Here is a 207,306-nt window from a genome sequence, read left to right as displayed (position 1 = left end):
ATAAAGAAGAGAAGAACAAGGTGGGACAATTCCTAAAATCAGACAAGATGGGTCCACCAAGACTATTCGAAGGTATTGGGTACCTGGGGAGTTGTCTCTGCACACAGGAGCGAAACAGAAGAGGCACTGTCAAGTGGTCGAACAAGCAACACCCATCCACCTTGGCAAACTCTTCTGGTGCAATGGTCCGCTGTTCGTGCTTGTGAAGGATGAGCAGGGGGCAGACCCCTTGCAAGGTTGTGCAAGGCAATTGCCTGCTTTGTCCATGTCTTTAAATGGTTTTGAAATTGAGCAAAAGCCAAACTAGAGATCTGGGTTATCCTTAAGTGTCAAGTACACATAGAATCTTCAAAATATTTGGGATGTAAATTTTACAAACAAAATGTACCAATTTTAAAATGTAATTAGTGTTTCTTAAACATATGGCACTGTTTTCCCCTTTATATACAATTAGATCTCAGATTGAACTAGGAACCAGTTACCTTTTGATATCTAGTGATTAAGATCTACCATTCTTACACTGATTTCCAGGATGAAAATCTCGGCAGAGAGAGTGGTCCCTCCAAGCCCAGTTTGCTTTTTGGTCTTCTCTTCTGCTTTCTTTAGTGGGCCATGTGGCACTAGTGAAGATGGTGTGCTACCCCAATGATAGTATTATTTTGCAAACCTTCCCCTGCTCGTCCTTCATTCCTTCTTCAGACAGGCCACACATCTTATTTGGTTGCTGTGGTGCCATCGGGTAGCTCTTTCCAGTTGGCAGTCTCTACTAGAAAGAGTGTTATTGTGGGAAGTAACCTGTTCTTCTGAAAGGGACTTCTAACCTCCGATGTCTCACCTTTTAAATAGATACCAGAGCAACACCTATTAGGAGATGAATTGGCTGAAACCAAGAAGACCTGTTGGACCGAGCGGATGACATGCTCTTCTCAGCGAACCTGGCTGTCCAGACAGTAGAGCTTTGTGAACATATGGCGTGACGTAAAGTTACCTGTGACTGCGGGTGGATTAGGTCTTCTGGACTTAGAATGCTATTATTCAGCTGCACAGGTCCAATGGGTGGCTCGCTGGCTTTCTGCCCACCTCCCTGCATTAGATGGGGTGTACCAGTAAATACGTTTAAGGAAGGCTTAATACACTGCTCATTGTTTCCTACTGACCATTCCATGGATCACCATCTGGGGTTATCATGCACAGCTTTCTCTTGCCTTGCCAGAACCTGTAAACTCACTGACCTGAAGAAACCCCATGCTCCTGCACTACCTTTGCTAAGCCTTCCCACCTGCACACTGCACTGGTCGCCACTGTACTCTACACCACTCTGCTCTGTACTACTGCATTCTGCACCAATACACTCTATTCTACTGCACTCTATGCCACTCTACCCTGCCCAATGCCACTCTATGCAACTGCACTCTACACCAGTGCACTCTAAACAACTGCACTGTGTGCCACTGCCCTTTACTCTGAACCACTGTACTCTATGCCACTGTTCTTTGTACCACTCTACACCACTGCACTGACACTCTACTCTGCAGCTCTGCACTCTACACCACTCTACTCTATGCCACTGAACTCTAGGCACTATACTCTACTCTGCACCACTCTACAATACTCCTCTGTGCACCACTCTACACCACTGCACTCTATGCCACATGAGTCTACTCTGCACTCTGACACTGCACCACTCTGCATTACTGCAGTCTCTGCTACTCCACTGCACTCTATGTAACTCTACCCCATGCCACTCTATGCCACTGCACTCTGCGCCAATGTACTCTAAACAACTGCACTGTACTCCACTGCCCTCTACTCTGTACCACTGACTCTACGCCACTCTACATCACTGCACTGACACTCTACAGCGTTGCACTCTGCGCCACTGCACTCTACTCTGCACCACTCTACGCTACACCACTGCACTCCCTGCAATGTGAGTCTACTCTGCAATCTATGCCACTGCACCACTCTACACTACTGCTCTCTCTGCCACTCTAATGTATGCCACTCTGCTCCACTGCACTCTATGCCACTCTACTCTGTCCCACGCCACTGCACTCTAAACCACTGCATTCTACTCTAATGCACTCTAAACAACTGCACTGTACCCCACAGCACTGTACTTTGCACCACTGGGCTTTACACCACTGCTCCTATGCTACTCTACTCCACACCACACCACTATGCCACTAACTTTAAGCCATGCTGAACAGCAGCTACTCTGGTGTATAACATGGCTAATGGCTAAAACACATTAGCAAAGACAATAACTCTTTCGTAGATGAGACCTATTGGCTTTGCCAATGTTTGTTAGTACTATGAGGTACAGAGGTCGCTGAAAGAACTGTGAAAAATACAATTACATCATAATAAAAGCTGCTACAAAATGCGCAAATACATTTCGGTTAAATAAAAAAAAGCGCTTCTCAAATACAGTTTTGAATAATATACAGTTTATACCTAGTACTAAAAAAATGTATAACACTACATTAAAACCACACACTCCACAGCTCACCTTGGAACACCATTACAATACCTCTCTGAAAGAAATATCTTTGCCACCAGAAAACTTCAAGTGACTCATTTTAGTAAAGTCAATGCAGGTTTTCAAGCCCCTTTGTATTTGCAGATTTACCAGTTGCCCACATTTGCATGTCTTTAGGGAAGGAGAACCCCTGGCAAGAAGGTCTGATTCTTATCTGTCTGCCCCTCCCTCCCTCAGAGCACAGGAGACTCCCAGCTGGGGAAACTGATCGGCCCGTAATTTCGCTCTACCTTCCCTTGTCCATTTGGTGAAAGGCTAAAATTACGGACAATCCGTTAAGCCTTTCATCACGGACAACGGACGGCAGGGCGAAATTACGGACAGTCCGTGAAATTTACGGACGGGTGGTCACCCTAGAGTGTGTTAGGAGCTGTCTATCAGAGGGAGCTAAAAAAGAGTGCGTGAGTGTAGCGGGAAGGAAAACGGGTAGTCTGAAAAGGTGTCACCGAGATCACAAAGCTGTTCACGGGATTGCAAAACTCTACGTAGGGTATTACGAGAAATACATTTAACTGGAGAGGGTTGGCCTCAATTGGGTTTTTTGGGGATATATGTTTTTTTTATTTTAAAAACCTTCATTTGGGTCATGTGTCTGCTTTTGGGGCTTCCTGTTGTAGGTATCAGAGCAGCAACGCTGAAGGAGGGACTTCCTGTCACGTCAGAGGAAGAAGCTCCGAAAGACAGACATAGAATCACTCCTCTTAGGTCGATGCGACCTCTTTCAGGGCATCTTTCTCCAAGTCTCACGTGTTCGACGTACCTGTACCTGGTGGCTGGGTAGAGATAATACTGCCAGGCACGCCTTAACTGTGTTTAACACTTAAACTACCAGTCTGCAGCTTTCCCCTGGATTCTGCCCAAATACTTGCCGAGCCTTTTTTGCATTCTTCCTCTGCGGTTTCACTGTCTCCTTCCGGCTGTTCCCAATGTAAATCAGTTTCTCTGGACCCTGGAGAGAGTCGAATCTGGGTCCCGTAACCTGATTCCTGCAAGAGTCAGTCCGGGGTACCGGGCAATACTCTGGCGGACGGGATGTCTCCTCCGTGTCTCCTGCTCTCTGGCATTCCCCGCCAAATATACTCCCTCCCGAACCCAACTCAGTCACATGCGTGCATTATCTAAAGACCATTATTACTGAGGTGCTGTTAGCATCCCGCGATGACAAGCCAGGCAGATACACAGCGCCTTCATGGATGTGCCACACAGGGTTTACAGCGCCTTCATGGATGTGCCACACAGGGTTACCACACGACGTAGAGCGTGCTGCATGGTATGACAAACTGTATATTATATAATAGCAACAATGACTAACACGTAGCATAGCGTATGATATATGACATCTATTTGCATAAAAAACAACACAGAAGACAATAAGCAGCATAAAACGTACTATCATATCACACTAAGTAACATTAGATGAGGCGAAATAGACCTTAACATGCTCTGATGTAACACCCCACACTGCACAACATTTAATGTAATACAGCGTAACAGAAACAAAACACAACACGTATTTATTTAATGCAGCGCCATGTTCGGCTGCTTTTATACTTCCAGGGGTTAAATTACAACTCTTTCTGTTAGCAGTACATAAGTTAACGATTTCGGAAGAATAGATGACTGAAGTAGCCCTATCAGGAACAGGACGGGTGATCGGCAGACCAGTCATATGTGTTACATATAACACAGCATTATGGTGGGGGTTTCAGACGACGGGGAGCTGCTTTGATCGGCTTCCTTTTGCGTGGCCTCGCCACAGCTTTGCTGCGCTTCGAGGCGCCGGAGGAAGATCGGGGACCAGAGAATAGAAGCTGTGGTTTCAGGGCAGGTAAAGGGAAGTGCCCTGAGCCGGGTCTGTGACGGCGCCGTGAGAAGTGGGGAGCTGTTAAGAAGTGTGGGGGGGGGGGGGGGGGGGGTGAACACTGTGCAGGAACCACAGCCCGCGAGGCTGAAAGGAAGAACTTAAGCAGATAACATACGCCATAGGCAAAGCGAGTAGGGCTGGCCTATGCAAGATCTATTGGCTTTGTCAATGTTTTTACCAGGTTGTAGAGCAGCGCAGATGAAACTAAAAGAAAAAAGTGATTTGAGTCGATCAACACTAGCCGAGTCATAGCACTTTTATTTTCTTTGCCTTTTTTTTTTTTTTTTTTTTCAAAAGGAGACAATAGATCATCGCAGGAACAACACGGGCGGTGTCCCAGGAAGACCTAAAATGATATAAATGATTTAGATTCATACCTCTAAACCACACGTCACAAGCAGTTCTTAACCATTGAGAATTCTTCTTGAGTAATATTGTATCCATACGCTCTATGTCGGCTCCTTTCTGGACTGGCATGGAAGAGTCAAAATCGATGGAACTGAACGACGCTCATAGAAACCTGCGCTGGTTAGGAGGCTTCTTTGGATAGGCTTCGTCCTATTTCTATCCATCAATGTTTTGATGCCCCAGTCAATCTCCTTTACTGAGGAAGGTATGCCCAGCAAAATGTGCTGAGCCTGCTGTGCCTTCCTTTTTTGTGCAAGCCTACAATTATTTATTTATTTAGAGCATTTTTCTTGCACCAGACTTTAGAGAGCACTGAGCTGAAAAGGACGCCTTTAAGGCATTTTGCAAAGAGGAAGTATCGTAGCGTGCAGTGTTGTGGAGTGGTGTGAAGAGGGGTGCAATACAGTGGAGTGGGTTGGAGTGGATTGAGGTAGTTGGGTAGATTGGATTGGAGTAGAGTGGGTGGACTGGATTGGGCTAGAGTGGGGTGGTTTGGGTGGAGTGAGGTGGATTGGAGTGGGTGGATTGAAGTGGGGTGAACTGGAGTGGGTTAGATTAGATTTTAATGGGGTGGGTGGATTGAATTAGACTAATAGGACTGGTGTGGGGTGGATTGGATTGGGGTACAGTCAGGTGGACTGGAGTTCACTGGATTGGAGAGGAGTGGGTGGGGTTGATTGGAGTGGAGTTGGGTGGATTAGACTGGACTACAGTGAGGTGGAATGAATTTGAACGGGGTGGGTTGGGTTGGGTTGGATTTTACTGGAGTGGGGTGGACTGGAGTGGAGTAGGCAGATTGCGGGGGGAATTTGATTCACTGGATTGGAGTGGGGAGAGCTGGACTAGAATGGGGTGGATTAGAGTAGGGTGGATTGGAGTGGATTGGATTGGGGTGGGCTGATGGATTGGATATAAGTGGGGTGGAATTAACTGGGGTAGAGTGGGTGGTTTGGAGTGGGGTGGATTTGAGCGGAGTGGGGCAGATTGGAGTGAAGTGGGGTGGATTGGAGTTGGGTGGATTGGAGTGGGGGAATGGATGGAGGGGTGGACAGAAATAGGGCCAGGTGGATTGGATAGGGTGGACTGGAGTGGACTGAACTGGAGTGTGGTGGACTTGAGTAGGGTGAGGTGGTTAGATTGAAGTAGGGGGACTGGAGTGGGGTGGAATGGAGAGGGGTGAACTGGATTGGTGTGGAGTGGATTGGTTTGGGGTGATTTGGATTGGATTGGTATAGGGTGGACCTGTTGGGCAGATTTGAGTGGGGCAGATTGTCCTGGATTGGAGTGGGTCAGATTGTTTTGGATTGGAGTGGGACAGACTGGAGTGAGGCAGGTTATCTTGGATGAGTGTCAGGCATATTGGAGTGGGGCAGATTGTTTTTGGATTGGAGTGGAGCAGATTAGAGTGGGGCGGATCGTTCTGGATTGGAGACGGGCAGATTTTTTTGGATTGGAGTGGAATAGATTGCTTTGGAATGGAGTGGGGCAGATTGTTTCAGAGTGGGGCCAATTGTTTTGGACTGGAGTGGTGCAGATTGGAGTAAAACAGATTGTTAAGGATCGGTGTTGGGCATATTGGTATGGGGTAGGTTGTTTTGGATTGGAGTGGGGCAGATTAGAGTGAGGTGGATTGTTCTGGATTGGAGAGGGGCAGATTTTTTTTTGACTGGAGCGGGACAGCTTGCTTTGGAATGGAGTGGGGCAGATTGTTTTGGATTGGAATGGTGCAGATTGGAGTGGGCAGATTGTTTTGGATTGTAGTGGGACAGATTGGAGTGGGGCGGATTGTTCTGGATTGGTGTAGGGCAAATTGTTTTGGACTGGAGTGAGGCAGATTGAAGTGGGCAGATCGTTCTGGATTGGAGAGGGACAATTTTTTGGATTAGAGTGGGACAGATTGCTTTGAAATGGAGTGGGGCAAACTGTGCTCAGGCAGCTATTTGAAAGGGCCAGATTGGAGTGGAGTGGATTGGAGTTGGGCAAATTGTTTTAGATTGGAGTGGTGCATTTTTTTGGAGAAGGGCAGACTGGAGTGGGACAGACTGGAATGGGGCAGATTGGAGTGGGGCAGATTGTTTTGGATTGGAGAACGGGAGATTGTTTTGGATTAGAGTATGGGAGACTGGAGAGTGGAAGACTGGATTGGAGCGGATTAGAGAGGGGCAGATTTTTCTGGATTGGTGTGTGGCAGATTGTATTGGGGCAGTTTGTTTTGGATTGGAGTGGGACAGATTGTTCTGGATTGGACTGGGGCAGATTGTTTTGGATTGGAGTGGGGCAGATTGCTTTGGATTGGTGTCGGGTAGACTGGAGTGGGGCAGACTGTTCTACACTGGAGTGGGGCAGATTGTTCTGGACTGGAATGGAGCAGATTGTCTTGGATTGGAGTGGGGCAGATTGTTTTAGATTGGAGAGGGGCAGTTTTTTTATTGGAGTGGGGTTATTGTTTCAGATTGGAGTGGGGTGGGCTCGACTGGAGTGGATTGGGATGGAGTGGGTGGACTGGATTGAACTGAGGTTAATTGAATTGGATTGGGGTAGACTGAATTGGGCTGAATTGTAGTGGGGAAGATTGTAGTGGGGCAGAATTGTAGGGGGCAGATTGTTTTAGATTTGAGTGCATCAGATTGGAGTGGAGCAGACTGGAGCTGAGCAGATTGTTTTGGATTGGAGTAGGGCAGACTGTTTTGGTTGGAGTGGGGCCGATCGGAGTGGGGCAGATCATTTTGGATTGGAGTGGGAGAGATTGGAGTGTGGCAGATTGTTTTGGACTGGAGTGGGAGAGACTGGAGTGGGGAAGACTGGAGAAGGGTGGATTGTTTTGTATAGGAGTGTGGCAGAAACAGATTGCAGCAGGATGGTTTGGATTGGAGTGGAGCAGATTGGAATGGGACAGATTGGAGTGGAGCAGATTTGTTTGGATTGGAGTGGGGCAGATTGTTTTGGATTGGAGTCAGGCAGGCTGATTTAGATTGAAGTGAGACAGATTGCTTTAGCCTGGCATGGGGCAGATTGTTTGGAATTGGAGTGGGGCAGATTGGTTTGGATTGGAGTGGGGAAAACTGGAGTGGGGCACATTGTTTTGGATTGGAGTGGGACAGATTGGAGTAGGACAGATTGGAGTGGGGCAGACCAGAGTGGAGCAGATTATTTTGCGTTGGAGGGGGGCAGATTGTTTTAGATTTGAAGTGGACAGACGGGAGTGGGGCAGATTGTTTTGGATTGGAGCCGGACAGATTGGAGTGAGGCAGATTGGAGTGGGCAGACTGTGTTGGATTGGAGTGGGGCAGATTGTTATGGACTGGAAAGGGGCAGATTGTTTTGGATTGGAGTGGGACCAATTGTTTTGGATTGGAGTCGGGCAGATTGTTTTAGATTAGAGTGCAGCAGATTGTTTTGGATTAGAGTGGGGCTGACTGTTTCAGATCGGAGTGGTGCAGATTGGAGTGGGCAGGCTGTTCTAGACTGGAGTAGGGCAGTGTGTTTAGGAGTGGAGTGGGGCAGTTTTTCTGGATTGGAGTGGGGTAGACTGTTATGGATTGGAGAGAGGGGCAGATTGTTTTGGATTGGAGTGGGGAAATTGTTTTGGATTGGAGTGGGACAGATTGTTTTGGATTAGAGTGGGGCAGATTGGAGTGGGGCAGATTGTTTCAGATTGGAATGGGGCAGATCGTTTCATATTGGAATGGGGCAGATCGTTTCAGATTGGAGTGGGGCAGACTGTTTTGAATTGGAGTTGGGCAGACTACTTTAGATCGGAGTGAGGACGATTGTTTTGGATTTGAATGGGGCAGATTGTTTGAAATTGGAGTGAGACAGGTTGTTTTGGACTGAAGTGGGGAAGACTGAAGTGAGACAGATTGGAATGGGGCAGATTATTTTGCATTGAAGTGAGGCAGATTGGAGTGGGGCATATTGTTTTAGATTGGAGTGGGGGCAGACTGTAGAGGAGCAGATTGTTTTTGATTGGAGTGGGGTAGATTGTTATGGATTGTAGTGGGACAGATTGTTATGGATTGGAGCAGGCAGATTGTTTTGGACTTGAGTGGGACAGATTATTCTGGATTGGATTGGTGGCAGATCGTTATGGATTAGAGTGGGGCAGATTGTTATGGATTGGGGTTAGGCAGATTTGTTTTTATTGAAGTGGGGCAGATTATTCTGGATTAGAGTGGAGCAGATTGGAGTGGGGCAGATTGTTTTGGATTGGAGTGGGGCCAATTGTTTTCGACTGGAGTGGAGCAAATTGTTTTGTATTAGAGTAGGTCAGGTTGGAGGGGGACATATTGTTTGTTTGGAGTGGTGCAGATTAGAGTGGGGCAGACTGTTCTGGATTGGAGTGGGGAAGCTTGTTTTGGTTTGGAGTGGGGCAGATTTTGTTTTATTTAGAGTCGGCAGACTCTTTTGAGTTGGAGTTTGACAGACTGCTTTAGCTTGGAGTGAGGCAGATTGTTTTGGATTGGCATGCGATAGGTCGTTTGGAATTGGAGTGGGCGATTGTTTTGGATTGGAGTGGGGCAGATTGTTTTGGATTGGAGTGAGGAGAGTGTTATAGATTGGAGAGGGGCAGATTGTTTTGGACTGGCAAGGGACAGATTGTTTGGAATTGGAGTGGGGAAGATTGTTTTGGACTGTAGTGAGGCAGACTGGAGTGGGGCAGATTACCTTGTATGGGAGTGGGACAGATTGGAGTGGGGTAGACTGGAGTGGGCAGATTATTTTGCATTGGAGTGAGGCGGATTGGAGTAGGGCACCTTGTTTTAGACAAGAGTGGGGCAGATTGTTCTGGAGTGCAGTGGGGACAGATTGTTTTGGATTGGAGCGGGGTAGATTATTCTGGATTGGAGTGGGTCCGATTGTTTTGGATTGGAGTGAGGCAGATTGTTTTAGATTGGAGCAGAGCCGATTGGAGTGGTGTAGATTGTTTTACATTGCTGTGAGGAAGATTGGATTACAGCAGATTGTTTTGTATAAGAGTGTGGTGTATTGGATTGAGGTAGATATGGGTGGGCTGGAATGGATTGGGATGAGGTTGCTTGAATTGGACTGGGGTGGGTTGTTTTTCATTGGAGTGGGGCATATTGTTTTGCATTGGAGTGGGGCAGATTTGAGTGGGCTAGGTGTGGAGGATTGGTGTGTGTTGGATTGGAGAGGATGTGGGTTAGTGGTTTGGTTTGGACTGAGGTGGATTGGTCTAGGGTCAATTGGATTGAGAATAGTGGGTTGGTGTGGGGTGAGGTGGGGTGAACTGGTTTGTATAGGGGTGAGGCACAGTGGATTGGATCGGGTGGATTGGGGCGTACTGCACAATTATGTGTTAAAGCACAATTTTGGAAATTACACATAAGAAAGAAACAATGTTTCTTTTCGATATTTAGAACAAGATAGCAGTCATTTTTTTAGAACAGCTCCCAGGAGCAAAAACAAAACAAAACATGAGTGAAAAGTAAGAAAAGAAGGCTTGGCAAAATTAAGGGAAAAAAATCACTATAAAAAATAAAACTCTGCAGTTTTGTTTGTCCTACTGGGCACATTTTTGCCAGCCGCACGCCTTCTGTTTGCAGGACCCCAGAAGTTAAAAAGAAGTACCTCAATCACGTTGAGAGCAGCGGATGGACACTGATTAAGTTTAATCAATCACTGCTTGGTCGCTGCTCCACAGACAGGAATTTTAAAGAAGAGTGCCACGTAAGCCAACAAATAGTAAAGAACGGGTGGGCTCCAAGCCTTTTGTAGATAACAGAGCTTCGCTAGTGAGATGCGTGTGTTAGCACATGCTCTAACAGGCTTGATCCTAAAAAGGAAGCACACAGGCAAGACGGGAGTCAATGGAGGTTGGGCAGAAGCACTCTTTGCTTGAGAGCAACATGGGATGAGATGGGAAAGAGGGACCTCCAAGAGAAGCACAGATAGAAGACAGATTTGTAAAACCTGCACTATAGAGGAGTGCTCGATGAAAAAGAAAAAAAAGAGTGCCTGAAAAGCAAGTACTCACTGGAGAACTGAAGTAACCAATTATAGAAGTTGTTAAAAGGCTATGCTTCACAGGAGGGACAAAGGCATACTAGAGGGGCTCAACCAAAGAACAACTGTGATTGACAAACCAGAAAGCCAATAGTAAGCAATGGGCTGTATGCATTCCTAGGTCAGAGGAATGTATGTCCCCAATATGTCTATGCAACCAGACACCTGCGCTATCAGGTAGGCTTCGACCTAAAAATTGGAGGCCAGAGGGCCCAGGGAGGAGCAGCAAAAGACGAGACTGAAAGGAGCATGGAATCCTCAGTAAAATGGGAATTGTCGTCCTACCCACAGAGGAGACTTAAGAGGCCCAGCTTCTAAGTAGACACTGCTACTCTCACCTACTTCTTACCGAAGTCCCACATCATGGCTACAGGTGACGCTGCCTTAAGGCCCACATTATAGCCATAGTTCTCTCTACCGGAAGCCCCACATTATGGCTAAAGCTACCCGTACCTGATGCGCCGCATTAAGGCCGTAGCAGTCTCTGTCGGAAACCATATATTATAGCCACAGCTGTCTTGTTAAAGCCCCTCATTTTAACCATTACTGTGCCTGCCAGAGCCCCACGTTATGGCCACAGCTACTCAGAGTGGGTTCAAGTATCCTCTTGCTGTGGTTTGCTCAGAAAGTGGCTGATCCCAATAGAATGGACAGGGAAGGAAATTCAATGAGCTATGGAAAATAAGTCAAAAATCACAATTGTAGAAACAACAGAACATCTCTCACCTGCAGCAAATGTCTGAGTTTCCAACAACAAATGTTTGGGGCTGGTGCAAAAATACAGGCCTATTGAGGACTCAATCAAACGTCACATCATCTCCAGCCATATTTTCTTTATTGTGACAAATGCAGGCACAAGTTCATAATTATTCAATGCTTCAGCTATAGGAATCAATAACAAAACCCTGAAACAGGCTTCCCCGATGCCTTGCAGAGGGCATCCAGATCGGCATGGGATATCCAGGACCTGCAACAGAAAATCAGACAGACAGAATTTGATAACAAATAAACATTTCTAGATTTATCCAGCCGACCCGACCTGTCTTCTCCTTACAAGCAGTCTCAGAAGAATAGTAATTTGAGTCCAGAGGTTCAACATATAAGGTTCTTCTGCCCGTTTCAGAGGATGGCGTTTCTCCAAATTTTAGAATCAGAACGTTTTTAACTGAAGATTTCAACCGTTTAGAAGCAGAACGTTCCATAGAAATAAACGTGTCCTTTTTAACAGACCCAACAATTCACTCTAATTGTTATACCTCTATCGGAGCATAAAACCCTTCAAACTATTGTTTATGCACATCACGATAATAATTTCAAATAATAACAGTGATGACCAGCACCATCGGTTCACAATCTCCTGAAAGTACTGCTCGTGGGTTAGAAGATTCCTCGCAAGTGGAAGCATGAGCTGTCCCACACCACAGAAGAATGGCCCAATGTTAGACAAGCGTGCACCAGCCAATGAGAGCGCAAGGCACTGGTGAAGAAGCGTCTTTTCTTTATTAGGCTTAGATCCCAGGTGCCAAAGGCTACGTCACTGTTAGAACATACTACAGTAACTTGGAGGAGACTCAATCCATGCTGAAGATAATCATATCTATGGTGGAGAAATGGTGGCACTTTGAAGAAGATTGTGCCTATGAGAAGACAGTGATGTTGGAGGAAATGTATCCATGATGAATACAAGCATATGTGAAATTTCTGATGCAAAATATTACAGCAATGTTAAAGTAGACTCTAACCACGAAGGAGGAGATTTCATCAGTGTTGAGAAAAATTGTATCTATAATGCCAAATATTGTATCCACGATGGAGAATATGTGCAAAGGTTGGAGAATAGCTACTCCACGTATTCTGGTCCTCTAAGCCTCTATCCGCACTGGAGAAAGCTGAATCCATTCCACAAAAGACTGTGCCTGTGCTGGGGAAGCCTGCACCTATCTTACAAAAGACAAGACCCGTGTTCTAGAAAACAATACTGAGTTGAAAACACGTTGGTGTATGTTGGAGCAAATTATGTTCATGTTACCTGTTAAGATTTTGCTTCTCTTTTAGTCCTAACCGAAAAGGCCTGAGCAGTCTATTGCATGGATGGTCTCGTTCAGGTGCCGGCCTTCAGCACAGAGAGAAGCGCCTGGAGTTGATGTTCATACGTGTGACACCAATGTGCTTCAGCGGCATGGAAAGCGAGAAGGCAGCTTTGGGAGGAATGTTACATAGCAGGTCAGAGTCTTCTTCGCAGTCCTCCAGCCCGAAGGTGGCGTCGTCCAGCATTTCCTTGTGTTGGTGGCAGGCTTGCTCCACCTTCAGCTGGTGGATCTGGCCACGGAGACGCATCAGCTGCCGGGCGAGCTGGTGGTCCAGTTCCTGCATTTCTTTCTGTGGAAGCCAGAACAATACACGTTACAGACCCACATTATACTGCTCTTACCTTATAACCACAAATCTGTGAGCTCAAAATCGATACAATTTAGTGGTAGAACAATATTACGGCATACAAACTGAATAGGAGTGGAGGTGGAGTAAGGGGAAATTTCCAGGCAGATGTGTGCTTCTAAAATGCCACAAAGAGACAGTTTACTCTTTTGTGTGAACTTTACACATTTCTACTCTGTCAGAACCCCTATAGGGGCTATCAGGAAGACAGTGGCTACTGAGCAGCAATCATAGTGGTTGGTTTATTTTGCTGTGGGTGCCCTGGTGTCCATCTTACTATAGATCTCCAACCTGAGCCAAGTTCACCTCTTCCGCTCTTGACTCTCAAGCTACCAAGGACAAGCATCCAAATGCTTCTCGGGGTGCTTGGATGCAGAGGGCAAGGACGAAGAATTCAAACAGTCAAACAACAGATACTGTCATTCGTTGTCTAGCTCAGTGCTTATCTTTTAGAGAAAAGAAAGTACTTTTAATTTCACAGCCAAGTGGAATGCTGTACAATTTGATGGGGGGTGCAACTACAAGCACTCCCATGGGATTAATCAAGTACTACACCCTCAGCATTGCCCTTCTGCTCTATGGTGTCTCCCAATGTCTATGGTGATCATCTCCACGACTCGATCTTAGGCAACATTAGACAGACGTTTTACTTCACCAAGGCATCACCCCTTTGGCAACTTGTGGGAAAGTCCAAACAGTTTTTAAACCCAAAGAACTCAATGGGCAGGGCAATTTCCTATGCCAGGATTTAGTGTCTCAGTTTAGAGGTGGGTGGAATTCGCGGAGATGCATTCTGCGGAATAACGTGGAATTACTTTAAACTTCCGCCAGAATCTGCAGAATTCTGCAATGAGGCAGAGTGGGAGCTTGCCGCTATTTTCTTGATCTAGGTCTAGGACATTACCTCGAAGTGTGTCATCAGAGCCCTGCATAGGGAGAAGATGACTGCTAGCTACCTCCACCCAGTGACACCCCAGTGCAACTGACCAAAGACTCACCATTGTGACAAGATCCTTCCTGCTCAATAGCGGAGTGATCATTGGGGACCAGAAGTATGGCTGTGCCAGAAGCACCCACTCCTGCCACAGCTGCTAGGAGTCTTCTCATGTAGCTGGCAGCGGCTCACCTCCAGCGGTCCCGTCACATGCTGTGTGGGAAGGCTCAGCCTGCAACAGTGAACCCGATGCCACAGGAATGGTTAACAAAGCACCGAAGTTGCACCGCCACAGACGAGTGTGAGGCAGAAATGGGCCTGGCGCCCATGGGACTATATGCTTAGAGAAGTGGGAAGAAAACGACATCAGTACTAAAGATTAAGCCTTATAAACCCTGACAACACTGAGAATGAGATAAAGATGGTAATGGATGGGCAGAGGGACTGGGGCGAGGGGCGAAATCCCACTTTGAGGTATGAGAGACTCACACCAGCAAGTTTGTTACTGCCGCATTATTGCAGTGTGAAGTATTTTGCTGTCTGTGTAATAAAGTACTTGTCTTTTGTAAAGAGAAGAGAAGCACTTGGCTGCACAGTTATTTATGGTGCTGCTGGAGGTGTTGTTGAGTGCTGCGCCCAAGTAACCCACACAAACATTTCTGAGAAGCCTATGTCTACTCGCCATCACTACCGCTGAGAAGCACATGCTAAAAGGGTTGCTTTTGTCTCCGTTTGCAGAGCTATAGTGAGACAGTCCTTGTGACAGCAGAGGCACATGACCACAGCACCCATGGCTGTGTCCCAGTAGCCCCTGTCTGATCCATTGCCTTTTGAACAGGGTCTGACACACGGCCTTTGTGCAAGGTGATCACTCTCACAGACAAGAGGACAGGCCCTGCCTAGAATCGTCCCCACTCTTAACAGAATTTGCTGATTGATTCTCCCTCCCTAACTATTCAAATGGCAGTGCTCAGGAAAGTCTAATTAGTAACCCCTTGCTAAAAGTTCCTTGTAGAATTTTTATTCTGCCACCATTTTTCACATGAGTTTTTGGATTGCCATTCCCTGGCTTCAGGAATGCAGGCGATACAGTTATACTGTCTGCAGAAGCTGTGTCCACCCTCCGTCCTGTGCCAGTCTAAAGCAGGAGCCGCCCAAAATGGATCCCAGGGTTTCAGCCAACACACTCAGATCGCACTAATGCATGTGCCACACATACGCAAGGCACACGTACTGCATATGCAAGCGGAATGCCAGTGCGATGATCTGGGTGTTACACTGAAGCAGAACATTTACTCAAATCAGGAAAATCGGTACACTCCTCTCTGCCGCTGAAAAATGGGTTTGTTTAGCTCTATTAATTCACAAAAATCAGTACACTGGCACTACCACCCTACATCAACAACCCAGTGAATGGCAGTGAGTCCCATGTTGACAAAATCAGACACACTATGGATGCCCATCCAGGTCACAGAACAGGTTGTGAACCTTGGTATTACCGGGGACAGGCCTCGGTGTGCATAATGGATTAGTGTGTTAGCTGAGCCAGTAAAAAGTCAGGATATTAGTACCACATCCTGTTGGGTCGCCCAGGGGAGGGATTCACCCCCGTACACCATGTGGGGGACATTCCTTTCCCAAAACACACCCTAGGATATGGCTGGCTTTGCCCCAGTTGCGACGGCCTTTAAAGGGCGACCGCCTGCAGGTATTCTTAGGAGTTCCAGCCCGAGGAGGTCCATGACGTATTCAGGTACAGCCGTGCAGCATCAGACCACGGAAATTGCCAGTAGGATGCTGCCGTGCGAACCCCAATTTTTGGTGCCCGTCCAATAAAGGCATTCAATTGGCAAAGGCAATTGTTGTCAAGCCAGGCACCTGCAACTGGTTCTCACGCCGCCACAAATTCCAAATTCTTGTACAAAGCAGAGCGCCTCGGTCATCCCCTCCCTGTTGATTTCACCGGCCCAAGCCGCAGCTGTTCTCGAGTTCACGAGCAATCAAGAGGTGTGGGAGCTACCACCTTGTGCCCGTGTCTGCGTGCGAGAAGCACACCTGGTGAAAGACTGAGTCAGGTGTGCGCGCAGGTGTCCTGAGCGCGCCTGGCGGCGGCCCAGGTCCCACCAATCGCTGGGGGGGCCGCGGGCCGAGCAGGTCATGTGTCCGTGAGGAACGTGGGGACCAAGCAGCGCTTGGGCGAGAATTGGAGAGGCTCTAGGAGAGATCACTGGCCCTGTGCCGGCTTCAAGCTTCAATGGGGTCCCCTGACGAGGCGTTGAACAGTGCTCAAGATCTGGGCTTTAAGTGAGATGAAAACGTATTGGTGGGTGGGGGCGCGAGAGGGGCGGGCCTTTATAATTAAGGACGGGGCTTAAACATGTACACTAAAATTCCCATAGAGTGCCAACCTACCTACACATTTGCATCGAATCACAACTGCAACTGGCATAGGCGGTGATTGCTCCGTGAGCTTTGCAGAAAGGCTGGGAATTGGATGACCGTGTATCCTGGGCACCCTTTTGCCACGCTGTCTCGCCACAACTCAATTGTGCCCGTTATAAACAGCTGCCTTTGACTTAATTCAAATTATCCACTAGCCAAGACTAAGACGCTGCCTGAAAAACAGTAGTAGTACATTCTGGAAAAAAATCAAACATTCATAGGGAAGGCAAGATTAAGTAAAGCATGTGAAATATAAGAAGGAACCACAAGGATTACCTTAATGCTTTTTACACTCTCTTCAGAAATCGACCAGTGGTTTTGCATGAAAAGTGAAGGACACGAATACAGGGCGGTCGAAAGGGACCCGTTTCAATCACCCTTTTAAATTACTACAGCGCCTGAGACCGCGAGGGACCCGGCCCACTTAAAGCCCTACTCAAAGGGAGTCAGTCTTGTCACTTCCAAAGCCTTGTCCAAGGCTTGCGGGCGGCCTGGAGCTGAGTTAAGCCACAGTCATGGACCGGAGTTGAGTAGGCAACGGATTTGCTGCCGAGGGCATTTCCAATAACCTTACTGCATATAATAGGGGTACATAAATTGTTGCTCATTATATTATTTTTGTTGTAGGTTTATATGTTGGGAGCCTGGTCCAAAGGCATCAGAGCGCTTTACTCGAGCATCCGATTACATGTCACAAGGCCCGATGTTTTTTTCAAGGCAAAGGGAGATTAAATGATTTGCCCAGAATCACAGGATGTTGAGGCGCGCCTCATAACTCGTGGAGCACACGCACCTCCTGTTTACTCTGCTGTCTCTCTGCAGAACTCCTTCCCAGAATCGTGTGTTCTCCGAGGTATTATTTTTAGACCGAGGCTTTTTGCATAGTGTCTTGGAAAGGAGACCCGCAGGGGCCAGACAGCTTCCGGGTGAGACATCAAGACAGCTCAGCCTCGCAACGAGAGGTTGTCGCCTTGTAGCACACCTTACTACCAGGCGATACAATGGTTAGTCGGCCCTCACCAACGCTGTTGCGTAGCAAGGATGCAATGGGCCCCGGTTCAAGCAAGGATATTGGCCATCCTTGACTGCTGTTGGGGTATCAATACTTAATTTGAGCCGGTGGCTGCCGGTAGGGGACACCGGCACTTATTTTTTCTGCATCAGGCAATTACTGTGAGCAAAAGACACACATAGAAAAGACAGAGGAAGAGAAAAACGGTAAAATCGTCACTAAGGGAGAAAGCAGAAAGCTTCAAGAGTGAGTTTAAGGAACAGGAAGTGGATGTAAATGGATTAAGTGGCCCGAGATGGCTTCAGGATTACGCTGTCTCAGTATCCTGAGCTCGCACATTTAGCTGCAGCAGCTGCGTGTTTCAGAGCAGAGCTTTGGTATGTTTACAAATTAAGCACTGGATGTAAATAAGGTTATTATAAGGGTTCAAAGGCTCTAGCTTCGGGTGCCACTGCACCTGCTGCACGAATCGTAGATACGCCGTGCACTAACGCTGGCAGCACTGGCAGCAGTTACGAGCTTGACTTCACCAATAATTCATGTTAAGAGCCGGTATTTACTGCCCGAACATGTGCAAGGCTCAAGTATTGCAAGGCGCCGGCATCCAGAAAGACAGTGTGTGAAATACAGGGATGAGCGGATCCAAATCTAACAGAAAGGGTTTCGAGACATGCATCAGGCCGCAGCTGCAAGCCATCACATCTCTCATATGCTTCAAACCTAAGTGTACACGCATTTTAACAATCAACACAAGGTTATTTAATTTTTTCAGAAACTGTCTTTTTTGATGCACCAAGCTTACCGCCCATTTGTTTTAAAAAGTAATTTTGAGTCATTAAATGTGATTGTGCGGTAGTGGCGATTTGTGTATAATTATAGGTTTGCCGCATTTGCCACATAGTCCATCCATCACCTGCCGCATAATCTGAAAATGTTAACAACAACAACAATTGTAGCTCAAACGGTTCACAAGTTACTAATAATGCAGTGGCATGCTGCTGCGCAGTGGAAGGCCCTTTGCAAAGCTGGACTGTTCACCTTCCTGTTGCTTATTGCTATATTTGGGTGTTATAATGTTACTAATGAGGTACAACCAATGCCCATACAGTGTTCCCAAGTAAAAAAAAAACATGACCAATTAAGTAATACTATTACAAAATGTCCTGCATTATGCACATAATTTGCATTTTCTTACCACATTATTTACTAAACCCTGCCGCATGATTTGGCCCTCTCCTGCTCCATAACTTCAGCGGCCCTGCCTATAATACTTGGAAAATATGCATGCGACTTGAAAAAGTAAAATAATTTTAAATGTTCTTTTCACATTTCCATTTGTAATACTAGCCAATTGGTTGTTGTTTTTTAATAGTATTGTGTCAGGAGGCCTCTTCAGGGTCCTAACAAAAAAAAATATTATGTTCCCAAACCTCTGAAATTCATCTGGTTTTATATCGGGAAATCTACATTTAAATCATATATTTGCTTGCATATAGAATGAAAACACTGTAAAGGCTTTTCTTCTCCTCTGAGTGAAAAAGGAAGGTTTCATAAGATTGTAACAGCTCTCTCGATGCTCCCCCCAACTATTTTATTAAGACCTGTGCTCTGCTTTTGAGGCAAGAAAAACAGGGGGCCCCAAAACACGTTTTCCCCATTTATTAGGGGTGAGCGCAAAGCACTCCATCCCTCTTCTAATGGCTCTTTAGGGAAATTTTAACCACGCCTGTGTTACGTCAGTCACTTTCATTGGTTCGTGGACTTGCCTTTTAAAATCCACTTGTTTTCATTTGCGAAAGGCATGCATACGTCATGCCTTTTCTGGTGTTTAGCCCTCCTCGAGAGCACTGATAAAGTACGGAAAACATACGAGGCTCCATGTTTTCCGTATGGTTTCTGGACTACTTTTTCTCTTTACTTCGCAGCGCGATTGCACTGTGTTTTACACAGCGTGATCGTGCTCGTTTTTTTTCCCTTCAATTAATGTGGCAATAAAAGCCCGGCTTGGCGTTTACAACGCTAATAGCTGTAACTCGACATACTGCGAGACCCATAGCATTGCAAATGCTTGTTTTTCCAAAGGGATTTTGAACAGGCCATAGTGCCAAAAATACTGGACGAAATTACACTAGATTTGGCAGAAAGGTAGCTCTTGGTCCAGAAAGAGTCCTTGTTGTTGTTATTTGGTGTACATCCGTTCAGTAGTATTTGAGAAATTTAAGGAAATCCAAATGTGCAAATATGGGAATGAGAAGGATTTGCGACCCCTCCCGATCTTGTGCTGAGATCAGATTGGCTGACTACACTTCAACAAGGAAGTGTTGGCAGCCATGTCAGGACTCAGCTTGAACAGAGTCCCAGACAAATTTTTTAAAAAAAGAAATAGGGCCAGGGTACAGACACTCTGACCCCTTAGCTCTAGTGCTGGGTTCCCAAAGGGACCCCTCCCAGGGCTAAAAAGCATTTTTTTTAAATTTGCGCCACAATTCTTAGCGGATACAAGGACATTTAAAAAAAAAAATGTAGTGCAGGCTCCCGCGCTTCATCTTCATCAAGTCGCAGGGCAACCTTTATTTAAAATGGGGGGCTGCCTGCCCCCGTGCCTCGGGGACCACCACGCCCTGGGGCTACATTGAAATTGTGTGGGGGAGGCCTTTTGGCCTCCCCACAGCCCCAGAGACCACTGCCTTCCCAGGGCATTAAATATATAAACTGCAGGGGGAGTTGCCCGCCGCCCCCCACCTGCAGCAATTTGGTGTGGGGATTCTGCGTGGCTGCCCCGAAGCCCCTGGGACCACCACACCCTGGGCAAATAGTAAATAATCTAATGGGGATCCGTTTCAGACCCCTAATCCCTAGGGACCACCACCTCCCCGGTGTTATGCCACATTGGAGGGGGGCCGCATGGCCCACCTTGAGGAACCACAGATTGTCTTGGGGACCGCCACTCCCAAAGCCCAGCTCCTGCTATGTCCCGGGGTGCCTACCCCTGGGACATAGCTGTTTGTTGTGGCTTGCCACAGCAAACACTCACTTTTTGACAGTGGGACCTGGACCTGTGAATTAAAGCTTTGCTCCAGCAAGCACGGAGCTGCTACTTAAAGTAGCTGTCTGCTTGCTGGAGCAATGGGGCCACAGGTTCCCCCGCGGTCCCAGATAGCCCATAAAGTGCACAGTATAAAATACATTTAAAAAAATAATCAGGGGCCACGGGGGAGCCCTTGAGGCTCCCCCTGCGGTCCTAGATAGCCCATAAAGGGCTTAAAAAATGAACGACTAAATAAGTAAATAGCTCAAGTGTGAAGGTTGCAGACCTGCACACTGAGCCTTGAGGGTTCAAACCCAGGTGTGTCCCTGGTTGTTTCCCTCCTTTATTTCTTTTTTATTCAAATGCTTAAGGCTCATACTGAAAGGTGATCTTACTGTTTTTAAGGGACAAATATATTTTTCTTTTCAAATTGTGCAGAAATATCTCATTCTACATATATCATACATCAACTCCTAAAAAACTCTCAATCTCTCTCCCTCTCACTGTCTTACTCTCTCTCTTTTCAATCTCTTTCTCCCATTCACACACCCACTCAGAAAGTTATACACCCACCCACAGGCCCACTCAGACACTCACACACCCACTCACAGGCCCACTCAGACCCTCGTGTACTCACTCACAGCCCCACTCAGACCCTCACAGACCCACTCAGACTCACACTGGCACCCTCATACACCCACTCACAGACCCAAGCACACACTGATGAACCCACTAAAACACTAATTACCCCACAAATTACAGCACTCATGACAACTTTGATAACATCATTGATAATATCAATGTAATATTTGCAGCAACATTTTTGACAAAAAAACTGCGCATGACAAGGGTGCGAGTTATAGTTAACTCAGGGCACCAGTTATAGTTACTTGAGGTAACTCTAACTATAACTGCTATAAGGTCCCTGCAACCTTTGGTTTTTAAGTGAATATATATATATATATATATATATATATATATATATATATAAATATATACATATATATAATAATTAGTTTTCACTGAAAAAACAAAGGTAAAAGTTATAGTGAGGTGAATATGTCTGTGATAACATTAATGTTTTGGAAAAAAAAAAAAACAGCAATTCACCGGGGATTAGTTAGCAGCCCTAACAATAACTTGAACCTCCACTATACACTGCTTATGACCTCAGATATTACATCACTCATGAGATGTTCCTTGATATCATTTATGACATCACTCAAGACATTGCTGATGATATCATCCAACAAGTGTGTTAATTTGATTTATAGTTTATGTCCCTCAGGGCCACTCTTTTAATAAAGGGGAGGGGTCATGCATGCCCGCCTCCCCAGGTCGATTTTGGGCCTGGTGACCCCACCCTCGGTGCTCGATGTTACTTTCAGGGGAAAGGCACAGGTGGCACACCTCCCCGTGCCTATTTCAGCCCCAGGGACCCCGTCCACTAGGCCCGGCTTTATTTTCAGGGGGAAAGAGGCACGCATGGCTCCCTTCCCTGGGCCGATTTGGCCCTGGAAACCCCCACCCCCTGGGGCCAGGCATGATTGTCTCGGGGAGGCAGTCACACAGCCATACTGGCCAGGTTGATTTTGGTCCCAGGAACCCCTTCTCATAGGCCCGGCATGATTGGTTAGAGGGAAGTGGGCAAGCAGCCCCACTCCCCAGTCCAATATTGGCCCCAAGGATCCTATACCCCTTGGCTCGCCACCGTTAAAGGTGAGTACCCTGGTGCCCACCCACGGCAACCACTGTATTTGTTGCTGGGAGCCGCGGGGGAGCCCCAAGGCCCTTGCCCCCCAGCCGTATCCTTGCATACGCCAGGACTCAACACTTCTCCCGCCCGCAGGGAGCAGCTCCTAATGCTCCCAGTGGGTAGGAGCATATTTGAAGCTCCCACCCACTGGGAGCGGACCTGGGTTTGCTACCTCTTGGTGGGAATTTTGAAAATGCTCCTGCCAAGCGAGATCAAAGACAGGGAAACCACTATGTCATTGAGTGAGCTCCCTGGGACATAGCTTCTGAGCCGGCCCCAAGGGATGGGGTTCCCGGGGCCTCTTGCGGCACAGGTCGGGGGGCCAAGCGGTCCCTTCCCCATTTTTCTAAATTCTTTATCCCCGGGGAGAGCTACCCAGGGCCTCTCAAGGCATGGGGAAGGGGGCCACTGGCATCCTCCCCATAAAAAGTAATGTCAGCCGGGGGAGCTTCCTGGGGCCTTTAGAGGCACAGGGAGGGAGGCGTTGCGCTGCCCACCTACGCATTTTCGCCAGTTTCGGTCTCGGGTGAGCTTTCCAGGGCCCCTATATGCGCGCCACCCAGCCACTCTCCCCTTAATTAAATCAGCCCTAGAGGTAGGCTCCTTGGGCATTAGATCATTAATGCAGCCCGGGCACCATTTTGTTGTTTTTTTTCAATCCTGCAAGAGTCTTGTGGGATCGCAGCATTTTTTGCTGACTTTTTTTCTTTTTTGGTCCCAAGGGAGTCCCTCTGGGTCACCCCACGGGGCCTAGATGGTCAGGGTATTCCTGTCCTGTCCCCTTATACTACTTTAAAAAAATTCAGGACAGAGGACAAAGTCCCCGCAAATTCCGACTCTCACTGGAGTCTGGTTTCCATGAGAGCGAAATGGACCAAGGGAAATAATGCTCCCTGGGCCAATGAAAATGCTCCATTTTTAAATTGGCACTCCTGTGAGAGTTTCTCAAGATGCTCACTAGCCTAACTATCCAGATATACAATTATTTTTGCCTCTTAATTTCTCAAAAACTACTGAACAGATTTACACCAAATCCCAAAAAGCACAATCCACTAACCAAGATCTAGCTTCCTGTTGTTCAGCAGTTTTTGTTGTAGCCTATCTATGAAAAATGCATTTAGGGACCCCCTTCTTTCTCTGCTCCCACTTAAAGGATCACCCCAAAACTTTCCAAGAAGGGCTGAAGCAGAAGAGCTTTTTTTGGAAAGTTTGTGTGAAGATTCATCAATTTGGGACAAAGTTATTATCAAACCCAAAAATATTCTTTCTATGGAAAATCAGACCTATCTGTAACTGCACATGTGTGTGTGTGTGTGTGTGTGTACTGTAAAAATACATTTAAAGGTTAGTTATGGCAAACACAAACTAGAAGAAGCCCTGAAATTTGACAGTGTTGGGAAATGGAACACACACAAAAGCTCACGTCCCTGCTATATTTTGCTGTCTTCAGACTCCCCTTCTTTTACTGTAACGTCAGCAAACTTGAGTACTACGCATGGGGTGCTGCATGGGATATGGTGTGCATTGCATGTTGCATAATGTAATGGGGAATTTTAGGGCACTTTCAAGTTTTTATTCATTGAACCATAACAAACCTTTAACTGTTTTTTCCAATGTATTTCTTTTATTTCAAACTTTTTATGGAATATAACTTGCTAACATAGGACAAATAATGAATTTACTAATTAAGAGAGAGGAAAGGGATGGAGTATGTTTTTTCTCTGGGTCTACGCTATTCCAGTGAATTTGTAAGGATTTTTCTAATGCACTGCATTATTCTGCCTAGACCTGTTTGAAATTGAGAATTCCCAGAGTAAGTTAAATATGCTAAGTCTGTGACAAACGTTGTGCAGATCCATCAAACAGTGGTAAGGTCATTAGAAAATCAAAAAATGTTTGACCCCTCTTCTGTAACTTTGACCCGCCCCCAATTGAATCTGCCCAAAACCTAAAATATGTGCACTGAGTGCAACTTGCAGAATACCTGCCACATTTCATGCAGATCCATCAAACAGTGCCATTTATAAGCAAATGTCAATGTTAACCCCATCGCCCCTCCTGAATACTTACCATAAAACATTTTACATAGCAATGGAAAACTAGCCCTTATAACTTTCTGCCAAATTTTGTATAGATTCGTCACACAGTAAAAAATTATTAGTAGATTACCACTTTATTGCCCCCAAATCAACTTTTTTAGGCTGAGCCTACCAAACAGTGTAAGCTGCCTGGTTGCAGAAGATATATTATGGACATATGAGGAAAAACTAAGAGCTTGCAGCCTGCCCACCACTTTCCACTGGTTGGCTTTATTGTCACTCACAGTTGTCTGCTTCTTATTTGCTGGCTTTTCATGTCCCGGCCTGTCAGTCTTGTGTTTTTTCTTCCCTTGGAGCACAGACTATTTACCAACTCTGCGACTGGCTAGCTTCTTTGCTTCCGCTGCTCGCTTTTAGGGAACAACTTTTTTTCTTGTTTTTTAAGCAGTCCATGAGTGTATGACTTTTCCAGGTTTTCCCTTGTGTGCTTTTATACCTACTAACTTGCTTTCTCTCTTGCTCATGTATCTCTCTTCCCCTATCTGCACTTGCATTGCACTCTCTTGTCTGTCTCCACGCGCCATGTTGCTCTCTTTTTCCCAAGTTCTTTCTTTCACTCATGTTGCTTCTCTCCCTGCCCCGCTGTTACTTCAGACCCCATCTGCAATTCGTTCATTCACTTTAATTGTTTTTAAGAACCTTTATTCTGCGTTTTAAAAAAAAGCACATTAGCATTACTTTTTTGTAATTTATCAATCAATCTTGAATCTACAAATTAAAAGAAAAAAAAACATGTCATTTTGTGCATGTGTGTTGAAAACATGTGCATGTCTACAAAATGACACAACTGTTGCATCATGCGCCTTTTTTTTTTAACCATGCCGTACAGAAGCCATCTGATGCTGTATATCATAGCTAAAAAACATTGGCTACAGCGATAGGTCTCATAAATGAGACCAATTGCCTTTGCCAGTGGTTATTATTAAAAGTTCCCAAACTGTGCGCCGCGGCTCGTTGGTGCGCCGTCAAAATTAGCCAGGGGCGCCGCACACAGTCTGGAAACCACTCGGAGGTGCTTTTAATCGGTAGCTTTTCACCGTGGTTTTGGAAACAAAACCCCCTGCATTAATTATTGTGACCAGCGGAGGGCGCCAGAGTACCATTAATAATATCCCTATGACAAAAGAAAAGAAATAGTTTAAAATAAATGGTTTTCAGGAACCTGAACGAGAGAATTAAGAAGTCAAACTGTAAATAGTGTAGGTACAGGTACAGGCTGGGATTACGTTCCCCCACCCGCCAAAAAAAAGTAACATAATGGGGAGCCGTGGCCAACACGGCCAATAGGTCAAAGGAGCCGGGGATCGAAAAAGTTTGGGAACCACTGGTGTACTTCATTATTACTTATGTTTTTCCTGGACCACTGCGAAAAAAAATTAACGTCATCTGCCATATCAAAGTTATTGCCAAGTGCATTGCATCTGGATTGTGAGTTATGGAGTGTGGGGCTAACTACAGGCAAATGTCAAAGGTTTTGAGATTGTATTTCATAACCATAACTTTACTTTAACTGTGGTATGTTATTATTTCTATCTGGGAAAAACTACAGTTACAATGAAAATATGGTTAGGATTGATTATAACTTCTGAATATTTGTTTAAAAAACTTTGAAATTCATTAAATAACGCAGATAAAGTGAAATTAATAAATAGCAATCAATTGCATACCACCCTAGTGTTACTCTGTGCCTGCATATACACTATTTGTGGCAAGCCAATGGAAATAAGTGTGGCCCGATCAGATGATATTTAATGCAAATAAAAAGAAAACATACATCGACATACTACTGCAGGGAAACTATCAAATCCTTAACACGGTGCAGCACAGCTGCGTGACACAACACTTCATACCGTGTCACACAATATACTTATTTGATTACTATTGTTAGCGAGAGGAGGGCAATAGACACTCCCGGCTTTCCCTCTCACGCTCAACAGTGTTAGTAAACAGTAGGGTGCCCAGGTCTCACCAGCTCTTGTCGAAGCCACTCCAGCGCCTGGCCCAGGGTGGCGAAGCCCTGGGTGTTCTTCAGGGGCACGTCCTCGGTCTGCGTGGGTGCTCGGCGGGCGCGCGGTGGGGTCGCCCCGTCCCCCTCAGGCAGTCTTTCCACGAGCTCGTGCACTGGCGCCCTCTTGGGGCCTCTGGGCGGCAGGCGGACACCCCCTTCCTCGTGCGCCGGCGGCCTCTTTGGGCCGCTCCGGGACGGGCTCGTGGCCTCCCCGCTGCGCCCCCGGGCCATGACCTTGAACGCCGGCGTCGTCTCGGGGGCCCTCCAGGGCTGGCGCTGCACCTGGGCCTTCCACTCCAGGTAGGAGGGCCGACGCGTCTGCAGCTTCAGCTTGGCCGTCAGGGCCTTCACCGAGTCCAGGTCGTCGTCACAGGTGGAGTCATCCTCGCCCAGTTCCTTAAACTTCCACCCGTCCGAGGCCATCTTCAGTGAGCTTTCACAAAGGTCTCGTGTCCACGTGCACAGAGGTCAGTGCGGGGGTAGGCCTGCCAAGGGTCTGTGACCCGGTGTGCTGGTGAAACTGCAAGAATGAGTGTGAGTGAAGAATTCAGGGAATTCAGAGAAGGACTGTACAAACTGATCTCTGCACGAGTAAGAGTGCAAGGGGGGGGGGGGGGCTGTGTACGAGTTAAGGTGCACAAGAAACACTACAATAATGCCTGCAAAATTAACGGCCGAGAGAACCCCAGAAAGAATTCATGTGCAAACGTAATGGCTACACACTGAGCACATGTACGCGTGAGAAGGACCTGCCTGGCAAAATATGTGCAGAGGCGTTGTGTTAAGCGGGTTTAAGTGAGTTAGCGCAACAATCACCAAACAAGAACAGCCGTGTACAGGGTCTGCACGAGTAGACCTGCGATAGAGTTCCCTCAAGAGTGAAATCGCAGAAGCATGTGTATAGAAGTGAGCAGTAAGGCGAACTATAAACAGGTGAGCGTGGGACCGGCCTGTGCTCGGCTAAGAGTGCTCGTGCCCAGATCGGCGTTCAGGAGAAGTTTTGCAAGAGCTAAAGTGCAAAAAGCTTTGTGCAAAAGCGAGCATGTACGAATTACTTGGCTCATACGAGTTACAGCAGCCCCCGGTGAGTGCGTAGGAAGGTCACCGAAGCGAGTCAGCGTGTGCTTCGGTGTGAGTAGGCCGTGTATGTTTTAAACGAGGTGTGTATGGCCTACACCGAGGTTTATACCGCCAACTATCGACTCAGACAGGTGGGTGTTGTAGTGTAAAAAAAATCTACACTGCAAGAAAATGTGAACAAGGTTGCATGCAGTAAAACGAGCGCACTGCAACTGTGTGGGAAATTCTATACACCACATGCAAGAAAACCTATTCACAGAAAGGTGCCAAACATGCTAAACGTAACATCTACACGCAGCAAGCACGCAAGAAAATGTTCGCAGATCCAGTTGCAAAATATCGAAAGGATGCTGCAGGATTCGTGCAATAAAGCCAACACTCGAATGATTCGGTTTTTGCTAGGGGTGTGCTAATAATGCCGGTCTGTACATAAACGTGTGTGAGAAATTATGCACAGGTAATGCATGAGCGGTTCTGGGTGCTTTCACGTGCAAGTTTTCCTTGTGTGCACCTGTGCCTGGTGCGTGCTTGAATGCAGGTCTGCGGACTGGGTGTTAGTACGTGAAATTATCTGGACAGCGTGGATAATTTCCTGCCTCAGCGTGTGCACAAATTCACTGGTGAGCTGTAGGAAGCCGCCGGTGACCTGCTGTCGCGCACATCCACCGGTGTTTGGCTCCAGCTGCTTGCTTGTGATGTGCAGAGCTCAGCAGAACATCCACCGGCTGCAGTGACGGTGTAGAGCAAACAGCTGGCTGTCACACGAACGCGCCAGTCACCTGCAGGAAAACGCTTGTGATTGCACAAATTCACCTGGGCCCTCAAGAAGCTGGTGATCCGCACAATCACCGGTGATCTATGTGACGCGGATGGTGATATAAAGAAAGTCAGTGGGATGTAACACATTCGATGCTGGTGACGGGAAGCTGTCGCCGATCGCACAAGTTAGGTGGTGATTATTCTGCGGCTTTCGTTACGATCCACTTCACTGGTGATTCCTCGGAGTCTGCCGGCGATCGTGCACGCTCCCTGGTGACAGCGCCAGGCTGCTGGTGATCCGCTCAGAAGGGCTGGCGATCTGGGGAAGGCTGTCGCGAGCTCTGGCACAGAGTACGGGTGCCTCCCAGTTCCCCAGTACGGGAAGTACCAGGAGCGAGGGAAGCGCGTCCAAAAGCGAAGTCACATGTGTCACAACCTGGCCCCTCCCCCCTTCATTGCTTATGTATAGAAAAGACAACTGCCGGGCAAGCCGCTCCCTGGACCCGGGTCCAAAGGCAGAACTCTGCCCAGCACGCCCACGACTGCCTTGCTGAAAAGGCCAACACTCATCCGCAGGACAGGGCCGGCACTCTAACAGAGTTACTATAGTTCTAGGTAGGAGGACAGTACCTAACAGACCCCATGTTCCTCTAGTGGGACAGTCTGGCACTATAAAACCAGCTACACTTCTAGTAGTGTAGGGCAGCACTCTACAACCAGTTCCTTACAGTGGGGCAGTGTCGGCACGCTTGCAGATCAGCTCTACCTTTAGTGGGAGAGGGCAGTATTCTACAATCAGTTTCATTTTTACTCTGACAGTCAGCAATCTCATCGATTAGCTTTACTTTCAGTAGGACAAGCCAGCACTCTTAACATTATCTTTACTTTTAGTGGGACAACACCAACGCTAACAACTCAGACTTATTTTAGTAGGACAGGGTTGCACTATGGGATCAGCTTTACTTTTAGGAGGGCAGGGCCAGCACTAAGAGATCAACTTTACTTTTAGTAGACAGGACAACACTGTAAATCACTTCAGATTAGTAGGACAGTGCAGCACTTGTGCAAAGTGGTCCACTTTCATGGGGGCAGCACCAGACCTTCCCTGCGGGGCTCTTGCAAGTACCCGCGCTTCTAGGCGGTACTCTTACACTCTTTTGGGGTTAGGCCTGGCTCTGTGAGCCTGGCTGCAATAGTTATGTCACTGCACATGAACTTCTCGCCTGGACTGTTACACAGTTAACAGGACAGTGTCGGCACTTTTGTGCAGGGTTGCTACAACCTTAAACAGGAAGGCACTGGTGCTTCTCTGCTGCACTTAGTACGGGCACTACTGACACTCGTCAGCAAGGTTACAGTATTTGTAATGGGAAGGTAACAGCACTTCTGAGCACTCGTGCTTTGTTTTTAATGGAACAGTACTGGCACTTCTCAGAAGCACTTTTGTACTTTGAACAGGGCACTTCCTACACCCCTCTGCAAGGCTGCAATGCTTGCAACGAGATGGTACCTCCACTAACCCCCAGGAGGCAGCAAAACCTTTAAATGGGATAGTACTGGCACTTTTGAGCAAGGCAGGTCTATCTGTAATAAGACAGTACTAGCACCTCTCACGGCTGCGAAAGTTTAAATGGAACTTCCTGGCAGTGCTGAGCTGGAATCTGGATGGGGCAGTGGAGACACTTCTCAGTAAAGGGAGCATGCTTCCAATAGGAAAGGGCCTGTACTTCTCACCTGCACTGTTAAGCGTGGAATGGGGCAGCTCCCCAGATGGTACATGCATTCCTCGGCCAGACAGCTAAGCTCCACCTGCAATGGGACAGAATTCGCACTGCGCAAGACAATTATGATTAAAAAAGGACAGTAGCCGTTGCTACACTTTAGCTCCAGAGGCATCTCTATGGGAAAGAACATATTAAATCCCTCCCATGCACACATATACCAATAAACGACCCTTGTCTGCGTTTTTAAAACAAAAGAAAAAATTGTAAAAGTAAAAAGGCCTAGCAAGGCGTTAGGCTGACAAATCCCAATTTTGGGAGGGTGTCTTGTGGCACTCAAAAGGAAGTTTTTGTAGGGGGAGAGGGATACGTGTCTTTACAGTTTGACTAGTTACTGTAACATGAAAGAACATAGAAAGTATTGTAGCAAATTGTAACATGTATATAGCGCTTACTACCCCTATGTGAGGGCTGAAGCGCTTGCCTTCATGGGTAGCACACTACACTGTCTAGGGCATGGGTACTCAGAAACATTCTCATGAGGGCCACAGGGTTTGGTCTGTGGTGTGACCAAGGGCCGCATTGATGCCAGCAGGGTGGTGGTCAGGGGTTGGCAGTAAGGTGAGGGTAGAGGAAGCGAAGTGTATATATCTAGTGTCTGAATTGCACAATGTGAAACCATAAACATGGGAATGATCGCTGCTTCTCCACTTAACCAATTGCTTGAAGCCAGCAAAATGTTTTATTTCACTTTCCTTGCTTTGTGTTCATTATCACATATGAAACCTCAAAATACATGACTTCAGGGTGTGTGCTGCACAAAACCTTCTTGGGCTTTTGAAACTATAATGTTCATGTAAAATAGAAACCCAGGCCAAGCAAAGAGTGCACATAAGAACTGACATGCCTCCTAGCTCACCTTTTGCATTGTTGTCAGGGTGGGGAGCAAGAGTGAATATTTCTAGATTCTTGTTTGCAAAATATCACTTTAAAAATATTTCTCAATTCACTGATATATTCTGGTGTACTAAAATGAAATGGCTCTACATGTTAATGAAATACACTTTTTGAATTTTGAACAGATTTGATAATGCTTTTACAAGTTTTCTGCAAATGTCTTTAAAAATGAATGTGTTTCTGATGTTACGTTGTGCAGGACACCCTAGCTTCTTCCTTTTTTTTAAAACTTCAATTCACCCTAGATAAATGCTTGCTCATTTATTCAACATCTTTTTAATGGCGGTGCTGAGTCGAGTAAACAGCAGCCCAGTGCTGCTGTTAACCAGGGGGCCGAGGGGGCGGCAAGTAAAGGTCAGAAGGGCCGCATGCGCCCCCTGGGCCGTACTATGAGTATCACTGGTCTAGGGTATGTGGATGGAACGATGTTGTCTTTGATTTGTTCCTGCGTGGGAAGTGTTTCCAGGTTGTGCATGATGACCACCACAGTGCGGTTAACGTGTTATGGGATGCAGGGCTTAGCAGTGCAATGGATGAAGAAATGTGAGAAACAGGCGCACAGTACATGGTTTTCGGTAAGCTGGTAGCTTTGAGCTGCTCTGCAGGTACCTTACGGTATTTAATATTTTCATAATTCACCGAGCTGGTTATTGCACAGATCCTCAGATCTCTTGTTTAAACTTCATGGCTCTGAGTACGAATAGGTTTGAGGGAGAGATAGATCAGAGAACTGCTGGGATGGGTTTTCTTACTATCATCACAGATTTGATTGCCATTGTGAGAAGTCAAAAGTGGTCATAGTATGTAGCTAACTATGAACCGCAATGGTGGAGTAATGGCCAGCGGCATGAGCAGATCCTTTCAGTTATTCCATGCCTGTTCAGTTGGTGATGGGTGGTTCAATGCTGTGGACTGGCACTGTAGTGGGTGATGGACATGACCATACCAGTTTTATTTATGCAAGTGTCAAGCAGTATAAGGAAATTATTATGCAGACTGCACACATTACAATATCCTGCATAACCCCTGAGTGTTATGGAATTAGTCTTAGTATGAGGCAGGAGGGTTATCGTATTGTAACTGCATTTATGTAGCACCTACTACCTCTGAGGCGTGATAGTGCTTTATGCCGGCCAGCACACTGCTCCAGAACCCAGGGATAGTATTTTTGTTTTTGATTATTGTTGGTTATTGGGATTAGCCTTCTGCACTTAAAGAAGCCATGCCATGCCGTCTGTATGTGGTAAAATAATAGGAGTTTGGTGTGATCTGGGGGATGTGAGTTTGTGCATTGGTTGGCGCTATAAATCAATGAGCTACAGGAGATGAGTTATTGTTAGGTTGCAGGGGTATGACTTTTAAAGGAGAAATGATCAGTGAATTGAGATGTGGGCAATTTGTAAAATTACAAAAACAGGCATTAAGACAAACATGCACATGACTTAGAGAAGGCTGTGCTCCGAAAAATGAGGCCTGCAAAGGATAGCAGTAACACACGCTTTTTGGCTCAGATGGAGGCTCAAATGGACCCGGTGCCTCCTTCCTGAATGGCGAGAGGCTGCAAGTATGAAGGTGGACAAATCACTACTGTGGTGTACCAACAGAGAAAGTGGCTTTAAACAGCTCTAAAATAACAGTGTTTCTCAAGCTTAACAGCAGAGGATGTGGGGTTCTCTCTTCTGTGTCTTGTGAGGTTTCGTCGTGAATTGATGTGGGATCAAACGCCCTCTAGTGGAATCAAGGGAAACTAAACTGGCTCCCATGGCATTCCTTATAAAACTTGCGGGTTAAATTGTATTGTAAATGCAGTGTATTTGCATTTATATAGCACGCACTACCCCTTACAAGGCACTACCCCTTACAAGGCATTGAAGTGTTCTGGATGCAAGACTGGTCAGAATTGCTTAGAACTTGTAGGCAAAGGTTTTTGAAGGGTTTGCCTCGTGTTTGCATTACTTTTGTTTTTAATGTAGCCTGACACTATGTCTTCTACTGGGATTTACAAACCAACACAGATCATGATTTGTAACCCAGAGGAATGCAAGCCAAAACAGTGTGCTGCTTTGCATTACTCTGTGTCAGGGGGCACTTCATGGTTGATGAATCGGTGTGCAATGCAACAACCAATGGGTTTTGACGCAAGAATGAAATTGTGGACAGGGATTTGTGCCAAAATCCTGCCAAAATGTTTTCATCCTTGTTTCTTCCTCCTTGTACGTGTGTGCATCCTGCATCACGCATACAAAGAAGAAAATACCGTAGGGGATAGCTTTTGGGCACAAAGGGACACTTTCCTGCACAAAAGCTATACTACGTGAACTACATAGTCCGGTACACTGTGAAGCAAGAGTACCTACGTTGCCACACAGCAGCCACAGGTGTGCCAGTGCACAGAGAGAGCAGAACTACACCACTTGTAAGTAGATATGGCGTTGCAGCAACTTTACTTGCTGTGTTGTGTGAACTCCTTGTAAATACAACCCTTGAAGTTTCCCCGACCCTTTGTGCAGGGCCTCTCTGTTTTTTAAACTTGTGCCTATTGGCATCTGTATAGTATAGAACATTTGAAAGCCAGGACAGTACATGATATAAAGACCACAGGTAGCACATGGTGACTCAGCACAAAAGCGCAACATAGTCAATAATGGGTGACTAAGCAGGTCAGGCTTCATTGCATCGCCAATAGGTGCAAAAGGAAAAATGATCAATCAGATGGTTCCAACCTGGAGTAAGACTCATCACAAAGACTCAGGGCAGACGCTGGGGACAGCTCGTGGCACCCAAACTCCCACCACCTGAGCCCACCCAATGTAAGCGCTAGCCCATCCTACTGTGTGATGCCCCCTGACATGAGGCTATCTGGATCACGGCTCAATTTCTGTCTGATTATTAGAAAGGAGTGAGATGAGGGGGAACTGTTGAAACCAACATATAAACAAGAAAACTGAAGGACAAAATGAAAACAGAAAAACCAAACCGTGTCAGGGTGCGCGTGCATGGCCTCTCATGATTACAGAAACCCCCCTGAGTCACTGAGAGCCACCAAACAGATGCCATCAGTGGGCCTCTCATTCTCACCTACAGCTTTCACTGGGCCTTGAGGGCAAAACAGATACTGTTTTAGAGCTACACAGGCAACCTAAGAAGACCTCTATAGAAGCATTAGACTGGGCCTTCAGATCGGCACATAAACCTACACACTGAGGCCCAGATTTACAGAGATTTTTTTCATCGGGTTTGCATTCGTTTTTTAATGCAGACCGACGCAAAATCCAGGTTGATGTTTACAAACCAACACAAATGGAGATTTTCTTTGTTAGTTTGTTGGCTTGTAACCAAAAGTAATAGTGCAATGCGCTGTCTTGCGCTAGTTTGCATCAAAGATGTAGTCCATGAGTGGTGCATAGGTGTTCATGTGCCACCACCCATGGATTTTGATGCAAGTCCATATCTACAAGCAGTGCTTGAAATTGAAAAATTAAAGTGCAGGTACTCTGTGCCAGAGTATCTGCTTGTTTCTGCGAAGTGCCGGTACTCCCCAATTAAAAGTATTACGTTTTTCTTGCGATGTGCCGGTACTCGCCCTCTGAAAATAAAAAAGTGCCGGTACTCCATACCGGACAGTACCGGCCCATTTAAAGCACTGTCTACACAGACTTGTAATCATGGATTTGTGCCACAATCCTGTGCCTCCCTAAAGCTGACGTAATGAGGAGAAAAATTATTATTTATCCTAGGTTTTTTCCTCTTGGCATGTCTAATGCATTGTGCAGCACACTTGCAAAGAGGAAAGTGTCTTTCGACATATTTCTTGTGCAGAGAGGGGCTCCTTCCGGCACAAATATGATTCAGACCACAGTGCAGACACCTTTGAACTAGGGTGCACTAGGGTGCAAAGGTGACTGCGTTGGCACATGGCTGCAGTAAGAGCGCCATCGCAGATACAGGACACAACTGCACTTTTCATATGTAGGTGTGTTGCAGTTCTGCTCTCACAAGTTGACACAACGCAGTGCATGCAGCAAGTTTGCTTGCTGTCCCCAGTTGCATCAAAGTTTTGTAAATCAGGGCCGGAGTCGTTTAGGTTCATAAGATCCCACTTCCACTGGGCAACGCACGGAGGACGTGCACTGGACTTTTCAGATCTGCACATATCCACTGCTGCGCTGATGGTTTGAAATCTACACAAAATCCGGAGCTGGCTGTTTGAAATACGTGCAGAGCACACACGTTGCCTTTAGAAGTTGCACTGATCTCCTGGGTTAGTCCAGTCACATCTGTATTAAAACCTGCACTGGGCAGCTCAGTTCAACACGGAACCCCTGCACCGGGCCTCTCAGATCTGCAAACACCAAATAGGAAGTGCATTCTGACCACCCCCGCCCTCCTTCCGCTGAACACGGTTTCCCCATCTCAGCTCTGCTGCTAGCATCCTCCTATCTGCGCACACCCGATGCTCACAGCTGATTGGCTGCTGAGATACAGATGTGGTCAGAGCCCAACCTCATCCTTCCAGCTCAGAGATCGACGCTGGCTGAGCCTAAGGACGAACCTTCCTTAAGTGAGCAGAGCACGGGAAACAAGCGCTGCGTCTGTGCGTGCGAAGGAAGCTTACACCGTAGCGCTGCGTCTGTGCGTGTGAAGGAAGCGTACACCCTGCAGCACCAAGTGTGTGTGAGAGAGAAACTAACTTACGGTACCGCTGTCTGCGTGTGAGAAGCGCGAACTGCTACTGTCTGTGCTGTGCAACGTCCGTGAGAGACTAACTTATAGCCTGTACTATGCCTGCTGCGAGGTGTTTTCTATGTCTGGGGAAGCGTGTGCTTTATGGGAGGAAATACGGCCTTGTTGCTGCCTCTGCTGTGCCTGTTACATGTGTGACAGAAGCGTGCGCTACTTCTGTGTTTGAGGGCCGCCTGTCCTCCTGCTGCCTGGGGTTCACTTGGACTGTGTGCGTTGCGATGGGGAGGGGGCGTGCATCGCTCTTCCTACGGGCTGTGCAGGTCTTGTGTGAGAGAACCTGCAGTGCGCTGCTTGTGACATATCAGCTCTGTATTTGTGAAAGAAACTTCCACCACTGGCCGCCAGCTGTGTGCCCTGCTGGTTGCGGGGCCGGGCGGGTGTGGGTAGGGCTTTAAGTGGGTCGGGTCCAAGCAGGTGCTGAGACGGGTCCCTATCGGCCTCTCCATCTTTGTCGTCACCCTCAGGGTGAAAAGCAATCTTAACTCGGCAGCAATACCACTCGTTATACTTATTTCACAGAATCATCATTTCAGAACTGAAGCTTTTCCATTATTTTATACAAATCTAGATGCAATGACAGAAAGAAGCAACTAAACACCATTTGGAAGTCACACTGTGCTAACACAGATTTTTGGTTTAACGTGTTTTTAAGCCACGACCTTAATTACATCGGCCACGTCCCTTTGAGAGACCCCCTCCCCAGTCTTTCATCCCACTAAAAGCCCTGGGTGGGGATTACTCTATCTGGGCTTTTCTGACGATTCTGGCACTGCTGCTGGGCTGGAATGTGACCCTGAACAATGTGCAGTGGCTGAGATGTTTCAAAGCATTCCACCCAGCATATATATGGTGTCTTCTGCTGTACCCGTGCCTTGCATACGTGAGGGACGCTTGCTCTGTTCATTCCTGTAAATGTGCTTGTTCTGGGTGAACAAGGGAAGCTTGCACTGTGTTGTGCTTTTTCTGTGTCTGACCGAAACTTTTAGACTTCTGTTGCCTGTGAAATTGCTTTGTTGACAGACTCTCTCGCTCTCTCTGTGTGTGCATGCAGCTTGCACTACTATACCTGGTGTGCTGGCTCCCACACTTGCACTTTTGTGAGGGATAGTGGCGCTGCCATATGTTCCACCTCTATATATTGCAAGTGTGAGGGAAGTCTGCATCGTTGCAGCCAGTGCATTACCTCTATTTGACGCGCGTGCCTTGCACCACTGCAAACTGCACTATACTTGTTCGCGTCGACAAAGGTGGCTTGCACTGCCGTCAGTCGTATGGGGAGCGAAGCTTGCGCTGCCGTAACTAGTGTTGGGGGTGAGACACTCACTTCGCTCCGGGCGCGGTGCTCACTGCGTCTGAGGGAAGCTTGCACTTCCATAGCAGAAGTGCAAGCGTCCCTTAGACGCAGTGAGCGTCACTGTGTCTCTGGGAAGCTTGCGCTGCTTCTGTCCGCGATGTGCACTTTTTGTGTGTGAACATGTGCCCTGGTGCAGCATTTAAGGGAGGGAACGCTGAACTGCCGAGTTAAGTGATTCCTCTCGGTACCTTAAGTGTTCAGAAACGTCACGAGGTCGCACAAACTGGGCGAGAGATAATTTGACAAAATGCCCCGTTTATAGTCTGGAGTGGGTACCTTGCGAATCACGGCTTCTAAGCCGGGAGGTCACCTTGGGCACGTGTCGCACATAAATGTATGTTTTTCTCACATGCAGCTGGCCCTATCCTCACATCACTGTCCGCTTCATGATGATTCCCTTTCTGGCGGGCTTGCAGTTTCCGATTTGTGTTGTGTTTTTTAACACAGAAGAGTGGCAGGTGGTGTTCCCGTCATCCGCAGTTACAAACTGTTGGCCAACCCAGGAAGAACTATTGACTAACCCAGCCATTCATTACAGAGCAGAGCACGCTTCTTCTTTCTACTCCAGTTCCGTGCCCTCCACGTCCCCGTTCTCCATTTAGCGCCAAGAAACCACCCTGCAGCCTAGGGCGCTCGCTGTATGGAGGTGGTCGGGACGCGCCCTTGGGGTCCACAAGTAAGCCGCACTCATAGCTTGGAGGAAGAAACTGGGGCCTGGGCGGGTCGCTCTGAAGGCCCACTTCCGCCTCGCCGCCCAGAGCTGTGTCGTGGTCCGGTAAAGGAAGTCCGGCTCCTGGGCACTGCAGGCCGTTCATGCAGTGCTGCAGCGCCCACAGTCCTGTCGGTCACAGCATCTGCCCCTGGCGCGCTGCACCTTCTCCCGGCCCCTAAAGTTATCGGGTCCGGAGCTACCCTACGGACTCCCCCTTCCCCCCACCCCCCGAGGGGTATCTGCCACCAGAAGTACGTGTTGTTCAGCAGTGCACATCCAAGTACCCCCGTTTGGAGATTACCGTATATTCAGTATACACACGCATTCAGTTATGTGATCTCATGCTTCATTCCGTTCCGAAAGTTTAGGAGCAATTCCCAGAATAGAGCATAATGAAACCGGGTTGTCGTTCGACTCACTGAGCGCCGGAGGAAGTGATTGGATAAATCTATGTGATCTTTCTGTGTGTTTGGAAATCTGAATCCTTCGTTTAGTTAACCTCCGTTCTTCTCGTCAGTGTAAGTGCTTCGCTTCTAAACTTGCTGTTTCTTAAAATCATCAGTTCCCGTGTTTTCGGTGCGTCCTTTTTGTATCCCAGACAGCGACTGAACTGCATAAAAAACTTGTGGGAAATGTGATGCTTAATGCATTGCGGTGAGGTGGGTCAGTAAGCAAGGGGCAGGGTAAAAGACGTGGCTAAAACTAAACTACATTTTCTGCAATAATTTTGCTGGATTTCATCTTCAGGTAAATAATGCACACACCTTAAATAAAAAAAATACATGCAAGTTAAACTATCAGGTGGGAAATGCACTCTTTTGTTGTGCAACCTAAATTGGTTAAAGCGATCAGCACAGATGTGTGTGGGTGTGTGTGAGAGAGAGCGAGAGACCAAAGACTCAGAGAACTGAATCCTGGTTTGCATAGTGGGGAATAGTGCAGTGCGTATTTATAGTGCAACAAGGTCCCAATGTGAGCATGCAAGTCATTATTTTAAAATTCCATTACACACATTATCAAACAGGCCCTTCTCAAAATACTCCATCAATGAGAGGCTATACTGGCTCCCAGCCAGGGCCACACAGCCCTTTTATTCCACTGGGCAGTTCCCTGGTGGGCTGGAGCCAGTTTTATAATACCAGGGCCACTCCTGGTGCCTCTCTCACTTCCCCAGATCGCCAAGGTTAACTGCAGTAGATGTGTGTAGACTTCCAGAGAGAGAGAGCGGTGGGGGAAGAGAATGTAAGGACTGATGGAAAGAGAGACACGGCGCAGGAAGGCAGAGGGAGCTGGGGTGCTTTCAGCATTTTTGCCAGGACTGTTTCTGGATCCACAGTCTGGCCCTGCTCCCAGTCAGACTGTACATTTGCTAATTAACCATTTACAATTTTTCAAGTCAGAGGCACCCTGGCGAATAGGTGTATTTGTTCCTTATCTCTTTGTCCCTCCCTTGGCTCCCCTTACTTCTTTTTCAGTCAGAGGCACCTCAAAGTTGGTATTATGCGTGCAGGGATGGTTGTTTTTGTAACAAAAAATATGATACCTGTTTCTGTGAAATTAAAAAAAGTATGGGCACTTCGTTCCCCATAGATCTCCCTACTTTGACGTCTAACTCCAGGTTTAGTTTTCCTGTTTTCATGATCCTGGCTTCGCTGTACCTCAGACCTTGGATGTCTAGCATCCTAGCTCATGGTGCCATCTTACCCCATCCCCTGGCTCTGGCATTCACCACTCACTGGCACCACAGACTCCACTATACCCCAGGCTGAGGCTCCCCAGTACCCCCAAGTTGTGACTTTTCTGGGACCAAGGGTTATGGGTCTCCTAACACTACCCCTTCCCAGTCGTGACCTGTGGAAGGTGGGTCAGTATTTGCTCAGTGGAAATGTCTAAGATAGTCTAATTATTGATTTGTTACTAGATTTTGATATGTTCTTCTCACTTGATTGCTCTTAAACAAATCAACACTTTACTTAATTGTCCCTTGTTTCTTTACCTTGCAGGTCATGGAAAGGCACCCTCCTGTCCATGAGACACTTCTCCAAAACAAAAAATAAATACATAAACATCACCAGGTGAGTACGATAAAATAGAGAAATCGGGTAGCACACTACACACTGTGTATGGTGTGTGGTTGGAACTATGATGTCTTTTTTTTTATAAATGTTTCGATGTCATGCGTGATGGCCACTGAGGTGCAGTTATCGTGCTATGGGATCTCACTCATAATATGGAAGCCCATCTCTGATTGTCATTGTGAGATGTCAAGAAGCGGTCAAAGAATGTAGCGTGTCGGGACCTACAGTAGTGGACTAAATTAAAGTCCTCTGTCTGCCAGCGGCACGTGGCAGGTTGCTTCAGTTTTTCCATGTGTGTTCAGTTTCTGATGGGTGGTCTATTGCTATGAATGGGTACACAACTGGGTGATGGACATTATGATCCAGTACCGCCGAGTCCTCCCTCCAACTGCAGAGTTACCTCCCCACATGTCCTGTCACACATGTAGTCGGTAAAATACATTTCTTGTGTTAGGGGTCATAAACTCCCGGCTGTATTTTATTTTATAATTACAGCATATGCAATCTCACATATCATTTATAATAGTCTGAGGACTACCTGCCAATCCTCGGCAGAGCTGCACCTTATAGGCCCAGTGGCACTGCCGCAATTCTAAAGGAATGAGTTCCAAACTCAGAGGAGTCAAACCCGCTGCAGACAGAACACGCTTCAGTATCCTAGAGAATTGGTACCTCGTCAGAGGGGTGCCATCAGTGTGATCGAGCATGGGCCACCCACCTCCCTGGGGCTGATGTGTCATGGGGCCTTCCAAGTTCTGGACGGGACAGCACTCAATACTGGGGACCCTATGCAGTAGTACGTGGTCACCCCTCCCGACCTGATCAACCTTAGTATGAGGGATGTTAATAACCAGGGCGCATGCACCCCCAACCATCGGATGGGGAGGGCTGTAGATATCCCCCCAATGTCCCTCTTGCTACTGGCCACAAAGTCTCTCAGCCTGAGGGCTCCATAAAAGCAAGGGCAAATGCCGCCCGGAATAGGCTGATCTCTCCTGGGGAGCTACATATGCCTCTGGGAGACCCCAGAATAGCCGCCAGCTTGGCTGTATCAATGGGGCGCCTAACGTCCAATCTGGTCCCTACAAGTCTCCCTCTTTACCAAGAAAGATTTAGTTCCATCAGGGCACCCAAGCAGTTGCACAAAGAAGGAAATTGCTGTGGCATAGCGTTTGGCGCAAGCAACTGACCGGCCCTCGGCCCCTAATTGCCCCCATAAAGGCCATGACTTAGTGTGTAGCAAACCAATCAGATAACCCAGCACGCCCAAAGAACTCTGAATAAGCATTAAATGACCTCTCATAGGCCTGCCTGGTCCCGGGAGCTAAACTTGCTGCCATGAGGTCTGGCAATCTTGGGCACCAAATTTGCTGCAGATGCTCCAGGAAGAGCGTGGGAAATTCTTCTGCTCCTGGGTGGTGGAACTTGAAAACCTGCATCTTATAACAGGACAAAGCATCAGCGGCATTGTTCAACACAATAGGCACATGTTTGGCCTTAAAGAGCACATTCAATCACAGACACAGGTGCACAATTTCTTTCAGAACCCTCAGAATCAGCCTGCATTTTGCGCATTGCTCGTTGATGCATTCTACAACTGTCATGTTGTCAGACCAGAAAACTACTGCCTGGTTGCGAAATTGTTCAGTGCAAACTGATGAAGCCACAAGGATTGGAAACAGCTCTAGAAAACTAATACTGACCACCAACATGGACTGCATCCACTCCCTGGGCTAGCGCTGTGCACACCATGCCGTCCCAAAGATGGCCCTAAATCATTCACTGCCTGCTGCATCCATTAAAGAGACTGAAATCATGGTTGGTACTAGGCTGCCCCGGCCACACAATAGTTCCATTAAATTCCCGCAGGAAAGACTCCCAAATCCTTATATCCTGTTTGACTTCACTCGAGAGCCTGGTGTGGTGATATTTTACCTTCAGTGCTGACATGGCCTTGGCAAAACGGCAGGATACGGGGCGCCTCATGGGAATGATTCGCAGAGCAAAATTAAGTTGTCCCACCGGCACCTGCAGCTGGTGGAGTGTAAACTTCCTAGCTCTCAGGCATGCCTGCAAGGCCTTGGAAAAAGTGTTAACGTTTTCTAGCAGGAGCCTGGACACCCCTGCCACAGAATCCAACTCAATTCCAAGAAACCCAAGTGTAGTTGCTGGGCCTACGGTCTTGCCGAGAGCCAGTTGGCCCCCAGGATCCCGCATATGGTTCTGAAAGGTTCCTAAAGCCTTAGTGCATTGCTCAGAGCCGGGTGGACCAAGGAGCAAAATGTCATTGAGGTAATGGAGAGCCCGCTGATACCATGACATCCGTCTAAAACCCATTCAAGAAATGTGCTAAACATCTCAAAATAGGTACAGGACACGGAGCAGCCCATCGACATACACATATCACAGTAGCAGGCCCATTCAAACTAAAAACATATGAGATAGAAATCCTCCAGGTGGACAGGGAGCAACCAGAAAGCAGACCCAATATCAGATTTTGCCATCACAGCCGCAGTCCCCAGCTCCCGCAGCATCTGGATTGCTTGTTCAAGGGAAGCGTATTTGACCAAGCATAAAGCCCCGTCAATAGCCTCATTCATAGAACTACCCTTGGGGCTAACAGGTTATGAATCAATCTGAACTCACCCAGATCTTTTTTAGAAACCAGCCCCAGGGGGAACAAACAAAAACATCCATGAGAACTAGGCTGAAAGGGGCAGCAACACGCCCCAGACTTATCTCCTTCAGGAAATTTACCCTAGCTAACGCCAGGTTGGATCTGAGAGATTGCTGGTTTTTACAGTAAGGGGAGTGCACATAACCTGCTGCTGGACTCCTAAAGCCTTCCTTAAACCTTTCATACAATATCCAAGCTGCGGCCTGGTTAGAGTAAGTATTGAGCCAAGGAACCTTTGCCATTAGGTTAACTGGGGAGGGAGGTCTGCCAAATTTCAAGTTGTCACTCCTGTTTTTTGGTGCCCTTCTCTCTGAACTTTTTATAACACTTAGACTCTGGATGGGAGACCTGACCACAGAACAAACAGCAATTTTTGAATCTGCAGGTTCCGGACGATCGGCTGCAGGTGCGCTGGTTAAAATCCCAGCAAGGCCCTTTCTTTGCCCCCCACCTCGGGTCACTGGTGGAACCTGTCCTTGTCTGAAAGGGCTGATCAGTACTACCTTGTGGCCAATTCATATGTCGGAGCTAAGTGATGATTTCAATCTGATCCCATCCCTCGATAGGCCTATTGGCTTTAATCGTCCCACCATATTCATAATGAGCACTCATAATCCTGTTCTGATAGCAAGCCAATTGCCCACCCAGATCATTGAAACGCTCCACCATAATGGCCTGATAGGTCGAGAAACCCCTGACCCAATTCACAATAGTCTCCTCAACCTTCTTCTTGTGTGTCCAATATCCAGAGTCCCTAGGGTGTGTGCATTCTTTACAGTGTTTGACCTCCTTCTTCTCAGACTTGTCCACCAACAAATCAAAAATGTCTACATACATCCCTTTCCATATCTTTTCCTTTACTTCCAGAGCGAATGTCACCCAAAGCCATAGGGGATAACGAGGGCCCAGTACCTATATTCGCTGCCCCCTGGGCAGGAGGAGACATTACTGTAGCTGCCACTCCCCACGGAACAGTAACACTCACTGCAGTACTCAGCACAGCAGACGTTTTGTCAATGACTGCACAAGAGCCCCACCAGCCAGCGGCACCTGACTCCCTGTAAGCGCTGAAGAAGAAGTAGCAGGGCAGTCGAACCCCCCATGGTCCCCTGTTATCCCTGACCAGCCCTTGCATTCCCAGGTGAGACACTAGGTGTTGTGCTTTCTCCATAACATCACCCTCGCCATCCCCCGCCAAGGTGCCCCCCCACCAGATGGATAAACAGCATTCCATCTCTGAAAGCCAAGGCAAACCAGATGATAAATTAGGCACCAGGGCCTTTTGAACTTGCCCACTGGCGGAGGTCACCCCAAAGCCCTACCCGCACCAACATTCTGCACAATGCCACCAGCCGCCACCGACCCAGTCACCGCTGTGGTAGTATCCTGCACTGCCACTTGGCCAGAGTTACTCACCACGGGGCCAAGTCCCCCGGCGTGACTCCCCCGGACGGGTCTGATAAATTTGCTGCAATGGGCTGAATAGGGGCATCCGGGGCCGGGGTCATACCCACCGGCACTGCCATCAAAGCGGTAGTGTCCTGATTCGCTTGCATGCCTGGGTCACCTGGCTCCTACACTTTCCCTGCCCCTGGGCTCTCTTTGGGACCGGGAGGATGCCTCCGAGAGGCTCTCCTGACCTCTTAGGCCTCTCAGCTTGCTCCTTGGGTCCCTCAGGCCTTAATGATGCAATGGCCTGGCCTGGCCTGGCCTGGCATTTGCACTTATAACAGCTCCTCAGTCCATGACAGCTTGGCCATGTTGCCCACTTACAGCCATTTTGATAACCCATAGGGCTTGCATAACACAATCACCACCAAGAGGCAACACCAGCCACGTAACGTGGGGTAGCTACACAACTGCGCAAGCAAACGTTGATAACAGCCACCCAAAACCTGCTGCCCTACTGTCAGGCACCAGGATCAAACAGCAAGCTAGCCCCAAGCAACCCAGCCCTGCAGCTCCTAAGGGGGCTATCTGAAATACAGAGAAGGAAAACACATCTAAAATCTGCCTTGACCCGCAGGCCAACCACACATTAACTGATAATGGCCCCTGTCCTGCCACTGTCCCCACCTCGCCAAGCCAACGCCAGAGCCAGCAGATTGTGCACAAAAAGGAAAACAGGCCCGAAAATTACAGGTGGAGTAACCCTGCACGCTCCAAACCCTGCTAAATGCTTCCAAATTACACCCCGCCACCTGCAGCACCAGGGCCCCTGCCGGAGCCACCACCGAGTCCCAAAACTTGGGTCAGGTGCGCAGCGGTCGAGCCCGTGAGGCTCCCAGGCAGGGTGCGACTGGGCTGCTGAAGAGATCCACGAGGAGCGTGATGAGTCTTCTGCCTGTGACACTTTCAATAGAAAACAAACAAAAACCCCTTGCGGGACGAGCACAGGACTGGTCCGATCCTCTTCTGTGGTCGGCCAGCGGGAGAAAAGACCCAGTCACCGGCCGTGACCCCTGTTATGGGTGGGGCCAATTCACATATCTCATTTGCGTGGCCCTGCTTCCGGGGCCGCGCTGGCACCTACACAAATCCCTCTTCATCATGTTTGGGGGTTGGAGGTGCATTGCACCCCCACCCAGTTATGCAGCCCCCGGTATGGACCCGCCATATGTGTGGCTCCCCCGATGTGGGGGACCCCGGTGCAGTTTTGTCTTAATGTGAGTGTAAAAGTGTCAAGCGTTACAGACATTTTATGCAGCCTGGATGAACTACAATCGACTGCCCCACCTCTGTGTGTTACGGTCTTATTTGTGGCCAGGAGAGTTATATGTTGCATTTTATTGTAATCACATTTATATAGGGCTTACTACCCCTAACTAGGCATTTAAGTTCATTACACCATGAAGCACTCTGCTCTGGAATCCAATGTTAGTGTTAAGGTAGTAGTTATTGGGTTTAGTTTTGTGAGGGGGGCTTAAGATGTAGTGAAAAGGGTGAGGAATGCAGATTAATAACGGTACCAAGAGAGAAATAATAACATTTTGTAAAATAACAAACATTTTTAAGACATTCAAAACTGATAGACGGAGAGTGTGTGTGCGTGTGTTTTTGTCTGTGTGTATGTAAAAAGTCCTTTTGAAATCCTATAGGCACCTCACCAAACCCAACTGAAAGCACATGTACCCTACATTTACCAGAAAATGCATTTATTAGGGGGTGCAAGACCCCATGCACCCCAGTAGCTATGCCCATGTCTGTAATAGGTACTGCGATAGGTACCTGATAGCAGTGCTTAATTTGTAAATAAAAAAGTGCTGCTGCCCAAAGCCGTCCTCTTAAAATGCGGCCGCTGCAGTTAAATGTGCAACACGGAATACTGAGGCGGCGTAAACCTGAAGCAATCTCGGCCCTCTTCAATCCATATAAAGCCACTCCCTGTCCCTTCAGCTCATACCTGCAGCTTTCTGCTTTCTCCAATTGTGACGCTTTTTCGTTTTTTCCCTTCCTCTGTCTTTCGCATATGTGTCGTTTGCTCGCAGCAAATGCTTGGAGCAGAAGAATTAGACACGGTCCTCAAATATAAGTGCTGGTGCTGAGCACCGGAAGCAACAAGCACAAATTAAGCACTGCCTGATAGGTACTAGAATAGGTGAACATTCTATCCGCTTTTAGGCTAACACCAGACCCACCACTTCAGCAAGGACAGCTCTTAGCAGTTGTGTTGTATTGGAACTTTTGTATAGCGTTTACTACCCCTCATATAGTACGTGGTGGGAAGCTCAGGGGTTGGAAGCATCAGTTGGCTCGAAGCATATGTAGGAAACTATCAAGTGGTTTAGGCTGTGCGTTAAAGAAGCAGTAATCTCATGGCCATAGCAACATGAGAGAATTACAGGGTATAAAATGCAACACCGATAAGGAGAGCCTGCAAACGCTGAAGCGGATGTCTTCTGAGGTTCACACTGGTTTTTACTACTGTCTTTTGGTACTTGTAGCCTGCGTTTATAATAATGTATGTAATACTACAGGCAGCAGAATGCAAAAGGGAAAACAGGAATGAATGTGCAACTCACCGTTTACATTAGGGTGTGACTTGAAATCTCTAAAACTTAATGCCCCCTCTTCTTGGATACTTAAAACACAGTGTGCAGCACCTACCACCAGTTACCGTATTTTGCAATTTTGGAATGTTAAAAATAACAGAAAAAATGCCAATCTGTTATTCATTTATACACATTAGCTCCCTGCAGCATTTACCACACACATGTAGCGCTAAGCACACAGAAAGACAAACACGGTTTAAATGTGGCTGACTGCCTGCCTTGCACCAGTGGCTTCCTCATCTCTGCCCTTGGCATCAAAGCTCCACTCTATCCGCCTTTCCGCCTCTGATTCTGGTGTCCCACAACCATTCTGTGGCCTGACAGTCTTTCCTCCTCCTGTCTTCTTCTGCTCAATACTTCTCTGTCCTCTGCGTTTTCCCAGCCTGCTCATTGATAAAGGCCAATTTTATTTATGTTCCTTGCCTCTTTTTTCTCTTTGTCTTTCTTTTCTGTCCATGCCGTTCTCACACTGTTGTTCTTTTGTTTTCAGGTCTTCAACCGGATCACCTGTGGAGCCAACGGGCTGTGAGACTTACGTGCCTGGTAAGTGTACACTTATACGTGGCCCTTCTGCGTCTCCTAACTCAGCACTCCCCTGCACCATAAGCCGTTTAGATCATGCGCCATAGGCCGCAGTTAACTGGTACCTTGACCAATGGTCCCCCTAACTTAGGTCCTACCTTTGCCCTTGACTGATCTGTTAGGTGAGGAAAATCTCTTAATTTCAGTTTCAGCTGGACTCAACACAATTACCTCACTTAAAGCCATTCAGCACTCGTTGTGTTCGAGCCTTATCCTGGCTGGGAGCTAGCTGGAGCTAACACCTAGATGCCAAGGTTTTTTATATTTCCAATCCCGCTACGTAAGAAATACGCCGTGCTGGTAGCAAAGTCTGGTGTGTACGTCTATATCAGTGGTTCCCAAACATTTTCGACCCACGGCTCCCTTGATCTATTGGCCACTGGCTGCGGCTCCCCATTATGTTACTTTTTGTTGGCGGTGGGGGATGTAAGCCTGGCCTAGGGAGTACATCCATTTTTCTCCCTGAAAAGAATTGGGATGACGCCAATGAAGGTATTGTAATTCTATATATAACTGTAAAAAATAAAAATGTAACAGTTGTTTAATTACAGCATGCATAGGGTTTTTTAGTAAGGGGAAAATATTGGTTGACGGTAACCCTAGTAAAATGGGCAGGTCTCATTTTTATGTAGTTATAACATAACTGTTTAAATATTGTGAAATGTAGAATCCCTTTATTTGTGTTTAACCACCAGAGGGCGCTCAAGGACAAAATTAAAAAAGAGCTGCTACAACTGAGTAGTTTTATTTTGTAGGAACTGGCCCAAGGGCTATAAATAGCTCAGTGGTTCCCAAGAAACCTTTTTTTTTTTTAGCAACCTTACATTAAGAAAAGACTGAAACGATACCTTGCAGTTTGTATGCAGTCTTAATTCCATTTTATTTCAATAGGCTACATTACAGGGATTGTAACTTATGGCATGTACATAATACAATGCTTTCTACAACTAAAGCACTAACCCACTGAGCAACCCACATAAAATACTGACCTTGAACCAGCATATTATACGCTGTGCTTCACAATGGGCACATCAATCCTCGGTGCTATTTCATGATGAGTCAGATCTTCTGCTAGAGTGCACACACATCTCGGCAGCAAAAGTACTATCAGCGCTATCACACTGGTATTATACCCTGGCAATGGCAGGACACGCATAGATCACTGCTGCAGGTGACACAAACCTATAGGATATTTTAAAATGCAGTGTGAGTATGGGGCGGCGTTTTTTTTTTTTTTAATAAAAGAGTACTTTGACAGGCTCCGCTCCTCATGACTCCACCTCTTTCTGCTTTCAAATCTTGCTCCCCAATGTGTGGGATCCCAGAATACATACATGTTTTCTGTTCCGTGATTTCCGTCACCTAACCAATGGCTGTGTTATACCCCCTGTACCGCGTGTACACCTGACTGCTGCATCTCTGTATCTAAGACTGTGGCGCTCCTTGTGCATCACAGGTCTTCACTCCTTTCTAAGGTGGCGCCTGGCTCCCCCCTGGGGCCCTCCCACTCGGTCCTAGGCTCCATTGTCTCCGCCAGGGACTCTTGCAATCTAGGCCTCCGTTTCCCTTTATGCGAAGCGTGCCTCTCCCCGTAGCCCAGACCTTGGCACCCTGCATTATAGCTATAGATCCCTTGTACCCGAGTCAATGGACGCCTTCATCGCAGGACGTGTTTCCCTGTATCCCACGCTGTTATCCACTGAACCCAAGGTAGTGGATTCGATGTATCTCCTTTGCTATATTTCAGAGGTTGGATCCCCTATATCCTATGCCGTGGTTCCCTATACCCCAGACAGTGCCCCCTTATACCCCACGCCGTATTCCACTGTACCATGCACACTGAATACTCTATCCGAGGTCGTGGTGCCCCGCAGGCCCCTGGCACCGGATCTCCTGCACCCAGTTTGTTGATCGCAGTGGACCCCAGACACGGATCCCTCGACCCAAGGCTGTGGCATCTTGTACCCCCGAAGATGGACACTGTCTCAGGCCAGAATGGATCACCTGCCCCACAGATCGTGGTTTCCAGTAGCACAGACAACGGATCCCCTGTATCCAGGTGCCCTAGGCTGCCTCGGGTCCTGAGATGCGCATCACTCAGGTCGTGTGTGTGCCTGAGTTCTGCTGCCTGCGGCCTCCTCTACTGTACCCTCAGGCCGTGGCTCCTTCGTGGCCCCCTTCAGTACCCCAGACTGTGCTCAGGTGACACCTCCATGCAGACCCCCGGATAGTGTGTGGTCCCCTGAGCCCTGCAGTCTCCGCCTTTGCTGCGGCCTCTTCCTGTGCCCCCCCCCCCCCCCCCACCCCCCCCGTACCGCAGGCTGGTGCCACGCTCCTGCAGGTGTCAGGTGGTGTCTCCGCCTCTGCTGGCGGATATCCTGCTCCAGGAGCCGTCAACCCGCTGCACGGGACGGAGGGAGGCCGGCCGCTGCTGCGCAGGGGGCGTCACTGAGTGACCTCGCAGGGCCCGAGAGAGGGTCTGCCGCCCACCAGCATCTAGAGGGACACCGAGGAGCCTGGCAGACGCAGGTACATACTCAGCTGCACACCCGCCCCTCGGCCCCCACGCACTCTCCTTCAACTCATGACACCGCATGGCACCATTGTATACACATACACCTGAGCACGGTGAAGGAACAAGCAGGACCCAGGCTGTTCATTTTTAAAGCAATCGCACACATTTATGTGTAACAAGCATTTTCAAAGGCAGTAGGCCTGGCTAAGAACTGAACGTTCTGATGCACCTGTCAGTTCACCCACACAGTTACTCATCATCCGTGCGGTTAATAATTCGTTCTTGCACTCATGCAGCTTTACTTCGGCACATTGACACATTCTTGCATTCACCCACTCACCCATGCATAATAGCAAGAACTCCTTCGCTCTTTCAGATATCAGCAAAATCTATTGACTTTGCTGCTAGTTTGTGAGCAGTATGAGTGTGCTGTCAGTACTGTGTGACTGCTAGTGTGTGAAGGGTGTGGGGCTGCTGCTAGAAAAGCCAGACTGCTAGTGTTTGCGAAGGAGTAAGAATGCTTTTGGTGGTGTGTGACCGCTAGACTGTGATGATTGTAAGAGTGCTGTCAGTGATGTGAGACTGCTACTTTACAAGGGATAAGAGTGCAGTCCTATTAGTGCGAGACCGCTAGTGTGAGGCGTGTGAAAGTACTATCAGTAGTGGGTGACGGCTACTCTGTGAGGGCTGTGACAGTGCTTTTAGTAGTGACCTCTACTCTGATGGATATGAATGTGCTGTCCCTAGAGTGAGACTGCTAGTATGTGACTGGTGAAGTGGAGTTTGACAGTCTGTGAAGGGTGTGTGAGTGCCTCTGGTAGTCTTTGACTGCTAGCCTGTGAGGGGTGTGAGCCTGCTTCTAGTAGTCTATGACTGCTAGTCTGTGAGGGGGTGTGAGCGTTCCTCTGGTGGTCTGTGGCTGCTAGCCTGAGAGGGGGTGAGCGTGCTTCTGGTAGTCTGTGTCTTGTGTGAGTGTGCTTCTGGTAGTCTGACTGCTAGTCTGTCAGGGGTGTGGACGTTCCTCTGGTAGTCTGTGACTGCTTGTGTGAGAGGGCTGTGAGTTCACTTCTAGTAGTCTGTGACTGTTAGTCTGTGAGGGGTGTAAGCAGGCCTCTCGTAGCCTGTGACTGGTGTGAGTGTGCTTCTGGTAGTCTGTGACTGCTAGCAGTGCTTAATTTGTAAATAACAAGGTGCCGGTGCTCAAACCTCTCCTCTTAAACACGCGGCTGCTGCAATTAAATGCGGGAACACGGAATATTGAGGTAGTGTAATCCTGAAACCATCTCGGGCCACTTCATTCCATTTAAAGCCGCTCCCTACCACTTCAGCTCGCTTTCGCAGCTTTCTGCTTTCTCCGATTGTGACGCTTTTTCGTTTTTCTCTTCCTCCGTCTTTCCCATATGTGTCTTTTGCTCGCAGCAAACGCTTGGGGATGAAGAATAAGCGTCGGCCCTCAACAATAAGTGCCGGTGCTCAGCACCTGAAACAACAAGCACAAATTAAGCACTGACTGCTAGTCTGTGAGGGATGTGAGGTCTGTGACTGGAGTGAGTGTGCTTCTGGTAGGCTGTGACTGCTAGTCTGTGAGGGATGTGAGGTGCTTCTGGTAGTCTGTGGTTGTTAGTCTATGAGGGATGTGAGGTGCTTCTGGTAGTCTGTGAGGGGTGTGAGCATGATTCTGTTAGTCTGTGGCTACTGGTCCGTGAGGGGTGTGAGTGTTCTTCTGGTGGTCTGTGGCTACTAGTCTGTGAGGGGTGTGAGCAGTGCTTAATTTGTAAATAAGGAGGTGCCGCTGCTCAAAGCCTTTCTCTTAAACACAAGGCTGCTGTAATTAAATCTCCCAGCACTGAATACTGAGGCAGCGTAATCCTGAAGCCATCTCGGACCTCTTCAATCCATTTACGGCCACCCCTGCCCCTTCAGCTCATCCTGCAACTTTTTAATTTCTCCTTTTGAGACGCTTTTTCGTTTTTCCCTTCCTCCGTCTTAATAATGCAGAATGCTAGCACTGCTATAGGAGAATCAGGGAGCACGCCACAGAGGGTCTGCTTTGTTTATTGTAAAATGCACCACCCACCAGCCCGTGTTATACTCCTCTGCATCACTATATGTCCCCCGTAAGAGTAGGGAATCAGCAATGCGTCACGTCACATGCACCTGTTTTTTCACCTGCATCAGGCACTACGATTAATTTGTGATTGCAGTGCCACAGCTGACAAGGGGAAAGCGGACACACATGCAGGCCTATTTTCCTCTGAGGAATCGGGGAATAACAGTGCACCTTCATTGCACTTCAAGTTAAAAAAATGAAAACTGGCATTGAGGAGTCCCAGGGCCATCAGTGGTTACAGGACTCCAGTTGTGACAGTTATAGACATTTTACCACAGGGCCTTAGACCACTACTAAGCACCATGGATGGAACAAACATTGTCCAGCCCTGACGGCGATACAGACAGCAGGATCTTTAGAAGACCTCATGTTACTAATACAGTTCAACATACTTCTTACTTACATATACATTATGGAGTGGGATTATGGAGAGCCCCATTCAGCCATTGGCTGTTAGCATGTTTTAGCAGTTGCCATTGGCTGGGTTTGCTCTTCTTAAAACCATGGCGTTTCATGAAAAGCTATATGGAGCTTTAAGTAGTTCCCTTTGGTAACATTTCCATTGTTGCCCATATCATTTTGCCCCCACACCGCCTCTTTACGTAAATCTATTGCCACTGTTCATTATTTTAGTTTTGAAAATGCTTGTTGAATTATACCCTATTGACAAAGCCAATAGCATTGTCTTGCCAAGTTGAATGAAAAAAAAACATTCATAAGGGCTACTGTGAATGCCAGCAGCCATCTTGAAAAGGATTTTCTATTGTATTTTTGAAAAACCATGACAAGATGACGACTGTACACGAACAGGGACCACAAGATATGAAAGAAGCAGACAGTAGGAGATGTGCTGGGATGTGAACTAAACTAACTGGAACAAATCACATTAAAGCATCACAGTGAAGGCTTAATGCAGAGTAAGAGGCAGCAGATGGGGTGCGCTGTGCGTCAGTGGGTAAAGAACCCATTGCATTCTAGGGGTGATTCAGGTTTTAGCAGTGGGAGAGACTCAACTGAAGTCTTTGGTATTATTGAAGCCCTGTTGTAGATTCCAATAAAAATCTATGAGATTTCTGCAGCCATGCTGCACACCCTCCATTGAAGTCCATTGCTTATTGGGGCCATCATTGAGACTCCATTGAAGTCTGATTGCTGACTGAGGTTATGATAACTTCAGTAACGTCTATGGGGCTATTGAGACAGTGATGTAAACCCTATTGAAAGCTGTGAGGTACCTGAGGTTATTAAGTCTGTGGGTTTGCTGATGCCATGGTGTAGACTCCATTGGATTCTTTAGGTTGACTGAGGTTACGATGACCCAATTAACGCCCTTGGGGTTATTCATGCCATGGAGTGACTGAGGTTATGCTGCAGACTCAATTAATGTGTATAGGGTTATTTAGCACTTGGTATAGATTCTGTTGGAGTCTATAGGTTGACTGAGATTAGTTTGACAACTCTTTTCTTTGCCCCACTATGGCCTGTTCAGTCGCTAACAGAGATAGATACTACCAGTGCCACAACTGTCTGCTCTCAAATGTTCACAAGTGAGGAAAGTACACTCTGTTCTGTCTCATTTTGCTCTTGGAGCCCTTTTTTGCATATGGACCTCTTGACTTTAACTATGTTTCTTAATTCCATCAAATCAGGATGACTGTTATACCCCCTTTCACCTTTGCTTCTTCACAAACTATGTCCACAACTCATCCAGCTAACAACCCAACATCTGAACTCCTCAATTTTAGAAGGTCGAGGTCCCAAAGCATGGAAACATACAATGGTAAGCCAACTGCTTAAAAAACAACAACCTTGACCTCCTAAATTGGTTCAACTACAGGACAATTGTGCTTTTGGACATACTGGCCAAAATTCTCGAAACTCATGTAAACCAACAACTCACAGCTTTTATAGAATCAAATGACCTTCTGCACTCCTCTCAGTCAGGCCAGCTATAGAATGGAATCAGCCCTACTCAATGTCACTGAACAACTAAGGTTCCAGCTGGACAATGGAAGTACTGTGGCCCTGATTTTGCTGGATCTTAGTGCCACATTTGACACGGTAAACTATAACATTCTGCTCCAAAGGGTGTACATGGCCAGGCACTGACCTGGCTCAGTTCATTCCTGCAGCAACGCCCTTTTCAGGTCTACACAAAACAGCACTGCCCAAAGCCTTATCTGCTTTCATCTGCGGCACGGGTTCTACACTTAGTCTGATTGTGGTCAATATTTATGTACAGCCACAGGCAGATATTGTGGAAAGCCGCAGTCTCACCCTTTCTCTCACACAGATGACCCAGATTGCTGTCTCGCCGTCATCCAAGGAGAACCGCAGTGCTGATGCTCTAAATATCTGCCTCATGAAAGTGGCTCCCTGGATGAAAAACTCCCTCAAACTGAATGGGACAAGACTGAGATTCTCCTGGTGGGCAACCAACCTCATTGCTGGGGACCCCATTTGCGGCCAGAGATTCTTGGTGCATCTTCTATCCCAGTCCTGGCTCGCGGGGGTAAAGGGGCAGCACGTGGGTGTGAGGGGGGCAAACGGGGGAAAAATCAACAAAAAAAAGTTTTTTTCTAAAAAATTTACCTACCTCACTGCATGCACAGGCTCCCAGCCTGTCCTGCGGCCAATCCTAACGCTGCTTTCATGCCGAGACGGCCGGCCAAACATACATGTGCACTGAGGGGGAGTTGCACTCCCCTTCTGTCACTGTCATCTCCTGTGGCCACGCTGCTGCTGCTGGAGGGGGGCAACGCTCCTCTGCCTTAGCGGATGAAACGCCCCTGCCCAGTGCTTGTAGTTAAGAATCTGGGCTATTTGATGCATAATAAGCTCTCAGTGAAGCATCAGATTACTAAGGTAACGTCTACCTGTTTTAGTTCTAAGGTGGCTAAAGAAAATCCTCGGCCGCCTTCCCGTCTCTGCTCAGAGAACAGTGCTTTGGGTACTGATTATTTCCAGGCTGGATTACAATATTTTTTATTTAGGGGTCCTTAAGGCCTCACTATTGCGGCTTAAGGTAGTTCAGAAGGCAGCTGCAAATTACTACTCTAGCCCCTGAATATATTTCTATGGCCAAGCTTTTTCAAGAAATCCATTGGCGCCCAATCGAGAAGCAAATCCACTTTAAAGCCCTGTGCTGTATGCATAAACTTATGTCAAATTCAAGTCCCCAATATCTCAGATCTTTGGTGTCAGCTTACAAGCCGAACCACTCTCTGCGCTCCTGCAATACAAATCTCTCCACAGTCCCCAGAGTGAGGAGAACCCATCAAGGGGACAAGTCCTTTTCCTATTTGAGTCCCTAGCTGGAACACTTTGCCTACTGTTATGAGATTGTGCCGATCTTCCTCTGCTTTTCAGAAGGTTTTAAATACCTGGCTTTTCTGAGTTTGTGCGTGGGGTTAGTCCAGATCGATTTACCATGAAGTACTTAGCCGTGGGAAACCCTGTTAGGGTAGTTATGCGCACTGCAAATCTTTAATAATATAAAATAATACTTAACGTCTATGGAGTTACTGAGTCTTTGAGTGATAATCAATTAACATGTTTCAGGTTGACAGTCTACGAATACAGCCATTAAAATCCATAGATGTATTGAGGTTATATGTGGAATAAGCTATGAAAATACACAAGATGATCCGCTTTAGTTGCTTTATGTTTTGAAATTGGTCAATTCTTCTCCATTCCTCAGGTGCCTCCTCTGAAGGCCGAGGGCCCTCTCCCTTCAGAACATCATGGAGCTGTCAGAGTTGATCAAAACCGCCCGGGTGGACAAAGTCCAGCTGTCCTGCCCCCTGCGCTCCCCTATAAGAGGGACCCTGTGCATCACCAGCCACCACCTCCTCCTCTCGCCGCGGGGAGGCGCGACCGAGGAAGGGAAACAAGAGGACATGGTGCTGTGGCTCCTTCTCCGGAACGTGGATGCCATTGAGAAGAGGTGAGCCAGCAGGGAGGCGGGACTAAGACTGGGGCCCATGAAACAATGCCGTCCCCCTCTTAAAAGGGGAATGGTCAAATGACTGCAGGTGGAAACGCTGCCTGTGACACATTTCCGCAAGCCCACATTAAAAAAAAAAAAAAATACACAATGTTCCAGCAACGTGGTGGGCTGTCCAGGGCCAAAACATGTTTTTTCAGTACCCTGGGGTTCTGTACTTTTTTTTATTTAAAAGTAGTGTTATTTTAGTTGTGGCTTCTCTAATCTATTGTTCCCTTTATTAAGTGATAAAGAAAGTTTGGGGAAGAAGGACACCTCACAGGACCTTACTGTGTGTAAAAGGCCGCTTTATTGGAAACAGGTGCACTCACAAATCATTATAAACACTTGGCCTTCTGCCTCACAAAACTAAAGCCTCACTATACATTAATTTTCCTACTTCCTCTCTCCCCCCTCCCCTACCCACCCACCTCCCTTACTTTTTAACCCCATGTCCTTTTAACCCTTCAAATGTACTGCTTTCTCTCATAATCCAAATGCCACGTTACTAGTCTCCTAATGTCCACCTATCTGTCCTAATTGTCCTGCTGTCATCCACTCCCTTTCCCACCTGAAAATATGTTGCCAGCACAGCTGTCCCTCCCTGTCGTCATATTCCTGCGAACTGTCCCCTCCCTGTCGTCATATTCCTGCGAACTGTCCCAATCCCCGCCACCAAGAAAAGGCAACCTTGCCTTTCCTGCTCCCCCCCCAGTTCTCCTTCTCTTCCTAGACTTTGCCTTAAACCTCTCGGAATAAAGCTATTAAAGCTTCTTTCAATTGCAGCAAATATAACTCCATGCCCATGAAGGACAGGTGTACACCATCATCTCTAAAAAATTCCTTGTCTTCAAACTTCAGGTCACCGTGTTCCAAACACATGATACCCTGCATTCCACAAAATAATTTAATCTCCTTATTAATCTTTCTCCGTGCCTTCTCTATAGCCCCTGGCTTTCGTGCCCCTCTCCAAATCCTGTGAGGTACAAACGCTGTCCAAACCAAATGGCACCCATGCCACTGTCGTTTAATTTCCAGTAAATCCCTTTTCATATCCTTAAGCACATCTAACCCAGTTCTGTGCACCAAGTCGTTCTCGCCTAAGTGAATGAGTAGTACATCTGGACAAAACCCCTGACCCTTCATATCCCTAAATGTCACTAACAATTGTCGCCACTTCATCCCTCCTTTTCTTGTCCATTTCACCCTATATCTATCCCGGTCCATTCCTAAGTTATCCCCAATTGCTGTGTGCTGAGCTTGACGCTGTGCCCACTTAATAAAGGAGTGTCCGACGACACAAATATACAGGAACTACACCTCTGGTCCCGGTACGGAGCTATAGTAAAAGGAAAAAAGACATGTCACTCCACTAGTCCAACAAACCAGAACCCCCTTTCCTCACATACCGCCTATACGGGTCTGACTTCCAGCTTCCCAAAGCCATTATTCGTCTGTCCGTCCATCCCCTACACCCTGCTTCCGTCGTCGTTCCGATCCGAAACGAATGTGTGCCAAATTGATCCCTGTCTTGACCAATGCGCCACAATCCCAGACGCAATACACCTAACAACTGATGCGCTGACACCCTCGCCCCGTCTGATACCTGAAAACCCCCTGACCTCTTTCCCAAACCGTCCTTTTTAACTCCTGACCCCAACGAATGGGACACACATCAGATTCCGGATAAGCTGCCAATATAACCAGCGCCCGAAACCTTGTTGGTCTGTCTTGGAACTCCCAATTCTCACAACCAAATGATCACGCCCAAAATCTATGTCGTCCCACGTCACCCCGCTCTGTCTCCGTGCCCCCAGGAGCTCCGATACTCTGAAAGCTCCAAAAAACATCCATGTCATCAAAGTATGGAAAAGCAGGCATTCGAACGCATTATAACAAATGCCATCCAAAACGTGCATCACCCTTTTCAACAAGGCCAAAGTCAGCGGCTGTCTCCCTGACCCCTTTCTCCCGTCCTCCTTCGCCCAACCGCCTAGAATACGCTGACCCAACTCCCCCACAGATGGAGAGTATCCCCACAACAATTTGCCCATAAATGCAATTCCTGCTAACTTCCCGTAGATGGTAATCCTGGACTGTCGTCTCTCTACCAACTCCATGATAAAACGTACCACATCCTCCAATCTATCTCGATCATCGTCCCTGCGACAAGCTCCAGACCGTGTGAATTCCCGCCAAGCTCGCACATACGCCTGCTGAGTAGATGGCGCCAACGAGTTTAACAGCAATCTTAGTATTCTGTCTCTCCTGCGGACCACAACGCTGCCGGCATCCGAGTCCTGCACAAGGTTTCGCCCGCAACGAGCCCATGGAATCTCTCCCACAGTGAACGAGACAACGCATCCGCAATGTTATTGTTCACTCCCGGTACATGTCTGGCTGTAAAGTGAATATCGCGGCGCAAGCAGTGAAGCACAAAAACTTGCAATAACTGCAGCACCTGCACCTCCCTTGCGGGCTGCCTATTGACTACCTGTACAACTGCTAAGTTGTCCACTCTAAACAGTACCTTATGGTGCTCCAGTAAATGTCCCCAGATGCATACCGCGACTATCAGCGGAAATAACTCTAGGAATGCAATGCTCCGCCCGCCCTTGGCCCACGACGCCGGCCACGTTTCAGCACAATACTTACCGTCCCAGTACACCTTAAACCCAGACCCGCCAAGCGCATCTGTAAAAATGTGCACGTCCCAGTCCACCACCTGCCATGTCTGCAATGGAATACCATTGAAATGTTCCAAAAAGACACCCCACATCCTCAAGTCCGCTTTTACACCAGCGCGAAGCCGCACATGATGGTGTGGTAACTGTCGCCCCGCCAATGCCATCCCCAGTCTCCTACAGAAAGTCCGCCCTGCTCTCACTACGCGGCACGCAAAATTAAGATGACCCAGCAGCACCTGAATGTCCTGCACTGTCACCTTATGTCTCCTTAAGAGGTCCTTGAGCCTCCCCACCATGACCTCTTTCTTTTCTTACGGCAACCGCGCCACCATCATGTCAGTATCCAGCTCAATACCTAAAAATGGCAAATTCGTGCAGGGCCCAACTGTTTTTTCGGGGGCCAGGGGAACACCCAGGTCCCCCATAATATCCTGAAATTTCCGCAGGACGACCGCGCAATGGTCCTACCTTGGCGGCACCACAAAAAAGAAATCATCCAAGTAGTGTGTCACAGCAGCATGCCCTGTTGCTGCTGAAAATATCCACTGTAAAAAGGTACTGAAACACTCAAACAAAGAACATGATATGGAACAGCCCATAGGTAGAGCCTTATCCACATACAAATGGCCTCGAAATTGAATGCCTAATAACTCAGAATCACTGGGATGCACTGGCAAAAGTCGAAAAGCAGACTTAATATCTGTCTTGGCCATCAATGCGCCTGGTCCAAAGTCTACACCAATTCAATAGCCACGTCCACCGACGCATATGACACCTTTGTCTATTCCTCTGGGATGAAATCATTAACAGAGGACCCTTCCGGCCACGAAAAATGATGTATGAGTCTAAACTGTCCTGGTTCTTTTTTGGGGACCACACCAATAGGGGACACTATGAGATGTTCTAACGGCCACTCCATGAAAGGACCTTCAATACGTCCTTCGGCTATTTCCTTGTGTAATTTCTCTTGCACAATGTCCTCCTTTCCTGTAACCGATCGCAAATTATCCGCCCACCGCCGCACCCATAGGCCTTCGTATCCCGAAGAAAACCCCTCAGAAAAGCCCCTAAACAAAATATGGGCAGCCTGCCTGTCGTCGTAAACGTCCAACCACGGGACCAACTTGTGCAATCTAGCCCGAGTACGCGCTTTTTCCCAAAGGCCTGTGTCCGCTCTGATAGCGTCCTGTCTGCTGACTCCCCGAGGTGACTCCACCTGACTGTTGCCCTTTTCCTGTGCCCGAGCCCACCTGTGTTGCTGGGGCATAGCAGTGCAGAAGCGCATGTCATCCCGCGCATCGAGAGAACTCGTGGCGGAATTTACAGTACTCCCGGGTGCACAAACCCTTTTTGTAGTCCCAGCAAGCCCCCGTCTTGGCAGGACCGCTCCCAGACCCCGACGCTCCCTTCCCATTACTGCTCGCCCCACCCTGAGATGGGTGCCCTCGAAAGAGCCGGTAAGTAATGGGCAACCCACTCACCGTGAAGACGATCTTCCCGAATTTCGCTGGCCCCATGTTGTGTTGCCATAGATCCGCGTCAGTCTCACCCCATTTGACCTCCTCATCTGCTGCAATTCTCACCCTGAACTCTTCGTCATATTGGACCCAGGCATAACTGCCGTAATTCAGATAAGCCTTCCTAATTACGTCCAAATATTAAAAAAGCGCCACTGCCCAGGAAAGCGGTCGCAGTATACGCTGGCATAAATCAAAAACTCAGCCGTCCAATTTTCTCCACATATTCCCCTTTCCATATTTTCTCTTTAGTGGCCAACATTAAATGGGCCCCCAGTGGTTTAGCTGTGCCCATATATGGCAACTTTTTGGTTTTGTCTTGCCCTGAAGTTGTCTTTTCTGTCCCGGAGTCCGCTGCCTTCTCCCCTTTCATCTCCCCACCCTCCTGAGATGCAACCTTGTCTTGCTTCGATCCCATGCGTTCCAAACCCCTCTCCCCCTGTTCAGGCCCAACCCCTACATCCGTGACGTAAACCCCCTTATATAGCCTGTCCTGTGTGACACCTACCTTCCCCTCCACCGCCACCGAGATTGCCCCAGTGCGCACCGCACTGCGCTTCTTACTTGCTTTCAAAACAGGGGACCGCTCTGGTGTCCTCCTCCGTATCTGTCACTGTTGTCCGCCGTCCTGCGTGGGAGTCTGAAACGACTTAATAACAGGGTTAGACACCCCTCCCCCGGCGCTCCACCAGTCATCCGCCAAGTCCTCTCTCAGCTCCCCTTCTTCCATACTGTCCTCGCCATAATCTAATCATCCATCGTCTCAACCAAATCACCAGGCAAGCCCCCCCCGCCCTGAAAGCCTTGCCTTTACCTGTATCTCGCCCGCTGCACCATGCGCAGTTCCTGGAAATGCTGCACTAGATTGTCTCTCCTGCCTGAATGCTGCGACGCGGGGGCGCAAGACCCACTCCACCACGCCTCCCCGCGGGAACCACCATACCCGTGGACGCACCCGCAGATACCTCTCTCCTCGCCATACGGGTCCCGCCATCACTTCGTCCTGGGGTCCTCGGGCCGCTCCGGACCCGCCCAGGTCCCAACGCAACCGCTCACCATCCTCCCATGATAAGCCTGGAGTGCTGGGGAAACCTATGTTCACATTGCCCCCAAACTCACTAGTACCCTCCCAATCTCCTACCCCTCCTACCTCTTCCTTCCTCAAACTCCTCCTCTCCCCCTCCTCCCACTCCTGGGAAGCTACCCCCGTCCTCTGAAACCTCCCTGTACTCCACCCGGGTGTAGGTGCGCCGGGTAGGGAGCACCCGTAAAGTGATCCCGTCCTCTTCCTCTTCCACCCCCACCCATTCCCTTCCTCCTCCTCACTCCACTCCCAACCAACCTGTCCCTCACCTAATCCCTCTGACAAACTTAAAGACTCCTCATCCTCCCCATCCTGAAACCTGTCCTCAGTGTCCCTCAACTCACTATGCCCTCTCAGCAGCAACTCCTCACCTGGCTGTTCCTCCAGGGCCCAAGCTGCCTGGGGCCCCGGGCCCCTTTCGGCCTAACAACCTTTCAAGGCTGCCGTACGACCCCTGCCTCCCCACCGATCAAGCACAGCTCCCAGGCGGCGCTGCCCTGCTGCCTGCTGTCTGTGCCGTGGAGAGACATGTGCAGAAACAGATGGGCCTGGCGTGATCATGGGACGCCGCACAGCCGGGCCCAAAAAACTCCTGCCACTTGTCCCTCGTCACCCGTGCGCCCAGAGCTGCTCCCTCGTTTGCGTGGGCCAGCCCTGCGCGTCTTCAAAGCTGCAGAGGGGCCGGCGCGACGGGTCGGCGAGGCCCTCCAATGCCCTTTTGCCCAACACCTCCCCGGCACCTCCCCCCTCCCCTCCTACTTACCTCCTGCCTTACATCCAGAGCCCGCGGAGGGGAGCAGGCAAGAACCGCCGCCGCCAGTCCACTGGAGGCCCGTCGCGGTGGATGCGATGGGCCTACGACGCCCTCCTTCAGGATATCCAGGCGGCCTGCCTCTGCCAAGAGCCGGAGCGCCGCCTGGACCTTATCTTCTGACGACATAGCCGCAAACACCGTGCTGCATCAGGTAAGCCCCAAAAACTGCTCTGCACTTGTTTTTTCTTGTTTTTTTTTTTTTTTACGTTCTCGCCTGTAACTGCCCCAACTACCTACACCACTCAAAAACGCCCAATACTACCGGCCGGAAAAATGGTGGCGACACTTAAAATGGCTGGGCTTTATATTTCCCCCCATAGCCCAAAAGCGCCAAACAGCGCCTGTGGGCTATACCACTTCCCCAAACCTCCCGGGGGGGAGACCTCATTCTTCAGCAGTCCCTCTCGGGACCTCCTTAGCTTCATTAACTTTGTGGAAAATTGTGAATACAGACAAAAGACGTGCAAGGAAAGAATTCAAATAAAAACAGACTCATTTATTCTGAAGCTCATGCGAGTTACCATTTGCCGGTAGAGGCATTGAAAATACAGAACATTTTTAAAATCATACATTGGCTAAAAAAGGGTTGTGGTTTGGGAATATTTACGACATATCTGCTGTTTGAAAGTGTTTTAAAAAAATATTAAGTGTATATGACAAACTGAAATTGGAAACTTATTCAAAAACCTAGCAAAATATTTAAAGTGGCTGCACGCCACCAATCTGGATATTCTCTTGAAGTTTGTTGAATCCCTCAGAGCACAGCGGGTTCTGTTAATCCTATTTTTTTCTTCAATACTTATTTTAACTTCTTGCAAGATATACTTTTGAAATCTTGACACTGTTAGACTTTATAAATTCTGGGCTTCTAATTAGCCTGTAATAGGGAGGGGTTTTAGAAACAGGTTGCTGAGTGCCTTGCAAAGAACACCACTACACTCTGGTAAGAACGCTATCAATAGACTGGTTAAAATGGGCTTCTGTCAACTTCAAGGAGTGTCTTGTTAGACCACATGCATCCAGCCTTATACTGTAGTAGCCTGGATTCAAGTGTCACATGTCACCCCGCTCGGCCCCCTTCTGGCCTTGGTCCAGTTCACTAAGGACTTGTTTGTTTGTGAAATGTGTAAAAACAAAGTAAGAGGGAGTTCTTTTGGAGAATAAGGGACTCTGGTATGACCAACCAAAGAAAAAAAGCAGTTTGAGTCTGTCATGACTACTGGAGGGGCAGCGGGGAGGTATTTTTTATACACGGTTGTCCATGTATACCAGCAATGCCAATACCCTATGTAATCTTAGGCTGGTCTGCTGCCTCATACGCAACTGGAGACGTTCATAACCTTCCCAAGGCTGCAACCAGAGCCTAGTGGCTGCTCTTTTGATGTGATCGTAGGCTTGTCTGCGCCCACCACTTGAAGGCACATACTCCTGTCCGTTTACTTAGACCCCTCCTGGAGAAGAGCAGAGGTTGTGAAGTAGATATTTGTAAAAGTCACCAGGCCTGCAAACGGGTGGCATTTCTTAGAAAGAGGCACATTCCCACCCCTCCAATACCTTTTATTGTAATTCTGCCTCCGGATTTCACCACAGGTCCTTTGCCTTTCCTTTTCTCTACAGGGTCTCTCTGATGTTGGCTGACCTAGTTCAGGGTCTTTCATGATGACGGCCTGGCTGCTCTGGGGTCTCTAATAACTGCTGGGTCGCCATGGGGTCTTCATGGTGATGTTTGAAATCTATCAGACGATGCAATAATAATAATGTGTCTTGTTTCCTGGCCCAAAGCGTTCAAAATCTAGGTTATTTCCAAAGCAGCCGGAGTAAGGGCCCGCAGAAGGAGGACAGGTGGGCTGTCTACCTGCTTACTGTGGCAATGTCTGCACCTGCTTTACACATTACGCCCTTTGTTGTTGCTGATTGCCCCACTCCTGCTTTCATCTGTCAGCGCCTCAGCTCCTGTTTGTCTTGGACCCGCGTCTGTCTAAGTGCTCTTCTGTGCTGTCTTTAGCTTCCCACGTCATCGGGCACAAGCCTCACTATTGCATGTCAAGTACATGCACACTCCATCAGTGCAGCAACTCAGCATCTCAGAGATGTTATGTTATGTGGAATTGTATAGCACGTTGATCACCCGAGAGGGTATCCAGGCACTTGGGGCGGGGGGAGGCATGTAGATGTGTGTATATGTGTGTTCACAAGGTGCTTATGATGATATGTTATGTTGATTTTATGTACCCAGGTGGCGCACAGTGTACAGACCCTTAACATAACTGTACCAGTTTACAGTCTCTTGCGTGCACTCACATGTGGCTGACATGTGGTACACACCCCCACCACTACTCTGTTTCAGCTCTTAGCCTCAAACACATACCTATTTGACACACATTGAGTGCACCCGTAAAATCACAGTATCACCTCACACTTTCATACACTCGTGTGTTCCTACCTAGCAGAAGAAACGTTGGCAAAGCCAACAGGTTACGCCTCTGCAGATTGAGAACACTGGGAAGTTGTCCACTTTTAAAAGAGCTGAAAAAGACAAGTGCCCCGTGGAATTAGGTGCCCAGGAGAGCTGGCAGTCAGATATATGCTCTGGAGTGGAGCCATCACATTGTGAGCCGCCTGTCAATGTGTACGTGGTCTGGGAATCAGCTGCCACCCCAGCCAAGTTAGGAATATCTCTGGAGAGCTGTCGCTGTGTTCAGGTGAGGCAGCACCCTTCGTGAGGTGCGAGGTATCATGTCCACACATGCAGGTGAGGCAATGCCTTTCGTAGGGAGGGTGGTATCCTTGAGAAGTGTCTCCTTGTGCTCGTGAAGCAGTGCCCTTCATGGGGAAATGTGAGGGATCCTGTCCACGTATGCAAGTGAGGCAGCCCCCTTCATAGGAGGGGTGAGGTATCATGTCCACGTATGCAGGTGAGGCAGCCCCCTTCATAGGAGGGGTGAGGTATCCTGGAGACATGTCTTGCACAGGTGAAGCAGGTGTGAGGTATGTTGTTCATGTGTAGGCGAGCCAATGCCCTTCGAGAGAAAGGTGGGATGCGTTGACGTAGAGCTTCCCAAGTGTGCAGCTGCAGAAAGAAAGTAAATGATGTAGTGTGAGGTATCCGGGGAGCTTTCAATAAACCAGAAGCTGATCCTGGGTTTGCCCCAAATCAGTGGTGAGCTACACAATGAAGCGTTGTCCATTTATGCCCGGGCTGGGGTAAATATAAACACACCCCTTCGGTGCAAATATTTTAACGTTTGCACGGGGGCTGAAAGTGAGCTCTTTGGCATGCGCATGCTGGGAAGCCACTGAAAACACACCCAAGGCCAGCGTGGATCTTAGAGAGCTGCCCACCCGGACAGGTGCCCGAACAGAGCTGCTTCCACATGTGGAGGGGTGATGGATAGTGGACAGCAGGAGCCGGGGTGTAGCTTCTATTGGTGCAGCAGTTGCAATGGCACTGTGATGAGAGGTCTGAGGGGCCCACTGAACCTTGATTAGTGTTATATTTCATATAAAGTGCAGCGGAGGGCTCATTCCTTCCTTGCACAAGGTCCCATGACATCCTGCCTGTGCTATTGGCGGGTGCTGCTGAACATTCATTCTTAGGTGTCTAGCTAAAAGTGCTTGCCATACAAGGGTAGCGCCTGAGAAGTGAATGCAACAAGTTGCGAGTCCGTGGGCAGGTGTGCGTCTAAGAGGTCTTGATGTGCTTTTTATCCATTACCAGCGAGCACGGCGCGGCTGAACAGGTATATGTACAGGCAACAAACAAGCTGAGTTACAAAGATAATCAAATTAAAGGCAGTGAACGAACAATGTGCAGTCGACTAACAATCAGGACTACAAAAAAAAAAGAAGTGAATGCACACGAACATGTGTGCCCCAGAGGTGCTCTTAGAGCTGTGGCTATTTGGAATGTGTCACCCAGAAAGTAAAAGGAATAAAAGAAAACAAGTAGCCTTGTGTGATGTCTCGGGCAGTGCGGCTGAATTGTCTCGAGCAGTCAGGCTGAATGTCTTGAACGACTGGTTGAATGTCTTGAACGACTGGTTGAATGTCTTGAACGACTGGTTGAATGTCTTGAGCAGCCTAGTGTAGGGTCTGAGCACCTCCAGGATGTACTTCATGCATCCTCGTACACTGTGAAAGTAAAAACAAAGTACTTTGGGAAGCATGTGGTTAGTGGAAGGAGACTGGTCAGTAACCAGTCGCAATGGCAGAAAGGAATACTTTGTCGAGGCTCACACGACCTGCATGGATGGCAGGACCGCAAAGCAGTAGAGAGCAGGAAGTGAAAGCAGACGACATGCTGGCCAATGAGAAGCACGTAAATTAGATCAACAGTGGACTAAGTCAATGGTAAGTCCAGGTAAGTACGGGGCGGATTACAAGCCCCTTTTAGGATTTTGTTTATTCACAAAAGTGTTTGCTAGCACAGCGCTCAAGTGGACACAGGCAGGCGAAACTTAAAAATGTGTCTGCTGCCACGAAAGACTTACCTACAACTGTCTCCGTCTTACCTCATTTGTGTGTGGTACTCCACAACCACCACTCGACCGCTTCTGATCCATCTAGGAGACGCATTTAAGTCTGTGAGACTCCCCTTCTTTCAGCTAGTTCGTTATGATGTGATGATTACATTAATGATTGTACCTATGACATGCTAGCATGGATTCTTAGTGACATTTATATATATTCATACTGGCATTTATACATATTCATACTGACACATACTATCAGAGAAAGGCACATGTAGGAGCATATGTGTGCTATCGCTTGTGTGTACATATTTTCGTGGACAGGGTGTATTTGTAGCGACTAAGGCCCATATTTATACTTTTTTAGCACCGCAGTTGCGTCATTTTTTTACGCAAAAGCGGCGAAAATTTACAAAATGATGCAAATGCAGTGCTAAAAAAGTAGAAATACGGGCCTAAATGACACTTGGAACATACCTAGTCATACTGGCACAATCACACACAGCATGGGTTTGTAATGACACTTATTCGTAGCATTATTAGCATAGGGCACGTGTTAAAATTCATTTTTTACAGGTGCATAGTGACAAGTGATGACTCCTGTCCCTGCCGCTCTATCTGACCTCAGGGAGCAGAGCCTCATTTTCTAAAGCACGAGCTGTTTCCAGAAGGTGTAGCCCTTCACACCAAGACCCCGCATTATAACAGATCTGACAGACCTTCACATTTGCATCACCTGACTGGCGTCACATTGGCATTGATTAAGCGCCCACGAGTTTGGGAATGGAGTTAGAATAGTGAATCTACCAGGGCGATGGCATGTCTGGTCAGGGCAATAGTAGATCATGGAAATCATGGCTGATCAGGGTCGTGGATGGTCAGTGTTGTGGTTATGTTGCAGTAACATTTTTGTCGATTTCTAGGTTGTCCTTGTGGGAGTAAATATTCTTCACAAACTCCCAAACATAACAAAACCTCTGACTTTGTGTTCCAGGCCATTCTATTTCTGTCGAGAATTCAATCATATTTGGCAATATTTGTTTTCATCATTGGGGCCAAAAGAACCAGCACCATCTCTCTTGGGAGAAAAAACACCAAAACCCAATCATTAAAAAAGGCAGAACTCTATTTTTATTTCAGGAAGCCACTGCCTAAAAGTTCCAAATAAAACAACATGTATACTACGAGTTGCATGGCAGCAAAATCTGATAAAGTATTCACCTCTCAATAAATGTAATACCAATGCAGTGGGGCAAGTACATTTGAGCTTTTGAAAAATGCACTATGAGGTAACAGATGCCTCTGAAATACGCAACTACAAGGTTCCCAATGTACTAGGGACCAGAAAAGGAAATTAAAGCCAAGGAACACATCTGGTAGAATCTTTGCTAGTTCGACAGTGTGTGGTAACAATGCTCATTTTTTTATTTTTTGATGGACTCTTGTCATTGCCAAGATTCAATACGGGGCAAGGTAATCCAAACCTGCTTTTAGGATAAACAACCTAAAGTGCTGTTTCTTGGACCAACTGAGGAAAACAAAATGTGTATTTTTGCCTCCTATGCTGCAGCACACAGGAACCAGCTGAATGCAAATCAGCCTTGGTCTTGGTTCAATAGGAACAGTCAAGTCGAACTATCAGGCCAGGTCCCCCTGAACAGGTACAATAACCGCAGCCTGGTTTTCACTTATTTGGGCTTTGTCAGTAAGGGGCAGCTTGAGTCCTGTGACACAGTGACTATGGATCCCTCTCTGGACATGCCCGTAACACTCAGGGCATCACTCTGAGGAAAGCAAAAAAATGATTAATGATAAGCTTCAATTAATCTCAGCTAGTGTAATAAGGAGCTCATCCCGTCCATCGTCTTTTTCCCCATCGTTCCGTCTCAGGCAGCAACCAGGCACATGCAGATCAGCTTTGGCCCTGCTCCAGTAGTAGCAGCCCATCCCGAATTGCATGACCATTGTCTAAGGGGAAAGAGAAGCAGCCCCAGGCCGGTTTTGATCTACTTAGGCTTCGTTGGTGGGGTATATCTGAGGACCAGTGGCACAGTGAGCACGTCTGGGCATTCCCATCACATTAAGGTGCATCACTGAGGAAAACAAGAGTGATGGGTGGAAAGCTTGAATTAGTCTCAGCACTGGTAATTTCTCAAAGCAGCACGCCCAGTCCATCATTTTTTATGGACAAATTAATTGCACACAACTTGCAAAGCCTTTGCATTGGTAAGAACCTAAATTGGGCCCTAAAATACCAAACTGAACTTATGATACACCATTAGCTAGTAGAGCGTCACTGGACCAAGCAGCGTTACAACCATTGGCTAAGAGGATCTTAGCCCCTGTCAGCTGTTGTGGCCTGGGCTGGACTTGGGCTGCTGGCGCGAAGGTCACCCTCATCCTAAGTAGTCCACTGACCCTCCCGAAGGCCATTCACTACTTGGTGGAAGGTGCATCACTGGGTGTTTTTTGTTCATTGTTTACTGTGCCTCCTGCCACCCCGCTGCCTCTGCCCAATATGTGCCCTTTGCTATTAATTGCTTGCCATAAGCAAGTAATATATCAGAGTGATGGGAGACAAATACACAGCAGGCTGGTCTGAACACACACATAAGTACAGCATAAGCTAGAGAAGCAGGCTTTCATCAGTTCTGCCTTTCAAAGTAAAAAACAGGTCTATGAAACTAGAATGCAAATGTTAAAAGTGGGTTTTTTAATTCCCATAGTGTTTTGTAACACAAGGCATGAAATGTCGGACTATGGCATCAGGTTATATCCCTGTAATTCATGCAGATGCCCTACTTGAGTATATTCTTATAAATATACTGCCTGCACGGTCCCTACTATGGCGGTGCATGTGTTCGTTGTAGGACAATGGTCTGAACCCAGTAAGTGCATGTCAGTTTTTCTTACTTTTGAGAATGAAAAAATGGGTATCATTGAGTTCACTACTGAACACTTGCTATTTATAGTGCTAAAATGGCAACATCTTCTGCAGATACTGCATACACCACAAGTTGTTATATATTTGTTGAAAAAAAACAAAACAATGGAAGCCTAGATTACAAGGCACAGAAGCAACAACAGTTGGTATTGCAGCTCAGTGGGCTAATGCATTCATTTCAGATATTTATCTTTAATGCCATGGCCGCAGGTTCTAATCCTGCTGGGTCCACTCAGCTTTTCATCCTCCCAAGATAAATAAAACGAGTACCATTGATCTGGGAAACTGTTAGCATCTCTCATGTGTCAAAAGCATAAAGAGACTTATTTAGTGTTAATGCGCTCTGCACAAAATGTGCCTGGCATGTCTATTTTAACCCACAAAAAAGGGTCGGAAGCATTGAAACACAAGCTTCCTCAGCAAACAACAGCTGTGGCAACCATGCTATGTTTGATTGCGAATCGCTTCCATAAATGATTAACAGTACCTCCAATGACTGGACACTCCGTCACTCATGCGTTGAGTCCTTATTGGAGCCATAGAGTGGCTTAACAATGTTTCCAGTGATTTGGGCCTTTGTGATGCTGAGATCCGACTGATGCACACCAGCAGCAGGCTTCAAATGTCATAGTGTTGGTAACTACATGCATTAGTCAGATCTCACACTCTGCTACTAGCCATGCTGATGCACAGCCCCACAAGACGCACCTTGCTTTCACCACTTTGTTCAAGCATCTAGCGCCTCACCGAGCATGTCCGTAAACGCCAGACTCCAAACAACATCCATTCAAGCATGCACCCGAAAGAGCATCTAGGAGCTCCATACAAATTAGAATATTTCCCAGCCCTCAAAGCGTATAAAGCACTACAACATTCATGCACTGGGACCTCATGTCACTCCTGGGATAACACCACATAATAGTTCCCACCGGCCTAGCACTGATGCCAGGTGTTGGGCTTCTGTCGCTTTTAGGCTGACATCATGTAGTGTTTAAAGCTGGCTTAGAACTTGGGTTTACTCCACACACTATGTATCAGTACCCAGTCGCGGCTTTCGCGACGCTGAAGGGGCGGGGCGACGCGCGGGGGAGAAGGAAAATTTACGGGGGGAGGAGGAGAATTAAATAAATAAAATAAAAAAGTACCTGTGCCGCCGCCTTCAGAACCGTGCTGCTTCTCTCCTCTTTGCTGCCTGCAGGCACAGGCTAACAAGCCTGCCCTGCGCCAATCCTGACGCTGCTCCTAGCAGTGTCAGGATTGGCTGGGAGCACCCAGCCAGGGCGCTCCAAGGCAGACTGGGAGCATGTGCAGGCTTTCTCCAGCCCAGCAACTGTGTTGCTGGGCTGCAGAGAGCCCTATGCACATGTGTGTTTGGCCAGCCCGAGACAGCAGACCAAACATACATGCGCTCATTGCTCGTCACCCCTGTGACCCCGCCCCTTTTCCACCGTTTTTGTGGAAAAGGTTTGCAGCTGCCGCTGCTGGTGGGGGGCGACGTTCCTCCGCCCTTATGGAGGAGCCGCTCCTGTCAGTTCCATTAATTCCAGATGGTAAGGATACATGTAAATGACCCGTTTCAAGACCATGAGCTATCCCTCAGACATTTTTGCTGCAAGCTCTTGCATAGACGAAGCAGCAAATGTCTAAATAGGTCACACTGCACACACACTCGCACGTGACTAGCTAGCTACCCGTCCGCAGAGTGCCTCAGCTCCTCCTCAGTGGTAATAAGCATTATATGAATACCATTACAGTTCAATCCCCTATAGACACAACATACCCACATTAGGGCACCATCACTGAAAAAGCAAAGCCAAGGAAAGTAGGTTGTTGATGCCAAGTGTGCACTGCCTTTCATTGTTTAGAAAGTGTCTGACCTGTCACCTTTAAATGTGTACCCTTGCAACATTAATCCCATTCTAGGTTGCAAGCATTTGGAACAGCATTGCCACAGAGCTAGCCAGTTCACTGGGAGGCACCACAGGCCTTCAGCCACCAGCTAGATGGGTATGCAACTCTGAACTGACTGCTGGGAGGGAGCACAGGCCTTCAGCCACCAGCTAGATGGGTATGCAACTCTGAACTGACTGCTGGGAGGGAGCACAGGCCTTCAGCCACCAGCTAGATGGGTATGCAACTCTGAACTAACTGCTGGGAGGGAGCCCAATGGACCCTGAGCCCCCAGACACAGAGCCCTGCAACAGCCTCATGGCCCCTGAACCCCCGTCAGGCAGTCAGTAATTTCTCTCTGTTTCTCTGAGTGGGGGAGGGGCACTGGCCAGAGAGCCATGTAGCTCTGAACTGACTGACACATGTTGGTGGCCAATAAGCAATCCTTTAATTCGAAGCTGTTACAGGCACATAATTGAGTTTTAAAAATGCAGTTAGGGTCTGTCCTGTAAATGGGGTCGTTTGGAATCGGTGCACGATTACTCATGACCTTGTTAGTAAAATATAAAAAAACTCTTGAAACATTTTAAGACCTCCCGGAAGTTTGGCAAAAAAACAAAATACTGCTCCTATATTTAAGCTGTTCTTGTGAAAGGTAAACAGTGGTAACCTTTGGGCGAGTAGTAGTCTCTCTGTGCTGCGTCAGTAAAGGAAATTGGAGTGGTATAAGGTAGCAGGCTCACAAGTGCTTGTCGCAGGTCGTAAAACATGTTGAAACGGTGAATATGGAACCTTGTAAAGTATTTTATATGCTATTTAAGCACTTTGGACACATTTTGTGAGATACACGTTGCATTGCAACATATTGCTTCTAAATTTGGATTTCCATTGCTCTTGCAGCTGAGGATTAATACATACTGGTTTGGGGGAGGGCGTTAAAAGAATCTGCCGAAAAAATATCAGTAGATTCCCCCTCCCACCCCAGCAGAATAAACATCATATGTAGTGTACCCAAGATGGCAGACATGTCATTATCAGAGACACCTTCGTCTCTGCCAAGGTGCAGATGTGACTCTGCCAGACGTGGTTGTAGGAGAGCTGCACAAAGCCGCCACCACATCAGCAGGATTTAACACTGTAATGTCGCTGTCCAGTGACGCAACTGGCCAGCCGACGTGCGCGTTGTTGTAGGGGTGTTGTGTGTTACACAACACCCCGGGTGAAATCCCCGTATGTTTACGAGGGATTTCACCTCGTAGTTTGTGCTTGTTGGTTTGCTCTGTGGCTCATCGCCCGGAGCTATAAATAAAGAAGGGCGTGGCTGGGTGCGGCCAGAACGGAGCCGCGCAGCAAGACGGAGACCCGTGCGGACGGGCTCGTCTTGAAAATAAAGACGCACTCAGTCGCGCCGATTAGAAATAAATACACCTAGTCGCGTGTTTTATTTCGGTGGCCGCCCGCTACAACCACCGAGTGTCCCAGCCCTTATAAGGGCTGTGGACACAACAATTGGCGACGAGGAGAGGCGAACCTACGCCTCGAGGTTCGGGCCCTGCCGCGGCCGCGTGACTCCCGCGGTGCTCGTGCGGCAGGGCGGGGAAGAAAAAAAAAAAAAAGAAAGGGAGAAGAATCAAGAACAAAATATTGTACACATCCCTGGAAAAAAAGAGAAGAATAAACACACCTATACAGAGGTCGATGGCACAGGTGTAGAAGTAAAAGGGAACATTTACCCCAAGACTCAAAAGACAAGGAAACATCAGGACACAGTGAGTACAAGTGCCCCCCCACGAGGGTAATAAAAAAAAAAAAAGAAAAAAATACATTTTCAGCAGTAGCATAAGAACAATAAACTTGTCCAACATCACCTAAACCACAATGTCAGCAATACCTCCAGTAGAACCCTTTGTGGTAGAAGGGGCTCCCTCGACACAAGCGCCCAAGTGGAGAGAATGGGTGGAAAGAGTGTTGCTATTTTTTGAGGCCACGAAAGTAGCGAATGACCAGAAACGTGCCATGCTCATCCACATAGGAGGCAAGGACATATATAAAATCTCCAAAAACCTTGTGGAAGATGCGCCCAAGACACACACGACGCTCATAGCTGTCCTCAACCGCCATTTTGAGCCGATGGTCAATACTGACTATGAGAGGTTTATATTTAGACAAGCGAGACAACAAATGGACGAATCGCTAGATGCTTTTCACCTAAGACTAAGGGAGCTGGCGGGCACGTGTAGGTTTAATGACGAGACTGAAGAAGTCAGAGGACAGTTAATACAAGGGTGTGCCTCCCTTCCCCTTAGGGAACGCATCCTAGAGGAATCTGGGAAATCGCTACCGGACATTCTACAGTTGGGACGAACAAAGGAGCTCTCAAAAGCGAGGGCTTCCCACATGGAGGCGGCCTTACAACGGCCCATAAAAGAAGAGGTCACCAATGCAGTTATGACACCCCGGAAGAAAACCCCACAAAAAGTGAGTAGTCCACGCCCCAGGCAATGTGGGTATTGCGGGGGAGTGCCACACCGAGCCTCCGAGTGTCCGGCTAGGGGAAAGACATGTACGAGCTGCGGAAAGACGAATCACTTCGCAAAGGTCTGCAGGTCCAAAGACACTGAGGCGAACCGTCAACATCGCGTTTGAAGAGGCCCCTCCTGAAAAATCAGAGCGAGGGAGCGACATGGATGATGATGAAACGGTTATTCATGTCGTCCACTCCTTATTTGCGACCACACCTACCAGCCATCGTCAAGCGCAACTTCCAAAGTGCCAGATACTGATGGGTCATCATGAAGTGGTTGCTGTAGTGGACACGGGAGCATCCATAAATCTACTGGCTGCAGAAGAGTATCACCAAATGTCCCCAACCCCAACTTTGACCAAGACAAATGTCAAGGTGTATGCATATGGACAAAACACTCCCCTCTCCCTGAGGGGCATGTTCCACACCACTATCAGTCATGGACAACAGTCGATATCAGCGAAGGTCTACGTGACCGAGGGAGGAACTGGCATGCTGTTAGGCTGTCAGGCGGCGGAGGAACTACAAATAGTGATGTTCGCGCTCAGCATTCACCAAGAATCGGTGACGAAGTTGGTAGCCAGGTATGAGGGAGTTTTTAATGGCATCAGGTGTTTACGAGGCCGGGAGATTAAGCTCCACATTGATCACACAATCCAACCAATAGCTGTACGCCATCGGCGAGTAGCGTTCCATCTCAGGCCCCAGGTAGAGAAGGAGTTAGACAATCTGGAAAAAGCTGGAATCATTGAGAAGGTTTCGGGGCCCATCCCCTGGGTGTCGCCCATTGTGGTAGCTAGGAAGCCTAAACAACCAGGCGAGGTGAGAATCTGTGTGGACATGCGTCTCCCAAATGCGGCCATCAAAAGAGAAAGACATTTGACCCCTACGATTGATGACATTCTGGGAGAACTTAGTGATTCGAGATGGTTCTCGAAGCTTGATCTCCGGTCGGGGTACCACCAGCTGGTGTTGGCCCCTGAATCCCGCTACATAACGACCTTCTCGACTCACGTGGGGCTCCGGAGGTACAAGCGTCTAAGCTTTGGAGTATCCAGTGCAGCGGAAGTATTCCAAAACGTTATCCAAGAGCTATTGGTGGGTTTGCCGGGAACCATAAATGTCAGTGACAACATCCTCGTCCATGCTCCCACCATTGCCGAACACAACGCCAGATTACAAAACGTTCTACAACGCATCCAGGACTCAGGACTAACTTTGCATCGGCAAAAGTGTGAGTTTCTAAAAGACCGAATACAATTTTTTGGTTACACGTTCTCGGAGAAGGGGGTTGCCCCTGATCCGGCGAAGGTCAATGATATCAAGGAGGCGCCGCCGCCCACCACTGTCACGGAAGTTAGAAGTTTCTTGGGGATGGTGAATTACTGTGGTAGATTCATAAAAGATTTGTCTAATCTAACCCAGCCCCTGAGGAATCTTCTTAAAACGTCGGAGTCGTGGCAATGGGGGTCTGTTGAACAAACAGCATTTGACAGAATCAAAGAGGCTTTGTCTAGCGATACTGTGCTAAAATATTTTGATCCCAGACGGAATACCAAGGTTGCTGTTGATGCGGGACCCAAGGGCCTTGGAGCTGTACTGTTGCAGGAGCAAAGAGAAGGAATGTGGGCTCCTGTCGCTTATGCCAGCCGTTCCCTCACTGACACTGAACAGCGTTATTCGCAAATTGAAAAGGAAGCTATTGCGGTCCACTGGGGTTGCAAGCATTTCCATATTTACGTATATGGCCGCCCGTTTGTGGTTACCACTGACCATAAGCCCCTGCTTCCGCTGTTCAATGGAACCGCTTCCAAACCTCCGCCAAGAATTGAGAAATGGATGCTACAATTGCAAGATTATCGGTGCCAATTGGAATATCGTCCGGGATCTGAGAATCCGGCTGACTATCTATCGAGACATCCTAGGAGTGCCTCGGAGGTGGAGGTTGAAGAAGCCAAGGAAACTGAAGAATATGTCCGGTATGTGACTGATCGATCCCGGCCTTTGCCAATGACTATGGGGGAAATTATACAAGCAACCAAGTCGGATGAGTGCCTGCAGAAAATCATGGCAGCTGTACAGAGTGGTTGGTGGCACCGAGTCAAAAGTCAGTTGCCTGTCTTGAACTCTGAAGCTCAACGCATCATCGGAAGCCTTTTTGCCGTGAAGGGTGAGCTTACCATTGACTCTCAAGGGTGTCTGCTAAGGGGAAGTCATTTGGTCATCCCTTCTTCTCTCACCGCCAAGGCTGTTGAGTTGGCACACGATGGCCACCAAGGAATGGTCAAAACAAAGAGTCGACTCCGATCCAAGGTGTGGTTTCCTCTCATGGACGAAAAGGTGGAGCGGTTAGTTAGGTCATGCCATTGGTGTCAGGCTACTGGTGAATCGACTAGGCCTGTTCCTATTGAAACTGAGCCGACCCCAACAGGTCCATGAGTTTCTGCAAGTTTGGATTTTGGTAGTTTACCTGATGGCCACCACACCATGGTCATTATTGGTGATTTCTCGAAGTATCCGGAGGTTGAAATTATCCCTGCCCTCACAGCCGATGTGGTGATTGCTGGATTAGAGAAGATGATGGCTACTCATGGTCTAATTGCCGAGATTAAGACCGACAATGGGCCACCTTTTCAGAGCAATGAACTGGCTGAGTATCTGAAGATTACTGGTACCCGTCATCGCAGGGTCACAACGCGTTGGCCTCAAGCCAATGGCGAAGTGGAGCGATTTATGCAGACTTTGACTAAGGTAATCAGAATTGCGGTGGCCGGTGGCCAGTCTGTTGAGTATGCCATTTTCTCGTTTTTACGGAACTATCAACAAACGCCTCATTCTACCACCAGTTTGGCTCCGAGTCATGTCGTATTTGGAAGGGCGTCTGTTGATTCGATTCCTCATCATTCTTCATGGTCTCCTCCTGAAATGGCCCGGGATTTGGTTCAAGAGAAGCGGCGGATGTCGAATCTAAGGGTCAGCCGTGCACGGAAAGCCACTGAGTCTGATCTGAGTGTTGGTGATCAGGTCTTACTCAAACAAACTCTGCCTGGTAGCAAGTTTCGTATGCCGTTTTCTACAGTCCCGTGGAGAATTGTTCAGCGACGAGGGTCTGCTGTGACTGCCCAGCGTGGTACTGATACTGTGACCCGCAATGTGTCGTGGTTTAAGAGGTTTCATGAAGCGAGTGACCTTCAGGAGGAGGGCACTGGAGATGTCGGGGAGAGTGGTCCGGTGTGTGTGGGGCCTGTGGATGATGTCTCACCGGACAGGTCGATGAGTCGTGCTGGAGGAGGTCCTGTGTCTGTCCCGATTGGAGGTGGCATCTCAGCGATCCGGATCTGCCAGATATGGTTTGCGGGGCAATCCTTGTCCTTCCACCCGTCTTAGGGATCATCTGTGTGATTATTGAGTTACATTTCAGGGTGGTGGTTTTTGTGTGTTTTTGCATTTTGTGGAGGAATGTAATGTCGCTGGCCAGTGACGCAACTGGCCAGCCGACGTGCGCGTTGTTGTAGGGGTGTTGTGTGTTACACAACACCCCGGGTGAAATCCGCGTATGTTTACGAGGGATTTCACCTCGTAGTTTGTGCTTGTTGGTTTGCTCCGTGGCTCATCGCCCGTAGCTATAAATAAAGAAGGGCGTGGCTGGGTGCGGCCAGAACAGAGCCGCGCAGCAAGACGGAGACCCGTGCGGACGGGCTCATCTTGAAAATAAAGACGCACTCAGCCGCGCCGATTAGAAATAAATACACCTAGTCGCATGTTTTATTTTGGCGGCCGCGCGCTACAACCACTGAGTGTCCCAGCCCTTATATGGGCTGTGGACACAACAAACACCATGGAAAAGGCATTGGACTGTCAGGCAAACTTAAGTAGCATGTCCCTTGCGTGCTGGGACATTGCCTCTAACATGTTAGAGAGACTAACCACGGGGGGTATTCCCATTTCCTATATTTCCTGGTTGAGTTTCCATCAGTTTGAGGGAGATTGGCAGATTTTTCACCCAAAAGATTATTTTCTTAAAATAACTCTAAAGAAACCTCTAGTGCAGTGGTTCCCAACCAGTGGTCCGAGGACCCCTGGTGGTCCGCGAAGCCTCCTCAGGGGGTCCGTGACTGCTTTGAAAATGAAATAATATTAACATATTAGGTCCTCAGCTTTCATTAATGACTCATTGGGGGGTCCCCGGATTCAAATTATGATTCAGTGGGGATCCCCGGGTTCGAGTAGTGATAAAGTGGGGGTCCACAGAAGTCGAAAGGTTGGGAACCACTGCTCTAGTGCGCTGATGGACGTCACTAAATATGTTGGTTTTCAGTCACCTTCTTAGTAGAGGCTGCATGTCCCTCAGCACACCGGACGTGACATCCCCTGACCAAATTTGCGATGGTGGTGTTGAATCAAGCTTCAAGAGACAGTTAGGGGTTAGATTGAAACATAAACGTAAAGCCTCAGCTACAGCTACTTTCAGCTCCATCACCATCCAAGCAGCCAGATCAGAACCTCTAGCACACAAGGTTCCATACCCAGGATTCCAATCCAAGACCCCACAGGCGGCTAGTTAGTTGTTAGTCCTCCAAGCCGCCCTAGTCTGGATGATTTGTAGGGAGGGGTAAAGCTGCGAGCAAGCTACTTGTTGACCTTTTCACGGAACAAAAAAAGATCGTCGTTTGAGGAAAGTGAATGTGACAAGCAAGAAAAACACAATTAAAACCTGTTATACCTCACAAAAATCCATGTGCAGAACCTTGGTGGTCATTATGAAACGAGCACAAGCAAATTCACTAATATTTGTGTTGAAATTGACACAGTAGCTAATAGTGAGATACGCTAAAATATTCAAAAGTAAACCACACAAAAAAACTTAATTTGGTGAAACCAGGTTTATGAAAGTAAATTCTGGTGAAGTCATTTTGACAGAAACACGGTGAGGTTCAAAAAGACAATTTATAGAATATTTTTTTGATTTTTAAGTTATATGGAGTCTGGTACTGAAATCATTTTAAACAAACTAGAAATAGGGAAAAACATCCTTCAAATTTTCAAAAAAGAAAAAAACTGCTGCGGTCGACTGCCTTCTCTATCTACCATGACCACAGCTGTAGAAAGAAGGGACCGATCAAGCGAAACAGGGAAATATGCTCAATTAAAGAAAGGAAAGAAAAAAGAGTTTTAAGAGGGGAGGAGTTTAATAAGCTACTATTAGGTAGAAAGAAGGATCGACTAAAATAAAGAAAAAATGGGAGGGGAAACTGCACTGCTGATTGCAAAAAAAAAGGGAAGGAGGTGCCCTTTGAGAGGGGAGTATCAGATGCGTGGGGGTGGTGTGGATGGATAGAGGCGAGGAGAGGGACAAGGTATGCAGCGAAGCTCAAAATAAACCGAAGGCATCAAAACAACCTGTAGAAGGATGCTTAAGGTGATGACATGCGTTGCAATGTGTACCTGGGAGGAGGACGACCTCTAAAGGCAAAGGAGGACAAAGACAGGGAAAAGACAAGTGAACTGTACAACAACCATTAGCAAAGCCAATATGTCTGACTTTAATGTGCCAACATGTTAATACCAAATGGTTTTGCCCTGAATGCACAAATGGTGTTTATCACGTTAAAGCCTGCCTATTGACTTTGTCAGTGTGTGAAAAAAACATGTTTTAAAAATGCTTTCTGCATATGCAGAGAATAGCATGATGATTAAGTGTACTTTCCAGATGCAAATCGTCCCTCATGCATTTGAATGGACCTACTGGAGAATGGAATGATAAGCTAAATGGCCAATAGTAAAATGTGAGGCAGTAATAATGCTCCTGTAGATAGAGCGAAAGTCCATTCTATGCACAATGAAACAATTAGTAACAATACGTCTTACAGATAGCTGCGTTGTCAAACCAGGGCTCAAAAGGGGAACGGTGGTCTTCCTGTGGCCATGTGTAAGACAGTTGCCCAGTGACCTGAAAAGGAGGGGGGTAAATAGATAATGCCTCTTCAGTCACTAGTGAGTTTAGGGACTTCAGATGTCTTCATAACTGCACTATGATACACATACTTGCTCACATGCATCAATTCATCCGGCCACTGCGTGGGTAATCGGCACTAAAACTGATTAAATAATTAGTGTTATTTCATGTAACAAAATACCTGCCTGTAGTCTTTATCAGGGTGTAATAACAATCCAATACTATGATCTGGGACATATGCTTTTCATTATAAATAAGCCTGGCCTACACTCTTTGTTGTCACATTTCATTACACACCAGACCTATGGCATCTAACATAACTTATCCTAATGGACACTTCAGGGCAATATCATCCAGCCTCTATGGCGGAGGAGCGTCACCCCCGCGAGCAGCAGAGCTGCAAGTCTTTAACAACGAAACAGGGATAAACTATGTTTATTATCGTTTTGTTGTTAAAGGAGTGGGGCCATGGAGGATGACGGGGACGAGGTGCACTCCCCTCAGTGTGCATGTATGTTTGTCTGGCTGTCTTGGGCCGGTGAAACACACATGCGCACTGTGCTCTCTCCAGCCCGACACTGTGTTGCCAGGCTGGAGAGAGCAGGCACAGGCTCCCAGTCAGCCTAGGAGCACCCTGGATGGGCCCTCCAGCCAATCCTAATGCTGCTTTGAGCAGCGTCAGGATTGGCAGCAGGGAAGGATGGGAGCCTGCAGTGGCGAGGGAAAGAGGAGCAGCCCTGTGCAGCAGCAGAGCAGGTACGTTTTTATTTTTTTAATTTATTAAATGTTTTTGTGAGCCCCGCGTGCCGCCTGCCCCTTTAGAGCGCAGCAAGCCATGACTGATATCATCTAAAATTGTCTTCGCATCATTACCACGTCACCTGTTATATAGAGCATTTTGTTTCCAACAAGGCAACTATCAGACACACATTCATAAAATTATAAATGTGTGCAAAATTGTTAGCAAACCAATATTGAACCACTGTTATGGAGGCCTAACGTGGAATCTACCCTCTGCGGTTTTTCCAAGGGGGTAGTACCAGCATCCTTGACTAGTATGGAGCTCTGTGACCTTCCATGTAAAAAAATACCTGCCTATGATCTTTAATGCCAATCCACCTTTAAAGGCCTTAAGTGTTTTCCACTATAAATGAGTTAGGCTAACATCTGGGTCATACATTATCATAATAAACAGATCTGACCGCTGTTGTTCATAACTTTTCCCATCTAACCAAAGAAGCTGTTAGCCATTATCTTTGATTTGTGACTATAAGTTGTTCAGTCCTCCTGTATTGAGCATAACTTGGCACCAATGAGGAAAATATTATTAAAATTACAAAATTGCCTACAATTATTATTGGTTAAACAATGTGTAACCCCTCTCTAAAGGCCTACCAAGGATTATCACATTATAAATATTCAACCCAAGGGTTTGCCAGAAGGGGGTGACCTGCCCAAACCCCTTGCCTATTGTAGTAATCTGTTGGATTCCATGCAGACAAATATTTGTCTACAATCTTTAACACAGTCTAATAACAATTCACATAAAAAAAGTATTGCCTGTTTTTTCACAATAAATAGATCAAGTCCGCTGTTTTTGTTACAACTTTGTATCATAAACAAATCAGACCTATGGCATCAGGCACACTTTTTCCCAGTGAACCAGTGACTCCTATAGCCTTAATCCCTGCCTTTCAACCATAAACAAAGCAAGCTTACTTTATTGATCATCACCTTTCTCACAGGGGAACTATCAATCATACACTCATAACATTACAACTACATAAAATTACAGTTGACAAAACAAAATACAACCCCACCTAAAGCAGGGCAACAATGATTATCACAATGCAAATCATTTGCCTACAGTGGTGATCTGTGAGAATCCATGTTAAAAAATACCTGCCGATAGTCCTTAACACAATCAATCAATCAATCAAGAATTTGTATAGTGCGGCTAATCACTCATAGGGTCTCAAGGCGCTGTATGTGGACGTGCTGCTCAGTAGAAGAGCCAGGTCTTGAGGTCCCTCCTGACCTGCTTCAGTGATTCGGTCTGCCTGAGCTTGGGGGGAAGTGTGTTCCATGCCCAGGCTGCCAGGTAGGAGAAGGGATCTTCCTCCTGCTGTACTTTGCTGGATCTTGGGGACAGCTGCAAGGGCGAGCTGGGATGAACTGAGATATCTCTTGGATACGTAGAAGGTGAGGTGGTGGCTGAGGTATGCTGGTCCTATGTTGTGCACTGCCTTGTAGGTGTGGATCAGGAGTTTGTAAGTGATGCCCTTGTTGACTGGGAGCCAGTGTAGGTCTCTGGTGTGGGAGTAGATGCGGCTGTGTCAGGGCATGTCCAGGATGAGTCTGGCTGCTGCATTCTGGACTCTTTGTCAAGATGGTAACCATCAACCCATAAAGGTGTACTGGCTTTCACATATGCTTTTCACACAAAATATTCCGAGGCCTTCTGCATTTGTCATAACTTTAACTAATAAACGGACAAGACTCACATCCTTGAATGTTGAACTGGCAAAATAACCAACTCAGTCCTGTTGTACTGAGCTTAAGTTTCCCCACAATGCAAGAATGCAATAGAAGCACTCTTTTTCAGTGGAAGCACACACATTTTGCCCAACAGAAGCACACAAATTCTGCCCAATCAAATGCTGTATTCAAGTGACCAACATAGGTGGAGCTAAAGCTCCTCTCTCAGAAGCACTTTTGAATGCTCTTTTTTGTGAATCACATAAGGTAATCTAAAGATTTTCTATTGAACAAGACCTAAAAAGGAGATGTTTCTACTACCCATTTGACAACAAGGGACCCCTTTAACTTGAAAGAAAAAAAACATACTTAAAGGGAAAACACATGTTGAATGCCATATTTTGAAGAGCTCATGGCATAAGTTTTGTCAGAAAGGGTTTCACCCAAATAGGTTGTCTTCAAGTTTACATGCAACACCACCAGGCAACATGGGTGTTCCCTGTCAGCTCTTCAGCTACGACGTCACAACTCGAAACATTGTTAGCCACACTAGTAAAACTTAGTCCTTCGCGTTCCAGGGTCAGCATCTCCTGCCATTAAGCCACATATCCTTCCAACAGTCAATGTGTTAGACTTGGCATCATTGGCATGGTCTCCTCTAACTCTACTTCCCAGGTTGCTTCTGTGTGCTGGGTTCTGTTTTTGCTGTTTTGTTTGCTCTGGACACTTTATCACTGCTGACCAGTGCTAAAGTGTAAGTGTTCCCTGTATAAATTGTATGTGTACATTGGCTTATCCATGATTGGCATATTTGATTTATTAGTAAGTCCCTAGTAAAGTGCACTAGAGGTGTCCATGGCCTGTAAATCAAATGTTACTAGTGGGCCTGCAACACTGGTTGTGTCATCCGCATTAGTAGCCCTGTAAACATGGCTCAGACCTGCCACTGCAGTGTCTGTGAGTGCAGTTTTCAACTGCCAATCCGACTTGGCAAGTGTACCCACTCGCCAGATCTAAACCTTCCCTTTTTATACATGTAAGGCACCCCCAAGGTAGCCCCTAGGTAGCCCCATGGGCAGGGTGCAGTGTATGTTAAAGGTGGGACATGTACTTATGTGTTTTACATGTCCCAACAATTAAATACTGCCAAATTCATGTTTCAGTGTTGCAAGGCCTATCTCTCTCATAGGTTAACATGGGGGCTGCCTTTAAATTTTATTAAAGCATAGATTCACTTTGGGAGCAGATAGACATGTGGAGTTTGAGGTCTCTGAACTCAGAATTTAAAAATACATCTTTTAGTGAAGTTGGTATTTAGATTGTGTGTTTGCAAAATGCCACTTTTATAAAGTAGGCATTTCTTGCTTAAACCATTCTGTGACTCTGCTTGTTTGTGAATTCCCTATCTGGGTCAGTTTGTTAGTTGGGCTGTTTGCACCTCTCCTCTAGACAGTGACACAAAGGGAGCTGGGGTGTAGCCTGCATATCCTGATGGGCCATCTGGGCTGAGGGGAGGGGAGGAGAGGTCACTTACACCTGAAAGGGCTGTGCCTGCCCTTACACGATGCAGTCTCAAGCCCCCTGGTGTGTGTCTGGAGCCTGGCCTGGGCAAGGCAGAATCTTGAAACCAACAGAGACTCCTCTTTGAAATAGGCAGAAAGGGATATAAGAAGACCACCCAAAACCCCTGAAGATCAGATTAATTCTGGAACCAAGAGGACCCTCTGCCAAGGAGAGGAGCTGGAGGCTGGAGGGAAAGTACTGCCCCTTTGCCTGTGACTGTGCTTTGCTGGGTTGGCTTCTGCCTGAGAGAGGACAAAGATTGACTTTTGTGTGACTTCCCACTGGTGAAGAAACTCCAAGGCCTTGAACTGAGCTTACCTCCTATTGTTGAAGTCTCAGGGACATCAAAGGCTTCTCTCTGCCAGCACTTGGGCTTTCTGCTGAGAGTCCTGCCTGCCAAGTGGTGCCCTAACCTGTCTCTGGGCCCTTGAAAGGTGCAGCTGGTGGAAAAGGACTGAAATCCACGCAAAGACCGCCGTGCGGGGAATCTTTCGACGCACCACCTGCCTCGTGGCTGATAAACAGCGCGCCGCTGATCTCGCAGCTAAAATCGACGCTCCACTTGCATTGCTGCTGGGAGATTGATGCAACGCGACTGGAGAAACGACGCGCAACTCCTGCAAAGGCTGCTGTTAGCGACGCAAGCCCCCATGTAGCACGGTTTCTTGACATCATGCGACCAGATTTCGACACAACATCGCTGGGCACAGAAAATCAATGCAAAGCCTGCCCGGCCCAAGGTGCCCGTCCGGATCGACGCATCGCTCTCTTGCGGGAGAGAAGAAACTACGCACGCCAACCTGACTGGAGAATGAACGACACACGTTCTCGCTTGCGGGTGAAAAATCAATGCATTGCTGGCCCTTTTTGACACACACTCGCCCATGCGACTTTATTTTGACGCTACCCAGGTACTTTTGTACGCTAACAACGTTCTCACTGTTTTCTAAAGGATTTAATACTCATTTTCTTTTTAAATTCATAACTTGACTTGTATATGTTTGATTTTTGTTGTTTTGTTTAGATAAATATGACCTATTTTTCTAAAACTGTGTTATGTCATTTTGTAGTGTTTTCACTGAGTTACTGTGTGTGTTGGAACAAATACTTTACACATTGCTTCTGAAGTTAAGCCTGCCTGCTCGTGCCAAGCTACCAAGAGGGTTAGCAGGGGTTAACTGAGTGTGATTCTCCTTTACCCTGACTAGAGTAAGGGTCCTTGCTTGGACAGGGGATAACCTGGCTGCCAACCAAATACCCCATTTCTAACACAACGTAAATAGATGAGGCATCTCACTGCTAGGAACAGAATGGCTCCATCTCTAATGTTAGTTATAGCTGTGTGTTTGTGTTATAAAGAAGACAATAAAGAAAAATTTAAAATACAATGGAAAACGTGAAAGGTGCCTCTAACGATTGTAATCAGACCAAAAGAGGACGCTCATGGAGCGTCACTACCTTCTTGAGGCTCTGGGTGGAAATGCTTGAAGTGTTGCATCAATTTTCTAGCCCTCTGTTTCAAATTCCACCTAGATTTAAAATAAGCACTGGCAATGCCAGTAGGTCAGTCCGGTTTGCATTTTAAGTCCTGCCTAAAACATACAAACGGCCTCCTGCAGTTAAAAAACAAACACAATCGTTCGTTCTCTGCCTATAATGCACATACGAGTTAAACGATTTCATGTGATGACTCAAGTGTACTTTTAAGATGCAAAATAGTCCCTCACACAAGCATTCCATATGAGGCGGAATGATATACCAATGGCAAATGATGCTGACATCTCATGTTTCGGGCAGAGCCAAACCTACTCTGTATATAGTGAAACAACTGAAAAGAAGAACTCATGCAGGCATCTGTGCTATTACTCCAGCCCCAAAAAACTGTCAGCCCTGATAAAGCCAGTGGTCGAAGTGCATTAAAAAAACAGTATGGGAACTATGATGCTGCATGTAGTGAGGGCGGAGTCAGTGAGCGTGGGGGGCGGGGTCAAGCTTTATTAATTTGAACAAAAAAGTCCGTACTCTTTTTAATTGAAAAATAAACATTTTTGAACGATTGAGTTGCTGCAGCTTGAAAGGGGAGAAGGGATTCCTCTACCATGAAGTGGCGCACGGGAGAGGCAGCGGAAGAAGAAACAAGCCGTCTCTCAAGGGTGCCTGCTACCTGAAGGAAGTGTAACTGTGTGTGGGAGCCGGTATAGACTTTAATTCATATAATCCGGAATTTGTCCTTTTAGTGGAAACCTGTAAAAAGGTTTGCACTTGGTACAGTCAGCCTAATAATAAACACTTGACTTTTTAAAGCAGTTTAAACATTTAAACAAAATCTCTTTGCAGATTTTGGGACTGACCATTTGCACTGTGTGCAACCTATTTTATACTGTATTGAATACATTTTTAATCTAATGATCTATTCACTGTGTTTTCTTTCCCAGGCACGGAGCTACTAGAACTATAAATATAGGTCACTAGTTTCCCAGGGCACCCACAAGGATTAAAATCGGTGACCATCCAATTACACTCACAAAACATCGGAAGTGATCGCACTAACCAACCGAACTGTTCTACCATAAAAATGTATTTTCCACAGACACATTTTAGAAGCATTTATTTTCCTTTTAATGTCTGTGCATTTTATTTTATATTCAGATATACGAAGGTGATAGGTCACAAACAAGTTACAGACTATTTTGTTCTTTTTAACCACGTCTCTCCCTCAACCCCCACGCTCGATGGCCGCGCCCTCGTTGTACCCAGGATCACAGTTCCCATATTTCTCTTTATACACCTCGACCACTGGTCCTTGGCGCCCTTAATGCTTAAAAAAATAGTTCTGAAACACCTGATTCAACAGGAACGCCCGGTGATTGGCATTGCTTTACTGCAATAAGGTGGCTTAGCGTGTAAAGGGGCAGTTGGCCATCCATCGGAAACACCGGAAACAGGTCAGTGTCAGGAAACATGTTAGCTTTTGGAACAGGGCCGGCTCTAAGATTTTTTGTTTGGGAGGGCCGAAAAGAAGCATGAGTGGGCCATGAAAATGAATGGGGTACTGGCCAAAAAAATCTATTTAATGATTTGATATTTTAGGTATTGGCTTCTCACCGCTTTTGACATTTTTAACAATAAATAATCAGCACCCAAGGAGCTACATATTTCGCTTTCTCTGATGTGCTTTGGCGAAGGGGAGGGAAGCTTCCTGTCAGATCTTTGAGATGCAGAACTTTGACTGCAGCATGCTTAATGTGCAGCAGAAGAAATGTTTCTGCTGCCATACAGGGACACTTTACGGCTTTTCATGTTTTTCAAAAACATTGGCTGCTTTTTACTTCGCAAAGCATTGAAGTTTAAAAATACGATGCTATGGGCCAAGAATCTTAATTCAGTTTTCATCATATCCGTGCTGGTGGTTTGTGCATCATAGCAGCTCCTTAACTCCCCTGACTTCACGTGTCTCCCCAGGCCTTAAAATGTCCAAAATCAGTGGGGTTAATCATTAAAATAAACGATAAGCGAGAGCACTTTTGCTTTTTAGTTCTAAATAGTCCACTTGCCCCACACTCTAGAACCGGCCCGGTTTCGGAGGTGAGTCATGTACCCCAAAGGACTATAGCAGAGATAGCATATGTTCAAAGTGATACTAACATATAGGCATCCGAGTGCTCCGTGGGCGCTATAATGTACACCAGTGGTTCCCAACCTTTTGGTTTCTGTGGACCCCCATTTTAACATTAATGGAACCCAGGGACCCCCACTGAATCATCATTGGAATCCGGGGACCCCCGTCCTGAGTCATTACTGGAAGCTGGGGACGTAATTTGTCAATATTTGTTAATATTTTTAAATTTTCTAAGCAGTCGCGGACCCCCTGAGAAGGCTTCGCGGACCCCCAGGGGTCCCCGGACCACAGGTTGGGAACCACTGATGTACACTACAGGCTAAGAGTTTTCTGGTGAAACGATTATGCACATCACATGCTCTTTGTTTCACTTTCAAAGCAATGGTGAGCACACCACGGCCCTAAGGGTACAGGCATACATGAAGACGTGTAAGACATTGTTTCACAGAGTCACTCACAAGCCGCCATTTGTTACACAATGCGTACACTTGTTTACACTGAAAACTCAGTCTAGCTAGAGTCCCAAATAGACTGTTTTTTTTTTTAGAAAGCCCAACCTCTCAATCCTGTAACTGTTGCCTTGTTTGTGCTTGTTGTGGTAGTGGTGGTTTCACTCTTGAAAGCTTTGCACGGTTGTGCTCAGCTTGAGGACGAGCTGCTTTCAATTTGACAGTCTGTGTTTGCCCGGAGTGGTAATACGTTCACACTTCTCACCAGTGGCGGCCGGCAGCTTTGGGAGGGTGGGGGTCGGGCGGGTAGCACACACACACACACACTCATAACATTCAAACATGCACGCACGCAGCAAACATTCATTTTAAAAGATCACACACACACACTCATTCTTTCACACACACACGTACGCACGCACATCCATTAACAACCCTCATAACATTCAAACATGCACGCACTCACCAAACCTTCATTTTAAAAGATCACACAGACACACACTCACTCATTCTTTCACGCACGCATGCACATCCATTAACAATACTCATAACATTCAAACATGCAAGCACGCACCAAACATTAATTTTAAAAGATCACACACACACACTTGCCTTCTGCCTCGGAGGTCCCAGAAGGGTTGGGACTGCTGCCTTCCTATGGGAAGGCAGCAGTCCCAGCCATGTCACAGAGTGGGATGGGTTCAGTGAGACTGCTGACCCCACCCCAATCTGTGACGAGGTGTCACTGATTGAAACTCGCCCTGGGTGCTTCAGGGCATAAACCTGAAGCGCCCAGGTCGAAGTCAATGGGTGACTCTTTCCTCGTCACCCAGGGGAGGGCCTCCAGGCACCTTTGCTGAGCCGAGGAGGTCACGCCCATAGGAGCAGTGACCTCCTCAGCCCAGAAAAGTTCAGCTCAAGCAGCCAGGAGTCTGTGCAAATCGCGCTTGTCTGCTCCTGGCTGCCTGACCTGAACATGAAGAGTGTCTGTCAGGCTGAACTTTGCTCAGCCTGACAGACACTCTTCATGAGGGGCAAAAGGTGGGGGGGCGTGGCCCCTCCGCCCTAAAGGACAGGCCACGCCTGCTTCTCACTGTTTCTGCTGTTCTCTCCTCGCACATGTAGTTCTATTTAAGTTCATCATGAGGAGGTAGAAATCCCACCCTTCGACATGTCGCCCTCTATGTGCTCAACCCAAAGAGTTACTAGCCTAACACGGCATGTGCTACAGTGTGTGTGTTCAGGCTGAGAGGGTGCTGCTCTCACTCTTGCACGTTACACAGTTTGTGCTAACCCTGTAGTGATCCTACTTCCACTCTTGCATGCCTCACACAGTTTTGCTAGCCCTGTTGTGGTCCTACTTTCACCCTTGCATGTGTCACACAGTTTGTGTTAGCCCTCTGGTGGTCCTGCTGTCACCCTTGCACATATCCCACTGCTTATGTTGATCCTGATGAGGTAGTGCTCTTGCATGCGTCACACAGTTTGTTAGCCATGTGGTGGTCCAACCGTCACCCTTGAACATGTTGCCCTGTTTGTGTTCAGCCTGATGATGATGCGGACATTGTGTTTGCCCTGTGGTGGTCCTACTCTTACACGTGCACATGCCACGCTGCTTTTGTTCACCCCGCAGAGGTCCCAGCGGCACTGTTTGTGTTTGGCCTCATGCGTTGCTTCTTCCGCCTTTGCACATGTCGCACAGTTTGGGGTACTTTTAAATGGTCGTGTTTTTGTAGTCACGCTGGCGCCCTTGCTCGTCTCACTGTGTTCCGCCTCAAATGGTGCTCATGTGCTGCAGTGACTCTTTCTGGCCCAACATGATGCTAATTGCACCTGTGATAAAATACAATGTTACTCTCTAATTGATCTATCATTCGATTTGATCGATTGCAAGGGATGACAGTTCCATCAAACACAATACATATTTAGATGAATATACAAAATATGCATAAAGTGTTCAATCTGAACCACAAAAAGTAAACAATTGGTAATGGGAATGGCGCAGTGATCAAGTCCAATGTTGAAGGGGATGTTAAACAAAGAAAACACAATCCCATTGAGGATTTAGTTGTATAAGCAAATAATTTCAGTTGCTTGTTAACAATCAGTAACTGTTGTGTGGTCAAGTAAGGAATAGATCTTCTCACTAATCTTTTTAATGGAAATGGTAGGGTTGAAAGAAGCATCCACAAGATAGACAACATCTACCAATCATCAGTCATATGGTGTAATGCAGAATAATGCAAAGTCAAAAATCCACTGTGCGAGCAGACAGGGATCTGCAATAAAGTGCCTAATTTGTGCCTGTGTTTTCCAGTGCTCAGTTCCGTCACTTATCTCTAAGCGGTGGCACTTATTTATGATAGCCCACCACAAGGTGGTGCTACCTGACTGTTTTTGTAAACAGGGAAAATATGCAGTGCTGAGTGGGATGGTTAATAGTTAGCCCTGACACTGACATTCAAGCAGTGCTGGCTTAGACCAGCCACAGTGGCTTCCCGAAACCTACCTTGGCACGTTTCTTTTTTTTTCACAAATAAAGAACTGAGATGCAAGGATATGCACTGGTGCACTGGAACGAACTGTCTGACGTTTTGTCATTTTTGACATCGGAACGTTGATTATATTTGATGGAATTTGCCTTCCTTTAGAATACATCAAATCCTATGATGAATGCTGAGGCAACATTGTCTTTTATTATATGACACCCTGGAGCACAGGGGAGCCCTATATGTTTGCTTACGCTGCTCTCACCCTTGCACTGTTCGCGTTTGCCTGGTGGTGACGCTGCCCTCATCCATGAACATTTGTCACTGTTCCCTCAGGTTTGGAAGCTCCTCTGGGACCATCACCCTGAAGTGCAAAGACCTGCGTGTGATCCAGCTGGAAATCCCAGGCATGGAAGAAACCCTCAACATCGCCAACTCCATTGAGGTGCGTATGAGGTAACCATGTCAAAAACATTGGCAAAGCAATTAGGTCACGCCTTTATAAGGTAATTTCCAAGCTATGCTTGTTTGTATAATACTATTTAATAAAAGTAAATGGGAAAAAAACAATATACTGGAGGAAAATTAGTTCTATCTTAAGGTATTTCAAAACTATATACTGAATTCAATATTTTCAATATTCTTAAATGGTTTACTTTATTTTTCACATACTTATTCAGGAAACTCTGAACATAATTTTAAACGAAAAAGGAAGTGTCAACGTTTAATGGAAAATGCCTGCCAACGCCTATTTTACTTTACTCAGGGCTCAGTACTGAAACGTGCTTCACACATTTGGTCCTCTGAAGTATGCCAGGGAGTAGGTTCATGGGCCTTCGGTAGAAGCAACATCTTTTTTTTCAGTCATGCTTAGTAAACATTTTGCCTGAAGCGCCAGCTGAGTGAATGCTGCAGCCAAGCCCTCCCCCAGCTACATAAAAGCCTTTGTGGAAGGCGAAAGAAAAAACCCAAAAGCAACCATTCAAGTCTGCTGTTTAGTCATACTCCAACATAAGTATACCTATTGCTGTGTTTTAAAGACAGGTTTGGAGAGGTGGTAACAACACTGAGCAGGGGCATGATATTTTTCGGGTGGCGGATGGGGGCAGAGGCAAGCAGCAAATGAGGCAGAGAGACAGAAAATACAATCACTCTCATGGAGTGCTGAATGAAAAAGAAAAAAGTAGTTCCCAAAAAGTGAGCTGTGAAATAATACAAGTTTCCATTCAAAAGGCTGGTAAAGAGGCTATGCTCCAGGGGAGGAGCAAACACAAACGTTGGAAGCATTTCCATTCAAATAGAAGTAATTAAAGTTAAAAGAAAGCCAAGCTTGGCTCAAAGCCCACTGTACATTTTTTGGGTACGGTGCATAATAGGTCTTTCAACAACAAATGAAACCTAAAAACAAAAAATTGCCTAAATGAAGAAATGCAATAATGATGGAATGTCTATCTATATCTCTGTTGACAGTTGGCATGGCCAAGATGGTGAAGGAGTAGAACGCTGTTTTCTCCCCTCTGCCTCAGCTTACCTGTTAGCACGTCCCGATCCCCAGGTAGAGGCTGGAGATCCTACGGCCAAAGGGAATGTGAGAAATGGGGGAATGTGGCAGCCACAGTGGAGACCCTCAGGTCAAGAGCCACTGGGGACACAGCATATGACAAGAGGGCTCCTGCTGGCAAACATGAGTATAGAATGGTAGCTGCAAAAAAAGCAGCACCACACAGAGGAACTCCAAGCCCAGCACTGAGGGCTTAAGGTTGACAGAGGCAGGTGGAAGAATGATCATGAAGTGGTCTGGTATAGGGAAACACAGTGGATGCCGTCATGGAAATGGAGACCAGCTGGAGATAATAGAGGACCCTGAGGGCTTCAGGGTAAAGTCTCTGGGACAGGCAGCTGAGATGTGTCTTGTGGAGCACAGGCTGAGAAGAAGATGCGTGTGGCTGACTCAGGTGGCGAGAAACGGGAAGGTGGTGCTACACAGGAACAGTGTAGTAGAAGTTTCAAAGTTTGCTGCAGCCTGGAGGTCAATTGTGTGCTCTGAGAAAGTGACAACGGAGCCTCATAGGGACTGAATCAAAAAGGAATTACCATCTGGACAGCAGATGGAGTCCTTGGATGATGAGCACCTACTGCTCAAAGGCACGATTGACACTTCTAACTAGTGTTAGTGGTGAATGGGGCAAAGTGCATTGAAGAACAGGCCTCTAGCATAAAACTGGTCGACCTGGAGAGCAGTGAGCGAGGGGGAGTTGCATGGCTTCTCTACCTTAGCTTTATGATCTGGGTAAAGATGTACTGCAGCCCAACAAGCAAGGGATGTGCTTTTGAGTGAGACTGTTGCTTCCTAGAAATGAATGGGCCCCAGTGAACTGGCAATGTCTCTGTTAGCTCCAGCTTAGCTAGTGAGTTTCATTGCTGCAGGGGGCGGGAGTGTATGTTGGTTCTAGGAGCTAGGCAGGCAAGCTAATGCAGGTCCGGTAGAGGTGCAAAAGGAAAACTCTGACTCAGTTGACATTTTGCACCAGCCTCAGTCTATTGGTAGGCAATAACTGTCAAATGTCTTAGAAAGGAAAGAGAGACCAACCAGTCATAGAACTCCTTTCCAAGTCAACTTTACAGAAGTAAGATGCCCAACAAAAAAATAAATGGACTCTTCCCCTGCGGGCTCCTCATCTCTGGGCAGTGTAGACAGTGATGCTACTTTAATGAGGAAATTCAGGGAGGACATTTTTACAATGTCTGCTGATGATTTCTTCTCTTTGAAGGGGAATTAAATCAAGAATTGCAGGACATCAAAAAAGACCAAAATGCTCTGGATGAATAGGTCTTTTCTTTAGAAGACTCTAGCTGTGGCTGAGCCAACAAACAAGCAATTCTTGAAATGTTCTGAAAGAACTATTTATAATTCTCCAGGGGCATATAGTGGACCTAGAGAATCACTGATGCCGCAACATCGAAGTCCGAAGGAGGAGTAGGGGAGCCAAAACATATGACCTTGAGGGTTATGTCCATAGGCTGCTCAGATCAATACTTCAATCAGGTGAGAGAGATGATATTGAACTTGACAGGAGCCAATGAGCGGTGGCATCTGCCTCTCAGCAGAATAGAACACCAGATAAAGTGGAAATAGTACATCACTTTCCATAGATGAAGAGAATAATGCAATCAACAAGTAAATCGTGACCTGACTTTCAAAGATCTCTCAGTCCCCTTACGGCAAGATCTGTCAGCCAACCCATCATATGACAGAGGAGAAGGTCCATCCATCCAGTGACACAGTTCTTTAAATCACATGATGTTGCTAGTCCTGGGACTATCTATTCTACCTAATCTTCCAATTGCAAGGTCAGGATTATCAGATCTAATCCCTAGCAAAAAAAAAAAAAAAGAAGTATTAAGGAAGATGTGCGAAATACAGAAGAAATACCTGATTCTCCTCCTGAAGACCAGCGTCATAGACCTTAGAGGGAAAAGTGGAGAAAAGTCTTGAAAAAAACGAGGAGAATGAAACCGACTGCAACTGACATTGGGAAAGAGAAACACTGTTCATGCCTAATTCTGGAAAACTGATCACTTCCTGCAAAGAGGTACAGAACTGGGTCTGGGGACCGGAGACAACAGTACCAGATCGCCAGAAATTGGCTTGGGGCAGCAGTGCCTCTCCTGGACTCGAACCTGGCTGGGATGGGTTGGTGGAACAGGTAATTGTATTGGTTGATATTCAATCTAGGTTTATGGGATTTTCCAGTAGGGTAAATTACTTTTATTGAGTATGGCTCTGGTGGTGGCTATGTGGGGTCCAGTTTGTAAGTTTCTTTCAGGGGAGGGTCGCATTGTTTCGGGCTCAGAAAAGAAAGGCTCTTAAATACCTAGAGACCATCATAGGGTCTTGGTGGTCAAGTTGGGTTAAAGTTCCTTCTGGCCCTTAAGTGCTTAAAGGGTGCCACCTGCTTTATCCAGGAGACTCACCTCCACACCAAGACATATTGTTACTTTGATAGCATTCATTCGCCACCCAGTACTTTGCCTCAACTAACTTAAAAAGCAGAGGTAGGAGTGGAAGGGGGGGGGGGCGCATAGTATTTGTTCCCACTGTGTGTTCTTACTGATGGACTCCTTCATAGAGAAGGAGAGATGCTGGCTATGTCTGAATTGGCTTCTCATGGTGAGAGCAGTCTTACTACCAGCAGTTTAGGCTTCTAAAGAGGGGCAGGATTTTTTTTAAGGCAGATTGTGCTGTCAAGTAAGAGCACATGCCCTCTTGTGGTGGGGAGAGGGTCAACTGGAACCTGCAAGTAAACTTGTCCAAAGTTAAATTGGGCCAGAGGCTTGGAGGTACAGTAGCTCTCTTTGTTGAAGGCTGCAAGTTGCTACCATCTCTGGAGCCAGTATCTGGTGGTAGTAGCATCCTGAGTCAGTGTGTTATTCACTCCTCCACCTCTCACAAATCATGCGAGGATTGATATGCTCTTCATGGATCAATCATTAAGTCAGTGCATAAAAGAATTAGGCCAGGGAGTACTGTCCCTGTCCGATCATGGTCCACTCCATTGCCTTTTCATATAGGAGGTGACAGTAGCAAAGAGAAATCAATTATGGATCCATAATGACTAACTGCTCTAAGAACTTGCTTTTAAATGGGTAATTAGTGATCAAATCAAGGAATATCTTCTTAAAGATAAGGGGGCTGTAGCATCCACACAGTGTGGAACTCTCTTAAAGCTCTGATCAAAGGGACTTGTACTGCAGAGCTGAAGAAAGGTGTTGGAGGAGATTTTGTAGAACCTCTAGAATGAACCCTAGGCTCCGGAACTGTAACATAAAAAGCCTTGTCTCAAAAGGTGTGGCGCAGGTACGAGCCTTACAGGGCCATTTACGACTCATGGGCCTCAACAGAGAAGAATATAACCTTGCCAAGGTCAGTCAAAAATGTCATGAGGGCTATAACAGACTGAATGTTAGCTACAACATTTAGTTAGAAGAAGACACAATCATATATAGTGACAAGTAAAGGAAATAATGACATTACACACATGAAAACAACATAAGTTAGATATTATTTATTGATATTATTGACAGTCATGAGCAAAAAACTGTTAATGACAATGAAGTGAAACATAATGTTAGAGGAGCAGAACAGGCCTCTTTAACTGAGGAATAAAGGAAGCCCTCCATAACCCGATTACCACAGAAGAGGCCATTAAAACAACCAAATGTTTTCAACCTAACAAGGCCTCGGGCCGGAATAATTTCCCCCTTTCTGTTACAATAGGTGTTTGGCATTATGAACAGATTATACAAAACGTTTGCATAGACTGTGAATATTAACATAAAGATTTTTGCTAAAATCCTGGCCCTCCCTCATACAATTTGAGGCATCAGTTGATCCATTTGGACCAGGAATTGCTCATAACAAACAGGCAATCAGGTAATCACATTAGAAAGTTATACACCCAATAGCAACTAAAAGATGCCAAAGTGTTCTACTACTATCCCTGGATGTTAAGAAAGGATCCAGCGGGTAGGTTGTAGCTTTCTGAGCGGAAGTCTTGCGATCCATGGGTTTGGGCCCCTACTTCATATGAATGGTCCTAGCTAGGAAAGCAGCACCATATGCCAAGATAAGAATAAATTGCAGGGACCCTTCAAGGATTTAAATGGATCAGGGCATAAGGCTGGGCCGTTGGCTCTCCTTCCTATTGTTTGCACTCTGCTTAGAGTTACTTTCACAGAGTGAGGGGGATACTGAATATTAAAAGAGTTCAACTAGGGGCAGATGAGTTTAAATTGATGATATCTGAGTCCCTTTGTCAGATCTGACCCAATCCCTAAAGCCTCTGTTTGAGGTGCTGTGGATATTCTGTTTGGTTTCAGGCTTTAAACTCAGTATGCATAAATCAGAGGCCCTAAATCTCAATCTTCTGAGGGCATGGATGTCCTAGCTTCAGGCCACATAACTATTTAAATGGTGGGTGTTCCACATTGATAAAATACCTTTGAGAAGGACCTAAACTAAGGCCAACCTTCTGCCTCTGGGACAGTGTATTCGGAGGGACCCACATCATTGGCATAACCAATCGCTGTTGTGGTCTTGGGCATGTACATTATATCAAAATGATGGTTTGCCTAAAATATTTTCCTTTTTTCAGGACTTACCACCTAGGTTGAGTAGAGTGGGGTTAAGAAGTGTGATTTGGGCATTACAAGGCCTATCTTGTATCATCAAGCAGCACATCTTAGATATTTTTTTAGAATGATCTAAGGCCCAGACCAAACTTACTTATGTTTTATTGACCATTCGTTAGCAGGGAAACCCTTATGGGAGATTCCCTGGTTACCCCTGACCTTCTGATATGATGAGATCTCTGATTGTAGTGGTGTCTTTGAGAGTATGAGATCAGATAGTGTTAAGATATGGGCTAGCAAGGTTTCCCTCTCCCCCATCCCACTGTTGGGTAATTCTGAATTCATACCAGGCCTTGATTCAGAGACCTTTCAGAGCTGTCAGGAGGCAAAATTAATAAATTGGAAGAACTGTTCATAGAGGAATCAATTTAGTCTTTCAAGCAACTCAAGATGAACTTTGGTTTTGGGGAAGCAGAAAGACTTGCATATGCACAAGTCAGACACTGGGAAATGAGTTTACTTATCTTGTAAGCTGCAACCTGTCCCTTCAGTCTGTCCGAGAAGATACGTCAACCAGTCAAGGATTTATAAAGCATGACATGTCACATGTAAGGGCCTCAAGGCTTTGTGGTGATCTGTTCATTTGAACAGCCAGGTCTTGAGCATGTTCCTGAATTGTCGTAGCGATAGGGAGGTCCTGGGGAAGGTTGTTCCAAGCTTTGGCCGCCAGACATGAGAAGAAGCGGCCTCTGCTGTTATCTCAGTGGATCCGGGGGTGTCTGTGAGGTAGAGAGGGTGGATCATCGTTGCCTAGTCAGCTGGTGGAAGGTCATGCATTTGTTAATGTATGATGGTCCTTCATTGTGCAGGCCTTTGTATGCTTGGGTCAACATCTTGAACTGGCATCCTTGCTGGATTGGGAGCCAGTGTAGCTTCTTGAGGTGGAGAGTGATGTGGGTCTATCTGTGGAGGTCGAGGAAAAGTCATGCCTCTGAGTTTTGTATTGTCTGTAGTCTCTTCAGGAGGCGTGCTGTGATTCCCACATAGTGTGTGTTTCCACAGTCTAGCCTGCTGTTGATGAGGGCCTGCGTGATGGTCCTTCTGGTGTTGACTGGAAGCCACCTGAAGATCTTGTGGAGAACGCGCAGGGTGAGGAAGAAAGCATGCAAGGATATTAGATAAAACACACTTAATAACTAGAATTTATAAGATATTACGCAATTGGTGGAATTCCTCTAAGGAGAAATTTCAGACAAAGAGGCACTACAAATGTCCCTTTCAGAAATCCAATGGGACACGGTACTGCACATTGCATATAGGGGAATCATTCATGCTCAAGCATTAGAAGCGGCAAGGAAAATCCTGCACCTTTAGCACTGAACACCATGGTGTTACTCATGCAGTAGATTAGAGTAACAGGACATTATGTTGGATAGAATGTGAGTAGGTAGGCACCATAACACACCTTCTTTGGGATTGCAGAGCTTTAAGATCTTAGGCTTCAAAATGTCAGGATTCCCCTAGAGCATTCTACTAGGATGGATGCTTGAAAGTAACTGGTGGGGATTGGGGAGTCCCGGACAAAAACCAATAAGAGAGCTGCTCAATGATCTCTCTTGGCCAAATGGGGAATATCCCCGATACCTCACATCCAAGAATCCCAAGACTGGTGCTGTTAATTATGGTGCATGCGAGAAATGGAAAACATTACCTTAGCTAGCATTTTCCAGTGGGTCACGAGTGTAGTCTCTTTGATAACATGCAGACTAGAGCACTCGAGGTCCTGGGTGGACTCTAGACAGGAATTACGTAATTGGATGGGAGGTGTTAAGGTGTGGTTATAAAAGTTATGACGCAATGCATGAGGAATGCGTGATAATATGCTGAGCAATAAAGATGTCTGTTACAGAGCTTTGTGTGTGGTGTATTCATTTACAGGCTTTCGGGCTGGGGAGAACACTACAACTGGCGACGAGTAGGGGATACTTTGCCCAAAGAAACAAAGCTGCTTAGAGTTTGCAGACATTCAGCAAAGTGCTTGTGCATACCACATATTCCCCAAAATCGATGTATAGCGGTCTGTGATTGGCATAGATGGAGTTAAAGCCCCCCCCTAGCCCATAAAGAGACATCGAAGAAGTTGAAGGCTCTGCAGAGGAGCACATTTAAAAAGCTTGCCAAAACCCATTTGTAAGGCTGAAAAAATAAATATTGTGCTACGCGATAACACAGAGCCATCATCAGTATGAAGCAAACACTCAAGGCAGTGACGACAAAGGTACGAAAACAGAAACTCACTTACCGGCACAAGTGAGTAAAGCACTGCATGACATTAAATCAGATGTGACGAACCAGGCTCAGGCGAGAGATTGATGCGTGCAGCATTTGCAGGTGACATCCTGTGCAACGAATGCCACCTGAACACCATACACCCTCAATGGCAGTAGGAGGGAGCATGAAATATACTGCTGCTACATTCCTGAAGCCACAAACGTCGTTTGATACTGCAAAGAAATAGAACATTGGTGCCAGGTGGACTGCATGGATCGAAATGTTTGATGACTTCGTAGATGCGCTAGGAGAAGAAGACAATAAGAAAATCATTAAATATTTAAAAAACCTTGCTGGTGATGGAGTGAAAGAAGTGCTGATGAAAGTCTCATAAGCTGATGTAACATCATACCAAAAGATAAAAGAAGCTTTGGATGCCAAGTTCAATCCAATACCGAATGTCAACTACGAAAGGTATATCTTCAACATCTTCAACCAAGCACAACAACAAGTTGGCGAAATGATGGATGAATCTGTTGACAGACTGGATGTACTTCTGAAATACTAAGGGGGGTCATTATGACCCCGGCGGACGGCGGTAAAATGGAGAAAAGTACTGCCAATAGGCTGGCTGTACTTTACCCCATATTAAGACATTGGCGGTTTGGCTCATGCCAAACCGCCAATGTACCACACCGTTCGCCATGGCAGTAACGGCCGCCGGGCTGGAGACTTCAATGTTACTGCAGTGTTGTTTTTCATTTAGAAGCAGCCATTGCAAAAGAGCTAGAAACACTGTTGAAAGGTGATATCTTTGAACGCTCCACCTGTCCTACGTTGTGAGTTTCGCCCATAGTCGTGGTGCCACAAAAGGACAGTAGAGGTGTGGTGCACATTTGTGTTGAAAGCAATCAAGAAAGAAAGACATCCTAGTCCCCAAATAGCAGACACAATCATGCAGCTGAACCGAGCTAAAGTCTCTCCGGTTTTGACTTGAACAAAGGATATCATGAACTTGAGTTGCAAGAGAACTGTAGGTACATCACTACTTTTTTTACACATGTTGGTCTGTTCATATACAAAAGACTGAGTTTTGGAGTATCTTCAGCTGCAGAGCTATTTCCAGATGTTTTTCATCAAATTATTCACCCTGTTACGAATATTTTCAATCACAGTGATGACAGAATGTTATTTAGGGTTACACAAAAGAAGCATGACAAGGCTCTTATGCAAGTATGTCAATTACTTGTTGATGCAGGTCTCACTCTGAAAGCAGCATAGTGTGAATTTCATAAAAAAAGCTTAAATTCTGTGGGCATGTATTCTATGATGGGGAAAAGGCTCTTGACCTGGATAAGGTGCAAGCACTGTTATCTACCTGCCCCCCGTAACATGTAATCATGCTACAATCCTTCTTAGGTGTGGCCAGTTATTGCTCTAGGTACATTTGTGACTTTGCTACAGTGAGTACCCCATTGAGAGACTTAACAAAGCAGAATGTCCCATTTCAGTGGTCTTCTGAATGCGAACACAGTTTCAGAGAAATAAAACATGTGATTAAGAATGCAACTGAAATGGCCTATTTTGACCTCGAGTAACAAAATGGGATCACAGTAGATGTGAGCCTGGGGGGGGCTGGGGGGCTATCCTTGCTCAGCACAATGACCATCCGAATGCCCAGAGACACATTGTGGCCTATGTCAGTAGAAGAATGTCTGAAACAGAACATGCCTTCTCTCAGTCGTAGAAGGAGAGTCTGCCTGTAGTGTGGGCCTGCGAGCATTTTCATGTGTTTCTGTTTTTGAAACGTTTTACTATCTTCACCGACCACCAGGCATTCTCCACTGTGTTTGGAACCCCAAAGGCTAAAGTGCGTCCTTGCATCGAGAGGTGGCGGTTGCGACTACAGAATATGACTATGTGATTGTACACATGTCGGGGAAAGCAACAGACCCGCAGATTATTTTTCACGAATTCCACTACATCGCCACCGTTCAATATTCAAAGCGGCTGAAGAATATCTCAATTTCATTGTGAGATTCAGCACACCAGCAGCTCTATCCATTGAGCAGACTATTGTTGCTACTAAAGTAGATAAAAATATGCTCACCCTCAGACATTTTTCTGATGATTTTGATTCCAAAAATAAAAAAATGTACAGGATGAGATATCCGTCACTCAAGAGGGTATCATATTGAGAGGCTCGAGAATTGTCATACCTTAGAGCCTGAGGCAGCAAGTAATTGAGCTAGCCAATGAAGGACATTGTGGCACTGTAGCCACCAAAAGAGCCCTAAGAAACTGAGTGCAGTTCCCTCACCTAGACGAATAAGTTGAGAGAGAGCTAAAAGCATGCCATCTTTGTAACTGTTTATCTCCCAAGGTGATGCATCATCCAGTGACAATGCCTTACTCCCCCTGCACATGCCTGGGAGAGAGTTGCAGTTGATTTCTTTGTGCCTCTAGAAAATGAACATCATCTCATGTTTGTCATTGATGAATACTCACGTTTTCCTTTGGTGGACGACATATCATCGACAACCCATGAAAAAGTAATCAAGCGGGTTGATGACATCTTTCCAGCAGGGGCATACCCACTATTGTCAAATCTGACAATGGCTCACCTTTTAACAGTAAAGAGCTCAAGGAGTTTATTGATCGACTCAATGTTAAGCACCAAAAGAGTACACCTCTCTGGCCCCAAGCCAATGGTGTTGAACGATTTATGGGCATCCTTAGAGTAATTCAGCCAGCATTGATAGAGGGAATCAACCTAAATCGAGCCCTGTGCCCAGCACTTCATGCCTATCGATCAACTCCTCACTCCACAAATGGTGAGAGCCACTGGAATTAAACTATCACAAAGGACATTGAACCGATCGGTGAAAGCCAATAAGGTTTGTGTCCCAGACACTTCTCAAAAGTGCAAAATGAAAACAAATGTCTATCAGCGCCAGTGTGCCCAAGAAACCATCTTTGAGTAAGGGACTTGGTACGGGTCAAACAGACATGGTAGCAGAAAACAGACACTATTTGCTGTTGACCCTTTGAGGGTCGTGACATGCAAAGAACACATGGTGACAGCACATTGTCACAGAGAATCCATCACATGGTACTCATCACACTTTAAACATCGACCTCAATGTTCGTCAGCTCCTGAAATCGTAAGCGAGGAGACCCTGCCTGAATGTCCAGATCGCACACCTGAACCTGTGCCCTCAATGCATGATGATGGTGCATGTCAACTACCTCATACCACCCGATCTGGTAGACCAATGTGAGCGCCTTGACAGCTCATTGAGGAAATAGGATGCTAATGTTGCTTGTACTTTTTTTATTTAACAAGGGGGTAAGCTGTAGTGTTTTTGATATCATGCACAGTAGGGCCCTCAGGGTCATGGGTGGACTCTAGACAGGAATTGCATAGGATGTGCTAAAGTGTGGTTATAAAAGTTATGACGCAATGGGTGAGAAGCTCGCAATTGTATGTTGAAGACTAAAGACATCTGTTACAGAGCTCTGTGTGTGGTGTGTTCATTTACAGGCTCTCATGATGGGAATGGGAACGGGAAGGAAGGGAAGGACACTGTACCAAGTTGATTTTTGGTCAAGAAAGTCCAAGTATAAATAAAGATGACTTAAAAGTCTGTGTTTATTCTGTCACATTTGCCAGTGCTAAAATGTCAAACTATCTCATCTGACAAATTTTTGCTTATTCTTTTAACATGGGATTGGTGTTTACCTTTCTTTCTCTGGCTGCAAAGTCTTGCAGACTACACGAAATGTGAAAGGAAAGACTGCAGCATGTTGTTTGGTTATGAATTCAGCAGTTAGGAAAGCAACAATAAACTAAATTTTTTGTAACATTGAAGTGTTCTAAAAACAAATATTGATGATCGAAACAAATCAAGACACTTACTAGCGGCACTTCCTCTGTGGAGTGGAGGAGCGTTCCTCCCAACACACTGCTGTGCAGAAAGCCTAAAAAATAAAATGCTAACAAAATGGTTTTTTTACCATTTAATTTTTGACGCTTTCCTGACATCAAATGGAGTGCGAGGGCAGGGTAGGGCCAGTGCATCACTCTGCAAATGATTGGCATCAGTGAGGGGTGGCTACTTAAATTTTAAGTGTGCATGTTGGTTTGGCCGGCTACCTTGCTTCGGCCAAACCGACATGCGCAAATCAAACCTCTCCAACCCAGCTGTCTTGGACAGCGGGGTTGGACAGCAGGCTCAGGCCTACAGTGCCTTTTGGAGCATGGAGCCGGCCTGCTGCTTAACAGCGTGAAAACATCATCTTGATTGAATGAGGGAGTTGGCTGGGGGCTTTGCACTTAGAGGATGTGCTGCAGAACAACGGGGATGTGCTGCAGAACATCGAGTAAGCAAAGGAACAGGGTCAAGAATGATTTGCATATGGCTGGGTCCAAACTGGAATACATGGTGAGCAAAAAAACTGATGGATTAAACCCAGATCTGTGACTGGAGTGAATGTTTGATTTGTTCTGCATTCCGTCCATCAGCTGTTCTTTTTGCATTTGTCGCCCCAAGTGGGAAGGGTATGCCCAGACATGGGTCCCGTGCTCACTATGCCACCAGATTCAAGCTAGCCTGGCTGAAGAGGGGTGGTACCCCAAAACCGGTCTCAGGATGCTTGTTTCTGGTCTAGGGAGGACCTGGTCTGGCAGTTCGGGCTGGACTGTTCCCATGGGGAACAGGGTCAAGACTGATTTGCGTATGGCTGGGTCCAAACTGGAAGTGGCATGGTGAGCAAAAAAAATGATGGATTAAACCCAGATCTGTGGCTGTGGTGAATGTTTGATTTGTTCTGCATTCCGTTCATCAACTGTTCTTTTTGCATTTGTCGCCCCAAATGAGAAGGGTATGCCCAGACGTGGGTGCCATGCTCACTATGCCACCAGATTCAAGCTAGCCTGGCTGAAGAGGGGTGATACCCCGAAACCGGTGCCAGGATGCTTGTTTCTTGTCCAGGGAGGACCTGGTCTGGCAGTTCGGGCTGGACTGTTCCCATGGGGAACAGGGTCAAGACTGATTTGGGTATGGCTGGGTCCAAACTGGAATGGCATGGTGAGCAAAACAACTGATGGATTAAACCCAGATCTTGACTGGTGGGTGAATGTTTGATTTGTTCTGCATTCCGTCCATCAACTGTTCTTTTTGCATTTGTCGCCACAGGTGGGAAGGGTATGCCCAAGATGTGGGTCCCATGCTCACTATGCCAACAGATTCAAGCTAGCCTGGCTGAAGAGGGGTGATACCCCAAAACCGGTCCCAGGATGCTTGTTTCTGGTCCAGGGAGGACCTGGTCTGGCAGTTCGGGCTGGACTGTTCGCGTGGGGAACAGGGTCAAGAATAATTTGCATATGGCTGGGTCCAAACTGGAATGGCATGATGAGCAAAAAAAACTGATGGATTAAACCCAGATCTTGACTTGTGGGTGAATGTTTGATTTGTTCTGCATTTCGTCCATCAACTGTTCTTTTTGCATTTGTCGCCACAGGTGGGAAGGATATGCCCAAGATGTGGGTCCCATGCTCACTATGCCAACAGATTCAAGCTAGCCTGGCTGAAGAGGGGTGATACCCCAAAACCGGTCCCAGGATGCTTGTTTCTGGTCCAGGGAGGACCTGGTCTGGCGGTTCGGGCTGGACTGTTCCCGTGGGGAACAGGGTCAAGAATAATTTGCATATGGCTGGGTCCAAACTGGAATGGCATGGTGAGCAAAAAAACTGATGGATTAAACCCAGATCTGTGACTGTGGTGAATGTTTGATTTGTTCTGCATTCCGTCCATCAACTGTTCTTTTTGCATTTGTCGCCCCAAATGAGAAGGGTATGCCCAGACGTGGGTCCCGTGCTCACTATGCCACCATATTCAAGCTAGCCTGGCTGAAGAGGGGTGATACCCCGAAACCGGTCCCAGGATGCTTGTTTCTGGTCCAGGGAGGACCTGATCTGGCAGTTCGGGCTGGACTGTTCCCATGGGGAACAGGGTCAAGACTGATTTGCAAATGGCTGGGTCCAAACTGGAATGGCATGGTGAGCAAAAAACTGATGGATTAAACCCAGATCTGTGACTGGGGGTGAATGTTTGATTTTCTCTGCATTCCGTCCATCAACTTTTCTTTTTACCATTATCATCATAACATTCTTACCTTCACTTTTGCTTTATGACTATTACGTGTCATCTTAAATCAGAGAACGTTATTCACAGAAACCCTTTGGAGAAGTAGCGGTCAATGTTTCAATCTAAAAGGACTGTCTTTTTAAGATAACTGAATGGCAGACAGTCCCCAGTTTCTGGTAAGCTATAATGGCCATCTGTCATTAATTTGAATAAAATGGTTGTGCACCTCAGTTTATTGACTGCCAAGTAATGAAATTCTGATCAGATAACAAATATTTTCCCAGTGCTCATCGTGGTGCATCTTGAATTTTCTGTTCGTTTTTCCAATGTAAGTAATCCTCACTGGCATTATTAAAGTAGACGCAAGAGTGGTGTTGCATGTAGTATAGTATTCTATAGGTTGCTCAGAGTGCGGGTGGTGTATACATCTTACCTGATGTTGTCAGCACAGTTTAAGCATTGAATGCTATAATTTTTCTTGTTACTAAAGCTTGCTGTTCATGTTCATTAACAGTTAATGGCATAGTTAATATCAAAGGGTTTATGATTTGTTATCTTGAATATGTGAAAGAAAGTTGGTCATATAATCTATTGAACTAATCACCATGTTTAACTAATTTCCAGTTTTCAAGCATCTCTTTCTTTATGACCGGTAATAATGAAACATGTTGGAATGATGTCTGTGACGGTTAAATTTGTAGTCATCTCTCCTTAATTTTTATTACAAGACGAAAAATGTTACCACAATTTATGAATCACGGGGTAAAAAAGTAAGGGCCTAATTCAGAGTTTGGCGAACAGGTAATACGTTAGGATATAATGCACTTGTAATAAGGCACAGAACTGATGTTTGCTGGTTAGGAGGCAAACAGGAATGTCCCCACTCAGACCTCTGGTACTAAAGATATGAGTAAAGAATCTCAGAGGCCCTGATAAATGCCCTACGGCGTCTTTGCTCTTTGATGGGCAGAATCACGCTGACGAACACTACGACAGCAAGGGTTGGTAATGACCCTCACGCTTTTGATACTGTGATAGGGAGAGAACAGCAAAGAATGTACTGCCTACCACTATTACATTTTTAACAGTTCAGTGAACCCCTTCTGATTACTACAGTCAGTCATTCTAATCTCTATAAAAAAGACTGCTGTAAGAGCTTGAGGAGAGCCCACCTTAGAATTAGGATCATGCCTTCGGAGAAGAGCAGTCCAGTGATAAAACAGCCTCCTTGTGTAGGTGAGGACTTAGGTGATTTATAAGGTAGATCTTACTTCTTCGGCATAACCATTAAAAATTATGTACAATGTACCTCACATTTCTATAATTTGTGCTGACTTTTTGTCTGTGGTGGCCATCTTCGAATGGAGTTTCACCAGAGGGGAGTAGAACTGACCCTTCCTGCTTATGGCTGTGTCTGTTACTGACTAGGAACCATAACAACCAAGGTGATATTATTTTTGCAATATGTATTTCTTTTTTCCTGTGCAAAGACCAAAAGGCCTATTGCAAATAAAACTTGAATCTTGACGGATTTTATCCCAGCCCCAGATGGCGGTATATTTTCCATCTAACTCTGAGTCAGTGTCCCGGTAGGCTGACCGACCGCATGTGGCCTCTCTCCACAGGCTTTGTCCTCACTGGAGTCAGTGATGCAGACGTACCCTTTCTTCTTCAGGCCAGGTGACAGGAGATTGGAGGACGGCTGGCACCTCTACCCCCTGCAGCACTACTACCAGGAGATCCTGTCTGACGTGAGTATTCGCACGCAAGTGTGGTAGTGGACCCTGTGCAGTGCTTGCTCAGAGCAGTTGTGTTCAAGGGGCAGTCTGGAGGAATTCTGCTCTTGTGCCCAGTTCTGAGGTCTGAACGGTGGAGAGTGAGTTTATCACCCTGGGATCTCTCCAAGTGATAGTGCTTGGGTGGGAGAAGAGACTCAGACAAGGCACTAGGCAGCTAGGATTGCGTCACTGATAGAGGGGGCGGGCGAGGTGGTTTGTTCCTTTGGGAGGGTGGAGGCGGTTCCCTGTAATAGTTCCTTTCTCAGAGGTGGACTGCCGCCGCCTACCTCCATCCATGAAGACTGACTGACCATCTTTCCATTCACAGACTGATGCCTGGCGGTGGAGTGAAGTGAATGAGGATTTCGCCGTCTGTGCTACCTACCCCCCTGGTGTCATTGTGCCCAGGTCTGTAGATGATGAAGCTCTGAAGAAGAGCGCCAAGTTCCGCCATGGGGGCAGATTTCCAACTCTCAGTTATTACCACAGAAAGAACGGCACTGTGAGTAACTGTCTATATTTCACTAACCTTAGCAAGGTAGTCTAATGAAAGTCCAATTTTACACATGCTTAATGATGAACACATCTTTTTGCTCCACTGCACAAGCAGCTGTATACATTAATCATGTTATGAGGCTGGGGAGCGGTATCATGAACTTGGTATGGTGTCTGGTCTTTTCCTCAGTAAATGGAAATAACTGGGCAGGTTAGAGTCATTTTTTTACTCTAACCTTCCTAATGTCATTTTTTGGTGCAAAAACCCTTTCTTCCATACTTCCAGCCCAACCCGACTAAAGTCATTGTTTTTGCCACTAGCCTACTCTTTGCACCGGCTTGCACCATTCCATAAATATGGTGCCCGGCTGGTGCACAGAAATGGTGCAAGCCGGTGCTAAACTTTTTGGTGTAAACTGAGTTGGTTCAGTTTTGCACTAAAAAGTATAAATCAGGGCCTTTGACTTTAATGAAATTACATGTGCGTGATAAAAGTAACTGAATAATGTCACGTAAAACGCAGAACAAGAAAGTGTCATTTCCTGAAATGGCTGCATTGCTCTCAATTTCTGTTCCACCGAATGTTTGTTGCTGGTTGCTAATGGAGTGGGATTGGCCGACACCAGGGATGCAGGAGATATGTTACCTGAAAACTGAGAATGTCAGTCCTGTCAAAGCACAATCGTCTAGTTTGCCGTCCATGTCGACCCTAATATGACATTCTTGATTCCCAGAATGTGAAGGCGTGAACCCAAGATTGGCTGCCCCCTGCCCCCTCCACAAGCACTGAAAAAATATCAGTGGTGTGTGAATGTGAGTCTTAGGACAACAGTGTTACCTTATTCTTCTAGAATGCACGCACATTCACCTACTTCCTCCTGCATGTTAAGACTACAGGATGATAAGACACCTTTTCATGTTTAACTTTTTATTAGCATTTGATCATAAGAAACATTACAATGCTTCCCTAAAGGATGAGAGGATGCCTTATGAACTTTGTACAAATCTTAATGCATGTCCGGCTGTCATATGTAGAGGGTGCTTGCAGGACCACGGCAGGAGGTGCTTTAGCACAGGGATGCTGCTACCCTAGTATAAATTCTATGATTTGTTTCAGTGGACCTTCTGCACTTCTTAACTGTAGGGCCATCCAGTGCTTAATTTGTAAAAAATAATAATGACACTATTAAGTGCCAGGGCCCATGTCAGGAGGCCCCTGCAGCTGGCACCACTCATGGCCTCTGCCAGCGCTGCCAGTGACAACTGCTATCCATCACACCCTTACAAGTGTGACTGTTCGAGGCCCCCAAAGCCATAAGAATGGCAGCCAGCTATAGCAGTACATTAGGAATCTTCATTATTTTGCATAATATTTAGTGGTGTCTAGTACAGCATGTAGTATAGTGGGAACTGCAAGGGATCATTATTCATAATTATGGAGAAGCGAGTCACAATATGTATTTAAGTATGAATAATTGTTTTGCATATTACTTTTTGACTTTGATAGAGCGGAACGTGGTAACAATTTACCTGCGTTCGGACGCTCTCTAGGTCGATGAATCTTTTGACTAAGTGGGAACTCTCTGTACTCTTAATCGATCAATCACATCAAATCGATAATCAATAACGAACATAAGCAACACCTTGAACAACATAACACTTAACAATTAATCCAGAATACATTTCGGCGAACCCTGACCTTTCAGTCAGGAATAACCACACCAGTTTATTGCAAAGTTAGTGAATTTATTTCCCTATATTAACAAAGCTAGCACAATATAAATGTGTCTCAACACCAAATGATAAACATAAATGAACATTAATAGCTGTCCATATCGTCGAAACAAGTGTAATCTATGTAGCATTTGAATCACAAGGCATTCGATAATGGCAATGCAAAGCACTAATACGATAATCTGTAATGAACTAATGGCATACATTTAGTCAGCATAACAAGATCTCAAATTGCATCGTGCGACATATGGAATCCTCGTCTAACCTCAAATTAGCATCAGCATGTGGGACTTCATGCAAAAACAATTTGGCAACATCAATTTAGAAAACTCCTAGCTAGGGTCTCTATCAAAATCAGCAGTTGGTTACCTAAAAGAAACACAATGCAATTTTACAATTTCCTTTCATAATTACCAATTCCGATCAGCAATCAATGAATTCTTCGTCTCACAGGTATCGTTTCTCGATCAGCATAGGGCCGGGACAAAGGGGCAGGGGTGAACGGGGCAATTGCCTCACGGCGGCAAGATAAGATTACTACTTCATGCAAAGGGGCAAATCAAAGTTAAAGTCTCTAGGGCAAGAATCATTAAGGTCTCTTTCTCTCGATTAGAGAAAGCATCAAAGTCTCTCAAAATGGCGTCGCAGCAAAATGGGCCACAGTAGCTACGAAGTCAAAATGGCGGGATGTCCGAAGATAGAGAGAGAGAGCTTTCCTCTCGTGCACCTGGGTTTTATAGACAACAGTTCAAGTCCAGTAGGGTCTCCATTGGTGGGTTCATAGGTTAGCTTCAACTTGACCAATCAAAAACGACAGTTCTCAAGCTTTTACTTAAGCATACATTATCCTTGGAGATGGGTACGTAATTTGCAACATTGTCTCTCGATTAGCTTACTCTCAGAGCCTCCATTGTCCGCACCTGCAAGTCGACCTTGAATTAAAGAGAAAATATGCCAGGCTGGCACTAACTTTAAGATAAGCATGTGAACAGTTTCTGTGGAAAAATACAGCTTCAAGCAGAAATACACGTTTAATAGCACAGTGGAAAAATACAAACATCTAAACCGTGAGACCAGGCAACTAGGCCAAAGCCTCCGCTAAAGTAATGCTAAGCTAATGCATTTCAAATAAGCAAATCGTAGCACACGTTTATGATTATGTCGGATTAGTGCAATTCTAGTACACCACGTTATATAAAGCACGCGTATAAATGATGGCAAACTATTCTGAGGGCACATTTTGTCCCCGTACAATCTTTATTAGTTCGGTTAATATCACACATGATTGTTTCACACTACGTTTATGCGTTAATAAATCAAAACCTTCATTTTCTGCTTCATCAATCCCTCCTCTGATGACTACTTGTCATCACACAAATTTAGCCCACAAATGTTATCCCATTAAAATTCTGTCAGCTCCCTTTTCCTTTTAGTTCCCCTAGTTTGCGCTTTGTATTCTTCTGCCATTCTTTTCATAATTTTCTCCTCCTTTCTTCTTTTAATTCTTTCCATGATCATTATTATTCCCCTTTTTATTCCCCAAATTCCAAATACACAAATTATCACTATTAATATCCCTTCTATTATTTTCAATAATATTCCATTCCAAATTCCCCCAATCCAATGTCCCACTGAAGCAAGTCCCTTTCCAACCTTTTCCCACACTCCTGGTTCTTTCAGTTCTTTCAAATCTGCACTTTCTTTTGTTAGATTAGCAAGCATAGTTTTAATCTTCACACTATTATCAGGTATATAGGTGCAGCAGTGACGTGCACCAATCATTTTGCAAACGCCTCCATCCTTTGCTAAAAGAATGTCTAAAGCAAGCCTATTTTGAAGAGTCATAGCTCTTTCCGCTGCAAGTTCAGCATCCATCAGTATTATAGCACCTGAAAACTTTGTCAGCATGTTATCCACTATAGTAGACAACTTTCTTATTTTGATGGAATTCAGCACAACTCCCAATGAAGGAATCATGGCTCCAAATATGTCACCTACCACAGCAGCTGCGGTCTCTCTTTTCTGGATACGATGGGATCCAGGTGTCTTTTCAATCATCGATATGTCATCCAGTTGATAAACCTTTGGAAACACTATACCCAAATAACATCTTCCCCACCATCCCTTTGGAAGACGATAATAGGCATTATGCCCACAAATGTAATACACCCCTGGAATGACAGGGTCAAGTCCGTCCATCATGAATGTCCATTTGGCCTTAAAGATAAACGTATGTTTGCATTCACTCACTCCTACAAAAATATTGTCATAGTAAGATTCACCTCGATATATACAAAATTTCCCTACATGCCAAGCATCTAAAGCAATTTTCCCTTGTGTCTTTATAGCAGCAAAATCATAATTATCTACTGAAGTCCTCTTATGTAGTTCTTTTTCTAATTTCGCTTTCATTTGAGCCCTTCTATCATCTGTGCGATCTAAAAAGCTTATTTCTACAGCAGAGACGGAGCAAGTAAGGTTCTCCCTATGAGCATGAGCCGTTTCAAAAGGTTGCATTGGCTCGAAAAAGTCCCTCATAATTTTGTAATCCCAATATTTTGCAGTCTCGCTTAGCTGCGCTATTATAGGAACATAAGCAAAGGTAACATCATAATTTGAGAAAAAATACTGTATGTTAGATTGACCATAAAACCTAGACATTACTATACTACATGTAATCCCATATGTAAGAGGCATGTGGTGATAAGTCACCCCCTCCTTTACTGATGTTGGTATCTGGGTACACACATAACAATCTTTCGCATCCATAGTCTCAACATACTCTGTTAATAAGCGATAGAAAACGTTATACGAAAGCTCTTTCTTATCATGCAAGAGCCTCTCATCCATTGCTAGTCTTTTCAATGGTGTTAGTTCAGTGACAGTAACAGGAACAATAGTAGAAGCAGCAATAGTCTCATTCTCACCCTTTCCATGCATTCCAAACACAATTGCCATTATTATTAGTACACATGTAATCACCAAGCCTATACACACATATTTACAATATTTCTTTCTATTATTCTGCATAGCGTACCTAGGCATGATCTGTATAGAATCAGAGAGCTAGAAGCACTTATAAATGAAACTACTTAGCAATTCAGTTACAAAGCTGAACGAGCACAATGTTCACACCGTCTTCTTCAAAAGGCCAGTCACTTATCGGTTAGCAGCATTTGTCTCAATTCGGTTTAGCAATGTCTCAGCTGGTTGTTTGTCTCACGTTAGATTACAGCAAGCAATACCATTTACTACCGTTTCAATCAACAGAGTCTATGAAACTTTTCTTTTCTATTGGGATCTCTTCTTCTTCTTCTTCGTTCTCGATGCTTAGAGATACAAACTCATCAGTCCAATCATCATTTACCGCATATGCCCATTCAGGACCGGAATACCTCCTGTTTGGTATCCTTTTCCTTTTCAATTTTGCTTCTCTCTTCGATTCTGCTTCGCTGGCACTCTCCTCCTTCGCCAAGTCTTTTTCCTCACTTGATGATTGTTCCACGACAGTCACTTCCTTTCTTTTCTCTTTCACTTTCGGCCTTCCTCCTTCGTTCAAACCTTCTTTACCCTTTTCTTTTATCGGTGAGATACTTAGTCTTCTTTTTGCACCGTGTCCATTTGATGGACCTGCACCCTTTTCTGTAGAGGTTTGAACTCTTTCGTTCTGCTCTTCTTTGTCCCCACCTTCAGGGGAATCAGTCACGTTTTCCTTTTCTTTTTCTGTATCGTCTGTTTCTGGGAAAGCCCCCTTCTGCTCCGGCTCTCCTGCCTTCTCACTCTCTTCGAGCCCTTCGTCACCGTTACTTTCTTCAGGCTCTGTATCACTTTCAGCTGCTTCAGGTTCCTTGTCACCTTCAGCTGCTTCAGGCTTTTTGCTACCCTCAGCTGCTTCAGGCTCTTTGTCACCTGCAGCTTCGTCGTCGCTGTCTGAACTTTCTCCTTGGTCTTCCCCAAGTGAGTCGGACTCTTCGTTCTCCAATAATATCTCCTTTTCTCCTGCTGTTGCTTGTTCGCTTTCAGTTCGCTTTTGTTCTGTCCCAGCACTCGGCACCGTTTTATCAGGCACTGGTAGTTTCAGCGCTTCAACTTCCTCATCTGTGGGACACAGCACCTTCTTTGTATGACTGGCGTGAATCCAGTTGGGAACCCCCGCACACTTCACAGCGGTAGTTGTCGTCAGGATCACTTGGAAAGGGCCTTTCCAACGGGGTTCCAGACACGACTTCCTCACGTGCTTCTTTATCACGACCCAGTCACCTGCTTTCAGTGCGTGTCCTGGACCTTGGATCGGTGGCAAGGTGGTCGCTTCCACCTGGTGAGAGAAAGAGCGAACCACGTCAGCCAGACCTTTGCAGTAGTCTAACACCATATCATCTGTAATATTCAAAAGCATGTTTGCGGGAACTGCAGGAAGTCTCATAGCCCTGCCCATGAGAATTTCGTGCGGAGACAATCCAGTTTTTCTATCCGGAGTGTTTCTCATTGACATTAGCACTAAGGGCAATGCGTCAGGCCATTTCAAATTTGTTGATGCACATATTTTTGCCATTCTCGACTTCAGCGTACCATTCATCTGCTCCACCAGTCCTGATGCCTCAGGGCGATAGCTACAGTGCAGCTTTTGCTCAATGTTCAGTGCTTCGCAAAGTAACTTCATCACCTCGTTATTGAAGTGACTTCCCCTATCTGATTCTAAAGAGATCGGGAATCCGAAACGTGGTATTAACTCCCTCAATAATAGCTTGGCAACTGTAAGGCTGTCGTTTCTACGTGTGGGGTATGCCTCAATCCAATGACTAAAAATACACACAATCACCAACACATATCTTAAACCTCCATGTACAGGCATCTCAATGAAGTCCATCTGCATACGGCTAAAAGGACCGCTTGCCCTACCAATGTGACTCGCGTTCACAACCGTCCCCTTTCCTGGGTTCATCTGTTGGCAAGTGACACATCGATGGCAAACTGCTTCTGCAGCTTGACGAAATCTGGGGTTAAACCAATCAGTTTTGAACAATCTTATCATGGCATCTCTCCCTAGGTGAGCTTGCCCATGATAGAACCGCGCAAGCTGTGATAAGAGACTATTTGGCAAAACAAATTTTCCCTCATGTGAAACCCATAGCTCGTCTTGTCTCTTTATACATTGTGATTTAATCCAGGAATCTCTTTCATCCTCCCTGACATTATTCTGTAGTGCTTTTAGTTCTTCTATTGTATCTACGACCTTCAAGGCAAATGCTTCAGCTGGTTCGAGTTCTGGTTCACTTATTGTATTCCAATCATCCCTTAACAATATACAGTTCAAGGCACAAAATCTTGCGACTTGATCTGCATAGGCGTTTCCCAGAGACACATAGTCCTGTCCTTTCGTGTGAGCACTGCACTTTACCACTGCAACTTCAGCTGGCACTTGAATGGCATGTAACAATTCCCTTATTCTCTCCCCATTTTTCACTGGGGATCCTGAAGAAGTCAGGAAACCTCTCTGTGACCATAGTTGTCCAAAGTCATGCACAATCCCAAACCCGTATTGACTATCAGTGTAAATGGTGACTTTCATCAATGCAGACAATTGACATGCTCTAGTAAGGGCTACAAGTTCTGCTACTTGTGCAGAATAGACTCCTTGGAGCCATCCCGCTTCCAAGACCCCTGTCACAGTACATACAGCATATCCTGCTTTCAAAATTCCCATCCCATCTCTTAGACATGAACCATCAACAAAAAGAATTTGGTCATTTTCATCAAGTTTTGTATCCTTGATGTCTGGTCGGGGTTTTGTGCAAAATTCAGTCACCTGAAGGCAGTCATGCTCGACGTCTTCAGCGTTCTCAATTTCAGCATTTTCTCCAGGAAGCAAGGTAGCTGGATTCAACGTGGTGCACCTTTTCAGCTGCACATTCGGTGAGCCCAGAATAGTCGTTTCATACCTTGTGAGTCTTGCTCCAGTCATGTGCTGCGTTCGGGAGCGGGTCAAAAGTATCTCAACTGAGTGAGGGACCATGACTGTTACTGGGTGTCCCATCACTATTCCTTCACTCTGAGTGAGGCTGATACCAACTGCTGCTACGGCGCGCAAACACCCTGGGAGTGCTGCTGCAACCGGATCCAAAGTAGCTGAAAAATACGCTACTGGTCTGTTTACGCCACCATGGGCTTGAGTGAAGACAGACAAAGAACATGCATCACGCTCATGGCAAAACAATGTGAAAGGCTTTGTGTAATCAGGCATACCTAAAGCTGGAGCCCTGCACATGCATTCCTTTAATTCAACAAAAGCATCCATCTCATCCCCTTTCAGTTCGATCTGATCCAAGGCATCCTTCTGGGTCAATTTCAGCAAAGGCTTCGCTAGAGTCGAGAAGTTGGGAATCCACTGGCGACAATATCCCACCATTCCCAAAAACTTCCTCACCTCCTTCCTTGTCTTTGGTGGACTCATTTGAAGTACACTTGTAATTCTTTCCTTCATTATTCTCCGTGATCCTTTCTCTATCTGGTGACCCAAGTATTTCACTTTCTTCTGACAGAACTGCAGTTTGGAAGGAGACACCTTGTGTCCATTCCCTCCCAAATGGTTCAACAGAGCAATGGTATCGGCTGTGCAGCCACTTTCTGTCTTTGATGCAACCAGTAAGTCGTCAATGTACTGTACTAAGGTTGACTCGAATGGCAACTCTAACTCTTCCAAGTCTTTCTTTAGAACCTGATTGAATATCGACGGTGACTCAGAGAACCCTTGAGGAATTCGACACCAACTGTATACTCTGTCTAGGAATTTGAAACAAAAGAGGAATTGGCTGTCCTCATGAAGAGGCACAGAAAAGAATGCTTGTGACAAATCGATGACTGAGAACCACTCAGCTTCGCAAGGGATCTGAAACATTATCACAGCCGGATTCGGTACGACAGGGCAGCACTTGATTATGATGTCATTTATTTTCCTCAAATCCTGCACGAGTCGGACTTTCCCACTTGGCTTTATTAGTCCCATTATCGGTGAATTACATGGGCTGCTTAACACTTCTTTCAGTACTCCCTGCTTCACGAATTCGTCAATAAGTTGGGCAACTTTCATGAGGGTATCTTGTGGCATGTGGTATTGTGGGGTCTGGGGAAAGATCGCATTGGGCTTTACCATCACTTTTACTGGTTCTACTCCTTTCATCAATCCCACCTCTTTCCCTGTCATGTCCCACACTTCCTTTCCGACTGTCTCCCGTAATTCTGCTGGGATATCTTCTTCAGTTATCATCGGCAAAAGACAAATCAGAGGATACTCTTTGTCGACTGTTTCTATCTCATCCCCCTCTACACTGTCCTCGTCTTCCCCATCATTGCTCGTCTCTATTGTTATTCCTTCGTTTGAACACATGATCGAGCAACCCAATTTACACAATAGGTCTCTTCCTAACAGTGCTATCGGGCTTGAGTCACACACCACAAACTGATGTACCCCTTGATAGTTACCAATGTTGACTGGTACCGGATCTGTTATTGGGTTCGTCAGATGTCTGTTTGCTACTCCCACCACTTGAACTGTCCTCCCTGAGAGTGGCAAATTTGGTACTTCACTGCTCTTAACAGTTGAACGTGTGGCTCCCGTGTCAACCAAGAATGAAACACGATGACCCATTACTCTTCCCTCTACGTACGGACCCCTTTGATCGACTTCCAAGGATGCCGCAAGCACACAGCCTCCTTCTTCTCCTGAACTTTCACTCTCCCATACGTTGTTTATTCCACTCTCACTGTGTAATGGGAACTGTTGTACTGTGCCGTTTGTACTCATTACCTGACCCGTTACCTGTGGAGGAACCATCACTTGCTGCTGACTCATTGGTGCCAAGGGTATTTGCATTTGCTGATTAGGTACCAAAGGTAACTGCTGTTGCATCGGCTGCATCTGCGTCATCTGCACACGGGGCATCTGCATCTGCTGCGGCTGCATAGGTTGTAATCCCTGCAATTGATTTATAGTCTGAAAATTTGCGTTTGGACCTCTCATTTTCGGTCCTCTCATTGTCTGAAATGCATTGACATCATTGTTTTGCTGACCAACACCTACACCTGCACCCGCACCTTCCTGCACCACCATCGGACACTCGCGTTTCCAATGACCTACGTTTCCGCACGCGTGACACGGCATCACTTTCTTCATTGCCTGCACACCTGTCACAACAGTGTTCAAATCCGGACCATTATTCACAAAACCTCCTCTACCTCTGCCTCTGGCCTGTGGCTGAAATGCCATGTTTCCTTGCAACTGCGGCTGCTGTTGCTGAAACGCCATGTTTCCCTGCAACTGCGGCTGCGGTTGCGGTACCTGCTGTTGGAACCCTTGCATCCCTGGCAACCCTTGCAGTCCTTGCAGACCTTGCAAGCCTGTCTGAGCCGCCTTAAGCTGCATCATCATCACCTTCTCTTTCAGCTTTTTCTGTTTCACCTCAATTTCATCGCTACAGTATTTCGCATAAGTCAAGACTTCATCAATCGGTTTCGACTGCCAGCAGATCAAATGCGACTTTATCATCTGACTTATCTCTGGTCTCAGCCCTTCCACAAATCTGAACACAAAATGAAGCATATCTTTCGCCTCGATTGCTTCCGTGCCACTGTAATTCTTGAACGCCTTCAACAACCTTTCATAGTAACTATGAATCGATTCTTTAGCCTCTTGGGCAGTTCGATCAATTTTCTGCCAATCCACATTTTTCGCGGCAACCTTCGTCTTCAAATGCTCAATCACCTTATAGTACAGACACATCACCATAGGTGATGGTGCACCCGTCTCTCTGTCTCTCTCTGGTTCACTTGTCGGCCAACCTACAGCTCTTTTGCAATCCTCCCACAAATCTGCCGGAACCACAATCTCGAATAAAGTGTTCAGGTCTTCCCAGAGACATTTGGCAAGCTTCACAAACCTATCAGTCTGTTGATACCATTCGATCGGCTTCTCCCTCAGTATGGGAAAATCATTCGTAAAAGACTGAATATCGCTCCTGTGCCATGGTACATGTACTAATTTTCCCCCTGCTGTCTCCCTCATTGGTAACATGGTTACGGTCTCGCTGCTCTGCGGTCTTTTCTCATTGTGCTCTGTGGCACTGTCCCTCCTCTTATCCTTCCTTTTTCCCCATCTGCTTTCCCACTTGTCTAAGCACCTCCACACTTGTGCACTCTGCAACAATTCTCTAAGGTGTGCCTTCATGCCTGCTGATCTCATGTGTTCAAAATCTGTAGTCCCAAAGTCCAACCTATAGCTCCTGCTCAAGTGTTTCGTCTTGCCTATGTCAATCCCGTTCCTGTCTGCTACTTCCTGTAAACTTTTATGCACCTTGTTTACTTCTTTCGTGATCTTTGGACATAGATACCTCAACTCCTCTTCCGTGTAGGATTCTAACCTGTTCACACCCATATTCCCTTCCACCAATTCTTGTGCTTCCATGTTCAGCCTCATCCTGCTCAAGTAATCGTCTCCCTTCCCACTGTCTGAACTTTGTGTGGAATTTAGACTGTTGAACCACTGTGTCAACTGTTGCGCATTTACTCCCATCAGGGTAGCATTCACATTGACTGCCATCGATGGTTGCGGCAACTTTTCAGTGTTCGATGTTAATGGTATTATCAGTGGGGGGCTCGACCTCACCAGTGTTGACTGAGCGCATACGGGACTAAACTCCATCAAGGACCCAGACCCAGTTGGCTGAGTCGCTATCGGGGTTATCCCTGGAGTGTTTTCTATGCACCTTCTTTCTGTCCCATTCTGCAGCATTGGTCCCTGACTGCTCATACCTAAGTTAGGCTGACTATACAAAGGTACCACTGGACCTACGGTAATGGGCAGTGATATTGCATCTGGATTCTGTCCATTTCCCATATTCTGAGGCATGTTCATCCCCATATTATGGGCCATCATTGCCGGCATGCCCATCTGACTCCCCGTCATTTGAGCATGAACATTTCCTCCCTGCATCTGCTTTTGAGGCATCATAAACTGAGTTGATTCAGCTTGTGCCATTGTTGGGTTGTAACCATTCTGTACGCCCCCTACGGTTGGATCGAGAATCATCCCTCCATTGTTGTCACTGCTGTAGTACCCTGGCATCTGCGGCTGATAATGTTCTGCTGGTTTCAACACGGGCACATCTGGATACATTCTCCTGACCTGCGGTATCTGCGGGGTGAGCAGTAAACTCGGGTCCTTAGATCCCGATGGTGCTCCTGGACTCTGCGTTTCACTGTTCTGTACCGATGCCGGAGGGGCAGAACTGGTACTTGGACCTTGTCCATTCTCTGCATAAGGTGGTGGACGGTCGTTCAGCAATTGCATTATCAACTCCTCATCCTCTAACTCCTCTTCTCTTCTCAACTTTTCCTCGTCCTCTCTGTCCTTGGAACACTTCCTGTCTGTCTTACAGGTAGCTTTCTTACCTGTCTCCTCTTCATCCTTAGTAATTGCGGGGAACAATTTTATTCCCTGCAATACATCTGACCTCCACACCTTCTGCGCATTATCCCACCTAGCATCCGCTAGTGTCTTTTCTACCTTCCTCATCCTTGTTTCAAACTTGTTTTTCTGTTGCTGTCTAGCCATGAGTTCCCAGATTGCTAGAGCCTCAAACTGTGCTGGCCTTGGAGGCACCTTCATGTCATACATCGTGAATCTCAAATTTTCTAGGACCCTTATATTGAATGTCCCATGTATCGGGAATGCTACGCTCCCATGTTTCTCTGTCCACTTGTGCCATTGCTTTAGCCAAAGACACGGAGCTACCCCTTTTTCCTCCATTACAATGTAAGCTGGTGTGCCCTCGGGCGGCGTCTCCTCTCCTACGCTCGCTTTGATGTAAGACTCTCCCTTCATCGCGCTCCTGAATGCTTTAAGGAATTTCATTTTCTCGTCTTTTAATTCACAAATTTTATAATCAATAGATCACTGTTATTCCACAAGATTTGTAATCAATAGGTGACTTTAATTCCCGGAATACTCTTCACCTGCCTTTCCCCTTCCAATCGAGTCCCACGGACTGCGTCCAATCCGTGCGCGACCCTTCTCTCCAACCAACCTATCCCAGCGCGGCTCTTAGTGACGTCACACTCACACACACTGCGGCTGACAAAGCCTCGCGGCTAGTCCTCCTTCACTCAGTTCCTCCCGTAACAACTTTTTGCATGTATCGCGAGCTACCAAAAACTAAAACAGATCTGTCGGTTTACTACAGGAAGGGTAACACAATCGCTTCAGGACCTTAGGGACTTTTCACTAACCTCGGCCACTATTCGATCTCTTTCACCAGCCTCGGCCGCTATTCCGTCTTTCTCAGTCCCCACACTCTCAAGCAGATCTGACCCGCAGACCTACTCTCAACTTGTCAATGATCTGTTCTAGTGCACTTAGAATCTTGTCAAAGCCCGAAGTCGAAGTTTCTTTCACTCCCTAACACACGTACCCACTCGTTGACCACGCCCGATCAACCTACTAAACCGCCCAGACCACAACATGGATCAACATACTCCGGAGTCCCTTGACCTCGCAGGGCCCGTCTCAACAACAACAACCACGTGGACCTTTTTATGCACAAAGCGCCAGATGCACATGAAGTTCGACGACTTCCCTACTCTCACACTCGGAGCCGCACCTCCGCTATCTCTATGAAGTTCGACGACTTCTTAGTTCTACACTCGGAGTCGCACCTCCGCTATCCTTAAAAGAAAACCCTCGCAAGCTTTTCACACACTCTGCGGCAATAAGCTGTGCAAGCGCAAAACCCTAACTTCACTCATACCATCACTAGTACCGCCAACGCTGTTTCCACATCTCCGTTCTCTCCATTCGCAAGCTCCGAGATCCCGGGAAAGTCGCGGTGGACCTAGCCCATCATCATCTTGTCAATTATTTTCATCCAAGAAAAATCTAATTCAACTTCTCGAATGAGGCCTCAAAATGCGTAACCGTTAATTCGACACCATGTACTCTAATGGTACAGGGTCCCAAAAGACGAAACCGTCCTCTGCTACCATCTACTGATAGAGCGGAACGTGGTAACAATTTACCTGCGTTCGGACGCTCTCTAGGTCGATGAATCTTTTGACTAAGTGGGAACTCTCTGTACTCTTAATCGATCAATCACATCAAATCGATAATCAATAACGAACATAAGCAACACCTTGAACAACATAACACTTAACAATTAATCCAGAATACATTTCGGCGAACCCTGACCTTTCAGTCAGGAATAACCACACCAGTTTATTGCAAAGTTAGTGAATTTATTTCCCTATATTAACAAAGCTAGCACAATATAAATGTGTCTCAACACCAAATGATAAACATAAATGAACATTAATAGCTGTCCATATCGTCGAAACAAGTGTAATCTATGTAGCATTTGAATCACAAGGCATTCGATAATGGCAATGCAAAGCACTAATACGATAATCTGTAATGAACTAATGGCATACATTTAGTCAGCATAACAATATCTCAAATTGCATCGTGCGACATATGGAATCCTCGTCTAACCTCAAATTAGCATCAGCATGTGGGACTTCATGCAAAAACAATTTGGCAACATCAATTTAGAAAACTCCTAGCTAGGGTCTCTATCAAAATCAGCAGTTGGTTACCTAAAAGAAACACAATGCAATTTTACAATTTCCTTTCATAATTACCAATTCCGATCAGCAATCAATGAATTCTTCGTCTCACAGGTATCGTTTCTCGATCAGCATAGGGCCGGGACAAAGGGGCAGGGGTGAACGGGGCAATTGCCTCACGGCGGCAAGATAAGATTACTACTTCATGCAAAGGGGCAAATCAAAGTTAAAGTCTCTAGGGCAAGAATCATTAAGGTCTCTTTCTCTCGATTAGAGAAAGCATCAAAGTCTCTCAAAATGGCGTCGCAGCAAAATGGGCCATAGTAGCTACGAAGTCAAAATGGCGGGATGTCCGAAGATAGAGAGAGAGAGCTTTCCTCTCGTGCACCTGGGTTTTATAGACAACAGTTCAAGTCCAGTAGGGTCTCCATTGGTGGGTTCATAGGTTAGCTTCAACTTGACCAATCAAAAACGACAGTTCTCAAGCTTTTACTTAAGCATACATTATCCTTGGAGATGGGTACGTAATTTGCAACATTGTCTCTCGATTAGCTTACTCTCAGAGCCTCCATTGTCCGCACCTGCAAGTCGACCTTGAATTAAAGAGAAAATATGCCAGGCTGGCACTAACTTTAAGATAAGCACGTGAACAGTTTCTGTGGAAAAATACAGCTTCAAGCAGAAATACACGTTTAATAGCACAGTGGAAAAATACAAACATCTAAACCGTGAGACCAGGCAACTAGGCCAAAGCCTCCGCTAAAGTAATGCTAAGCTAAGGCATTTCAAATAAGCAAATCGTAGCACACGTTTATGATTATGTCGGATTAGTGCAATTCTAGTACACCACGTTATATAAAGCACGCGTATAAATGATGGCAAACTATTCTGAGGGCACATTTTGTCCCCGTACAATCTTTATTAGTTCGGTTAATATCACACATGATTGTTTCACACTACGTTTATGCGTTAATAAATCAAAACCTTCATTTTCTGCTTCATCAACTTTACCAGTCCAACATGTGCTTTTTATTGTGCTGCAAGTCCTTTTACTATGTTACTTGGGTGTGTAGATTCACCTGATCTTTAATGGTGTTTTGAAGCACTTTCCCCCGTGCGTGAACAAGGCTTAGTGCCGAAAGGCGTCGCAGGGGCTGGATTTTTTAATAAACTTCATTAAAGGATCATTGAGTGCACGTGTTAGTCTGTTTGCAGGCGTTCTCATAGACTTGGATTTGGATAGCTGCACCCGCTTACACGCACCCCTGCCGCTGAGGCGGCTTGGTTCTGCGGCGTTTGTTTGTTTTGCTACGATATATGTATATATATATATATATATATACAGATATATATATACTATTAAAAAAGTAAAAACAGGTATAAGTGACCCTGCGAATCACTTCCACACTCCAAAGAGCCTGCAGTGTTCAAACCCAATGAGGGGTGCTGATTAGCAGTCAGATGCCATTAATTAATGCAGGGGGAAGTTAATGACCATGAAAGGTTCTGAGATTAATCAATTAATCAGCGCTGCTGTTTCCTGTGTCTCACAGGTGATGCTCCGTAGCTCCCAGCCTCTGACCGGCCCAAACGGGAAGCGCTGCCCTGAGGATGAGATGCTGCTGAGTGCAGTGCTGGAGGGAGGGGACAGAGGCTTCGTCATCGACACGCGCTCTGCCCAGGCAGCCAAGCAGGTTCGCATGATGGGAGGCGGATTTGAGTCCAAAGCTAACTATCCACAGTGGAAGAGGCTGCACCGACCTCTGGAAAGGTAAGCACACCGAAAGAAATGCATCATTTACCTAACACCTGCATACCATGGCCTCCTGATTAACAGCATCACAGCCCCGTGGCACCATGGTATAACAGCTATAAAGAATGATAATGTTTTCTGATAGAACCCACTACAGAACTGGATCCCAGAGGAACACTAAACCTATGGCATAACATTCTGTATCCCACCACTGTAGCACCCAAAAGAATATCAGTTGTGTGTAGGAGTAACAGGAACAAAATATTTGTGATACAAAAATCTGATAGCCAGACTGTGAATAACCAAAGCATCATGACAGCCAGGATATACATAAGTATACATATTCACCTTTCTCAGCTCCACATCTCTGTGCCTTGAAAATACGTAACTCAAATGTGAAGTAACATAGTAAACCTATATACTTACCTTCATGATATTTATGTAGTCAATATACTGGCAACTATATTTTTGTAACACAATATTTCAAACTCCATATTCTAGTAGAATACTGTAGGAAATTAACATTTTTGTGTGGTGTACCCCCAAAGTTTTGCCTTAACTGTTTTTGCTGGCTGTAGGACTCTGTGCACCTTACCTCTGTTAACAAGAGGTAAAGTGCATGTGCTAATTTTTTTCAACATAGTGACACTCCTAACTGGCTTATTTAGCTTACCTATAAATCCCTAGTATATAGTACAAAGTGTACCCAGGGCCTGTAACATAAATGTCACTAGTGGACTGCAACACCTGTTGTGCCACCCACAAAGGTGGCAACACAAACATGGCATCACACCTATCATTGTAGTCTCATTGTAGCAGTGTAAAATATTGCAATTCAACCTGTCAAACTTGACAGATCAAAACCTCACTTTTGAATATTAGTAAGTCACCCCTTTATCACTGGGTCTTACATATAACACTTGGGGCACACTTGAAAGGAAAGTATCCACTTTCGTGTTGCTGAAGAATCCTACATTTATCCTACCAGTCTTCTGTTTCTGGGTTTGTTGTGGGGGCACAGTGGCTGCCTTAAACTGGGTTTTAGTGTTGGATGTGGGATGACACTAGGAGTACCATAACACACTCCCCACTCACACACCCCAGGCCTCAGAGCCCCAGCTGAGTCTGTCTGAAGACTTTCCCCATCTTGAAAAAGTCAAAAGTGGTAGGGTTGGTCCCAGACACATTTACCCTATTGGTTAGGGTGTACCCAGAAGTAATTCCCACCCACTTGCTTGTACCAGGCATACATGTGGCACCTCCAGGAATCCAATTCAGAACACTTCTGAGTTGGAGAAAGGACATGGGAGGAGTTCCTTAGGACTGGGTCTGCTCTCCCTCTTGTACCTAAGACAAAGAAGTGGCCTCCAAAAGTCCTGTTGAAGCTCCAGGAATACAACAAGCTACAACAGGTCTTTCCTGAAACCGCTAAGCTGACAAGTGGCAACTTGACCCTGCTGTTGGCTTTTTCCAGACAGTCTCTAAATGCTTCCCTTGGGGTCCTGGGGGATGGGGAGGGGAGCTTTAGAAGTGTTCTCCTGTGGTGGATTGGTTTTAAAGGACAAAGGACCTGCTTTAGATATTGGCGGAGGGATTACTCCCTGACAGGTGTGACTGATTGCCCAGCCGCTGAAATCTAAATCCCATTATTTCCTATGGGATTTAGATTTCAGCGGATGGGATATCCATCACCGTTGAGATGGAGTAACCCATCCGCCAATATTTAAATCAGGCCCTAAGTCAGAAGGTAAAATCTTCAACAGGATGAATCTGGTTGGTGCATAGGACCAAAGCTCCATCACGGCCAGCCTGAAATTGAACCCAGGTCCCAGCCTACTGTCACCATTTTCTAGCATTGGTACTTTGTGCATCTTGGCACTGTTCCATTTAAAATGTTTAAAATGTATGTCTCTGGTTCGGCTTATTGAGTGGTTGTCATTCTGGGTCAATTTGTACATTAAACTTTAGTCTGTTTTTTAAATTTGGGTTGGGATTTTTATTGGTTTGGATTTTGACTTCATTACTATTTTAGTACTACATAAATACTTTACACATTGTCTTAAGTTAAGCCTGTCTGCTCCTTGCCATAGCTACCGGGGGTGTAGCCCAGGTTAAGTTAGTTACTTTGAGTTTCATCCTGACTAGGGTTGGAATTATTCCTTGGTAGTCATGCACCAAAATTAATAATCCAATTTCTTACAAATGCTGTGCAGAACATCATGAAGCCTGACAAAACAGATCCCTGAGGCACTTCTTGGACACAGCATAAAAACACTCATCAGCTTAACAGAATGCACACTGATGTTCGGCAATCCATTCTAAAGCACAATACATTCAAACACACCAACAATAGTGTACATAATTCTTTGTTAACAACATATTTCTTTTTATGATATGGGTACTGTTTATACATTAGGTAACGCTAGGCTTTGTAGCCTTGTGTACATAATAGTGCACATACACTGTGCAAAGTTGGTCGACGGTGACTGCCCCTCTCTCATCCCACAGAGGCCGTCCACTGCTGGAGAGCTTCATCCGGCTGATGGAGGCCTGCAATGACCCAACACTCACCGTGGACCGCTGGCTCAGCAAGCTGGAGAGCTGCAAATGGCTCTCATATGTGAAGGAGGCACTCAGCACTGCCTGCCTGGCAGCACAGTGCATGGAGAGGTAAGAACCAGTCTATGTAGTTGTTTTCCTTCATGGTCCAAATAACACTCACAGGCTGGGCATAGTCGAACAAGTTACTTACCTGCAGTAATGCTCTTTCTGGTGGATATTCTGGTGCAGATTCCCCATAGATTATTGCCCTGGCACCAGACTCGATACAGAGAATGTTGTAGCTGTGCTCCCCTGGGTCACTAGGTAGCGTCATGCAGCTCCACGCTGACTCCATACCACCCAGGAAGTGATAAAGTTAAGATAATCAAGGAGCTCAGCTGTAAGGGTGTTGGCATGGTTTGACTCCTTTATGACATGTCACAGTTTGACTTATCACATATCAGTCCCCTAAGCAAGGAGTAATATGTGGAGTCCTGGAAGGCGACTCAGTTTGCCCTGTAATATTCAACGTTTACATTCATCCACTGTTCAACCCTCATAAGGTCGTTTGGGTGAGTGTCCATCTCCGACACTAACGATACTCAGCTTATAGTACGTCTTGATCATAGTTACAACCATTATTATCGTACATCCTGCCTCTTATCAGTTCAGGGTGGATGGATCCTAATTTTTTGTAGCTTAATGCCAGCAAGATAGAAACACTAGCAGTGGGCAGTCATTGTGAGAGGTGGCAAGAGTTACTAAAATAGAAAGTCCCACTAAGGTGAAATAATTAGGGGTCTGTCTTGACCCCTGCTTCTTTTTATGCGATCTCAGATCAAGATTGTCACCTTTTCTGGTTTCTTACAAATTAAAAATGACCAGGAGGTTCTCTCCATCCTGCAACTGCCCAATCAGGTCATATCGGCCACTGACCTCTATAGGATTGATTATTGAAACCTTCTTCTGATCTCCCAGACTCTTCCCACTCAGAGTCAGCTACAAAAAGTTCCAAAATATAGCTGTGAGAGTAGCCTATGGGTGAAAGAAAGTTGTGTGGGTCACATAGGCATGCATTGAACTTCATTGGTTACTAGTAAAACAACAGATATGGTTCAGAGCTGTGTGCCTTACGCATGGAATTTGGTATGGTCTTTTACACTCTCTTTTGGCATCTCACTTCAGGCCTTATACCATGATGACAAACATGTGGTCTGGTTCTCACATTTCCTCGCAATCCATTGTATAAAGAGAGACAGGGCAATGGGTCGTTCCCTTTCATTCCTGGGTCCCAAACTATTAAACGCATTACTGCTAGGAATACAATCTGTAGGTTCATGTCTCTCATACTCTCTCATATTGGAAGACACTGAAAACATTGCTGTTCCGGCAATTGCTTCTCTTTAATAGATGGTTGTGTTGTCAGTGGTTCCTTGCACCAAGATGCCCTTTAGGATGAGCACCTCACATTACAAAAATATTCCATAATCGAAAAATGATGGTACCTGCCTTAGTTTAGGTTTATTCCGCAGAGAACACGTGAAACCTGCCACATGAAGACGATCCACAAGTAAATGTAGATTGACCTCATCCTCCCTGCATAATTTACTTGAAAAATTGTAAATCAGGAAACAGGCACATCTGGGACAAATCTAAGTATAGACATAACATATCCAGTAAAATGTAATCGCAGAGAAATAGAGTGATTGTAGATAGACAGTACTGAATTCCAAAATAGCGATCAATGACCCACTGTATGGCAAATGTTACCAACCTCTATAAGGAGACCAATACCAAACTATTTGTTAACCTATACCAACCTATTTGTCTAGTTTCTGTGGCTTTTTAAGCATCTCAATTTGAATGGCAGAGTAGATGGGATCAGGCAAAACAGTATTTTGGGGCCATGGACTGGCCACTATACGGATGGTGTGGCAGAGGTCCAGCAACAGTCGACCCATTGAATTTAATGGTGATTGAAGTGTGGCAGATATTTTGCACCGGAAGTGGCATACATCTTCACATTGGAAGCCACACTGGGTTGGTCATAAAAACAAGTGGTGGCAGATTTTCCATGCTGGCACGACAGGCATTTTGTCACCTGAATTATTTTTAAAGACAGACCCTCCCAAGGCAGAGGTCTGTTTTTGTAAATGAGTTTCAGGCAATTGGATTATTTTGTTAACAGCATGAAGGAGGAATTTATGGATTTTTTCTTTCTGGGACTGCCATGGGGGACCTACACCGACAGGATGCTGTCAGTAGTGGTATCAGAGGGTGGAGGTGTACTATTGAGGGTGAAATATCTGACACCATTCTTTCTCGGGTCTGGTCTACTGCAAGTGTTTTTCAGATGACTCTGCAGGTGACTGGCTAAGTCATCATTGGGAATACTGTCTTTTCTAGCACTTTAAATGAGGCTAGGGAAACAAGGGATGGGGAAGAGAAGATACAACAGTTTATGGCAGATGTCCTACTACTATCCTGTAATGGAGGCCATTAGTCTTTAAACGTGCTTAAAGAAAAAACACAAATGTGACTTCAAGACGTTTAGAAGTCTTTTCCTTCTGCGCTTCCTTAAATATTCATCTTATAATGTTTTTACTGGGAACGTATGTTTCAACATCCATGACCTTTTGTTGGTGTTAGTCCTCTCTGTCCTGGGCTTGTATGAACTCTTAACAGGAAGGATTTCAAGAGTAAGGCCAGAAGGTGTTCCTCTGGAGCGAGGCATACTGATTCGCTAATTCAAACTGGGCTTGGCCAAGCCCATTTCTTCCACCCTGTCCATTTGCTACCTGAAAAAGTGGCTGTCAGAGTGTAATAATAGATCATTGGTTTCCCACTGAGTTGCTGTCAAAAGATTGCCCTTTCCATTCCCCTTTGAAATAAATCTTTGAAGATGATCAACTGTTTTCCTCATACTAAGGAAAAGTGATGGGTCACCTTTTGAATTTGGGTGACAGTGGCTCAAGTTCTCTCTCCTTGAACGGTCACATGAAACACTACATGTAGAAATAATTTGATGTTATGGAAGTGCCATGCATCTGCGATTGGAGTGGACTTGCCTATAGGTTTGGCCTGGCTACATGTCAAAATTATACTAATATTGCAGAATGCAAAGTATGGAGTCAACCAAGTATGAGAATTTACTTCAAACTATTAGAACACTACCACTGTGAGTTTGGAAGCAAGTCTCTTTTATATCAGTTTATATCTCAGAAAGCTTGTGTAGATGTGTGGAATGCGGTCCGTGGGAGATTGTGACACAACTTGGGTGGGTTAAATTTGTCTTTCTGTTGGAGCCTTGTCTGCCTTGGAATGGGTGCCTTACAAAAGTACCTAAGGGTCTTTCTTTCTCACCTACACAACCTGCTGTTTCTCTCTATTGATTCCAGGGAGGAGGCTTATGTCCTGGTGCATGGAACAGAAGGCATGGACACTACCCTACTGGTGACCTCTCTTGCCCAACTCATCATTGACCCCGAGTGCAGGACCATTGCGGGATTCCAGGCCCTAATCGAACGTGAGTGGCTTCAGGTAAATATCACATGGGACTGGTATTTTGTATAGCTCTTCGCAAGAGTACAGGCAAAATTACATGAAAGAGGCACTAAAGCAAACTAAAGGGATAATAAATATTCACATGAGTTGGGGGTTTTATAAGTGTTTCAGTGCCTCAACTCTCCATCTCTCCCACAATATGAAGTGTTTTTTCTTTTTGAGACTTATCTCCTCCACACTACAAGTAAAAAGTGTAGATGGCTTGAAATCACCCAAATCTACGTAAAATGCAAGCTTGTATTGGCTGTTCATGTTCAACTGACATACACTATCGTGATAATATTGATGTCAGCACACATAGCAAGCTTTTTGCAAAGCCGACTGTATTTGTTTCACGTCCCTTAGAGAAACTAACTTCTTACTGGAACTAGTCTTTAAAAGGAATCGTGCATTTGTGAAACGCAAAAGGTTAAATTTCTTTTTTCACAAATACACTTTTATTTACGTGCTAATCCAGCCCGCCCTTCCAATAGATCCTTAAATTGGATACACCAAACCAGTGCACAGGTTAGTCTGACGTTTGAGACTGCCTTGACATCCATAGACAAACTTAGATGGAAACCCTGCCTACCTAACCCATACACTGCTAGCATGGATCTATCTACAACTCCTACCCATGTATATTACTATTACTGAAGAGATTAATACCTCCATAATTGAGAACTCTAGGAGTACTGCTTCTATCAGTATGGATACCAATTACGGCAATTCATTTTCCTTTATAATTACCACTGCTAGTAGTAGCAGTTACTAATATATAGTATGGAGTATTACTAATAGCAGTAGTAATTGGTACTAGTAACCGTCACACTATTGCTGCCAGTAGCAACAGTAATAGTAGGGACATATAAAGATATACTTCAAGTAGCATCCACCAAATTACTACTTTTAGTAGGAGGAGGAAACTTAGTAGAGGAAGTGATAATATTAATAGCTGTCATGAGGCAGTGCACACATAGTACTGCTAATAATACAGGGCTTAATGCTACCACTAGTAGAGGTATTACCAGCAGTAGTAAAATGCTATTTCTAGTATGGTAGAGCTATTTGTACTAAAGGTAGAAATAATAATCCCTAATACACTGTATGCAGTAGCAGTGCATGCTTGCTTCACACAAGCACGAACAGGTTCGGTACAAAGATCATTGACCCGCACATGGAACAGTAACATGCTGTACAGATGTGGTATCTCCTGTGTTGCACCATCCTTTCTGAGCAGGGTATGGGAATGCAGCACCACCAACTATCTAGCCAGCTGCAAGAACAAGAAAAATTACTTCCTAAATAAGCTCAAAATATGCAGAACTCGTGCAATTATACGGACTAGCTCAAATCAAATCATTAACATTTATAAAGCGCGCTACTCACCCGTGCGGGTCTCAAGGCACTAGGGGAAAGGGGGGGGGTTACTGCTGCTCGAAAAGCCAGGTTTTTAGGAGTCTCTGGAATGCGTAGTGGTCCTGGGTGGTCCTGAGGCTGGTGGGGAGGGAGTTCCAGGTCTTGGCTGCCAGGAAGGAGAAAGACCTCCCACCCGCCGTGGAGCGGCGGATGCGAGGGATGGCAGCGAGCGCGAGGCCAGAGGAACGGAGGAGGCGGGTGGGGACGTAGAAGCTGAGGCGTCGGTTGAGGTATTCCGGTCCCTTGTTGTAGAGGGCTTTGTGTGCGTGGGTGAGAAGTCGAAAAGTGATCCTTTTGCTGACTGGGAGCCAATGCAGGTGTCTCAGGTGTGCAGAGATGTGGCTGTTGCGGGGTACATCGAGGATGAGGTGGGCCGAGGCGTTTTGAATGCGTTGCAGGCGATTTTGGAGTTTGGCGGTGGTCCCAGCGTAGAGGGTGTTGCCGTAGTCCAGGCAGCTCGTGACGAGGGCATGGGTCACGGTTTTTCTAGTGTCGGCGGGAATCCAGCGGAAGATCTTGCGGAGCATGCGAAGGGTGAGGAAGCAGGCGGAGGACACGGCGTTGACTTGCTTGGTCATGGTGAGAAGGGGGTCCAAGATGAAGCCGAGGTTGCGGGCGTGGTCTGTGGGGGGCGGTGCCGAGGGCCGTGGGCCACCAGGAGTCGTCCCAGGCGGACAGGGTGTTGCCGAGGATGAGGACTTCCGTTTTGTCAGAGTTCAGCTTTAGGCGGCTGAGCCTCATTCAATCTGCGACGTCCTTCATACCCTCTTGTAGGTTGGTCTTGGCGCTGGCGGGGTCCTTGGTGAGGGAGAGTATAAGTTGGGTGTCGTCGGCGTAGGAGGTGATGATGATGTCGTGCTTGCGTACGATGTTGGCGAGGGGGCTCATGTAGACATTGAAGAGTGTCGGACTGAGTGATGAGCCTTGAGGTACGCCGCAGATGATCTCGGTGGGGTCTGAGCGAAACGGTGGGAGGTAAACTCTTTGGGAACGGTTTGAGAGGAAGGAGGCGATCCAGTCCAGGGCCTGGCCTTGGATCCCGGTGGAGCGGAGGCGGGTGATTAGGGTGCGGTGACAGACGGTGTCGAAGGCAGCCGAGAGGTCGAGGAGGATGAGGGCGACTGTTTCACCGTTGTCCATCAGGGTTCTGATGTCGTCTGTGACTGAGATGAGGGCGGTTTCCGTGCTGTGGTTGGTTCGGAATCCGGTTTGTGAAGGGTCGAGCAGGTTGTTGTTTTCCAGGAAGGTGGTCAACTGTTTGTTGACGGTCTTCTCTATTACCTTGGCTGGGAAAGGCAGGAGAGAGATGGGGCGGACGTTTTTCAGGTCGCTCGGGTCAGCCGTGGGTTTCTTTAGGAGGGCGTTGACTTCGGCGTGTTTCCAGCATTCGGGGAAGGTAGCAGAAGAAAAAGAAGAGTTGATGACGGCCTGGAGGTGCGGGGCGATGATGTCGTCGGCTTTATTAAAGATGAAGTGAGGGTAGGGGTCCGAAGGGGCGCCGGAGTGGATAGAGTTCATGATGGATTTGGTTTCTTCAGTGTTGATGTGGGTCCAGTTGTTGAGGGTGAAGGCCGGGGGTGTGGGTTCGGTGATGTTTGGTTGGATCTGGTGTCCGAAGCTGTCGTGGAGGTCGCTGATCTTGCGATGGAAGAAGGTGGCGAGGGATTCGCACAAATCCTGTGAGGGCGTGACGGCGTTGGCGTTGGGGTTGGAGAACTCCTTGACGATGCTGAAAAGTTCTCTGCTGTTGTGGCTGTTTTTGTCCAGTCTGTCGGTGAAAAAGTTCCTTTTGGCAGCGCAGATCAGGTGGTGGTGTTCGCGGGTAGCGTTCTTGAGGGCAGTCATGTTGTCAGCGGTGTGGTCCTTGCGCCAGGCCTTCTCGAGGGTGTGACAAGTTTTCTTTGATTCTTTGAGGGTGTCAGAGAACCAGAGAGGTTTTTTGGCGTTGGTCTGTCGATGCGTGCGTTTGAGGGGAGCAAGGTTGTCTGCGCAGTTGGAGATCCAGTTTGTGAGGCTGAGGGCTGCGTCGTTGGGGTCGGTGGTGAGGGTGGGTTGGTTGGCGGCGAGTGCGGAGAAGAGTTGCTCTTCGGGGATCTTGTTCCACTGTCGACGAGGGATGAGTTGAGTGCGGAGGTGGCGGGTCTCGAGTCGGAATGTGAAGTAGATACAGCTGTGGTCGGTCCAGTGTAGAGCGGAGGTGTGGCTGAAGAAGATGTGTTTGCTGGCGGAGAAGATAGGGTCGAGCGTGTGTCCGGCGATGTGGGTGGCGGTGTTCACCAGTTGCTTGAGGCCGAGGTTGGCGAGGTTGTTGAGCAGGGCGGTGGTGTTGGGGTCGTTGTTCTGTTCCAGATGGAAGTTGAGGTTGCCTAGGAGGATGTAGTCCGGCGAGGCGAGGGCGTGCGGGGAGATGAAGTCAGCGATAGCGTCGCTGAAAGGAGCGCGCGGTCCGGGGGGACGGTAGACGAGGGATCCTCTGAGGGTGGTCCTGGGGTCGGTGCGAATTTGAAAATGCAGATGTTCAGCGGCGAGAGGGGTGTCTTCGGTGGAGGTGGTGACGCTGATGGAGTCTTTGAAGACGATGGCGATACCTCCTCCTACTTTGTTGGTGCGGTCTTTTCTGGAGATCTTGTAGCCTTCGGGGATGGCAGTGGCGATGTCTGGAGCTGATGAGGCGTTCATCCAGGTTTCCGTGATGAAGGCGACGTCCGGAGCTGTGGAGTCCAGGAGGTCCCAGAGTTCAACGGCGTGCTTGTGGACAGAGCGAGCGTTGACCAGGATGCACTTGAGGTGGTTGATGGCGCGTGGGCTGGTGGTCGTGGTAGTTGCGTGGTGGAAGATGCGTTTGCAGGAGTTACAGGCGAAGGGTCCATGGGTGCGCTTGGGGTGGGCTTGGAAGCAGGTGTTGGAGCGCCCGGGGTTGAGGGCGTGGAGGGTGGTGGGGTCATAGTGGGTCAGCGGGGTAGGGGAGGGCTGGGGACCAGGGGTCGTGACACTGGGCGCGGGCCAGGCGCGGACGGGCGCAGACGGGCTTGCCTCTGGCACGCCTCAGGCGCTGCTAATCTGACCCCAAAAACCAAAACACTAATTTTTCAATTGACTCATGTCAATGCCGATGATGAAGGCAACATGGAGCACATCAACAGCATGCTCATCAACAGCAGCCTACTTTTCCAGGAGGGTAGACACTGTTGAGGCCAGAATATGTGAGGCAGTTTGTCACTTCCATGCCTAGTTCTGGGGGGCTATTCTGGAGTGTTGTGTCTTATTCAGGAGGCCATCTTTGTCATACTTTGTCCAGTTCTGTAGGGGGTCATCAGAAGTATTGAGACAGCCAGAAGCAGCGTATCAAGTATGTATTGTGTTCAGTTCTCACACCTGGTATTTTGCCACACTTTCTAGTAAACACATCAGAAGAATAGTATTTAATCATTGAGCACATATGGATCTGGAGTGTTGTATATAGGTGTAGACTGTAGAGAGTTGTAGACTGTAGAGAGTTCATCAGGAGCGTGGTGTCCACTTGTGCGATCCTCACCTGGCATACTGAGTGAAGGTGAGGCGTCTTTGTGGCGTCATTTGGATTTTTGCTAATTTCTGGAGCCCAACTTTTCTGTAGTGACTCTGTTTCTGAATGCCATCTTGGAGGGTTGTGTCCAGTTCTGGCCACCATATTCCAGTTGTTGTGCCTATTTCTTGGGGCTTAACATGGTGAACTGCGCCTCTTTCTAAAGGCTTCTCCATGATATTGTGCCCAATTCTGCATCTTACATCCAGAGTATTATTTTTAGCACTGGAGGTAACACCTGCAGTGTTGCATCCAGTTTTGGAGGCGTTATATGGAGTGTTGTCAAGGGGCTGTAGCGGTGTTTGTATTGTTCAAGATGCCTCACCTGGAGAATCGCAAAAACGGTTAGAGATCACAACTAGAATGTTGTATTCAGTTCTGGAGGTGCTGTTCTTATTTTAGAGAACCGCTTTTCCCTTAAAGTGTGTAGTTCTTGGAATCGTATGCAGAGCATGCGGTTCGGGTTAGGTGACTTCCTCTGGAGCAAGGAATGAGCTTCAGGAGACCACCTTCCTAATTCTGGATGCCTAATCTGGAGTATTGTATCCAGTTCTTGTTGCCAACTGTAGGTTTGTGTCACATGCCTAGAGCCACATTGGGAACACTATGGGCCTGATTATGACCTTGGCGGAGGGTGTTACTCTGTCTCAAATGTGACGGATATCCCGCCCGCTGAATTACGAGTCCATTATATCCTATGGAACTCGTAATACGGCAGGCGGGATATCCGTCACATTTGGGACGGAGTAATCCCCTCGGCAAAAGTCGTAATCAGGCCCTATGTCCAGTTTGAATGCCTTACTTTGGATTGTTGTTACAACATGTAGAGGTCACACCTACATGCCTTAGCGACATTTATTGTTAAATTCTTGAGAACTTATCTGAAATATAGTTGCCAGTTCTGGAGGTTGTATTTGAAGACCTGTGTTTAGCTCTACTGGTCACCTCTTGCACACTGTGACCAGTTAAAGCCAGTATCAGGGTAGAGTGATACAGCATCACGGGAACCTTCGCTCCTATTGCCTCCTTGCTGTCTCATGTGGTCTGGCTATAGTTCTTTACTATTCTCAATGCGCCGTTTATGGTGTATCAACACTGCGACACACACACAGCCACCCTGTATGTCTTCGAGGTGTCTTTACACCTCATTGTCAGTGACAGAAAACAGTACTCCTAGACTTGTTTCTAATAGACAGACCACAACAGTCTGATCTGTTAGATTTGGTGAATCTAGGCAACCTGTGGACGTATGCATAACAATGACCATGCTAAAATGGTATAGGATAAACTATGATTGTATGTAACTCAGTGCCTCCACTCCTGTTGTCCATAGAACATCCTATGCCCATGCTCGGGAGTAGTTCAGGAATAACAAGAACTTACTGGTCTCCATCCTTAGTAAATACTTGGCATGCATAAAAATAGACTTTACTTCTTAATAAACGTTTTTATAACACCTTTTTGTCTTTTTTAATGTGTATGAACATAAAACCTTGAAAACAAGACAGCATCCTCAACTGCTTCAGTGCACAAAATGTTGATCATGTAGAGAAGCATGTCATACATCAGTATTAGAAGAGTTTGAACATCAGTTGCTCCCTATTTCGCAACGTTTTCCGGGACATGCCCTCGACATACACAAATTGTTCTGCTTCTGGCACAATAGTTCCATTCCATCTGTCCATTCTGTCATGGAGAGAGAGCTGTCTGACCTCCAATGACGTGCCATGTCCCTTTTAGCGAGTAGGTAACTCCTGGTCACCACAAGTATTGACCAGAGTGTGGTACACCTCTGAGATCTCCTTCCTCTCTAACTGTACCATGCTGATTTTTGCCCCCAGTTGGCTATAGTCAGTAGGCGCCTGCAGTTGTTTTTGGTATGTCTCTAATCCGTGATTTTTATAAAATGGTACAAGGGCATTCTAAGCATATCATAAGTTTCGGTGGAGTGCATAAATGCTCTCATGCTGCCTCCCTCCTAGACATCGCCCAGCCTAGAGATACTTACGTTATCCCAAGTCCTTAAGCCCTGCAGATTCACTTTGTGTTTCAGCCATGTACCGCTCCACGGTGGGGTGTCCTCCATAAGCACCCTCTGCCATTTAATCCATTTCAAAACTTGATTCCAGTCCGACATTGATGTCTGGGTGACAGGCACGAGATCGGCGTGTTTTCTGGGGCTGTATAACAGATTGAGGCCCATATTTATACTTTTTTAGCGCCCCATTTGCGTCATTTTTTGACGCAAAAGCGGCGCAAACTTGCAAAATACAATTGTATTTTGTAAGTGTGCGCCGTTTTTTTGTCAAAAAGAGGCGCAAACCCGGCGCTAAAAAAGTATAAATATGGGCCTGAGTGTGCCAAGATTCTCCAGAACCTCCAGTTATTGGGCTATTGCAAGGTCTGCACCATCCCCAAACAACCTAATCAACACAATATGGCTAGCCCAATGATACAATTTGATATCTGCTATCCTATCCCCTGACATTGTAAGGGGGATTCAACATAGACTTGTGATATGAAATTCAAAAGCCCCCACCCATCCCCCCGCTCCACAAAAGTCTCATTATTGCATATTGTAATGAGCAAATACAATTAAGTGGTATTTCTTAATGAAAATATGGAGGACATAAAGTAATCTGATAAGGGAAAACATTTTGAACAAGGCCCCTCTACTGTGATGAGGAGAGGCCTTTCCACATGTCCTGGTGTACCTGGGCTACCGAGGGATGGGAAGAGGGTGATGTTGAGGTCCCACGCCTTGATATGTGCATGCCTTAATACTCAGAATTATCGTCAGCCAATTGTAAGTCTGTCATTGTCCTTATGTCGTTTGTTTAAGGGTGTATATGCAGATTTGGACCAATTAACCTTCAATTGAGAGGTTTCCCTGTATATCCAGATCATTTATATGCATCAAGGTATAAACGTTTGTGGGTCACTCATATTTATTCAAACGTTGTCACCATATAACGATATTCTACCCTTACAGACCCCATTTAGTGGAATCCACATAGCTGTGCATCTTGCTGAATGCAATTCGCTAGCGGTCTATGACCAAGGCAAAGATGAGCAGCGACAAAGTACGTACCTGTAGTGTGCCCAGTTCGATATCGAAAGGGGTAGACAATTCAGCATTCACCCTTACCCAGTGGTCTCCAAAATGTTTAATGCCGCGCACCCCCCCCCCCACAGTTGAAAAATAAAAATCATTGGGCCACCCCTCAAAATTTTTCACAAATATTTTATAAAGTTGACAATGTTTAAATATGTTTAGACATATTTAAACATTGCAGTGAAGTACTATTACCTTTTTAAAAATGCAATAACGCGTTTCTGCTTAAGACAAAACACTTATCTGTGTAATGCTTCTTTTGGCCATAGCCTGGCGCCCCCCCTTGGGTCACTTGAGGCCCCCCTAGGGGTGCCCAACTCCCAGTTTGAAGACCCCTGCCCTAACCCATGCACATAGATCAAAGTAAAGTAATAGAACCGATTGACAGAAGGGGTCGAAATTCATACACTCCAGCAACCAAAACATGAAGGGCCTTTGGACCAAATCAAAAGCCATTTTAAAATCAATAGGTACCAGGGCCCTCCTATCATTACATGCGGCTGATAGTGCCTCGGTAGTGTTAAGGCGTCTGAGGAAGTTAAGGGTGCTGCGGCCCGGCATAAACCCATTTTGGTTTAGGTGTATCAGTGTATTAATTGCTTCTATCAGCCTATTTGCCAGCGCTTTCACGAGAATCGTCATCTGATCACTACTCTGAACCCTGAACATTATCAGACCTTCAGTGATCGGGTTGCATTGCTCAGCCAGTGGCGAGGGTTGCTCTGCATAGAGAAGCACATAGTAACATGCACATTCCCGAGTAATTATATGGGAATCAGTGACAGCTTGTGACACGTGAGAAAGAATGCTGTGGAGCAATCTGAAGTCCTGGTCTCGATTTGCCAGCCAGTATAGCAGCTTCACTGCTTTATCCCCATCCTCATAAATCTTAACTTGGATTGCAGTGCAGGCAAAGGATAAGCAGATTCCAGTAATTTTTTCTGGAGTGACAGCTGAAGAATCTCTGTTTTATGCCATGTTTAGTCATCTAGTATATATCACTTTGTTTAATTTCAGTTTAATCTGTTTCAGCTTCTAGCTCAAGAATTTGACATTGTCGTTTTTGTCGCTGTTTGGTCTTGGCCTTCAGTAGCTCACGATGATTTTCACTGACCAGAAGTAGCTCGCACTACAGAAAAGGTTGGAGACCCTTGTTTTAGTGCAATACTTATTTTTCACGCCACCAGATTATTTTTCAGATTTTGCAATAGCCACATTTGTTTTTTATTGCATAACATATTTTGTCAGAAAATTCCTTTACCCGGCGCAAGAAAAAAATTAACTTAGTCTGACTCCCTTAGATCAGAATTTATAGTGCCATTTTGAAATTCAGAGTGCAGTAAATGCACTCAAACTGTCCCCATGCTTTCTCTGCCCCTCAACCTCCATTTAAAATAGAAAACAATGAGATAGGACACGGAGCTCCTCTGACAAACCACCTCTCACTGCCTGGCCGATGGAAAGCAAAGCACTGCGGCTTCTCTATGACCTACCTCTTTATTTTAAATCTATGTGATGAAATCTAATATAAGTAAGATACACAATGGAAAAACACATAGGGGGTCATTCTGACCTTGGCGGTCTTTTCGCAAGACCGCCGAGTTACCGCCGCGGTGAAGACCGCCGACCGCGGCGGTATGCCGCTGTGCGCATTCTGACCGCTGGGAGCGTTCCGCCGGAAAACCGCCAGCAGCCACACTGGCGGTCGGCGGGAAAGTGGAGACTGGTCAACCTCCACCGCCACGCCAGCAGAACACCGCCCACAGAATTACGACCCACATTTCTGTGTGGCGGTCTTCTGTTGGCGGTCTTCTGTTGGCGGTCACCTCCCCATGGCTCCTGTCACCTCCCGGAGGACCAACGCACAAGGTAAGTTGATCGTCCGTGAGGGGAGGGGGTGGGGGGGTGTTGTGTGATGTGTGCGTGCATGGGGGTGTGCGTGTGAGTGTGTAGAGGGGGTGTGTGAGTGCGTGCATGCGGGCGGGGAGTGCTGCTGTGCCTATGGGCAATGTGTGTAGTTCGGCGGGTGCGCATGTCGGCATGTATGTGTGCGGGTATGTGTCCCCGTTGTGTATATGTGCATGTTGGGGGTGTGTGCATGTCGGGGTGCGTGTATGTGCATGTCGGGGTGGGGGTGGGGAGGGGGTTCGTACCACCTCTGGGGGGTGGCAGGGGGGTGGAGGGTGTGGGGGGAGGACTCGGGGGGGCAGTGGGGGGTGGGGGAGACCCCTATCAGTGCCAGGGAAGGAATTCCCTGGCCCCGATAGTGCCTACCGCCATGGTTCGCATGGCGGTTCCCGAACGCCAGAAACCGCGGCGGTAAGCAGGGTCATGATACCGTTGGCGGTCTTGGGTCGACCGCCGGACCGGAGTGCGCAGACTCCAGCCCGTCGGTCATGACCGCCGTGGCTGTCGGAGTGGGGAAGTGGCGGTCGGTCGCGGCGGTGACCGCCGCGGTCAGAATGCCATTTTTAATACCGCCGGTCTGTTCGCGGTCCGACCGCCGCCTCTCCGCCGACCGCCAAGGTCAGAATGAGGGCCATAATGACCATGGGTACTCCTTTTTTAGCACCCATCCGTCATTAATGTGAATGGCACTGGACAATGTATTTACTATTTAATGATAACTGCATTAAGGTAAATACACTGCGGACCTCTGACAGTGCTGCTGAGAATAACTTCCCCAGCATGGAGGTCGGCAGGGGCGTAGCTTGGTCAGCAGGATTAGGGGATGATCTTCATATTACCCGGCAATCAAGCTGGCACATAATTTTAAAAACACATTATACGACAAGCAGGGCACACAAGAGGGGCCTGAGGGACAGTGGAAAGGAAGAGGAATTCGATTTGGTAGGGGAAGAAAGTGAGAGAAAACACATTATTTTGTGAAATATCCAACATTTTTGAAGTCTCCAAACAGAGAGAGGCAGAGTGCGTGTGCTTTTTTGGCTGTGTGTGTAAATATTCCTAGTGAAATTCGACAGACACCTCACCATGCCCGACTGAAAGCACCTGTACCCAACTATTTATCACCAAAAACATTTATTAGGGGGGTGTAACACCCCAAACGACCCCAGGAGCTACACCCCTGGAAGTCGGTGTGCAGCACGTGCCTGCAGGGTCCTCTTGGCGCTGAACTACCATGAGCCCCACACTGGTTCCCCTGCTGGACATCTTGCTTTCATATGCTGCCAGGGACCTGGCAGAGCAATAAACTTAAAGTAATTATCATTAAGGAAATTTCACTGTCCCCTCACATTTCCGTACACCCTCGCTATAGGGAACGATAAATTATTGCGCTGCATGGCGTTTCCTTTATTTAATCCTGGGCAAGCTGTTACAAAACCAGTACTGTGGATTGAAAAAAAACAAAAGGAATGTGCCCACCAATAGTTATAACACCCCATTACAGTGAAATGTATTGTTGTAGTTTCTTCTATGAAATGTGTACTGCATTCGGAGGCATATAATGTCCCATAAGGAGGTCACAATGCTCATACGTCTTCAGTCTGCGATCTTGAGCTAAATACCTACTGTGACCTTCTTGGGGGCTTATAGATTTACACTGTGTATTTTAACTGCAGTCCGAATGTCCTACTTATGCAGATTTGAAATAGCAACACATTCTTTATAGTGTACTAAAATAACTGCCTCTGCATATAGATTGAGGAAAAATTAATTTGTCCCTACGTCAATAGCTTTGACATTTATAAACATTGTCTGAGACCACTAAGTGTACAGGGGTCGCCAGTGATACCTTGTGTCTATTCAGTAGCATCCTTCGTGCACGTTTAAGTGCACTAATGTCAAATCACAGTTGCCTTCACAAATGGTGTGCTGGTGTGTGACAAAGTGCCTCCTTCGTATTTTCCAAAGATTCCATGTCCTGGGGACAACCTGAGCCCCTTATAGTTATACAAGAACCAAAGAAGTTCTGATCTAGCAGTCTCTGTACACACTCTACCTACATAGAAATATTCACTTATTGCATCAAGTAGAGTGCATGTGCTGCTATCCACCAGTAGACCACTCAAGGTAACAGTTATCATACATTCACAACAAACTACACCTGGGCAGGACTGCCAAATCCCCTCTTGTGAAAAGGGCATTTCAAAAGCACTTGTCACCTTCAGTCTATAAAAGGAACGCACAGCCGGTCTGTATGAAAGTACCTTATATTTAGCATGGTTGCCCCCACCTTTTGCTTGCTGTCAGTATGCTTTGAATGTTTTCACTGGGATCCTGCTAACTAGGACCCAAGTGACTGTGTTCTCTCCCTCTCAATGTGGTTGCCTAGGACTTTGCACAGCCCACAATTGGCATACTGGTGCCCCCTTTTATGTCCCTAGCATATGGTACTTAGGTACCCAGGGCATTGGTGCACCAGGGGTTCCCCATGGGCGGCAGCATGCATTGTGCCACCCATGGAAACCCATGCAAAATGTGTCTGCAGGTGTGCCAAAGCAGCCTGCGCGAAAAGGGGCATGTACCCTTTCACTATAGGCCACTGCACCAGGTCAATGTAAGTCAGCCCTATGATAGGCCCTCCTAGCTTAGAGGGCAGGGTGCAGGTACCTGTGTTTGAGGGCACCCCTGCATGAGCAGAGGTGCCCCTACGAACTCTATCTCCATTTTGGACTTTGTAAGTGCGGGGAAGCCATTTTACCCGTTTACAGGACGCAGGTAAACGGCTACATAATGGTAACTCCGAACCTGGGCATCTTTGGTATCAAACATGTTGGAATCATACCACAATACAGTTACCAGTGTTGGTTGCTTGATTCCATTCACTCTGGGGGCTCCTTATAGGACCCCCAGCATTGCTCCTAAATGTCTTCAGGGGTTTTCCGGGTAGCCGGCACTGCTACCACCCCTCAGACAGGTTTCTGCGCTCCTGCTGCTTGACCAGCTCAGGCAGAGGAAGGCAAAACAAAGGATTTCCTGTGGGAGCGGGAGCTAAAACCATCTTCCTTGGAAATAGGTGTGAGAAGGCATGAGAGGGGTAGCCTCCCCAAGCCACCGGTATGCTTTGAAGGGCACATTTGGGGCCCTCTGTGCATAAACCGGTTTGCACCAGTCCAGGGACCTCCAGTCCCTTCTTTGGCGTAAAACTGGACAAAGAAAAGAGGAGTGACCACTCCCCTGTCCCTCACCACCCCAGGGGTGGTGCCCAGAGCTCCTCCAGGTGGCCAGTTGATTCTGCCATCTTGAATCCAAGGTGGGCGAAGGCCTCTGGGAGCATCTGAGTGGCCAGGTCAGGTGGGTGACATCAGGGCCTCCTCCTGATAGGTGATCAGTCTGCTAGGTGACCAATCCCACTTCCTGGGGTATTTATGGTCTCCCTCTTGGGTAGGTCCTCAGATTCAACGTGCAAGATTCCAGCAGGCCTCCTCTGCGTCATTTACTTAATCTTCTGGCCACTGGGACTGCAACTGGACCCTCTAGGAACCGACAACCTGCAACTTCAGCGACAACTCAACTCTGCAACATTGTTTCTCCGATTCCTTCCAGCAACTGCAACATTTCCCTGGCTGCGCATCCTCTAAGGATGGCGAATCTTCAGCCTGCACAAGAATTAAGAAGGAATCTCCCTTGGAGTGAAGGTGTCACTCCCCTGCATCTGCAGGCACCAAATGCAACGACGACTGGCTGCGTGTATCTTCTCTCCTCCAGAGCTGTGTGGATCCTGCATCAAAGGTGGTATTCTGGAGATGTCCCCAGCTGTCCAGCTTGGGAGATGGGAAGCCCTTGCCTCTCCTTGCAAAACAGTACCCCTGCGCACCACATCTCTTGCAGTTACAAGGCTTGTTTGTTCCTCCTTCAAGGGGTCTTCAGGCTCCGTACAGCCCTGGCCCCCAGCATTTTTTCCTGCCAAGCACAGTCTCCTGCCTCATGCTCCAGCGAGGTGGGACTTCTCTTCAGGTGTGCTGAGTGGGCCTCACTGCGACTGCTGTCCCTGCTGCCAGTGGGTTTCCTGTGGGGGCTGCCTCTTCTTCTTGTGACTCTCCCGACTGCTGAGGGTCACCCCGGAGTCCCCTGCTTTGGTCGAGTCCCCTGGACCTCTTTAGTCCTCTTCAGCCTTGCAAAACGTCTTCTCCATCTCTTGCATTTGCCAAGGCTTGCAGGTGGTTTTCCAGCACCACTAATAACTGCATCTCGACTGCCGTCATGGGACATCACCTGCATCTCTCCTGGGACTTCTCTTCATCTCTGGTGCTGCACTGCTAGCCTTCTTTGCCCACTGTCAACCTGGTCCTTTATCAACTGAAGGGTGGGTAGTGGCTCCTGCCATAACCAGACACCAAAACAAGAACTGGACTTGGTCCCCTTCCTCTTCTGTCAGGAGCCACCTTTGGGTTCTTCCATTCTTAGCTGGGTCTTGCATTGTCCCTTTCCAAAGTCCTCCTGTTGGTTTTGGGTAAAACCAGGTACTTACCTCTGCACTCCTGGTCGCTGGGGGTCACTTGATGTAAGGAAATGCCTCCTTGGCATGGTTGCCCCCTGACTTTTTGCCTTTGCTGATGCTATGTTTACAATTGAAAGTGTGCTGAGGCCTGCTAACCAGGCCCCAGCACCAGTGTTCTTTCCCTAACCTGTACTTTTGTATCCACAATTGGCAGACCCTGGCATCCAGATAAGTCCCTTGTAACTGGTACTTCTTGTACCAAGGGCCCTGATGCCAAGGAAGGTCTCTAAGGGCTGCAGCAGGTCTTATGCCACCCTGGAGACCTCTCACTCAGCACAGACACACTGCTTGCCAGCTTGTGTGTGCTAGTGAGGACAAAACGAGTAAGTCGACATGGCACTCCCCTCAGGGTGCCATGCCAGCCTCTCACTGCCTATGCAGTATAGGTAAGACACCCCTCTAGCAGGCCTTACAGCCCTAAGGCAGGGTGCACTATACCACAGGTGAGGGTACCAGTGCATGAGCATGGTACCCCTACAGTGTCTAAACAAAACCTTAGACATTGTAAGTGCAGGGTAGCCATAAGAGTATATTGTCTGGGAGTCTGTCAAACACGAACTCCACAGCACCATAATGGCTACACTGAAAACTGGGAAGTTTGGTATCAAACTTCTCAGCACAATAAATGCACACTGATGCCAGTGTACATTTTATTGTAAAATACACCACAGAGGGCACCTTAGAGGTGCCCCCTGAAACTTAACCGACTATCTGTGTAGGCTGACTAGTTTTAGCAGCCTGCCACAAACCGAGACATGTTGCTGGCCCCATGGGGAGAGTGCCTTTGTCACTCTGAGGCCAGTAACAAAGCCTGCACTGGGTGGAGATGCTAACACCTCCCCCAGGCAGGAATTGTCACACCTGGCGGTGAGCCTCAAAGGCTCACCTCCTTTGTGCCAACCCAGCAGGACACTCCAGCTAGTGGAGTTGCCCGCCCCCTCCGGCCAGGCCCCACTTTTGGCGGCAAGGCCGGAGAAGATAATGAGAAAAACAAGGAGGAGTCACTGACCAGTCAGGACAGCCCCTAAGGTGTCCTGAGCTGAAGTGACTCTAACTTTTAGAAATCCTCCATCTTGCAGATGGAGGATTCCCCCAATAGGGTTAGGATTGTGACCCCCTCCCCTTGGGAGGAGGCACAAAGAGGGTGTACCCACCCTCAGGGCTAGTAGCCATTGGCTACTAACCCCCCAGACCTAAACACGCCCTTAAATTTAGTATTTAAGGGCTACCCTGAACCCTAGAAAATTAGATTCCTGCAACTACAAGAAGAAGGACTGCCTAGCTGAAAAACCCCTGCAGAGGAAGACCCGAAGACGACAACTGCCTTGGCTCCAGAAACTCACCGGCCTGTCTCCTGCCTTCCAAAGATCCTGCTCCAGCGACGCCTTCCAAAGGGACCAGCGACCTCGACATCCTCTGAGGACTGCCCCTGCTTCGAAAAGACAAGAAACTCCCGAGGACAGCGGACCTGCTCCAAGAAAAGCTGCAACTTTGTTTCCAGCAGCTTTAAAGAACCCTGCAAGCTCCCCGCAAGAAGCGTGAGACTTGCAACACTGCACCCGGCGACCCCGACTCGGCTGGTGGCGATCCAACACTTCAGGAGGGACCCCAGGACTACTCTAAGACTGTGAGTACAAAAACCTGTCCCCCCTGAGCCCCCACAGCGCCGCCTGCAGAGGGAATCCCGAGGCTTCCCCTGACCGCGACTCTTTGAATCCTAAGTCCTGACGCCTGGGAGAGACCCTGCACCCGCAGCCCCCAGGACCTGAAGGACCGGACTTTCACTGGAGGAGTGACCCCCAGGAGTCCCTCTCCCTTGACCAAGTGGAGGTTTCCCCGAGGAACCCCCCCCTTGCCTGCCTGCAGCGCTGAAGAGATCCCTAGATCTCCCATTGACTTCCATTACGAACCCGACGCTTGTTTCTACACTGCACCCGGCCGCCCCCGCGCTGCTGAGGGTGAAATTTCTGTGTGGGCTTGTGTCCCCCCCGGTGCCCTACAAAACCCCCCTGGTCTGCCCTCCGAAGACGCGGGTACTTACCTGCAAGCAGACCGGAACCGGGGCACCCCCTTCTCTCCATTCTAGCCTAGGTGTTTTGGGCACCACTTTGAACTCTGCACCTGACCGGCCCTGAGCTGCTGGTGTGGTGACTTTGGGGTTGCTCTGAACCCCCAACGGTGGGCTACCTTGGACCAAGAACTAAGCCCTGTAAGTGTCTTACTTACCTGGTTAACCTAACAAATACTTACCTCCCCTAGGAACTGTGAAAATTGCACTGTGTCCACTTTTAAAACAGCTATTTGTGAATAACTTGAAAAGTATACATGCAATTTTGATGATTTGAAGTTCCTAAAGTACTTACCTGCAATACCTTTCGAATGAGATATTACATGTAGAATTTGAACCTGTGGTTCTTAAAATAAACTAAGAAAAGATATTTTTCTATATAAAAACCTATTGGCTGGATTTGTCTCTGAGTGTGTGTACCTCATTTATTGTCTATGTGTATGTACAACAAATGCTTAACACTACTCCTTGGATAAGCCTACTGCTCGACCACACTACCACAAAATAGAGCATTAGTATTATCTCTTTTTGCCACTATCTTACCTCTAAGGGGAACCCTTGGACTCTGTGCATACTATTCCTTACTTTGAAATAGTGCATACAGAGCCAACTTCCTACATTTGAGTACTCACCTCTGGGTGTTCCTAGTTCCCCCAGCTCCCTTCTACTGATTCCACTTCCTGGGGTGGGGGACTGCCTTTCACATTCCATTTGTTTAGCATATGATTTGTTCCTCCCCTAGGGCCCTCACTGTTTACCAATACCTTTGTCAATACTTATTGCTTTCTATGCTCTTTACTGATTGCTAATGTGTATATAAATGCCTATTCACTATTCTAGTATTTATGTTACAAGTACCTTTATTTTTGTAACACTGTGTGGTTCTTTTCATATGTGACAAGTTACAGTGTGACAGTAGTGGTATTGCATAAGCTTTGCATGTCTCCTATATAAGTCTTGGCTGCTCATCCACAGCTACCTCTAGAGAGTCCTGGCTTCCTAGACACTGCCTACACTTCCCTAATAGGGGATACTTGGACCTGGTGTAAGGTGATAACACCATAAGTGCTTAGCACACATCATGCCAGCTTTCTACACGGTCTACCCTAGGAAAATATGTTCCATATTGAACATCCGCAGAATACCGTCACTGAATCTCTGTGAACCAAAGCTGCCCATTAATTTACTAAAGGTCTGCTTTGGTTCACATTCTTGGCTTCAATAACTTCCAGACAGATCAGGATGTATTCCCCTTCCTTTACACCCCCTACTGTGTCTAACAAGCCTACCTGATCTGCCAGCAGCCTTGCCTGAGTCTGTCTTCGCAGGGGTATCCCATAGAGCATGTGAGAGAGTGTAATGCTACGGTCAACTTTTCATTTATTTGCAGATACATTTGGGGGGCACTGATTAGCAGGCATCCCTCAGCAATTCCGAATTAAGAGTGAGCTGCCTTGCGGTACTGTGTCATCAGTGTTCAGGGACCCCGGATAACCTTCTCTCTGAGCTGCTACTGGGTCTGACTGCCTCCTTCTCTGGTGCCTCAAAGTGTAATCTGCCTCTCCCCAGGCACACAGCACCCATATTGTATAACCTGCACCCCACATCCAATCAGAACACTCACCTTGCAGCCACTGCAGAGGATCTGCCTCCGTCATTAATCCAATTTATACAACCCCTGACAGCAGGGCACATTAAGAGGGGGGAATCCTTAGGAATCCTTTATACAAAGTGACTTGTAAAGGCATATCAAAACGAAGCAGTCATTCGAAGAAGCAGTTAACAAAGTGACAGGGGTGCTAGACTGGTGCAGCCAGGCTTCATTCCCTGACGCTAGGTGTCTCTTTACTTATGTTAGAAGGAAATCTGTTAATAAAATAAGACAGATCAATTTGGCAAAGTAATATAGGTTTAATCGATTTTCAGCTGGGAGCCACAGGCAGTCTCAACATAGAGGCCATGACTGAAGTTCAAAGTTCTAATTCACAAGCAGTGGTATTTATACTGTAAATACCCACAGAAAACTACAGTCACAAGTTCAGTATTGACGTAAGCAACAACAAGCAGTACAGATAAGATAATAGGGGAGAGGTACCTCTTGACAAGAGCACATGCACGATTATTGGTCGCCTCATGGGTGGGTAAGTCACATTGACGTCATTCAAAATCTCTATCTTTCTGCACGACAAGTGATTATATGTTACATGATGCTCACGGTAGCCCTGCCTTGTGCAAATGCTTATCTGACCCTTACACAGTTCCCCTCACCAAGATATAAATGACTTGTGGTTTTTAGGACCCTTGCGCTAAGGCAGGATACACCCTTTTGTTCCACCCTGTGCGTGCTAAGTGAAGATTTTGAAAGCGACAGTTGGTGCAGCTTTAAAGAAAAACTCTCATTCTAATGTGGCTTGGGCCTCTTGTGTGTTTCAGCACAGCTAACTTAACAATGCAGCATGTGTATAAGTTTCCTCAGTAATAAGTGTTTGTTTGTCCTAAATATGACCTGCCTTTTCTATTGAACACACAGTCTGTCTTTTTTTTAGCATGTTATATATTAAGTCTTTCACTACTTACATTGGTTTACAACTATCACTAGCCTACAATGTTTGTATTGGGGTTTTGGAACTTATGTTTGTATGTATGTGATGTATATGATGTGTTCCTATTCTTCCTACATCATTCCCCCCTCTAGTTGATTATTCAACTACTTTTCCTACCTTCCCATCTACAAAAGAAACTAGGGGAATTACCACATACCCACTACTCTGTCACTCCCAATTTAGCTGTCATCCTTTTGCAACATGCTATTATTACCTGAAAAAGAAGACACATCAAGAGCAACAACAAGATCAAAGGCAACCACGCCATCCAGGATGGCAGCCATTCGAACCAGCCCTCGAACCACCCATCAGGAGCACCCCCCTCATCGATCATTTTCTTTTGTTGCTCATGCAATGTCTGAATGGCGTGAGTTAATGTCCCATTATCTGCATCATTAGCCGATCCAATCTTCTTACACACCCCTCCTCCCATGGCCGTCATTAAATCAAGTACATATCTGTGTTGCATTACCATCAGCCTAAGGGCTCGGAGTTCTTCCTTGATAGCATTGAACCCATCTTCGGTTGCATTTATGGTCTTCATCAATTCAAAGCGTGTCATCTGAAGCCAGCTTGCAGTTGCTTTCGCCTGAATAAATGGTAGGATGCTACCAAAAAAGATTTGGGCATCATTAAATAGTCTATGTTCCTGTGGAACGTCTTTCCACACTGCAGTACCAAAATACTCAGCAGCTCTTTTTGTCCGGTAATGGTGAAGCAAGGTTGTTGGACGGCTCATGGGATGGTCATGTAACTAAGATATGTCCACACCTGGTATCACCAGGGAGGGGGTGTGCAAAGTCACTAGGGAGCAGAGGCCATTCCAGTTTGGGGGTAGTTGTATGTGGAGCCGGGCCCCACACATCCAGTAGTGATCCATCAGGCTGGAGGTGCCGCCCTGCATATCAGCGTTGTAGGTGGTGATGTTGCAGTTGAGGTTACTCCCCACCTTCACTGTCCCATTCCCTCTGAAACAAAGAGAAAACTGTGTTAATTTAATTGCTAATCTGGTAGTTCCTGTCCATGTATATCTCTGTATGTTCGCATCCCATATTTCCTGACATTGGCCTATTATCTTATTAAAACTTAGTGGACCTTGTGTCTCAGTGTCATTCCATAATGATATTGCTCTACATATGACTTTGGCCTCGGTATGCCATTCATCATGGGCAAATACTGATCCTGTGATACTAAGAACTGGCCTGCCTACGCAATCAGGGGGCAGGGGTTTAGCTAAATAGTTACTACATTCAGATGATGGGTAAGACCTTCCAAAAATACCTTGACGTAATACCCCCTTTTCCCAATCTGGGTGAGACCTTTTTTGCCCTGCTTTCTTCATTTTTGATATCTCTTCCATTAACTCTTGTTTTTCTGTCACGACTTGTAGGACTTCTGGGGTGGTGTCAAATCTAGTTGTGTTAACTAGTGCAGTAACAGGACGAACATGAGTTGGTTGTAGCTGTGCTCTCATTCTGCATAAAAATAGGTGCAGGAGACAATGTGTAATGTTTGGGGATACCTCTTTTGGGATATGCAATCTATCTACTCCAGCAACATGGGGGATGAGAGAGCATACATAACAACTGGTGTGGACGTGGATGTGCCTATACTATGCATGTGCTGGTACCACATATTATCAAACAAAGCAGTATGGAGAGGGTGATGGTCCATACCATTATCAACAGTTCTACGCATGCGTGTAATAATTGATATAGTATAAAAAAAAAAAAAATTATCCAAGGGCTAAAAACATCAATATCAGTACACTGAGGAGGAAAAACAAACATAAAATACATAACTGGAAAGAAGAATTGTCTAATATTGGAGCTTTAGAGGGAGGCTTCACTCCGGTTGCTTCTCTTGTTCCCCCCCCCCTCTTTTTCCTGCTCAGTGTCCAAAGGGATGGATGGCATGGTCGGGGCCAGGCTGATGTCCTGGAGGTGGTACCATGGTTTGTGTCCTTGGACTTTCACTGCTGTAGTCGTGCTGTCTGTCACTGGGAAGAGTCCATTGAATTTACAGTCCTTCCACTTTCTGACAAAATTGCGAATATATACTAAAGTTCCCAAAGGTAATGGTGTTTGTTGATCCTTTACAGGAGATGCGCGGGCGCACTTCTTGGCTGCACGTGAAACCTGTTTAGAGAAGAACTTTGGTTAGCTCAGACATATATTCATTCATTTCAGTTTGTACAACTTCAGGTGCACTCTCAGTCTCCAACTTATGTCTAGTTGATAGCACAAATGTGCTCATTGTTCTACCTATCACTATTTGATGAGGAGTCAAATGGTGATCTGATCCTGGGGTATTTCTCAAAGCAAAGAGTGCTAATGGGAGGCAGTATAGTCATTTATTTTTCAATGTCACACATAGTTTACTTATTTTGTTCTTGAGGAGGCCATTAAGGCGCTCCACAATTCCATTGCTTTGCGGATGAGAAGCTGAGAACAATTTGTGTGTTATTCCTAACAAGGTGGTGAGGTGAGAAAAGATATTATTGACGAAATGGGTGCCATTGTCAGATCTGATCCCCTCAGGGACACCCCACCGCTGTATTACCTCACGGATCAAAAAATTAGCAGCAGACTTGGCATCACAGTGAACACAAGGTCCTGCTTCAATCCACCTTGAGAATGGGCAGACTACAACTATAAGATAGCGATAATGATTGCATCTGTCAATCATATCAATGTAATCAATGTGTAGTTGCTTAAAGGGACCTTGTGAGCGAGGTATTGTGAAAGCTATTACCTTAGAGGTGGGACTTGGTGAATACTGCTGGCACACTGTGCAGGTGTGTATGTACATTGTAATCATCTCATGTAAGTTAGGGACAAACCAATCCTGACGTATTTGGAGGGATATATTGTCTCTAGCAGTATGTGAAGGAAGATGTAGCTGGTTTAGAGCTATCAGTAGCAATGCTTGGGGCATGACAGGCTTCCCTGTTGACATCTGTCTGTATATTAAATCTGTTCCTGTCTGTCTGCATCCTCTGGCTTCCCACAACTGTTTCTCATGCTCTGGGGCATTTTCTTGTATCTCTCTTAAATGCAGATAAGCTGTCTCTGTGTAATGTCTGGATGTATTCAAAGGGTCTGAAGGTGTCAGTGTTTCACTAGCTAACAAAACTGTGGTATGTGTGTCACTAAGAGGGCGTGTTGCTGCATCTTTGGCTGCCCAATCAGCCAGGGCATTTCCACGGGACACAAAATCCTGAGCATTAGTGTGGGCTGCGCATTTCACTACTGCAACTGCATGTGGCAGTGTTAAAGCTTGTATCAAGTCCTCTAAAAGGGGGCGGTGCATGACAGGTCTTCCATCAGACTTGAGAAATCCCCGTCTGTTCCACCGCATAATGCTGGAATGCACTGTCGTAGTGACATAGGCTGAATCAGAGTATAATGTTATTGTTTCTCCTTCCCCCTGTTTGAGAGCTGCCACTAAAGCTACTAATTCAGCAGCCTGGGCTGAATATTGAGATGCCAAAGGTATCTGTTCGGTTATCTGCAGTGTGTCTGAAGAGTTGTGCTGCATCGCTCTGACCACTACAGCACCTGTATGTCTTACCCCTGTGTCCTGATCTATTGTGGAAGACCCATCCACAAAATATACAACACTACCTGGAATGGGGTCTTCTGTTGCTTGGCTACCATCACAGTGAGTTCCTCGTCTGGCCTGTGGGTTACCAATAAGATTGGACACATGAGACTTCTCCTTGGGCACCTTCATTGGGCATATCCTCCCATGTAGTTTTGCTGGAATGGGTTCCCTCCCCTGACAGTTACCCCTCCTTGTGAGTTCTGGTGCTGCAAGGTGGGCTGCACTGTCTGCTGTTGCCCATACTGTATTTGGGGCACTGATTGCTGTAACTGCTGAGACTGTATTTGTGGTTGAGGCTGCAGTTTTATTTTGGGCTGTGGGAAGATATATCACTTGGGGACTCGTGGCAGGTTGTGCTACAATGCCACCAGGCGGTGTCATTTGTTGGCCATAATTTGCCCTTGTCTGGTTGCTAAGTTCGTCTTCCTTTTTAAACCTACAGTCTCTAATGAAATGTCCTGTCATCTTGCAATAGTGGCATGTCTGTGCACTCTGGAATGTGTTTACTCTATTTCCCCCAAACCTTCCTCACCCTCCTCTTCCATTATTCCTGTGATTGCTTCTCTGGGCATACTGGTAGGGTTGCATTGGGGTGCCTGAAAGGGGCACTCCCAGGGACACTGCAGCTAACTGGGTGGTGGCAGTGGCAATTCCTTCCTCTGTTTTCTTAGCCAGTTTCTGCTGGACCAATTTAGCTGCTGCTTTCCCTATTTTACCTTTCTCGCTCTTTTCCTTTTCTTGTCTCTTCTTACAAAGATGTATTATGTGTGCTTGTATCTCTATCCATGGTTTGGCCTCTAAGGCCACTATATTATCTAATTTACCCTGCACTTCAGCTAGCAGACCCTTTTTCACTATATTGTAAAATAGTATTGCATTCTGTCCAGTTACATCCCAACTCTCCCCCACTTCCTATATCCATTTTTCCTTCATTCTGCTAAGGAATTGGGCTGGGTCCTCATTTAGCTGCATTGTTTGTGCCATAAGGGACCCAATGTCTGGCCTGTCTGGATACATTTTCCTCAGTTGTTTCAAAACAATTCCCCTTTCTCTATTAAAGGATGCCTCGTCACATTTTGGGTTGGTCAATGTCACATCCTTTACTCCTGCCTTTGTGAACAGTACGTCTGTCTCATCTCCTATAAGGGAACTTAGTAAACTCGAAATGTCCCCTATTGCAAGAGTAATCCCTGCGGTATGTTTTTCCAGAGATGATATCCATTTCCCAGCACCCTCAGCAAGTTGTGGCAATTGTTTTTTAAGATTTTCTTTGTCCATCTGGGGCCATGGTATATACTGAGGCGCCCCTGTGCCCTTGAATATCAAGGACAGTTGTGACAGGCCTGTAGTCCTATTGCCAGTAGGGTGATGAGAGTCATACTTACAAGCATAATTCTGCCACACTCGTAGACTTTCTGCATATAGGGATAATCCCATTAAGGATCCCCTGTGCCCTGAAAAATGCACATTTCTGCATTAGCTATGTCTCGGGGTTCAAAGGAACCCTCTCGCGGCCATGGTGTCATCTGTGATGCCAATCCTTCTGTCCAACCTGCTAGGTTGTCAGTAAAAGGGACAACATTATGCCAACTATTTTCATACTGAGCTACTATATCATTGGGCGTCAAATTATTGCCAGGGCATACAGGGAATGCATGTGCCATGTCTTTCCTCAGTGTCATTTTTCCTGCCATATCAAATGTTCCCTTTCTCTCATATGGGCGTGCATGAGCCCCATCAAATACTAATCTCTGTAATTCTCTTGGCTTCTTTTGTAAAGTCTGACCTGTCTTATTGTTTTCTTCTCCCTCACAGGCATACTGTGACTGTTCCCTGTTATGGTCCTCAAGAAGGGACATTCTTTTAACATGTTCAGTGATACCATCTAATGCCCCCTCTGATCCTTTGTAGGATTTTTCTAAATCCACATCTTCTTCACCTAAGCTGCTATGTGTGGAGACTGTGTCCTCTAGTCATTCTTGTTCATCATTTGTGGCCCAGTGAGGGCCCTTGACTGCCTCAAGGGCCCTTCCTCCTTTTCCCAAGTCGCTCTTTGGTCTACCCGTCCATTTTCCTGCACTGTGACCCACTTGCCTACACTATTCTCCTCTGCTCCTGGGTGCATGAACCTCCAGCACCCTGTGGGAGGACTTTCTGGTGTGTAAGCTTACCTTCTTGTCTCATTTTTAATGGTGGTACTTGGTTTTTGCAAAACACCTTTCTTTTTTCTAGCCCCATCCATTCTCTGTGCCTCTTTTGACCCCTCATTAGGTATACCTTCATTTTTCCTAGTGGGGGACATCTCGTCCTCTAAATGAAGTGTAAATGTGGCATCTACTGTCCCTATGTATTTAGTACTGTCCCCACCTAACATTTCCCGTGGTGTACTAGCCATTTGAGGACATGGAGATGGGTGGGCATATTCTCTACGTTAAGAAAAATATTCTAATGGTGGGCTATACTCGGGGTCTGTATATCCCACAGCAGGGGAATGTGAAGAGGTGGGTAGTGAGTGTGGGGCACCAGGTTGCATTGTATACATGCCCTGTACCTTTGCACTGCCTAACCTTAATTGCACGTCTTGATAGGGGAGTGGAGGAGCCGAAGGGAGGGTCTGAGGCTTTGTATTTGACTCATTCTTATTTGTTTCACAAAAGACCCTCCATAGGTCTAGTGTGATCTTCCTTTTCTCTAGTTTATTTCCCTTGAATTTACTCTGTAGGAAGGTGGCCATGTGTTCTATCGTTGTATTATCAAATGTGCCCTCTTTGGGCCACACATGTGCAAGTTTTAATGTTGCTTTGTGCCATTCCTTACAGTATTTTCCTATCCTGTCCTTGTCTCCTGAGAACACTTTAACCATGTGTTCTAAAGGAGACCTCATGTCTGTTTAGTGAACTTGGGGCCAGATGTAGGAAGCGTTTTGCATGGTGCAAACAGCGAATTTCGCTGTTTGCGCCATGCAAAACGCACATCGCGATGCTCATTCCCATTTTGTGAGTCGTAACCTGGTTACCGACCCGCAAAATGGGAATGCGGTCGCAAAGCAGTTTGCAGTTAGCACCCATTTCAAATGGGTGCTAACCCATTCGCAAAAGGGAAAGGGTCCCCATGGGACCCCTTCCCCTTTGTGAATGGCTCTTAAAATATTTTTTCAGAGCAGGCAGTGGTCCTATGGACCACTGCCTGCTCTGAAAAAATGAAACAAAAACTTTTCATTTTTTCGGGTGTATTGCAACTCATTTTCCTTTAAGGAAAACGGGCTGCAATACAAAAAAAAATGCTTTATTTAAAAGCAGTCACAGACATGGTGGTCTGCTGTCTCCAGCAGGCCACCATCCCTGTGAGTGCTGCGAATCGGAGGGGTGCGCAAATTGCGACCCACCTCATTAATATTAATGAGGTGGGTCTTTGCAACCCCCTTGCGATTCGCAGGTGGTGTCAGGGACACCATCCTGCATCTGGGTTTGCGACTCGCAAATTGCGAGTCGCAAACTCAAACATACGTACATCTGGCCCTTAATCTTTTGTACTATATGGGTTACACTCTAAATGGACTTCTATTTACTTCCTGGGGTATTTCCAGACTTCACATAAACTGTTATTAGGCTGTGAAGGTGAACATCAGATATATATATCCCTAATCCCTGAAAGACTTTGTTCATTTATATATATATTAGGTAGGTGCATTTATGTGTGGTCTAAGTAGTTTGTTTGTCTGACACAACGAACAATAATGTTATTGAAATATATATACATGTTTATAAGTTATGCATATCCCAAATTCCACACTGGGAGGTCCCTAATTAATGCATACAGTAGAAGGTCTAATGCTAAATATGAGTCTGTTATTATTGCAGGGAATTCACGTGACTGTTACCCATGGTTCCACTGAATAATTGCAGTGACTTCAATATATTCACTTTCTGGCCACATGGTGGCACCAGTGTCACACATGAAAAATTAAACTGAATATTTTAGAGGCCTTCAAAGGGGTGCCTCTCTCTTGGAAAGACAACTGCAATAGGTTTTGTAGATTTCAAAACAAACTCTTTTATTCTAATTATGCGAAGGTCCTGTTCACATCTATCTGAAAGGTAGTTAAATATATCTGTATGTACAGTAGCTGATAATTCTTCTATTTGTATACCCTCAAGATATGTGTATATGTCCCAGTCTATATTGTTTGATAATTAATCTTGCCTCCAATCTTGAGGCTCTATGGTTTCTTAATGGGGATAATAGTTAGTAGTGTCAGTATTTGTTATGGGGTTCATGAGGCTACTACACTACATTTAACTTGGAGGACAATGTCCTTATATTAGTTCTTTGAATAATTATTTATATTTGTCCAACTGGCATTTCTCTTATGTCAATGTAGGTTGTTTTAAGGCCTAGAGGTGATATATTATAAATACCTAGGCATTCATAAACTTCTGACTTAAAAAAAAAATGATTCTATGGTATTGATATTGCTGGTCTACTAAGGTCAGTTCTGTTGCAGAGGGCGACAGCCTGACCGTTATAAAAATGAATAATTAATTCAGGGATGTGGAATTAATTAGTTTACTTTTTTTGGGACATTTGCTCAATCCGGTCAATTACTTTACTTTTGAGTATACTGTTATAACTTAACCTTCATAAGAATAGGAGGTCGGATACTTATTCCTAAATTATGCACTAAATAACATAAACTTATATATTGACATTATTATGTGGCCACATTTCTATCTATACATGCATATACATACACAGTAATTCTTAATATCATACTAGGGCAAACCAAATACTACTGGTCACTTTCCTCCGGATTCATAGAGGGAACAACTTTTCACTGTTTGCAACTACAAATTGTGACTTCCAGACTTAAGGTCTGGGTTAGGTTGACTTGAGTGTCATTTGGAAAATACACTGATTGCTCAGCCCCAAGTCCAACACTACCCTTGACCACTTTTGACTTACTTAGTCAAGCTCCCTGTATCTTCCGGACTTACCACCGGGATCCCTTAATATTGTATCAATTCATACACAATCTTGCATGCAAACACCAAAATTATATACATTACATTGTCAAAATTGTAAATGTCTTTATGAAATAAAAGGAACAGACCTCGTACTTTGTCCACCTTAATACCAACACCTGAGTCCCATCTGTCCCCACGAAATCAGATTTTTACTTAAATGTTGGCATCTCCCTTACCTCTTTAAAAAGTGTGCAAATCACCTTGTGGAGACAGGCAGGGCCCCCAGTCCAGCAGTTGGTGAGATCAAAGTAGAGCTCCTGGATGGCTCGCCAATATGTTAGAAGGAAATCTGTCAATAAAATAAGACAGATCAATTTGACAAAGTAATATAGGTCTAATCGATTTTCAGCTCGGAACGACAGGCAGTCTCAACATAGATGCCATGACTGAAGTTCAAAGTTCTAGTTCACAAGCAGTGGTATTTATACTGTAAAAACCACAAAAAACTACTATCATAAGTTCATTATTGACGTAAGCAAGAACAAGCAGTACAGATAAGATAATAGGGGAGAGGTACCTCTTGACAAGAGCACATGCACGATTATTGGTCGCCTCATGGGTGGGTAAGTAACATTGACGTCATTCAACATCTCTATCTTTCTGCACGACAAGTGATTATATGTTATATGATGCTCACGGTAGCCCTGCCTTGTGCAAATACTTATCTGACCCTTACACAGTTCCCCTCAACAAGATATGAATGACTTGTGGTTTTTAGGACCCTTGCACTAAGGCAGGATACACCCTTTTGTTCCACCCTGTTCGTGCTAAGTGAAGATTTTGAAAGCGACAGTTGGTGCAGCTTTAAAGAAAAACTCTCATTCTAATGTGGCTTGGGCCTCTTGTGTGCTTCAGCACAGCTAACTTAACAATGCAGCATGTGTATAAGTTTCCTAAGTAATAAGTGTTTGTTTCTCCTATATTTGACCTGCCTTTGCTATTGAACCCACAGTCTGTCTTTTTTAGCATGTCATGTATTAAGCCTTTCACTACTTACATTGGTTTACAACTATCCCTAGCCTAAAATGTTTGTATTGGAGTTTTGGAACTTATGTTTGTATGTATGTGATGTATATGATGTTTTCCTATTCTTCCTACATCACTTACCCAGGCCGGACACCCCTTCCAGCTCCGCTGCGCCCGCTCGGCCTACGCCCACTCACGGGTGAAGCAGGAGGCGCCCACCTTCCTCCTCTTCTTGGACTGTTGCTGGCAGTTGGGGCGACAGTTCCCCTTCTCATTGGAGTTCAATGAAAACTTACTCCGTACCCTCTTCCAGCATGCTTACGCCTCGGAGTATGGCACCTTCTTGTGCAACAACGAGAAGGAAAGGTAAGCGCTGCATCCTGACGCAGCGAGTACTAGGTGTTGCTGAGTATCCACACACAGGAAGTAGTCGAAGGCACCGTCTTTCTCTTTCACGTCATTAAAACACGCTTTGTCCCCACAGAGGTCTGTGCGCAGTAAAGGAAAAGACGCTTTCACTGTGGCCTTTCTTGAACCAGCCCAGTGAGCGGAACAAGCATCGGAACCCCCTGTACGAGTGGAACCCTCTGGTCATCTGGCCGTCCGTGGAGCCACAGAGTCTGCAGCTGTGGCAGGGTACGTATGCGACGTCACTCACTGAAAGGTCACAACCAGTTCAGGACCATTGCAAAGAGCAATATTTTATACGATATTCATTTATAGTGTGCGCTGTTCACTGATTTCACTGGCTCCTTCAAGCTGTTAGGTGTTTTGAAGTCTAATGGCAGACTGCTCCAGCTGGTGGGGGCAATTGCAGGGAGTTAAACCCCCGACCCTAATTTTTAACCCATTATCTCCCCCTTACTTTGTTGTGCTGTCTGAATCATGACTTTATTTTCTATGCACGAGGGAGGAATTCATTGAGTATTACCCGTGAAAGGCTAAATTGAATCAGAGTAACCCTAAAGAAGTCCTGCATGAGAACGCAGTCAGTTTTTCGGGGAAAGAATCCTTACTTCAGGGGTGTACTAGCACTACTAACCACCATTGGTTTCTGGCACTTTCAGTAAAAAGGATGGCAAAGCCTCAGAACTGAGAGCGGCAGGCTTCATCATCGGGTCTTTCCTCTCCAGGACCTAAACATTTACTTTCCTGAAGGGCTCCTTGAAGGGTTTGAGTCAGGAAACGTCACAGAGTGAAATTTCACTAGTCATCAGACTTGCAGGTCTCAACTCGATAAACTAGTGAAGAGTTCCTACATAATGACGACTGATGAAGGGACCCTTTAGTGGACAAAATATGTTGGGGGTGGTATAAGATTTTTTTGCCTCCCTTGCACATGATTAAAACAGAGTAGATTCTCAGGGAGGCATGCAGATCTACCTTCTGACCACATTCTGATTCACACGAGTGGAGAGATGCATGGATCAGGCCACAGTAGAGTAAAACTTTGGATCCTGTGTACTGAGCATCACTTCTCTTTGCTCGCACACCCTAGCGGTAGAGCAGGAACAGCGCTCAATTAAAAGGTTTAAGTGTTTGAGGCTGTACCCTTCATTAATGTAAACATGTTCATGGAGCGAGGGTGGAAGTCTTTGGTTTCAAGCCCCACTGCAAATTTAGGAGAGGCGCTATAATTTTGCTTGAGAGCTAAGTGACCACTCTAGACGCAGGTACTATCGGCCTAGATCACTTCACAACAGAGCTCATCCCATCCATCATTCACTGCCTTCTAACATGGTTCACTGACCTAGTCTGTCATTTTGAAGAACAAACGAAATGGGGAACACCGATCTAAAGGCACAGACTAGTGAAAATCCATTTTGATAATTTGCTAAAATGGAGAAAACCCTTTTCTTCAAAATATTTAAGGACATTCAACAAAAAAGGGACACATGAACAAGAAAATGGTACAAAACTAAACATGAAAAAGTGTCAGGAGTAATGGAGATGGGAAGGGGGAAGAAACACCGGGGTATAGGTAACGGTACTGGTATTGGAGTATGGGTGGAGGGTGGGGATAGATGTGTAGGAAGTGGCAGATATACTAAGGAATAGACAAGGGTAGAGGTACCCCTCTGGATTGTGTTTCACCTTAGGAATTGCGTGTACCTTAATTCCCTGGCTCCACCAAAAAAGGCCCTCTAGCTCGAAGAGCAAATAGATGGTAGCCTAAAGGAAGGAAAGCAGAAACAATGCTAACAAAACAGATGTCAAGCAATCTGTAGTTGAATAGTGAATCCCACTTTCTTACTAGGGTCATGATGAGCTTTGATCATGAAACGGTCCATGCTACTTGCAGGGTAATTAAAACATACATACATCCAAGGCACACAAAAAATACCAAACAAATGCCTTGAAAACGTATCTCCTCTAATTCAGAAATTAATCCTTTGATGAACGCTGGAATAGAAATATAGGGACTTATTTAGAGTTTGGCTGATGGCCTGCTCCATCACAAACGTGACAGATGTGCCATCCATGTTACAAATGCATTTTAGCCTATGGTACTTGCAATATAGTGAGTGGGATATTGTTTGTGTCTGATGGAGTATCCAATCTGCCAAACACTAAATAAGACCCAGAGTCTCAAGGCTTTCAATTTTTTTAAAAAAAACAAGAAAATATACGCAGTTTTACTTAGTTTCTTATAGGAGAACTAGGTATACCTGCTCACGAAAGGCTTTAATTAGGAAGCTGGTTCAAACCAGTTTCACATAGATTTGAGAATTTATCATGGCCAGATATGACGTGGTGTGAAGAACTCAGCAACCAGCTAGTGTAGTGTAGAAATCCTCAATGGCAACCGCTGAAGAGACTTCTGATTGCTGAAACCCACAAAAATAACAATATTGCACAAGTTTCCTATTTTTTTTTTTTTATCACCCAAATTCAAAACAGCTGCCATCACCGAGGGGTGTAATCACCAGCACAGTTTCACTAGAGCAACCGTTTACATTTCATTCTGCCTATTTCCATTTGTCACCTGCAACAGTATATTCTTTGCATGCCACCATGTAACCAAGAAGGATTTCCACTCACTGGTTGCATCAATATTCTATCCCCTGTAGTCAGGCCCACAAGCCCAGGCAAGTTAGCTCCCAGTCTCAGTGCGCAGATGGGCGGTATGCGTCTGGAGTGTCCTGACAACAGTAGAGTTGGGAGTAAAGGACTGAGAGTAAGAAGAAAATATAGTTGAGGGAGAAGGTTTGAGGGACCAACTTTGAACAGGAAAGAGGAGAAACGGACAGTGGAGGTCTATGGCCTATGATTGCTCCACGCAGTCAAGACAGAGTGGGTAGGCAGGGAGAAGTCAGAAAAGGGCATGGGATTCTCACCCTCTAAAGGGAAATACGTATCTATGTGGTCACGCAGTACAGAGAAAGGTTTCAACATTGTCCCAAGTTTGACGCTCTTGAGGTCTTTCTGTCCTCTTTGAGAGGCACCTTGATAGCTGAGCCAGGTGCCCAGCCTTCGAATACTCCACACTTCTTTAGAGGTTTCTCAGTAGGGCAGGGAGGAAAATTGGTGCCTTAGCCTCCTGCACTGATGCAGGGCACTTACCTTGCTCGATATGGCACCCCAGCACATTTTGTAGGTTCTTAAAAGACAATTATGGGAATCTTCCTACAGCATGTCTCCAAACTCTAACCCATTAGGCAGTTCTGAATGACTCCTCATGATACTCACCCAAGAGTCCGTGATCTACACAATTTTCTCTGTAAAAAAGAGGTGGAAAAAAGAATGGTCCCTTTCAAACATTTCTTCTTGCTGTAAGCCTCTGTTTTAGGAGACATGCATGCTTGCTGAGAGTCATCTCGTGCCATGCCAGGTCAGCCTCCAACAATCATAATATGATGAGCTCATTAACTAGGAGAAGTTTCAAAAGAAAGATTTCCCCAACCTGTGGTTTCCTCCAGGTAGGAGGTGCCTCAGAAGGAAGCATTCCCATTACTGATCTTGTAATGCCCCCTGCAACTCTGATATATTTCTTTGGTGCCATGCCTCAGGGAGGAGCATCATCATACTATCCCCTTTGCCTCAGAGCCCAGTCACACAGTGTTACTCTACGTAGAGCTCTCATAGAATCTCACGAGTGTTCAGTGATAGAGAAACCAAAAAGAGCGAGATAGAAGCAGTGCTAAGGCTCACTCAGCTTCCTTTTGTAAACTCCAGTCATCGAAAAAGTGAACCCTGATCTTTGCATATTCAGGTGTATTCTACCCTCAATGGTGTATGTTATCACCATGTGGTGATATCATGGATCGTATCATCACGGGGTCTTTTTATTCACTTGAGTATCCCGTCTCCAAGTGGATAGCTTCTCCTACCCAAAGGGATGTTGTCTAAGTGAAAACAATAGTGAATAAGTGAATTAAAATGACCTATCCACCAAAAGTATTTATTTGTGCCCATAAAAAGGACAGGGATAAGATTAAAAACAAAGTGATGTTGTGAGGACAAGTGCTGAATCCTACACATCAAACAATATGGTCATACATTTCAGTGATACACGGCAAGCAGCTTAATGCTCCAACCCCCACTTCTCAGATGCACCCACCCTTGTTCTTTTGAATCCATTGCAGACGTGTTCCCAGTGGAACACAATAGTAGGTGTCTGATAAGTGTATATAAATCTAGGACAGTATCTCGTAATGTGGGACTTGTACCCACATTTATAATAACCATCCTTGCGATTATTTCGGGTATACTTGCCCCATGAATCGTCCTTCTGACTCTAGTCAAAAGGCTGATTCCACTTTGGCGTCTCCTTCCTGGGAATATTGGCAATTACTTTAGGCAGTCAAGGAATGTGTCTGGTCATGCTGCTAGAAGCTCTTCTCCCTCCTACTAAGTTTTGTCAATGATAATATCTGTGTCTTCTCACCCAGGCTATTTGCCACTCAGTGGTCAGCTGAGAATGGCAGTTGTCTTATTCTTGTCTCACTAGACACCATTTTACTGTGTACTTCCATTGGGCATGGTTAGCCTAGACATCTTCACAATGCATCTCCTATGCAGGTACACTTATGGCCTCATCATTCAGGTCCATTGGGGCTTTGGTGCCACGGACTGACACCCTCTCCCCCCACCAGGTGCTAAGAGGACGTTAGCAGCAGCTGCAGGAGCTGGGGTAGTCTTTCCTCTCTCTAAGTTCTCTAGGTTTTTAGCCATTTGCAAGCTTCTGAAGATGTCTGTCTGGCCCCTTCTCTGCTCTCCCAGTCCATTTCAACCTGTTCCTTTTCCTCATTCTCTATAAGCGTCTCCCATTCAGACTGTTTATTATTTGTGTTCTTCTGACCTTTTTCCCTAAAGTTCTTTAGGGTTAGGTGTTTGAGCCCTACCGGCCCTGGCGGGAAGAGGACAGAAGGACAGGAAGCAGGAGATGTAGGAGGCAGAAAGCATCCTACCAAAGTAGCCCTTGCATCTTTCTCTTACCTGCCAAGGTGACACTGAAGTTTGGATCTCGTCCTTACAAAGGCCGGCATATTTGAGGTTTCTGGCTGTCATTACTGCCTCCTATACAGGTTGAACACCAGCTGCCTTTAACTGTCCTATTACCTCAATATGTAGGTTTGTATTGAGTGGTATTAGTTTTTCTTCGAGTCTGGAACTGAAGCCACAGCACTTCCCCATCAATATGAAGTATTGCTCAAGGTGCTGCGAAAGTCACTGGTAATAGACAATGTGTGGCAGGTATCGTCGTTCACCACTTGGTCCTAGGGCTTAGGGTATCATTGCATTTTAAATGGGATAGTGAAGACTCAATTTATCTATTTTACTCCCTTGATGTAGCAAAGATGACTAGTCAACAGATGTACTCTGGGAGGTTTGGAAACTAGTCACATTTTTGCCCTGTTAGTGACTGGTTATGTAGAGACTCTGCATTTGGTGGAGTAGCCCATGGAACTATCTTACCCCCATCAGTTTCCAGAGGACCAATGTGTGTGTCATATGCCTCGTTTCCATCAGCATAAGATTTGAGTATTGTGGGATAAGAAGGCAGTGGTATTTTCAGAGGTGCGAGACCAGCCCATCGTAGGATCTGATGATCGTGGGTTTTGAAGGCCGTTTTTTCATCAGCCTGAGAGAGGCAAGGGCAGTGAACTCTGAGAACTCCTTAAACTCACAAGGAATAGGGCATTCAAAGGACCGGGTGAACTTCAGGATGGCAGTGAATACACATATGTGCAGCAACTGCAACTAATGGGCAGTGGGCAAAAGATGGTGGCAGGCTGTAACCCATGCATCAAAGCACTGACTGCTTATATGTGGCAGTGACAGAATATATTAACATGCACTTTTGTTTCCTTCCTGCAGGTTTCTTTCTTCACTGGATCTGTCCCATGGATCATTTGTCTGACGTCAGTTCAGAAATTTGCCGCATAGTGAACTCAAGCCACGATCTAATTGAGTCCGCAGAAGACTGCGTATGTGACAAGCTCCGGATCTCGGACCTGACACATTGAGTTCTGGAACACGACAGGAAACTCAGAGTTGGCCATCATGTACTTTATAGCCTGGAACCCACAGCTAGAAAAGCTTCCGATCACCTAATGCTCCTGCCAAAGGAATGAAGTGCACAGTGGCGTGGTTAGATCTGAGCAATCCTCACCTAGGCAGGTGAAATCAAGAGGTCAATGAACATTTGTAAAGGGTCTGGGTGTCGCTTTTTGATGAGTTATGAGGAGTGCGGTGTCCTGAGTAGAAACAAGGAGTCTGGAGAACCACTACTTCTAAAAGGACCCTCTACGTCTGTGTCTTTTACTGCAGCTCACACCCACAAAGCACTGGCTGTAGTGGCAAAGAATCGAACAGGTCTATATTAATAAACCTACCCTGCCTGGGAGCTCTCAGATTTCTCCTCGTCTCTGGGACACTGGTCCAGCCTGGCAGACCGGGGAAAACCCAATTTTCTTTGTATGCACCAAAGCTTTATTGCACAGTGAACCATGGACAGGAATGTTATATACATTACAATAAATAGCACATTTTGTGATGTATTTTACCATTTTCGCATCCTATCTTGCTGTGCCTGTTCATTACTCTTAAATCACATCCGTGCAAGCAAGTCTCGAGATTTTGAGCTTTTGAGCACTTCCAATTTACAGTGGTGAGGACTGAGGCCCGGATGTCTCCAAGCGGCCCAACATCAGGATGAGTTCATGGGGAGATGCTAGTTTCTCCTGACTGGCTGTGAGTCAGGGACTAAGATGTGTGATCGCCTCCTATTACGCACTGAATGCTACGATTTATAACACACAAGGGACTCAGACGTAACCACTGAAGCGCTACTGTCAGTCTGTGCCCCCATGAATTGGCCGTATTTCCGCACTTCCTCTTAAAGTCGCAGGACTGGCACACTACTGGCATCCTCTTCCCAAACATTTGGGGGCGCGGGTTAGTTACTATGCCAATTCCACGCCTCAAATGTTTGGGAAAGTGTTTGTGATGCCTTCTGTAGTTTCGGTAAGTGGGGAGAGGAAAAATACAGACATGGCAGTCGCTGGTGCTCGCACAGAGCAGGGACTGTGTGGCATTGATGGATGGAGAGCTTCAACAGGCGGACCCCAGCAGACTTCACACCTCGTCCACTATTCACCGGCTCCAGCTGCAGAGTGCTCTTCTGCAAGCTGCGGTGGCTCTCTTATGCACAGTGTGTCTAACCTTCCCTCTCCTGGCCATGTAGTCACCCTGTTGGCTTTGACTGACCCTGCGGTGCTAGTGTGGGAAAGGGTCCTTCCCATGCCATTGTGACACACCTGGGAAGCAAGGATGAAAAACGTGGGACAAAAGGAAATCAATGCGAGGAGTTAGACTCCTCTACTGCACAGCACAATGACACATTGAGCTCCTGAGCTGCTGACTCCACATGTACAGGGATATTTTGTACTGCTAAATCTATTATAAGCTATTCTCATACTTGCCAACATTCTGTGGCCAAAAAAGAGTGTTATTTTATCTTTTGGATTTCAAAACCAATTAGCATAACATCACCAGAAATGTAATCGTGTGTAGGAAATGCCATTAGCTTGGGCCCAGATCAGAGGAAATGACAGTGGCACTATAGACCTAGATGACATCAGAATAAGTGACCTTACGTAAATGAGGGACTTTTGAGCACCGTGGCCTGCCTTAACCTCACTAAAGCAAATCATCACCAGCAAATGTATCACTGGTGTGTAATGTTATCAAGTCACTAAGTCAGGTAGTCGCTGTGAAGCACGAAGTTTGAAAGCATAAAGTGATTTTCACAGATTTGTTGGTAATTCTCCTTCTGCTCGTGGAGCTGGCTTTCTTCTCAGCAGGTTCAATTCACAACACCTGTTGGCTGCAATCTGCAGAAAAAATGTGTAGCCTACATCACTAGGTCTGCCAAGTATGCCTTCTCCACCTGTATGACCACAATGCTAACTTAAGGCCCATAAAGCCTTTCAAAATGTCACTCTCCCCATCCTCTTTCACGCCTAGGTGGCATCCTTTGGTGGAAAAATTTAAAAACGTATTTGTATCCATCAAAGAGACGGATACTACTACTAAAAATGAAATACTTAGTTTTCTTCACCTGGCAGGTAAACCAGCGCATACATATTTGCTCACGTTCCTCATTGGTCAAGCCAATGATTAGGGCGCTGTACTGGCTGCTCTTAATAAAATTCGACACCCAAGCAAACCCTATATATGAAAAGTTTACCCTAACCTAGCAAAACAAGCCACAAAAGTGCCACTTGATGTCTTCAATGCACAGCTGAATGAGCTGGCCAACACAAACAAGCATTTGCTATGCAATGGATCTCAAGTTTGCTCGAGTTAAAGCTATTAGCATTGTAAATTCCTAACTGGACTTTTCTTGCCACTTAAATTGAAAATGAAAAGTAAAACAGTTGACATAAGCGAGCCGATTCAAAGCGCCATGACGGCCATGAGTATGAGCACGAGGGAGAGACACAAAAATAAAAAAGTTTCCTTGCAGTCAAACGTATTGGCAATCGTGCAATTATTCATGTAAGAGGGAAAGTCTGCAAGGCAGTAACAAAACCACCCCAAGGAGGGACAAACATAAAACATTTGCAAATGATAAGAAAGGATTTTTGAAAGGCAAGCCCACGAACGAGTGAAAGTGATGGGCGTGCGGAGGGCATGGTTAAAAGCACACAAGACTTACAACAGGTCAAAACGCTGGCGCGCTTGACCTAAACAACCAGTGGATAACTTCTTCATCTGTCTGACGTCTGTTCTATGGTCTTCAGAGGCCAAGCTTGAAGCTCCCACTATTACACAAGCCAAATCTGCCCGGCAACTTCATCCCTGATTGATCTTTCAGGTCCGAAGTCCTACCCCACAGTCTCAGTAGCCAAGTGCAAATCACATAGGTCAAAGTTTCAGAAAGGGATGTGCTACAGAGCCTGGCACGCAAGGCACATCACAGCTGGTCTGATATCAATATTCAAACCACTACGAGGTCTTCTGAAGGCTGATGCCATGAGGGAATTGAAAAACAGAAGTGTTACTTCAGAATACATACGACACATTATCCTCAGGAATGACAATGAAATATTATGAAACCCGAAAACCTACAGTAGCACCTGTGGGCCCTCGCCCCACTGGGTTCAGAGTCGCCCTCTACCAATAGCACAATGAGAAATGGGCACCACTGCTCACACCATCTGACCCTTCACTGAATCGAAAAGATATTCTCTCTCATCCAAAAGAAGTCTATTACATCTGTGTTGGTGCAGCCATTTTCATCTGTATCTTGACAGCAACCAATTCCAGTTTTACACAGGCATCTGCTGTTTCAGGGGTCATCAGCAAACCGCCCTCCTCCCCCCACGTAGGATTGATAAATATATATTGCATCTGGGAAGTTACACATTAGAAAAAAGCTCCAAACATATGAGTGTAAAGTGCTCAATTACCTCTCTAGCCATCCTTAGCAAGATATGTCAGAAGACATGGCTCAGGCAAATAACACGGGGTGTGTGTGTTATGGAGGATGACTTTAGCCAAAGCCACTGTCTTTGGAAGATATAATGGGCGCCACTATGAAAAATGTAAACCTGATGGTCGCAGAGTGACTCTGAATACAAAGAGTGCAATCCCATCTATGAAGAGCAGTCACACTGCACGCACACAAAGAACAGTAAACATTCTACAGAAGAGAGAAACTGAATCATAGCCCCAATGACGCCAGTATCTAAATCTTTAAAAATGCGTGCTTGCGAGGCAGGTTGAAAATCCACCAGAAAGTATGTCTTCTAGATATAAACAGGTACATTGATGACTTGATAAGCTGCTGCTTACTTTCCCCAGTAACAAAGCTTGCAAAGTCGCAATCCCCAATCATTACTCAAGAAATCCCAAAGTAGCCGTCTTCACCTATGTTCTAAACAGTTGTTACCTCCTTTTTCTAGTAGATGATATCAGTGCATTCTTGGAAGTAGAAATAGTGCTATCTACCTCGGCAGAAGTAGTAAAAGTCAAACTTGAAAAAATATGAAATTAAATAAAGTCATAATTTCACTCTTTGGGAATCACTCAACAAAACAGAAGGCCTCTATGGACCCTGTCACATCCTCTCCATTCCGGTAGCATGCACAAGCACACACCACACACACATCTCGTCGTATGCGTCTTTATTCATCAGCACACAACATGTAACTAACTCTCAGTATCCCAAAAACCGTTAACACCATACCCTGACACCTTCCGGATCGATTACGTAACTTATTTCATAAGTCCACTCCCTAATCACAGGGTCCTAACACGTACAGTTCTAAGACACTACATCTTCACCCTTGTTAAATAAAAAGACATAAACAAAAGAAATGAAAAAAAACAGCATCACATCTATTCGATCAGGTGCTCGTGCAGACCATGTGGTATGAGGTAGTTGAGCTGTACCCGGGGTGGACCACAGGAGTGTAGGGCCTAATGTTTGATCAGAGTCTTCGGGTGGGGCGGTGTCCTCTGAATCCATAGGGACTGATGATCGACGAGACAAATGCCTGAATTGGGATGAGTCCCTTGGATGGATTAGACAGGATGATGCGCCGTAATCATATGTTCCTTTCTTGTCACAACCTTTAAAGTTTCAACATCAAATGGAGGATCTGTCTTTCGCTTTTGTTTGATGAGAAACAAATCACCCTCTTTGAACATGACCTCTCATGTTTGGCAAGGTCAATCAGCATACGTCTTCATTTGATGAAGCATCAGTAGCACAAACCACATCATCATGTACAGTTCGATCAGGGGTCCACTGTGGTAGTTTGGTTCTCATCGCTCTCTCGAACATAAGAGTGGCAGGACTCTCGCCTGTAGTGGAATGAGGGGTTGACCGATGAGCACAGAGGGCTTGGCATAACGCCTGATTCAGATTATGTCCCTGTATTGTTCCACAACACCATTGGCTTGAGACCACAAAGGTGTGCTTTTTTGATGTTTGATGTTAGGACCAACTAGAAACTCCTTGAAATAATTGCTGTTGAACAGTGGACAACTGTCAGGTTTGAGAACGTCTGGTATGCCCCAGACTGCGAAGATGTTATCTAGCCGCTCAATGATTTTGTTGTGGGTTGTGGATGACATGTTTTCTACCAAAGGAAATCGGGAATGTTTGCAATGATCACCATGAGGCGATGCCCAATGGCCAGAGGCCCAAAGAAATAAACAGCAATTCTTTCACATACATGCTCTGGGGGATCAGAATTGTCAGTGGATGTTGGGTCATCTTGGGAGACTGTCAGTTGCATAAATTAGACTCCTTTAATTCTCTCTCCATTCTCTCGTTCAAGTGAGGGAACACATGCAATCCCTCAATGCCCTCTTGGTGGCCACAATGCCACGATGGCCTTCATGGGCGAGTTTAATAACTTGCTGTCTCAAACTCACAGGTTTGACAATCTGGACTCCGCTTAGCACAATCCTTTCTTTAGTGACAGACAGTTCATCTTGGGCATTGCAATATTTTTTAAATTTGACAACGTGACTTAGAGGCTGGACATTCCGACTCCAGTACTGGGCTGTAATAATGTCTTTTGGGACACAAAGGTCTTAATCAGCATTGAAATGGCAATGATCTGTACAGTAGACAGACCTGTAGGCATGCTAGATTTTATGATGTAGTTGATGTACCCCTCAGCAGTTTTCAGTGTTGAATACGCTGGGAAGAGGTGCATTCTATGTCAGACAAACTTTGACTGGTCTATGCCAAAAAGTGTCTCTGAGCATTTGGATGTCCACTATGCTAAGCAAGGATCACCCCCAACCCCACCATTCTCTCATCAACAGTGATCTCAGTGTGGAATTTAGGATCAAAGTAAGCCATCTCAAGACGCATTATCAATCACATGTTTTTTGTTTTTGAAACTGCAGTTACATTCAGCGGATCATCAGGACTGGACATTTTGTTTTGTCAGGTCTCACAAAGGAGCACTCACTGTTGCAAAGTCATGAATGTACCTCGAACAATAGCAGGCCATGCTCAAGGAAGACCGTATCATGGTGACACCTTGTGGAGGACTGGTGGCTGATAGTGGTTGTACTTTGACAGGATCAGGAGGAATGCCTCCTTTAGAAAATACATGTCCAAAGAACTTGAGCTTTGTTTTATGAAATTCATACTTATCGGCATTTAAGATGAGACCTGCATCTGAGGGCTTTATTATGCTCCTTTCTCATTGTGCCAAATATCAGTATATCATCACTGTAGTTGAAGGCAGGTCACAGGCCGAATAATTCTACGTAAAACATCTTGGACTATTTCTGCAGCTTAGTACACTCCAAAACGTAATCTTTTGTATCTAAATAATCTAATATGAGTTGAAAAAGTGGTGATGTACCTACAGTTCTTTTCCAGTTCAAGCTGATGGTAACCCTTGTTCAGGTCAAGGCAGAAAAAAATGTTGGCTCCTTTCAATTGCCCGATCATTTCTGCAATCTGAGGACAAGGATGTGTTTCTCTCTCGATTGCTTTGTTAGCTTGGCGCATATTCATGCAGATGCGCACTGCACTGCCACTGTCTTTTGTCAGCACTACTATTATGGGCGACACCCATGGTGTGGGTCCAGTAGAGTGCTCAATAATGTCATGTTTCAGTTAAGCTTCTAGCTTCTTCTCAACCGCTTCGTCTAGGTGAAATGCTGTCCTGCGTTGCCGCTGTGCAACAGGCCTGATGTCTTCATTAATATGAGGTTGCACCTTCATCGTTTTGAGCCTTCCCTGACCATAAAATAGTGGCAGGAAGCTGAGTATTTAGGTTGTAATTAAGGGATATCAGCCGCATGTCAACAGCAGGTCTAAAGCTGCGTAGGCCTGCAGTAGATGGAGCACCTTGAAGAACGTGAATTGGGGCCTGAACAGACGTCTTCTTATGCCACAGGATCGCTATAAAAGATCTTTGACTCCGCAAGAGTTTGGAAGCAGCCCATGTGAACACCTTCATACTTGATATTTTGAGTTGTGGTACAGGCGATAGACTGTGAAACTGTTCAACTGGCATGATGTTGATCGATGCACCACTATCGATTACAAAAGTTACAGGGCAACCCTTGACTTTAAGCTTGATTTTGGGGCAATGTCCATATCAGTTCTTTTGCTTTCTCAGCTCACTTGTTTCTGCCGTTTTTTGTCTTGCATGCAAGCTGCAAGGCCCACTTGTACAAAGCATTCCCTTTTACCTTTGATCATCGTACATTTACCCTTTTCACAGTTGCTCGATTGTGACATGAAGGAGCTTATGTAGGATGAACTTGATGGCAATCAACTTTGTTTAGTTTCGACCTGTTGCGGTTGTTTTTTGTCTTTGTGGGTGTGGCAAGACTGCTTCTGGAACATTCTGCCATCCATCTTCTCTTCCTGACGTGATGCACTTGTTTTTTTCTTCGTTTTACAAACAGTCATAAAGTGGTTCTCCTTTCTGCACCCTTTACACGGTTGTTCGATGGCTGGGCATTTATTTGTGTGTGGAAATTAAAATCTACATCTGAAATACAGCCTGTCTTTTTTAGAGGATGTAGACTTACTGTTATCTGCTCGGAGTTGGTGTCTACTGTTCATGACTAATGCTGATTCACCTTTTGCTGTTTCTGCTTCCATGTCAGCGGCTTGCCGATAGGTTAATTCCTCAGCACTAGCTGCCATTATTGCCTTTACTAGACTGAATGTCTCTCGCAACACGTGTCTTCTGTCTGACAAACAACCATCAATGACACTGAGGCGCATGGCTTCCTCATCATTAAATTTACTAAATTTGCAATGTTTGGTGTGCACATCAAGTCTTTCAACAAACTCATCCACCATTTCACCAACTCGTCGTCTCGCTTGATTGAAAATTTACCTTTCATAGTTGACATTGGACATCAGGTTGAACTTGGCTTCTAACGCTTCTTTGATTTGACGGCAAGACGTTGTCTCAGTCCATGAGAGTTTCTTTATCACCTCTTTCACTCCATCTCCAGTGAGAATATTTAAGTATTTAATAATGTTCTCATCACTAGTTGTTTCAAGAGCATCTATGAAATAATCAAAAGTCTCGATCCACGTGGTCCATCTGGCTCCAATATTCTGTTTTGTGGCAGTATTGAATGGTGGTAGGAAAACAGCTACAGTGTACTTCACTTTTCTTTCTTCTGGCATTGAGAGTATATGCTGTTCGGGCAGCGTTCGTTGTGCACCTGAATCTATGCCTTCTGGAAGTAAGGGCTCTGTACCTCAGCTTGGGTCACCGGATTGGCACAGTGTCAGTGCAGCACCTTGCTGAACCTTCTTCACTTTTGATGGTGAGTGCATTTTCTTTTATCCTCCGGTCTTTGCTTTCATCTTTTTGTTTTATTCAAGTAATTTCCTCGTTCTATTTCGGTAGGTTACACTTTCGAGCCCACCTCATGACTTTGATAATAATGGGCTGTGCGCTCAAGGTGAGATTATGAATGTAGTGGATGCTACTTGCTACTTTGCTTACATCAGCTTCTCCAGCAGGTCTCAACGGGCTGTCTGATGTTTCCGTTGTGACCGCTGTCTTACTGGTGAGTATATATTTATTTCTCGTACCTGGTTGTCACTGCCTTCTAGTGTTATATCTGGCTGTTGCTGCCTTTAACGTTCCACCTGGTTGTCACTACCTTCAACGTTTTCTTTGTATGACTGATGGCTCAGTGTTGTGGTGTATCACCTTTTTTTTCCCTTAGCCTTGCCAGCAAATTTTGCCTGGCCCTTCCATCGGTACTCCCTTGTTGGGCCTTCAACTTCTCTGTGAGGCCCAGTATGGGCTGAAGTGGTGTTTGCATACCATATGCGCCAACTGCAGGCTTCTTCATTTTGGCTTGGGAACACATAGCATGCATAAGCAGTTTGCTCTTTTTTAATAATAGGAGGGGACTTCAACATGACAATGCACCCACACATGGACAGAACTAATACTACTCAAGCTTGAAACCCCTTGAAAGGGAAGCAAGCGTTGGTCCTGGAAAATATATGGAGGACATTGCATAGGACAAGCAAAGGTTACTCCTACTACTCAGGAGCACATAACACCCACTCCCAGATAAATTACTTTTGTATACCGATAGCAATACTCCATATATTTATTGAGGTTGACTTCAAAGCAAAGGGGATATCAGATCGCTCACCATTGAGCACTACCTTAGAAACAACAAAGACACAGGAGAGGACAGAATGGAGAATGGCATCATGGCAGCTAATGAACAAAGAAGTAGTTGAACGCCTAGACAAAGCTACAAAACAATACTTTAAAGAAAATCCAGCAACATCGACTGACGCAGTGTAATAATGGGAGACCTACAAGGCTACAATATGGGGGAGTGATAATAGCAGATTTAGTAAGGAACAAAAGAAAGAGATTCCAATGCTGCCTAGAATTAGAAAGGGAGCTTATCAAACTTGAAAAATACTTTATCCTGACGCCATCAGAATTAAGCAGATATGAATGTTTCTCGAAACAGAGGAGTACTTCCCTGTACTGACAGACAAAATCAAAATGGCACTGACAAACAAGCAGAAATTGTTATATGATGCAGGAGATAAAGCAGGGAAGCTTCTGGCATAACTCAGTAACAGAGATGGGGACAAAAACTACACCAGGAACATTAAAGCTCCTGATGGCTAAAATGTCACAGGCAGTGGTGAAATGTTGAACGTAGTGGCTGATTACATGCAGAACTTTTATGCAAACCAAATGACAACACAAAAGCAGAGCAGTCCTTTATTCAGGAATGCACTTGTAGACTTTTGGAGCAGTGTAGAACCCGATAATTAGAAGGTGATGTAACACATTAAGAAATACTCCTAACACTTTCACAGCTACACTCTGGGAAAGCTCCAGGCCCGAACGCACTACCAGCAGAATTTTTTGAGGGAACAGCAGGTAGGATAATGGGCCCATTACACAAGACGTACATGGAAGCATATCGAGGGAGAGAACTTCCTGGAGATTTATGTACTGTGAAAATTGCACAAATCCCTAAAGCAGGTAAACCTCAAGATAGGTCAGATTTCTTCAGACTGATATCCCTCCATAGTGCAGACACAATAGTATGTCTGTCACCCATCAAACTCAAATTGTTGGAGTACCAGCATCAGTCAATGGTACATTTGGACTCTGTTGTGTGGGGGACAATGCAGATGAGCGATGAATGCAGTCCCACTACCTGTTTCTCGAATAAGTCTGCCAGAACAGCTGGGCTCCTGTTTTAGTGTTGCAGGCCTTGGGACGGGGTCTCAAATGATGTCCTTGGATGTCATCGGGGTGACTACTGGTGGGGTTATGCCATCCCCATCTCCTTCTTGTTCAGAATCCCCTTCTCGGGATACATCAGTCTCCCCTGCCAAGGCCTCCCATTTGTTAGTGGTCTCCACAGAGAGTTTACGTAGAATATCCGCCACCACTCTTGCACTTTCCATCATTGCTTGATCCTTTGTTCCTGCCATGAGCAGACATTGTCATGCCCTGCATTGTTTTTTGCGTTCCTGCCATCTCTGTGTATGAGGCCACCATCAGGAGTCTTGTAACCATGTCTCTCCAGCCAGTCGTATACCTTTGCCGCTTCGGTGAAGAAGTGTGCCTCTTCTTGATTTAAGGAAGAAGAGGGCATTTCGGAGGTACAGCATCTGTAAGTGTTTTTGCCCCCCATGAAGGCTGCTCTTTGGTGTTGCACTATTGTAGTGTAGTCTGGGTATAAATTAACATTCAGTCCTTCCAACGTCCAGAGTTCCTGTGTCAGCGTTGCCTGCAAGAAGGCATCCTCGTCTTGGAAGTTTAGTAGTCTAGCCACCATGGCTTGTGGTGGTGCACCAGGGATCAATATCCTGGGTGCCCTTTGGGCCCATTATATTACAAACCATTATGAGGTTTTCCCCGCCAGTAACACTGATGATAACCACTCCTCTAAGAAAAATTCTGCACTAGGACCCGTAGCTTTCTCTAGGATCCCCACCAGCAGGATGTTATTGCAGGAGGATCGACCCTCAATGTCGTTCACTTTCTCCGCCAGAATGACCACCTTCTTCAGTGCCCATATGTGAGCAAAGGTCTCGGTCCCCGTTGGCCTCAGCTGGGCTAAGGTAGATTCTGCACCCAGTACTCAGTCCACCAGTTCCCTCTGGTCGGCCTGCAGGAGGTTTATGTCTTGTGCCACTCTGTCAATTTTAATTTCCAGGGCAGTCTTTGTCTCCTTTATCGCTGCTAGTATGGTTATCATGTGCATCTCCAATCCCTGTCCAGTAGTTGGGGTTGCCCAATCTTTCCTATTGTTTCCTATCAAAGGTTTTAGGGAAAACCATTTTTGCTCCTCCATGTTCTGGGTTCCTCCTGTGGTTCCCCAATTCTGGGCTCTCTCAACTATTCGGTAGAGGGAAGTAGTAGAGGCTGGGTGGTAGAGCCGTGCCCAAATCCAGCCACCACTCCTCAAGCGACCGCTGGCTTCCTATATGAGAGCGGGTGGACATAGATGCCAAGGAGCGCACTAGGCCTCTGGCACTCCTGTCTGACCCCGTCCCATTCCACGTGGAAAGGCCCAACACAAAGAAGGGCCTTTCATGCTTCAGTTGCTCCAAAAACACAGGCACTCTGGAGTGAACTTGATCTTGAGAAAAGAGAGTGTGACTGAACAGCAAGGTACCTTCCTTTTCAGGAAAAGGAAGCCTGTCATAAATAGTTTGATGCAAAGGGCTTAAAAGAACAAATTGAGCAGAGGCGGATAACCAATGAAAAACATGCAGCAGAGGAAAGGGAAGAACATAACTGAAGGCACTTGTGACCAGATGAGCAGCCAGAAACTGAGAGATATAGACAATCAAATCCTCTGTACTGGAGCCCCTCATGTCTCACAGTAGTCACCATTGCACCTGTAAATCATAATCTCTTTTATCAAATTTAGGTTGTAGCCAGTAGCTGCCCCTTCAATCTTGGTGCACGGACTTGCACTGCAGGCTTGAAGCAGCCACCTCTTGATTCTCATTGACTCAAAAGAGGATATGTGTATCACTGGTGTGACATGTAAAAATGGAAGCCAATGCACCAGGTGTGGTGATACAGGGACTCAACTTAGGTGAGCAACAAAGTTTACCAAGTACAGGTCAAGAAGGGCCAGATCAATGCCAAATGTTTAAGTTAGTAACATACTATAAATTGAAGATACAATACATGGCGAAAGCTGTGTTAAACTCCATGACAAGGAGGAGCCCCCTGAACACCAAAGGTGTGGGATCTGGGATTTTAGATGAATTCTGAAAGACAATTACCCAAGCAAGGCCTGAAATAAACAATAGCAATAGCAAAAGCAATACAGTAATGACTACCAAGGCCTACAGCTTACTGTCAGTCCATCAAAATGGTAGGTTCGATTGTATCAAGCCCAGCCATCAGAGCTGGTAGGCCCAGAGCACTGGTAGAGGGCCTAATTATTAAGGGTGTAACAGTTGCGTGCATACAAGCTTCATTAACTGAATAGGATGCCAAAAACTATCCAACACAGAAGACATTTGCTGTAAGATGTTTATTGTACTGAAACAGGTAAGAGGCATCCCCAATTTCGGTGAATTGAGAAAGGTCAGAAATAGGTCAAGACACAAATAAATTAACTTCAACTAGGTACAGAAGGTGGTCTTGTGTGTCGTTCTTGGTATATTATGCTCCTAGTGAACAAGTTACTTACTTTTGGTAACACTGTTTCTGGTGGATACTCTGTCTAACCGCAGAGTGTTCACTTTTTGAATTTCCCCCAGACCTCAGACTGGATCTAGAAACTGAAAAGCAGTTGTTGTGTGTACTGGTATGTGGCACCATGCGACTCGATGTCAGTGCCATTCCACTCCAGAAGTGATAAACAGAGCAGCATATAAGCACCACAAATGCACTCTGACAGCAGTTTCTTTATCAACTCATTCACACTTACAGACACGGAGTCCATCAGCAGATTCAACAAATTGGGATCTTTTTAGATAGAAGAGCCCATGCCACAGAACGGGAAAGGGGAGGTAGGGAGGAATCTGCGGCTAGACAGAATATCCACCAGAAACGGTGCTACTGAAGGTAAGTAACTTGTTCTTGGGATGGATGTTTCTAACCACAGATTCCTCGCCTTGTGAACAGATTGTAAAGTAGTACCTTCCAAGGTGGTGGGCCTGTGAAATGGCTCAAACTAAAAAGTTCTATAGGACCAAACAAACAGAAAGCCCACCACAGACCCCACTGTTGAGGCAGCAGTACACATGTGCACTGATGCCCACATAGGTTCCTGATAAATATCTAGAACAGGCACTTTATGAGCCAATGCAGTGGTAGCAGCCTTGGCCCTGGTGAGGCGGGCCCTTAGGCCTTCCTGAGGATGCTTCTTAGACGTGCGCATTGTCTTGCCCTTTGTCACTCCAAAAGATCCCCACAAACAGCCTACCGTCCACCCAATGTTCTCTGGTATGATTTCTGTAAAAACCGAGAGCCCTCTGGGGGTCCAAATGATGTAGTCTCTCTTACTCTTTCTAGGGATGAGGTGGAGCAAAGAAGGTCAGAAGTGTGATGCCTTGTCCAACATGAAAAGACATCACCACCTTTGGTAGCAATGCAGCTGAAGTCCTTAACACCAATTTGTCCAGAAACAAAGGTAGTATAGTTAGGCTACATCAAAAGGGCCTGTAGTTCACTCCCCATCATGCAGATGTTCCAACCAAGAAGACTGTTTTAAGGGTAGTAGGCACAATGGATAACTGTGTATTGGTTCAAAAAGTGTAGTACACATTAGAATTTTGATTTTAGTCCCACTGTGACATCACAAATGGCACTGTGTTGTAAACATTTTTGAAAACACACCACAACCAGTGATTTGACTAAAGAAGGTTTATCTGACAAATGTAAAAAGGTCGAAAGGGCTAACAGGTAACCTTTAACTAAGCCTAGAGCAAGTCCTTGCCAGGCTAAAAACAAAACAAACAATAGCAGACCAACAGTTTTGTCTGCAAAGGGTCCAACTAATGGGCATCACGACAAGCCACAAAATTGTATACAGATTTCATTGAAGAACACCTGGATGCCAAGATGACATCAACTTTCTCTGGAGGAAAGGCAAAGTGGACCAGCTGTTGCCACTCAACCTCCATGGATGGAGGTGCAGGTTGTGCAGGCTTGTGTGCAGGAGCTGGTCCTGCTTTTGTAAAAGTAGGTCCTCCCGCAGTGGGACCCTCATCTGCAAATGGATGTTCAATGCCAGAAATTCTGGGTACCACATTCTCTTGGCCACTTCAGGAGCCACTAGAATGACTTGGGCCCAGTTATTCTTGATCTTCTTCAGAACCAGAACTTGGTCTAGGAGATGTATCCACTCTAGAAGATATGCATCTCTGAGAGCCTTCTTGGGAACTCCAGTGTAACAAAGTGTTGAAATTACGTGTTCTCATTGGTGGAGAAGAGATCGAGCCAGGGTTCTTCCCATTTTTGGAAGATGCCCTGTGCCGCCTCTGGGTGTAAGTGCCATTTGTGATCTGTTAAGGTTCATCCATCATGGCTTTTAAAGATTGCACCAGGTGGTGTACCACCAGAGAGATCCCCTGATGATTCAGCCAGTCTCAGAGGTGGAAAGCTTTTCAGCACAGGACCCAAAATTCCACTCCACCCTGCTTTTTGCAGTACCACATGCCCATTGTTTTGTCCATGGGAACATGCACCAGCCATCCCTTTATGAAGGGTGAGAAGGCTTTAAACACTAAGTGAATCACCCATAACCCCAGGCAAACTGATGTTAAGGTGGGTCTTCACTGGAGACCAGAGTCTCCTGATCTCAAAGATGCAAAGAGGTTCACCGTCACCTGGAAGTGGTCTGTGAATGACTGTAACTAAACCATTTTCTACAGTCAGCTGTTGAGATTGGGGGAAGGCAGGCACCCTGATCTCCAAATATAGCCAGCAACCAAGGGACCCTGGCGAGGCCTAGCGGGAGCATAGCCAGCAAAGTCTTTGTGGCCCACAAGGAACTGCAGGTAGCATCTGTGGACCTGCAGAACAGCAATGTGAAATTAAGAGTCCTGCCAGTCCAATGCCACCACCCAGTCTCCGGGATCCAGGGCAGAAAGAACCTGGACCAGGGCGAGCATTTTGAATTTGTCCTTGCACAGAAAGACATCGAGAGGGTAAAGAACCAGGATAGGACGAAGGCCTCCACCCCTCCTTGGCATCCTCTCTATGGCCCTTTTTGCCAACAGAACCTACACTTCTAGGCATAAAACATACATGTGGCCCTCAGAGAAGTGGTTTGAAGCAGGTGCAATGGGTTGAAAAGGAATAGCAAGGCATAGCCCTGCTGGACAATGTGCAGGACCCATTTGTCAGATGTGCGTTATTGCCACCCCTGCAGAAAGAGGCTGATCCTTCCTAATGCTGGTAGCCGTATGCTGGTAAGAGTGCACTAAGAGGCTTCAAGGTTGTTGCTGGTGGTGTGGGCAGGGGCTAGTGCCTGAAGACTGGGATGAATGCTGCTCCTGTTGGCCAGGTTACTGTCTGATGGCCAACAGCCTGACCTGTAAAGAGTTAGAAAGCCTGTTGTGCAGGTTGAGAAACCTGACAATACAGATACACCAAGCCTCTAGCATACCCCCGAAAAGAAGAAAATTGGTGGGGGCTTTGCTGACTGGAGCTGAAAGGCCAAAGGGGAGTGCTGCGGCCCTACTGAATGTGCTTCTGGGACAAAGCCCCCTTCTTATCAGGAGTTGTCAAAAGGCATGCCCTTAAACATGCCTGGACATCTCCCAATAAGCCAAAGGACCTCATTCATGCGTGGTGTTGAAGCTCAGTCCTCTGGTGGCTCTGGCGCAGAAGAGACAGATTTAACTTAGGGCAATGTGTAAAGCATTTATGCAGTACCAAAACAGTAATAAATTCAAAATCATAACAAAATACCACACCGAATTAGAAGCAGAGTAAAATTTAATAAACAAAATGACATAAATCTTAAAAGAGGAACCGGGTATATGGATTTTAAAATTGTAAAGTAGAAATAGCACCAAAAAAGCACAAAGCATCAGTGATAGTCAATGGTCGTGGTATTGTATTGTATTGTATTGTAATCGTATTTATATAGCGCTTACTACCCCTGACGAGGCGTCGAAGCGCTTTTCGATGAGTAGCACGCTACTCCGGAACCCAGCCAGAATTAGTGATGGATTAGTATCATTTAATAATGAGTACAGTTTTAGTATTATTATGAGATAATTTGAGCCGCGGATATGAGAGTTTGTTAGTTAGATTGACTGGAGTAATGGAGAGATGAATGCAGGAGAATTTAGTAGGGTTGTGTGGGAGGTCACAGAGGTAGAGTGAGGTTTGGTGAGTTAGATGTGGAGGTGGAGGGAAGAGTTTAGGCAGAGATATTTAGGAGATGAAAGTGGTCGAAGGGATTTGGGATGAGTCAGAGTGAGAATGGAGGATAGTTTGATAGAGACATGACATAAGAGTGATGAAAAATGAGAGCAGAAATTCATAGATATCTAGTATAACAACCCAAAAACCAGGAGCCATGCAATGATCCACAAACATGCCAAGCACAGAAACAACATATACACATACATACACATATATATATATATATATATATATATATATATATATATATATATATATATATTTATACACACACACCTGAATACACACACATATGCAAATACAATACATAATTAGAATCATGGGTAAAAAATACTTAGTCAGACAGGTTTAAAGAGTGTGTGTGTATTTTATTGTTATGACAGTAGCAATACATATTTTCCAAAGAAACTATAAATAAATAGAAATATACATATAATCTGAAAAAATATTTATCCACATAGGCATATGCAGTTCATAGTTGTTTGAAAAAGGTGGTTATGAAGGAAAGAGCCAACTCTTGGGTAGTTTTCTGAAAACAAGAAAGTTATCTGTGGCTCTTATAGTTGGGGGTAATGAATTCCAAAGTTTGGCTGCTTGGACGGAGAAGGATGTACCACCTACAGTCTTTTTCTTGTATGGTGGTGTTCTAAGGCGGGGTGCCAGTCTTGAGCGGAGGGTTCTTTGTTGGATGTATTTGGTAATTTTCTTTCTGATAAAAAGCGGTCCTGTTCCATGTATAGCTTTGTGGGTGATACAAAGCAGCTTGAAAGTGCATCTTCTGGCAACGGGTAACCAGTGTAGTGCTCTCAAGGCAGGGGAGATGTGGGCTTGCGGCTTTATATGTAGTAGTAGCCTGGCTGCGGAATTCTGGATATGTTGTAGTTTTTTCATAACAGATAGAGATGATCCATGGTAGAGGCTATTGGCATAATCCAGTTTGGATAATACAAGTGAGATAGTAGCTTGCACCTTGTGTGGAAATCCGAGGTGGGGGAAGATGCGTCGTAAAGTCTTTAAAGTGATGAAGCTTGTGCGTGCTAATTTGTCTACTTGGGTATTCATAGTTAGCTTAGATGAGTACCTCGTCGCAATTTGAGGCTGACCACGATGGAGGGAGCATCAGATACACCAACCAGGAGCGTTGCAGTCAAAGATTTTCCCTTCTGACTGAGGCCCTCACTATGACCATGGCGGTCGGTGATAAAGTGGCGATAATACCACCAACAGGCTGGCGGTAATTACTGCCAAATTATGACCATGACCAGTGTTATCTCCGATAGACAGCCAATGTAGCACACCGACCGCCAGTGAGAAAACAACAGGCACCACGGCGGTAGCCGCCTACAGCCAGGCGGAAGACAAAATTCCACCCACAATATTATGACACCACAATTCGCCACCTTTTCCGGGGCGGTACCAACACCATCAAAAGCCTCGCGGAAACACTGCACAGAAGTGAAAGGACTCACCATTGGAGACACATGGAAGAACCACGCCACCATGGAACCCAAACACCAAGTCTTCCTGATGATATTCTACGTTATGCTGCTCCTGGAACACCAACGCCGGCAAAGACAACGGTGAGTACAGCCGCTTAGCACACAAGGGAGGGTGGGGGGGAAGAGAGTGACACACACGCACCACACACATCCGACATACACACGCCATACACACAACCAGCTGCAGGACAAAAACAATCTGACCACGAAAATCTGCTGAATAATGCAAGGACAACAGGAATTGACGAAAATGATTGTAATCAGTCCAACAATAAAATGACAATTCCGATTTGGCCATGATACAGATCTGTACACATATATAACAAAGGGGCACTGCCCAGTTCATAGCACAAAGGGCCCACATGGCCACAGGGCACAGTCCAAGGCCCCACACGAAACCTGCACCAATCCATATAGAACACTGCAAGGGCATCAGTTGTCAAATAGGCAGGCACCTCAGGCGGAGGGGGGGGCACCTCAGCCGGATGCAAGAATAAGCCCACTGGTTCTGGAGGGGGCAACATGCCCTGTGCTATTTGTCCTGGGGAGTGCATGGCCACAATCTCTCGAGTGGGTGTCTTCCCCACTGGTTCTGGAGGGGGCAACATGCCCATTGCTCCTTGTCCTGGGGAGTACAAGGCCACAGTCTCTGGAGTGGGTGTCTTCCCCACTGGTTCTGGAAGGGGCAACATACACACTGCTCTTTGTCCTGGGGAGTGCTAGGCCACAGTCTCTCAAGTGGGTGTCTTGCCCACTGGTCTGGTGGGGCAGGCCGCACAGCAGCCCATGGAGGCTGGACTATATGGCGTCCGCCGGCGATAACGGCTGCACTGCAGTGGTGGTTGTGGGAGGCTCCTGCTCAGCCCCTGCACTCTCTGATGGCTGCACAACCACGGCTGGCGGTGAGGGCCCTGGGACAGCTGGTGGTGGTGTTTGGCTGGCAGCTTCCGCTGGCGTGGAGTGCCTCCACTCCTCCTGCTCATGGGTTGGGGATCCCTTACCCTTCCTGGCACTGGTGAATGGGCTCTTTCCCCCCTCTGCCTGCTGATGCAGGCTCCTTCCGCTTCTTAGCAGCTGCTTCAGGGTCCTTCCCCTTCTTAGCAGCTGTTGCAGGCTCCTTCCCCTTCTTAGCAGCTGCTGCAGTCTCCTTCCCCTTCAGTACTGTTGTCCTGGAATCCTTTCGACCACGAGTAGGTGGTGCAACCACTGGGCCCGTGGACTGTTTGGCTGAGGTCCTTGGCTGGGCCCTTTCTACCCTGGCCATACATGCTGGACTGGAGGGGGTTGGGGTAGGGAAGAGGTCAATCGTGGAAAGGAAAAGCTTTTTAGGGAGGATGGGGAAGTGGTTGTTGAAGGTGGTTGTCTGCTGGATTTGGGTGCAGGTGCATGGGCTGTATGCTGTTGTAAGGTGGATGGCCGTTAGGTGTCTGAGTGCTTGCGTTTGTGTACTTTAGGAATGGGGGGACAGACACGGTGGGAGAGGAAACAGAGGACGCGTGCATGGATGTTGTGGAGGTGTCTGCCAGCAAGGTGTGTGTTCCGCTTCGTGTGGTGATGATGCTGGTAGTGGATATTGATGTAGTGCATGCAGGTGTGAGTGTAAATGCAACTGGGTGGGAGGTGGAGGAGGAGGAGGAGGAGAGGAGACAGTGGTGATAGTGGATGTTGTCGTGTCTGCAACTGAATGATGTTTGTGTGAGTGCCTGTGGGATGAAGTGTGGTGCTTGTGCTTGCCTGTGACACTCTTGGGTGTTGTCTTGTGTGCATGCTTGTCTGCCTGTGTGCTGGGATGGGTTGGGGTTGAGGAGAATGGAACTGGGAAGTGGAAGTTGGAGGGGGGAAGGTTGAAATAGGGACAATGGCTGCCATCAGAGAGGAGGCCAGTGCCTGAATCAATCTCTGTTGGGCTGCCAATCCACCATGAACGCCCTCCAGGAATGCATTAGATTCCTGCATCTGGGCTGCCATTTACAATGGTTGTTTGCCCTACAGAGATGGATCTCAGGAGGTCAATAGCCTCCTCACTCAGGGCAGCAGGGCTCACTGGGACAGGGCCTCAGGAGCCTGGGTCGAAGGAGATGCCCACCCTCCTAGGTGAAGGGACATGGGCAACTTGCTGAGGGGCTACTGGGAGGGCAGTGCTGGTATGGGGGTGGCAGCTGTACCTGCAGCTGGGGTGGTAACAGAGGTGTCCGTCACCACCAGAGAGCTCCCATCAGAGGAGGTATCAGAGTCTGTATTGTCTCCACTGTGGTGCTCCCCTCGCCCTCCGTCCCAATAGTGCCCTCGGCGTCAGTGGACTCTGCCTTCAGGGTCCTGTGGGATGCAGCTCCCTCCGTCGCCAGTGCCTCTGCTCCTCTGCCAGATAATGCTAAAGCACATAAGGACAGGATGGCATAACAAGAAACAGGGGGAGAGAGACAAAGGATACACTGGGTCAATGACTGCACCAACACCACCGCCAACTGCAGCACACCTGCGACCCATGCAGCCCTGTCCAGGAGTGAATTCCAACAAGATAGATAAGCAGTAGTTCCCATTCAGACCCTTAGCCACCAGAGGACCTACGCTGCTATGTCAGGCCTGGCCTAGGGGCACCCAAGGACACACAACCACCACACGGATACCACCCCACCAGCCGTAAATTGTAATGATAGCCACTGTACTCACCCCCTTGTGGCTGCTGTGATGCCTTCAAGCGCCCATCCAGCTAAGGGTGGGCCACCACCAGAATGCGGGCCATCAGGGGGGTCATTGACTGGCACCCCTTCCTCATTGGGAGGACATCCCCAGCTGGGCCTCAGTGGTCTTCCATGCCCAGTGTCTCAGGTACTCCCACCATTTCCGACAGTGCCTTTGTGGTGCCATGGGTGTTGTGTGATGTGTGTTGGTGAGGGTGTGTTGGGTAATGTGTTGGGGTGTGTGATGTGGAGTGCGTGAGGGGTGTGAGTGGTGTGTGTGTCTAGTTGTGGCAGTGTTCCTGATGTCTGGCAATGATTTGTATTCGTAAAGGGTTGTGGGTAATGTGGGTGTGTGTTTTATAGTGGTGTGGGTGTAGTGTGTGTATGGGTGTCAGGTGTGTGTTGTTTGAATTGTCCAATGTGGTGGTGTTTTGTCTGTGGTTGTCCATTGTGACCGCAGCAGTATGTACTGCCAACGATTTACCATTGTTGAATGTCCGCCGTGGTGATTCGTGGGTCAAAATGTGATGGGCATTGTTCTGTTGGTGTAATGGTGTGGGTTTTTGGACCGCCACTTTATCGCTGACCTTTGGGCTGGCAGATTTGTGTATGTGGCTGTATTCTGTCGGATTAGTGTGTGTGTGTGTCATAATATGGTGGACGGATATTTGCCAGCGCGCCGGTAAGTTGGTGCCGGTCAGTACGACAGTAAGTGGCATTTAAGGCCAATGTCATAATGAGGGCTTTAGTCCTTTAAGTCCCAATCCTCAAAGGGAGTACACTTATAAAGCACCGCAGGACATCAGGGTATCATGCAAAGGCCAACAGCTGTGTCCAGTCCATGTGCCACTAGCTGGGTACTTCAAGAAAAAGGCCTCTTATAGTTTGTTGTATCCCTGGAACATGAATAGAAGGTTGGCCTTATGACCCTTAGTCCACTTCCTTGTACTGGTACAAGAGAGAGCAGGGCAGTTTCTTCAGGGCTCCTCTCCTGTCACAGACAACAGATCTCGTCCTTTTCTGATCTTCCACAGGCCCAGGAAGTCTGCTGAAGTGGTGAGGGCAGGTGTTACATGTATGCCTGGTGCTAGATAGTGGGTGGGAATGACTCCTGAGCATCCGATAAACAATGGGTTAAAAGCTTCCAGCACCAACACTACCTACGAGGAGGTGTGGTAGAGAGCATGCTATTGAATGCGCCTAAAGGTACACCAGGGGGAGCTGGAAGACTGCCAAAGATGCACAGTGTGGCCTCAGGAAAGGCTTCTAACTGCTGCAGTCTTGTCACTGGACCCAGGAACTTGGGGTGTATAAGGACCAGAGATGAAACTGGCTCCTCAGTAAAACGGGAGCAAGACCTTGGGATATGGTGTTGCCTTCTCCAGAGCTCAAGAGTGGCGGGAATTGACAGAGTCCCAACTTGACTTCTTGGACTTACCAAACTACATCAACCCTGAGGGAGATTTGTCTTTGGAATGACTTCAGGAGTGAGAGTGTGAACAGGTCCCCACCTTCGACCTGGAGTGGGACTGGTACAGAGCGGTCCTGTGTTTCACCACATAAAGGTATGCCTCACGCTTGCGGATGGCTTTCAGGTTCATCTGGGCCCAGTCGTTGTACACCTTAGGGACGTGTGAAGAACCTAAACATAAGATGCACACCTCATAGAGATCTGTCACAGACGCTTGTTTGTGACAGTCCAAAAAAGGTTTGAACCCTGGTGTTTTAGCGGGTTACTTCCTTTGTCCATCGGATAATTTTTTAGAAGAAAAAAAATCCATCATAGAGAAAATGGAGCAGAGCTCTAGATGCACATGTAAGGACATGGAGCGAAAAGAAATGATGTTAGCGCGCATGGCTAGTGCTTCTACACAGCTCAGTTTGTTACTTCTAGACTGAAATGGCATCAGGGCAGAGGCGCTTGGCATCATCTACCAGCACACAAGAGCAATACTTGAGTTTTTAAAATTTAGAATGGCACCGGGGGGAAATTCACAAAGTGAGGAATCTGCAGTTCAAAGTATCTATCAGAAACTTCACCTTTGTGTAATTTGCCAGGTGACTACCTTGAGGAGAAACTTGATGGACAAACTGGGCAGGAAATTCAAGGAGTCTCAAAAGGCACACTAGAACACAATAGATCCGTTTGTTTATGCTATGATTTACAAATTGACCTCTTAAGACATATTTACTTTTCTTAATCATTTTATTTTAGTATGTTGTATATGTGATTAAATTTTCACATGTACATCTGAAAAAATACTGGATAAATTTAATGCCATGATAATGACTCCACCTTTACATACCACAGCTACATTTTAATTGATGGGAAAAAAAGTTCTATTCTAAGATGTCCTTAGCGTTACCGTGCTAGACTCAGTCCCCTTTCTTTTGATGTGTACTCAGCATTGCCAAGGGTTATGATGACATATCTGTCTGCACATCCCTCACATCTATACAGACCTGTTAGACAGGCTAGGCCAGGTGTCTCCAACCAGTCGATCGACGAGCTACCAGTAGCTCGCAGGCCCTTTCAGAGTAGCTCACAGCCTGTAGTTCATTTTTTAATAAGAACAGGGTCACAATTTTCCTTAAGGGAAGGCTGTGTTTATTTTACATTATTGTCATCAGGCTGCAGATAGCAGGGCCTGATAAGGAGCAGTGTTGGAGTCAGAAGTATTTAAATATTAACTGGAATTCCTTGTCAACTCAGTATTGGAGCATGAGAACAAAATGATGTTTCTCAATAAGTTTAACCTGGAAAAAATTCAAATGAAACGTTACCTTAATGATTAAGTTGACTGTTCATTTTAACGTTCTCAATTTTTTTTCAAAGTCTTGCATTTACAAACAGCAGGCCTCTTGCTTCCAAGAGAACATTGTGCCATATTTATAACTGAAAAATACAGTAATTTTTTAAATGGGAGAAATTTCAAGTGCAGAAAAATGTTCCACAATATGAACATCTTTGCACTTTAAATTTCTCCCATTTAAAAAAACAGTTTGTATTATACAGGTAACAGTGCCACATATGGCGAAAGGTATGTCCTGTACCACAAGTACAGACGACACAGGCTCTGTTACCCATACACATATAGCCCATTATATGCACACATGTTTATATATCCCCAAAGACACCACACACACACACACACACACACGAAAGCTAGGCACGGGGGTGTCTGGTAATAATGCGCAAGTGGTTAAACCTTTGGTAACTCACGCTAATATTCATTAATCAGAAGTAGCTCTCGCTACAGAAAATGTTGGAGACCCCTGGGCTAGACTCTCACTAAACCAGCTCCTTTATTCACAGTATAGTTTATCTGACCTTTTAGCCCCCATAATCCAAAAAAGAACTGTAGACATGAGAAAAATATTGTATTAGTTAAACAAGAAGTTTGGGAAACATATTACATCAGTTAAACAAGAAGTTGGGGTAAAAATGAAAACATCGCACCTTACGATGTACATAACAGCAAAACTACTAGTCATCAGTTACACTTCAGTATTTAAAATGTCCTTAGTAAGTTTTCCAATTCAAACTGCATTGTCCATTAATTCATGCAAGAACAAGAAGGCCTTTGCAGCAGACACAGTAATAACATGCTTCAAGTATCATGTATAAATATTGTTTCCTAAAATCCACATATTTCAGACAAAGCAACAACAAGTGTTGAAGATTTTTTTCAAGTTCCTGTTACAGTTCTATTTATCCTTAATAAAGGTTTAATTCCCCCACTTTAAATGATTGTTTTTCAGCACAAAGATCTAACTTCATCTTTAGTCAACAACTTCTTGAGTTGGGATCTGGTATGACAGCAGAAAGTACTTTATCTTCAAAAGGAAGTTCAATGACCACATACCTCAAATATATATATAATCAGCAATTGCCGATTGAGTGTGGGAAAGGATCTGGCCTTATTTCTTTAACACACAGGAATCTCAAATTATATATACACATACACAAAACGCCATTTTATATACATACACACAAAAAACCCTGGTCTTGCAGGCCTTGCCATCATTGAATATCACAAACGTGAACAGGACAAGATAGATTCTATATAAAATAAAACACGCTTCCACAGAAAATAGAACAAGGTCGCTGTGAGTCTTGAGTAATTCCTTAAAATAATATTTTGCAGTTGAATAATAACCACATCTACACAATGTAAAAAAGAAAGTAAGACCGATAGTAGGAGCTTTATGACTGAGGGACCATAACTTTCCTTGTAAGGTCCGTGTAATGGAGATAATTATCAGTTGGATTATCCCCAAATGAAGAACTTCAAAATCAGCTCAAAATCAGCTATATTACCACTACTGCTGGCATCATATCACATCTCTGTTTGTTTCAAAATAAGAAAAGCTTCAAAGTCACACAAATCCATCCTTTCACCCCAACACAACCATAAGTGTATTGTCCCTCACGTGTTCTGAGATCAGCCTTCCAACTGAATGTTACAGTTCCGAACGTTAACCATAAAACAAGTGGTGGTAGATCCTTTTTAGTAAATACAGTTAAAAAATAAAACATGCTCACTGACATACAAGAGAGAATTATACTAATTGAGAATCAGGAGGAACTTGAAGACTTGGCTTTTTCCCGGGCCTAGTCACAAGCAATGACATATAGCAAATAATTAACTAGTTTATGTCTTGTTTTCAGCGCCAGGATACCCCGGGGGGGTGACAGATGAGCTTTAAAAAACATAAAGACTGCAATTCAGCAAATATACAAGGTGATCAATTGATGAGTTATTAACTGCTTCAGTGTGGGCGTAAGCCACTGGACGACAGCCGCACTACTTCCCTGGTGCGGGTCACGATCAGTGGCCAACACCAGGGAGGGAGCTAAAAAAAAATATTAAAAAAAAACCCAGGAGACACGGAACATCTTCTGTGTCTCCCTCCACCCCTCCCACCGCCCCTTTGTGAAGTCAGCACGTGGCGATCGAGGGCCAGGAAACCCCACTAGACACCAGGGATTTCACATGGGGGGGTCGGCCCCCTCGGAGAAAGGGCCATCCCCCTCCCCCATTTTGAAAAAAAAGATAGGTTTTACCCCTGGGGAGGTGCAATCGCGCCCCCCAGGGGTTTAAAAATGTTAAAACAAATTTTACAAAAAAATTAAATTGACGGGGTTGCCGTGAGCAGGGCGACCCCCTGTGAGGAAAATACATTTTTTAAATAGTTGTATATTAATAATATATATAGATATAGATATATATATAGATATATCTATCTGTACACATAGATATATCTATAGATATGTCTATATATATATAGATGTCTCTCTCGCTATATATATATAGAGAGAGAGAGAGATAGATATGTATATATATATATATATATATATATATAGAGAGAGATATATATATATATATATATAGCGATCACTTTTGTCAACGTATGTGTGCGGTTTCCCTGGGGGCTGCGATCACCCCCCAGGAAAACCACACCCACTTATAAAAGTGATCTCTCTCTCTCTCGCTCTCTCTCTCTATATATATATATATATATATATATAGATATATATATATATATACATAAATATTCGCCACCAGTTCTCTTGCAGTTGCAGTTGCAGCTTGCGTCTTCAAAGCAATGCACATCCTTCAACTGACGCGTTTCAACTGTAGCTTTTAGGCAGCAATAAAAAGTTAAAAAGTCAAGTAAGTCTTGTGATTATGTTTCTGCTACAAAAGGATCTGGCTTTTGTCTAGTGGCAGCTTTGATGCCATAAAGTAGCACAGAAGGTTTATATGCCTACTGCAAAGATCAAACATGTATTTTATGTAAATAGCTGAGTAGATTAGTAAAGTCAGCCATTACCTGCGCTATAATCCAAATTAAAGGTATGTACGGGGGGCTATGGAAAGATGAAGGGTACTTTTGTTGGGTGGTAGTGAGGAAATCCGAGGAGTAGGTCATGGGATTGGGAGCACCAATAATGATTGTTGGACAGGGCGCTAGAGGCGCTAAAGACTGTGACGATTGGTATGTGACAAGGTGAAGTAATAGTGTCTTTTTTTGAGCGTCTTGATAGAACGTGCTGATTGATGGAAGAAGCAGAGGTAAGGTGACCTCTACTGTTGCTCATATCACACACACACCAGCAATTCTGTGACTCTGCGTAGGCTAGTGTTTTAGAGCGACAGTTTAGCCAGTAGCAGAGATGACATCTCGTTGGATGACTGCTGATCAAGCCCTCACTCCGGTTATAGAGGACATCTCTGACGTAGAATAAGAGACTGAGATAGCAAATACAGAGACAGCATCTGAGGGATAGGACAACGGTGCAGATTATGGAAGTGATTTTTCAGTCGGAGGGGTCCCATTCGATAACTCCTCTTCCATTGATTATGAGGGAGGTGATGAGGACAGTCCTGCTGTCCCTTCGCAAGCACAGTCTGTGCAGCAGGACAATAGTGGGTTAGCCCAACCCAGAGAGCAGGTGCATGCGGTGGCAAGCACAAAGAGAGTGCTCTCTTGGGAGCTTCCCAATTTAGTTCAGCCCCAAATTCCACCACCCAAATTGTATTGTGGAGACACCAAAATTATCTATCAGAAAACAACCTGGTTTTGTAAGGTAGACACCTGCGTTTTTGCCCCTGGGCTCGGCGGCCATATAGGGAAACCTACCAAACCCAGACATTTCTGGAAACTAGACATCCGGGGGAGTCCACAGAGGTGTGACTTGTGTAGATTCCCCAAAGTTTTCTTACCCAGAATACCCTGCAAAGGTGAAATGTTGAATAAAAACTAAAAAAAAATCTTGCATTTCTGTCACACCAACTACAGGAATATGCTGGGATCCACAAAATTCCTACCACCCAGTGTTTCTCCACCTGTCCTGCTAAAAACGCTACCCCACTTGAGTGCTTGTGCCTGGTGCCTGCGTCAGGAATGGATCACCCCAGGGTCCAACAGTTGCCCTCACGTAAGGACCAACATTGACTGTTGTGTTATCTATTCCTGCTGCGGGCACTAGGCCTAACCACACAAGTGAGGTACCATTTTTATTGGGAGACTTGGGGGAATGCTGGGTGGAAGTAAATTTGTGGCTCCTCTCAGATTCCTGAACTTTCCAGCACCAAAATCTGAGGGAAAAGTGCTTTTTGCCAAATGTTGAGGTTTGCAAAGGATTCTGGGTAACAGAACCTGGTGAGAGCCCCACAAGTCACTCCATCCTGGATTCCCGTAGGTGTCTAGTTTTCAAGCATGCACAGGTTTCGTAGGTTTCCAAAAAACACATCAGATTTCAATGTAAAAAAGTGATGTGTCCATGTTGCGTTTCCTGTAGCGGGCATTAGGCTTACCCACGCAAGTGAGGTACCATTTGTATGGGGAGACTTGGGGGAACACAGAATAGCAGAACAAGTGTTATTGCCCCTTGTCTTTCTCTACATTTTTTCTTTGCAAATGTAAGACAGTGTGTAAAAAAGACACCAATTTGAGAAATGCCCTGTAATTCACATGCTAGTATGGGCACCCCGGAATTCAGAGATGTGCAAATAACCACTGCTTCTCAACACCTTATCTTGTGCCAATTTTGCAAATACAAAGATTTCCTTGATACCTATTTTTCACTCTTTATATTTCACCAAATGAATTGCTGTACACCCAGTAGACAATGAAAACCTTTGCAAGGTGCAGCTCCTTTACTGGCTCTGGGGCGTGGCCAAGATGGTGACCGGAGTAGCAACACAAATTGGACCTCCGCGCTCGGCCAGCCAAATATCTTGTTTCCAGGTGAACACTGGAGCTTCCAGCCAATCACCATGCATCCAGCTCTCTCGGGCCGCCTCTGATCTCGCTGGGTCGCCACAGGGAGCGACACAGGACACTGGCGGTGCTTCGCCTGCGATGATAGACGGACGGCAGGTAGACCGCCCCAGCTGGGGCTACAGGGATGAACGTCGGCTGCAGTGGTGAGGGGTCGCTGCGAAGAGCGGCTCGAAGCGCAAGCGGTGTCGCGCCCACATCGGCCGAAGGACTGGGCTCGAGCAACTCATTTCGGCGGCGTGAGTCGTGCCGCGGTGCACGCTTCCGAGTCTTGCTGACTGCCGCGGAATCGGCGGCCTGCCCCGATCAGGGCTATTGGAGAGAGCATCGGCTGCTGGTACGGACTTGGGGGTGCTCTCGTGTTGAGGCCCCCCGAGACACCGGCCTATTAGAGGGAAGGCCCGCGCGACTGCCGTGGCCGAGCAGTGAGGTGCTGAGGGATTTGGAGGGCTCTGCCCACTCCCGGGCCCCACGGCTGGACTTGGGCCAGAAAGGCAAATCCAGGGGGGTCCAGGAACTCCATGTACAGCATGGGAGAGGCTTATGCGGTCGCCCCTGCCTCTCTGGGCACTAGTGGTGGTGCTGCCATCTCCCTAGAGGTATTGCATCACGCTGTGTACAAACTGCAGCCTGGACATTAGCATAGCTTGGGGGACATGTGCCATTAACACCCACTGTCCTAGAGGTCATGTGACAACAGCTCACCTCCCTGAGTCTTAGGGGACTGTGCACTCCTGCGGGGTGACAGACCCTCCTGTACTAGTACAATTCCCCCCTGAGATTGGTCTCCACCACAGGCTCTGCAGACACCATTTACAGCATATCAGCCAGTGAGTTGTTTGAGAGGTGCCCGCTGGGGAGTGCCCAAATAATAGGAGACCGAATGGGTAAACCGAAAACCTCCAAGACGCCAGCAGCGACAATGACCGCCCCAGGCACTCCACCCGCAGTTTCAGATGGGACACCACACTCCATAATCATACCTCACAATTTGAAAAGGTACTACAGGCCATCTTAGACAATGAAACTTCCCTAGAAACAAAGATTGATGCAGAGACACAGGATGTTAATTTACTATGCGCGATCACCACATACTGTCTGAAAGAGTCGCTGAAACAGAGACAGATGTGGCTGGGATGCGCCCCATAATAAAGGAACTACAGGAGCACATGAGACAACTGAGCACGGAGGTGACAGCGTTACAACGTAGATCGGAGGACGCGGAAGGGAGGTCGAGGCGCAACATCATCCGCCTGGTGGGGTTTCCGGAACGTGCAGAGGGCCCCTACGTGGAACTGTTCTTCGAGCAGTGGCTCACTGGCACGGTCCTCCAGGATAAGGTGCCGAAATTCTTCTCAGTGGAGCGGGCTCACAGAGTGCCAGGCAGACCTCCGCCACCAGGGGCTCATCCAAGACCCCTGATCGCTCGCCTGCTCAACTGTTGCGACAGAGACCTAGGGCCATATTTATACTTTTTGACGTAAAACTGCGCTAACGCAGTTTTGCGTCAAAAAATTTAACGCGGGCTAACCCCATTCCAACGCGCCAGCCGGGCGTCATATTTATGGAATGATGCTAGCCGGCGCTGCTGCCTGGTGAGCGTAAAAAAAAATGAAGCGAACCGGGCAGCGCTGGCGTAGGGAATAATGGGGGTTGTGCGTCAAAAAATGGTGCAAGTCAGGTTAGAGTCAAAAATGTTGACGCTAACCTGACTCGCGTCATTTTATGACGCACAACCACCAAAGACAGGAGTCATGCCCCACTGCCCAATGGCCATGCACAGGGCATGGCCATTGGGCACAGTGGCATGTAGGGGGGCCCAAAATGGGTCTAGCGTCAAAGTATAAATATGGAGTTAGCTTTGCGTCGGATTTGCGTAAAAAAAAACGACGCAAATCCGGCACAAACAGAGTATAAATATGCCCCCTAGTACTCCAACTTTTCCGTAACCATGGGCCACGGAAATTCAAGGATGCAATCATCACTAACTATCCAGACTTCACTGCTGAGGTCCAAAAGAAGCGTAACTCCTTCTTTCTGGTGAAGCAACGCCTTCAGTAACACAACCTCAAGAATGCCATCTTGTTCCACGCAAAGCTGCGTATGCAGGATGGCTCCAAAACCCATATCTTTATGTCACCTGAGGACGCCTGGACCTGGCTCAGTCAACGCACTCGGAGGACACAGAAGGGCAGTGGTCGACTCCCAGGACAAAACGTAAATATCGCACAGGAATGAAGGCCAAACCCACGCCAGCTCAGGCCATCGAGTAATGATCCCGTGCACTGCTTGAGGCTACGCAGTTCACGGCTAACCCATTCTCAATGCTGCAGGAGTCCCAGGACTCAGATCCTGAACAGGGAGACCGCACTGACTCTGAGAACTCTCCCCACGGACCGTCGCTTACTCCTCGATCAGCAGATGATATCTGAGACCAACGCCCTTCGCCGGAGGGGCTCGTACTTCCCGGGACCCCTCTGCTCGCTCTCTGGGGAGTAAAGTCCACGTCCAATGGAACCTAAGGAGGGCAACATCGAAACATTGGGAATCCTGGTCCCCCTACAGATTGGTGTGGCTGCCAAATCCAGTTCAACATCCGGTGTGCCGAGCACCCATACCTTATTCCATATGGACTAGCTGTCCCTCATGCCTGATCCCAGGCTCTGTTCTTTTGGCTTCGTGTTGTTTGTGAAGCACAGTCTTGGTCCTCTGTTAGACCCAGTTTTGTTCTTATCTCAGTATACTTTTTGAGTGTTCTGTTATTGCCACCATTCAATATTGGTGAATTGGGAGTAACAGCAGATTCATGACCAATAGTAAAATTCCAAGAGGGGTGCAGGTGAGCCCCACCGACATAGACACAGGGTGGGTTGCTGAGGGCCTAGGGCAGACTCGGACTCCTATACATACATGGCTGCACAGACATAAGTTCTTACAACACGCTATAATGTGATCACATGGAATGTACGGGGCATGGCCACACCTCACAAGAGACATCGTATTCATGCAGATTTGAAGCGCCACATGGTGCATATAGTGATGCTCCAGGAAACGCATTTATCGGAGACCACCCTCGGGAGGCTGCACTCTAGCAGGTCAAATCTTTGGTACCACCTCATCATCCTTCGCTTGTGGTGTAGCAATGTGGATTGCACCTGCAGTGCCCTTTGTGGAAGACCGCACACAAATAGACTCTAATGGTCGGTATGTTTTAACCAAGGGCCACCTCGATGGTACACCATTGTCACTCGTAGGTATATACGCACCCAACTCTAACCAGGGATGCTTCTTGAATACAATGACTCCCGGTCTGTCTCGGGACCCAGCAGGGGACAGTTTGTGGGATAGCAATTTTAATTGCGCTCCTGATGTTGTACTAAATCGCTCCATTCCCCCATTGGTGAACATGCCAAGTAGGCACACCTCCCTTGAATTTGTGGCTTGGAGAACAGGAAGTGGATTGCATGACTTATGGCAACAGGGGCATCCACCAGAGCGTGAAAACTCCTTCTACTCCCCAGTCCATGACCTGCACACTAGAATAGACCTGATGTTGGCACCAACATCCATGATCCAACGGATGCATAGCTCGGCATACCTGGCTCGCACTGTGTCAGACCACTGCCTCTTATAAGGGTGGTCCTGGGGTGCGGTTGTCCGATTACAAAGATACCACCGGCGAGTAAAAGCAGTATCTGACCCCCCTTTCCATGAGGAACTCTCCACATGCCTATCCACATATTTCTCACAAAACTATAACACAACATCACACCGTGCAACCAAATGGGATGCACACAAAGTAGTGGTGCGTGGCCATTGCATGCTGCCTCTTTGGGCGTCCGTCAGGTACTGCTTCGTGAGTTGGCAGCACTGGAGGCCAAAATGCGTGTAGCAAAAGTGGCTGTGGCCAATGATGAGTCGTGCCCAGAGGAGCTTAGCACATTGCGGGCAAATCATAGGGAGACTGATGCCAGACTGGGCAAATATGATTACAGACACTATATGATGAGACAGTATGCGGAGGGTGACAGATCGGGCCGCTTACTGGCATGGCTGGTTCAGGACACCCCACAGCGTTCGCCCACTGGGGCAATTAGATAAGACTCCGGCGCAATAGTTAATAATCAAGGGGCTATCAATGCTGCTTTTTACTCCTACTATCAATCGTTGTATACGGCCCCTTGCCCCACATCTGGGCGCACGACCCCTTTCCTGGCTACCCTTCCTCTGCAGCACATTTAGCCAGAGCAGACTGCTGCGCTAGATGGCTCCATTTGTATGGAGGAGATCTGTGTCGCACTAACCCAAATGGCCTGCAATAAGGCTCCAGGCATGGACTGTTTACCCATAGAATATTATGCAACACATGCATACCACCTTTTACAGCCCATGCTCACCATGTTCAATGAGGCGCACAAAAGGGGGCAACTGCCGGAATCTCTGCGTGAGGACCTCATGGCAGTGCTTCCAAAAGCCGGCAGGGATCCTCTAGACGTGCGCTCCTACCGCCCACTCTCCCTGTTCAACACAGACTGCAAGGTCTTAGGGAAAATACTGGCGAACAGACTCCTCCCTCTCATTCCTCATTTGATACATGAGGACCAGTCCGGATTTATCTCTGGCCGTAGCACTTTCCTGAATATCAGGAGACTACTTTGTCTTCTTCACAGCACCACTAAGACGTACCATTGTGGTGTGGCCATATCTCTGGATATCAAGAAAACGTTCGATACCCTAAACTGGGACTTCCTTATTGAAACATTAGGTACAATGGGCTTCAGATCTGGATACATAACCTGGATCACTACATTATACTCTAACCCGACGGCTCGAGTCAAGACAGGGCAAATCATTTCAGACACATTCTCCTTACATCGGGGCACTAGACAGGGCTGCCCACCCTCCCCACTGTTGTTTGCTATAGCTATGGTGCCCCTGGCTGTCAAATTGCGTACGAATGCACATCGATGGGGCATACCGGAACTCCACATGCATCACATCATTTCGTTATATGCAGATGACGCCTTAATTTATCTATGAGACAACGTCATCTCTATGCCAGGAGTTATGGCCATACTGGACTCCTTTGCCGAAATATCGGGGCTGCGAGTTAACTAGTCTAAGTACTGTATATTCCCCTTATCACCTGTTCCCGTAGACGTACAGCCTGACCTCCCGAGCTATTATCTACCATGGTGCCATACCACCTTCAAATACTTGGGAATACAGGTGTATCACTCCATTAATGATCTGAAGGAGGGCAACATCAATCGGGCTATTCACTCCATACAGGGATCGCTCCCCTTCTGGGGCTCTCTCCCATTATCGCCCATGGGCAGAGTGGCCATAGCTAAAATGCTAATTCTTCCTAGACTATTATACTTTACAGAGCTTGCTAACCGACCTTCTATGGGAAAATGACAGACGCTGCGTGGCACTGGCCACAACGCAATGCCCGCAGGAGAGTGGTGGCCTAGGTATGCCCAATTCTGAACTCTATTACGATGCCACCCAACTGCAGTGGCCGCTCAGCTGGATGGGTAAACACCACACTGCAGAGCAAACGGTAATATCCGACACACTGGCTCAGACACCACCATACACCTGGTTGTCGGACGGAGTACGTCCCTCTCACCGTGGCAACATCATACTTTAAACTGCCAAAACATGTTGGCTGAGATATATCCACTGCAAACAGCCCAACACACCATTCTCGCCACTGATACAACTTTTACATTTGCACAAAGCTCGCAACATGCTCGCAAGTCATAATATGGCTCTGTGGCGGGAGGTAGATCTTGCGAGGGTGGGTGGTTTTTACTCTGAGGCCACATTACTAACATTCGACGAACTACGGGACAACACAGGTATACACGCTGGCGCTCTCCTGACCTACTGTACAATACAACGTTTGCTACGGAACACCTGGGACACGGGAGATGACGAACCTCTGACATCTGTCCCCATCCTGCATTAAGCGCATGTTCCCCACGTCAGACCCTGTGTGTTCTCGCTGTGCAGCACCAGAAGCTAACTTCTATCATATGGTATGGGACTCCCACTGCTGACGGCAGCCTGGCGACACATTACTGAGACAACGGAAGAAATAACCAACCACACCTTGATATTAAACCCAGAGTCCTGCTTACTAAGTCTACGCCAGCCGGCTAAAAGTGATAAACAGCTCCATAGATTTATTGATTTAGCCTTCATAACCTTCAAACGCATTATTGCTACATGTTGGAAGGCCCCCCACGCTCCAAGTCATGTTAAGTTGCTGCAGGGCCTGCTCCAGTGGTCTTACTCGGAAGCCCAAACTCTGCGCCTCCTGCAATCTGGTGGCTGGTGGGGGGGGGGTGGCTGTGAAGTGTGGGATGCTTTTATTGTAAATATAGAAACCAAAAATGACACACATTCCCCTTGTTCACTTATGGGCGCCCAAACCACCTCCTGGTGAAGTTATGTCACTTTGACGACTGGGGGAAGGGGTCCCCTTGACTGGTGTCCTATCTTGCTCCCTGGTGGGGAGGTCCACCATTGCAAAGTACTCACACTGGCATGTTGCTGAATGACGCCCTCATTTGAAATTGTTACATACGTAGTGCTCACGCCAGCCCCCCTCTTTCCATCACATAGGCCCTCATTCTGACCTTGGCGGGCGGCGGAGGCCGCCCGCCAAAGTCCCGCCGTCAGGTTACCGTTCCGCGGTCGAAAGACCGCAGCGGTAATTCTGACTTTCCCGCTGGGCTGGCGGGCGGTCGCCTTCAGACCGCCAGCCAGCCCAGCGGGAAAGAGGCTTCCACGATGAAGCCGGCTCGGAATCGAGCCGGCGGAGTGGAAGCTGTGCGACGGGTGCAGTTGCACCCGTCGCGTATTTCACTGTCTGCGCAGCAGACAGTGAAATACATGTAGGGGCCCTCTTACGGGGGCCCCTGCAATGCCCATGCCAGTGGCATGGGCACTGCAGGGGCCCCCAGGGGCCCCGCGACCCCCCCTACCGCCATCCGGATCTCGGCGGTCCGACCGCCGGGATCTGGATGGCGGTAGGGGGGGTCGGAATCCCCGCGGCGGTGCAGCAAGCTGCGCCGCCGCGGAGGATTCAATGGGGCCGCGGTACACTGGCGGGACCCCGCCAGTGGTGCCGGTCCGACCGCGGCTTTACCGCCGCGGTCGGAATCCCCATTGGAGCACCGCCGGCCTGTCAAAGACCGCCAGGGTCAGAATGACCACCATAGTGTCCTCATGACTACTGAGGCAAGGTTGATGCACACCCCAACCCTCTGTTGGGCCTTGGATACTGTACCCCCGTGGCAGCTCCCCGTTTTTGACAACCCTTTTGGGGTAATATCTCTTGATAAGTTGCATAGTTACATGTTGTGTTCTTTATCTTGTATATTCCTTTTCTTTCTTTTCTTCCTTTCCATCACTGTATATTGCTGCATTACAGTATTTGGTTGCATTAAACCCAATAAAGAGATTTACAAAGAAAAATTGACCCCTTGCTGGATTCAGAATTTTGTCTACGTTTCAGAAATGTTTAGCTGTCCGGGATCCAACATTGGTTTCAAAGCCATTTCTGTCACTAACTGGAAGGAGGCTAAAAACACAAAAAATAGTAAAAATGGGGTATGTCCCAGTAAAATGCAAAAATTGTGTTGAAAAATGTGGTTTTCTGATTCGAGTCTGTCTGTTCCTGAAAGCTGGGAAGATTTGATTTTAGCAGCGCAAACCTTTTGTTGATGCCATTTTCAGGGGAAAAACCACATGCTTTTTTTTCTGCAGCCCTTTTCCCAATTTTTCTGAAAAAAACAACAAAATTGTAGCTGTATTTTGGCTATATTCTTGGTCTCCTCCAGCGGAACCCACAAACTCTGGGTACCTTTAGAACTCGTAGGATGTTAGAAAAAAAGGATGCAAATTTGGCATGGATAGCTTATGTGGACAAAAAGTTATGAAAGCCTAAGCGCGAACTACCCCAGATAGCCAAAAATGGGCTCAGCACTGGGGGGGGAGAGGAGGCCAGCAGCTAAGGGGTTAATGTCCTGTGACTGTATATGTAGTGTTATCACTGGGGTTTGGCTGTTAAAAACACTTAATTGATCAAAGACACTTATTTGAACTTCACAAAGAATTCTTTCTGGGAGGTTACCTTGAGGATGTGAACGGGAAATAAAATAAAATAAAATGTGAAATAGAAAAAAATCCTGTGTAACACATTCTTGGTCCTCAGAGAGGAATCTCAATAATCCATATATACCAATCTCCTAACTTAATAAAGGGGATTAAAAAGAACAACATTCTAATATCAGCTAAATCAGGTTTGACGGCTGTAATCAACTCCCTAGACGTTGCCTAGTTCTTACATGAACATAAATAAAGGTAAAAGAATATAGGTTCCCGAAGGGCAAATGCTTCGGCCGATAGAAGCATTAATGGCAAACCAGTAAAAACAATTAGAGAGGTGGTGTTTGTCAAGTCATGCCTCCTAGCACCTAATTACTGCGCACAGGTTTATTATAGTATCATGAGCAGACTTGATCCAATATTTCAAGCCAACATTATTTCAACAGACAATTAAATAATACAAGAAGCCTTTACTCTTATTAGGAATAATCAACAACCCCCTTTAAAACGAATTGGTCAAGGATCTTCTATCTAAGAATCCATGCTTTTCATTTATAACGACACAACCACTCCAGTAGCTAGTGTCTCTTATAACTAGCTACTGGTCTTCAAAAAAGTCCCAAAACCATTGACCTTTGGGCTAAGCAAGCCTACACAAAAGCTGAGGGACAATGAGAATAAAGAGCCTAATGTTGCTTATAAGTGGCACAGTTGACAAATCTGGCATATAAAGACTGGGAGTGAGGACATGGAGCATCCTGAAGTAGAAATGAAGAAATGCATGCAAGGTTGCAGATGGACTGGCAGTAAAGGCGTCTGTGAGGACACAGGGAGGACATGTGCACGGAAATGGATGGAATGGAGTATTTTTCAATGATGGCCGCAATCATTTAGAGAGGCTGCAGCAAGGACACAGATTAGAGGTTCACAAGTAGACAGTGTCCTGCTGAAATACAAGGCAGCTGGACACCAAGGACTGCTACAATTTTACATATCTCCGAGAGGTGTATGTTGGACATTTAAAATATAACACAAATGTCTTAGTTGCAAAGTTTGCAACAAGGTTTATCCATTTTGGACAGAAAGAAAGAATGCAAACGGATAAAACACCAAACACAGATAAAAGACAAACAGGCAACAGCACATACAATAACTTTTCCACATATTAACATTATGTTATACATCATGTTTAACTGTAATGGAAAACCTTTCAATTTATTTTGTCCTGCTAACTGGTCCACAGATAGTGTTGTCGAAAGGACATTGTTGCTAGCCATTTAAGCTTAACTAATTCTACGGCATTTAAGTCAGGTTTCCAAAAATTCAAGCTATAGCTTGCTATCCAGAAAAACAAATCTGCCAATAACTATATAAGCAAAAAGAAATGTAATAATTTAATATACAGATAATTTGGAACGTGAATGCTTTATTTCCTCTCAAAAAGTTCTAGAAAACCTTACACATTCATTTCATAAATTAAATTAATTTCATCAGCTGTGTTACATTTCCTCTCTTGTACATTGTAACATCAACTTCATTTGTTGCCGGATCTAGGGCAGTGCGACTGGTGCCACCACACCGGGTGCTGACTTTGGGAGTGGGTGCTTTGTTTGCAAGAAAATTATAGTAATAAAAGCCTCTCCTGCAGCGTTCCTTGCAATTTTCAGGCCGGATTAAAAGGTCAAGATAACTCTGGTGATTAATCTTCTGCCTGGAGAGAGTTCAGAGTTTTCTCTAGTGGAAGTTTTAAGGTAGCACAGGAAGGCTAATATGCCTCCTGCAACAAACATGTACCATGCAGATCACAAAATGCATATAACGCAAAAAAGTCAGAGGGTTACTGCTTTTTCAGAGAGGTCCTCTTGTTACTTACAGTTTATAAGTTAAAATCGTAATGTAGAACAGTAAACTATTAACTGTCATCAAAGAACCGAATGCATTCCTTAAGGCATACATTAGAGCTTTATTAAATTTTCCTCAGTCTTTCATTATCCCTATGCTGCAAAAAGGGTTCATTTGCGTATAAATCTGTTGTATTAATAAAGAGAACCCTCAACAATGGTGTTACATTTTGAATTTTGAGTTTGTGCTTCTCTAGAGTAAGCACTCAAACTATGCAGCCTACCGGTATGGATGAAGTGACTCCTACATGTCATGTCCTTAGAGCTCTGTCTTCTGTAACATTTCTTATACACTGATTTACTTAGGATTGACTCACTTAGGATTGATTGCCCCTTTGTAATGTGTGTGCGATGAAGAGTGCGCTGACACCCTACACTGAAATGAGTGGCACTACAAAACTAATTAAATGCACCTGAGAGAGAGTGGTAATGGAGACTTGGGGCACTGTTAAAAGGTGGCAGTGAGGGAATCCGTGGCAGAGGTAGTCATTGGGGGGCACCAACAAACACTGTCGCACAGAGCGCCACCAGCGCTAAGGCCAAACTTGACTTCATTACACTCTTCTCTGGCTTATGGATAGTTAGCACAGAATGACAGAATTACAGTACAGAGGTGTGAAAAACGGTCTGGTGGATTGAGGGTCTGTAGTTAGCAATTACTCGTCCTGCATATCTTACAATTATCTTACTCGTGAAAGGTATGCAGAAATGGTGGCTATGGAAAACATGACATAAGGAAAAATATACTCAAAAAAGGACACTTTTTTGTAGCATTGGCCTCGGGGTAGAATAGCAACTTCAGGATTGTCTGACTTTTCTTGGAACTGAAAATTGACTCTTAGAACACTCACACCCATGTTTGGTGTTGTAGAAAGGCCGTGTCGTTTTGGGAAGCAGTAAATGGGATTGGCTCATAGGCACAAATAACGACAAAGACAGCAACATCAGTATTTCACAGCAATAGCGTTTATTTACGCTCTTAAAAAATATTTCTCAAATGTTCATGTTTAGCGCTAAAAAGTCAAATATTCATACATGAATGTTGTGTAAAATTCCACAAAGCAAAACAGTACAAATGGCTGCAGAGCACCAAAAGGCACAACAGAAGGATGGTGCAGCATATAAGGAAGAGGTCAAACCAGACTAACCGGAAGAGGAATGGAGCAAGCCATGGGGGTTTGTTAAGGACATAAGGGTTGACATTCACATGCAACAAAACATCTGAAGAAAAAGTTCGGGGAATGAAGGGTTTTCGATTTGGTGAGGGGGGTTCTTACACTATTTGTCACCTTTCAAATCTGTCTTAAATGATCTGGCGAGTTGAACTGTACTATCCTCATATAGAGCTTCATAAAATACTGACAACCTTAGGTAATTCTTCACCAAGAAAGTTTTGCAGGGATTTAAAAGCAATCTTGGTGGCTAGTAATCTTAAGTATGTATATTAGGTGCTTTCTTATTAAAACAAAACCTCCAAGAATGTAAGGAGAGTATAAAAATGGCACACACTTGCATTCAGTTGCAAGCTGCAGCTGAAGTCCAATAGGTGTATGCAATCATTATTGTATTAGTTAATTCATGCTTCAATACTCATTTATGTTTTTTAATGGTGTCATAGTGTTTAATATAAAAACATGACATTTTGCTCCACGAACATTACTCTCCATCAGTGTCTGACTCTTAGCCCCACACCTTTCTTTAAATGGAGGAGTCACTTTGTAGAATGTTTATATAGATACTCGTAAAGTATTTTCTTGGCGAAGAATTAGTGTAATGTCACGTAATGTATAACATATTTGTGAAGAGTTGAGCTGAATAGCCAAGCAAACAGCCATTCCAGTTGTTAATAAACAAATTATTTCAGTTGTCTTGTGTAACTTTAAGCATGATAGAGAGTTTTGATGCAGGCAACTCATACACTGACATGTCAAATTTCCAGTCTCAAGCCCTCTATATTTCAGAACAGTGGTCCTTAAAGTTTTGACTTCTGTGGACACCAACTGACTCACTAATGGCGGCTGGGGCCCCAGCCTACGTAATTTAAACTATTTGAACCCCAAAACAATTTACAAAATTATAGAAACAAGCATGCATCAAAAAGTACACAAATTATGAAATACTTTATTTAATTGACAAACAAAATATACAAGTATAGAAATTTAGGACAATTTGAGTTTTTCAAAATGGATCCGATTTCTAAAAGACAAAGCGATATGCTAAACTAACATACCACTTTGATTTCTTTGATCTTAAAGCACTCTCTTTTTGTCAGTGCATAATAGAGCTTTAATTGCGGCCACCAGTTTTGTTTTTAGATTTTGTTTGCTATACTTGTGTTGCTCCTATGAAGCAAGCAAAGGATACTAACCTAATTTCCTCCAAATAAAAATTTCTTCACATTTACAAAGTGTTTTCAAATTAGCAATTCACAATTTGTGTATTTATGTATATATACTTTAACAGTCCAGAACCCCCAGAATAGGGGCAGTCAATCTAGGCCAGGTAAGACTAAATCCATTCCAGAATTTGTAAATGAGTTCCATCAAGTTTCATTCTTCTACGGATCTTGTACTGTTGGACTTATGTTGGAGTTGCCCACTTTAAAATCATAAATGATTTGCATCAAAGGTTTAAACTGAGAAACCAATACAGACTTGAATGTGCCCCTTATCTGACCAAAAAAGACTCAAAGGCCATCAAATGACAGGCCAAGCGTTTTTTAATTATGGATCGTCACAATTCTCAAAAAAATAAGTGTAGCAGGGGATCATAATTTCTACAAAACTCAAAGGTTGCCTGGAAGAAAGGGCAGCGGTCCCACGTTCAAAGCACAGAGCTTCAAGACACTTGTCTTGACTTTTCCAAACTGTCAGTGCAAGATATTCAGTAAGACGTGCTTTCAGCTCACATTGTTTTGCAATCTGGTACTTGCGTCTTTATTTACCACGGGAACAGTAAATCAAAGGGTACCAGAATGCGAAGGGGTATGAGTTGGAAAGCCAGGCAGGGCAGGACATCTCAGTCCAGACATGGGAGAATTAAAAAGCACTGTATTTCCCAGCCGATGAAAGCTTGGCTAAAATCACCCCTGTCAGCAAATGTCTGGAGAGCCGTATTGTATTGGTGAAGGAAGGTAACGAGAGGCTTCCAGTAAGAGAAGTGGGACGACCCCTCTACTAGGACTCCTTCAAAGATCTCACAAACTGAAGATTTTTCTTTTTAAGAGAGGACCTGCTCCAAGCATCTGACACTTCCTCACTCTCTGTTATCAAGAAGTTATAGAGGAGCAACAAAGCTGACCCCGTAAAAGTACTTCTGTGCCAGGCACCTACTCTGTGGACTTCACAGTGCATCCAGGTGTCCATCAAACGTACACTCCAAGAATAAAACTCAGAAGCATATCCAGGGAGGCTAACAAGAACTCCAGACCCATGAGCTGGACAAAGGATGCTGGAGTCTGTGGTATGTCCCACAGGTTGTAGACAGAAAGCACGTCTGCACCCTGCTGAACAGGGCTTTAACAAGCAACAATCACACACATAATGGCAGGCTGGATCAGTACCGGTGTGAGAAATCATCCAGGTTTCCCAAACCAAACAAACCCAAAGAACAGTTTTCTACATGGAAAGACGGTTTTCTACATTGTTTACAAGGCTAACTGAAGTTACAGACAACCTTTTTTTCTTGCACATTTCCTGTGTAAACATAAATAACATGCTGAAAGAGGGTGATAGTGAATCAACACTATAATTAGCAACATGCTCTGTAGCAACATTTATGAAAGCACTCACTGCTCTAAGCCAGAAAAAGGGAGACTCATCTTTGCATCATGTGACCTAGTTCCAGATGGCTAATCAGAGATTTAGAAAAATAAGGGAAAAGAAGGGCAGCTATACTGAAAGATAAGCTGAAATGTGGACCAACGGCAGCTATGTTAGAATAATAATGATTTCCAACATTCTCTGCTGTCATGGAAGTCAGCAGGTTTGAGGAACAGGAGACACACCAGGCACTGGGTTCTTCTTGATCTTGTCTTGTTCCTGTCTTCTAACACAGTCACGTGTGTAAGAGAAGGTCCAACGACAAAGCTAGACACCCAACAGCTTGATTTCAGCCAAGGAAATTAGGGCCAGATGTAGGTAGCGTTTTACATGGCGCAAACTACGAAAATCGCAGTTTGCGCCATGCAAAACGCGCATCGCAATGCACATTCCCATTTTGCGAGTCGGTACAGACTCGCAAAT

At 46.2% G+C, this 207,306-nt stretch overlaps 2 protein-coding genes across 9 annotated transcripts; one reads left to right on the top strand and one right to left on the bottom strand.

Annotated features, from left to right (window-relative positions):
• Positions 1-4,258: 4,258 nt before the first annotated feature.
• LOC138284503 (myotubularin-related protein 9-like) lies at positions 4,259-165,210 on the top strand. 8 transcript variants are annotated; one of them, XM_069223360.1, is made up of 14 exons: positions 4,259-4,370; positions 39,883-39,954; positions 47,177-47,229; positions 55,594-55,839; positions 63,763-63,822; positions 90,698-90,806; positions 106,539-106,664; positions 107,020-107,193; positions 123,083-123,300; positions 125,791-125,952; positions 129,222-129,363; positions 158,344-158,564; positions 158,683-158,834; positions 164,520-165,210. In XM_069223360.1, exons 4-14 carry the CDS (start codon positions 55,637-55,639, stop codon positions 164,666-164,668), a joined length of 1,716 nt encoding a protein of 571 aa, XP_069079461.1. In that variant the 5' UTR covers positions 4,259-4,370; positions 39,883-39,954; positions 47,177-47,229; positions 55,594-55,636; the 3' UTR covers positions 164,669-165,210. The 8 variants fall into 8 exon arrangements, with proteins under 8 accessions (XP_069079461.1, XP_069079466.1, XP_069079459.1 ...); XM_069223358.1 differs by lacking the exon at positions 4,259-4,370 and adding an exon at positions 35,545-35,631; XM_069223359.1 differs by lacking the exon at positions 4,259-4,370 and adding an exon at positions 35,658-35,738.
• FAM167B (family with sequence similarity 167 member B) lies at positions 11,496-28,759 on the bottom strand. Its single transcript, XM_069223357.1, has 2 exons — positions 26,515-28,759; positions 11,496-13,217 (listed from the first exon to the last, which is right to left on the bottom strand). The coding sequence occupies exons 1-2, from the start codon at positions 26,974-26,976 to the stop codon at positions 12,954-12,956; spliced, it is 726 nt and encodes a 241-aa protein (XP_069079458.1). The 5' UTR covers positions 26,977-28,759; the 3' UTR covers positions 11,496-12,953.
• Positions 165,211-207,306: the final 42,096 nt, after the last annotated feature.

This window comes from Pleurodeles waltl, chromosome 3_1, assembly GCF_031143425.1.
Source record: "Pleurodeles waltl isolate 20211129_DDA chromosome 3_1, aPleWal1.hap1.20221129, whole genome shotgun sequence".
Classification (NCBI taxonomy): domain Eukaryota; kingdom Metazoa; phylum Chordata; class Amphibia; order Caudata; family Salamandridae; genus Pleurodeles; species Pleurodeles waltl.
The sequence above is the reverse complement of the archived record's forward strand: the minus strand, read 5'-3'. Positions and strand labels throughout refer to the sequence as shown.

Bases quoted from the DNA above. Each gene is read 5' to 3' on its own strand.
- FAM167B (XM_069223357.1), bottom strand. From the start codon at position 26,976: ATGGCCTCGGACGGGTGGAAGTTTAAGGAACTGGGCGAGGATGACTCC. The intron at 13,218-26,514 runs GTGAGACCTGGG...TGGCTTCCACAG, and splicing joins AGTGGCTTCGACAAGAGCTG to AAAGAAATGCAGGAACTGGA.
- LOC138284503 (XM_069223360.1), top strand. From the start codon at position 55,637: ATGGAGCTGTCAGAGTTGATCAAAACCGCCCGGGTGGACAAAGTCCAG. The intron at 63,823-90,697 runs GTGGGCTGTCTA...CTGTTCCCTCAG, and splicing joins GGCCCGCAGAAGGAGGACAG to GTTTGGAAGCTCCTCTGGGA. The intron at 158,565-158,682 runs GTAAGCGCTGCA...TTGTCCCCACAG, and splicing joins TGCAACAACGAGAAGGAAAG to AGGTCTGTGCGCAGTAAAGG.